The sequence below is a fragment of the Pollachius pollachius genome (genome assembly GCF_949987615.1).
Source record: "Pollachius pollachius genome assembly, chromosome: 1".
NCBI lineage: Eukaryota > Metazoa > Chordata > Actinopteri > Gadiformes > Gadidae > Pollachius > Pollachius pollachius.
This window is the reverse complement of record NC_136934.1, coordinates 26,020,497-26,308,854: the sequence shown is the minus strand read 5'-3', so window position 1 is coordinate 26,308,854 and position 288,358 is coordinate 26,020,497. Positions and strand designations below refer to the sequence as shown.

General features: G+C 44.2%; 8 protein-coding genes and 1 pseudogene across 13 annotated transcripts; 4 read left to right on the top strand and 5 right to left on the bottom strand.

Annotated features, from left to right (window-relative positions):
• Positions 1-12,088: 12,088 nt before the first annotated feature.
• Positions 12,089-17,685, top strand: LOC307082601 (UDP-glucuronosyltransferase 2A1-like; annotated as a pseudogene). The gene is made up of 3 exons: positions 12,089-12,098; positions 16,684-16,903; positions 17,385-17,685. The product of its transcript is annotated as a UDP-glucuronosyltransferase 2A1-like (transcript).
• Positions 17,686-18,436: 751 nt separating this feature from the next.
• LOC307080489 (uncharacterized protein) lies at positions 18,437-27,024 on the bottom strand (the record flags this gene model as incomplete). Its single annotated transcript, XM_079743208.1, has 16 exons — positions 18,437-18,552; positions 19,107-19,227; positions 19,636-19,774; positions 20,046-20,161; positions 21,666-21,770; positions 21,929-22,002; positions 22,082-22,195; positions 22,922-23,062; positions 23,137-23,208; positions 23,277-23,391; positions 23,616-23,756; positions 23,855-24,186; positions 24,453-24,672; positions 25,033-25,131; positions 25,215-26,566; positions 26,874-27,024. The coding sequence occupies 16 exons, from the start codon at positions 27,022-27,024 to the stop codon at positions 18,461-18,463; spliced, it is 3,384 nt and encodes a 1,127-aa protein (XP_079599334.1). The 3' UTR covers positions 18,437-18,460.
• Positions 27,025-31,540: 4,516 nt separating this feature from the next.
• Positions 31,541-40,602, top strand: poli (polymerase (DNA directed) iota). The gene is made up of 10 exons (XM_079746199.1): positions 31,541-31,709; positions 31,817-31,939; positions 33,891-34,055; positions 34,339-34,470; positions 34,670-34,906; positions 35,145-35,323; positions 38,400-38,491; positions 38,570-38,703; positions 39,104-39,315; positions 39,632-40,602. The coding sequence occupies exons 1-10, from the start codon at positions 31,619-31,621 to the stop codon at positions 40,487-40,489; spliced, it is 2,223 nt and encodes a 740-aa protein (XP_079602325.1). The 5' UTR covers positions 31,541-31,618; the 3' UTR covers positions 40,490-40,602.
• A 1,199-nt stretch (positions 40,603-41,801) lies between these two features.
• LOC307084709 (ras-related protein Rab-27B-like) lies at positions 41,802-46,592 on the top strand (the record flags this gene model as incomplete). Its single annotated transcript, XM_079749186.1, has 5 exons — positions 41,802-42,065; positions 42,618-42,703; positions 43,169-43,272; positions 43,566-43,689; positions 45,664-46,592. The coding sequence occupies 5 exons, from the start codon at positions 41,802-41,804 to the stop codon at positions 45,848-45,850; spliced, it is 765 nt and encodes a 254-aa protein (XP_079605312.1). The 3' UTR covers positions 45,851-46,592.
• Positions 46,593-48,863: 2,271 nt separating this feature from the next.
• Positions 48,864-51,424, bottom strand: LOC307091094 (alpha-N-acetylneuraminate alpha-2,8-sialyltransferase ST8SIA3-like; the record flags this gene model as incomplete). The annotated part of the gene is made up of 4 exons (XM_079757964.1): positions 48,864-49,146; positions 49,724-50,281; positions 50,387-50,509; positions 51,267-51,424. 4 exons carry the CDS (start codon positions 51,422-51,424, stop codon positions 48,864-48,866), a joined length of 1,122 nt encoding a protein of 373 aa, XP_079614090.1.
• A 1,093-nt stretch (positions 51,425-52,517) lies between these two features.
• On the bottom strand, positions 52,518-60,440 carry LOC307082501 (cyclin-G2-like; the record flags this gene model as incomplete). The annotated part of the gene is made up of 6 exons (XM_079746107.1): positions 52,518-52,626; positions 52,990-53,162; positions 53,452-53,550; positions 53,654-53,708; positions 53,827-54,080; positions 60,351-60,440. The coding sequence occupies 6 exons, from the start codon at positions 60,438-60,440 to the stop codon at positions 52,518-52,520; spliced, it is 780 nt and encodes a 259-aa protein (XP_079602233.1).
• A 95,221-nt stretch (positions 60,441-155,661) lies between these two features.
• Positions 155,662-219,373, bottom strand: mlxip (MLX interacting protein). Of its 3 annotated transcripts, none has more exons than XM_079752313.1 (17): positions 218,844-219,373; positions 197,111-197,217; positions 192,468-192,553; positions 191,974-192,063; positions 191,836-191,877; positions 186,737-186,977; positions 185,460-185,549; positions 184,343-184,431; positions 175,012-175,489; positions 173,562-173,668; positions 172,620-172,722; positions 172,395-172,498; positions 171,830-171,937; positions 161,878-162,005; positions 161,544-161,664; positions 158,535-158,664; positions 155,662-157,903 (listed from the first exon to the last, which is right to left on the bottom strand). In XM_079752313.1, the coding sequence occupies exons 1-17, from the start codon at positions 219,146-219,148 to the stop codon at positions 157,782-157,784; spliced, it is 2,451 nt and encodes an 816-aa protein (XP_079608439.1). In that variant the 5' UTR covers positions 219,149-219,373; the 3' UTR covers positions 155,662-157,781. The 3 variants fall into 3 exon arrangements, with proteins under 3 accessions (XP_079608439.1, XP_079608440.1, XP_079608441.1); XM_079752314.1 differs by having other exon boundaries at positions 172,419-172,498; XM_079752315.1 differs by lacking the exons at positions 197,111-197,217; positions 218,844-219,373 and adding an exon at positions 196,604-196,619.
• Positions 219,374-220,196: 823 nt separating this feature from the next.
• cfap251 (cilia and flagella associated protein 251) lies at positions 220,197-273,051 on the bottom strand (the record flags this gene model as incomplete). Its single annotated transcript, XM_079731249.1, has 20 exons — positions 220,197-220,312; positions 220,572-220,703; positions 221,703-221,931; positions 245,090-245,233; positions 245,756-245,846; positions 246,401-246,564; positions 246,761-246,863; positions 246,961-247,145; positions 247,692-247,871; positions 248,259-248,410; positions 251,403-251,650; positions 252,432-252,620; positions 253,329-253,516; positions 254,626-254,670; positions 254,747-254,824; positions 254,946-255,026; positions 255,538-255,646; positions 255,735-255,844; positions 272,516-272,656; positions 272,836-273,051. The coding sequence occupies 20 exons, from the start codon at positions 273,049-273,051 to the stop codon at positions 220,197-220,199; spliced, it is 2,901 nt and encodes a 966-aa protein (XP_079587375.1).
• Positions 273,052-273,461: 410 nt separating this feature from the next.
• On the top strand, positions 273,462-285,436 carry LOC307074657 (rab5 GDP/GTP exchange factor-like). 3 transcript variants are annotated; one of them, XM_079734912.1, is made up of 9 exons: positions 273,462-273,563; positions 274,047-274,207; positions 274,465-274,592; positions 280,890-281,041; positions 281,917-281,983; positions 282,067-282,202; positions 283,813-283,907; positions 284,231-284,487; positions 284,567-285,436. In XM_079734912.1, exons 2-9 carry the CDS (start codon positions 274,050-274,052, stop codon positions 285,020-285,022), a joined length of 1,449 nt encoding a protein of 482 aa, XP_079591038.1. In that variant the 5' UTR covers positions 273,462-273,563; positions 274,047-274,049; the 3' UTR covers positions 285,023-285,436. The 3 variants fall into 3 exon arrangements, with proteins under 3 accessions (XP_079591038.1, XP_079591036.1, XP_079591037.1); XM_079734910.1 differs by having other exon boundaries at positions 282,064-282,202; XM_079734911.1 differs by having other exon boundaries at positions 273,469-273,563; positions 274,014-274,207; positions 282,064-282,202.
• Positions 285,437-288,358: the final 2,922 nt, after the last annotated feature.

The following is a 288,358-nucleotide window of genomic DNA, read 5'->3' as shown; positions in this document are numbered from 1 at the left end:
ACATCCATCGAAGTTCCGGCCCCTCTCGCAACCAACACCTCCCCCATGGCTCACCTATCCCCTCACTCTGTACTAACTCTCGCCCTCCCGTCACCCCCATCTGCCGTACTGCAAACCTCAACAACCTCCGTTCCCCCTCCCCTGCTCCCCCATCCATCTCCCTTGCACTGCTGAACTGTCGCTCCCTCTCCAACAAATCACCCGTTAAATCTGAATTACTACTGGACAATAACATCGATCTGCTCCTCCTCTGTGAAACATGGCAACAGCCCCTGGATTTCTATGCTCTCAATCAAGCCACCCCTTCCAACTACAGTTACACTGCCAAACCCTGCCTCTCCGGCCGAGGGGGAGGTGTTGCTGTTCTCCATAAACAATCCCTGTCCATCACTGAACTGAACCTCAACCTCCCATCTATCTCATCCTTCGAACATTTTGTCTTCTCCCTCCCCAATTCTATCACTACTGTTTTAATTCATCGTCCCCCGAAGCCTCACCCATCTTTTCTCTCTGAGCTATCTGAACTCCTCACTATTGCGTCCTCTCTCTCATCCCGCCTCCTACTTACTGGTGACTTCAACATACACATTGACCAGCCCAACGCCCCACTGACATCTGACTTCCTCTCCCTTCTTGACTGTTTCCACCTTACCCAACACATTGACTTCCCCACCCATACCAAAGGCCATATCCTGGACATAGTCTGCTCCACCTCCCTACCCATAACTAACCCCCATCCTATCCCCTTCCAACTCTCTGATCATCTCTGCATCCTCTTCTCTGCTCCGCTACCTTCACCCCATAGTCCCAAAAAGCGCTCCATTTCCTACCGCAACATCAAATCAATCAATCCACTCTCACTCTCCCAGCTCATATCCTCTGCCTTCCCGCCTGACTTTGCCCCCTCTTCCCCTGATGACTTTGCCATCATGCTCAACTCCATCCTTTCTGACTCCCTTGCCCCCTGGAAAACTTCCTCCGTCTAATTCACCAACTCTGCCCCCTGGTACACCCCGGAACTCTGCACCATGAAACAGACGCCAATTCGAACGACTGTACATACGAACCCGCCTCACTGTTCACGCCGTAGCCTACAAACTTCACATCTCCTCTTACCGCGACGCCCTCCAAGCTGCTAAATCCGCCCACTTCTCCACCCTCATCAACAGCACCAACCGGAACCCCCGCATCCTGTTCTCCACCGTCAACAAACTGCTCCAACCGCCGGACATCAATCCACCCTCCTCACCTGACCTCTGTAACTCTTTCCTCCTCGCCTTTAACAATAAAATCTCCCAAATAAACAGCTCCCTGACGGCCACCCTCAGTAACCCCTCCACCCCCACCATTCCTGTCCCCCCCCTCCCTGATCACCTGCCCTCCCCTCCTCTCACTGCCTTCTCCCCTGTTCACTCCTCCCACATCTTGGACATCATCACTGCGTCCAAGACAACCACCTGCTGTCTAGACCCCCTTCCAACGACTCTAACCAAGGCTTGCCTCCCTGTCCTCATCCCCGACCTCACCACCCTCTTCAATCAGTCTCTTTTCCTTGGTCATGTTCCCTCTGTCTACAAACTTGCCTCCATCACCCCCATTCTCATAAAGCCCACACTTGATCCTGCCGACCTCTCCAACTACCGCCCCATCTCCAACCTGCCGTTACTCTCCAAAATACTGGAACGCATTGTCGCCCCCAACTCCACACCCACCTCCAGTCAAACAAACTATGAACCCCTTCAGTCTGGCTTCCGCCCACTTCACAGCACCGAAACTGCCCTGGTCAAAGTCACTAACGATCTCCTCACCTCTGCAGACTCCGGTGCCCTCAACATCCTGCTATTACTTGACCTCAGTGCAGCCTTTGATACGGTCAACCATTCCATCCTCCTTAAAAGGCTGCGTCAACAGGGTGTTGAGGGCACTGCACTTGAATGGCTCAACTCCTACCTCACCGACAGGCAACAGTTCATCTCGCTCTCTGGCCACACATCCACCGTCTCTCCTGTCACGCAGGGGGTCCCTCAGGACTCAGTCCTCTGCCCCCTTCTTTTTATCTGCTACTTCTTTCCCCTCGGTCACATCATCCGCAACCTCAACCTGGACTTCCATTGCTACGCTGACGACACCCAGATCTACATCACCACCAAACCCACCCAAAATCCTCCCCTCATGGCTGACCCTCAATTCCCTCAAACTGAATAGCGACAACACAGAGCTCCTCCTCATAGGCACCAAATCCACTCTCAAAAAAACTGGACCCATCTCACTCACCATCGACACCTTGACCGTCACTCCCTCCCCCCTGGCCTGCAATCTTGGTGTTATCATGGACCCCACCCTCTCCTTTGTTCCCCATATCAGCTCCATTGTTAAGACCTCCTACTTCCACCTCCGCCGCATCGCCAAAATCAGACACTGCCTGTCCCCCCCTGCTGCTGAATCCCTTATCCACGCCTTCATCTCGTCCCGTCTTGACTACTGCAACTTCCTCCTCACTTCTCACACATTCTCTCCATAGACTCCAAATGGTCTAAAACTCTGCTGTGCACCTTCTCACTCACACCTGGTCTCGTGAACACATCACTCCTGTTCTCTTCACTCTCCACTGGCTCCCCATCAAACAACGTATCAACTTCAAAATCCTCCTCCTGACTTTCAAAGCTCTCCACCACCTGGCCCCGCCCTACCTGTCTGACCTCCTCATCCCCCATCGCCCCTCCCGAACCCTCAGATCCTCCTCCACTCTCACTCTGACTGTCCGACCAACCAAGCTTAAAACCTTTGGTGACAGAGCCTTCTCAAGAACAGCACCCCGACTCTGGAACTCTCTCCCCCAACCTGTCCGTGACTCTCCCTTGCTTCCCATATTCAAACCCCGTTTACAAACCTACCTCTTTTCCCAAGCCTATGACCTCCCCTACCCATAAGCACCCTTATCCCTATCTGCTATCACACTCCACCTTGCTTCTGTTCTCTGTTGTGCTGTCTTCCGCTTGTCCCCCCTGATTGTCATCTCCCTCTTCGTGTTTTATGTAAGCATCTTTGGGTCACTGAAAAGCGCTATAGAAAATGAATGAATTATTTTTATTATTTTCAAATACATCTCTCCACAGCCGCTCAATTCTAAAAAAAACAAAAAAACAAAAACAGCTAGTCGAAAACACGAACAGGTCCATTTCACCATTCACTTGTCATTGCCATCTTTTCATTGACACACTGCTGATAAGTAATAACAACGATTGGGATATATCATTTTTAATTTGAACTATATAGTATATAAAATTTAACAGACCATTGTGTGGTTGGCCCAGACTTCCCCCACCTTTTTGTTCTGTTTGGCTAGGCCTCCAGACTCTCATAGTTTTGGTTAATTCATGGCAAACTTTTGAAAATAAAATCTCTTTTGTTTAAAACTAATCTTCAGGATGGGGTCCTCTGTATATGTTGCTGATCACAAGCTTGAGCCAAAGGTTTCTTTTGTTGTGGCCGTAACAATTACTATAATGCAAATATCTAGAAACTCAACTAATCAAATTACTTTATTGGTGTTTCAAGCACCTCTAATTGTGGACACTTCTTCCAGCAATGTGAGAGTTGCTATTGAGTCCACGACTGGTCACCATGAAGCGTGCAACCAGAATGTTTTCCCCTCCCTTATCTGAGCGGACTCTAGAGGAGATACCATACTGCTCTACTGCAGACAGGAATCTCTCCAGGACCGTTTAGGCTCTGTTGTTGGTCGCTGCAGTCAGGTTAAATATGAGCCGTAAAAACCCATCAATACCACCATGCACAACCACTCGCCATCTACAAATATGAAAAAGAAGGTCCTTTTAAACCACTTTCTGGAAGAGGTAGCATTGAAGCACACAAAAAACAAGATGTGGCAAAGTACAACATTTACAACAGTACAACAACAGTTTGCGTGTGGCTGACGGATGTCACAATCTCTGTGTTCTTCAATCTACCTATCGAGTCTTAAAACAAAATGGCGTCGACGCGTGATCTACTGATGGTATTGTGTGTATAAAATGTCCTTTTTGATAAACAATCTGTACACTTACAAAGTTCTCAATGCCTCGTTTTATATGTTAAGACACTTATTATACTACCAAAGAAGTGTCGGGCTACTTTTAGCCTTTTAAGTGGTTTAAAATAGCGATTTAGTTTTTACCATAACTAGTGCCCCCATCGTTCCAAGTTTATAGCGTTTTGATAGAATCGGCTAAAAACCAGCCAACTGAAGAAAGCGTCTATATGCGGTTTTTGTGCTCCAAAACGAACGTTTCAACTCGTTTTCATACAAAACATATCCCAAATCCATTTTACACCGGAATTACCCTTTAAGTATGTAAAATACAGTCAGCTGTTGAGAAATGTATCTCCTGAAGATTCTATAGCATTACACCTAACATTTATCAGGACTTGAATGTAACGTTATATTTCAATATGCTTTCTCAGGATTTGCCATGTTGTATACAAACAAAACAAACTCTAGTGACCAAGTCTACAAAACAAAAAAAAAGTAGCTATCATCTTTCCTCGGTCAGTGAAAATTATATTTTCGAAGGGCAACCCGCATGGGGTGACAGTTAGCGCTAGATGTCGTTAGCCTTAGCTAGCTATTCAACTAGAGGTTTATACCTTAATCCCTACAGGGCAATCCTGCGATGGAGAGTTTTCAAAGACACACCAAAACGTCTTGCTATCTACCTGCGCGGGATTCCGAAGGGGGAAACAGGGCTGAATCTCTGAAATGTTACCAATTTGGCAAATTAAATGCTCCATCTCATCAACTTGGCCCGAACAGCGTCCTCTAAATGGCAGCTGGATGCTTCCATATTTTCCCTTAGCTGAAGCAACCTCGTCAGAGCATCATAGTCATAGTCAACTGGAACATTACTGTCGACGTAGTCAGCCAAATTAATTATGGTATTTATTGTGTAATTCCGTGTTTCTTCCATTTAGTTCCATTTTAGTGCTTCAAATAAAAAAACACCTTCTCCTTCCCACATCCATGTCATACGTCTGCATATGACATACCAGGTGATAGCCAATCAGTGAGCTTGTTACATCCCATGGCTAATTTGCATTGTTTTACCTCGTTTTACCAGTGCAAGGCCTGGAGTGTCACGGAAAGGCTAAATGGAGAGGCTAAAAGGAGAAGCTAAATGACTAACCAAATTGAATAGCTAATAGGAAAAGCAGCGGAGAAATGGAAATGCAAATGTCAAGGAAATCGCCCTTTTAAATGCCTGATTAAAATCTGTATTCTTAATCCAATTTGTGAATCCAGCTATTTATTTCTATTTTTAAATTGCATTGTTTATTTATGAATTCATTAATGTATTTTTAAATGATGTACTTATTGACTGTTTATGTTGTTTTTGTAAATCCCTTTTTAATTTGAGCTACTTATTGATGGATCAATATTTCATTTGTAAATTATTTTTATAATTCCTCTTTTTATTGCCCATTAAAATATCAAATAATGAATTACTTTGTAATTGAGTCTATTTCTTTATTACTAATTCCACTTGTGGTCCTCCGTAAGTGCACTACGTTTAAGTGTACTCATGGAAGTATGGATATTGGAACACGGCAATGGGGACGCTATAGCTTTTCTATTTGAATAAAGGAACTCAAAAAATTTGGAAGTGAAGTTGTTCCCGCCCAGACGCGCTTGGCTGATACGTTTTGCAAAACGTTTTGCAAAATCTTTTGCAAAGCCTTTTGCATAATCTTTTGCAGAACGTTTTGCAAAGTGTTTTGCGGATTTAAATGTAATTTGAATTTCGCAACACACGAGTGTGGCGAAGTGCATTGCAATCATGGGGACGCTATAGCTTTTCAATTTGAATAAAGGAACTCAAAAAATTGGACAAAATGTTATACTATTTTTATTGTTATAACTTTTGCAAATTTTATTGAGGATTTCATTGTCACTTTGCATATTAAAATACACTTTGAATAACGTATTTACAAATTACATTATTAAATTGCATAATGAATTGTCAATTGCATAATGTAATGACTCATTGAATTGCAAATTGCAAATTGCATTGCCATTTGAATTTTGCTACATATATGCTTCCATAGTGAACTGCAGCAAATTCGCCTGACAAAACTTGCACAGCGACAGTTTGTGATTTGTCGCGCGACAAAACACTGGCAATAACACGAACGGCGACAAATTTGTCTTTTGGTGTGAACGCACCTTTATACAACCGTACACATTAGCGACGCGCCCTCCCTAGGTTGCAACATTGCGATTCCATAGCCGAGGAGACGAGTCGACCGTTACGTTGGGACTGAGGCTTAGAAACGCCATGGATGCAGACGCGCAGAAAGATATTTTTGGCAGGGGGTGCTCACGTCAGGTCTGAGCTCGTGTACGCAAGTTTCTTTGGAGCAACATACGGGTATTTCACTGATGAATAGTGCAGCACAAGTACAACCCATGTTGCAAATCCGTATTAATTACAAAATAAATTGGAAATAGCCCAGACAGCTGTTCAAACAATTACAATCAAGTCAGGCCTAATTAAAAACATTATTGCTATGAAAAGAATTAGAATGTGATAGGTGAAATGTTTTTTCAGTTGTCTATATAAACAGGAGCTTTGCCAAATAGGTGGTCAAGTCTCAGCGATGGCAGATCTGGCTCTGTTAGAGGACCTTAACGCACGTCTAAGACGAGAGAGGGTTTTTCGAGACGGCGCCGATTTTTTCATGGAGAGCGGTGAATGGCTCTTGAGTCGTTTCCGTCTTCCAAGGCATCTCCTGATGGAGCTATGCAATGCTTTGGAGCCACAGTTAAGGCGAGAAACTAGGCGATCAAACGCAATACCTGTGCCAGTGCAGGTGTGCTCCACCTTGGGGTTTTTGGCCACTGGGACCTTTCAGTGGGAGATCAGGGACGGGTCTTGTATTTCTCAGCCAAGTATTAGCCGAACCATGCCAGCAGTTTTGGCAGCTATAATGTCCCTCTCCGAACGTTATATTCAATTCCCATATCATAACCATCAACAAATTGGAATCAAACGGGAATTTTATGCTATTGCTAGGTTTCCAAATGTGATTGGTGCAGTTGATTGTATCCATGTGCGTATGAAGCCACCATCTATTAATGATTACGCGTACATCAACCGCAAAAGCTACCATTCAATTAATGTCCAAATTATTTGCGATGCCAGAATGTCAATCCTTAACATGGTAGCCCAATGGCCTGGGGGCACGCACGATTCTTTTATTTTCCAAAATAGCAACGTTGGGCATCGTCTACATCAGGGCGCACTACATGGTTGGAGTCATCTCCTCGGTGAGTCACGCACAGTCTCACTTTGCTTTCTCCTGAAAAACGACATCACACTAAAAGTTTGATGTGATTCATCTAGGTGACAAAGGCTATGCCCTGACCGAGTACCTAATAACTCCTCTGGCTCATCCAAACACGGATCAGGAGCGCAATTTCAACAGCGCTCACACGCGCACAAGGGCAACAGTGGAGTGATGTATAGGCCTACTGAAGGGCAGGTTGATGTCCATCGGGTCAGCGGGGGGAACGTTGCTTTACAGCCCAGAAAAGACCTGTAATATTATTTTAGCATGTGGGGTTCTCCATAATATTGCGCTGGCCAATGGGGGGCCATTTGCCGACCTGCAGCCAGATGACCCGATGCCCAGAGATATCTGGCCACAGGCGCCACATACTGGAGCTCCAAGAGCTCTTCTAATATTTAAAGGGTAATACGTAATACGTTTATTTTTTGGTTAAAAACAAGACAGAGTTCAAAGTACAGCAAACCAATTTATTTATGTATTGCATTCTTCAGGTTCTCATTGATTTGTTTCAATGTTTCGTTAATCGCTAACAGAGAGTTATTTATTTCCACCATTGACCTGCACATCTCGCTTTGTTTGTCCAGGACCTCTGCAGTCAAGACAGATACGTGCAGACCAGCACTTCGGGCAGACACGCGTTCCGGCTCCGTCGGCGGCGGCCCTTCTGTTTCTTTATCCGTTTGTTTTTTCTGTAATTCAACTGGGCTTGGCTCAGTTCTCATTTTGGATGAACCTGCTTGCATTTCATCTTTAAAAATAAAAAGCAATCATGAGATTATTTGTACCATTACTTTGTAACATGCAAGCTGTAGATATATGGGCCTTTATATTTTAAATAATTACTGAGACCTTTTTACCACTTCCATGACTGGTCTGGAGTGCATCGGTGTCTCTTCCGCCACCACTTACGCCCGAAATGGAGGGAGACCCGATGAGACCAGCCACTCTCTCCTCAAATGTCGTCAGTTCAAGGCTAGGGTCCACCCGGCCTCCTCCAGTTTCTTTTATGGCCCGCTTCACAGTCGCAACACGTTTTTTGGTGCTGAGCTTCATGTCGGACCATTTTTTCTTCACCTTATTCGGAATAAAATAACTTTAACGCAATGCAAACAATAGCATAGGTCAAATGTGAAACGTTTTAAGCTGGATCAATTTACCATCAATTTTACATTTAATTAATTATTCAAACCTCTTCCGTAGCCCGATGAACATTGGACACACTATTGACTGCGACAGTGATTTGCTTCCATATAGCGTTTTTTTGCTTGCCTTTAATGCCAGCTTTTAGGCTACCAAACAAAATCAGACGGTTCGCATCAACTAGTGACACCAGTGTCTCCATTTCAGTCTCCGAAAAAAAATCTCTTTTTTTTTTACCGTTGGACGTTTCTCCATGTCGTAAAAGTTAGGGGCGAGACTTCTGAAGACGTGCTTTTATATGGCCGTGTTACGTTCATTACGATGGATCTCAGCCGCCGTATTTATCAACACCAAGCTCCTTCGTACACTGGGATTGGTGTGATACGAAGGTTTCGTGAATCTCACGTGGGTCCTATCGTAAGATGAATCATGCGTTCAGATTTGCGCTCATTTCTACTTTAGTTTGATAAGTGAGGGCCACTATGTGTACATTTGCATGAATGAGGAAGACCGTAGACAGTCACGGTGTAACACCCATTGGCTTTTATTAGTCAAGATCTGCACACAACCAACGTGCCAGCATTTCCCGCGCCCCTTGACGTCATCACGCTGTAGCAGTAACCATAGAAAATGTCAACACAGTCTACATCCCCCTACTTAAGTTATATGTCAACGAAGCACATAATAGAAAATAGCACATACTTGCATATAACGAAACCCCAAGCATCTAATGCAGAACATGTAACCCCTCCCCCTGGTTTTATTTTAATTTAATTTAATTTTTATTTTTTAGAAAGAGTGTCCAACAGTCCACACAGCCAGAACAGGCTGCAACATGAGGAGGGGTGCCTGCACATCACAGAGCTGGTCTGTGACAAAGTCCTTGTAGAGAGAGCTGGGTCTTGACACTCTCCCTGAGCGAGTAACAATCACAGGCCACTGTCCTTGTGACAATTCTGGTCCCACACTGTCATGTTGTGGGCTTCGTGGATGTGTGATTGCAGCAACAGCAGATGGGTCCCCTGCCGTGGAGTCAGAAACATAGGTCTCAGGTGTCTGGAGTAGGTGGCGTCTGTTCCTGACATTTGTAGCATCTCCAGCCTTGACCTGGTAACTATTGGATTGTGGTGCTGTTCCTAGCACTGTTGCCAGCCTGTTATGTCCTCTCTGTGACTGCATTCTCACTGTCTGCCCAGCTCGCAGTGGAGCCAGCGGCCTAGCTGATTTGTCATAGTAGGCTTTTCCTCTCTGTCTCACCTGTGTCAGGGCCATTTGGACCTGTGTCTCCACTCTGGGTGAGAACATGGCTTTGGTCATGGGAATGAAAGCCCTGGTGCGCCGAGAAAGCAGGCATTGAGCTGGCGACGGCAGCCCGTCCCTGGGCATGTTACGTAGGCTGAGGAGTGCTGCATCTTTGTACGTTCCATCTCGTGCACATTTCTCCAGCAGGTGCTTTGCCGAGCGCACAGCCCTCTCAGGCTTGGCTACAAATGTGGCACTTGTTGTGCCCAGGAGCCGGTCTATCTCGAACCAGCCAGAGTAAGAGTCAACAAGCACCAGATGCTCCTTTCCCTCCCACTCAAAAACGTCTGCTGCGGTGAGGGACCACGGTAGGTCAGGGATGTCATGTAGTTGAAGGGGGTTGAGAGCAGGCTGGTGTGGCTTGAGAGCATTTACAGCGGTCACACCTTGAAACTTCTCTTTCAATATCACTGTAGATGGTCGGCCAGAACATTGTCTCCCTGGCCCTGCGCTTTGTGGCCTCGAGACCAGGGTGGCCCTGGTGCAGGTGTTGCATGTAGTAACGATGGAGGAAGTGTGGAATGATGAACCACCGTCCACGGAGGAGCAAACCACCGTCACTCGTGAGTTCCTCTCTTATGGCGTAGAACGGCCTCAGGTCACGTGGCACCTCCCTAAACGTATCGGGCCAGCCTGCAACAACGACCTCAGAGAGACGCCGGCACACAGGATCAGCCAACGTCTCACGCTTCAGTTCCTCAACCCTGTGTGATGAGAGGACGTCCACCACCATGACCTCGTACTCCTCCACTTCCTCAGCTTGGTAAGTGGAGGGCAGATGTGCACCGGAGAGAGCATCAGTGACGTAGAGCTTCCTGCCCCTCTTGTAGATGACGTTGAGTTTGTAACACTGCAGGCGGAGCATCATCCTTTGGATGCGTGCAGAGGCTGTGTGAAGTGGCTTTTTTAGTACGGTAATGAGCGGCTGATAGTCAGTCTCGGCAGTCACAGCCCGTCCATATATGTAGTGATGGAATTTTGTGCAAGCATAGACAAGGGCCAGGAGCTCTTTTTCAATCTGAGCGTAGCGTGACTCTGTGAGGGCCCTTGAAGCGAAAGCCACCGGCCTGTCGTTTTTGAGGCAGACAGCACCCAGGTCGTGCTGTGAGGCGTCAGCTGACAGTACAACAGGTTGCTGTGTGGAGCTCCAGCCAGCACCAGTCTACAGCTCGTGCAGGGGTGCCGTGGCCTCGCTGTAGTCTGGTATGAATTTGGCCAAGTAGTTGATAATGCCCAGGAACCTTTGGAGACTGCGCTTGTCCTCCGGCGGGGAAATCAGGTGGACGGCAGCGGTCTTGCCAGGGTCGGGTTTAACATCTTGGTTGGTAAGCAGGTGACCGACATAAGCAACCTCAGTGGCCCTGAACCTGCACTTTTCAGGGTTCAGTCTGAGATTGACAACCCGTATCCTGTCCATGACTTGGCGGAGATGTAGATCATGCTCCTCTCTCGAGCGGCCCCACACCAAAATGTCGTCGATCACAATTGCACACGGCTGTCCTTCGAAAAGCTGCTCCATGTACCTATGGAAAACCTCACTCCCGTGGTGATGCAATAGGGCATCCGTAGGAAAGCATAGCGGCCCACGGGAGTCATGAAGGTGGTGAGTTTTGAGAACTCTTCGCTGAGCAGCACCTGCCAGAAGCCACACTTAGCATCCAGAATGCTGAACAGTTTGGCATCAGGCATGTCAGCGATCACCTCTTCCAGTTTTCAGTGGGTGGTGGGGTCTGAGGAGGGCTTTGTTGAGGTTGACAGGGTCGATGCATAGTCTCATGCTACCATCTCGTTTGCTCGCAGCCACCATGGCTGAAACCAATTCAGTGTGCTCCTGAACCACTGTGATCAAAACTAATAAACTTCACTTCCAAATGGTGGTGTATTGCTTAAATAACCCTTTTGTAAGCCTAATAACACGTTTGAATTGAAAGGAACAGGAATATCAGCTTTTCTAGTTTTTATGTGTGCAAAATGCTTTTCAGAGCGATAGAATCACTTTTTGACCAACAATGTGATTCTGACCTTACAATGTTGATATTGCTCAAAACTAATGTACTTCACTTCCAAATGGTGGTGCATTGCTTGAGTAACGCTTGTGGAAGCATAATAACACATTTGCATTGATAGGAACAGAAATATCAACTTTTCTAGTTTTTATGTGTGCAAAATGCTTTTCAAAGCGAGAGAATCACTTTTCGACCAACAATGTCATTCTGACCTTACATTCTTGATTGTGCTCAAAACGAATGGACTTCACTTCCAAATGGTGGTGTATTGCTTAAATAACCCTTTTGTAAGCATGGTGACACGTTTGCAGTGAAAGAAACATAAATATCAACTTTTCTAGTTTTTATGCGTGCAAAATGCTTTTCAGAGCGAGAGAATCAATTTTTGACCAACAATGTGATTCTGACCTTACAATGTTGATATTGCTCAAAATGAATGTACTTCACTTCCAAATGGTGGTGCATTGCTTGAGTAACGCTTGTGGAAGCATAATAACACGTTTGCATTGATAGGAACAGAAATATCAACTTTTCTAGTTTTTATGTGTGCAAAATGCTTTTCAGAGCGAGAGAATCACTTTTTGCCCAACAATGTGATTCTGACCTTACATTGTTGATATTACTCAAAACGAATGTACTTCACTTCCAAATGGTGGTGCATTGCTTGAGTAACGCTTGTGGAAGCATAATAACACATTTGCATTGATAGGAACAGAAATATCAACTTTTCTAGTTTTTATGCGTGCAAAATGCTTTTCAGAGCGAGAGAATCAATTTTGGACGAACAATGTGATTCTGACCTTACTATGTCGATATTGCTCAAAACTAATGGACTTCACTTCCAAATGGTGGTGTATTGCTTAAATAACCCTTTTGTAAGCCTAATAACCCGTTTGCATTGAAAGGAACAGGAATATCAGCTTTTCTAGTTTTTACGTGTGCAAAATGCTTTTCAGAGCGATAGAATCACTTTTTGACCAACAATGTGATTCTGACCTTACATTGTTGATATTGCTCAAAACTAATGGACTTCACTTCCAAGTGGTGGTGTATTGCTTAAATAACCCTTTTGTAAGCCTAATAACACGTTCGCATTGAAAGGAACAGAAATATCAACTTTTCTAGTTTTTATGTGTGCAAAATGCTTTTCAGAGCGAGAGAATCACTTTTTGACCAACATTTACATTTACATTTACATTTAGGGCATTTAGCAGACGCTTTTATCCAAAGCGACTTACAATAAGTGCATTTGTTACAATAAGTAAATTTGTCATAAGAAGTGAAACAATATAACATGAAACACAGCCCAATGTGATTCTGACCTTACATTGTTGATATTACTCAAAACTAATGGACTTCACTTCCAAATGGTGGTGCATTGCTTAAGTAACGCTTGTGGAAGCATAATAACACGTTTGCTTTGAAAGGAACAGAAATATCAACTTTTCTAGTTTTTATGTGTGCAAAATGCTTTTCAAAGCGAGAGAATCACTTTTCGACCAACAATGTGATTCTGACCTTACATTGTTGATATTGCTCAAAACTAATGGACTTCACTTCCAAATGGTGGTGTATTGCTTAAATAACGCTTTTGGAAGCATAATACCACGTTTGCATTGAAAGGAACAGGAATATCAGCTTTTCTAGTTTTTATGTGTGCAAAATGCTTTTAAGAGCGATAGAATCACTTTTTGACCAACAATGTGATTCTGACCTTACAATGTGGATATTGCTCAAAACTAATGGACTTCACTTCCAAATGGTGGTGTATTTCTTAAATAACCCTTTTGTAAGCCTAATAAACCGTTTGCATTGAAAGGAACAGAAATATCAACTTTTCAAGTTTTTATTTGTGCAAAATGCTATTCAAAGCGAGGGAATCACTTTTTGACCAACAATGTGATTCTGACCTTACATTGTTGATATTACTCAAAACTAATGGAATTCACTTCCAAATGGTGGTGCATTGCTTAAATAACGCTTTTGGAAGCATCATTATGCACACTGTTTGTCTGATTTAAAATTAAGTGCCTTTCATATATACTTTTGTTTCTTTTTTTGGAAGTAAGAAAACAACCTGTAAGTCATTATATTGAGAAACTATCTTAATATGTTGGTTAAATAATAATAACTTGCAGGACTATTATTTTTAACTGGCGGCTGCCAGAAACATGGAAAAAGGCTAACTTGCATTACAAACTGGTATTCTGATTTTAAACTGAAAGTGGTGCCTTATACATTTTTCTTTCATTTCCGATGTTCAATTACAGTGTAATTGAACTGTCTAGTGGCTATAGTTTTTTGAAACGTTTTTCAAAACTGGAATGTTGCGATACTAAGTTGTTCAAGAAGTTAATTGTCATTACAAAGTTGAAATATTGAGTCTTGAGAACTTATAGGATTTTCTTTTTTCAAAAACTGGCTGCTGCCAGAATCATTGAAAAAGGCTAAAGAACACTACAAACTGGTTGTCCAAAACTGAAGAAGGGCCTTTTATTTATTTATTTTTTTTTTTTGTTACTACTGTGTCTACAAGCTTTTGCTGGTAAAAAGGTGTTCTATATGGGAAAGATGTTGCTTGCCCAAACTGTCTTTTTATGCATTACTATTCTGATTGTTAAAATGCATATTTGCATAATACGTAGGTGCCTACTTTGAACTTTATTTAGATGAATAGTTAAACATTTGTAATCTATAGCTTTTTGCCTCACATTCCAGCTCAAACACTGGTAGTGAAGGGGAGCAGGTCAAAATAATACTTTGCAATATCACTTAACGCTCCTGTGTGCTTGTTGGGACTTGTTTGAGTTAAAGGACAATTCCGGTATTTAGCACATTGAGCCCCTTTTCTGGGTTGTCTAGGATGAAATAGAGTGGTTGACACCGACATTTTGACTATTGGTCCATTTTGACTGTTGGTCCTCGACCAACAGTCAAAATTTCAGTGTCAACCACTATTTCATCCTAGATAACCCAGAAAGGGGTCTCAATGTGCTAAGAACCGGAATTGTCCTTTAAGCTATCCTGGATGAGCGACCTTTGTCAACTGCTACATCAAAAATGCATGCAGTTACAGGAATGGTTAAGCAATTCAAAATGACTAAAATCTTTTTGTAGTCTAAACTGTAAGGCATGTTGTGCATATGGGGTCAAAGAAAAAAGTAAATTTAACCTGTATGCATTTAATGTGAAATGTGTTGGAAGATATCGGCATGTTGTGTTTTATAATTTCATATAATAAAGTATTTTTTTAAGTAAAAAAAACAGATTTGAAAATGTGATATTTTTGAAAGCCAACTTAAATTTTTAATTGTAAAAAAGTATTTTAATTATGTTGATTAAACTTACATATCACATTAAGGTTACTATAAAAATATTCTTAACCTCAAGTCAGAATATTGGGTTCTAAGGAAGCAGTATCTTACTTCAGGATACAGCAAATAATTGAGTTGGAAAAAAAGGAAATTTTAATTTGTTGTGCATTCATTTTAAGTTTGATTGATGCAAATTGTTTATTTAAAAAACTAACATTTTAGTAATTTGATCTGACCAATTGGGTTAGTCTAACTTGCTATTTTTGTTTGAATACACTTAATTCATTTACATGTTACCAATTGAAGTAATTCAATTAAGTTGATCCAACTATTTTCTTTTTACAGTGTAGTTGCAGAGTTTGCTCGTGCTAGGCTAGCGCACGGCAACGGGCAATACTAGCCTGCTAATAAAACAGTCTTACCCACTCCACAGTACACCCGAGGCAAATCAACTATAACGCCAGACGGTCGATGTAAATGTCTGTGTTGATAGAATATTGTTAGAAATAAAAATAATAGAAATAAAACTTGCTGTGTCTCAGCAGCAGTGTTATATTCCTGGTAGTAGACTGATACCTAGGTTAAATTCCGCTGCTGCTGAGAAAGTAGTCCCTTAATACGCGATGATTCATGCGATGCAAGGTTAGTTTTATTTTTAACATTATTCTATCAAAACAGACATTTACATCTATAGTCTGGCATTATAATTGATTTACCTCAGGTGTACTGTGTAGTGGGAAGACTGTTTTATTAGCAGGCTAGTGTTGTCCGTTGCCGTGCACTAGCCGAGCGTGAGCGAACTCCGCAACTAGAAGGACTGAATGAAATGTGTTGAAAACTGTCTCCAATGATAAAGAACACCAAGGCTAACTTGGGAATCAGGCCCTATGTCCAAAATTCTGAACTGCCCCTTTAAGTAATGTGAGACAATTGGCTAAATAACTCATATGACTAATTAACAGGGGGCAGATGAGTCTGATAACAAGAGACATAAATAGGCAGGAAAAGCACAGAGAACAGACAGTTAGAATTGGCGACATCTAGTGGTTTGCTGCAAAAGTCCAACATTGTGACACATACTAACACGCATACAGACACACGTACAGAAACTGTACAGACACACGTACAGACAAACGTACATACAAACGTACAGACACTGTACGGATACACATACAGACACTGTACAGACACACACACAGACACTGCACAGACACAGGTACAAACACTGTACAGACAAACTTAGTCACTTTACAGACAAGCGTACAGACACTGCCAAAATACTAAATGACATTGCAGACTACAATTTCCTATGAAGCAGCACCCTCCCTTTATTAAAAAGAGGCAGAGTGGGGCAGTTCATTTAAAATAGACTGAAAATAAACTTTTCATCTTCTCTTACTGACCAGCTGCTCTCATCTGATCCTTTTGCAATTGTTTGGCTCTCCATTAGGTATTGTTTTCCTTTAGTTTCTCCATTTAATTTATCCAGATTATGATCTTCATCCATTCTGATAAAAATAGGCTGTTAGTTTGTAGTTATTTTCTAACTGTATAATCTCCTGTATAATCCCCAGGTCACCCTAAAGCCAAAGTGTTCATCACGCACGGTGGCACCAACGGCCTCTAAGAGGCCATCTACCACGGGGTCCCAATGCTGGGGATCCCGGTGTTCCCTGACCAGCCCGACAACATGGTGCACATGGAGGCCAAGGGTGCTGCCCGCGTGCTGAACTACAACACCATGCGGAGTCAGGACCTCCTTGACGCCCTGCAGACGGTCATCACCCAGCCCTCGTGAGTCTCTTTCATATCATTTAATGAAGGGGAAAACATCAACGAGAGCAGGAACAGCTTCAGCCCTTCTGTGATTATCTAGAAAGTGTACACAACAAAGTTGAAATGTGATCTACTGTAACCTTTCAACAACCACCGTGTGTTGGTGCCTGCCCCTGCTCCACTTTACTCTGCACTTTCAGTTTTTTCTTCTCTGACTACATGTTGATTGTATGCTTTGTGTATGCTTACTGTTGCCCCGAGACTGCTTCTCTCTGACATTCATTGCAAAATGCAAAGTTGAACATCTAGATGGTCTCATGAGGAACTGCTTACATTCTTATCCTAGAACACTCTTTGGATAAAAGTGTCTGCTGCAAAATGTCAGTACTTTATTAATCTGGAGGCACAATGATGGGATAAATAAAACACTCTGAATTCAGACTACATTAAGAAAGAACAGAGAACATGAGGTGTATATATTCTATGGTTCTAATCTAAGGTACAAGGAGAGCGTCATGAGGCTTTCAAGAATCCACCATGACCGGCCGCTGAGCCCCAGGGATGAGGCTGTGTTCTGGATCGAGTTCACCATGCGCAACAAGGGAGCGCGACACCTCAGGGTGCAGGCCCACAGCCTCACCTAGTACCAGTACCAAAGCCTGGACATGGTGCTACTGCTGCTGTCTGCTGGGCTGCTCCTCACGCTCCTAATGGTCAAGAGCTGTTGCCTCGTCATGAGGAGGTGCTTTGGTAGAACGAGGAGCTTGAAGAACATGAAAAGTAAGAGCAAGGCACAGTGAAGCTTTTGTTTGACCTCTTTCGCTTTTTACACACTGCATTTTGATTTGTGAATTGTCTTTACAAATGTCTTTTTGCCACAATATGCCTTTTTCCTACAGTATCTTCATGTAAGAATTTTCAGGAAAAATGTACTCAAACATTTCTCTGCCATTCAATTTGGTGCTTCATTCAAGTTTTTAATAGAGAAGGACACACTGTTGGACTGTAATTGCTAACTTCTAATTGCTAAAGTGTAATCTGTTAGCAGTTGTTTTGTGCTGGTTCAGATGTACACAAGTCATTTTAATTGCCAATCACTGTACAAGGTAGTAATTGGTGAGATCAACTTGTTTACCAATTGTTTTGAGTAAATGCCACTCCGTCATGTATGGAACGTGATTGGCCACGATTGAACTGATACGTTCAATGAAACGTTCATTGGCCGGTCCGAAGAGACAATCACACCAAGCTTCAACAAGTGCTTTTATTTTCTGAATCATTCAGACCCCAACCCTTAGGTTTCCACAACACCAAGTGCCCCCGGAACAATATTCACAATCGCATGAAATAAAGTACTGCAAACTAAAAAGCAATTTAATAAACTAATAATTCTGCCTGAACTTAATAAAAATCATTTTTTATAAACATGCAGTATTCTCACGCTCAAATCTTAACGAATAACTCAAGAACAAACAAAGGCAGGCAGCTGATGACGGAGCCCGACACGGCAGCTAGAGGCAGTTGGCGTTGCTCCAAGTCGCCTCATGGACCCTGACATTTCTTTATTTCCAACAATCACCATTTCCTGCCTTTTCCGTCCTCCTTCATCTTCCACAGCACCAGCTCCATGCAGGCGGCCGCGTCGTCCGCGGTGTCGTGGCCACAGACTGGCAGAGGAGAGCAGGGTTAGAACACAAGGCACCCAGAAACATTCATTCATAGAGCAAAGGCTTCAATGCAAAGCCACTTAATGAACTTTAAATTCAGATACATGTCACTTAGGAGTATAGTGGGGCATCTTGCACAAGGATGACTAATACAGGTAGGATTGCAGACTTTGTGGATCGAACCGAGAACCTTTCAGCTAGGAGGCGCATACCCTCATCAAGACACTATCCTGACCCCTTCCTCCCGCCCATTAAAACCAATAAGTTGTGTTTATTTGATCGTTAATCTGTATCCAGCAGTTTCACACAATTCATATTTTTGCATTGACATTCTCATGTTGAAGTCATAGGACTTCCACACCGAGCAGCTCTGGTTCTGAGCACTAGCCGAGCAGCTCGGGTTCTGAACACTAGCCGAGCAGCTCGGGTTCTGAGCACTAGCCGAGCAGCTCGGGTTCTGAGCACTAGCCAGTGGGAGAGCTGAACCCGGTGAGCATTTAGAACCAGGATGGCTGCTGGGTGCTAGTCCTAGGTTGGCAGCAGGTTTGACCAACCGCTGTCCTGGATGATTCTCCGGAGGTAGTCCGCGGTGAGGTTGTTGAGGGTCAGCTTGTGGGGGGGCCCCATGCGATGAGGGAACACCACTGAGGTGTCCACCACAGTCCCATGGAGAAACTGAGGGGGGGGGACACAGGATGAGGTCAGTCATTTAAGAGACACTTTCCTCGTCTGATTCCATCACTATTAAGTTTCTTCCTAATTAGGTAATGCATTATGTTTTCTTCAAATTTAATTTCCTAATTTTAGAATTCTCTATTAGCAATGTTATTTTGTATCTCCTTTTCTGTTTGTATGTGAGATTATTGCAGGTCTCACATTATGTTTCAATGCTTGCTTCCTATTCTGTAACTATTCAGTTGTGCAAAAAAGACGCAATTTAACCAATATTAACCCACGCCACGCCTTCTAGAGTTCAAGAGGCAGAAGGGACCTGGGCTGACCCATGTCCACGGGCCCTGGGCTGACCCATGTCCCTGGGCTGACCCATGTCCCTGGGCTGAGGGGCTGACCCTGGCTGCTCACCTTCAGGGCACAGAGGCTGGTCTCCAGGCCGTGTCCCACCAGGATGGTGTCCACTGAGACAAAGCGCAGCAGGGTCTGCTGGACCTCGCCCACGGAGGGACAGTCCTCTTTCAGGTCCTTCTCCGAGATGCCAGAGAACCTCCAGAAAATAAAACACACCAGTGGTTTACAACACCATGGACCAATAGAAAGGGAGTAGGGTTTCTTTCAGGCAGTGTTTTATCTGCCAATAGGACAATGACCAATCAAAAATGAGAAGTGGCTCCAATATGATTATGTTTGAGTAGGTTGTGTCCTTATCTTTCTACAGTCTTTGCCAATTCTAAAAACCGGTGAGAGTTTGAATTGCAAGAGTTCTGGTGAAGGAGATGAAAGGAGCATGGAGGATATAAAAGGACACATGTGCAGACCTGGTGTTGAAGTCGACCACGTCGTTACCGGGTTTGACGAACGTGTCGTACACCACCTGCAGAGCAGAGTTGACCACCGTGATTCTGGACAGCTCTAGCCCGTGGGTGGTGTAACACTAGACAGGAAACAAAGACCAGATGTCCAGATGCTAAAGCAGCGCGTTAGGCTCGTTAGACGCGCTTTACACACCTAAGTAACGCGCCCAACGCACCGAAGCGCAGAGTTCCAAAAAATTTACTTTTGACGCGCCTACGTGTGACGCTTAGCCGCAATAGCCAATCAGCGTTGAGCTTGACCCGATGTCACTGGCAGAGAGACGGAGGACGCACAGAAGCAGAAAGAACATGGACGACCAAGTCATCGTTTCAGTGTGTGCTGAAACGATGAGGAGGTGGTGAAACTCACCCAGCTGTGAGCGCCTACGGAGGATGTCATGCACTACAGTTTAGATTCTCTGCCCGACCCCGAGCCGACCCGCGGGCCGGGTCGGGCCGATATTTCCCACCACTATCCTCGGGCCGGGTCGGGCCGGGCCTTTGATCGACCGTTTTTTTTTTTTTAATCATTGCTTTATTGACCTAATCTAAGGAGAAATCTATTCCATAAACATAAATATTATAGGCCTTTATTACACGGGTCTTCACAACGCCGTGGAATGCTCCGTTCACTTGCATGGCTAGTAGTCCGGTAACATGTCAACCCCAGCGTCTTCGGTTGCTAAGCGACGTCAACGTCTTTGGTAGACTATTTCTCTGCTAATCGACACTACGAATGCTGGTAGCGAATAAATTGTAAAAAGACACCATGTAAAGTTATTTTTACGTTTTGGCAAGTAGCCGTGTAATAAGCGGGATAATGTATAGAACGTCGCCGGTCATTATCGTAAATAAGCCCCTTCAGGGCGAAGCAAGACATCTCTGCTGGGCGGGCTCATCTAGCTGGTAGGCACGTTAAGTTGTTTTCACACCGCCGTGCGGCAACTCGCCACCTCCATTCATTTCAATGAGGGAAGGCCGGCAGAGGGGAGGCGGTTACAAGGGGCTGAAAACCAGGAATGCCGCCCACGTGAACACGCACAGATTTTGCCCTACCGCTCAGCTTTCCCCGTGTTGAAACTTTCGGCGGCAGCCGCCCGGCAGCAGCAGCAGCCGCTTTTGAAAACGCCTGGCTCTTCAAACCGCCGCGCTGAACCCTCCGGCAGCGAGGCAGTTATAAGGGCGGTTGCCGCGCGGCGGTGTGCAAGCACCTTTAAGCGCGCGTTGAACCATTTTTGTGACACACAATGATCAAGCGTCAGGTTAGGCGCGTACACGCGTAACGCGTTCAGTGTAGCCGTACCTTAAGGAAGGTCTATCTAGTAGTACTAGGGTGTTCAATTATCAAGCAATTTCAAATCCATTTTTTTGATTTGGAAATATTCCCCTCTAAAGTTCAAACCTGTACAGGTCTGTGAGTAGAAAAGCAGAAAGTTTATCAAGCAGAAAATATTTGCTTGTAGAACCATAATTAGCTGATGTACTCATTTGTCGTCAACCCTTTAAAACTGAGCCTCGTACTCCCTTAAGGTATGAAAGCCAAAACCAATGCAGATAAGAGGTGAATGAACCGAGTGATGTCACCATTTCACAGTCCAGAGAGTAGACCCCCGGACAGCTCCTCTCAGAGTCCTCTCTCGGGCGGGAGGAGACAAAACCATTCATGTCCACCGCATCGTGGACGTGTAGCTACACACACACACACACACACACACACACACACACACACACACACACACACACACACACACACACACACACACACACACACACAGAGGGAAAACCGTTGTCTACAATGCGAACCAATCTACAGTAGTGGTGTTGGGATCTGGTTCTCTAGTCCGTACTCTGAACACTTGGCACCCTGGTGCTCCCATCACTCCTTCACAGCAGCTGTAGCGTGTCTCATCCCCTCCAGGTACTGGTCCAGACACAGAGAAGGCTGTTAATATGAACCTAAAGTACTGTACCCATAGTCTATGTTCCTACTGTGAACTCACCTTTCTTTTCGACTCCTTTGCCGTAGTGGTAGTTACACTCCTCCTTGCGAGTGTGCTTCCCTGTTTTGCTCACAGAGTACGTGGCCCCACAGCGACAGCAGATCCTCTTCAGGGCTTTGAGAGGCAGACTCAAAGTCAATTGATGCAAAATAATTTATACTTTTCAAAATTCTTAAGATAATTTTTTTTTTTTATTATTATTATTATTATTATTATTATTATTATTATTATTATTATTATTATTATTATTAAATACGGTATAAGATAAAGAACAAAATACCCGTAATATAAAATATTAATTAAAAGTCCTATTAAAACATTTGAAATACAAATTAAGGAGGTACAGAGAGGTTAGGCTACATACCCTAACACTAGCCCATATGTACAAATATAATATCAGGGTTTCCCGCAGAAAATGTGTTAGTTAAGGTGGTGGGCTGGGCCGTCAGACCGGGGGGGAGGGGGGCGGGGGGTGTAGTTGCTGTCTGACCACTCTTTTACAGGTGGACCATTTATGCTTATTTTCATGCAGGCTGTTGAACGTTTTTGGATTATTTTATAATTTTGTATAATATACCTTTTTTTATTACGTCGTAGTTAAGGCAGCAGGCCTGTGTTACTTAGGCGGCCGCCTAAGCTGTAAAGTGCAGCGGGAAACCCTGAAAATAACATTGATCAACTATTACTCTAAAGCCATTTACCATAGCTTTCCGGTAAGCCACATGGTTATACTGTACACTAGGTAGTGAAAATGAAGGGAGGTCAATCAAGAAACAAAAATAATTCAGTGTATGAATTCCAATGCCTTTGAATGAAGGCGGCTGCTGGTTGAATACTGACGGTCATTGACTGTCTTCTTATTGTCTGCAAACAGGATTGCGCTGCCCGGCCGCTCGGGGTTCTGCAGCGGGTAGTTGTGCTCGATCAGCTTCTCCTCGTTCATGATGTACTCCTTTAAGCTTTCATACAGCACAGCGTCCCCTAGCATACACACAACACCACGGTTACACAGGTCATTCAGAGAGATAACGGACCAAGGGACCACTGACACTCACCGCATCCTACAAGCTGGCTCATGTTGAGGGGAATGTTCCCCTTTGCTCTCTTGCCACTCATCTCGTTTTCATCTGTGGGAAGCAATAAAGATTAGTAGCGCACACACACACCACAAACCACACACCACACACACACACACCTTTGGTAGGAACAGCACTCTGGTTCTTCATCCTCTTCAGTGCATTTACAGCAACACTCAGATATTTCAATTTGTTGGCACTGCGGTTATAAACGGTCCTTTCCTCTGCCAGTGCCTATTGTAAACAACACCAGGCGTCTTGTCAAATGAAACACTGTATACAAACACCAGATATCTTCTGTCTTCTGGGAATCACCATTAGAACACATTAACAGATTACTTGTTAGACAGGGCAACTGTTGATTTGATTCAAGACTTCTTATGTAGTGACATACGGTAAGCGCCGTGGTCAAGCAGCGAATCAGGAATCTCCATCTCTGTCAAGCCATGAACACCCACCTTCTCAAAAGAGTCTTTGACAGTGGGAGAGGTCTTGAGGAACTCCTCAGTGAACATGTTCACATAGCGCTGTCGCACATCGTGGGGGACTTTGTCTTTGACCCTCTCGGATCGCTGCTTCACCTTACGCTTGGTCAAAGGCTTAAAAAAGAGAAGCCCAAAATTCAGTATTTATTCTTTCAAAACCTCATGTGGCGATGCCTGTTGTGTGCCCAGAAGAGGAGGAGGATACAGGACACCTTGGGAGGAACCTGGAGGGCCCCCTGGGGTCCGGACGGCACGCCCAGGCCCGTGTGGCCAAGGGCAGAGACCGAGGGCAGCAGGGACATGTTGCCCACCATATGGAGCGGGGCCGAGGGGTCCGGGCGGTACCGGTGCACCGGCGTGACGGCCGACAGCTGGAAGGACTGCAGGCCGCCATTGCTGACGGCGCTGATGGGCGTCAGCACCGTGGACACCGAGCTGGCCATGGACGAGAGGGGCAGTGGGTAGGAGCCCTCAGGGAGGATGAAATGCACGTTGTTGCCCACCTGGATCAAAGCGTTGCCCACTGGGATGCAGCTCATGTACGCTGATGGACGACAGGAACCCCACACACACACACACACACACACACACACACACACACACACACACACACACACACACACACACACACACACACACACACACACACACACACACACACTTTTCGGGTGTCTTCATGCTATATAAATGCAATTCAATTCATCATTTTATTATTATCATCATCCTCTTAGTTCTAATAAAGTATCTTCTAAAACCTGACCTCATCAGAATGTTGCGATCCAACAAAAATACTAACAGAGGTCCACGTACCACTCTGCACGGAGACCGGGGGCTGGACCTGAGAGGGGTGGACCAAGGCTCCGGATTCGGGTCTCCTCTGATGTGTAGACTGGGCATTCACAGAGGCTGCGAGGGGCGTGGCCCTCTGCTGTAACTGCGGGACCTTGGGGTGGTGGGGAAGCTGGGGCCCAGAGGCCCCCCCCCGCAGGGGAAATGGAATCTTGGGCCGAGGTCTAACCACAGCAACCGGCTGGTCCAATAACAAGGATTAAGGTTTCGGTTTAGTGTTCCTGGAAAGCGTTTCTGGCTTTTAGCCTTCATTGTCAAAAAATATTTTAACATGGGTTATGATAGTAAAGCAGACAGTCAGATACAATACACACTATTATCAAGTTATTGCAGTCCCGGGGGCTCAGGTGATTAATGACTTATAAGCTACATATACTTGACGATAAATATTTTACTCTCCTTTAAGTGCAAAGGATATATACCTTCAGTGATTATATACCAACTATGATTCATAGCCATATGCTCAGTACTACTAACAAGGTGAAGGTAAAATAAAACCATTAGTGACCATGGGTCTAACATCTGGGGACAGAAGGGGTACCTCTGGACGTCTGGGGATGTGGGCCACCCTTTTCTGCGAAAATAGGGCCTGTGGCTTCTCCTCTACCGCGGACGTCTCCAACTCTGTCTGCTCGTCCCCCTGACAAGGAGAGAAGGGGTGAGAACCTGAAGGGAAGGAGGGAGTCCACCCTGGCTCTGAAGAGGGTTCTGCCGGCAACTCACGTTCCCGGTCAGTGGGACTGGGGGAGCGGGGGGCTGGGCCCCCTTCTCTGCCTCGTTGGCTTCCATGAAGATCCGATAACACTCCTCCATGGGGTCGCTGTCCGACATCTCCATGTCCGAGTAGTGGAGGTTCTCTGTGGCCGACTCCCCAGAGCTAGACTCGATGAGGATGACCTTCCCTTCCCCCAATGGGCTGCCAGGTGGGTACTCCGTGGGGGGAGGGGTTTGGGGGGACACTAAATGTGATTGGACATTGGACTCTGACGGCGTGTACCAAGGGCAGCTGTGGTCCCAGTCTGAGGACCCTGATGGCGGGGGAGGGGTGGCCGTGTGCGCCTGTCCACACGGCACAACCGTGGGCACGCTATTGGTCGGGGACCAGTAGTGTTGGGCCGTGTTGGTTGGAGGTTCTACGGTCTGGGGCGTGAGATGGTAGAAGTCTGAGGGAGCAGGATGTGGATCACAGTTGGACTGCGCTGGATAGGTCTTCTTGACAACGTAGGCCTGAGGCGGCATCGTTGTTATGGAGAACTCACTGAACTCGACAGTGGGCCGAGCGTCCTCGAAGTGATTTCCATCCAAACTGCTCCTCCTCTCCTCCCCAGCGGACTCCGCGTGGGAGCCAGCCATCCTCTGGTTCTCACTTCGCAAGTCTTCCAAACATTTAGACAAGCCGTCAAACATGTCAATGGGTTTACTTTGGCGTCTATGGACCGCCTCGTCTGATTCTATCAGTACGACAGAAGATGACTCACCCTGGGAAGACTGAGAGTGTGAAGTGTGTGTTGGTGTGTGGTCAGCCTCGGTGTGAGGGGAGCTCCGGTCCGGTTCTGCCACCATTGATTGATTTTCAATGACATCGTGAACTTTGCTTTTTTTTAAATCTGGGGAGGATGGGATGTCAATGACGAGGTCCCCTTCCTGTAGGAGGTCGTCCTCCAGCAATGGGTAGGCCTCCCTGCTGGCCGACTGAAGGTTGTGACCGTCACTACAGGAAACCCCTCGTGCCCTTTTGACCCCAGCCTTATCCTTCTGATCTTTGCCTGACGAACTGTAAGACCGCAGATCTGCAGAGAAGTTGGACAAAGGGTCATATTCCAGATCCGTCCTTGGTTTGGAGTTATCCATCACGTATTTCCGTGCTTGGATTGAGAGCTTTGGCGTGCGTCTGTGCGACGACGGTTTATAACCATCCCCGTTGTCATGTTTGCAGGTAGTCTCCGTCTGGTAGTGGGACAGCCTCCTCTGCTCCTTCTCCACCTCGCTCTTCACGTCCTCAATCTCCTTGTTGATACGAGCCAACTCCTGGAGTGATTCACTGCTCTCAGTCGGGGGATAGTTTGGGATTCCTGCTTTACGGCACGAAGACATATGGAGATGCATGTTTTATTATATATACAGCAAGTCGTTTTGATAAAACTATGTTTTGATAAAACTATGTTTTGCAAGAGAACCATGAGACTCTCATGGTTCTCTTGCATTCGGGTCTACAGCAGTAGTCCAACGAATGAAGGAGAACCATTGGACTTCATCAAAACAAAGTAACAGCACTACTTTATATCCCAAAAATTCTTACTACCATCAATCATTTAGCAAAATATTGGATAGGCATAAAAATATAATCCGTTATTAATTTGCATGTAATTGTCAACAACTGACCTGGAAAATCAGCCAGGCCAACCGGCTTCATCGAAGCAGCAAACATCTCTCGGACCTGTTCCTCATGCTTGTACAAACAGTGCGGCCTCTCACAAAGTCCACGTCGGAAAGGGCAGACCACTTCGGCAAAGAGACCGGACGCTGGCAACATCTGCAAAAAAATAAACCCGTCAGGTTAACTTATTTTAATAACAAAAGTTATAAACGACGCGTGCAGTCTCCTAATTAGGTGAGGCAGGTGGTGCACATCGTTATACAAGTCATGCGTACCGTCCAATAGTTTTGTTTGTCTGATTATTTGTAAGATTATTCCATTTTGAATCATGTTCAAAATGTAGGTCTGTTACCGGCTGCTGGTGGCATTGTATTACGTGTTGGTCGTCCCCAGAGCCATAGAGAGAGAAGAGTTACGACACTCTCTGATCTCTCCGGCAGGGTGGTCACGTGGTTCATGTAAGCCTGTATAGTTCCCAAACACGCCGCGCTCCCATGTTCTTCTATGGGACTGACAGCCGCGATTACAATATTTAATATTGAATTATAGTAAATATAAATTTTAAAAACACCTACCCAAGTACTTCTGACTATTGTTGCATATATATATATATATATATACAGTGGGGAGTTCTCCCACTAGTTCTCCCACTTTAAAAGACGAGAGAGGACTGTAATTTTCATCATAGGTAAACCTCAGCTATGAGAGACAAAATGAAAAAAAAAAAAACAGAAAATCACATTGTCTGATTTTTTAAATATTTATTTGCAAATTATGGTGGAAAATAAGTATTTGGTCACCTACAAACCAGCAAGATTTCTGGCTGTCACAGACCTGTAACTTCTTCTTTAAGAGGCTCCTCTGTCCTCCACTTGTTACCTGTATTAATGGCACCTGTTTGAACTCCTTATCAGTATAAAAGACACCTGTCCACAACCTCAAACAGTCATACTCCAAACTCCACTATGGCCAAGACCAAAGAGCTGTCAAAGGACACCAGAAACACAATTGTAGACCTGCACCAGGCTGGGAAGTCTGAATCTGCAATAGGTAAGCAGCTTGGTGTGAAGAAATCAACTGTGGGAGCAATTATTAGGAAATGGAATACATACAAGACCACTGATAATCTCCCTCGATCTGTGGCTCCACGCAAGATCTCACCCTGTGGGGTCAGAATGATCACAAGAACGGTGAACAAAAATCCCAGAACCACACGGGGGGACCTAGTGAATGACCTCCAGAGAGCTGGGACCAAAGTAACAAAGGCTACCATCACTAACACACTACGCCACCAGGGACTCAAATCCTGCAGTGCCAGACGTGTCCCCCTGCTAAAGCCAGTGCATGTCCGGGCCCGTTTGGAGTTTGCTAGAGAGCATTTGGATGATCCAGAACAGGATTGGGAGAATGTCATATGGTCAGATGAAACCAAAATAGAACTTTTTGGTAAAAACTCAACTCGTCGTGTTTGGAGGAGAAAGAATGCTGAGTTGCATCCAAAGAACACCATACCTACAGTGAAGCATGGAGGTGGAAACACCATGCTTTGGGGCTGTTTTTCTGCCAAGGGACCAGGACGTCTGATCCATGTGACGGAAAGAATGAATGGGGCCATGTATCGTGAGATTTTGAGTGAAAACCTCCTTCCATCAGCAAGGGCACTGAAGATGAAACGTGGCTGGGTCTTTCAGCATGACAATGACCCCAAACACACCGCCCGGGCAACGAAGGAGTGGCTTCGTAAGAAGCATTTCAAGGTCCTGGAGTGGCCTAGCCAGTCTCCAGATCTCAACCCCATAGAAAATCTTTGGAGGGAGTTGAAAGTCCGTGTGGCCCAAAAACATCACTGCTCTAGAGGAGATCTGCATGGAGGAATGGGCCAAAATACCAGCAGCAGTGTGTGAAAACCTTGTAAAGACTTACAGAAAACGTTTGACCTCTGTCATTGCCAACAAAGGGCATGTAACAAAGTATTGAGATGACCTTTTGTTATTGACCAAATACTTATTTTCCACCATAATTTGCAAATAAATTCTTTAAAAATCAGACAGTGATTTTCTAGATTTTTTTTTTCATTTTGTCTCTCATAGCTGAGGTATACCTATGATGAAAATTACAGGCCTCTCTCATCTTTTTAAGTGGGAGAACTTGCACAATTGGTGGCTGACTAAATACTTTTTTGCCCCACTGTATATATATATTTGTAAATGTCAGTTTTACATTTGGAGTGGTAGGGTGACAACTGAAAGCTACTTAGATACGTTTTTAAGTTTGAGGGAAAGCTTCACTTTCGTGTTAGCATGGGTAGCACTAGGCTGACTTTAGTGGCTTAACCTTAATTTAACTCACATCTGTTAAATTAAAGACGATTCAAGATGTTCATTTTTACACAACTGGACTATTGGATTTCCTTGATTTTGCTTGTAGCCTAATTCCGATTCACTTACCCGTGGTCAGAGTGTGATTGAGAAAGCACAGTAGCAACAGTCCATTTAGCATCTAGTTTCCAGGCAACTTCTGATGAGGCAGGAGCTGACCACACAACCATGATACTTTTAAGACTAAGCCATACACAAAGTATCAAATATATTAAAGAATAACAAATCATTACACTTGGATGAATGAAATAGTTTTTTTTTTTTATTAAACAATGGGTGAGACAGCAAGAATGTGTGTATCCAACTTGAAAAACAAGAACAAAATGAAGGAACAGGGATGAATATTGTGTGTGTGTGTATATATATATATATATATATATATGTGTTAACAAGAGAGGAATACCGTGAGGAAAGCAGACAATTAAATAAGCAATACAAATAAAATGGACCACTGGTTATAGAACCCTCCAGCAAATGCAGATTCCACTGCCTAACATCTGCACGCTGGAAAGGAGAATCCACCATGTGAAGCTGGACCCAGTGTTTGAGATGCTGAGTGTTTAGAAATCCCCTCCACATATATCAGGCTGAGTTTTGTGGAACCAAGAACAAGTGGGAACAAGCATGACTAAGAACAACGAAGCAATCATACAGTAAGTGTGAACAAGAACAGCAAAGTAGAGCCTGGGGGTATCAATAAATAAAACAAAATTAGTCATGTGTGGAACAAGAACAACAAATGTGTAAACAGGTGTGCGTGTTTATCTAACTTGTAAAACAAGAACAAGGTGAAGGAACAGGGAGGAATATTAATTCATAAACAAAGAAAATACTTCACATACATCAGGCTGAGGTTAAGGACAGCAAAGTGCATAAGGTCGAAAGGAAGGACAACAATCGCAGACGTCGCCGCCGCCACCACCAACACCAGCCACCAGCAGTCGCCACCACCAACAGCCGTCGCCAGCACAAGCCGCCACCACTAGCAGCAGAATTCAACACCACCATCCTTCGCCACCACCAGCCAGCTCAAGCAGCCATCGCCTCAAGCAGCAGCGACCTGCAGCAGCAGTGTTTGCCGGCACCAGCCAGCTCAAGCCACCAGCAGCAGCAGCCACCGCCATCAGCATCCACCGCCATCAGCATCCACCATCAGCAGCATACACCATCAGCCGCATACACCAGCACCAGCAGCCACCACCTGCAGGAGAGTGAAAATAATCAGACAAGACCTTGAATAGCCTGTAGGTCAATGAGTTTCCCCACACATGGCCAAATTGCTGCCAAGTTGGGGAAGGGGGGGACAGAAGCTTACATTATGAAAAAAAAGAATGACACTACTGTCTGTGTGATAACATTTGAAAGCTCGTCATTATGGCTTATATTTTTTTGTGTGGAATAATTTGTATTCATATATGTAATCCAACAGCCTTTTCAAGGGTATGGAAGCTTATTTCTACTAGCTATAGCATCAGACACACAGTACTCCAACACCGTAGCTAACACCGTCAGGTTCAGCAGATTAAATCCGTCGTTAATCAACCTTATTGATCCTAGCAATCCTACATCAATAACTAACTAAATAAAAGTTGTCAGAGATTCACTACTTAACTTCTGGTGCAGTGATACCTTCACAGCTGGCGAAATCGAGCTGACTAACTAGCAGGCAATGACTGAAAATCGGTCGTCTACCAAGATAAAAATATATATAATTACGCTGTGCACATACAAATAAAGATCAGTATATGCATCATAAAGGCCCTCTGATATAATATAGAGAGTTGACAATTCAAAAGAGGTAGCAATTTAATCAATTTACCCCTGGAGATACCTTCACATATGGCGAAGCCGAGCTAACAAACTAGCAGGCAATCAGTCGTCTACAAAGATACAAATATATAGAATTACGCTGTGCATATACAAATAAATATCTGTATTTATTTGTATATATATAAAGGGCCTCTGATACAATATAGACAGTTGAGAATTCAAAAGAGGTTGCTATTTAATGCACTTACCTCAGAAGTTACTCGACGGCCAGCAATGGAAATCAATGATCTCCTACGCCATAAAAGGATGTTTTGGAACTGTGCGAGACTCCATACCCCGGAAGTAGGTGGCAATAAACGCTAAAACGGAGTCCAATGGAAGTGTCGCCACGCTGTTATATCTATCACTCTGGTCGTCTCTAATAATTGATTGGCGTGAGGAGTGTGTTGCAGTACCTCCCCGCGCCACTGGGGGCGGCGCTGCGTTCAGGACACGTGGGGAGGAAGAGGTGGTGCTTGGGAGAAACGTGAACAACATGTCCACCAGGAACGTTACACCTTTACTTTCAAAACTGCTTTTGTTCATATTTCACGGTCTTTGAAATGGAAAATAGTGACGATAATAACGATGAGGATGAAACCGAGTGGAAGACCAGTTGGACAGACTTTACAGTCGCGCCCAGTCCTGATTATGGTGAGCTAAACACAAACCTCAATCAAAAAGATAAATATATAGTCAACGTCGTAGTGCCTCGTGAACAAATGCCAATCCATCTTTTAATGGCATTGCTTTGTGTGTAGGAACTGTGTTTAATAGCCTGCAGACTGCATCCCCCCAAAGAGTCATCCTACACTTTGACTTGGACTGCTTTTACGCGCAGGTGGAGATGATCAGGAACCCAGCTCTGCGTAATGTGCCTTTGGGTAAAACAGGTTTACTGCATCTACCTTTCTTAAATTGTGCACTCGTATTAATTAAAATATAGCGATTAATGTAGCCGTTCTTTTTACGTTATGTACTGTTCTCGGTCCTGGGCCCCGTTTCCCGAAAGCATCGTTAGCCTAAGTGGATCGTGAAGTGCGTCGTACGAGCGTCGTAACCGTGGTGAAGTTAGTTTGATGTTGGATATTCGACAGCTATTCAACAGATATTCGGCCATTCATTTCCTATGGGAAATTGCTTTTTGCTCAATAGCTTCCAAGTTATGGGACCCAGAGGCCCCGGACCAATGTATACCTGTCCTACTATGTGGTACTAACAACACACACCTCACTAAAAATAATATTTTGCACCTCCTATTTTATTTGAATTTTTTTAAAAATCCCATTCATAGCCAATGGAAAACAGCTTTTTTGCTCAATAGCTTCCGAGTTATGTGACCCAGAGGCCCCAGACCAATGTAGACCTGTCCTACTATGTGGTAATAACAACACACACGGATAAGGATAAGGTTTCATTGATTGGCGCGCACTCTCTAGTCTAGAATATTTGTAGACATTAAAAATGCAACGTTCCATAATTCAAACGCAGAGGCTAGGCATTATCACACGGCTATTGCTGACCCTAGTATTAGGAGGGCTTGGTCTAGATCCGGCCCATATTGTTGGGCAGGATGAAGTAGGCTATAGGTCTTTTTACACTGCCGAGCCGGTTCGGTCGCAGCTTGGCACGCCCGGTATAAACTGGTTATTACCATTTCACATGAGCGGCATACCAGCGGAAAAACGGTTGGCCTATATGCCATGATACCACTGGATCATGTCGGTATAGAAAGGTTTATGACACTGGATCAGTGTAAAATGATAGGAACCTGTAGGCCTACTTCAATTTTTAGGTTAAACACCAATAAGAACAAATGCAAAACTTAATATTTGGCCTATTGAATAGTTATGAGTTGAAGCAGTCATACAGTAGGCTATATAGGCTACGCTACTAGGACACCTTGATAAAACAGGAGTGGAAAAATGGATGACTGTCTAGCCATAGGCTACAGTTCCACCCCATGGTAGATATAGGGACCTGCCTCTGTAGTCATAGACTATAGCTCTAAATCTCTGTTATCGATTAGTCAGACCTGTTTAGGTGGCTAGGCTAACTACCGTCAACGGAGCAAGTCCGGCTGTTTTCAAAAGCATCTGTCATTTCAACAACAGCAACAACAAACAGATCGCACATATACTAGCGACAGCACGGACATGAGAAACGTATTAATCCCTTTATTTACGGCGTTATGTTGTGATATAGTGTCGATAAAGACCATATATATATAGCTTTACATTTACGGCAATACTTGTCTTGAAATTATACGGAGGAGGCGGGGCGTGCTGGTGTCATATACCATTATTGGGAACGGCACTTACCGTTCCACCCGAACGGCATTTACCGTTCTAGAACGGCATATGCCGTTCCTGGACGGCATATGCCGTTCCTGGACGGCATATGCCGTTCCACCCGAACGGCAGTTACCGTTCCTAAACGACATATGCCGTTCCTGAACGGCAGTTACCGATCCTAAACGACATATGCCGTTCCTGAACGGCATATGCCATGGTATGTCAGTGGTCGCGGTGGCACATGCCACAGGCCAATAAATGATCTCGGCGTCTCTCCATTTTCCTGCGACATTCCTGCGTCTCCCCCTCCTACGGAGCCCATTTCAGCACCGTGTCAGTAGACAATTACAATCCTACAAACGTTGTGAGTGCAGTGAACGCGCGTTCATGTTAAGAGGAGTTTCGGGAAAAGCTCCAAAGAAATTTACGATGGATCACAAGATCCATCGTGAGAATGATCGTACGAGCGTGGATCCATCGTTATCGGGAAACGGGGCCCTGGTCATTGATAAATACAAAAACTGTGTGTATATATCTGCAGGTATTCAACAGAAGTATATTGTAGTCACCTGTAACTACATTGCGAGGGAGCAAGGTGTGACAAAGCTGATGTCGGTGGTGGATGCTCAGGAGAAATGCCCTCAGCTTGTGTTGGTTAAAGGAGAGGACCTGACACACTACCGGGAAATGTCCTACCAAGTCACAGGTACCACTAATAATCGCATAATGTGTAATAATCTTGTTTTTCAGTGTTTCTATAGTGTTATAATATATCATAGAATAATAAGTAATGTAAAATATTCATACATTTTTTATGATGTTGTTTTGCTTTATTGTAACTATTAAACCTTATTACGTTGAATATTGTTTTATTGTCATTTAACACTTGTATGTGAATTATTAAAAAAAAAATAAGCTTTGATCTCTTACTGAATGTTGCATTGCTTTTTCCATACGCACTCACCTTCTGCTGTGGTGATTTCCATCAGAACTGCTGACGTCCTACTGTCCCTTAGTGGAGCGGCTTGGGTTCGATGAGAACTATGTTGATGTCACAGAGATGGTAGAGAAGAGACTGACTCACTGCTCCTCATTCGAGGGACATGTCTATAACCGTGCTGGTATGCTTTCATTACATCGTGTTCACACAGGCCGGTGTCTCACTGAAACCAGGAAACTAATTATGAAACCAGCTTATTGTCAAAATTATAAGAAAAATAATTTACATTTAACTTTCAGTTCTGTGCTGAATACTAACAACCAAAGCTTTTGAAACTCGACGAGCAAACGGAAGTGTTACTTGTTTTGTATATTCTGTAGGGATGGAGACTAACCCTGGACCCCACCGGAGGCTGGCGGTCGGCTCTCACATCGCGGCGGAGCTCAGAACAGCCATCTGCAGCAGGTTGGGCCTCGACGGCTGTGCCGGGGTCGCCACCAATAAGCTGCTAGCCAAGCTTGTGTCTGGGTCCTTCAAACCAAACCAGCAGACCACACTGCTGCCCCAAGACGTTGACCACATCATGGGCAACCTCGGCGGCCTTCGTAGAGTTCCCGGTAGAGAAAATGCTGCATTAATTTAGTCTAGTTTGTCTTCTAAAAAACACAGTGTTATACAGAAGATTCATTCAACAGTAGTTCATACCACACACATGTTGGATCATGGCACTAAGGTAGGATGAGTTCATGATGATCTGCTTATGATAAAAAAAAAAAGTACACTATACATGTTGTATAAATGGATAAGGTTGTCCTAGGGGGCTGACCTCATTGTAGTTGTGTTCTTTCCTCTGAGGGGTGGGACATCAGACCAGTAAGAGGCTCCATGCCCTGGGATTGGTGACTGTGCAGGACCTGCAGCTCTTCCCATTGGCCGGCCTGGTGAAGGAGTTTGGAGTCCCAACTGGCCAGCGCCTGAAGAACCTGTCTCTGGGCGTCGATGACTCCCCCGTCGTGCCCACAGGATCCCCCCAGGTAGGACACAACTGGAGGGATGAGTGGAGAGTTTCAAACTGAGCGAGCAAGAGAGAGAGAGAGGGAGGGCAAGACTTTTGAGATCTACATACATTCAACCCTCCCTTTGCCTATGCATGCACCTGAGGTGACGCTAGGTTGAATGTGATCCACAGACAAGATGGATTCCCTCAACAAATTAGCAAAAATAAGTCCTGATTGGACAGCAATGAACCAGCAGCGGTCTGAAATATCAAGGCAGATGCAGTGAATCAGAACAAATCTCAAATATGAGATCTCAAATCTCATCTACAGCACTTTTTTAATAATACAAGTATGTATGTGTGTATGTATGTATGTGTGTATATATTGTGGCAACCCGTTTCCCCGATTGTCAGATACCCGGTACGAATTACACATAAAGCAGGGGTTAAAGCCGCAGCCGGCGTTTATTTCCGCAGCATAAATAGTCTGTATACTCGTGCTAGGGTCTCCGTGAGCCTCTAGCTTGCCGGCGTGGTGCGGAATCCCTCCGTGTCGCTTCGTCGTGGTGCGGACTCTGTCCGTGGCACTTCCTCGTGGTGCGGACTCTCTCCGTGGCCCTTCCTCGTGGTGCGGACTCTCTCCGTGGCACTCCCTCGTGGTGCGGACTCTCTCCGTGGCCCTTCCTCGCTGGTGCGGACTCTCTCCGTTGCACTTCCTCGCTGGTGCGGACTCTCTCCGTTGCACTTCCCCGTTCGCCCGGTCTGGTGCGCCTTTTAAACCCGGCTTCTGGGGCTTTCCCTTCCTCCGGCCAGGTGTCCCTGATTGCGCTGATTGGGGGGAGAGACGTGGTGCTCTCTGTCGCCGGCTGGAGGTTGGCGACGGTAAACCAGGACTACTGGGTGTCCTCGGACCCACCCGGTCCGAGGTTCAGCGGCGGGATGCCACACTCCTCCACCGCTTGCTCAGGCCCCTGGTCGTCGGTGAACCCGCTCAGGCAGGCATCCCGTAGTGACAGGGCGTCGGCGTTCCTGGCTCCGGCCATCCGCTTCAGGGGGGCGTGGTTGGTGACCAGGATGACCTCCCTCCCTAGGAGATAGTACCTGACGCTCTGGAGGGCTGGGAACCACCGCGTCACTCGAGCGTTGGCGTCCCTGGCTCCGGCCATTCACTTCAGGGGGGCGTGGTTGGTGACCAGGATGACCTCCCTCCCTAGAAGATAACACCTGGTGTTTCGGGGGCCCCGGAACCACCGCGTCACTCGTGCGCCGGTGTCCCCGGCTCCGGCCATCCGCCCCAGGGGGGCGCGGCCGGCGACCAGGACGACCCCCCTTCGCCCTCCACCGGCTCCGATCGGCCCACCCGCGGCCCAACGCGATCTGCCGCAGCGGCCCAGCGGTCGACGCACCCCTGGGGCCGGGGTCCCCGGCCACCTCCATCAGGTCGTCGTCGCCATCGCCGTGGCCCGTGGGTCCAGAGGGGACCAGGCGGTCGTCGGCGCTCCCGTCGGGATCCGGAGGCCCCACAGGTCCACCTGTCCCACGGAGGCCGTCCCCATCCAGCGTGACGGCGTTCCCGCTGGGGATCGACACGGACAGGCGATCGTCCTCCGCCCCTCCAGCGGAGTCCCTTGCTCCGACCGACGTCCCCGCCGCCTCCGTCTCCGCCTCGGTGCCGACGCCGGCCCCTGGCTCGGCCCCGAGCCCCGGCTCCAAGTCGGCCCCGAGCAGCGCCACGGCCCCTGGTTCCGGTGAGGCCGCGGGCTCAGCCTCCTCTGTTCGCCCTCCAGGGGGCGACGGAGGCCTGGTGGCCCCGTGGGCCTGTTGAGCTCCCCTCACCCCTCTGCGGGGTGGTTCTCTCCGGCTCCGGAGTTCACGCGCCGGGTCCTGTAGCCGGTGGAAGATCGGGCAGTCCTTCCCGATTAGCAGCGGCACCGGTAGGTGGGGTACGATCCCTGCCCGCGTCGTGAATACCCCGTGCGGGGTCCGGATGACGACGTGGCAGGTCTCGATCGCCGGGCGTCCCCGTGCATGCAGGTCACCTCTATGGGCGCGCCCTCCTTCCCGCCCGCCAAGTCGGGGCGGAGGAGAGTGACCACGCTTCCGGTATCCACGAGGGCCTGCGTGTCCTGGGTCATTACCCGCGCCGGTATGGTCGGGCTTCCCGTTTTCCCCTGCGCCCAGCAGGTCGCTCGCATGCATGGCTGCGTCTGCTGCCGGCGTGGCTCGTCTCGCGGCCGCTCCTCCCACGGCCTCGTCTCCCGCGGCCTCATCTCGGGCCGCGTCGTCTCTGGCGGCGTCGTCTCCGGCTGCATCGGGGCGGCGGTCGCGGCGGCGGTCGCGGCGGCGAGTTCGGTGAGCCGCAGTACGGCCTCGTAGAGGAGGGTCAGACTCTCCCTGGTCTCCCACTGCTGCTGCTGGGCGGGCGTCGCTGCGGTCCCATCCGGGTTCTGCATGCCGGCTGAAGGGGGTTCCCTCACAAACCCGGCCCGTAGCGCGGTCGAGTTGCCTGCATTCTCCACCATATGTGGCAACCCGTTTCCCCGATTGTCAGATACCCGGTACGAATTACACATAAAGCAGGGGTTAAAGCCGCAGCCGGCGTTTATTTCCGCAGCATAAATAGTCTGTATACTCGTGCTAGGGTCTCCGTGAGCCTCTAGCTTGCCGGCGTGGTGCGGAATCCCTCCGTGTCGCTTCGTCGTGGTGCGGACTCTCTCCGTGGCCCTTCCTCGCTGGTGCGGACTCTCTCCGTTGCACTTCCTCGCTGGTGCGGACTCTCTCCGTTGCACTTCCCCGTTCGCCCGGTCTGGTGCGCCTTTTAAACCCGGCTTCTGGGGCTTTCCCTTCCTCCGGCCAGGTGTCCCTGATTGCGCTGATTGGGGGGAGAGACGTGGTGCTCTCTGTCGCCGGCTGGAGGTTGGCGACGGTAAACCAGGACTACTGGGTGTCCTCGGACCCACCCGGTCCGAGGTTCAGCGGCGGGATGCCACAATATATATATATATATATATATATATTTGTGTGTGTGTGTGTGCATAAAACTTAAATCCTACCTAAAGCACGCTTTGAAATTACTTCAATTGTTCTGGTATCATGTTTGTTTCTTCTTTTAGTCTCTTAGCGATGAAGACTCGTTCAAGAAAATCTCCACCACTAGAGAAGTTGTAGAAAAGACCCAAGAGCTGCTCACCAGTCTGGTGAAGAGGTTGGTAACAGCTAGTTACAGTTGATACGGTCTGATTGGACACAAGACTCTAATCTCTCTGCTTGGTTTGGAAACAAGGATGCAGAAAGACGGCCGGCAGCCCCGCACCTTCAGGCTGACCCTCCGGAGGTACTCTGCAGAGAACAAGTGGTTCAGCAGGGAGAGTCGCCAGTGTCCCGTCCCCCACCACCTCGGACACAAGGTGGTCTCAGGTGGGTCCCGCCCCCACCACCTCGGACACAAGGTGGTCTCAGGTGGGTCCCGCCCCCACCACCTCGGACACAAGGTGGTCTCAGGTGGGTCCCGCCCCCACCACCTCGGACACAAGGTGGTCTCAGGTGGGTCCCCCCCACCACCACCTCAGAAACAAGGTGGTCTCAGGTGGGTCCCGCCCCCCACCACCTCGTACACAAGGTGGTCTCAGGTAGGTCCCTGTGTTGGGACTGTGTTGGTCGGGGGGGGGGGGTCATTATTATTATCCTTACAGATATTATTATTGCTGTATTATAATTCTAATACTGAAATAAATATTACTATTATAACTGTAATAATACTAATTATTATAATGGAAATAATTATTATTTGCTCATCCTCTTCCGTTCTGTCCAACAGGCAGCACCGATGCTAATGTGCATCTGGTTACCTTGGCGATGAAGCTCTTCAACAAGATGGTGGACGGCGGCGCGGCGTTCCACCTCACACTGCTCAACGTCTGCTTCACCAACCTGCCACCGGCGCGGGGGACCTCGGGCCAGGGGGCCATCACGTCGTTCTTCACACTGGGCAGCTCCCCACAAAGCAGTCCGACCCCCTCCCGAACTCACGTACCTCACTGCCACTCACCTCATCTCTTCAAATCAATTCAAACTTTATTTATAAGATGCTTGTTCACTTCATTCAATTAATTGTTACTTTTTAAACGGTTGGGACTATTGGTCCAGTTGGTCCATAACGTTTAATACAAGCCCAGAAAATACTTAGGAGGAAAGGTTCCCTTGTTTGCTCTGAACGTAGTCTAAATGTTCCTATATTACAAAGGATATGGACACAGCAAGAATATCAATAGTTAATCGTCAGGGGGATTAACTTTACCTTATCTAAGCGCATGTTAGCGGTAATGCTAGTTTGTGTTCCCGGCAGGAGGAGCATCCACCCAGTTGGTCGGGTCATTTGAACGGGTCCCAGGAAGTGGAGAATAACCCGCAGAGTGTGAAGACTGAGCAGGATTTCCAAATGAAGACACTAGCAGAGAGCACCGCGGGCTCCGAGGCAGATCAACCCGCATCAGCGGCAACAAAGAGCACAGTTGTTTCTCCGGATATTAGCAATCACCATGGAGCTACCCGCAGCACACAGGCGCCGTCTGAAGACTACTGGACGACTGCAGGCAGGACATTCAAACTGCCCCCTAATGTTGACCCGGATGTGTTCAGGGAACTCCCTGAGGACATCCAGAAGGAGCTGCTGTCGCCTGCCTTCACCCGTACTCACCCCACCTCCTCCGCCTCGGCCACCAGTCAGCCAGTCCCCAACCCCCTACCCCTCTACTATGGTCCTGACCGAGACCCTGCCTCTCCCCCCAGAGACCCTGCCTCCAAGTCCCAGCCTCCCCTCCGTTCTTCCGGTGACTCCCATCGACTCCCCATTAGGGAGGGGTCCTACCTCTGTTCATCTGATGCACTGCCAACCACCACAGAGGTCAGCCGGACCCCACCGAGCCGGACCAGTACAGGACCAGGAGAACCCCCTGCGGCAGACCCCCAGAGGGCTGGGGGACAGGCCCTGTGTTCCCCCTGTGGGGTCCCAAGGCACATGGACCCCGCTGTGTTCTCAGAGCTCCCCCTGGAGGTCCAGAGGGAGCTGATGGTTGGGTGGAGACAACAGAAGCCGCTTCTGAAGGCACCCTCCTCAGAAAGAAAGTCTTCTAGCAAATACAAGAAGGCTGTGGTTAAAACTGGTAGGCAGAACGACTTGTACAAGTATTTTAAGCCCAGCTAGGCTTATTGCCTTGTTCCCTATGTGGCCCAAGACTCTTTGATTGTTCATAAGAAATGTTAATTTTATCAAAGGATTGTTTTTTTGTTATTTTGTCAATAAAAGTTATGGTTTCTTCGATACACGTGATTGGTTAAGCCTATGCTTATTAATATTGATGATGACTTAATATTAATGTAGCTTAATTATGGGGACTTAATTCGTGGTTGAGTATGTAGTCCTAAATCAGTTCTTAAATTACTCTTAAGCTCTGCATTCGCGTTCAGTTGCAAAACCATTATGGAAAACAACAGAATCGCTCCTTGAGAATTCCCCTTCTGGCCGATGTCCATGGAAATCCACAAAGCCGCACATTTGTTGAAGGTCACAATACAGTTTTCAAAGGTCTCCATTTTCTAGAGGGAAATAAGCCTGTGAGCAGCTGACCCCATAACAGATCTGTTGGTCTCATATTAGTCTCAAACTCCTCCCTGAGCCCATGTGAACCAACGGTTGAGCAGTCCCATAACATCGTTCAGTGAGGACCAGCGGAGCTCCTGAATGTGACCTCCCTCCACAGACATTGGTAAGATCTGCCCTTTTGTTCTATCTATCCTTTTGGATTTCTTGATGGAACATTGGTAAACAACCAAGCTATATTTGCTTTTGAAATGATTATCCAGGACATAATTGACATGCATTCCATATGTAAAATACAGCTGTATTAACTTTATAATAACAGCTTGAAATATTGCCATTTTCTGTAAAGTTGTACTGTCATTTGAACCTAGGGCCCTGTGGCTCATTCTCATCCTTTGTTTGTAATGCTGGCTAGTATCCAGTAGCTTTAGTCATTGGTCATGCATTGGCTCACACATACACATCCCTGCTATAAGTGTCGCTGTTGATGAAGGCCAATGACGTGAGTGTCATACAGAGATTACTTCTGGATGTCAACTTTAAAGAGATTTTGTCTGAGGGAGTGTGGTCGTTCGAAGGAGCTGTGTATACTACAAACCCATCAAGGCATTTGACTACTCATGTGGAAACCAGCTCCAGTCATGTGCTTCTGTGTTCTCAGATCTGCTCCTAATGCCAACAGAGTTATGGTGGGTCGATATAGGCTCCTGAGAGGCTCACACGCCCCCACCCACCCACCACACATCCCCCCACCCACCCACCAAGACGGAGAATGTCAGCTATGCAGCTTATTTCACTGTTTTGTTGGTTTTTCTTCTCATTTCGTTGAGTGTACACCATTACGCGCGCCTCACTACGCTGACTTGGGGCTATTAACCGGTTATTGAGAACCGTTAGGACAAAGAGGGTATTGTGAATGGCAAGTGAACGTATCTCAGTACTACTAACTAAATATTGGCTGGGACTTCATTCACCAGGAAAGGTCGCATACTCTGGATGCGACCGTTCAGGTGGAACGACCGAGATGGCCGTCGACGATGACTATGACTATCTGATCAAACTGCTGGCACTTGGAGACTCGGGGGTGGGGAAGACCAGCTTCCTATACCGATACACTGAACAACATTTCAACCGCAGGTTCACCACCACTGTGGGCATCGACTTCAGGGAGAAGAGAGTGGTGAGTGGTGATCGCACACAGAAGACTCGTAATGACACAATGTATACCACTGTAGTGTTAAGTACTTGATCCTGATGGTCAGCAATGCTCCAAGGGTGTGCATTATCATTTTATCCCGGGACGCATCTGCTTCTTAACCGTCTGAATCACTGCGTTACAGATTTTTTTTTTCAATTAAAACTTTCAACGTCATGTTTCCTTGACAACAGATATTACTATATTATATGTAGCTGAATAAGTCAATTAAAAAATGTTACAGATGAAAGTAATTCACGTCTTATCATTCTTGGTAACTCATTCCATTTCCAATAACGGAAATTGTAATGACTTTTACTTAGATAATTCATAACAATGTACATAGCCCTATATGTAGACATTTGAGCTCTGAAAACATTGACATATTGGTGTGAAGAGATTTAATACCATATTTGCCTCGTGGATGTGGCATGCCCATGTTATTTTCAAGTGGAATGTATGTCTATGTAGCAATGCTGTGTGTGTGTGTGTGTGTGTGAGGGTGATGTTTTTTTTTTGGGGGGGGGGGGTCTCCAGAACTACATGGGGACAGGGGCTGATGGAACGTCCCAGAGGAACCTGAAGGTCCACCTCCAGCTCTGGGATACAGCTGGACAGGAGAGGTGGGCAGCCTGTTGACACACTGCTGACGGTCATCCATAGATCAGTGGAAAGTGTTCCCCACCCTGTTGTCTCATGTCCCCCCTCTGCCCATCGGCCGGTTGCTGTTGAATGGTTTGGTGTTGATGACCCCTTCATCAACACCAAACCACACCTAGCTAATATTAAACTGTTATTATTTTTGCATTATCAGGGGTTTCAAATGGATTATCTTGTTCCTAAACGAAAACTTAATTGATGAGCATCAATCAAGTTTGAACACATTCAGCCCATCTAGAAATATTAAATTGTATAACTTATGCTTGATTACTTGAACATAATTTTTGCAAGTGCCCATAAGAACCTGCTAAAGTTCCCCGTAGCCTAGGGCACAAGTCCCAGGTTTGGAATGACTGAGTTACTGGCTGATTTAGATGTTATTACATGATGTTTAGGATTGATATACAACCTTTTGATCTTGTGTTTAGATTCAGGAGCCTCACCACAGCCTTCTTCAGAGACGCCATGGGCTTCCTGCTGATGTTTGATCTCAGTAATCAGCAGAGTTTCCTCAACGTCAGGAACTGGATGAGTAAATCTGTTCAAATATATATATATAGTAAAAGCTTTTGAAATGAGACCTGCTGGATGATGATGATTCGAATGAATATGGTCCTTATGAAATGCACTTGGCACTCTTCTCCAGGATTCTTTAACTGAGGGTCATCATGATGGGTTAATGCATTAAGTTGTAAATACAGTTTAATCAAACCTAATATTTTATATCCTTCCAGGAAGACAGGAGTTTATATGGCCTTTAAATTGCTATGGATAGCAACCATAGACGATGGATCGATTGATTACAAATACTTTGTGTGGCTTCAGGTCAGCTGCAGGCAAACGCCTACTGCGACAGCCCAGACATCGTGTTGGTGGGGACCAAGGCAGACCTCCAAGACACCAGGGATGTCCAGGTGGAGCAGGCCAGAGACCTGGCAGCCCGATACGGGTGAGTGGGGGGGGGATCCAAGAAGGTGAAGTCCTGGTTCTGGGTTCAAGCATGGGCCTTATACACCTATAGTAGCCATCTTGGTTCAAAACTAGCTGGGTGGGGGGGACTGAATGCGGAATAGAGTACTAATTTCCTCCCACCCAGCTAGCCAAGCTTAGCTAGAACCAAGCTGACACCGAGATGGCCGCTAGGTGAATAAAGCCCATGAAATCCTTCACTGGAGATGAAGGTTCTGTGATTTGTGCAGGGTCATGATTGAAGAGACTGTATTTAGACTTAGATCTTAGAAATTAATATCCAGAAATAATTTGACCCTTTTCACAGAGGCTTAATCGATGAGGGTACACTTTAACCCAGCGTTACTCATCGCGCAGCTCGTCAAGCCTCTATTTGCTGCTCGCATGGCAGTAAAAATATACATTGATATGATCATGCAGTCACTGCATGATCATATCACTGTATATATTAATACATTCTTGTCGAAGCCACGACAAAGAGAGCCCCGTGTCGACCGTGATTATTTACGTCTCTCCTTTTCAGGGTGTTACACAGGCAGGGTTCCCAATGCCTCTGAATTATTCCAGAAAATAATACTAAACAGCTCACATAGGACGCAGTTGAATTAGCCTCTTAATTTTCCTCTCAAAGTGCACCAGATTGATGCATTTTACATTGAATGGTAAAAAAAGTATTGAAGGGGGGTATTCTATGAACACACTCGTTTTGATTGATAATATTTTCTATTACTATTCTAATATTATTTATTTAAGTCATTAATTTTTTACAAATATTTTAAAATTTGAGCAAGCATGCCTCCGGACCCCCCTAAGGACTGGGTTCCCTCCACAGTTTCACAAAATTCTGTGGGAAACACTGCTTCAGGGATGTCATATTAATAATGAGGCGTACTTATGGATGACTGGATTTATAGGTTTTGATACTTGATACACTGCTTTAACCTTGAGCAGCTCCCAAACTCCACATCTGTGTGAACACGTCCATGCATGCATACACACGCGCTCACACAATAAATCCTACTAGTCTATAAATGGTATGCTAACTATTTATTAGCGATTAATGATTTATACAACTCGACTTGAGTATAGTGATTTATTTTATTATTTTTTTTGATGTTTACATGTCATTACGGAGAATTCAAGAACTCTATCCATCACATGCAGAATGTACAGGGAAATGACGGTAACACCGGTTACAGTATTCATAATAAAAATAGCAACAATATTTTCAGTAAAAGGAAACAACTCAATATGGGTAGATATAAATCAGGGTTACGGTGTTCTGCCAATTTCTGCTCCCTTGTCAGATTTTGCTACCGTAGTGCGACTCGATAGCAGAGTTTATCAAATCAATCTACCCTATCAGAAAATGCTACCTTATGTCACAAGCGTATTTTATCTGTACACCAATCAGATACTCACTCACCCTTTAACGTGAATTTCGAAGCGTACCTCCTAAGGTTTAATTTCTGGGACTCGTCAGACCCATCCAGGAATGTTCCCAGAGACCGGAGGTCAAATGATTCTTTTCACCTTTCCTCCATAGCTTTACAAACACAAGTATTTAGAATTAATGTAACACAATATCTTGTTATAGCATGACAAGATGTTGTCGCCCCCCTCCCCACCACCGACGAAAACTTTCTCCGCTCCCAGTTCCGTAAAGATAACACATTATATCATCTTATTTCTACATTCAGCAGCAAAGCCAGTTTGTACATGCACATATTTACATGCTTACAGGTCAAAAGGCGCAATGTAAAACATATTTGTAAGATAATTGCGCAGTTAAAAACATGTTTTAAAGGAAATACTCACCATCAGCCGAAAAGGTAGCAGAAATTAATGGTTGCGCGCACAGGATCCTGAGGTATGGATAGCAGAAATTGGCAGAATAATGAACCTGGTGAGGCCCGAGGGCCTTTCAGATCCTAACCTCCTTCTGGTTTCATAGCATCCCGTACTTTGAGACGAGTGCGGCCACGGGCGTGGCAGTGGACGAGGCGGTGCGTGTGTTGCTGGGCTTGGTGATGAAGAGGATGGAGCAGAGTGCGGAGCCGAGCGGCGCCGCGCCCAACGGCAGCGCCACCGTCAGCCAGGAGGTGACGGACACGCCGGTCAGGCGGGGCTGCGAGTGCTAGGAGAGGAGCTGGACTTGTTTTGTACTCCCAGAACTTTGTTTTAGCCTTGTATTTTACAAACCAAAATAAAATTCAACATGTTGATGTTCCCCAATGGGGGGTATTGGGGTCACACTCCCTCCCCAAATTATGTTTTGAGATGCGGGTTCAAGTGGAGATGATGTGGGGGTGGTTGGGAACATCGTAGAAAAACTGAGACCATCCAGAGCCCGCGGGGAGGGTCTCCTGAGGTCCATCTGATATTTCCTGCTGAGGCCCCGCCCACCTCGCAGACAGCGTAATCCACGACAAGATGATTGGTTGGTTTATGATGTTAGACCCCAAAGGTTGATAGAACTAGAATTGGTAAGTTGTCTTGATCAGCATTAAAACATGTATACCATCATCCCCTCCCACCTACATATACGTTCAGGTGTGGAAGACCAAGTGAAGAATCAGAATACACATGGTATAACCTTTTAGTTTAATCTTTGAATAACATCACAGCATTGCTAATACCCCTGTCAAAGCAGGGAATAATGATTAATTATGATGTATCGTTTATCTGTTAATTAATGAACCACATTTGAAAAATGGTCACCATAGAGAAAAATACTGTTTTTATTTGACACATTGAAGCATGACTGGCAGGGATATGCAGGCTCATGTAGATGTGTTATCATGGAGTATATTCTCAAAGTGACAAAAATAAACACTTCAGTCTTGGTTCTATTTTATAGGTAAACGACCATTATGTTAGTTACAACGAACAAGATGTTAAGTCCTTTACATAAATCTTGACTTTTATACGACGTGTACTTGGGCTACTTTTTGGGGGGGATTATGGAAAACATTTGTTCATGCGTGGATTTTAAAGGGTAATCGGAATGAAACCTGTTTGTAATGAAAAAGAAGATCTGTTTTCTGAATGAATACACATAAACCTATACATTTGATTTATAACGCAAAAATTAACACAGATTATACATGTTTTGACTCATAAATGTGTATGTATATATATATATATATATATATATATATAATTGGCCAGAGCCAAGTTAGATACAAACACATTTCTTTCCCCACATTCATCTGCCATTGTGTACTTCCCAAAACCAAAATTGGAAAACATTAATTTGTGTGATTAAAAAAAAGAAACAATCCAAATGCTCTTCAACAATCCACCATCTTAAGTCACCGCCAATGTACGCTGGAACATAAAAGTGCTCTTTGGTGTACTGACCGAACATTCAGGGTCTCTAATTCACTTAACTAGGGCAGTTCAATTAGGATTGACTCCTTTAAGTTTTGGCATCAGGTCTGCGTCAAGAGAGCTTTCCTCTGTTAAATAACTTTTACATCTGCCATCATTTCAACCATCATTTCTGACTCTCTGAGACAAAATAACAAGCCAGCCTAAGGGTATGTATCTTTACAACAACACTGCATTGTCACAATAAATGCAGTCCTTTCCATACGCTAATTGCTATATCACGAGTGGCTCACTTGGCGAAATCTCCAGGAATGACTTCACCACACAACTTTGCCCGCAAGCATGTGTTTCAACACAAGAGCACAATTCATGAGTCGATCATGTGGCCAGCTATCACTATGGGTGTGATTGGGAAGACAGGGAGGGCCACTCTCCAACAAGACTACTGGTCTGGTCCCTGTGAAATATAGGAAGAGATGTCTTTGAAACATCCTTTATATAAAGTCACTGACAACATTATGTTAGCAATATGTGAATATAAACGTTACAAAGAAGTTGTAATAGGAATAAAGAAACAGCCTTTAACATACGTTAGTGCCACTCACATGCAATGTCATTCAAATGAATCATGCTCTTTCACAAGTGGGTTATAAAAACAGTGGATTTCTCTGTTCAAATATCGCAAAAGTCGAATGATATATAAGTATATTTATAGATAGTAAAATAATAGCTTTTGCCTTTGTTAACATAATCTACATAACTATGATTTTGTTTCAACATATATAGTTTCAATTTAAGTAATAAAAGGGATTGACAAGGTTTGATGTATGTGTCATAATTTATAAATATTTTCCTAAAATATTGTAAATAAAACTTCCTGATTGTGTTTACAAGGCTTTTTAATCGTCAGCAGTTGCTTAAATCCTCTATAATAATCTCTTGTTGTTCTTCTGTGTCGTCACAAGGTTAGCCTATGGCTTATTCTATGGAATGTTGGTTCTTACGCTGAAACTTTATCGATTCTGTAGAGGAAAATAAACAGTAGCAGAACGTAGAATCAGCTGGAGACAGCGCTAGGTCTGACTTGTTGCAGGAGCACAGCATTGTAAACAAACACCATACTCCATATCTGTGCCCCCCTACATTTCTTGAAATTTTGTCTTTTCCAGTGGGCCTAAGTTGATAAAAACATTATTTCCCACTGTGAAGACATAGAATAGTAGAATAGAACGGAAGAAAGAAAAGGAAAAGAACACTGATCTAACTCCATCCCTGAGATTAGGCAGTGCTTAGAGGGCAGAGTCAGCGTATTCCTCTGTTAAAGGCCTTCTTTAAAGTTTAAAGCATGTTCCAAAATCAATAGCCCGTCCTTTGTTTCAAAGCAGAGATGGTCAGATGCTCTATAATTAAATAGCATATGGAATTAATCAGAGCTGGCCTGTGATTGTTGGAACAGTTTTAGTTCCGGCCACGCCACTATACGCCAGAGGAGGGACAGACTGAGCTGCATGTTGCTAACCTGTGTGGTCTAAAAACAAGCCCCCGAGTAACCTTGACATCTTTGTTTGAGAAGTGTCGATACCGTCACGTGCGGCTAGGGGCGACATACATGTGTTGTCGTGGAGGAGGATAGGAGAGGACGGGAATGTCTCAGTTGAAATGTCTCAGTGCCCATCATGCAATGCTTGGTATATACGCCAAAGCAAATGTGGGGCGGGGAGGAGATGTATCTGGGTCACAGCCTTTTCGCTCCCCGCTCGGGTTTGAGGGGTGTGAAGGTGTGGGGTGGGAGGAGAAGGTAGGAGACTCTCACTCGGAAGTTTAGGCACAGTGCGAGAGGCTGAGCTTGGTCACACCCTCCCCATGCATCTTGTACAGCAGTCTGAACTCGCTGGGCAGCTGGTGGGTCTCCTGCCACTTGGTGGTGAACTTTGTGCCCTTTTTGTCATAGTAGTGGTAGGGGAGGTCCTTGCCCGTGTTGGGGTCCCAGCCGAAAGGCCAGAAGCCGTAGAGGTGGATCTCCTCGCACATGGCAGAGGCCAGCGTGTACATGAGGATTCCAGTGCTGAGACGCTTGGGGGACAGGTTCTTGGTCTTCCAGTATCTGTGGGAGGGAATAGTTAAGTTATTAAAGTAAACTGTGATCTGTAAAGATGATTGCAAGTCTAGAGTGACCTGCTAAGGACCTGCAGACATCCTAGTCTCTAGTAATTCATTGAATTTATATAGCGTTTTTTTCTCTGGAAACTCAAAGCGCTTACTGTGAAGGGGGGGAACCTCACTAACCACCACCAGTGTGTAGCACCCACTTGGGTGATGCACGGCAGCCAATCAGCGCCAGAACGCTCACCACACACCAGCTTGAGGTGGAGAGTGACCGAATTAACGAATAAGCCAATTATACAGGGGGATGACTAGGGGGCCAGATTGAATAAGCCTGGGTGGGCAGTTTTAGCCAGGACACTGGGGAATCCCCTACTCTTTGCGATAAGTGCCCTGGGATCTTTTATGACCCCAGTAAGTCAGGACCTTGGTTTTACGTCTCCTCCGAAGGAGGGGTCTAAAGTGTTTTAGTCTCAACACTTCAGGTCCACAGCCCTCCTCTTATCTAGAGTCTGGCTGGTGATATTAAGAAGGCAGTACATGGAGCCTAAGAGCTCGCCCCTCCCTAACCCTCTTACTTGTTGACGTCCTGCATGATGTTGCCGGGCCAGGCCAGCTCTATCTTCAGCTGGCCCTTGTGCTCCACAAAGAAGTCCACCAGGGTGCGGGTCACCGTGGCCGAGGTGTGGAGGAAGAAGGCCGGGATCCACAGGATGGCCCCCTCCAGCTTCTTGACGTTGAGGAAGAAGTTGTTCCTGTCCTGGATGGTGAGCAGGTTGTTGTAGTAGCGCTCCAGGATGCTGGGATTGAAAGTGGTCATGTTGGTCTTCCTGCCTACGTCCTTGTAATACACCTCTGTGGGCGCGAAGTTACAGCGGAACACAAAGTCGGCCTGATCGATCTCATTGCCGCAGCGGCTGCCAGTGAGAATCCCGCTGTTGCCAACCACGGCGCACACGTTGTAGTGCTTGTTGTAGATGGGAGACATGTCGGGCAGCAGGGACTTGAAGTTGTTGCTGATGGAGAACACGTACTTGTTGCTGGAGTAGTCGAAGTGCATCAACTGACCCACACGGACGCCATTCTTGGTGAGGGAGAAGTTGTTGGCGATGTCGATGAAGTGGAAGATCTCTTTCCTGGAAGACATGTATGAGGTTAAAGCCTTCGTCACACTCACACTCATAGCAGCGCTTTCAGTGAGAATAAACCGACTAGAGATAGATACAGTGGAAGTATTTTACCTTTGTAGATAAAAAGCAGTCCTGTTGAATTTCCACTTAGAGGGTTTTCCTTGCAGCTCTTCGTTAAGTGCGTTTGTCAAGGGGATGAAGGATGGGTCCAGGAAATTCATGGCAAACTGAGACCTGAGGATAGAATCCATTAATGTGTGGATTTCCTTCGAAAGGCCGTCTGGGCTGGGTTGTGAAGAACCCCATTTCTGTCCCATGGCCTACTTTACTCCTAGCACCATGGAGAGTTCTCCTGTTTGATTCACTTAGTTGACGTTTAGGGCTCTCAAGTTTTGAACTTAGTTCAGAGCGAGATTTTGTTTTGTTGGGCGTAGCCTAACTCGTTTGTGAACGACCCAGAGAAACAACGCAAATTGAATGTGAACATGTATGAGGCTTTAATAAAATCCCGGACGATTTTGAAATTCCGCCCGGACACATTTTTTTAAAAGTGACTCTAAAAGAGGGCAACTCCGGGCAAACGAGGACGTCTGGTCACCCTACGTACGGGGAACCCATTTGATTCCTACCTGTTCCACTGTTATATAGCGGCGCAAGTTGGTGGGCGCTATCCTGGTAATTTTTCTGCGTGAGTAATGTAGCGTGTGAGCGTGTGCATAGGTTGAAATGCGTGTGTCTCACGCCCAATGCGTGAGACTTGAGGGTAAAGGGTCGACTAGCCTGTAAAAACACCATACAACCTAACGTGGAGTGAAAAGGGTAGGTCCATCAATACAATTGGCCGGCTATAATTTCAGTTGCATATACGGTTATTTTAAAGGAACGTATCGGATAACAGGCCCAAATCCAGCTTTCACTTCTTTTCCGACAATCCACATTTTCATTCAAATCGCATTAGATCAAGACGACACTGTACCGAAAAGCCACTCACCTGAACCCCGCGTGGAACATGATCCTCGGACCCCCCATATCGTACTTGGAGGAGCTGAGGAAGCTGTCTTTGCGCAGCGACACATAACTGATGAGGGAGAGGATGAGCAGAGCGACGCTGAGGATGACCAGACCCAGGGCGTTCGCGATACGCACCATCTTGGTGCCTTCTCATTCCCCTGCCAGGGCCTATGCAGTCATCGGAAGGGGGAGATTTGGTCAGGGTTCTTTTCCTTACTGTGGTTTCGTAAAGAATGTCGCCGAGTGAAGTTAAGAGTTTATATTTTCCTGTGAAATTAACGACGCAAAAATAGCTATAATATCTGTGCGCTGTTTTTTGAGGATGATGGTCGGTCGCATGTCTTGTAGCGCGGATCAGACTCCGTTTCCTTCGTTCCAGCCCTTGTGGCTCCACAGCGCACTGCAACACAATCTCGATAGCAGCTCGTCTAATCAAGGAGATGGTTTTCTCTCTCTCTTTCCCTCACGCACACACAAACACAGACAAGCCCTTAGTATGAAATAAATCTTGTTTTATAATTACATGAATGGTTCGGAGGACCTCCCTCCGTTCATCAGCTTATGTCAGACATGCTCCAGTGAGTGCTTATGAAATTATAAATCCGCCTAATATTGTTTCACAATCTAGGAAGAAATCCCGTGAATCAGGCTGAATCTTTTATTACCATTTTTATTTCAGCTCATTTTTTTAGGACGGGTCATATATATATTTTTCATTATTTTTTATATTAGACAATATAGTATTCATCACGTGTTTTTGTTCTCTTTCTTAGATTTTTGTATAATTTTTTTCTGATTTTGAAAATATATATTTAATTCTTTACAATGGGCTATTTTAGACACTAACATGTGCATTCACAATTAAATATGCATACACTGTCCTTCCATAAATAGGCAGAACCATCCCATACTACATATAACTTATCTTTAACATTATACAGCTGTAACAGCTGGTCTCTTGGAATATGTCTTGCTAGCATACAACCTGCCATGAGAGAAAGTCTCAAATTAAATAAGACCATCACAGCTACAAATATTGACAAAACGCTGCCGAGACATTCAGTCCATTGAAATTAGAAAAAGCTACAGAATCTAACCACAGTAAACCAGACATACATTGGCACTTGGTTCCACTGTGCATAAATGTTAGTTAGGACACCAAGCAGGTTGGGACTAAAACACACAACACACACAGCTCCCCTCCAGGGACAGCAGGTCACGGGTTGGCGGGCTACTCTCTGCTGCGGAGGGTGGAGGGGAAGTAGGCTCCTCCACCCTGGCTCCCCGGGGAGCCGTAGAGGCTGTCCTCCTCGCAGCTCATGTCCTCACACGAGTCCTCGCTTTGGGAGAGGGGAGAACACGTCATAAAAGGGAGAAAAAGAAGAGGGGGCTACTTTTAAAGAGTCCATCTCTTATTGTTGTTACTATTAACAAGTACAATTTACAGACAGACACTTTTATCCAGGTGACTAACAGTGACTTCAGATACAGGTCATGAAGCAGCAGGTCCCAAACCGACTCCTTCATAAACCGTATGTTGTTAATTGACTAAATAAACCACCTTGCGGCCCAGTATATTGACAGATGAGATCCTACAGCAGATAGTTTTGCTTTCCACAGCAATAAGAGTATCGTAAAGTATGGATGTCCTAGCAGAAGGCAGTGTGCCAACGCCCAGGTATTCACCTCTCATCCCGGCTTGCCTCGGTGATAGTGGGCAGGCCCGGCAGCGCTTGGCTCGCAGGCTCTGGGCCGTGGGCCTGGACACGATCCAGACCAGCTTCTTGTTGTCTTGTTTGGTACATTCCCCAGAGTAGTACTGGATCATGCACTGGGCCACAAGTCCTCTCCACTGAAGAAGCTCCCCCTCACTTATCTGTGAAGGGATCAACAGAGACATACCAATAAAGCTTTGCAGTAACAGCCATGGTGCAGCATGTCATCCCTCCGCAAAACTACTGCCAGACATGAGACCCGGCGCCACCATGGCCCAGAGATTAGTTCCCCCCCTAAAAAATTTTTTTAAGAAGCTTACATACTAATGCTGGTCAATTTAGGATAACATTTTGGAGCCATGGGGACTTTGCCCAGACATTACCTTAAAACAATGTGCTGGTTATAATGCTTAGAAATCCGCTGATTATATTATACAAATTCAACAGTACCTTAAGGTACTGCTGAATTTGCTGAAGGGCCTTCATGGCGGTGGTGGACTGCAGTGCTGTCAGCTCCTGAGCGGTAAGAGAGAGCGCGAGCACAGACGGCTGGAGGGAAGAGAGAAAGACAGAAAGACAGAGAGAGAGAGAGTCGATACACGCAGAGGAAACAATGCTACGTGTCAAAATGTGGCCTCAAACGGATCCTTACTTTAGCTTTAGAGAACACAAGCCGGCAAGTGCAGGCCTTCAGCTGTGCTTGGGAACTCCACCCTTCAAATTGAGTCAAGTCATCTGATGTGAAGAAACGTTTTGACCCGCAGTGCAATGCAGACTGGGATAAGGCATCAATAATGACAGTGAAGAAGAGTGATCGGCCCTCACCCCCCAGCGCTCAGGGATACGAAAACAGTGTGGTAGAGGCGCAGGAAGGTCAAGGCTGTCACGGCGGGCGGCTCCGGGCTGCAGAGATTCTCAGAGATTCCCTTCTCCATGCGACTCAGGTCAGACACGGTGAACCCGCTGTGGATGATGCGGATGAGCTCCTGGGTGGGCCAGATGGAGCGCTCCTCCTCAACCAGCTGGGCGGCCATGTGGAGACAGCACACCCCGATGCACGGCAGGTGCTTGGCCTGCACCTGAACAGGTTTTAAAATGGCAAATAATTGTGTCAACACACACAATTGTGTACGTGTGTGTGCCACAAAATGAAATCATTGTTTTTATTAACGTGACGAGACGACCGTCAGCGACCATTTTGCAATGAAAACAATATTCCGAGTTTGAGATCCCAATCATTTTATTTTCATGGGATATTCATCATGGGATATTGCCCAATATCCAGAGATAGTGAACCAATCAAATTGCGCCATCTTAGGAGGTTCACATTTAGCATATACTAATTAGACCTCTGAAGAATAAGTCCCGCCTCCGAGGCTCCTGGTTCTATCAGACAAATGTCTATGGGAAATAACATGGGATTTTTGAATGATCGTACATAACAAACTCTGTAGTTGGCGAAGAAGTAAAAGCTGCTCACGTTTTGAACTACACACTTTTTCCATCTAGATTCCACTTGGGTTTTGGATTGTCGGTGCCGTTAAGTAGTTAACTATAATGAAGAAACATTAACGGCACCGACAATCCAAAACCCAGGTCCCATGGGCTCTACCGGAAAGGGCGTGACTTCGCCACTCTATAGAGCTTGTAAGTCCGTCCCTTCCGGGAGACCCCCATGGGACCTCTGAGATCGTAAAATATGAATGGGTTTCAATGGAGAGAAAGTAATTATTTTCTGGTCCCAGTCTTTATATGCCCTGGATTACACATATGTTTTTTGTGGATTTAAATGATCATTTATCATGTCAAGAGTTTGACCTTTTATTGTGCAATTGTTCAGTAAAAGGCTGTAGAGAAAACACAATGAGAAAGACTACACATCTCGTATGTGACGTCACGCTCCCTGCGACTGGCGTGGACAAGACCGACAATCTCGGCATAACTGAACCTCTCCACATGCCCCGACTTATAATGGTTTTCACCTCTTTCAATGTTTTTATCCTCCCCTTGGAAAAAAGCAGTGTGGAGCAAAGAGATCGCCATGTCTGTACCGGAGTTCCAAGTGCGGGTGGTGACGTATATCCAACCCGCTATCACGCGATTTCGTGCTCATGCGCATAAATGTTAATGATTGAATCGTGTCCCAGATCACGATTGTCCGACTTTTTTCGTGCTCCACAGAACGCGCGTTTCTCAGACAATTGACGTGCTCCACAAGACGAAACGAGAGAGAGGCTTCAGAAGGGGTGTGCGCAGATAGTACAGTGCACCCTCTAGTTATATATATTTCAATATTTCCATTTTTGCATTTTTGAAGCTGACCTCCTCAAAAACTGAAAATAAATAGATAAATAAAAATAACCGTGCTCCACAGAACGAAATGTAAACCAATGCATTCTGAACGGGAGCGTTTTTCAAACGAGAGAGAGAGAGTGTGCGCAGACAGTACAGTGCACCCTCCAGTTACAGTGGGGCCAAAAAGTAATTAGTCAGCCACCAATTTTGCAAGTTCTCCCACTTTAAAAGATGAGAGAGGCCTGTAATTTTCATCATAGGTATACCTCAGCTATGAGAGACAAAATGAAAAAAAAAAAATCTAGAAAATCACATTGTCTGATTTTTAAAGAATTTATTTGCAAATTATGGTGGAAAATAAGTATTTGGTCAATAACAAAAGGTCATCTCAATACTTTGTTGCATGCCCTTTGTTGGCAATGACAGAGGTCAAACGTTTTCTGTAAGTCTTTACAAGGTTTTCACACACTGCTGCTGGTATTTTGGCCCATTCCTCCATGCAGATCTCCTCTAGAGCAGTGATGTTTTTGGGCCTTCGCTGGGCAACACGGACTTTCAACTCCCTCCAAAGATTTTCTATGGGGTTGAGATCTGGAGACTGGCTAGGCCACTCCAGGACCTTGAAATGCTTCTTACGAAGCCACTCCTTCGTTGCCCGGGCGGTGTGTTTGGGGTCATTGTCATGCTGAAAGACCCAGCCACGTTTCATCTTCAGTGCCCTTGCTGATGGAAGGAGGTTTTCACTCAAAATCTCACGATACATGGCCCCATTCATTCTTTCCGTCACACGGATCAGACGTCCTGGTCCCTTGGCAGAAAAACAGCCCCAAAGCATGATGTTTCCACCCCTATGCTTCACTGTAGGTATGGTGTTCTTTGGATGCAACTCAGCATTCTTTCTCCTCCAAACACGACGAGTTGAGTTTTTACCAAAAAGTTCTATTTTGGTTTCATCTGACCATATGACATTCTCCCAATCCTGTTCTGGATCATCCAAATGCTCTCTAGCAAACTTCAAACGGGCCCGGACATGCACTGGCTTTAGCAGGGGGACACGTCTGGCACTGCAGGATTTGAGTCCCTGGCGGCGTAGTGTGTTAGTGATGGTAGCCTTTGTTACTTTGGTCCCAGCTTTCTGGAGGTCATTCACTAGGTCCCCCCGTGTGGTTCTGGGATTTTTGTTCACCGTTCTTGTGATCATTTTGACCCCACAGGGTGAGATCTTGCGTGGAGCCCCAGATCGAGGGAGATTATCAGTGGTCTTGTATGTATTCCATTTCCTAATAATTGCTCCCACAGTCGATTTCTTCACACCAAGCTGCTTACCTATTGCAGATTCAGACTTCCCAGCCTGGTGCAGGTCTACAATTGTGTTTCTGGTGTCCTTTGACAGCTCTTTGGTCTTGGCCATAGTGGAGTTTGGAGTGGGACTGTTTGAGGTTGTGGACAGGTGTCTTTTATACTGATAAGGAGTTCAAACAGGTGCCATTAATACAGGAAACGAGTGGAGGACAGAGGAGCCTCTTAAAGAAGAAGTTACAGGTCTGTGACAGCCAGAAATCCTGCTGGTTTGTAGGTGACCAAATACTTATTTTCCACCATAATTTTCAAATAAATTCTTAAAAAATCAGACAATTTGATTTATTTATTTATTTTTTTCATTTTGTCTTTCATAGCTGAGGTTTACCTATGATGAAAATTACAGGCCTCTCTCGTCTTTTTAAGTGGGAGAACTTGCACAATTGGTGGCTGACTAAATACTTTTTTGCCCCACTGTAAGTGTCCCTCTCTATGGCTCCCTCTCTCTCTTTTCCACTGTGTTTCGAGAATTTATATCGATATAACGAGAAAGGATGTAATGATAACGGCAAGAAAATGGCTCCATGGTCATAATAATTAAAATATAATTAAAATAAAGCGTGTAACGAGGAAATTAGACGATCTAGTTGTGGGCAAGCAGGGTCAGAATTTTAACCGAATTCAGCCAATAACCTTATTTTTTACATCGTTTTTATATTATGAATATTTTAATATTGTCTGATATACCTGAACCACACTTACACATTGGTGGAAGTGGATTTACAACGGTCAGATAGGCTACAGATGTTGTTATAACGATTAATTGAATAAAAGCTACATGGGGTAAATATTATAACTAAATAATTGTATATTTATTTATACATATATATATAATATTGATTTGAATATTAAATTAATTCAATGTTTAACCAATGCATTTCGATCGGGTGACTTTTTCGACTTCAGAAGGGGGGGCAGGCTGCGCAGTGCACACTCTAGCATACAGATCTTGTTATAACGATAATTGATTAAAAGCTACATGTCTACTTATAATATCATAACTAAATCATTTTATATTAAAAAAATGTATATATATATAGATATAATATATATTTTAATATTTAATTAATTCAATATTAAACCAATGCATTTCAATCGGGAGAATTTTTTCGAGTTCAGAAGGGCGGCGCAGTGCAGGCCTCGTTCTATTTTCCACAGTTTAGACTAATTATTAAGTTTCTTTTGTTATCAACGTGACTCTTTTCTTTTTTTTCTTCACTGTCTGGTGGCTATAGGTAACGTCACTCTGAGAGATGTGCACGGACACATTTAACGAGGCAGGGTTATTTAAAATAATTCATTAAGTTATCATGTGTGAGAGGTCATTCCTCCTCCTGAGTGTGTACTGGGTGTGTATTGACAACACATTCTCACTCCGAGAACGTCAGATACCGACTGTTGGCAAGGGCACTTTAGCGTCTGTCGCTGAGGGAAAGGTACCCTTCGGCGTCTGCAGACGGAGAGGGGGTTCAATTCACTACAATGTTATGCCATCCCCGGCGATGTTTGGCGCTCAGAGCGGGTGCTCAAGCAGCCCATTCACTCCTGTATTAACCCGACTACGGCTACGACGCTGTGAGCATCTTTCCTATTGGATAGCTTTTAGGATATTTATTTATTTATTTATCATAGGCTATACGGAGACCAACAGATTTCCTCGAAGCAACGAGAATGGTCTATTAAATTCAAGATGGGTGTGCGAGAATAGGGATATAGTGCCAAAGGCTACCGTCAATATGAATTTCATTTAGGCTGGTCAATGGTCAGATACAGATCTTGTTATAACGGTAATTGAATAAAAGCTATGGTCTACATATAATATTATAACTAAATAATTGTATATTTATGTACAATCTATATTATATATTAATATTTAATTAATTAAATACAATAACGGCTTTAAACATGTGACATGCCTACGTTCTTTGCCCCTTTCTTTTCAATGGGCCTGCGTCAACGTCACGTGACTCTCATGGTTGCTATGGTTACATGGCTCCAAAAACCACGTTGGTTAAGGGCGGAAACGGAGCTGCCGTCAATTGTGTTGTTTTTGTCGTAAACTAGGGTCCGCTGGTTAGGAAATAGACAGATATTCCAAGGTTTCCTTCAAAAAGCACCTTGGATGTTTCTATTTTCCGCAGTTTAGACTTGCAATTAATGGGCCCTATTTTAACTGTCTGAAACGCAAGTGAGAAGCGCCAAGCGCAAGTCGATTTGTGGGCGGTTCTATGGCGATGTCACTAGTTTACCGGCGCAAATCTAAAAAGGGTTGGTCTGAAGTAGCCTAATTACCCGTAGGTGTGGTTTAGGCGTAACTGCAATGAACCAATGAGAGTGCCAGCTCCCATCCCCTTCAAGAGCCATGAGCGCATTTGAATCCGACGAGTTTATATTTTGACAGCGCGTCTGCAGTCTCCGATGAGACAGATGCACATGAATTTCAAACTTCAAATGGCTCAGTTTATAGCCAAACAATATGGCCTAATTCACACATGGAATAAGGTCTTCTTCCATAACTTCAGAAATACTGAGTCCTCAAATAAATTTCGGCAAAGAAAACTTAACACACATATGATATGCGGTAACTGTGGTTCTATTTAATGATATTGTGGTGACCCACAACAACATAATAAAGACATTCACCAAGGGACTGTTCCTTTAAGGAAAAGGGTTTACGACAGTTCGGGTTGACGGGTGTTCTGGTTTACGGCTGTTAGGTTTGAACTCATGCTGGAGTAACTTGTTTAGTTTTGAAGTGGAGAGTAAAGCTGACTCGACCCATCTCCGTCTCTTGTCTCGTCATTTACCGCACTCCACAATTGGTGACCCCCGACGCGAGTTGGATACGGCTGGATTATGTTGCACATCGACGGTGATAACAACGCGCCCGCTGTGGCGCCGGCCGCCGCTGGCGGCGCGGATACCGACGCGGCTAACGTCGGCGCTATCTATGCTGCCACCGTCAAGTTACCGGACTTTTGGCAGCACAGCCCACGGTCGTGGTTACAACACATCGAAGCCCAGTTCCAGCTGAGAGGAATAACGCAGGACGTCACGAAATATTTCCACGTGGTAGCAGCCTTAGATGCCGCGACGACGACCAGGTCTATGGCGTGGATGGAGGCTCCTCCAGCTGTCGGCAATTACGACACACTCAAGACGTTCCACCTGGGCCTTTTTGAACTGTCGGAGCTGGAGAAGGCAGACCGCCTGCTTTCCCTGACCGGCCTGGGTGACGGCAAGCCGTCCGAGTTGATGGAGAGGATGCTGGCTGTGCTGGGCTCGGCGGATCCCTCCTTCCTTTTCGCCCACATATTCCTGCGGCAGCTTCCAGCACCCGTGCGCACCGCTCTGGCCAGCTCCCCCCTCTTTGCCTCCAAGGACTACCGGGCGGTGGCTGTGGAGGCCGACAGGATTTTCCTCGCCAGCAGGCAGCAGTTTGTCCATGCGCTGCTGCCCCCCCAGCACACGTCGGCCCCGCTTCCGCCCCCGGGGTACAACCCGGACACCGCAGCCGCTGTGACAGCCCGCCGACAGTGTGACGACGGGTGTTGTTACTACCATGCCAGGTTTGGGGCCAAGGCCAAGCAGTGTCGCCAACCTTGCAGTTTTGGGGCCCCGGGAAACGTCCGGGCCAGCGCTCGTTAACAGCTGTGAGCGCTGGTCGGGACTGCAAGCTGTTGTTCGTCACTGACGCCTTGTCCGGCCGGCGGCTGCTGGTCGATTCTGGGGCTCAGCGCAGCATCCTGCCGGCGACCCCTGTAGACACTGTGGCTGGCGGCCATGGCCCCCCGATGGACGCCGCCAACGGCACACCCATTCGTACCTATGGCACGAGGTATGTGGAGGTGTGTTTCGGCGGCCGGCGTTTCGGCTGGGATTTTGTCATGGCTGCCGTGTCTACGCCACTCCTGGTGGCGGATTTCCTCTGCGCCTACAGGCTGCTGGTGGATGTTACGAACTGCCGCCTGATCGACCTCCTCTCTTTTGCTTCATACCCCTGCACGCTGGGGGGGGTGGGGGGGCTTTGTCTTGCGAACACGTTCGCCACCGGGGACCTGTATCAACGCCTGCTGGCTGAGTTTCCCGACATCACCACGCCCACGTTTTCAACGGCTGTGGCTAAGCATGGTGTGGAGCACTACTTCTCCACGGTTGGCCCCCCGGTCTATGCACGGGCCCGGCGCCTCGACTCTGCGAAGCTCGCGATCGCCAGGGAGGAGTTCGCCACCATGGAGCGCCTCGGCATCGTACGCCGTTCCAACAGTCCGTGGGCCTCCCCCCTGCACATGGTGACCAAGGCTGATGGCGGTTGGCGGCCCTGTGGTGATTTCCGTCGCCTGAACAACGCCACCACCCCCGACCGGTACCCGGTACCGCACATTCAGGACTTCTCCGCACACCTGGCCGGCGCCGCCATCTTTTCAAAGGTGGACTTGGTACGCGGTTACCATCAGGTGCCCGTCCGCCCGCAGGATGTCCCAAAGATGGCGGTCATCACGCCCTTTCGACTTTTTGAGTTTCTCAGGATGCCTTTCGGCCTCAAGGGCGCAGCACAGACATTTCAGCGCCTCATGGACTCTGTGCTGCGGGACATGCCGTTCCTGTTCGTCTAATTGGACGACATTTTCGTTGCCAGTGCCTCTGCAGACGACCATCTGACGCATCTACGGCAGCTGTTCGGTCGGCTCAGTGAGCATGGTCTCATTGTCAACCCGGCCAAGTGCGAGTTTGGCCGGTCCTCCATCACTTTCCTCGGCCACCACGTCACCCCGCAGGGGGCGGTTCCCCTCCCGGCCAAGGTGGATGCCATCGCCAGTTTCCCACGCCCGCGCACTGTGAAGTCCCTGCAGGAGTTCCTGGGCATGGTGAACTTCTACAACCGTTTCCTCCCCCATGCGGCCCAGCTCATGCGACCCTAGGCGTTGATTTTTCTGGGGACTGTTATATGCTAGCATGTTCTGTTTAACACTAGTGGGTGTCCATTGTTCTCTGTAGGTTCCCTGTCGGGTCTGGACCTGTTGGTTTGGGTGAATTCTGGGGGGGCCTGTGTGGTGACCCACAACAACATAATAAAGACATTTACCAAGGGACTGTTCCTTTAAGGAAAAGGGTTTACGACAGTTCGGGTTGACGGGTTTTTGGTTTACGGCTGTTACGTTTGAACTCATGCTGGAGTAACTTGTTTAGTTTGAAGTGGAGAGTAAAGCTGACTCGACCCATCTCCGTCTCTTGTCTCGTCATTTACCGCACTCCACAATATACACAATACATTATAAACATTGTTTCTTATCAGTATTGTTTGCATTATCGTTATCGACTTGTGTTTCTAATATGCATGTGTCCCCCCGTTAATATACATTGCCATGGACTTTATTATGCGTTACATGTTTAGTTTGCGTTTGTTTAAACAGATGGACGCACACACGCGGATCCGCATTCATTAATTATTTTACACATACACACATGCGCTCGCATTCATTCATTCTTTTTAATACTCACTCGCGGTAAAAAAATGTTTTCTCACGATCAAATACTCATTAATCCTAAAAGTTATGGGCATGTACACGATGTCTGTGTCAAGAAAATATGTGTTTGCTGTACGGTGTTTGCAAATGCATTGATTTAAAAGTACAACTTATTACCGCTGTATCAGCTGTTCTTTCTCAAATAATTTACCAAGAATGTGTGGCTAGGTAGATGAGAGAAGCAAAGTGTATGCGCGAGGTGCACAAGCAACATTATGCATGCGCCCTTAAAATAGCATCTGAACAACGCGCCACTGACTTTAAACCAGGTATTTCCTGGTTTGTGGCGCAAGTGGTTTCTGAAACTGCAAAATAGCACCAGGGAACGTTTGCGCCAGAACACGCCTCCTCCTTTCGCCGAACCGCCCCTTGGGGCGCAAGATCATTCCCTAATTTACCGACGCGTGGCGCAGGAGGGAAAAGGGCGCTCTGCGCCAGTTGCAAACTAGCAACGACACATGTGCCAGTGATTAAGTAAATTGCGCCGGATGCAAGATAGGGCCTAATAAGTTACTTTTTTAATTAACTTGACTCGTTTTTTTATTATCTTTGTCTGGTGGCTTGTTACATCACTCTGAGAGACGCGTTTATAGTGACAGAGTCTATAACCTATTCTTGAAAGCAAAACACCAAGCTCATTGATTTAACGATGCAGAGTTTGAAGAAATACACTCCTCGATGTCAAACTTCTTTTTTAATGACAACGATGAAGAAGCCCTGTAGCAATACACAAAATAACAACATAAGCTACGATCAGTAATTCCTACATGCACATGTCTAACATAAATATCTTCAGGAACTTAACCACCCTTGACAACAACAACTATAGTAATCAAGAATTATATTGGACTTACACGAATAATGTTAAAACAGCTTAATATCCTCTGTAACAGGAACGTCTTTAATGCTGGCAAACACAATAAGGTTGACTCCTAACTGAGCTGGTTAGCGGTCTGTAATCCAATACTATCCCCTAGTGGCCGGTGGTAAACTCTGCGTCCCCCCCAGTCCGGAAAGCTATGAATAGGAATAGGTCAACCCCTTGCGCGGAACGATTGTCCAAGATGGGGTGATGGCGACTGCGATGCTGGAAGCGATGCATCCGGGCCGACGCCTGTAGGAACGGGGACATCCCGTGCCCTGAGACCAGAGGGTGCCTCACCAGGGGGCTCCGGTGGGGAGGTGTCCAAAGCCGTGTCACGGGGTCCAGCTGCTGCCTGTGGAACAACACCCTGGGGCATCACTGGCCCGGGGTGGACGGGCAGTTGGCTGCTGTCGGGCGCAGGGGGTGGCTGGACTGTAGCCGCGAAGGAATCGCCGGCTGCCCAAAGTCAGGCGCCCCGACCCGTCAACTCTAACCCGATACTTATCGTGGCCCAGTGACTCCACCACGACCCCGGACCTGTCCCACTTGTGTGGACTTGGGCCCTGCTGATTCTTGAGGAACACTGGCTCCCCAATACGAATGGGCAGAGTGGTCTTGAGTGAGCCCTCAAAGACTCAGTGGTGTGGGACATCCGGGTCAGAAGGGCTTCCTCCTTTGCCGCCCATGCCTGACGTCAGAGCGGCCGGATATGAGGGTTTGAGAACTTTTCTAGTCTGTTGACGAACGAAAATGAGTTTCGAAGGGGTCGACCAAATATAATCTGCGCCGGTGAGAGGTTGCAGTCGGGGTCAGGTGTGTTGCGCAACTGTAACATGGCACTTAAAAAGCGATCATGATGAAGACCGCCAGTCGGGCCATTGTTGGACACCAGAAGGCGCTTAGCAGTCTTCACCGCAACCTCCGCCCTCTCATTCAACTGTGGAAAACCGACTGAGGACACGCGGTGTCTGACATGCCACAATCGGAGGAAGTCCTCTGTATGGCTAGCTTTGAACTCTGGACCACCATCGCTCAAAAGATCCTCCGGCACGCCAAAGGTGGCAAAGAACGTGCGCAGGTGGCGAACCAAGCCAGCCGAGCCTCCTAGATCAGTGCCTGCTGTGGAGCATAGGACCTCCACCCAGCCTGAGAATGGGGTGTAAGGTAATGAGGATGGTAGGGGTGGCGTGGCTACCTGTGACGGAGCATTGCGGTTACAGTCCGAATATCCATACCTGGTGGCTCGGATGTCCCTCGACATCCCGGGCAGAAGACTATGGCACGGGCGTGCTGCTCCATCGCAGAAGCTCCTTGGTGGGCGGCAAGGAGGTGCCGAAGGACTCGTTCATGGAGGGATGGTGGAACCACGACATGGTCGTAATATAGGAGGACCCCATCCTGTGTGCAGATGGACCCACAGACTGGCAAAAGACTCACTAGGACAGGGTCATTAACATCAACCCTACCCTCATGCTCGAACAGGTACAGAAGGTGGCTGAGGCACGCGTCAGCTGCCGTTTCTCGTGTGAGAAGGGACCATGAGATGGCTCCTAGTTCTTGTGCATCGTCACGGATGAAAGCCATAAGTGCTGATTATACGGCGTCAGGTACGCTTTCCAAATGAGAGGCTGTTTGCAGAGTCCGAGAGGGAAGGATGCCTCGAAGTCACATCAGCGGCATGGTTGCTCTTGCCAGGCAGGTACACAATATCAAAGCGCCATGGGAGGGTACGCTGCTTGAGTCTGAACAGGCGTGAGTTTGTTATCTCATCTAGTGTGCGGTCACTGAAGATCTTCACAAGGGGCTTATGGTCGGTGAGTACGACGAGGTTGTCACATCCTTGTGTGAAATACCGTGTCTGCTCCAGGCCCCAGGCCACGGCCAGGGCCTCTTCTTCGATGGCCGCATAGCGTTGCTCCGCCAAGGATAGGAACCGTGAACCGGCGAGGGTGACCCGCCATCCTCCTGGGCAACAGTCAGGCATGCCAGAAGTGCAGCTACAATGTTGTTGGAGCAGGAAGTAGCCAATTCCACGCCTGGACCAGTCAGGGCAGAGGCAGGTGCGCCTCCGCATGTCATCGATCTCCACGCCCTCACGGATGGCCCCCACGACGATCCGATACACACAGGGGCACAGTATGGTAGCAGTTCCAGGCGTCCGTGACGGTTTTCCAGGTGTCCCCCGGGATGCTACGTGCGAGGTGGAATGGGGATTCAGGGGTAAAGGTTTCACGTTGGCAGAACTTGTTGAGAGGTGAGAGGTCCACGGTCCTGCGGGGGGAGCCGTTGTACTTCCTTGTGACTACCACACGATGGCACCATGTCACTGGTTCGCCGTATGGCACACGTTCAATGACTCCAAGGGCTTTGCCCCGAAGGAGGTCGTCGTAGACTCTTTGCTGCCAGTGCAGAGGCACAATGGCCGCAGTGTGGCATGCCTTTGGCGTGGCTGCTGGGTCCATGTGCATCTTGATGGGTGGCCCCTCCATGCAAGGCAAAGCTTGATGAGGGAAAGTGTTGAATTTAGATGAGGCGTACCTCTCTAGTAGCCAATCTCTCATCCGGCCATTGTTCTCTGGTGTGCAGGGGAGCGGCATTGCCTGAGGCAGTGGTGGAGGGGCTGTACGCTTGGGGCATGAGCACTGAGGGTCGTGGGGATTACTTTGGTCTACGCAGCCACTGTAGGCAGACCTCGTAGCATTCACATACAAGGGCTTGATCGGTGTGTCACGAGCGCCAGGGCCATTCTCGTCTCTGGGTCCCTCTCCACTGTTACTCGATGGGAAGTCCGCAGGGAAGAGGCCGAGGTTAAGCAACGACTCGTAGGAGAGGTACATTGCCCGAACCGAGCTGCTCACGTACACCATCGAGCGGCAGGACGTAACACTACTGTCGCTGGAGGCTGTTGAGAGCCTAGCGAAGAATGCTCCCTCAATGGCTATGGGGGAGCGGTTGGCGGCTGACAGGCTAAGATTGACAGGACGCAGGTCATCACACGAGAATCCGCAGTCGAGGAACTCCTCTAGACCAAAGATCAGATTGTGCGCCAGTGTCTGCAATGGCGGATATGTTCACTCCATCGTCCAACTGACCTGTCAACTGAGATGGTGATTAAGACTCGGGGGTGGTCTCTCAGCTTGGCCCGTCTCCATTCACCCCTGGGTAAAATGTGGTGCCCAAGCCTGATGGGTGTGGAACTACTGACAGTGCTGTGTGTTGTCCGAGGGCGGCGACGGCCCCCGCAATGTCGGCCAGGGCGTACTCTGAGTTGAACCGATGAAATCTGGGAGATCGGCACAGATTCCCTGGCAGCCTGTTGACTGTTGGTTGATGGCTGTTGTCGCCTCTGCTGTCGGCGGGCCCTATAGCAGCTGACACAAATCTGGTTGGGCTTGGTATTCCAACCACGAGAACCCTCCGTGAAGACCTTAAAGGTGCTTTTACAGCCCGGGCACGAGGCTTGCCTAACCCTGTCGGTTGGGGCTGGGGTCGTGGCGGGGCTCGTCTGTGGATTTTTCTGTAGGCGCCGGAATGTGGTTGGTATAATCTACATCCTTGCCACACTCGCATACCGCAATATAGGCACATGTCTCCGCCTTTCCCCGCACCCTGGCGTTGAAGGCACGGAATGCTTCATCACGTTCCTGGTGCAACTGAAGCAGCTCGGTACGCAGGACACATGTGGCAACTGGAATGACGGCTAGCGAACGCATGGCAGCGATCAGATCCACCAGTGGTCCGGAGGCGATGTTGGGATTGGCTTTCAACATGCTGTCTCCAAGTTCAGGCCCAGCGCACTGAAATAACTGGAAAGGGGCGTGGGCAGCTCCGACGCCTGAGCCGGTGCGAAAGACAAACGGATGAACACGTTCCATTCCTCTATCGTTACACCAACTTCGACCTTAGGCCGATCAAGTTTCGGGCCATGCAGAGTTGGGATTTGGGCCGGCGGGTTCTGATGGACAAGTCCATGATTCGTCAACAGAGCAATGGCGAGTGCTTCAGACACATCTCCAGTCTCGAAAGCGCAGCCAGGAACAGTACATCCAACGACAACCATGGCTTCTTCATGAAGATGAATGAATGAAGATGAATAACATAAATATCTTCAGGAACTTAAACCAACCTTGACAACAACAACAACAACAACTATAGTAATCAAGAATTATATTGGACTTACATGAATAATGTTAAACAGCTTAATATCCTCTGTAACAGGAACATCTGAAATGCTGGCAAACACAATAAGGTTGACTTCAACTGAGCCAGTTAGCGGTCTGTAATCCAATACTATCCCCTAGTGGCCGGTGGTAAACTCTGCAGGGTTATTTGAAACAATTAATTAAATATGTGTGAGAAGTCATTCCTCCTCCTGAGTGTGCTTCCTATTTAGTGTAGTGTACACCCCTACTGTCCACAAGCACCCCCCCCCCCCTCCTCCCCATATGGATATGGAGAATTGTTGCCGCGTCCCAGTGGTGGTGGTGTCATATATATGAAAGAGGGCATTCGAATATTCTACAATGATCAATTAGGAGGCCGAAGCCCTAAAGGAAGTGATGCAATAATAATATGAATATAATATGGTCCTGTATTATGCTATTTTGTTGTTAATCAATTCATTTTGGGGTACTACTAGAAACAGGTTGCATGCCTTGATGTTAAAAGTGGCCTCGATGATGCTGTGATGCTGAAAAGTGTGTATAATTCTCACACTGTTCATTTCTGCAATTTCAGCATCTTTCAAAAATGTTCTGTTTTGTATCATGTTGCTTTCAGGCCCCCTCACGAGTAGCCAAGTCTGCCGTGATTGGTCACTCTGTTTGTCAAACACTTTGCGCATGTGTCGGCACGTTCAAGTTCTCCTCTGTTCTTCTCTCTGTCCTCCTCCTCTCTGTCCTCCTCACCAGTTCTCCTCCTCCTCAGTTCTCCTCCTCTCTGTTCTCCTCTATGTTCTCCTTCCTGTAGTTATCGTTCTTTTTCTGTGGTTATAGCCTGTTTATTTATATTTTTACAAATAAATCGGTCTTATTCTGACGTGTACAGTGTGTCTTTACATGGGTGGATGGCAAAGGCCATGCTTATAGGGTCTGACTTAGCGCAAACCCATAACACTTTATAAGGTCTTGTGTTGACCACTCTATGTGTAGAAGAAGAAGAAGAAGCTATTCAGGACTGGTGTTGGCACTACAAATATGTGGTCCAATGAGGTACTGTTGTTAGCTTGAATATCATGTGTTATCATAGAATAAATTAATTAACATTGTGGGTAAAATATTGTCTCTGAAATGGTTAGCTTTTCTTATAGCCAGTAGATGTGCAATCGCTTTTTTAGATGGCGTAGATGGCGTGACCGCGCTTCCCTGAAGTGTAGACGGCTTAACCGCAGTGTTTTAATTGGTGGTAGACCGACAGCTCAAAGCTTGATCGTCATGTCTAATGTTTGCTGATGGGTCTTCACTTCAGAGCCAGCCAAACATAAGCGTAATCACTCTACCTGTACAACACAGAGGAGATCCACGCCTCTCCTTGTGCCTTCGGGGCCTACCTCAAAGATCATCTTCCTCAGATCATGAATCGTGAATGGGTGAAATAAATAGAAGAAGAGAAGGAGGTACGCAGCCCACCAACAAGAGCCTGGGCCATCTGGAATACAAGAAGCCTACAGAAATATAGCAGGAAAATGGGCTTTTGAATCCTGCACAATGTCAACCAGTGGGTCAAGAGCCTCATTGAAGACTTCAGTCCAGGGGGTTCCAGTGGAAGGAGGTAAACACTGTATTAATCCCAAAGGGGAAACTAAATTGGCACAACAGCAATGTGAAGGAGAAAATAAACGCGAAAATGCATTTCCTGCTGAAAATGTAGTGAGTCATGCAAAGTGAGGTTGAAAATATGTTTAATAAAACTACACAGTTCAAAACGTAAGTTAGTTAGTTAGTTAGGCCTTTAAATTAAGGAACATAGGCCATCGACAAATCTCTTCCATCCTTTCCGGTCTTGGGCCCTCCACTCCAGATGTTGTTCTGTGGCTCTTCTCCAGGTGGTTCTCGGTCTGCCTCTCTTCCTCCTGCCCTGTGGGTTCCACGTCAGCGCCTGTTAAGTGATGGATTGATTTCTTCTGAGAGTATGACCTATCCATTTCCTCTTCCGGATTTGCATTTCTATTAGATCTTGTTTGGTGAGTTCCCACAGGTTGGCATTAGAGATGGTGTTGGGCCAGTATATTCCCAGGAGGCGTCTGAGGCACCGGTTGACAAAGGTCTACAGTTTATACCTACGGTGGTGGTAATTCTCCAGGATTCTGAGCCATAAAGTAGAGTGGTCCTTACGTTTGATGTGAAGTTTTGTAGTTTTGTCTTGAGTGACAGGTTTTTTGCCTTCCAGATATTGTTTAGCATGTTGAATGTTGTCCTTGCCTTTCCGATCCTGGCTTGGACATCATCCTCCATGCCACCTTCCACTGAAAGGTATATGAAGCTGTTGACAACCTCTAGTGAGTTTTGGTCCATGATTATGGTTCTGTTGTTCTTGCTGTTGATACGCATTACTTTAGTTTTTGATGAGTTATTTTGAGTCCGAGCAGAGCGGCAGTTTCCTCCAGTTTTCCAGATTTTTCCTGCATCTGTTGATGTGTCTGAGCTAGTAGTGCGGGATCATCAGCGAAATCTAGATATTCTAGCTGCTCTGTCAAGCTCCACTGTTTGCCGGTTCTTCTACTGTTGGTTGTTTCTTTCATCACCCAGTTCAAAACGTAAGGAAATGTTAAATAGCTGAACCCAAGTGAAAAGATTTGAATGGAGTTCAAGGCTAAATAGAGTAAACAGTTATCAGACAAATCATTTGAATAATTTCTAACAATTAGTAGAAGCATAAGACTTAAAACAAATACCGAAACTAAACTGATTAATATTTGAACCAATATCAAAGGGTGTTATTAAAAGTTAATAGGAGAGCAAAAGTAACATTAAATTGATTTAAAATTATGGCTAAGGCATTAAAGTGATTTGGCAGAATAATTGAGCAGAATTACCTACTACTTAGAATAAGTAGCAGCATATATTGCAAAAGTGATAATACAGTCAAAACCAATTTGAAAAGAGTTGAGTCGAGAGAGCAATAGTAATGTACTATTTAGGTTGAATTATGGCGAAGGCCCTAAATCACATACCAATATCTTTTAATGCTGGTGCAATGCAAACACGACTTGCTAGCAAACATGGGTAAGGCAGATATAGTCATTTGTGTAGATAAGATGACGTGAAAAAGAACCCCATGAAGTGCCACTTTACGGAGAGGGAAGTATCCTTCTTGAGGCCCGGGGGTGGGGGGCCAGGCTGGGAAGGTGCAGGCTGTCACAAACTGGCCCACCCCCAACAACCAGAAGCAGATGAAGAGCTTTCTAGGCCTGACCTTGTACAGGGTTTCTACAGCACGGCTGCCCAACTGTATCAACTGCTACACAAAGATTGTGTTGGGAGATAGTGGTGGCATACTTCAGCCGGGGGTTCAACAATGGTCTAAATGTTTCGTCCAGCCCCTCTTGCTAGAGGGGAAGGGTTGCAGGAGCTCCAGCTTTCCACTTCAGAGTTGAGCACAGGCCTGCCACACCAATGCATCTCTGGCCACCCTTGTGCCACAGATGGGTGCCATTACTGTGGGCGGAGGGAGACCCGTGAGAGAGAGCTGCATAAGGAGGGCTGTGCTGCAATATGACAGGTAGAGGTGTTCTTCTGCCAGGAGCTGCAAACAGCGGAGACAGCAGCAGGAGCAGGACATTTACATTTAGGGCATTTAACAGACGCTTTTATCCAAAGCGACTTACAACGGTTCATTCACACACTGACGGTGTAGTTGTTGCACCCTTGAAAGAACGACTCCGTCTTCTTTAGATTGGCAACTTTATTCTCCCCGGACTGCATACATATCTTTTAAAGGTTTTCACCAAGCAGCCGCACTCTTACACCACCATTCTTTACGTCCACCTTTTTTCCCCGCATTCCGGAACCACCCCTGAAGACATTCCGGGTCATACGTCTACTTCCGATAAACAAGTTATACCATTTGGATGTTATATTTCTAGGTCGCAACACCCTCCCCTACTAAAGTAAATGTTGCCTTACATTTCCTTTTCTATTTTTATAACAATGATACTAAACATGTATCAAAATGTATCAAAATAAAACTCTTGGTAACTGATGAATTGTTATGATGAACACATTATTAAATATGACAGGTTTTAGGTTGTACTATCTCTCTTTAGGATCTCAGTTCTCATCCCATTAACAGCAATGGCAAAAATACACAACTCAGTTTCCAAGTCCATCAGTATTGAAGTGTGAATAGTCCATTGAAGTGTCGATGGGCCCCCCAATCTTCGCTCAGGGACAAGGAAATTACCATATACACACAACATTATGTCTTGACACATTTTAATGCCACGCATACGGCTAGTCTATCGAAAGAAGTATACACACAACCCATGTTCTCTCGTTATCATGTGCACCACCTCATCGTCTTAACTAGATAAACCCATATGCTAAGATAGTAACCCTTCTCTGTACTTATTCTTACTCAAATAAAATGTACAGATTGCCTGTTTCTCTATTAAACGTAGTATGTGTACAGGTAGCAACATTACTTCACCATGAACTGTAATGTATTGGTTGTAATAGACCACAACCTTAACTTGGCCAAAACAAACGTAGTGTCTGTGCCTCATTTTGTTTTTCATTGCAAGGATACATAGATGATGATCTTGAAGAGACGGCCTCAACGGTTCTTGGAGGTGTTTTGGCGCCAACAGTGCAGGTTTTCAGCAGTTGAAAGGTTGGTTGACCTAGCTGGTCATACGTGTATATACGCCTGGGCTGTCTGGCTCTCATTGGTCTTTCAGTCCAAGTTTCAGCATCTGCCTGTTCATTCTCAGATCCAGCAGGAGAAGTTTCTGCCTGTTCTTCCATCTGGTTTTCGTCCTTTCCTTGCTCCTCTTCAGTATTCACCTCAGGTATGAGCAGCTCCTCGGCTCTCTCTCCCGGTGTCTCTCTCTGAGGGCAGGATTGCTGTGCCTCTGCATTAAGGGGAAGTTTGGCTCCTTTCGCTGCAGCCCAAACTTGATATTCCTCCTCATCAGAGCTGCCTGTTTCTGTCAGGTAGCGGTTTTTCACCTTCTGCTTTTCTTTGTTCTCCCTCTCTTTCTCCTTTGGGCTGGGGTCACTGACCTTTTGCTCTTCAACCAGGTAGGGACACGGCAAGAGAAGGTTACGATGCAACACTTGTTTTCTCCCTGTGCCTTGTAAAGGCTCGACTGAATATACAGGGCTGTCAGGGCCTTTCTTCCCACTGACCACATGGATCCTATCCTCCCAGTAACTACGCAGCTTTCCTGCCCCCCCCCCCCCCCCCACCTCAGTGTTAAGTTTCTCACCAGGACATGATCACCTGTCTTGAGAGTTGAGCTCCATGCATGCTGATTGTAGTTTCTCTGTCCTCGTTTTGCACACTTTTTCATGTTTTGCATTGCAATATCATATGCTTCATGCATAGCTTCTCGCCATTTATCTGCGTAGTCAGTGTGTGACTGGTTTCCCTCTTCTGCCTTTTTTGGGAACAATAAATCCATTGGCAGTGTTGGCTCACGCCCAAAGAGGAGGAAGAATGGAGAGAACCCTGTTGCTTCATGTACTGTCGAGCTGTAGGCATGGACTACCTTATTTAAGTGTTCTTTCCACTTGGACTTCTGGGTCTCCTCCAGTGTGAGCAACATTCCCAGCAGAGTCCTGTTAAAGCGTTCTGCCGGGTTGCCTTGAGGATGGTATGGGCTTGTGCGGGAATGGCGAATGCCACAGTAACCTTGGAGTTTGCGAAAGAGGTTATTTTTAAACTCTTTTCCTTGGTCTTGGTGGATCCTGGATGGGAAGCCGAAAAGCATGATATAGTGATCATAGAGTTTGAAAAATGGTTCACAACTAGGAGAATATACTCTTCCCATCCCCTACTCTTCTCCAAGTGTACATAGTCGATTGAAATCATCTCGAAAGGTGCAGAGGTCTCAATGTTTTGGAGTGGTGTACTGGTTATCCTGTTAGGTTTCTTTCTTTTTACACATTGACACACTCGAGAAACATAGTGCTCTGCTTCCTGTCTCATCTTAGGCCAGAAAAAGCGTTCCCTAGCGAGAGCAACCATCCGATCTGCACCTAAGTGTCCCATTTCCTCGTGCAGATGAGGGGCTTTAAGGACTCAGGAGCCACCAGCTGTGTTCTGGACACTGTCTCTCTCTTGAGGATCCCCTCACTGTCAATTTTCAGACGTGGCCACTCTCTGATGAGTGGTCTGACAGCTTCATTCTCTGCTAGCTTGTGTTTATGTTTTAGGTATGCATGTGTTTATTTCAGGGCCAGGATTTTACTGATGGCTGGGTCTGCATTTTGGGCAGCTCTGACGTCTTCCACTGCAAGAGGCTGAATTGACTCAGGGACATTGGTCTCCTCTGGCAGTGCATCTATATTACGAGTGGTAGCAGAGATCCAATTAATTTCTCCCATTCTTTCTCCCTTCAGAGCTTTTCCGATGGCGTCCATAGCTTCCTTTTGAAACTCCTCTGTGCATTCCTGCATAACGTCTTCTATGGGCTTTGGTCGCCGGTAGAGGAAATCTGCATCTCCATTTGATGATCCAGGCCCTTTTCTGAGGCATCCGTATGCAAGAGGAATGGTTTTTCCAAGTCCAGTATGTACGGCCTGTAGTAACTGAGGAAACCCATCAGCTTCCTCACCTCTCATACAGTAGTTGGCGTCTCATGTCTCAGGGCTTGTACTGGTTCCACCTCTCCAGGATTCATTGTGTAGCCCTCTGCAGAGATTACTCAACCCACATAACACACCTCTGGTTTGCAAAAGTCACATTTCTTTGCCCTTAACTTTATTCCACACTGCTTTTGTCGCTGCAACACCTGCCTCACGTGTTGGATGTATGGGACGCAAATCTCATCTCTGAGGTCCCCTAGACATCCCTCCATGTAGCGCTGAAAAGCAGCTGGCGCATTCGTGAGGCCGAATGGGATCCGGACCCATTCGTAGAGTCCCCATGGTGTTGCCATGCCGTACTCTTTCTGCTTTTCTCACTCATGAAGCCCTGGTGATAGGCCTTCCCCTGGTCTAACACTGTGAACCAGGAGTTGCCTCCCAGGTTTTCCAGGATCTCCTGTATTCTCGGAATTGGGTGCCGGGTCAGGTATTGTTTTCCCGTTCAAGAGCCTGTAATCTACACACAAGCGAAGACTCCCGTCTTTTTTCCAGACGCAAACTACAGGTAAGGAATACGAAGGGCAGGACTTCTGGATCCGGCCTCTGTGTAGTAAGTCGTGTATGTGTGCTTTGACGTCTTGGTAAAGGTGGCGAGGAATTGCATTGTACGTTTTTTGTACTGGGTGATTATCTGTTAGCAGAATGTCCATCTGTAAATCTTTTATGTGTCCAGTGGCGGCTAGTGATCAAAAATGTTGGTATTTGACCCATTGTTGTTATTCTGATATTGAGACAAATGATGATCACTGTCCTATAGCGTCAATTTTTTGTGAGCCTCAATGTCTACTTCAAATGCAGTTAGAAATATGGGACAGTTGCTTCATTTTGTTTATATGCTACAGGCCGAAAGACTAAATTAATATGTAACTTACTTGCTCCTTTTAAGTATAACATTGCTTGGGGAGTCCAATTCCTCCACTGAAAAGGGTGGAAAGTGCTTACAACTCTCTGCTAGTTAGCAATCTATCTCTTCTCTACATGTAGTTGTGTTGCGCGGATGCTGCTGAGGGAGGTAGCCTATTTGATTGATTCGCTGAATTGTCCAATCATGTGGTGATAACCAAAAAGAAAAGCGATACCATTGGCCTACCATTGGCCAGATATATTCAAGTGAGTATTTCACGGAGGGGCGGCGCCCTAGCGCCCTCTATTGACCCACTGCCACTGCCTGTGTCCCAATCATCGTTTGCAAATATGTCACACTCCTCTCTGAGCATGTGCTTTACCTGCTGTCTTTGTTCCTCTGATAGGTGACTCACATCCACAGCTGGATCCCAGGGCTCACCCTGCGTTGTCTGGCTGGGCTGCTTCATAGGAGGTGCAACGACGCTGTCCAATAACTGGGGCTCCTGACTCTCCAAAGGCTAAGTCTCCAGCAGATAAATTGCATCAACACTATGCAGCCAGCCTAGTGTGGTGCGACAAGCCAGTGTGATGTCACTGTTCGTTACGTTTTCAACAGTCACTGCGATTTTCCCGTCATCTTCTTTGGGCAGTTGAATTAACTGTTCTCTGATGGTTAGACCTGTGGGCCATGTTGCCTCTTGATCGGGCTCCAACAGCACATGTGACCCACTCAGCACATTTTTATTCAAATGACCACATTTCACTTTCATGATTTTGTTTTTTGGTATAGTGATAGCTAGTCTGCCAGATCTGGCTATGTAGGGACCGCTTTCTGCCTTTAGTTGTTTTAGAACAGATAATACAGCTCTTGCAGTTTTGCATCTCACCTCAAGTACTGAACATAGTCTCTGTACCATGTGATCATGGCAAACACCATCTCCCGATGTGTAATTTGTCATTGCCAGTTCTTCGATTACGTTAAATCCAATGATGGGGCGTTCAAGGTCACCGCTAGCAAACAGAATTGGGACCAGTACTGTTTTTTTCACTCATTCCAGACACAGCGTTTTTGGAAAGAGTAAACTCGATTCCCATCCATCCTTCATAAGGGATAGCTGTTCCGTTAGCAGCTGAAAGATCGAGTTATTTTTCATTGAGCAATTCCTCAACTGGTCTCAGCTCAACATCTGGAAGGTGTTTTCTTTTTCAGCAGTCTCCCACCATTGACACCTGAGAGCCGGTGTCCCACAGTACTGTCGTATCAACCCCACCCAGGAAGGCTCGGACAAGACATCTCTTTCCTACAAGCTTGGCGGCTTGTTGTTGCTTACCAGAGAGATGTTGTCAGGGCAAACTGGTCTACTTTATCCTTATCTCCTCCAGGATGTGGAGAGATTTAGATCTTATTGGTAGTGGCTGAGATGTTTTTAGCACGACAACCTGCTGACCAGTGTTCTGCGCTGCCACATTTGTAACAGTGACTACACCTTCCTTCCGGGTTGGTCACCTGACACTGCTGACATTGTCTTGTGTTTGTGGTTCTGAACTGTGGCTGAGTCAGTTGTTCACTCACTCTCATTGTTTGGGGTCGGGGAGTCTGATTGAGGCTTGCAATGTGAGTGGTCAGGCTCTGGATAGCTTCACATATCGCCTTGTTACCTTGGTCAACCTTTTCCATCAATGTGTCACGTTTTTCACTTTTTCTATTCTTGTTGTCTGGATCTTGTGTGTAGCTTTCTTCCTCAGTTTTTTCATTCCCTTTGCTTACCACTACTACTCTTTTCGTCCTTGTTTTTCATGTAGCTGACAATTCTGTCTTTCTTTCCATTTCCAATGTGTATGCAGCTGTCATTTTTTCCAAAAGAGTTTCATCTTTTACTTTTGAGTCTTGTAAATATGGCTTTAAGTTGGATTGAATAGTGCCATCATGGAGACCAGTGATTACCTTTTGTAGGAACTGGTTTTGAATCAATTCAGAGCTGTACTTCAGTCCAGACTCAACTCTTTCTGAGGCAAAAAGGATTTGTTGTTGCAGGTCCATTGACCTCATCAAAAACTGAATAGGCGTTTCCCTTGGTTCCTCCCTTGCTTTCAAGGTAACTCTTCAGTTTAATTCCCGGGACAATGGCATGGATGACGGCCTCAACAACTTCCCCTTCATCATATCCTTTTTGTAATGTTCTTTGGATTTGTCTTTCCAGGCTAGCATACCCTAATTTGTGCTTTTGATTAGGTTCTCCTAGACAGTGGCTGATTTTGTGACATTTGAACCCGGATTGCCATCATCTGGACTACTGGGTGCAGTGCCATCTCTGTCCACCAGGTAGAGCAGTTGCTCAGTCCGTTTCACCTGGGGCTCATCACTACCGTGACTTTTCTCTTTAATCTCATCAATCGTGTCATTTATTGTCAGTAATACGGACATACCCTCCTCTTGGGACGTTACATCTTCACTCTCTAAATGATTAAGGATAAGTCTCCTCAATTTACGGGGTAAGTCCTTCTCAGTCTCCTTCACGATCATACTTAGTGCTTCACAGACGTCATTTAACTCCGGTGCAGATAATGTCAGTAACTTTTCTTCTATCTCTGCCAATAGACTCTCCCAAGCGAGCGACATTGGTTCTGCATCAGCCATGATAGAAAACCTTTACCTTCACTACTGCTTCGGTTCACGTTGTTTTAGATTTCAGCATGCTAGCTTTGCGGCTATTGTTGTTGTACGTGCATCGCTGTACTGCGGTCGTCTTTTCCTCACAAACCATTTACTTCTTAATGGTAAATTATATAACCGGGCGGAAACACCAAAATTATTTTGTACCCTTGAAAGAAAGACTCTGTCTTCTTTAGTTTGACAACTTTATTCTCCCCGGACTGCATATATATCTTTTAAAGGTTTTCACCAAGCAGCCACACTCTTACATCATGTGTCTTCTCTACGTCCACCTTTTTTTTCCGCATTCCGGAACCACCCCTGAAGATGTTCCGGGTCATACGTCTACTTCCGATGAACAAGTTATACCATTTGGATGTTATATTTCTAGGTCGCAACAAAGTCAACCATGCAAGACCACGGCAAACTCGTCAGTTATTGTTAGGTTTCTTGCTAAGAGTCACCGACACTCAGGAGCCGGGGATTGAACTGAATTCAACCAGCTCTACCTCCTGAGTTAAGCCGACCGTTGGGCACCAACCTACAGCCCAAACTGCAGTGGGTTGAGGCAGAGTAGTGACCACCTTGGGAAGAGGTGAGCCTGTTCTCCAGGACGACCAGGAGGCAGAGACAATAGTAGATACACTGGTGGAGAGCATGTTCAGCTGCTTTAGAGCGCTGGAGTACACAGTGACTAGGGGAGGAAAGATTCAATCGCACCTTGGGCCAGCAGCTAGCCATCGTCACCTCACAGCACCGGTGGGACTGGGACAGCCATCTAACCATGGCGTTCATGGCTCTGCCATCCAGGAGTCCACAGCATGCACGCCTCATGCTCATCGTGGTGCTCTATAGATAGACTAGCCCCTTACAGAGGGGGCTCTTCCCCACATGCACCGGGGACGTTGTTAATGCGTTCCCATCCTAACCCCTGATGGCCTGCTCACTCCCTTATTCCCCGTGGCGCCAGCCCCCTGCCAGAGCCTGATTTGCCCATACCCTCTTCCTCTTCCCCTCCTCCAGAGGCTGATTCCCCTGCCGCTGTGTCTTTGTCCCCAGTACTCCAGGAAACACACCCATGGAGGCAGAAGAGGCCTCTAGGTTACTTCAGAGGCTTTGTTTGTTTCCTCGGCGGCGATGTATGCCACTCTATAAGACGAAGGTTCTAGGTTCAAAGGAATGGATTGAATGTTTATCATCATCCTGGCTTTACTCACACAAAGCTCTGGATACATGAAACACGAGGCACAAGGTGCATGCGACAACAGAAACAATGATCGAGCAAGGAACTGAACCAAGGCAAGGACTTAAATACACATGACTAACAAGACACAGGTGGGCAGGGAACAAGGTAGAACATTGGACAAGACAACAATCAACCTCAAACTAATAACTAGACTCAGGTGGGCAGGGAACAAGGTAATGACGAGGTTAGTAGGCGGGACACAGTTGAGGGGTGGAGACACAGAATCACAAAACAAGGGAAACCAAACTGAAGAACATGGATAGGACAACAAAGAACGGGAAGTGAATCACCCAACACAAACCAGGAAATACACAAGGGCTAACACTGACAGTAAACATAAACACAAAGCAACTTAAGACCACAAACATACACAGGAAGTTCAAGCCCAGGAGATACCACTGAAAAACCAAAATAAAAGTCCAAGACATGAAACACAAACCCAGAATCCTGACAGTACCCCCTCTCTATGGGACGGCTTCCAGACGTCCCTAAACAAAATATAAGTCCAAACAGGGGGGGTGGAGGGGGCCCAGGGGAGGGAAACCCTCTAGCTCGGCCACTCGGGTGGACGGCTGGGACCCGGTCTGCTTCAGGGGACACAGGGAAACCTGGGAATTCCAGGACTGGGACTCGGACTGCTTCAGGGGAAACGGCTGACTTGGGGACTCCGGGGCTGGGACCTGGACTGCTTCAGGGGAAACGGGGAACTCAGGGAACTGCAGGGCTGGGAACCTGACTGCTTCAGGGGAAACAGGGAACTTGGGGAACTCCGGGCTGGGACCCCGACTGCTTCAGGGGACACAGGGAACTCTGAGAATTCCAGGGCTGGGACCCGGACTGCTTCAGGGGAAACAGGGGACTTGGGGAACTCCGGGGCTGGGACCCGGACTGCTTCAGGGGAAACAGGGGACTTGGGGAACTCCGGGGCTGGGACCCGGACTGCTTCAGGGGCAAAGGGAACTCTGGGAACTCCGGGGGTGGGAAACCTCCAGGGCTGGGAAACCTCCAGATCAAGGTCCTCATCAGTCCACACTTCGTCGGTAAACCAGCCATCAGCCTCAGCAGGGTTCTCCTCCTCCCCAGGCCATTCTTCTTCTTTAGGTCAGCCATTGTCTGAGCTGTGGTCATCAACCCATCAATCCATGGAGGTCCAGAAGGGCAGCCATGGAGCGATCCTGAAAGGCGTTCACCTAATCGCCAGTTGGGTTCCGGCGAATTCAGAATGTCTGCTGGGTCCAACGTGGCTTGATCATTCTGTCACGCCTGCTGCTAAGGTCGAGGACCCAAAATGCACAACACAAAGATTATTTCCCAAACAACAGGTTTTACTCACACAAACCCCTGGATACATGAAACACGAGGCACAAGGTGCATGCAACAACAGAAACAATGATCGAGCAAGGAGCTGAACCAAGGCAAGGACTTAAGTACACATGACTAACAAGACACATGTGGGCAGGGAACAAGGTAGAACATTGGACAAGACAACAATCAACCTCAAACTAATAACTAGACTCAGGTGGACAGGGAACGAGGTAATGACGAGGATAGTAGGCGGTGAGGGGCGGAGACACAGAATCACAAGACAAGGGAAACCAAACCGAAGCACATGGATAGGACAACAAATAACGGGAAGTGAATCACACAACACAAACCAGGAAATACACAAGGGCTAATACGGGACAGTAAATATAAACACAAAGCAACTGAAGACTACAAACAAACATATGAAGTTCAAGCCCAGGTCTCCATTTCCCAATAACCGATGGATCCACGCTCGTACTGTGGTGACCCACAATGACAATAATAAGACATTCACCAAAGGACTGTACCTTTAAGGAAAAGGGTTTTGGGGTAACAGTTCCGGTTTACGACAGTTCGGGTTTACGAGTGTTCCGGTTTACGGCAGTTACGTTTTGGACTCATACTGGAGTAACTTGTATTATTTGAAGTGGAGTGTAAAGCCGACTCGACCCATCTCCGTCTCTTGTCTAGTCATTTACCGCACTCCACAATTGGTGACCCCCGACGCGAGTTGGATACGGCTGGATTATGTGGCACATCGACGGTGATAACAATGCGCCCGCTGTGGCGCCGGCCACCGCTGGTGGCGTGGCTAACGACGCTGCTAACATCGACGCTATCTATGCTGCCACCGTCAAGTTACCAGACTTTTGGCAGCACAACCCAAGGTTGTGGTTCCAACACATCGAAGCCCAGTTCCAGCTGAGAGGAATAACGCAGGACGTGACGAAGTATTTCCACGTGGTAGCAGCCTTAGATGCCTCGATGACGGCCAGGTCTATGGCGCGGCTGGAGGCTCCTCCAGCTGTCGGCAAGTACGACGCACTCAAGACGTTCCTCATGGACCTTTTTGAACTGTCGGAGCTGGAGAAGGTGGACCGCCTGCTTTCCCTGAACGGCCTGGGTGACGGCAAGCCGTCCGAGTTGATGGAGAGGATGCTGGCTGTGCTGGGCTCGGCAGATCCCTCCTTCCTTTTCGCCCACATCTTTCTGCGGCAGCTTCCAGCACCCTTGCGCACCGCACTGGCCAGCTCCCCCCTCTTTGCCTCCAAGGACTACCGGGCAGTGGCTGTGGAGGCCCACAGGATTTTCCTCGCCAACAGGCAGCAGTTTGTCCATGCGCTGCTGCCCCCCCAGCACACGTCGGCCCCGCTTCCGCCCCCGGGGTACGACCGCAGCCGCTGTGACAGCCCACCGACAGCGTGACGACGGGTGTTGTTACTACCATGCCAGGTTTGGGGCCAAGGCCAAGCAGTGTCGCCAGCCTTGCAGTTTTGGGGCCCCGGGAAAAGCCCGGGCCAGCGCTCGTTAACAGCTGTGAGCGCTGGTCGGGACTGCAAGCTGTTGTTCGTCACTGACGCCATGTCCGGCCGGCGGCTGCTGGTCGATTCTGGGGCTCAGCGCAGCATCCTGCAGGCGACGCCTGTGGACACTATGGCTGGCGGCCATGGCCCCCCGATGGACGCCGCCAACGGCACACCCATTCGTACCTATGGCACGAGGTATGTGGAGGTGTGTTTCGGCGGCCGGCGTTTCGGCTGGGATTTTGTCATGGCTGCCGTGTCTACGCCACTCCTGGTGGCGGATTTCCTCTGCGCCTACAGGCTGCTGGTGGATGTTACGAACTGCCGCCTGATCGACCTCCTCTCTTTTGCTTCGTACCCCTGCACGCTGGGGGGGGGGCGCTATGTCTTGCGAACACGTTCGCCACCGGGGACCTGTATCAACGCCTGCTAGCTGAGTTTCCCGACATCACCACGCCCACGTTTTCATCGGCTGTGGCTAAGCATGGTGTGGAGCACTACATCACCACGATTGGCCCCCCGGTCTATGCACGGGCCCGGGGCCTCGACTCTGCCAAGCTCGCAATTGCCAGTGAGGAGTTCGCCACCATGGAGCGCCTCGGCATCGTACGCCGTTACAACAGTCCCTGGGCCTCCCCCCTGCACATGGTGACCAAGGCTGATGGCGGTTGGCGTCCCTGTGGTGATTTCCGTCGCCTGAACAATGCCACCACCCCCGACCGGTACCTGGTACCGCACATTCAGGACTTCTCCGCCCACCTGGCCGGCGCCGCCATCTTTTCGAAGGTGGACCTGGTACGCGGTTACCATCAGGTGCCTGTCCGCCCGCAGGATGTCCCCAAGACGGCGGTCATCACGCCCTTTGGACTTTTTGAATTTCTGAGGATGCCTTTCGGCCTCAAGGGCACAGCACAGACGTTTCAGCGCCTCATGGACATGCCGTTCCTGTTCGTCTACTTGGACGACATTCTCGTTGCCAGTGCGTCCGCAGACGACCACCTGACGCATCTACGGCAGCTGTTCGGTCGGCTCAGTGAGCACGGTCTCATTGTCAACCCGGCCAAGTGCGAGTTTGGCCGGGCATCCATCACTTTCCTCGTCCACCTCGTCACCCCGCAGGGGGCGGTTCCCCTCCCAGCCATGGTGGACGCCATTGCCAGTTTCCCACATCCGCGCACTGTGAAGTCCCTGCAGGAGTTCCTGGGCATGGTGAACTTCTACAACCGTTTCCTCCCCCATGCGGCCCAGCTCATGCGACCCTTGTACAATGCCTTGTGGGGCAGGAGGCCGGCAGACGTGTTGGATTGGTCCACAGAGATGACGGCTGCCTTCGATGCTGCCAAGACCGCGTTGACCAACGCTGCTCTGCTGGCGCACCCGTCTCCGACTGCCCCTGTTGCTCTTACTACAGACGCCTCTGATTACGCCGTAGGGGCTGTGTGTGAGCAGTGGGTGGGCGGAGCCTGGCAGCCGCTGGCCTTTTTCAGCAGGAAGCTCCGTGACACTGAGAGGAAATACAGCGCGGGAGATTGGAAATTCGACAGGGAGCTCCTGGCTCTTTTCCTCGCCACCCGTCATTTCCGTTTCCTGTTGGAGTGCCGTCGGTTCGCGGCTTTCACTGATTCAAGTGAAAGCCGCTGACGTTCGCCATGGCCAAGTCTTCGGAGCCATGGTCTGGTCGACAGCAGCGTCAGCTCTCCGCCATCACTGAGTACACCACAGACATTCATTATGTGGCCGGCAAGGACAATTTTGTAGCCGACTGCCTCTCTTGGGTGGTTATTGGTTCTGTCCACTTGGGCCTCAACTACGCAGCTATGGCTGGGGATCAGGCTACGAACTCTGAGGTACAGGCCTACAAGGCGGCCCCCACGGCGCTCCTCATGGAGGATGTGGTATTTGGCACGGCCAACACTACGCTCCTCTGCAACGTCTCCACTGGCCAACCGCGCCCCATTGGTGCCTGCTGGCTGGAGGCGTAAGGTCTTTGACACAATCCACAGCCTTTCCCACCCGGGGGTGAAGGCCTCTGCCAAGCTGGTGGGGGCCAAGTTCGTCTGGCCGGGCCTGCGGAAGGACGTCAGGGCCTGGGCCGCTGTCTGTGTGGCGTGCCAGCGTGCAAAGGTGTCTCTGCATACCAAAGCCCCCTTGGCTCTCTTCAAAGTGCCGGAGAGGCGTTTCGACCATGTGAATGTGAACCTAGTGGGACCGCTTTCACCCTCCCGTGGTTACACCTACCTCCTCACCATGGTGGACAGGACCACCAGGTGGCCAGAAGTGGTTCCCCTGTCCTCCACTACAGCAGCTGAGGTGGCCCGGGCGTTCGTTATGGCTTGGGTGGCCTGTTTTGGCACACCGTCCGACCTTTCCTTGGACCGGGGGCCACAGTTCACGTCGGAGCTTTGGACTGCGGTCGCCGGGGTCCTGGGGGTGAAGGTCCACCGTACCACAGCCTATAACCCACAGAGCAACAGGCTTTGCGAGCCGTTTCATCGGGACATGAAGGCTGCGCTCAGGGCCAGCCTTACGGGCAGCGACTGGGCTGACCGCCTCCCATGGGTTATGCTGGGCCTTCGCTCCGCCCCTAAGGACGATCCTCAGGCCTCGTCGGCAGAGCTGGTGTACGGCCAGCCCCTGCGCGTCCCTTGGGAGTTTCCTCCGGACGCCACGGCCCCGTGGTCGGCTGGCTCCCATCGTGCTGCGTCCCGGGACATTGTGGACGCTTTCATTCCCATTCCGACGTCCCACCATGGTCGCCCCCGGTCCTACGTTCCCAGGGATTTACCGTCAGCCAAGTACGTCTTCGTCCGCCACGATGGCAACCGTACCACTGCCACTACACTCATGACGTTTGTAGGATTGTAACTGTCTGACACAGTGCTGAAATGGGCTCCATAGGAGGGGGAGACGCAGGAATGTCGCAGGAAAATGGGGTTAAAAAGCGTTCAAATATCTCCCCATCAAGGCCAACAGCAGAGTAGCATATGAAAAGAATAGACTGCAATAATATGAATGCTAAAGATATTAAAACACAATTGATTAGGCCTAGGCCGACATATGTATCAGTCCTAATCCTGAATGCAGCGTGCGTAAATTTTTTCACTGCATTTTCCCCCCTGAAATAATTCCATATTAACAAAAATAAAAAATAGCTTGTGTGACAACTACATTTATCTTAACGTGCTGATTTCTGAAATGTGCTTTGCGCAGCAAAGAGGGCCGAGTTTATCTGATTCCGCATAAGGTTTCATTGATTGGCATGCACTCTCTAGTCTAGAATATTTGTAGACATTAAAAATGCAACGTTCCATAATTCAAATGCAGAGGCAAGGCATTAACACACGGCTATTGCTGACCCGATTAGGAGAGCTTGCTCTAGATCTTGCCCATTTTGTTGGGCACGATGAAGTAGGCTATAGATCTTTTTACACTGCCAAGCCGGTTCGGTCTCAGCTTGGCACGCCCGACGATTTCACCTTCTTATTTCAAGTTTCCGGTGTAAAACCGAGGGGGTCAAATCCTCCATCCGTCACGGTGCGGGCTTTCTTGGTTCACTGGAGAATGCGGGGCTGCGCACAGAGTCTCTGACCTCTTTAGAATAATTTTTATTTTTGCATACTCCCGAATGTATTAATTTTTTCATGAATGACGACACCCGCATGCAATAATGAGTTCACATCTGAGTGTAGAGTACAAACGCGATTAACTATAGTCAGGGATGTTCGTTAGGGTCCAATAAATAGTGAACTTCATTACAGCCCCACCGAAGCACCTACAGTGCTTAATGCAAACAATCACAACAAAAAACGCCTGCAGAAATTCTCCGACACCCGCTGGTCTCAGCATGATGCATGTCTACAGTAGCCTATGTCTTCTGTCATTGATCAATATGAGGACATTTTAACCACGATGGTTGAACTAAAATCAGAGGGAGACAGCAAGTGCAGCTTGAAAGTGACCTCCCACACAAGAGCAATGGAATCATTCGATTTTATTAAATGCCTTGTTACGTTGCGTTTGATCGGTACATTTTGGCTGCGCATGTATTTTTGGAATTTTAAATTGCTGCAATAAATTATGTCGTTGTTGACTACTAACATTTCTCTATCTTTGCTGTTTAAATCTAACAGTAGTCTATGTAGTAATATATTGTAATATATTGGCGGTAACCACTGTTTTTGGTTGCGAAATTGCGCCAGCTGGGCATTCCGTGGTATTGGATGTGTTTTAATAAAACACATCCAATACACGGAATGTCTGCTGGTGACGCCACTGAGGCTATAGTAGGCTAACGATGCTCTTAGCATCCTACGAGTACCCCTGGAGTCCTCGTTAGCTACGAGCGTTTTCACAACGTTGTTACCAACGATGCTGTAGGGAAACGGTGTGTAAACTGTACGATGCTCGTACGACGCACTTCACGATCCACTTAGGGCCCAGGAGATACCACTGAAAAACCAAAATAAAAGTCCAACACATGAAACACAAACCCAGAACCCTGACAAACGCAGTTTGAATATTAGATATTGACCAAGTATCAAAGTAGTTGAAGTCTCAGAGAATAGGGGAAAGAGAAAAATGGGAGGACGGCTTTGATGTCCTCCCATTATTAACCTATGAAGAAATATGGTTGCGTGCTGCATGGTATGGAAGTATTTATTGGACTTCATTATGCGCAAACTTCACAAGATCCACAAATGCGTATAGACGAGTTCACATGTCGAAAACTGTTCTGAAAGAGTGTGGATATAATTATAGAACACTGTGGGAAGAATCTATTTGTATTTACTTTTATAAGAACATAACAACAGCAATATCTATGTATGTAAGTCATGCAAGTCATAATATGTACGGTTGATTTTCATTTTGGCAATGCTATAAGGTTAACATAGATCAGGGGGGCCCAAATTCTTCCCAGTGGAGGGCCAAAATGTAATCGTGGGGAGGCTCGTGGGCCAAAATTTAAATTTTTCAGTATATTTAGTCAAATATGTGGGAGGCGGCTGAACAGGATAGGAGCTCAACAGCGCCACCCTACCATCAATGTATCACAATGTTATTCTAGGGTCAGGAATGGAAGTGCACCAATAAATAATATTCAATGAGACGCAATTTGCGCAATTTGGGGCCCGCGGGCCAAACTTGGCCCGCGGGCCCCAAATTGCGCAGCCCTGACATAGATTGATAAGGAATTCTGAACTCATAAAACAGCCAGGCCCATTAGCTCTAGCTATGTGAGAAAGACAAGACAAAGAGGTTGTGAGACTGAGTGCGGGGACTGATGGCATACAAGGCAGAATAACAACTTTGTATAAGGGAGTTCCAGTCCAGGAATCACACGCTTGATAAGGAACAACCTGGGTCTGAGCCATCGCATGAGCAGGAGACAGATTGAAGGAGGCCCAGAAGAAGGAGTAACCAGCAGTATATTGTGTTTGTGTTTGTGTGTGAAGCTCAGACTTGACACGGAGGGCCGTCAGGCAGCTAGCTCTTACTGACGGAGGGACTGTGAATATCCACAAACCTTTTGTCTCTGTTTTGCAGAACATATCAATGCATTGAATAATCCACTTATGGTAAGACAAACGCCAGAACTAGAATGAATAGCAAGTAGAACTGCAATGTCAAGTGTCAAGCCTTGAGAATGATTTTTAACGTTAATTTATTATTTATATTGCAGATGTATGCGGTTGTTTTGCAGGGCTGCTTTGTAGAAGGGTGTGTGCGTGTGTATGTCTACTCCCAGCAGCTTCATAGCCCAAGCCAAACATTTTTTTAAAGCGCAATTACTGGGTGTCTCCCTTGAGAAGTCACACAATCTTTCACTGGTTGTTGGAGTCAAATCACAGTCAAAAATTTTAAGGCCTGGAAATCCTATCCTCTGGTCATTTTATTAGGGAGTTTGTGAATTGATTGGTTGCGGGGGCTGAGTTGTGAAAGCTCTTGATGTGAGGAACAGTGATGAACCTTTGATTGGACTTTCGGAAGTTTCATCCTAGGACATGCGACTGTCCTCCGTGAGTACTGGAAACAAACAAACATGTTAACAATTATGTATGAATAAAGAGCTCTTGGCAAAAGAGGTAACTACTCGTGTATAACTGCTTTAAGTATAATGAATACATTCATATGCATTAGAATATTTATTTCAAACACTTGGATGTTAATTTAAAATTCACTTAATATAGGTCGACACAGATTATCCAAATTATATTCACACAATACATTATCCCAAGACTTTGTTTAAAAATGTTTAATATAGCAAAGTACTGTGATGCCAATCATTATACTTTGACTGAAATATGAAGAGGCTAAATGACTTCAGGAGGACCAGGAGTCAAAGGGCATGCTTTAGACTGGCCACTCAGTGAGAGTTGAAGCTCATTGGCCTCAGACGCAGACCGCCATTTCTTCAAGCAGACGCTGAACTCCACCGTGATGGGATCCTGCTGGGGGGCCCCAGCCTCCTCTGGGTTCACTTCAACTTCACTGTCTTTCCATTGTTTTCCTCTGCCTGTTGGGCCACAGTAGTTACTGATGTTAGTATTGGTAGTTCATTAGTAATTGTTCGGTAAATACTCTTTAGTAAAAATAAAGGGTATATAACTACAAATAATTACGTACTTGTAAGCACTTCTTTTAATGATTTTGAGTGATACTATACTTGATACACATAAACAATTGTAATATATAATAGGATTGATTACTAAAAATAATATCTTATATGTCTTACATTTACTCTGTAATGGAAACTTCTTCCCGTTGCTAATCTACAAAATGTAACAATCTACATTGGAGGTAGATAAGAAAGCAAAAACATAATATGATAGAGCAAAGACACTAGATACAACAGATAAATGTCAAAGTGAAAGGTCAGTTGACAAATATGAGTTGTTTAAGAGCACCTTTGGAAGATCCCACGTTCCTCTGGACAGATGTGCCATCTCCTGTCGGCTTTGATTTCTTCTCCTCTTTCTTCTTGTCCTCTTTTGTTTTACTTACTGAGTCCTAAAATAATAACGTACAAATAAACCCTTCAATTGGATCCAACTCAGGCATTCTTCCCATCATCCTCCCTAAAGAGTAGCCAAAATCATTGTGATTATGTCAGATTAAATACAATTTAATTATACTGTAAGCTACACAAACATGTTGAGGGCTGTGTAGTCTACATTCCTCCTTTATCTTATCCCAGAGAAGAACAACCTTTTCTGATGGTCCTTCGGGTCTTAAAGCAGCTTTGGTGGGCAGGAAGCCGAGGTCACATTGCAGGCTGACTGTCGGATCTCCTGTGAGCAGGCCATGGAGCGGGACGTGCACACAACCAAGCACCGTGGTGATGGGGGCCTCTTGGACCAGGTCAGTCCCACGTTTCTTTTTCTTGTCTTTAGAACCGGCTGACTTCTCCCGAGAACCCCCTTTGCCTGAAGACTGTACATATGAATAAACATATTGAATATAATGGATATATTTGGGATTTATCAGGTCCAAATATTATTATTTGTATACATATTTAGTAATAATATATTCAGTAGCAAAGAATTCATGTTTATTTTGTGAGGTCAAGGTGATGACATTACTTCTTTGCTTTTAGCCTCTTTCCTGTCTTTCAGGGTTTGGATGGGTTTGGTCTCTTCAGGCGTGGCAGGCCATGACAAGACCTGACACACACAACTCAGATTTACTCTACAACCCCTTAGGGACTGGAAAAAATATTCCTACTATTCTTAGCAGTGCATGACAGTGGATAACAATGAATCACACCAACAACATCAAACACAACAACTATTAATAATCATTAATGTAGAACACAGGTCAAATCTCCATACCTTCTCCTCTTCTAACCTCAGCCAAAGGCCCCGAATTAGAAATCTCTTCAGGGCTGGGAGGTCTTGGACTACAAATGTCTGCGTGTGCAGGAAGTACATGCACTGGTCCCAGGCCAGCGCAGCTGTGGTGTGCATTAGGACTGTGCGGGGAGCAGTTGCGGTGAAGCTCAGTGAAGGGGTTACAATGGCAGCTATGCTTATTCAATTCAATACAACCATATCCATTAGCTCCTAGTGTACACTAGGAGCTAATTTCTGTTTGTCTGTTTGTTTGTAGGACTTTAAGTAAAGACAATAATGATATAGCTGAGCACTACCTGGGGCGGCATTATGACAATTAGTATGGACTTCAGAGACGCTGGTTGCTGATGAAGTTCCTTCCGGCTTTTGGATACTATGGATATCTGTGATATCTTTGTCCTTTGCATGAGCTTTGATGTCGGGAAGGGGTTGTGGAGAGTAGTGTTTCTGCATTTAAAAAATATGAACATCTGTCATTTTACATAAGACACTTTATTTTATTTATTTTTTAATGGTTTTCAGACTAAATTCATTCAGCTCAAAAGTTAAACTGCCAAAAAAAGAACAAACCTAGTGTTACGAGAGTAGCGTATGTGTGTGTGCGAGAATGTCTGTGTGTGTTTGTGTGAGTGACGTCAGCAAATGAGTCAACGAATGAGTGAACAAGCAAGTGAGTGTCAGTCTAGGAAGGAACTAAACGAGTCTGGTTATGTTTTGGAGCAGACGTGTACTGTTGTTGATGAATAAAGTACCCAGCCGCCAAGAATCAGTGCCCGTGTCTTCCGACCTATGAACAGACCCACTGCCGGTCATAGTGAAGGGTGTTACCCCCGAAGGGACATTGGCGACCACGAAGAGACCCTCTCACGCAAACGTAAAGGCAGTGGTGAGCAAAGAAAGAACGGTGAAATAAACCGAAGAAGTTAAAAGAGACAAAAGAATAAGCAGGAAAGCATTGTTTACCTGTTTCAGCTAAGCTAATATGGCGGACGCTAACCGCCGTAGCCCGTGCAATTTCGGCTATTCAAAGTCCAACCCGTTTGTAACAACGGTGATGTGGAAGAGACCATAGACAATATGAGTGAAGGAAATACAAGTTATTATGGACTTTCTAACGTGTTCCACTGTGAAGTGGAGCCTATTAAAATGAGGCATGTGGTGGCGCCATGTGAGGTCATTCAACCCAAGTTCCCTCCTCCGAGAGTGAGGATGACTATGATCATCGAGAAAGAGTCCCCACTTTGAGACCCGGACAGTATGATGGCACCACACCCTGGACAGAGTTTGGAGTTCCTGCACAGGTTTGAGAGTTGTGCTAAAGCTAACTACTGGTCCGCAAAGACAATGGCTGTCCAGTTGAAGTTCTGCATGGTGGGTGCAGCCGGGGCCACCATCCACAGAAATCCCCGGTCCGCCCAGTGGGACTACGTCCGCCTGGTGAAGGAGATAGAAACTGCATACGGCCCTTCCTCGCAGCATGCAGCTGCAGTAGCTATCGAGCTGAGACAGCGTGTCCGCAAACCGGTTGAGGAGTTGAAGTCTTTACTAATGCTCTGGGGGATGCAGAAACTGTACAAAAGCTTTTAGAGCAGAGCCCACAAACATTAGCCCAAGCCTTGACATTGCCAATCCCTATGAAACCACGAAGCAAGCAGCATCATATGTCACGGTCTCATGCACTCAGGAGCCTGTGGCATGGCTGAGCGCAGGCCCCATGCTATGGTGATCAGAGAGGGAACTGACGAAGAGGAATTCAAGACTGCTACAGCGTCCCCATCAGCCATCTTTAAACCTGAGTCTTCCAGCCACAGTCACACACCGTATAGAGGTAAAAGCCACAGAGACACAATATGGGATGAGATTCGGTGTCACAACTGTTCAGGCCTGGATCACATGAAGAGAAATTTCCCCTCCCCAATAAATGCAGCTAGAGCTCTAACTTTAACCATGTCCCCTCAAAGCTCAAGGTCTGCTGTGCTTCAGCTTAAGGCCCAGGGTCAAGAAATGAACATTCACATGATTGTGTACAAGCTAGAAGTGTGTGCTGTTTTGGACAGTGGGGCTTGGAAAAGTGTTTTTCCTCTGTGTCATTACAACGCCATTCATCCAGATGTCAGGCTTCCACTTCAGTCATCCATCGTAGAGACTCTGATCGTTGTCGGGCCTGGTGACATACCCGTGCACATCCCTGTCCAGATCAATAACTGTCAGGTGAGCGTCCTCTTCCTGGTTGCTGATATAGCTGGTGACGAGGCCCTCCTGGGCATCCATTCCTGAGCCAGGCCCAGGCACGTCTTGATTTTGGGAATCAACGGATTGTGCTGTTTGGAGAAGAGCTGCCGTATTTCGATTCCAAAAACAAACCAAAGGCGCACGCAGTGAGAGTGGCCCGGACGGTGGTGCTGGAGGCTGGACAGGAGTATGTGGTAAGAGGCAACATCCACCTTAAAGATCCAGTTAAAGGGGAATTGATGCTGAGCCCCACCAAAGGCTTTGTTGAAAAACACAGACTGTTAGTGGCCCGAGTTTTAGTGGAAGCTCAGCCCCATAAAACCATGCCCCTCCGCATCTTCAATCCGGGCAACAGTGCCGTAACCATTAAAAAGGGTGTCATCGTGGGACTCCTCCAGCCGGCAAAGGTTCTGCAGCCTGCAAACGTGGTTGCCCACAACCAGCCTGAACAGACTGTCAGCAGCCCCCCTTCAGTCCCCCAGCACCTACAGGAGCTCTATGCCCAGAGCTCTACTGAGCTTAACCAAGAGGAGCAGCTGCAGCTAGCTCAGCTGCTGTGCACCTATGAAAATGTGTTCTCCACAGGACCCACTGACCTCGGCAGGACCAGCCTGGTTCAGCATGACATCGTAACCATGCCAGGCCTCCCAGTCAAGCAACTACCACGCCGGATGGCGTTGGAGAAACAACAGGATGCTGACCAACAGATACAACAGAGCCTGGGGGCAGGGCTGGCCCGCCGCAGCAACAGCAGTTGGGCATCGCCCATAGTGATGTTAAAAAAAAAAGATGGGACGTACCCCCTCTGCATAGACTATAGAGCCCTGAATGACTGCACAATTAAGGACGCATATCCTCGCATCCAGAATACGCTGGACACCCTCTCTGATGCCAAGTAGTTCAGCACCCTCAACCTTGCGGCCGGCTACTGGCAAGTCGAGCTGACCCAAAGAGCACGCAAAGCAGCAGCATTCTGCACCAAAAATGGTCTGTTTGAATGGAATGTCATGCCATTTGGACTGTGTAATGCTCCGGTGACATTCCAGCGCTTGATGGACCGGGTGCTGGCCGGCATGCAGTTGGAGACCTGCCTAGTGTTCCTGGACGACATCATCGTTCTGGGCAGCAACGTTCCGCAGATGCTGCAGCAGCTGGGCCAGGTTTTCAGTCGTCTCTACCAGGCCAAACTGAAACTAAAACCGCCTAAGTGCTGCCTCTTCCGCCGCCAAGTAGCCTACCTGGGTCACATTGTTCCAGAGAGCAGTGTGGCCACTGACCCCAACAAAGTCCAGAAAGTGCAGGACTGGCCAACACCGACGTCACTCCAAGATGTCCGTCGCTTTGTGGGCCTTGCATCTTACTATCGGCGGTTCGTTAAAGACTTTGCTACCATTGCAGAACCTCTCCATGCCCTGACCAAGAAACATGCCCAGTTTCGTTGGTCTGAGGAATGCCAGGCGACATTTAAAGAACTGAAATGCCTGCTAACAACCGCACCAATCCTGGGCTACCCACTCAACCAAGGCAACCTGATACTGGACACATACGCCAGTGATATCGTATCGGCGCTGTTCTCTCACAAGTTCAGCAGGGTGTGGAACGTGTGCTAGCCTATGGAAGCCGCAAGCTGTCCACAACTGAACAGAATTACTGTACCACACGGAGAGAACTGCTAGCCGTGGTCGACTTCACGTCACACTTTCGCCAGTACCTCCTGGAGTGGTGCTTCACGGTGCACACCGACCACAGCAGCCTTCGGTGGCTAACAAGGATGAAGGAGCCTGAGGGACAGCTCGCCAGGTGGCTCGAGAGACATGGCGAATACAACTTTGAGATCATTTTCTATCCTCAATTCTATCCTCAAGTGGTGCTGCCCCGCACCTTCTGGCCAGACATCATGAGACAGATGCATGAGGGACAAGTTGGTGGACATTTTGGTGTAGAGCGCACTGTAGCTTGGCTGCAAACCCGATACTGCTGGTACAGAATGAGGGAGGATGTTGCCCTGTGGTGTAACACCTGCACCAGCTGCGCATCAAAAGCCAGGCCACGGAAAACACCACAAGCCCCCATGGGCACGGTTCGAGTTGGAGCGCCTATGGAGCACATCGCTTTGGATATTATGGGGCCGCTGAATGAGACTGAGCGCAACAACAGATATGTGCTGGTAATACAGGACTATTTCACAAAATGGGTCGAAGCTCTTCCCCTACCTAGCGAACAAGCTGTAACTGTGGCTGAAATGCTCGCCTCAGAGTGGTTGTGTCACTATGGAGCCCCGCAGACACTGCACAGCGACCAAGGCCGGGACTTCGAGTCTGAGGTGTTCCAGAAAATGTGCACGCTGTTCGGGATCGACAAAAACCACACCTTTCCGTCCTCAGTCTGATGGGCAAGTTGAAAGGTTCAATGCCATTCTGCTAAAGATCCTGGCCACAACAGCCGAGCGTTGCCACCGGGATTGGGACCTCATGATTCCCTACGCTGTCATGGCCTACAGAGCAACAAAGCACAGTTCAACTGGTTTCACCCCGAACTACATGATGTTTGGCCGGGAAGAGAGTGAGCCAGTAGACCTGGTATCCGGCCTACCGCCGGACCCTGAACCAGCTCCCTCAGCCCCTGAGTACGTCCAGCACCTTCGAGAGCGACTGGAGCTGGCGCACCAAATCACCAGAGATGCTCTCGGAGAGTGTGAAACGTGGAAAGACAAAATATGACAAGAACTGTTGCAGCACACATTACAAAGTTGGTGATGCTGTGTGGTACCTCATCAAAGGAACAAAGTGAGGAAGTTCCTCCCGTCTTACGAAGGGCCATTCTCCGTTCTGGGTCAGTTGGAAGACCTGGTTTATCGAATCCAGAAAGGGCCAAAGACTAAAGTAAAGGTGGTTCACCATGATCAGCTAAAGCCTTATCGCTGCTGGGACCCACTGGACAACACTTGGGCCCTGGAGCAAGCCCAGAGCTGGACACAAATGGAGTTGTCACCCCCAGATGACGTAGATCCTGCTGACACTCTACTGGGTCTGCCCCAGCTCTTCTCCGACGCCGACGCTGATGACAGCTCCAGCTTGCCCTCATCAGATCCAGCTATGGACATTCCTGTAGCTGCTGCTTCTCACCCCTCCACCACTCACCTTGACTCCTCCATTCCTGTGGATTTCGAGGACAATGGGGGTGGTGCGGCGGTGCAGCACCCTCAGCGCCCTCGTTCTCAAAGGCCCCACCGCAGGCATAGACCACAGACTCAGTTTGGTGAGTGGGTGGCTCACTGAGCACCCGGCTCACTGAGCGCCCATCTTCATGGGCAAGTTCCAATTTTTTAAAGAAGTTGCTTACCGCTTATGTTTTGATTATGTTTTGTATTGCTCTTGGTAAAGAATATAAAAAAAGAGAACATAAAAGGTAAAAAGTTTGATACAAAGTCAACTGTTATAGGCTCTTCCAGCTAATTGTTATTTTCTATACTTAAAAAAAAGAGAGAAAAACTTGACGGTAATGGTTGTTTTATGCACTAAGAGGTAAACTGCATTTGGCGTATTTTTCTGTTAATATTTTGAGTAATTACAGAGAACTACTATTATCCTTTAAAATGCTAAATATATCACAATCATAGCCTGAGTAATGGGTAATTTAATGCCTTTTCAGGGTTTGTTTTGCTCAACTGTAATATGTTTACTAAACCCAACACACTATTAAATTCTTGCCTTTGCACTACAAGCTACACTTTATCGGCATTCTTCTTAAATTGACGTCTACTAGTTATGCTGCATACTTTCAACTAGATTGAATGTGTATTGGGGTTGTATATCTATATGGACATGTTGGTGTTTATTATTGTGCTTGAGTGAAATTGTCATCCAGAGTGGGGGTAGTGTTACGAGAGTAGCGTATGTGTGCGCGAGAATGTCTGTGTGTGTGTGTGTGTGTGAGTGACGTCAGTGAATGAGTCAACGAATGAGTCAACGAGTAAGCGAATGTCAGTCTAGGGAGGAACTAAACGAGTCCGGTTATGTTTTGGAGCAGACGTGTACTGTTGTTGATGAATAAAGTACCCAGCCGCCAAGAATCAGTGCCTGTGTCTTCCGATCTATGAACAAACCCACTGCCGGTAATAATGAAGGGTGTTACCCCCGAAAGGACATCGGCCCTGGACGGAACGTCTCCCCTTTCCACTGGCCACACACAGGTTAAAGCATGTCAATATGAAGTGTGAGGACCCACCTGAGTCTCAGGAGGGTGCTGCTGGAGGAAGTCATAGCTGATGCGGTAGCTGTAATCCACTACAGGGAACTCTGGGGGGCTAGGGTCCGGCTGAGGCTCTGGGACCCCCCGTACCCTCTGGATCCTCACCGTGGCTATAGCTTGCTTTAGTGTAACGTCATCTATCACATATCATCCAAACACAAGCCATTTGGTCATGATGCAGACTTAGGAAGAGCCCCAGTCTACCTTCTCATCCTTTAAAGCAATGTTACATTCTAACATCTGGCCTCTACGGACAGGCCTTTAAAGCCATGTCACCACCTCACCTCTGGCATCTCAGCCATTTAAAGCCATGTTACAGCCTCACCTCTGGTATCTGATGCCTTTAAAGCCATGTCACCACCTCACCTATGGCATCTCAGGCCTTTAAAGCCATGTTACAGCCTCACCTCTGGTATGTGATGCCTTTAAAGCCATGTTACAGTCTCATCCTCTGGCCTCTCAGGGCTTTAAAGCCATGTTACAGCCTCACCTCTGGCCTCTGAGGACAGGCCTTTAAAGTCATGTCGCTGGTCAGGAGCAACCCGCTGGGTGTCTAAGTACAGCAACGACTGCATACTGTCGATCATGAACCCTGGGTAGGAGGGCACCAGGGTGAGCGGGTTTCCCTCCAGGGACAGGGTGCGGAGGCAGGCCAGGGTGGCCAGGGCCTTGGCCAGCACCTGCTGGTCCTGGAACTCACAACTGCTCAGGTCCAGAGACACCAGCCTGGGCCTGAGGGAGCACCATAGCAACACAGAGGGATGTTAATCAGTTAAAGGATTACCAAGATGAACCGCTCGCTCGGGAGAGATTTAGCCTGCTGTAAAGAAGTTCTTTATGATAAATTCTTAAAGGGGTTCCAATGCCGTGCTGTGCCTGTATATGTTAATTGCAAGCAGGAGATAGAGCTTGTGTTACACTTAAGTAAACACCATGATAGTTAAGGTGCAAAATGTGGTAAACAGTGACCAGAATTGTCCAGTGAGATGGTGGGCGTCGTCATGGGAACCCAGGTGGTTTGAGCCGAGTCCCAGGTGCTGCAGCTCTGGAAGGTTCTGCTGGGTCAGACCGGTGAGGCCCTGCAACAGGTTAGCATGGAGCTCCAGAACCTGGGAGAGAAACACACACACACACAAAAACACACACACATGTACACGCAGACACACACACACACACAAACACACAAAAGCAGACACACACACACACACCCACACACACACACACACACACCCACACCCACACACACACACACACAAAACACACACACACACACACTGCAAGTCTTGTCAAGCATAACTAATGAATAATCACAGAATTCTTTGTAGACTATGTAACTCCCATCAATTGTATGTATCTTTATTTGGTCAAATAGACACACAGTTGAGAATATCCACATGCAGTTGACTGAATTCAGAGTTTAGGATTGACCTTCAGAGAGGCGGGGAGACATCTGGGGCTGATGTCACAGATTCTATTGGCACTCAGAACCAACTTTTCCAAGTTGGAGAACTTGAGGAGGCCTTCGTCAATCACGCACACCTGACACACAAACAGACAGGGAAGCGCAGACATTTGAACTATGCAAAAGTGGCTAAAAGTTAATTAGACCTTTCTATATCATTACCATGAAACAATGAATGATACGATGTTATTGTATGATGCAATAACTAATTATTTACTGTCAACAATTTATTCTAAATGTTGCTCTCCTTACGCCTTGGTCCACGATCCGAAGGGTCCTAAAAACCGTTGGGTTGGTGTGGCTTTGGACACGCTCAGGTGTGACCACTGCTGCCTCTCTCAGCTGCTCCGCCTCAGGGCTCCATGAACCCTGCTGTTGCCACGGTGACCGGAGGCAGGTGATGAGGTCAATGAGGGCCTGGGGGTCCTCTCGGTGTTCCGCCGTCCTCTGACAACACAGCGTAGAGTTATTTACTTCTTCCCTTAATCACGCAACGCACTGCGCCATGACTCCAGAGTTAGGGTGTAATGGTTTATACATATGGTCGTGTAGCAGTACAGTCATAATAGGTAATAAGGGGGATCTTACTGATAACTTATACTGCAGTATTTTTTCACTATACCCATTCTATTATTTGTGTAGAGGTGTTGCTTCGTTAACTCTACAACAGAGACAATAACGCAACGATATCAACATGAGCAGTTCTAACTGGAGAGATGGTGAATTCCGTGAGCTGCTGACCATCATCACCGAACCGGCTTGGCAGTGTGGAGCGATCGCGGATGGGTCCGTCCTATGCACCGAAACTTTTTTACAATGCAACAAAGTATTTAAAGAGCATCAAGCTATTATGCACAAATAGTATAACAGTATATTAGTCAGTCATTTGTATTAGGTTAAACAAGGATTTGATAACGTTTTTAATTTCAGGACCACCCACAATTGGTCTGGCCCATCCACAACTGGAATCCTGGCGCCGTGCCTGCCTTGTGTTTTGTGGGGGTCTACCTCTGTACTGTGTGTTCTGTGGGGGTCTACCTCTGTACTGTGTGTTGTGTGAGGGTCTACCTCAGTACTGTGTGTTCTGTGAGGGTCTACCTCAATACAGTGTGTTCTGTGGGGGTCTTTCTCTTGTACGGTTCGTTCTGTGTGGGTCTACCTCTGTACGGTTCGTTCTGTGTGGGTCTACCTCTTATATTGTGTGTTCTGTGTGGGTCTACCTCTGTACGGTTCGTTCTGTGTGGGTCTACCTCTTATATTGTGTGTTCTGTGGGGGTCTACCTCAGTACTCTGTGTTCTGTGGGGGTCTACCTCAGTACTCTGTGTTCTGTGAGGGTCTACCTCAGTACTGTGTGTTCTGTGGGGGTTTACCTCTTGTACGGTTCGTTCTGTGTGGGTCTACCTCTTATATTGTGTGTTCTGTGGGGGTCTACCTCTTGTACTGTGTGTTCTTTGGGGGTCTACCTCAGTACTGTGTGTTCTGTGGGGGTCTACCTCTGTACTGTGTGTTCTGTGGGGGTCTACCTCAGTACTGTGTGTTCTGTGGGGGTTTACCTCAGTACTGTGTGTTCTGTTTGGGTCTACCTCTTGTACTGTGTGTTCTTTGGGGGTCTACCTCTTGTATTGTTTGTTTTGTGGGGGTCTACCTCTGTACTGTGTGTTCTGTGGGGGTCTACCTCAGTACTGTGTGTTCTTTGGGGGTCTACCTCTGTACTGTGTGTTCTGTTTGGGTCTACCTCTTGTATTGTTTGTTCTGTGGGGGTCTACCTCTGGTACTGTGTGTTCTGTGGGGGTTCACCAAACAGTAAGTAACTATGCATTATATTTTAACATGTGTAGTTAAGGACCATAATTCCACCTTGAGTATGTATGTTTCTCTTTAACATTACTCTGTTGGATGTTAATAGCGTTTTGTGTACTTTTGGTATTTTTAAGGTTATTTCAATAGGTTCAAGTTTCACCATTTCCGCTGCTAGTTAAACCAGCCAGACTAGGGTTTGTATATGAGCATGCGCACACTGTTATTCCAGTGCCTTTCCATAATTCCACATACAAAAAGGTATTCCATACATATACCTTTACAGCAGAATGCTGTATTAGAATAACAATGTTATTCTATATATGTGTTCTTTCCTCAAAATGTTCAGAGCATTTAGTAATTTACAGTTGAAGAGTTATGTGGTGGCTTGTAGTGGCAATATATCTGTTGCAGTTCAGCCTTACACCAGGAGCCGACCCTAGTGGCATTAGGATTCTACAGCCCTGAACTGAGCAATGAATAAATAACCAGCTATTTTTACTTCATGTTTGATAATTTTACACAAAGTTAATACATTTAATTCAGTTATTTTGGTTCAAGGGTTATTTTGAATAGATAGTGTACTGCCGTTATAAATAATCTTTCAGTAAAGGTTCCAAAGTCTGGGCTATGAAATCGTGTTTGTATATATATATATATATGTTGTTTATATACATACAACAAAAGTAACATAGTGTGGCGACTCCTACGGAGTCGTACAGGGGATTCTGGGTATCCAGGTGGCATGTTGACCGAAGGGGCTTTGTCGTCCTTTTGGTAGTTGTTTGGATAAGTGGGGTTAACGGGTTTGGGGTCTTTATTTGTTGAGTGTTAATTGTGTGTAGTTGTATTGTTGTGTGATCGCGACCATTAGTGAGAGTGTTGTGTTCGTTGGTCAGGTGTGCCGTGTTCTGCAACGTTCGGTGGTCGTTAATAAAGGCAGTCCGTAGTCGTGCGGTGTATGGGGCACGGAACTGCATAATTGGTTGAACCTGGGCCCACGTCTCGTCCTTCCCGTGCTGCTCGCCACATTGGTGTCAGGAGTGGGATTGGCCTGCACACGCGGCTAAAGGATTGGGATTGACGGTCGAGCCCATGGAAGCCCCAACCGACGCCGACGCATGCTGCGTTGTGAGAGCGCAGCGGCCCACGTACAGAAAATGGCAACTGTCCCCCCCTACAGAGAAACTTGGTGGGGGCCCCGATGGAGGTGGTCCCCGACCACATCCCCAGGACTTCTGCGGACTGTTGGAGACGGGTGTCCAACCAGGGAGGAAGGCTGCGCCGCAACAGGGCCGCTGCTGGTAGGGGCCAAGGCGGCGGCGCCGGCCCCCTGAACTATCGGGACTATGTGTTGGGTGTTGGGGTCGACGGGACATCTGACCCCTAAGGTGGGGGCTGTGTGGCGACTCCTACGGGGTCGTACAGGGGATTCTGGGTATCCAGGTGGCATGTTGACCGAAGGGGCTTTGTTGTCCTTTTGGTAGTTGTTTGGATAAGCGGGGTTTATGGGTTTTGGGTCTTTAATAAAGGCAGTCCGTAGTCGTGCAGTGTATGGGGCACGGAACTGCCTAATTGGTTGAACCTGGGCTCCCGTCTCGTCCTTTCCATGCTGCTTGCTCTAATAGTTTGAGATGTAAAGAAATGTTAAATGGCTTAAATCAAGTGAAGGGATTTGAACAGAGTCTAAATGGAGTAAACAATGTAAACACACCATTTAAAAAATGTCAAATGGTTGGAAACAAATAAAGTGAAGAGTTAAAGAAATAGCTAATGTGATCAAGTTTAATACATTTGAGATAGAAAATAGAATAGTTGCGGTGCTCTGAAAAGCCTGTCGGGACGCCAAAATGTCCCCATTTCCACCAACCACTATGAAATGTCCCCTTTTGTCCGCGATGACATAGCCAACGTGGTCTTATTACGTACGCCCGATAATTAACTAAAAACCACTTAGAAACATTCAAGCATCCAGCATATGATTTCAACAACGTGTAAGGGCGGCATACGCAACAGGGATGGTCGCACAGTGGAATGCTGATGGAAAACCAGTGGACGAGTGCTGGGCGGACAGGTTCGCTCATTTCATAAGCAGGAAGATTCCGTACAAAAATAGGTCTAATTTTGTCTGTTTATTTGTGTGTCTGCCTAGCACTAATGATCCCGTTGAGCTGATCTTTCCATAATGAACAATACTTGGACTGACGAGAGGAACCGCATGACCGTTCCCACCTTAAAGGCGTTGCTTGTTACACTGGCCAATGTTGATGACACCTGTCCGCAATCCCACAGCAGAAGGCTGTCAGCAGACAAATCGATTTTGAAGCAAATTCACTCCTGTGCATGTGGGCTAATTTGAAGAGCGTTTGTCTCTGTGCTCCATGAGGTTGACGTCTCTCACACACACACACACACACTACTATGCTTTGGTCAACATTTTCTGAAGCTTCAGGCTAATTCATAAAAATATATAGTCCCACACGACACTCATTCATTGTCTTTTCATATTTTCTCTTAAATGTGTATGTAGGCCTACCAAGAACATATGTTTCTTTCCCCATTAGCATTGTTGTGAGCAGTAGTCCTATAGGACAGTGATCATGATTTGCCTCAATATCAGAATAACACCCATAGCACAAACAGCAATGGTTGGTGGAATGCCATAAAGTAGGTCTGTATATGCAGTGTAAGCTTGTCCAGGCTCTGCTTGTCAGGATATAGGCTATGAATCTGAAAAAAAATGTAGGTAGTGGCCATCTCCAAAATAAACTTGGACAGGTAAATTATAAACGTTAATCTATTAAATTAACGTAGCATAAACGATAATCTATTGAATCGTGTCCCAGAGCACGATTGTCCAACCTTTTTCGTGCTACACAGAACGAAATGTAAACCAATGCATTCTGAATGGGAGCGTTTCTCCAATGTTTCCGTGCTACACATAACAAAATGTAAACCAATGCATTTTGAATGGGAGCGTTTTTCAAACGAGAGAGAGTGTGCGCAGACAGTACAGTGCACCCTCTAGATATATATATGTCAATATTTCCAATTTTTTAAGCAGACCTCCTCAAAACCTGAAACAAACGTGCTCCACAGAACACGCGTTTCTCAGACAATTATCGTGATCCACAGAACGAAACGATGGAGGGAAAGAGAGAAAGGGAGGATGAGAAAGAGAGGCTTCAGAAGGGGTGTGGCGCAGGGTTTTGTTTGGAGTTTATGAACCTCCACTGGTTTACTTTTGACATGTTTTGAATGTTTGCCAAGAAATTGTGAAACCTTCTGGTCCTGTTTCGGATATATTTCAGAACAATCTGGCTGTCAGTCCAAAAGTTAGACTCTTGGAGGTCAATCTGCAGCTCTGATTTAATCATTCTGTCCATTCATGCAGCCAGTGTAGCACTGAGTTCCAATCTGGGGATAGTTATTACTTTAATTGGTGTGACTCTAGATTTTCCCATTACAAATGCAACATGAACTTCATCAGCGTCATTTGTGATCCACAGGTAAGTTGCAGTACCTTAGCCTTGTTCACTAGCATCACAAAAGTTATGCAATTGTGCAGTTTTTACTTGGTCAAAGTTCTTGGGCTTTAGGCATTTTTTTTCTGTTAATTTTTTTTTTCTGTTAATGTGAAATCTGGATAGCTGTTCTAGATCTTTAAGCCAGGCCTGCCATTTCTTTGCGATTTCCACCCCATCCATTCTTAGCTTTGCACAGTTGTTGAAGGATTTGCTTAGCTTTGAGTATGAATGGGGAGAGAAGACCAAGAGGATCATACACAGAGCTGACGATAGAAAGTATATTCCGTCTGGTAAGAGATGTGCTTCTGTCCTGTTTCACATTTACACGAAAGCTGAAGATATCACTCTCAATGTCCCAATACATCCCTAGTGCTCTCTCGTTAGGCAGCTTCTCCCTGTCAAGATCCAAGTCCTTCACTTGTTTAGCCTTGTCTTCCTCAGGAATGGATGCCAGGACAGCTCGCCTATTACTAATCTATTTTGTCAGCTTGAATCCACCAAGAGAACAGATTTCTCCCAGGCTTTTAACAAGTTCTATTGCTTGTTTCTCTGTTGTTACTGACTTCAAGCAGTCATCAACGTAGAAGTTGGACTTGACTGTGCCAGCTACGTCTCCATCAAATTGATCACTGTTGTCCTCTGCAGTTTTCCGCAGCGGTAAGTTTGCACAGGTTGGAGAGGATACAGCACCAAAGAGATGGACCTTCATTCTGTATTCCTCCAGATTCCTGCTAATGTCTCCATCTGGCCAACACAGAAATCTGAGCAGATTTGTGTCTTCTTCATGGACACGTGCTTGGTGAAACATGCTCTCAATATCTGCCATAATGGCAATGGGCTCTTGTCGGAATCTGAGCAGAACTCCAATGAGCGAGTTTGTCAAGTCTGGGCCGTGAAGGAGTACACAATACGTTCTTTGGCAGTTTCAGGTATACATCCTCTTCAATATTGCTTACTTCTAGGTCCATTAATCATAGCTCTTTACCGTTTTTTCTGTACCCATGGACTGCAGAAGGACTTCAGTTCTACGGCCGCTAGCGTTGAGCTTCCTCATTAGGTTCTCTGTACAAAATGTGTCTGTACTGCCCGGGTCCAGGAAGGCATAGGTAAGTATACTTTTACTTCCATTGAAAAGTTTTACCTGCATCGGCACAATTTCCAGGATACAGTCTTTGCCAGCCCCAGTTCCTTCACCTTCTCCCAGTGAGACGAGAGCACTGCTGATCGATGTCTCTTCAGGCTTTGGTCTCTTTTGCAAGTTTAACAGGTCATTCTTTCACACAGTTTTTACTCATGTTTCCCACTTTCAAACGTCCAAAGCAGAATCCTTTCTTTTTAAGAAACTCAACTTTAGTTTCACTTGGCTGTGCATCCATCCTCTTGCATTCTGATAATGGATGCTTGCCAGCACAAAATGGTTGAGGGCTTACATTGTCTGCCCATTCTGGTGGCCTTGGTTGTTGGTTTAACAGCCTCAGGAGTGAGGTTTTGGGCATGGATCCAATTTCAGCTAATTTAATTGGAGATGGTTTGAGATCACTGTCAGGATTTCCCTCATAGTTTTCCAGATATTCATTCATGGCATCAAGTTGTGTTTCTGGTTGATACGATTGGGGAGGTTTTGCATAAGGCTCCCCATTTTCCAGAATTCTCAATCTTGCATCGGATTCGGCCAGGCTTATCTCCAGTATCATTCGCTCCATTTTAGATTTTAATGGAGCCTCCTCCATTTCCATTTCATGCTTTGCTATGAGGCCTGCTGCCCGGGCTAGGAGAGCCGCTCTGTGTGCAGCCACTTTAATGCGGGCTGAGTAAACTGAAGAAGTCGTTGATTTTGTTTTTCCTGAGGTTCTTGATGCATTAGATATGCTGTCCTGTGGCCCAATGAGCCATTGAGGGTCCGGTTTTTTCACATTTCCACATCCTTTAGAAAATTTTTGAAAGTAGACATCTTTGGCTCATACCAGTTCATTCTTTCATGTTCCATTATTTCATCAGATAATAACCTTTGAACATTTGCATGAATTTCCTCAAATTCCTTCAGAGACCTTTTAAACGTCGTCATCTATTGTCTCAACATTTCCACCAGGCACCAGTAGAGTCTTTATTTCGTTCATTTTGCGCATGCATGCGAAAACGAGTGACATTAATTTCTCCTCTGCCATGGCAGCGTCAACTTGAGGATTATCACTATCCGTGTCCATGATTATTTGGTTATCAGATTAATTGAAGTCATTCGTTAAGGAACTGATTTACTGGATTTTTTCAATCCAAATATCCGTTCAACAATTGTTTCCTTTTTAATTGATTTCATTATGCAGAAAACGTATTTCCCCGTGCCATATAAACTTCCAAAAGCATAGACATCATAGTTCTTCTTTTATCAAACATCCAATATGCGCATGCAGGTATTTATTCTGTAGTATTCAGATCATGCCAGTAGTCTGAATACATGTTAATATTTACCATAAGCTTGCACGTACTGCTTACGTCATTACGGTAGTAGAGGCGCGAACCGGATGTGATGTGTACGTGGCAGATTCTGTTAGTTCTCCAGCAATAAAGCAACATACTGCGAAGCTCCGTCTCTTCATTCTAAACTAAGTAAACGATACCCACAAATACCACACTGGCGACGAGGATCCAGGAGAAGTACTACACGTTTCCCCGGAGAGTGGAATATTGCGTGCGGAAAAAAGTTCGGAGCGAAAGAGACTACGGTAACAAGCTGCTAAGTGTGCTAGTCAGTTAGCATCCAGACAGGCAACATGATGTTAGCACATGGCCTGACCGTACCACCGTTCGATACCGAGAGCGAACATAGCTCTATCGGACCGCGATGGACTAAGTGGCTTCAGAGATTCGAGAACTACACCACGGCTGTGAATATCACCGGGGAGTCAAGATTGAAAGCCCTTCTACTGCATCTAGCCGGCGAAAGAGTGCACGACGTATACGATACGGTGGCGGGGGAAGGAGACAAGTATGGAGATGTGAAGACGAAACTCACCGACTACTTCTCCCCGAAAAAGAATGTCCAGTACGAGGTCTACGTGTTCAGGAAAGCCACACAGCTGCCAAGTGAGAATTTAGATGTTTATAATACCAGACTTCGAATGCTAGCAAAACACTGCGAGTTTGGTGATGTAGACAATGAAATAAAATCACAGATCATTCAAAGCTGCACGTCCTCCAGGGTGCGCAAATACGGTTTGAGGGAGACAAATAAGACATTAAAAGAACTCCTTGAATACGGCAGGACGATGGAACTGTCTGAATTACAGTCAAAAGGAATTGAAGAGGGTTCTAGTCTCGCTGTGGCAGTGAATCAAGTGCATAGACGACCCCAGAAGGAGGCATACCAAAAACGTCCAATAGGTGGCAGCAACACCCTATGCAGGAACTGTGGTGGCGAGTGGCCACACAGTAACGAATGCCCTGCAAGAGGCGAACAGTGCAAAGCGTGTGGCAAGCAAAACCACTTTGCAAGACAGTGTAGGTCGAAACCACAACACACTGAGCAGAAAACAGACACAAGGACCTACAAGAAAGACTACAGGAAAAGAGTCAACCAGGTAGAAACACAAAGTGAACCAGCTCAGCGTGAGTTATCCTCAAGCAGTGATGAATGTTATGCGTACACTGTTAAAAGCAATAAAGACACTAAGCAGCCACTGACAAAAATCAAGCTGAACGGAGACACAGTGCCAGCTCTGATTGACTCCGGTGCTGCAGTAAACATTATCAGTGAAAAGACATTTAATAACCTGAGTATCCAGCCCCGCCTCCAACACACAGATCTCAGAATACTAGCCTATGGATCCAAAGACGCGCTGCCCATCCTGGGGAAGTTCACAGGCAGCGTGGAGGCGAGGAATAAGAACAAAACAGATGGAACGTTCTACGTGATCAAAGGCGATGGCTGCTCCCTACTCAGCTACCAGACAGCTGATGAACTGGGGTTGATCAAAATTGTACATTCTATCAGCCCTCCCCCAATGAGGCTCACAGTGGCGGATGAGCTCGTGAACAGCCACCCCGAGCTGTTTGATGGCATCGGTAAGCTCAAAGACTTTCAAGTCACACTACATATCGACCCAGACATACAACCAACATGTCAGCCACATCGCAGAGTTCCTTTTCATGTACGTGAGAAAGTTGAAGCTGAGCTACGCAAACTCGAAGCCGAGGACATCATCGAGGAAGTGACAGGCCCGACGCCCTGGGTCTCGCCCATCGTAACACCACCAAAGCCCAAGGATCCAGACAAGGTGCGCATATGTGTCGACATGCGGCAGGCAAACACAGCCATCCAAAGAGAGCGCCACCTGACTCCCACTATCGACGACGTCATACACAAACTGAATGGAGCAACTGTATTCTCAAAGCTGGACCTGACGTCGGGATACCACCAGCTGGAATTACATCCCAACAGCAGGTACATTACCACATTCACAACGCACCTGGGACTGAGGAGGTACAAGCGCCTCAACTTCGGCATCTCCTCAGCTGCTGAGGTATTTCAGAACGCCATCCATCAGACACTTCAGGGCATCGCCGGGGTGAAGAATCTCAGCGATGACATCATCGTTTACGGGGCGACACAGGCTGATCACGACAAGAGCCTGACTGCTGTGTTCCAGCGACTAAAAGAGCGCGGCCTCACACTGAACCGCAAGAAGTGCGAGTTCAACAAGACTCGACTAGAGTTCTTCGGGTTCATATTCTCAGATGGCGGCGTCTCAGCTGATCCGAAGAAGGTTGACAGTATACGCCAAGCCGACAAACCCAAGGATGCAGCAGAGGTAAGAAGCCTTTTGGGCATGGCGAACTACTGCTCACGCTTCATTCCCGACTTCGCTACAGTCACGGAGCCGCTGAGAAAGCTCACGAGGAAGAGCACTCCCTGGCAGTGGGGTGCGGAACAGGACGCAGCGCTGAGCACGCTGAGAGAGAGTCTCACCAGTGAGACCACGATGGCGTACTTCGACCCGAACAGGGAAACAGAGCTCATTGTTGACGCTAGTCCAGTAGGACTTGGCGCAATACTGCTGCAAAAGAACAAAGAAAAGAAACACATCATCGCATATGCAAGCCGAGCGCTCAGTGATGTAGAGAGGCGCTACTCTCAGACAGAGCGTGAAGCGCTTGCAATCGTATGGAGCTGTGAACATTTTCATCTCTATATCTACGGCAAAGAGTTCACTATGGTGATGGATCACAAGCCACTCGAGCTCATCTGGAACAACCCGAGGTCCAAGCCGCCCGCCCGCATCGAAAGATGGGGACTTCGACTGCAGCCGTACAACCTCAAAGTAGAATACAGAAAAGGGTCTGATAATCCGGCAGACTACATGTCCCGTCACCCAATCCCAGCACAAGCACCTACCAAGAACACTCGTGCAACGAAAGTAGCGGAAGAATACGTGAACTTCATCATGCATAACAGCACACCAAAAGCAATGACTCTGGATGAAATCAAGTGTGAGACACTCAAAGATGAAACACTACAAAAGGTCAGTACTCTCATACGCAACAATACGTGGCACACAGTCACAAAAGACACTGTACTGAGACAATATGAACATGTGAAAAGCGAGCTCACAGTGTTACAGGAAAATGACATTATACTAAAAGGTTCCAGAATCGTCATTCCCTCCGCACTCGAGCACAGGGTCCTCCAGCTCGCACACGAGGCGCATCAGGGAATCACAAAGACAAAGGCACTCCTGAGAGAGAGGGTGTGGTTTCCAAACATCGATCGACAAGCTGAGGCGATGGTGAGAAACTGTTTGGCATGTCAAGCTAATACACCAGAAACACACAACGAACCACTGCAGATGTCAGAACTCCCCGACACAGTCTGGCAAGATGTCAGTGCAGACTTCTACGGCCCACTGCCGACAGGTGAACATTTGCTAGTTATCGTGGACGAGTACTCCCGGTATCCTGTAGTGGAAGTCATGCACTCCACCTCTGCAAATTCGGTCATCCCTGTCATGGACAAGATCTTCTCGATGCTTGGCATCCCCAGAACGGTGAAGACCGACAACGGCCCCCCTTTCAACGGTGAGCAGTTCAGCAAGTTTGCAGCCTACATGGGGTTTCACCATCGGAAAATCACGCCACTATGGCCCCAGGCAAACGCAACTGCAGAGAGGTTCATGAGAACACTTGGAAAGTGCCTCCGTGTTGCCCACATGGAAAACATCCCCTGGAATCAGCATCTCTACACATTCCTACGGGAGTACCGTGCAACACCACACAGCACAACAACAACATCACCTGCTGAGTTGCTGCTCAACCGCAGGATGCACACAAAGATGCCTTCAATGAGCACACCTATCAGACCAGACGAGGATCTTCGCAGGAGAGACCGCAAGGCCAAAGCCAAAATGAAGGCGTACTCAGACACTTGCCGTCACGCTGCGCCTTACACTCTCCGACCTGGTGACATGGTGCTGTGCTCTCAACCCAGACACAATAAACTTACTACAGCCTACAATCCTAAGCCGTACAGAGTGACCACCGTCAAAGGCTCTATGGTCACAGCTGAGCGGACTGGACACAGAGTGACAAGAAACTCCTCCTTCTTCAAGAAGCTCAACCATGGCCTGCGCGACACATCTGTAACAGAAGTAGAGGATGGAGAAGTCACCGCTGACACAATCCCAGTGTTAGGAAGGTACCCTGCTAGGCACCGACTGCCTCCACAGTACCTCAAGGACTCTGATATGGCCTGAAAAAAAAAAAAAAAAAATGGACTGTGAAATGGACTGAATTTGCTAAAGTTTGAAAAGAGTGTTCAGCAATGAAAAAAAAAAAGAGATTTATCTCCAGACAAATTTTGTATCTGAAAGTGTTTGCAAAGTTGATTCTATGTTCCATAGGTGAAATGATATTTGAGAAAGCATTTATGTGATGCATTACACTGAAGCAATCCAGTTGTTTGCCTAATGGTTTATTGTTGTTTACAGACCAAGTGGACGTTAATTAGTTAGTTAATGAATATTCAAAGTAACCAGAAGTGGAAGTAACAGACAACGTTGAGTTCAAGTTAAAAAAAAAAAAAGAAGTGATGTAGTATTCAGATCATGCCAGTAGTCTGAATACATGTTAATATTTACCATGAGCTTGCACGTACTGCTTACGTCATTACGGTAGTAGAGGCGCGAACCGGATGTGATGTGTACGTGGCAGATTCTGTTAGTTCTCCAGCAATATAGCAACATACTGCGAAGCTCCGTCTCTTCATTCTAAACTAAGTAAACGATACCCACAAATACCACATATTCCATTGTTTGACAAAGAGATCCTTTTGTTTTTATCTTTTTTATTTCAACCACCAGCGCTCCATTCATGAATCATCAGCGCTTGGTTTACTCACGGCTCCGCTGTATTCGAAAGCAATTGTAACTCTGGCCGTCTTGAGCTTGTCCCGCAGGGTTGATGCTCCACAATGCGTAGTTTTTTAACTAAAGCTCCAAAATGTGTAGTTTTTTAACTAAATACAATCTGCATGTACATTCGGGATTGTGGGTTTTAGACATGCTCGCTCCTTTGATCAAAAATAAAAGGCAGGGATCGTCCGTCAGCTTCGCGGTATTTATTTCACCGAAAGCAAAAAGAAAACATGAGGATCAACATAAACCTTTTCTAACATATATCAAAAGAGCTATCACTGAGCGGTTAAAAAACTGTACCGCTTCCCGTCTGGCTATTCACCTGCGGCTCCTCTCCTAAATACACACAGGTGCACTTCTTTAACACAAATACATCCCCAGCATGTCAAGTGCAAAATATGTTTTTACTAAATTAAAACAGATAAAACAAACAATTAACTCAAATAACCAAGCCAAAACCATCTTGCATATTAATTAGTGCTGTCAAGCGATTCAAATATTTAATCGCGATTAATCGCATTAATGTCAAAGTTAACTCGCGATTAATCACACATTTTTTTTCTATTCTAACTATCCCTTGATTTCGTACTGCTAGCCTTTTAGTGAGATCAGAGTGTTGAGAAGGACAGTAATAAAATATGTTTGGTAAGATGGATATAAGAAGAGAGACCCGCAGTGAATTCAACCCGGTCCACCTCTTGGTAGGTGCATGACAGTGGTAGGCCTACCGTAAAACTTCAATAGCCCAGGCTTTTATTTGTTTCAATCACTGAACTTTCGAACAAAACTCTTGCTCAGCAAAGATGGGAAATACTAACATTTATTATTTAAACCAGTATGAATATTCCACATTACCAGGCTATCAAATAACGGCCACACACACACACGCACACACGGTGGCGGAGTGGTAATCGGGGGAGTCGGGAGAATTCCCGGTGGGCCGTTAACATTTCGGGGCTGTAGGGCTGATTACTGCGGGATAACAATATTGCGTTTATAAAAGTTCCTTGCAGCGCCGTCCGGCAGCCTGAGCTGTGCGCCCGCAACCTCTCACTCACTCAACACAGCCGCAACACTAACAAACTGTCAACGTCGCAACCAAGTCGATTTTGTCTAGAGGGGAGTAACTGAGCGGCCCCTCCCGAAGTGGTACAGCCCAGGTGAGCCTTGAACTGCGATTGGTCAGAAAGACGTAACAGCTTATGACAACATTGAACTCTCGTGCAGGCTCGAACAGAGACACACAAACCCAACACACACAAACTTATAAGGAGTTTTTCACCCGCTCTGTATCCTTGCTTGCCTCAAAAGGTTTGTGCGGCATGCTTGTTGTTTTTTTTCCGGTGTTGCTAGATCCGGTATGGTGTTGTAGTTTTTCTAACGCGACTAGTTGTTGCTAGACAGCAGGTGAAAAACTACAACGTTTGCCAAGCCAAAAAAGCGTTAATCGCGCGATAAAAAATTAATGCTGTCAAAATTGGTTTGCGTTAACGCCGTTAATAACGCGTTAAACTGACAGCACTAATATTAATAACTATCAATCAAGGTGCTCAATCAATCAAACCAAAAATGGCTCTAACATCGTCCTTTATCTCAATGGGGGATGAGTAAAGGTTTTCTGCTTCATTTCCCTCCCAGACTCTAGTTTGTTCAAACACAGAGTCCTTTGGGGTTGATTGCAGTGCAATATTTAAAAAGGAGAGAGTGTTGGGAGGGTTGTTGGGGAAGACTCTGATGTCCTCCACAGACCGACCGTCTGAGGAGCCAGCTCTTCCCCTTTCTTTGAGGCTACTTCAGTCTTAGAGGACAACTCTGACCCTGTTCTCTTACCAGGCTAGGCTCCTAGGAGGGAGGCTTCACTGGACTCCTCTTCAGACTCTTACACCTGGCTGGCTGTTACCAGGCTTCCAGTTCTCTTCAGAGTCTGAAGTGGAGTCCGACTCAGATCCACCTTCTCCCTGGGCTCCCTCACCCTCCTTCATCTCACCTCTTGGTGGGGCAACATCAGGCCCCTCCTTCTCTCTCGCCTTACCCCGATATCTCCCCCAATCAATGTGCTTTGCGGGAGAGTTGATTTTCCCAGCCTGGTGTCTTTAATTGTTTGTGCACACTCGTCTGCCATTTTCCTTGCATTTTCTTTTACTTTGTTGACAAAGTATTCCGGGCAATCTCTGAAGAGATGGTTTGAGTCTCCACAGAGGTTGCACGTCCTGCCATTGGTACACTCTTCAAAAGAGTGTCACATTTCTATGCATTTGCCACAAACAACCTTTGGACATGTTTCTGCCAGGTGCTCTTGCCCACCACACTTGGGCTGTCCCTGATACTGAGTGTAGCCCCTGTTCTCTCCAAGAGCCATCATGGATTGGAGAAGTTTTTCTCGACGACAGAGATGCAGAATCCAAGTGGATTTTAATTGTATATAAATAATTTAGGTTCTAAATAAACAATACAGCTATAATGACTCGTCGTCGAATGACATGCACGTCGAACGATTAAACTAAGAATCGTCCATTTTCTAACAGCATAAAGGGGTTCACCGTTCTTGGAGGTACTGCAAAACCAGGTCGACCTTGGTACAAAAAATTGACCAAGTTACAAAGTCTGAAGTAGTTAAAGTGTCACTGTCAGAGAATGGCCGGACGGCTTTGCCATCCTACCATTGACTTCCATTGTAAAAAATATGTATATTTAAAATATTTAAAATATGTGCACATTAATCTGAACATGTTAAAATCAGAATGGAGTCTCTAGGTTTGGTTGTGTCCCATAGATTGTAGAGACAAAAGAAAGAAAGAAAGAAAGAATAATAATAGCCCCACCTATTTCTTTAATTCCTCCAAAACATCCAGATTATTGCTCAGTGGGTCGAGCACCCTGCAGGTAACCAGTAGGCCTACTTTTAAAAATAACTTTTAAATAACAGTAAAAGTTATGTATAAATCCTGAATTGTTGTATTGGTATGTACGGAATTGGTTCACCATTATTAAGCCTACAAAAGATTACATCCTAACTCAAGAGTGATCAAAATAGACGTTTTGAGCCAAGTCACAATGTAAATCAAGATGATTTGTGATTTACAGTAGGTGCTATCTTATTTGAAGAAAGCTAGGTAGTATCTCAGCCTGCACTAATGTATGCCTTTAGTACCCTGCGTCCCGGGCCGTAGCCCGGGACGCAGGTGATAAGTTGCCCTCTACTTGTAAAAGGATCTCTCTCGCGAGAGATGTGCCACATCATCCCTGGGCTCCGCGGCTACCCTCATTAGTCACGTAGTTGGCATAATGTCAGCCAAGGCTCTTCCGTCAAAGCCCATTGTTGCCTTCTCCCCAGGGGCATAATGAATAGTAAACTGGTTCCACCAGCCTACATCCACGGTACGTTTACCCTGCGCCCTTTCTCTAAAAATATCCATCTCGTCAGAGTTGTCCTAGGCCATCATACTATTGCCCCTTGGACCCTCGGCCACTGGTTAGCAATAATGTCAGTAGGTGCTCTTCTTAACCCATTGTCGCATTCCCACGAGTGGCCTAAAGAACAACCATATTTTCCATTGTATCCATAAGTATCCATTGATAAAAGCCAACATGAGACAGAACTTACCCAGCTACCACGTCCGCAGGGGAAGTCGTTCAGACGCAGGATTTGAATGAGCTTCTCCAGCACAGAAGAAATGGTGGTCATTTCTACACTGTATAGTAAAATACCATAGCCATAGACCATAGCCAACTACTTTCTGATTAAATAAATTGGAGCAGAGAATGCTTTGGATATTGTTTACTCTACACGGCATTCGTTAGATTTTGCGCTATTTACAAGAGGCTGCAGGTTGCCTGGCAACAGTACACGTATTGGCCCCTTGGCAACCGTCTCTCTCTCTCTCTCTCTCTCTCTCTCACACACACACGCACGCACGCACGCACACACACACACACACACACACACACACACACACACACACACACACACACACACACACACACATACACATATGGGCTCTCAAGACTCATATATGGGCTCTCAAGACTCAATGCACGTGTCTCACGCCTAATGCGTGTGTCTCAAGCATTAGGCGTGAGACACACGCATTTCAACCCATTCACACGCTCACACGCCACACTTCGTATTTCGCACACAGAAATTGCCAGGATAGCGCCCACCAACTTTCGCCACTATATAAAAGTGCAACAGGTAGGAATAAAATGGGTTCCCCGTAGGCTCGGTAGGGTGACCAGACGTGCTATTTTGTCCGGACATGCCCTCTTTTTGAGATACTTTTAAAAAAAAACGTGTCCGGGTGGAATTTCAAAATCGTCCGGGATTTTATTAAAGCCTCATACATGTTCACATTGAATTTGCGTTGCGTTTCTCTGGATCGTTCACAAACTAGTTAGGCTACGCCCTCCCCTACTCAGTTCTGCTCGCTTTGCATTGGTGGAAGTGAGTAGGGGGAGTGGTTAAGTAGAGCCTTCAGATTGGACGGTTTGACTTTAGAGTTACCGTCGTTTGTATTTATTTTTTTAGCATTATTGTTTTATAGGGACAAACATTAACACATTTCTCCTACAGGGGATTGATAAAGTTGTATCTATTGACAGAAAGAAACACTTGGTGATAGGCTACTTTACGCCTACTGAATGACGCAGATATATTTTAAACATTGGAATGAATGCCACATAAATAAATAATTATGTTTTTGCATGTTTGCAACGTTTAAAAGTTCAGGGGAAAGTATATGCCTCTACTGGTGTTGCTTAGGCCAATAGCCTTTTGAGGCAGTGTTGTTTCTGAATATTGAGAGCCCTTATCTTATATATATATATATATATATATATATATATATATATATATAGTTGTCTTTTGTTTTACTGTATTCTGCCTGGAGATAGTGTGTTCCTCTATGCACCCTCTATGCATCCGGAAATTTAAGATTAGGTATTTTCTATTAGAAAGCGATTTTTCTTTGTGCCAGTAGGTGGCTCCCTAAGTCAGTGTTTCTGTGTGAACTCGGGACACGCAGTGTTGCAAGATGTGCGATAATGATCGTATTTGTATTTATTATATCAGATACGTGTAGGCTTTAATATCCGATTGTTCTCTTATCTAGGTGGAAGGATGCTCCCCATGAATCTGAAGTCACCTGTCAAATATTGCCGTATACTATCCCCAGGGCCGGATTATCCATATAGGCACTTGGGCCCGTGCCCAGGGGCACCAACCATTGACAACCAGTGGGGGGGCACCACATGTTCATTTCAGAACAATAACAATAATAATAAATAAATAAATAAAGATGACCACTATCACTCCCCCTCCCCAATCTGTCAGAATTGAGTTGGTCCACAAGTGCGCGCAAACGCTCAACTTGATAAATAGGAGACATTTATGACAAATGTTTGGGATAGTGCATACTAACCAGGTTTAAGGCAACTACTGAGACTTTGCAAACGCATGACATAATTTGAGACAATACAGAACGTCTTTTGCAGTCACAGCGTTCTTATGTGGCATCACAGAGGATCAGTAAGAGAAGTATGAAAAAGCCGTTTGAGATATTGAAGGAGTTACTCGCCTCTATGAGGAGGAGACCAAAAGGGTCAAAAAACGAAAATACATTTTGACATTTTGAATTGAGTGCTGGGCTTTTTGAATTGATAGACATTTTGAAATGAGACATTTTAATATATTGTTCACTGATCATATGTATATACATATACATGTATGTAATTGGACAAGTAAGTCAATTACATTTGAGAAATCCCCTTGCTTATGTCTGATAGTTTTGGCAGGGGGACATCACGCCCCCCTGCCAAAGCCTGACTATCCCCGCCCATTAGGATTAGTATCGTTCAGTCAAATAATTAGCGATCATTTTAACAATTATTAATATAGTCAAAAGGTTCTTTACAAATATTTGAACTGTTTAATAAAGCCTGAATATCATTGAACTCAAGTCACATGCAGGTTCAATAATGAAAACCTTCACCACCAAAGCCAAGCTCATATATTCTAATGTTTATAGTAACTTAGTAAACTAAAGCAAGCCTTCTAACCCTTCGAACCAAAAGGGGGCCTTTCTGGCATTCATTGATGCAGTCATTATGTTCAGTGACTTTAGAATGACACAGACATTAGCTAGGTTATGTTAATATCCAAATGATTAATGACATAAAACACATTTACTGCTGAAAATATCAATTAACCGCTACATCATCATGCTAAATCCGACAGAAGGCAGTCCAATGCCGATTATCTTGAGTGTCGATTTTCTTGAGTGTCATGTAAACGCACTGTATCATTCAGTACGTTTACAGGACACTCAAGAAAATGTAATTATTGGGTTAGTCCGACTATGATTGGATTATTAAAATGCATGTATACAGTTTAGTAGCACTAAAATTGACCCGAATCAAGTTCCTCATAGTCTAATTAAGACCCCTAGATTATTTAATTCTCAGTTGAATTAACCGTGCATGTATAACATTCAATCAGATTGGGATTGGATTATATGCGTTCTGCGAAAGTTTGAGATGTTTTCCGGGGCCCGTGAGCCAGAAGTACGGAAAACAAGAAACAGCGATTTATTTAAAAAGGTGGAGAAGAAGATGGAGGACGCCGGGGTCGTGCCAATGTAGTTCCCCCTATAAGAATTGTATCATCATCAACATGCATTCAGTGCACACTACGCTTCGATTTCACCCAAGGCTGAATTTAAAGCACAGGTTTTTCTAAATGTTGGTCATCAACAAAGTTGTAAAGTAGTAACTTCGGGCACATCTGTCAAAATAAATTTGTTATAACAAATAACTCTGATATAATGAATCTGAAAGACTGCGTCTGCTTCTGCGTCTGGTACTTACACAACAAGTAAAGACTCATAGTGGAGGTTATCTCGGCCATGGTGGAGAAGTAATTGGGGGAAAGGAACTTTGGCTTTGACTCTCTGAAGTCCAGATTGAACAGCGTGTAACCCATAGCTCAAATTGAGTCTTAAATATTTAATAGTATATACAACATTAAATAACTTATTTGATAATAAATACATTCACCATTTAGTATATTAAAAGATCTAGAAAAGGTATTTTCACCATCCATTTAATAACGTCACTGCCCCTTTAAGAAGCCCTTCTGTTCACGAGCCAACTTTAAACAGTTGGCTCGAGTTGGATGGTCTGCCCTGTCCACCCGCAGACTCCATCATTGGCATATCCTTATTTATAAGACTACCCTCTGTGTTCTTCCTTCATACCTGCAGAAGTATGTATTCGAAAAAACACAGGAACTTATCAGCTCCGTTCTGAGGACTTGTTTATTTATTTGATTTATTTTTGTTTATTTGGCAGGGGAGAGTGCATATTAATACACATTTCTGTATGCCAGATTTAGCCAGAAGGCTAGTTTCCATCTGCAGTCCTTGGCCAGCTGTAAAAATAGGCTCCCTAAAAAACAAATAACAAATAACAGGAAGATAAACAAATAACACTTTAGCTAAAAAAGCAACAGATAAAACATTAATTATAACCACATACAAGTATTCAATAGTTTGAGCAATAAAATGCATAAAGCATGCAGGACAAACAACAGCCAGCATCAGACAAATACAAATAAAAAGGTAGACTAGGACTTATAACAACATCAGATGTGTTAGACATCAAGGCAGTAGCCCACCAAAGAATCGAGACAGTAGCCCACCAAAGCAGACAGTACATGCACAACAACTAAACAAAGAGTTGAAACGACAATAGTACATATGAAGCAGCACATGAGAGACATAGAACGAGCTACACAGAAGCGCGCAACTAAGCAGGACAAATTCACAGACACACTGACACAAGGAGGCAAGAGCAGGCTGATCAAGTTTAGTGCTGGCAGGTCATATTATCAATGAACCACTGTTTCAGATTGGAACTAAATTACCGATATGTGTTTAGGTCTCTGACACATGTTGGGATGTTGTTCCATTCACGTGAGGCTGCAACAGAGATGGCTGACTGACTAAAGGTACTTTTTCTAAATGGAAGAATGTTTTCCCCTCTCGTGACTCCTCTTGTGATCCGATGTGGATTTGTTCCAAAGTTTACAATTTCTCTGAGTGGAGGAGGGGACATGCCATGTATGATTTTGTAGAAGAGACAAGCGTTTTTGTGCCTTATCATGTTTTCCCAGCTTGGTAGATTGTATTTTCTTAAAATTGTACAGTGATGGAATTGCCTTGGTTTTTCGTCCAGAACTTTAAGTGTTTGTTTATACAAAGACTGCAGTGGTTTTTGTGTTGTGTGATTAGCTTGAGACCAGCTCGTCACACAGTAGCACATGTGAGAGAATATCATTGAATGCATGTACATCATGGCTGCTTGGTTGGACGTGGAGTTCCTTATAAATTTGAAATTGGCAAGATTGAATTTGATCCGTTTACAGACTGTTCTTACATGTGCCCTGAAATTAAAGTTGGAGTCTAGAATAATGCCAAGGTATTTAAATTCGTTACAGTTTCAACCAAGGGCGTAGGAACAGGGGGGGACGGAGGGGACGTGTCCCCTCCAATATCGGAGACAGGCGCATTTGTCCCACCTAAAAATGATACCGGATCTGTCAGGTTTCCGATATGTGTCCCCCCCAATGTTAAACTCATTCCTACGCCCCTGGTTTCAACATTTTCTTCTGACACAAGAACATATGGGTTTTCACTAGAGTAATTTGTTTTGGAGAAGAACATACCAACAGTTTTAGTCACATTTAGTTGGAGACAGCACTGATTGAAAAATGCTGTAATTTTCATCATAACATTTGTGAGTTTGGCAGCAACTTCGGTTTTTGTCAATCCATGCACATACAGCAAAGTGTCATCAGCATACATTTGAATGTGAGCTTCTGGACACACAGACGGCAAGTCATTAATATACAGCAAAATAAAAGTGGACCCAGTTCTTGTTCTTATTAACTGTGCCAAAAGTCTGTACTGAACTGGGGAAAAGGGCTTTTAGTCATGCTGCTCCCTTATGGAACCAGTTGCAGGGTGAACTGAAGCTTGGGGAGCTGGTTTCCTTTAACATATTTAAATACCTTCTTGATGATGAGGCGGGCTCTTCAGTCTGTACAGTTCTTTTGTGATGATGTTCTGACACTTATTTATGTATTCTACGTTTTTTTTGAATTATTATCTGTAACTGTGGAACTGTGCTGCTGCCTGTCTTGGCCAGGACTCTCTTGTTAAAGAGATTTCTAATCTCAATGAGACTTCTTTCGGAATCAATGCGGTCAGCTCGCTCCCAGGACTGAACTTTTAGTTTACCTTTTAAACTCTCTTTTTCAAGTATTTCTGCTTTCAAACGTCTAGTGTTAGTGTGTTAACCATTATTAAACCACGGCAATGTCTAAAGCAAAGGACAAGCAGGATAAAGAGGCCTCTTCATCATTTGCTAGCATTACAATAGCAGAACTTAGCTCTTCATTAGAGGAGCAGAGGAAAGCGATATCTGCCGACTTTAAGTCATCTTTCGAGGCTTTGACAACGACACTGGATGGCTTGCACTCGACTGTTACACAACATGGGCAGCGGATCAGCTCTTTGGAAGACAACATCATCATGCATGATGTTGAACCTTCGGCTTCAACAACTAGAAACCGCATGCTCTACCCTTGAACAAGATAACGTGCTGCTGAAAACAAAAGTAGCCGACCTGGAGGGGCGCAGCAGGCGCCAAAACATTAGAATTATCGGCCTACCTGATCGCTTGAAGGGCCACGACCAACCGCGTTCTTTTCCGAACTACTTGTTGATGTCTTTGGTACGGAGGTCCTCCCTTCCCCAACTGAGCTTGACCGTGCCCATCGGAGCCTTGCACCCAAGCCTGCTACGGGAGATAAGCCGTGGCCGGTCATTCTACGCCTCCACCGCTTCCAAGTTAAGGACCTGCTCATTCGCGAGGCTCGCAGACGAGGTGATTTGTTCTACAAGGAGCACAAGATCCAACTCTACGAAGACTACAGCAGTGACGTTTTGAAGCAAAGAGCAGAGTACAAAAGCTCCATGGCGGAACTTTACAAGCGCGGATACAAACCGGCTCTCCTGTATCCAGCCAAGCTCCGTATCTCCCTCCCCAAAGGCGAGAAGACATGGATCAAGTCTGTTTCGGAGGCTGACAAGTTTGTACAGAACTTGAACGTAAGCCAGTGAACCCATATTCAACCCTATGCAAAACGAACGTTATCGTTGATGCCTATTATTTGTGCTTGAAGGCGAGGTGAGCTCTTACCATTTTATGGTTCTCTCATTATAATATTATAAGATAAGGTAAGATAAGCCCTTATTGTCATTGTACAGTTGCCTATACAACGAAATTGGGAGTGCCAACTGAAGGTGCATTACACATACAAAAAAAACAAACAAGGAATTTAAGTAAAAAATGTTAAAAACAAGACAGAAATAACAGAAAAACATTTGGAACAAGACAAGGACAGGCGAGGTGAATAATAAATGTAAAATATAAAAGGCCGTAAGCATATTGCACTTTATTTTGTTGGTGGGGCTCGGTGGGTGTACAGTCATGTGTGTAGATGGCATACAGCAGTGGGCTCAGCACGCAGCCTTGTGGAGAACCCGTACTGAGCATGCGGGTGGAGGAGCTGTAGGTGCCAATTTTAACAGACTGCGGTCGATTTGTAAGAAAATCTTTTATCCAGGCACAGGTTGCGGGTGGGAAGTCCAGGGCAGCCAGCTTGCTCACAAGGATGTCAGGGATGATGGTATTAATGGCAGAGCTGTAGTCGACGAAGAGCATCCTTACAGAGGTCCCCAGGTGTTCCAGGTGGCTGAGTGCGGTGTGGAGGGCTGTGGAGACCGCATCATCAGTTGATCGGTTTGCTTTGTATGCAAATTGGAAGGGGTCAAAGGTTGAAGGGAGGCATTCTTTGATGTGATGAGTCATAAGCCTCTCAAAACACTTTGCACTAACACTTTGGTGTTAGTGCAATGGGTCTGTAGTCACTGAGGTTATTGATAGTTTCATTTTTGGGAACAGGGATTATGGTAGCTGACTTGAGACATGGTGGGACGGTGGCATGTGTCAGGGACAGGTTGAAGATCTTAGTGAAGACCACTGCCAGCTGATCAGCACAAGCTTTGATTACTTCGTCAGGCACTCCATCAGGTCCACTGGCTTTTCTTGTGTTCACTGACCTGAAAACACGACTCACTTGATGTTCTTGGATAGTGAGTGTGCGTTGGCTTGTGGTGGGAGGGGTCAGCATGTCTGTGTTGGGCCTTGTTGCCTCAAAGCGGGCAAAGAAATGGTTTAATTCCTCTGCCAGCGAGGCGTTGGCACTGGTGGTCACTGAGGGACTGCTGTTGTAGTTTGTGATATGTTTTAATCCCTGCCACACTTGACGTGGGTTGTTTGTCAGATGGCTCTCAACCTTCCTTTTGTAGGCCTCCTTTGCACCTTTAATGCCTCTCCTCAGGTCCGCTCTCGCCATGCTGTACAGGGCATTGTCCTTTGTTTTGAACGCAGCGTTTCGGGCTCTCAGGAGTGACAGGACTTCACTTGTCATCCAGGGCTTTCGGTTTGGATAGACTTTGATGTTCTTATCAACCGTCACATTGTCAGTGCAGTATTTGATGTATGACAATATGTCAGTGAAGCCCTATAGATCCTGTTGTTCAAGGATACTCCAATCTGTGTGAGCAAAGCAGTCCTGCAGTTGGGAGAGTGCACCCTCTGGCCAGGTTTTTACAGTCTTTGTGACCGGCTTGGTTTTCCTCTTAAGGGGAGTGTATTCTGGGTTGAGGAGCAGCGAAAGATGGTCAGACAGGCCCAGAGAGGCCCAGATTATGCGCTTGCGCTGGTCGCAGCTAAACGTGATGCTGGTAATTTGGAGTCGTTTTCAAACACCTTCACATATGTGCTATCTATAGTAGCCTATTGTTTGTTTAAACGTTAGATATTCATGTTCCAGTGTTTCATCGCATTTTTAATATACAGACGTGTTCAAAATAATGTCTGCGAATGCCTATTGCACTAGTTTATGTTCCTCTTGAGGTTTTTAAGATGTAATGTTTTTCTTGAAGTTTATTAAGTCGTCGTGGGTTCAGCGCGATAGATTTAGGAAGTATCAAAGGATGCTGATCATTGAATCAGTGAGTTTCACACTGTTTCCGCTAGAAAATAATTGGTGCCGGTCATCATGTGACCTGGAAGGTTTCATTTCACATTTTTTATTTTTTTTACTTCTTTCGATATTTGGCATCTGTGAAGCGTGCCGCTGCTGACTTAAAGTCAAATGTATCGAGAGTGAAGAAATCAAGCCCGACCCGGCCCGAGCCCGTGCACGTTCTGTCTGAGCCCGGCCCGGCCTGACACATTAACTGTAATGATGAGCCCGAGCCCGATTTCAACCCGACATTTTTTTTAATACATGTGTAACTTTGTACACATTTGTTAGACATTTAGAATTTTCGGTCCTACTCATTTTTTTCTGGTCAATGACCGCTAATTACCAGACAACGGAAACTATGGAGTTTCACGTTACTGCTGGGTCTTGCAGCAGCAACAGGGTTTGGGGTGGGGGGGCTGGATGCTTGGGGGGAGAGGGGGTGTGTTTTTTTTTTTTTAAATATTTTATTTATGGATTTTCAATATAACAAACAGGACAACAGACGAACTGTGACATTATAAAAAAGCACATCACTAGCTCAAAAGAAAATAAACATAGACAAGTAGACAGAGAGAAAAAAAAAAAAAAAAAAAAGAAGAATAAAAGGGCCCTGCTCAGAAATAGTATACATTGACATATAGAACATACCAGGTATTATATAAAAATCAAAAACATGGGGTTATGTTGACAAAGATGTATGAGAGTTAAGTGTTACTTTTAAGTCAGTCTTGACAAATGTAGAAGAAATGGTTGCCACATCCTATCAAAGGTTGCAGAGCTGAGGGATACATTGTGTCGAATCCTTTCCATATGCAACAAATTAGTAATTTCCGAAAGCCAGGCCTTAAAGGAAGGTGCCTCATCACTTTTCCAATGAGATAAGATGTTCCTTTTTGCAATGACCATTCCATACTGTATAGTTTTACGTTGCAAATTGGTGAGCATAGAAAGGTGTCGAGAGCCACCTAGAATTGCGGTGAGAGGATCTGGAGAAATATTACAGTTATATACCTCAGAAAAACATTTGAAAATATCAGACCAGAATTGATTTAATTTGGGACCAAACCAAAATAGATGGCCCAGGGTTCCCTCCGCTGATTAACATTTTGAGCATATTGGGGATATAGAAGGGTAGAAGGAGTGAAGTTTAACACAAGAGTAGTGTAGCCTGTGGATAACTTTAAACTGAATAAGTTGGTGTCTCGAATTGATTGAGCAGCTGCGAATGTCACCAAGGTAAGTTTCCCAGTCATTGTCACTTATTGACAGAGCTAAGTCTTTTTCCCAAGCCTCTTTCAAATGGTGGGATGAAGTCGGGTTAAGTAAGTTAAAAAGGTCGACGAATCGTGAAGTAAGTCTCTTAGAGTCGGGGGAACGATTCAGAAGAGTATACAGATCAATGGGAGCTGGTAATGACTGAAAGTGAGAAATGTTTTTACGGACGAAATCTCTAACCTGTAGATAGTGGAAGAATTGCGCATCTGACAATGTGAATTTCTCTTTCAGCTGAGTAAAGGTAGCAAAAGTTTTATTGAGATAAAGGTCCTGAATGGTAGTGATACCCTTATTAACCCAGAGCAGAAAAACGTTGTCCGACAGTGAGGGTGGGAAACTGTGGTTTCGGTATAGAGGGGTGGAGGTGGAGATGTCAGGCAGGTTAAACGATTTCCTTATTTGGTACCATATTTTTAAAGAACTTGGAACTACGAAATTATTTCCAGGATTGGATTTAGGGGGCTGAGCTGGGTTTGGTTAAATGCTTTTTAGAGATACGATGCGCCTTGAAACCCCACACAAAAGGTAAAATGAGTGAATCTATTAATTTGAAAAAGGATTTGGGTAAGGAAATAGGTAGGTTCTGGAACAGGTAGAGGAATCTGGGAAGAGTAACCATTTTAATTGCGTTGACCCGACCTATAAGAGATAATGGTAGCAGTCTCCAGGATTCAATATTCGATTTTAACTTATCAATCATGTCGAGGAAATTCAATTTATAAATTAGCTTGGGGTCTTTAGGAATTGTAACTCCTAAGTACTTGATTTTATCATAGACAATTTTAAATGACAAGTTTTTAAGAAAATGTGGGTCCAGATCACCTGTGAGCGGCAAGAATTCACTTTTATCCCAATTTACAGTGTAGCCAGAAATTTCACCAAATTTTTCAATGAGTCCTAATAAGGGGGGGAGAGAGACTTCTGGGCGAGACAGAAACAGAACAACATCATCCGCGTACAGCGAGATGCGATGGTCTACTCCTCCCAAAATTAAAGGGGCAATAGAAGGGTGATTCCTGATACTGATAGCCAGGGGTTCCATAGCAACAGCAAATAATAAAGGGCTGAGGGGGCAGCCCTGTCGGCAGGATCGTTGCAAAGTGAAGGCAGGAGACCTGTTGTTGTTGGTGATGACCGAGGCAGTGGGGCGAGCGTATAACATTTTGACCCAGGAGGCGAAATTCTCCCCCAAACCAAACTCCTTAATTGCAGATAAAAGGTATGACCACTCAACTTGATCAAACGCCTTTTGAGTGTCAAGGGCGAGAACGGCAATTTTAGAATCTTTGCTACATTTAGTGTACATAATATTCACTAGACGCCTAACATTAAAAAACGAAAATCTACCTGGAATAAATCCAGTTTGGTCTTCATGGATAATATCTGCAATACATTTATTAAGTCTGTTTTTAGTAAACACCTTAAGATCACAGCCAAGGAGCGCAATGGGCCGGTATGAAGAAGGGTCTGTCTGGTTCTTCCCTTTTTTCAGGATCAAAGAGATATTGGCAGAGTAAAGCGTTTCTGGAAGCAGACCAACTGAAATAGAATGGTTAAACATTCTTAACATAAAAGGAGCTATAATGTCTAAGTATGCTTTGTAAAACTCAATGCCAAATCCATCTGGTCCGGCCGCCTTTCCATTAGGGAAGGAGCGAATTGCCTGTTTAACTTCCTCTAATGTTATGTCTGTATTTAAGTCTGTTTGTGCTGAGGGACTCAATTTAGGCAGGTGGAGAGTACGAAGGAATTCAGAGATATGTGATGTAGCAGTGGTGGACTTTGAAGTATAAAGATCTTCATAGAATTCACGAAAGCATTCGTTAATTTTCTCAGGATCTGTGGTAGTAGTTCCCGTTTTGATCTTAATTTTGTGAATTGTTCTGCTGGCCTGGATGTTCTTGAGCTGGCGAGCCAGTAGTTTATCTGGCTTGTAAGCTAATTCAAAATGCTTTTGTTTTACTTTTAGCAGCATTAAGCTGACACGGTCAGAAAGAACAGCATTATATTTCGACTTTAATTTGATTATTTCATTAAGCTTGGTTGGAGAGGCGGTCGCCCTGTAGTCTTTTTCTAGTGGTTTGAGTTGGGCTGTGATATCTGCTAATTCTTTCTCCTTATCCTTTTTTATTTTAGACTCGTGGGCTATAATATTTCCTCGTGTAACAGCTTTAAAGGCCTCCCACAGGGTGGAGTCTTTTACCTCAGATGTGTCATTTTGATCAAAGTATTCTGTTATTTTGTTGGCTGTTTGCTGGCGGAATTGGATGTTGTTAAGTAGAAAAGGATTGAACCGCCAGTTGAACGCAGCATTAGTTCTACCAATATTGATTTTTAGTTCAACAGGGCCGTGGTCGGAAATTACAATATCATGATATTTGGAGGAGATTAAATCCGAAGTCAAAATGGCGTCAGTCAAAAAGTAGTCAATTCTTGTATATGATTTATGAACGTTAGAGAGGAAGGAAAAGTCCTTATCATTTGGGTGTTGCAGTCTCCAGATGTCAACCAGGTTCATTGACTTAACTATATTATTAAGAGCAATACTGGCGTTAGAGGGACTGGTGGGGCGGGTGGAGAGTCTGTCAAGAAAGCAGTCCAGAATCGTGTTAAAATCTCCACCTGCAATTAAGTGAGTAGATGATAAATCCGGGATAAGATTGAAGACTTTCCTAAAAAAACCAGGGTCATCGAAGTTGGGCGCATAAATATTCAAAAAGGTTACATGTTGTGACAGAATGCGACCTGACACGATCAAATAGCGGCCGTTAGGATCAGAAATAGTTGAAATATATTCAAATGGAACATTCTTTCTGATTAATATGGCTACACCTCTAGCCTTAGAAGAAAAAGTTGACTGGTATATCTGAGATATCCAAGCACATCTCAACCTCCATTACTCATTATGTTTGATATGCGTTTCCTGCATAAAAATTATATCTCCAGATAGTGACTTTAAATGGGAAAAAACCTTGCCCCTTTTTAAATTAGCCCTTAAACCTCTGACATTCCAGCTGAGTAATGTTAAGCTGCCACCGTGTGGTGGGGTGAGAGGGTCATTAGCAACCATAAAAGGATGATAAGTATATGACCACGTAACATATCCAAAGCATAATTAGCGGGGTACATATTAAGAAGAGCAGGTAAAAAAGAAAAAACAGGAAAACATGCAGATTAAATCCCTCCCCCTGTCCCCCTCCCCAAACGAGGTGGGACGAAAAAACCATGAACACTGAGAAACAGCTAGACACTGCAAGAAACCGTCAAGCTAGAATACTACTCCTGACTAAAGCAGAGAACATAACTATCTCCACACTCGTGTGAAAACAAAAACAAAAACAAACACTTACGTATTTAGCGGTTAAATAAAACTCAATTCTTGATGAGGCTGAGAAACATTAGAGTACCACTAAAGTGTCTTACACAGGTGACTGGGAGCGGCAGCAGGCTGGATATTCCCCAGCCGGGGGTAAAGCTCACTCCGCAGAGGCGGAGGATGTGATGAATCTGTCTATGAAAGTCTCGGCATCCTTGGCATCCTGAAATATTTTCTGCTCCGTACCGTAGTTGAATGTCAGTCTGGCTGGAAAGAGGAGACCGTGTTTGACCCCGGCGTCCCTCAGTTTCTTTTTTGCTCCATCAAAGGCGCGGCATTGTTCGGTGACTTCAGGTGAGAAGTCCGGGTACACACTGATCCTGGCACCGTTGTAGGTCAGCGGAGCATGCAGCCGAGCGAGTTTCAGGATTTTCTCCTTCTCTGGAGGGTGATGAATTCTGGCGATCATGGTGCGTTGACGTCCGGCTGCGGGTGGACCGATACGGTGCGCCCGGTCAACTTTGAGTCCGCTGGTGAAGTTGTTGGCTCCGAGGAGCTGCGGCAGGAGCTCAGTGACAAACTGTGTTGGGTTGCCTTTCTCAACTTTTTCTGGTAGGCCAGTGATTTTAATATTGCAGCGTCTAGATCGGTTCTCGAGATCTATTAGCTTACGTTTAGCTGACTTGTTGATTTCCTGTAGCTCCGTTCATTGTTTCTCCAGATCTGTGATGCGGGACTCGTGGTCGGCTGCAAAGCCCTCCAGGTCGGAGATGCGTGATGTGTGGTCTGCCAGGGAAGTCTGGACTTGGTGGAGTGTGCAGTCGAGCATGTTAAATCTGGTGTTCATGTCTTCGTCCAGTTTCCCAATGGCAGCCATGACGCTAGCCAGCGTGGGCTGAGAAGTTGAAGGTCTATTGGCGCTAGCAGTGGCGCTAGCAGTGGCGGTACCTGGGCTGCTAGGCGGGCTTAGCTCGGGGCTAACGGCCCTGACCGTATTCATGGCAGGAACTGTCTTTCCGCTTTTCTTCGGGTTTGAGTTCGGATGCGTAGGTTTCTCCTTAGCTTTGTTTTTGTTGGAACCGCTCATTTTTGAGTAAGTGTTTATTTTTAGCAGGTATTTAACGAGAGTGTGGAGGAGCTACTCGAAGACACGACTACTCCATGCGGCGTTCACTAGCGCCCCAGGGGGTGTGTTTTTGATACAGTTTTTTAAGTTTTGTTTTGTTAGTGTATTTTCCTCTTGTTTTTGTGCTACTATAAATCACAGTGTAGGACCCAGACAGGAGCTGGGTCCCCATTCTGGCGCTGAGTCATGGGTGGGGATGGGCGGGGACATTCATAGGGGCTACTTTTCCGCTCACACGTCATTCCCATCATTTGATGGCTAGTACATTCTCCTTATCTGCACCAAGTGGTGCCGTTAGATTCACTAGTTGGAATGTTAAAGGCCTGAACTCTCCTGTCAAGTGCAACAAAGTGATTAACCATCTTAAATCTCTAAAATAGCTTTTTTACAAGAGACACACCTTAAGCCATTAGATCACGCTAAACTTCACAGAGGTTGGGGTGGCCAAATTTATCACTCCTCATTTTCAAGCAAGGCACGCCGGGTGGCAATTCTCATTCATAAATCAATCCCCTTCTCAATGTCCACTGTCATTTCAGACCCTAATGGTCATTTTATAATTGTTACAGGTAGAATTGGAACGAGTAATTTGGTGTTGGCAAATGTGTATGGCCCAAATTGGGATAATGAGAACTTTTTTAAGGACTTATTTTTCTCTCTTTATGACCCAAACTCTCACCAGCTTATCCTTGGTGTTGACTTCAACTGCTGTCTTGACCCCTTGCTTGATCGCTCATCTAACAGGCCTTATGCTCCATCTAAATCATCCAAAGCAATCTTAGCTTTTCATGGAACAGTATGCCGTCTCAGACGCCTGGCACTTTTTTAATCCTAGCACCAAGTAGTTCTCATTCTTCTCTCCTGTTCATGGCACGTTCTCACCCTCTTCCTGGTGCTTTAATTTGCTTTTACTTGCTGACACCAACTTTATTAGCACAATTAACAGTCGTAGTGATCATTTCATATCTACCAATGTTAATCCAGATGTATCGGCAGCAGCCATATGGGAGTCATGTAAAGCGGAGAGAAGAAATAATATCTTATTCTGCCTATCAGAGAAAGCTTGCTATGGCAAAGAAAGTCTCTCTCTCCAAAGATATAGCAGAGCTGCAGTCAAAGTGTGTAGTCACACCTGATGCTGATCTTTTCAAAGAATTACTCACAAAGAAGGCAGATTATGACATTCTGGTCTCCAATGAAACAGCAGAGTCCCTGCTAAAAGCACGCCATAATTTCTATGAGTTTGGAGATAAACCAAGTAAATTGCTTGCTCACCAAATTCCCCAGTCCTACTCATCAATGTACATTGCCCAGATTAACACAGATATTGGAACAACCATTAACCCTTTATTGATTAACAATCAGTTCAGAGATTTTTATGCTTCATTATACTGAGAGCCCAGATAACGAAACACAGTACGAACACTTTTTTAGTTTGTTAGATATCCTTTCCATCAACTCTGAAGTGGCATCTAGTCTGGATGTACCATTTACAATAAACAAATTTAGGAGTGCTTCAATGTTTATGCAGACTGGGAAATGCCCTGGCCCTGAAGGTTTCCCTGTCAAATTTTTGAAAACATTTGCAGATACACTGTCTCCACTGCTACTCAACATGAATCGCTGCAAAGTGGCTCACTCCCTCTCACGTTGCATCAGGCTGCTGTTTCTCTTATATTAAAAAAGGATAAGGTGTCACTGTTAGTGGGTGGCAGGTAGGCAGGTAGGACCCAATAGCAGACAGTTCAGGTAAAGGGTAATTTATTAATGCAAAAAGGCAGGAACACCGAGAACACGGGTAACACAGGTAACACAGGTAACACCGGGAACACAGGTAACACACAGGACACAACTCACCACAAACCACAATGATCCGACAAGGAACAAAGGAAAGACAAGGGCTTAAATACCAAACACAGGGCACGCAACAAATCACACAGGAGGGAAACTTGACAGGGCATGGGGAGAAACAAGACAGAGATAGCAAAGTAAAACAGGAAACACACCAAAACAAGACAAGGAAACAGACAGACCATGACAGTACCCCCCCCCCCCCCCCCCAAGGGTCGACTACCAGGCGACCCACGACATGCAAAAAAAAAGAAAGTCAAACCCAAATAGGGTGGGTGGAGGGGAGCCAATAGGAGGGAACCAAAGAAAATGGACTGGGGCAGAGCAAGGGATGACCAGCTGCCCAGGGAACTGGAGTGGGGCAGAACAGAGGGGTGTCAGGCGGGCGGCCAGAAAAATGCACCAGGGCATGGCAGGGAGCTTCAGGCGGATGGCCTGGGGTGCAAGCAGAGGCCTGCAGCGGCGAAGACGAAGACGAGGTAGAGGGCGGGCCCCTTCTGGGAGGTTTAGAAGGCGGGACCCCTCTGGAAGGCAAGGTAGAGGGCGGGCCCCTTCTGGAAGGTCTGGAAGATCTGGATGAGCGGCACCCTCGGGAAGGAGTAGGGTTCAGGAACCGGACAGGGCTCGGGGACCGGAGTCAGCTCAGGGGCTGGAGAGAAATGTGGAACTGGATGGCCCTCCAAACTCACCACCCCCACTCTGATAGTCCATAGGGCAGGAGGAGGCTGGTAGCTGGGGCCCGGGGGCAGAGGCTGGAAGCAGGAGACCGGGGGCTGCGGCTGGAAGCAGGAACATGGAGGCTTAAGACGATCGCCAACATCCGGTGGCAGTGGCATATAGCTCTCAGTGAAAAGCTCGACTGCCCACTCGGGTAAGGCACCCTCCAACCCGGGCCTTGAAGCAACAGTGCTGCATTTGCGCCCCAACACAGCCTCTAACTCAGGGCAAAAAGAGCGTACGCTGGGTCCAAAGACGGTCGGATCATTGTGTCACGGTTAGCGGGTGACAGGCAGGCAGGTAGGACCCAATAGCAGACAGTTCAGGTAAAGGGTAATTTATTAATGCAAAAAGGCAGGAACACCGAGAACACGGGTAACGCAGGTAACACGGGTAACACAGGTAACACCAGGAACACAGGTAACACACAGGACACAACCCACCACAAACCACAATGATCCGACAAGGAACAAAGGAAAGACAAGGGCTTGAATACCAAACACAGGACACGCAACGAGGAACAGCTGAAACACATTAGGGGAGGGAGCAGTTGACAGGACATGGGAGAAACAAGACAGAGATACCAAAGTAAAACGGGAAACACAGGGAAACACCAAAAGAAGACAAGGAAACAGACGGACCATGAGATAAGGACCCACTGTCCTGTACTAATTATCGCCCTATCTCTCTACTTTGTGCAGATGTAAAAATATTAGCTAAAATGCTGGCTAGACGGCTCGAGTGTGTCCTTCCAACTATCATCTCCAAAGACCAACCAGGTTTTGTAAAGAACAGACATTCCTCCATAATGTCAGATGACTGTTTGATATTCTATATTCACTCACAACCTCTGACAAGCCTGAGCTTGTAATTTCAATGGATTGCCAAAAGGCATTTGACCGTGTGGAGTGGCCCTACCTGTTTTACACATTGAAACGTTTTGGCTTTGGTAATATATTGATTTCATGGATTAAGCTTTTGTATACATCCCCTCTTGCCTGTGTCCGCACAAATAATGACTACTCTGACTATTTCTCCCTTGAACGTGGTACCCGACAGGCAGTGGTGGGTAGTAACGTGTTACAAGTAATGCAAATGAGTAAAAATGAGTACTTTTTTCGGGTAACGAGTACTTTTCACATTCCCTTTTTAAGTCTGTAATTTTACTCTTACTCAAGTAAATATTTGATTTAGAATTCTACTCTTTACTCAATTACATTTTCCATTGTGCCTTCATTAAAATGAGTATTTTGATAAACACATTATCTTCGTTGACTGTAATACAAGCGTACACGTTAGCGCAAGCCCTCCCTAGGTTGCAACATTGTTGCGATTCCATAAACGAGTCGACAGTTACGTTGGGACTGAGGACTAGAAACGCTGTGGATGCAGGCACGCAGGAAGATATTTTCGGCAGGGGCTGCGGGTTACGGTCCACATAGAGTTTATATAATTCTAAAGATACTATGTTACACAGGCTCTGTATTCTGCAGACCACTCTAGAACTTGTTTGTCGTTGTTGTGTCTGGCTGTGAGTGTGCCTGCATGCTATGCGTAGGCTGGATCGCAGTCGCGTGAAGTAATTTGAGTAACTTTATAAAAAAGTACTTTTTTACTCTTACTCAAGTAGGTTTTCAAATTGGAATATTATATTTTCCATATTTTTACTCAAGTAAATTTCGAAGGAAGTAATTGTACTTTTACTTGAGTATAGATCTTCAGTACTCTACCCACCACTGCCGACAGGGCTGCCCACTCTTTCCATTACTGTTTGCCATTGCGATCGAACCCCTAGCAGAAGCCCTCAGGTCCAGTCAGATGCTGGGTATCTCAAGAGATGGCATAGAACATAGGGTATCCCTGTACGCCGATGACCTCTTGGTCTTTCTCCCTAGTCCAGATAAAACTATCCCCCTTGTACTAACAGTATTGAAAGAATTTGGGCATATCTCAGGTTATAAAATAAATCTGCATAAAAGTGAAAAAACTTATGCCAGTTAATGCGGCAGCCACATCCTATCCCCTCTCAAAGTTACCATTCAGAACATCTCTGGAGCACTTTAAATATCTTGGTGTCTGTGTAACTAAAAACTATTTAGAACTATTTAAATGTAACTTTTCCCCTCTTTTAGCCAGGCTGTCCCTAGATGCCCAGTGGTGGTCACGCTTGCATCTGTCTCTTGCTGTTCGAATAAATTGTATTAAAATGAATGTACTGCCCAACTTCTTGCATCTTTTCCAATGTATACCTATTTTCCTCCCTAAAACCTTTTTCCATTCTCTTGATAGCTCACTCTCACACTTCGTTTTAAACAAAAGCACCACTAGAATCAAAAAATGAATTTACAAAAACCTAAACAGTTTGACAACAAACAACTTTTTGCTTTACTATTGGGCTGCAAACATTAGAATAATATTGCATTGGTGCAGCACCAACAGCCAATCTCCACCATGGCTGAAGGTTGAGGAAGCCTCATGTAGTCCCTCTTCTCTGATCTTGCTGTTGTGCCTCCCCCCGACTTCGTCGCCAACCACGCATTCCAGTAGTGTTGTAGTGAAGAACTGCCTAAAAATCTGGAATCAGTTCAGGTGGCACTTTGGGCTACAGGTGATATCTTTCTCGGCCCCAGTACATTCTAACCCTCTGTTCACTTATTGACAATGCTTTTTTGATTTGGAAAGACCTAGGGATTGTGTCAATAAAACAGTTTTACATTAGTGGCATATTTGCTTCCTTCGACCAGCTAACTCAGACTTTCAATTTGGGGCCCACTCATTTCTTTAGATACTTGCAAGTCAGAGATTTTGTTCGTTATCATTTTCCTGGCTTCCCTCTGATGCTTTGCAAAATGCTTGCTCCGCAGAGCTTGGGGAGGATATAGGTCCAGTCGCATGGGAGCATGCCCTGAGGTAGGTTCACTTATCGTCTATTTGTGCTCGTTTTACAGTGCAATATGATTCACAGAGTTCACTGGTCTAAAAGTAAGCTTGCTCGTATCTACCCTGACATTGATCCAAGTGTCGGCAACGACCAGCCAATCTCAGTCACATGTCCTGGTCTTGCCCCACCCTTGCTCCTTTCTGGACTTGCGTCTTTGACTCCCTTTCAGCCATCACATCTGACAAGATACAACCCTCACCATTACTCGCCCTGTTTGGTGTCCTCGCACTGCTGGCAAGACATGCAATTCTGTTGCATTGGAAAAGCCCTTATCTCCCCACTCATTCTCAATGGATAAAGGATGCCCTTCATTTTATGAGATTATAGAAAATCAAACAAAATCAAATGTCTAGACAACTGAGATACCCCAATAAGCAGTAGTTTGTAGGACAGTAAGTGTTTTTTTTTTCTTCTTACTTTTATGCATTGATATTATTTTCTTTTTTTAGTGCTGTTAGTGTTATTATTATTTTATTTTGTGTCTTTGTATCCAAATGAGTATGCATGACTTATATACATATGTTTCTGTATATGTTAAGGCATGCATGGCCGATATTCACTACCATTAATACCTGTATCAAAACTCATTATACCCTATTTCATTGGTACTTCTCTGTAAGGGAGGGAAGGGGGTGGGGGTGGGGGGTGGGAGTCGGGGGTAAACTGTCTCTTTGTAAGTACCTTGTTTCACAGAATGTTTCAATTTCACTAGATGTACGAGGTGCACTGTAATCTGTTAAGCTCAAAATCTCAAAAATAAATCACATTGAACACAATAAGTTAAGATATGGTTGGAATGATAGTATTGGATTGTTTTTTTTGCCTACACATTTTGAATGTATTGTGGCGAGCAGCACGGGAAGGACGAGATGGGAGCCCAGGTTCAGCAGTTATACAACTCTTGCGCCCCTTGCACTGCATGAATGCGAGAGCTTCCTTTATTGAACACACAGACGACTGACAAAAGCACACTCAAGATAACCAATTGACATAGCGTCTCGGTGAAGGTGTCAGAACAATAACTCAGTAACAACACAGTAACACTAACCCACCCTCCGACATCTGGCCCGTCGACGGCCACTTTGGCGGCTGGGACGAGGATGGATGGCACGCTGCCCCGTCCACCCGTTCTCTACCAGACTCAGCTGCAGACACTGTTGCGGCTCAAGGTCGGCCCTGTCATGCAGCCACAGCGCATGGGCAGCCTCAGCCTTCTCGGTGGAGGGAGGCTGCCATGGCCGTCCGGACCCGGTCCTCCCTCTGCCCGGACTGGACCGCCATGTTCTTGCTGCCGAGGGTGAGGTCTGCCCCAGCCGTTTCCACCGTGGCACCACAACGACGGCAGCAGCAGTTGGCCGGTCCAGACCGGGCCTGGCAATACTCCATTGGCGGGTCGGGTGGAGAGCTCCACCTCAGCCCATTCTGCCTCGTCCAGAGACGCACCAAGGGTCTGGGGCCTGGTGAGGTGGATGTGCTGCCCTAGATGCTCCAGCACCAGTCCCCGCAAGAAGGCATGGAGCGCCAGGTTCTCCCGTACAGCCGCAGGGAATTCCGGGTAGCCGCGGCGGGGCAACAGCTGAACATCAGTAGCGTAGACCCCCAGGCTCTCCTCCTTGCGGCGGTGAGTAGCCAGCAACTCGCGGCTGTGGTCGCTGAATACCCACTCACCGAACTGCCTCGCCAGTCAACTGGTCAGGGCCTGAAGGTCTCGTCCCCTCCTAGGCCAGAGCAAGGTGGACGACTGCGTTCCCCTCCGCGGCCATCCACTCTGCAAGCTGGGACTGGGTGAGGTATGGCTCCAGTTGCGTTGCCCCGGAGAATGTTGGCAACTTCGCCGCTGCCCATGCCACCAGAGGGTGGTGGACAGCTGAAAAGTCTCCGGCCATCCGGCCGCTGCCAAAGGGGGCCGCTGCACTCCCATAATGCAGGTTGCCTCATTCTCAATGGGCTCTACCGTCATTCTCGAGTCCCTCTCCGCGTGGGCATGTCAATAACACATCTGACACCAATGTGGCGAGCAGCACGGGAAGGACGAGACGGGAGCCCAGGTTCAGCAGTTATACAACTCTCGCGCCCCTTACACCGCACGACTGCGAGCGTCAGGGGCGCCAGAGGTCCAACATGCGATTGTCCAAACCCCCCCAGGATCCCTTGCGGCACCCCAAACACGGCGACTATGCCCACGGTCGCTACAGCATCTTACTTTCATAATCACCTGTAAAAAGGAAATATAAAGGAAAAGATCACAAACTAGAACAAAACAAATAGCAGAACTAATATACTTGAATAAACTCTTTAATTAATATAACATTTATTTAATATTTCATATATTTCATATTCATTTAGCAGAACAAATATAGTTTACCAAACTCTTTAATTAATAGAACATTTATTTAATATTTCATGTATTTCATATTTATTTAGCAGAACATAAGAGAACATAAGAGCGTTTATAGTAATAAGATTTATTACTATAAACGTTGTCTCCAGTCTTTAGTTTCTAAGTTTGACTTCACCACTCCCCACATACCTAGGACCGGCCTGGTAGCATAATTTTCTAATTTTATTCGACGAGAGGTCGGAACAATGGAGCGTTGGAGAAATGAAATGGACCCGAACTTAACCAATAATCGAATTATTGGGTTAGTCCGACTATGATTTGATTATTATGATGCATGTATACACCTTAGTCTGACTTGAATCTAAATTGAATCAAATCGTGTTTCTCATAGTTGGATTAAGACCCCTAGATTATTCGATTGATAGTCGCATTTATCATGCATGTATACGCTCAATTGGATTGGAATAGGACTTTGTGCTCTGCACATACTCAAGAGTTTTTCCGGGGGCTGTGAGCCGGCAGAAGAAGGAGACGATAGTCGTAGCGGGCGGAAAATGATAAACGGCGGTTTATTTAAAAAGATGGTGAAAAAGATGGAGGAAGCCAGGGAGGTGCAAATGGAGTAACCCCCTATAAGAAGTCTATCCCCGGCGGAGGGAGCGCGTATGTATTCAGTGCAGGTGGAAGTACACACTACGCTTTGATTTCACCCCGTTCACCTAAGACTTATTTTTTTTCGAAATAAAGGGATGTCGGACTAGTGGGCTGTAGGACCAATGGGAATTGAGAGGATGTAACAATGGAGCATCAGAGAAATAACATGGACTGACAGCTTTCTACTAAAAGCATCTTTCTCGAATGCTGCATGAGTATGTTGTTGCTGGTGACGTTAAGAGGTCAGCCGTTGGCTCTATTACCACTAGTTGAAATCGCCACAGCGCCACCTATCGTACCGAGGTATGACATGCTTTGGCCAATTAATCAATTTTCTCACCACCATGTATACTCCGATTGAGGAGCATAGTCAAACTATGGCTTTAATATGATTAAGCTGTGCATGTAAACATACTAACCCCTCTGTACAGTGGTGGTTTTGGGCACGGGCAAAAAAAAAAAAATATCCGTGTTTTCTTATTATACCATAACATTGTGTGGGGAATTGACATATTGGAGAGTAAAGCCCACTCGACAAATCTCTGTCTCTTGTCTCCTCATTTATTACACTCCAAAATGGTGACCCCGACACAAGATGGATATGGCTGGGTTATGTCTCACATCGAGGGTGGTGAACATGCTGCTGCTGCGGCGCCGGCTGCCGCTGGCGGCGCGACTGACGTCGTGGCTGACGTCGCGGCTAACGTCGGTACTATCTACGCTGCCACCGTCAAGTCACCGCACTTTTGGCAGCACAACCCACGGCCGTGGTTTCAACACATTGAGGCCCAGTTCCAGCTTAGAGGAATAACGCAGGACGTTACAAAGTAGTGCTGCGGCCTTAGATGCCTCGACGACGGCCAGGGCTATGGCGCGGTTGGAGGCTCCTCCAGCTGTCGGCAAGTACGACGCACTCAAAACGTTCCTGTTGAACCTCTTTGAACTGTCGGAGCTGGAGAAGGCAGACCGCCTGCTTTCCCTGAATGGCTAGGGCGACAGAAAGCCGTCTGAGTTAATGGAGAGGATGCTGGCTGTGCTGGGCTCGGCGGATCCCTCATTCCTTTTCGCCCACATTTTCCTGCGGCAGCTTCCAGCACCCGTGTGCACCTCACTGGCCAGCTCCCCCTCGTTTCCTCCAGGGACTACTGGACGCTGGCTGTGGAGGCAGACAGGATTTTCCTCGCCAACAGGCAGCAGTTTGTCCATGCACTGCTGCCCCCCCAGCACACGTCTGCCCCGCTTCCACCCCCGGAGTACGACCCGGACACCGCAGCTGCTGTGACGGCCCGCCGACAGCGTGCCGACGGGTCGTGTTATTACCATTCCAGGTTTGGGGCCAAGGCCAAGCAATGTCACCAGCCTTGCAGTTTTGGGTCCCAGGGAAATGCCCGGACCGGCGCTCATTAGCGGCTGTGAGCGCTGGCCGTGACTGTAAGCTGTTGTTCGTCACTGACACCTTGTCCAGCCGGCGGCTGCTGGTCGATCCTGAGGCTCAGCGCAGCATCCTGCCGGCGAAGCCTCTGGACACCATGGCTGGCGGGCGTGGCCCCCCGATGGACACCGCCAATGGCACACCCATTCCTACCTATGGCATGAGGTATGTGGAAGTGTGTTTCAGCGGGCAGCGTTTCGGCTGGGACTTTGTCCGCCGTGTCTACGCCACTCCTGGGGGCAGATTTCCTCTGCGCTTACAGACTGTTGGTGGATGTTACGAACTGCTGCTTGATCGACGCTCTCTCTTTTGCTTCGTACCCCTGCACGCTGGGAGGGGTGGGGGCGCTTTGTCTGTCGGACATGTTTGCCACCGGGGACCGGTATCAATGCCTGCTTGCTGAGTGTCCTGACATCACCACGCCCACGTTGTCATCAGCGGTGGCTAAGCATGGCGTGGAGCACTACATCACCATGGTTGGCCCCCCAGTCTATGCACGAGCCTGGCGCCTCGACTCTGCCAAGCTCGCGATCGCCAGGGAGGAGTTCGCCACCATGGAGCGCCTCGGCATCGTGCGCCGTTCCAACAGTCCATGGGCCTCCCCCCTGCACATGGTGACCAAGGCTGATGGCGGTTGGCGTCCCTGTGGGGATTTCTGTCGCCTTAACAACACCACCACCCCCGACCGGTACGTAGTGCCGCACATTCAGGACTTCTCCGCCCACCTGGCCGGCGCCGCCATCTTCTGAAGGTGGACCTGGTGCGCGGTTACCATCAGGTGCCCGTCCGCCCGCAGGATGTCCCCAAGACGGCAGTCATCGCACCCTTTGGCCTTTTTGAATTTCTGCAGATGCCTTTCAGTCTCAAGGGTGCGGCGTAGACATTTCAGCGCCTCATGGACTCTGTGCTGCGGGACATGCCGTTCCTGTTTGTTTACTTGGACGACATTCTTGTGGCCAGTGCGTCCGCAGACGACCACCTGACGCATCCACGGCAGCTGTTCGGTCGGTTCAGTGAGCATGGTCTCATCGTCAACCCGGCCAAATGCGAGTTTGGCCGGTCGTCCATCACTTTCCTTGGCCACCATGTCACCCCGCAGGGGGCCGTTCCCCTCCCTGCCAAGGTGGACGCCGTCGCCAGTTTCCCACCCCCGTGCACTGTGAAGTCCCTGCAGGAGTTCCTGGGCATGGTGAACTTCTACAACAGTTTCCTCCCCCATGCGGCCCAATTCATGCAACCCTTGTACGACGCCTTGCGGGGCAGGAGGCCGGCGGACGTGTTGGATTGGTCCCCAGAGATGACTGCTGCCTTCGATGCTGCCAAGACCGCGCTGGCCAACGCTGCTCTGCTGGCGCACCCGTCTCCGAACGCCCCTGTTGCTCTTAGTACGGACGCCTCTGATTACGCCGTGGGGGCTGTCTGTGAACAGTGGGTGGGCAGAGACTGGCAACCGTTGGCCTTTTTCAGCAGGAAGCTCCGTGACAACGAGAGGAAATACAGCGCCTTCTTTCCTCGCCACCCGTCATTTACGTTTTCTGTTGGAGGGCTGTCGGTTCACGGCTTTCGTTGACCACAAGCCGCTGACATTTGCCATGGCCAAGTCTTCGGAGCCATGGTCTGGTCGACAGCAGCGTCAGCTCTCCGCCATCTCTGAGTACACCACTGACATTCAGCACGTGGCCGGCAAAGACAATTTTGTAGCCGACTGCCACCCCCAGGTGGTTACTGGGTCCGTCCACTTGGGCCTCGACTACACAGCCATGGCTGAGGATCAGGCTGCGGACTCTGAGGTGCAGGCCTACAGGATGGCCCCCACGGCACTGCTCATGGAAGATGTGGTGTTTGGCGCGGCAAACGCTACACTCCTCTGCGACGTCTCCACCGGCCAACCGCGCCCCATGGTACCTGCTGGCTGGAGGCGTAAGGTCTTTGACACTGTCCACGGCCTTTCCCACCCGGGGGTGAAGGCCTCTGCCAAGCTGGTGGGGCCAAATTCCTCTGGCCGGGCCTGCGGAGGGACGTCAGGGCCTGGGCTGCTGTCTGTGTGGTGTGCCAGCATGCAAAGTTGACTCGTCATACTAAGGCCCCCTTGGCACCCTTCAAAGTGCCAGAGAGACGTTTTGACCATGTGAATGTGGACCTGGTGGGCCCACTTTCCCCCTCCCGTGGTTACACCTACCTCCTCACCATGGTGGACAGGACCACCAGGTGGCCATAAGTGGTTCCCCTGTCCTCCACTACATCAGCTGAAGTGGCCCGGGCTTTCATTATGGCTTGGGTGGCCCGTTTCGGCACACTGTCCGACCTTTCCTCCGACCGGGGCCCGCAGTTCACGTTGGAGCTTTGGACTGTGGTCGCCGGGGTCCTGGGGGTGAAGGTCCACCGTACCACAGCCTATAACCCACAAAGCAACAGACTTTGCGAGCGGTTTCATCGTGACATGAAGGCCGCGCTCAGGGCCAGCCTTACGGGCAGTGACTGGGCTGACCGCCTCCCATGGGTTATGCCGGCCTTCGCTCTGCCCCCAAGGAAGATCTTCAAGCCTCATCGGCCGAGCTGGTGTATGGCCAGCCCCTGTGCGTCCCGGGGGAGTTTCTTCCAGATGCCAACCAACCCTGTGGTCGGTTGCCTCCCATCGTGCTGTGTCCCGGGGCATTGCCGACGCTTTCGTTCCCATTCCGACATCTCACCATGGCCTCCCCCGGTCCTACATTCCCAGGGATTTACCGTCAGCCAAATATGTTTTCATCCGCCACGACGGCCACCGTACCCTGCTGCGGCCCCCCTACGAAGGGCCCTTCCGTGTCCTGGAGGGAGGGTCTAAGAACTTCGTTGTGGATATGGGGGGCAGGCCAGAGCGGGTGGCTATAGACCATCTCAAGCCTGCTCATGTGGATATTGGCGAACCACTCCAGCTGGCCCAGCCCCTGCGGCGAGGGCGCCCCCCTGCGGCAGCCTTGACACCTGCCCCTGCCCTTTGCTCTTCTCCTGCTAAGTGCAGGCATTCTGGCCGCCTGGTCTGCCCCCACATATGTTGACTTTTCTAGGAACTGTTATGAGCTGGTTTGTTCTGTTTTGCACTAGTGGTTGTCCTGTGTTCTCTTTGGGGTACCTGTTAGGTCTGGCTCTGTTATTTTGGGTGAATTCTGTGTGGTGACCCACAAGTACGATTAAGGGAAAGGGTTAGGTAACAGAGTTGCGGTTTTAACCTGGGGTCCCCGTTTTGACCTCACTCGCGTTTGATGTGAAGTTTGATATTGAAGTGGAGAGTAAAGCCGACTCGACGCATCTCCGTCTCTTGTCTCCTCATTTATTGCACTCCACAGACTAAAACCCCCACTGAAATCCGTAGGGTCACGATACAAACCCCAAGCTTGTTGTGGATGTTGATCCAATCATGCTTGTTGTTGTTGTTGATGTTGATGATGAACGTGACTCACTATCCCAATTGTCAGGTAGAACAGGCTTCAACTCCTGTAGTTTTAGTAAGTCTTTTGTGTGTTTTTGGCCACCGAAAACACCGGATACGTCTGGACGGTCGGCCCAAACGCAGAACGTAGGCCTATGCTTTTTCACAAAAAAAATGTTTCAGTGTGGACGGGGCCTTTTGTGTTATTTTAAATATGTTTTAATGGATATGAATCACGTGAGATGATTATCCTCAGAATAGTACACTTAAGATTTGGGGTGCTGTTTATAAACTTTTTCACATATATAACATTTGAATTATATGTACAATTTAAATCTTAGATCTATATCCTAAATCTAAATCAACATTAGGCTATAGATCTAAATGAAGATCTAAATGATAATAGAATAATACAGCTTATATCTATACCAAAGTCCTAAATCGAAATCCTTAATCTTTTATCTAAATCCTAAATCAATACAACAGATATGCTAATTATAATATGATAATTAGATATACTAATTAGATATAGAATTTGTTCTGACTTCATATATCGGACAGCAGTTCCCGCTGATTGACGTCACACATCAATCTGGTAATATACAAGGTGCCAGATTGATATGAGCGAGATCTCAAACAGCGGGAACTACTCTCCGTGTGCGGAGTCATTATGTGCATTATGGAGGGGTGTTTGTTAGCAGAGTCACACTCTCACGGCGAAATAATAATTCTAATACATTTCTCTCTTTAGCCGAACTGGCGCAGTTTATTTGTGAACCGCGAACAGACGCACGCTCTCCTAGAGCCAAGTGCAGAGAGAGGGAAAATGTCTGCGACATTCCCTTGTATGGTCAAAGACATGGCGCAACAGCGCCTCCTTTTGGTTCTGAACAGGTAACTACAGTTACACATGCAATCATACATATGTCATACATATATCAACACTCCGACTTATGAATGACATGTATACTGTACAACTTTAACATATTCAAATAAACAATCAAAAAGAACATGGCAGTCAAATGTCAAACATTTATAATCAAAAATAACATGGCAGTCAAATGCCAAACGTTTATAATCAAAAAGAGCATGGCAGTCAAATGTCAAACATTTACACAACAAACATGACCCCTGCAAATTTCATTAGCTTGAGTTTGGAGACAGGCTTGGTCATAGCATCTGCAACCATGTCATCTGTGGGACAGTACACAAGTGTCATCTTCTCTTCTCTTATGGTGGACCTAATGAAGTGATACTTAATGTCCACGTGCTTACATCTCTGCCTGCACACAGGGTTCCTAACAAATGCAATAGCCCCCTGGTTGTCCTCATAAACAACAGTTTTCATGTACCCATACCCACAATACACTCCTGTATTGTTAGAGCTAGAGCCATGTATTCGGCTTCACACGTGGATAGTGCTACTGTGGGCTGCTTCTTGGTTTTCCATGAGACCAATGAGCTGTCTTTACTCATGGTCACACAATAACCACTTGTACTACGCCTGTTGCTGGCGTCTGACCCCCAGTCTGCGTCACTGTATGCTCAAAGGCCTAGACCCTCACTGCTCTTTCTAAAACAGAGCTGATTGTCTACAGTACCCCTGAGATAGCGCAAAACATGTTTCACTGTAACCAAGTTACAAGTTATATGTGAAAGCGAAATGCTGTGATAGTCTGCTTACCACAAAGCATTGGTCAGGTCGTGTACAGGTAGCTAAGTAGATGAGACTGCCGACAACTTCCCTGTACTTCTTTACATCAGCCATTTCAGGTGCATCCTCAGAATAGTCTATCTTTTGGTCACATGGTGTCTCCCTAGTTCTACACTCCTGCATGTCAAAACGATTCAGGATCTTTCCAACATACTTCCCTTGTGACATCTTCACGCAGCCATCAGACTGGCTGAAGTCCATGCCCAGGAAATGCTTTAACCTGCCTAGGTCCTTCATCTTAAACCTGGTGGAAAGCATGGTCTTTTGGCTGCAATGATAAGATCATCCACCCAGATAACAACTATCACCTTTCCTGTCTGTTTGGACTCTTTTGTGTATACACAGTGGTCTGCTGGGTTCTGTGTGAAGTTATCATCTATTAGACATGTGGGAAGCATCTCATTCCAATTACGCCCCGACTGTTTCAGGCCATAAATGGACTTCTCTAATTTACAGACTAGCTTCTCTCCTTTCTCTTCTCTCCTCCCCTTTTCGTAACCCTCAGGTTGTTCCACGTAGATATCTCGATCGATGGGCGCGTGCAGATAGGCTGTTTTTACATCCATTTGATGTAATATCAAGTTGTCTTGGGCTGCCTTCTGCATTACTACACATCTCGCCATAATCTATCCCTTCCCTCTGACTATATCCTTTAGCCACAAACCTGGCCTTGTACCGGTCATGTCTATCACTGTCCTCCTTAATCGAGTATACACACCTAACTCCCACTGTATTTCTGCCCTCTGGCAATGTAATCAGGGTAAAGGTCTGGTTGTCCTCTAAGGACTCGATCTCCTCGTCCATTGCTCTTTTCCACTTTCCTGATTCAGTTGATGTCATGGCCTCTTTAAAGGTCAGCGGCACACCACAAACTGCTCGGTAGCAATAGTCTATACTAGTGAGTGTACTGTCCTCCTCGTCACTATCTTCCTATATATAATCTCCCAGATACCCTGGGGGTCTACGCTCTCTGGTGGGATATTTCCCACTGCTTGAGGCCTGTGGCGTCACCCTAGGGCATAGCTGTCAAACTCAAGGCCCGCGGGCCTAATCCGGCCCGCGGTGTAATTAAATTTGGCCCGCCAGATAATATCTAATGTCTATCAGAACTGGCCCGCCGGTTTATCGCATTTCAGCGTTAAAACTACAAGTCCCACAATGCACTGCCGCTGCGCTGGTATGCGTCAATCGAGGCCCGCAAGCGCGAGCCCAGCCCCCACTACCTGTAGCGCTCTAGTCTAGAATGTTTACTGCAGCAGCCGCATACTGTTTATCACCTGAAGTAGCCTAGGTTTTTTAAGCTAACTTTTTGTTAGCTACCTGTCGCTTTCCCCGAAAAAAAAATGGCTAAACGGAAGGTGGACATTGAGAACAGGGTTTTTCAAGAGAGGTGGGAGGCTGAATACATGTTCACCGATATGAAGGGCAAACCCATCTGTCTTGTGTGCGGAGCAGATGTGGCTGTCACGAAAGAGTACAATTTAAGACGGCACTATGAAACGAGACATCAAGACAAGTGCAAGGATATGAACATTCAACAGAAGCTACAGAAGGTAGTGGAGTTGAAACAAAGTTTGATGTCACAGCAGACTATGTTTGTTAAAGCCAAAATACAAAGTGATGCTGCTGTAAAGGCCAGTTTCATTGTGGCGGAGGAGATTGCTAAATCCGCCCGGCCCTTTACCGAGGGAGAATTTCTAAAAAACTGCTTGTTAAAAGTTTGCGATGTCTTGTGCCCAGATAAAAGACAAGCCTTTTTAAACGTCAGTCTGAGCAGAAACACTGTTGCTGATCGTGTATGTGAGCTCTCCACCAATTTACAACAACAGCTGACGGAAAAGGGAAAACAATTTATCGCATACTCCCTCGCTGTGGATGAGAGTACTGACACATCAGATACGGCCCAGCTGTCAATCTTCATCCGCGGAGTTGACTCGAGCCTGCGCGTTACAGAGGAACTTTTAGGACTGAAATCAATGCATGGCACAACTACCGGGAAGGATCTCTTTGATGAGGTGTGCAAATGTGTGAATGAAATGGGTCTGCCTTGGGATAAACTTGTGGGACTAACACAATTGGGGCGCCTGCGATGTGCGGTCAAAAGAATGGATTGGTGGGCAGGATTCGGGAGAAGATGCTGGAGGAGAACGGCGCAGGTGAGCTGACAGTGTATCACTGCATCATACACCAGGGATCGTTGTGTGGCAAAGCTTTGAAAATGGATCACGTAATGAGAACTGTAACACAAGCAGTTAATTTCATTAGAGCCAAAGGTTTAAATCACCGTCAATTCAAGTCCTTTCTGGTGGAGATTGGTTCGGAATATGGTGATGTGGTCTATCACACAGAGGTGCGGTGGCTAAGCTGGGGGAGGGTGCTGAACAGATGTTTCGAGTTGCGTGAGGAAATATGTCAGTTCATGGAAAGCAAAGGGAAAGACACAACAGAGCTCCGGGACAAAGGGTTTTGGTGTGAATGGGCGTTTCTGTGTGACATTACAAGCCATCTCAATGCGCTCAACCTGCAGCTTCAAGGGCGGGATCATGTGATCGCTGACATGCACGCTGCGGTGAAGGCATTTAAAACCAAACTGCGCCTGTGGGAGATGCAAATCCTGCGAGAAAACCTGGGCCATTTCCCGTGCTGCCAAACTATGAAAGAGCAGGTCTCTGTGTTCCAAAGTGCACAATTTGCTGAAAAGCTTGGCATACTTAGCGCCGACTTCACACGCCGATTTGCCGACTTTGAAGCCCAAAAGAGTAGGTTTGAACTGCTCAGTAATCCGTTTGCCGTAGATGTGGAAAGCGCACCAACCAACCTCCAAATGGAGCTGATCGAACTCCAATGTAGCGACTCACTCAAGTCGAAGTATGACTCTGTTGGTGCTGCACATTTTCCACGTTTCATCCCTGACACAATGCCCCAGCTGCGTGCTCAAGTTGCTCAAATGCTCTCTATGTTTGGTAGCACATACCTATGTGAACAACTTTTCTCTGTAATGAAGTTGAACAAAACATCACACAGGAGTTGTCTCACTGATGAACACCTTCACTCAGTCCTGAGGATTTCCTCAGCTCAGAGCCTGACCCCAAACATTGAGGAACTTGCGTCGAAGAAGAGATGTCAAGTATCTGGTTCAGGCACCAGGGCAAATCACAGTGCAGTAAACTGAGCTTTAATGTAGCATAGGTTTCATTTTTGCACTTTTGTATATGTTTGGATATTAATTGAGGCATGTGAAATAAGTGTCTTTTTTATTTTATTTTGAAATTTGATCTGAGTTAGCCTCCTTGTTTCAGATTACATATCTATTTATATGTGTGAAACTAAGGCTGAGTTCATGTTTAGGCCTACAAATGAATAGATCTTATTGCAATAGCTAATAAGCCTAAGCTTTAGGCCACTTTCAGATTCAATATAGGTAAAACTTAAGTTCATAATAAATATTGATATGTCCGGCCCACGGCTTGGACCCAGTTTTTTATTTCGGCCCACTGGGTATTTGAGTTTGACAGGCCTGCCCTAGGGTGCTTCTCGCCATCATCCTCTGGTGACTGTGGACCGCCAGTCTGTATGTCTGTGCTGAGGACACTAGGTTGTGGTGTCTCTCTCTCCTCACCATCTTTTTTTGGGTCCAGCCCTATCTCCTGAGTCTGAGTCCCGTTCTCGCAGGTTGTCTTTGTGACAAACTTTACCAGCCTGTGCTTTTGCACTTTCCCTTTATTGGGGTAGTAAACTAGAAAGGCGGGACTGCCCTTGTCATGCCCTACAAAGAGTCCTCTCTCACACCTAGGATCTAGTTTACCTCTGTCCTGTTGGTAGGCGTAGCATCCTGACCCGAACTTGTGCATCTTGGCTAGATCACACTTCTTTCCTGTCAGTGCTGTATAAGGGGTAGTGCCCGTGCGCTTATTAAAGCACCGATTCCTGGTGTAGGGTGCTTCCTGAATGGCATAGTGCCAAAGGCTCTTAGGTAGGTTGCTGTCAATAAGTTTACACCTGGCCATCTCGAAAAGAGTACGCCCTTCCCTCTCAGCTATCCCGTTCTGGTGTGGGGAGAAAGGACAGGACGTCTCGTGTTTGATTTTGTTCTTTCTCAGTAGTGTCTGAAACTCTCTGTTAGTGAACTCGGTCCCGTTATCTGACCGAATGCATTTCACAGTGCCATAAGGCGCTACATCAGCCAGGAACTTCTCAGTTGCCTGAATTGCATCACTTTTTGCTTTGAGAAAGTAAACAAACACTGCCCCTGTACACACATCTGTGAAAGACTGCATGTACTTAAAGCCATCTATTGATTCATTGTTTACTGGACCAGCTAGATCTGTGTTTACCAATTCAAGTGGTGTCTTTACCTTGTCAATTTGATCTCTGTTTCTCGTTTGAGTAAACTTCCCCTCTGTGTACACATCACATTCTTTGTCAGACCTACGTTTTGCACCTTTAATGTGCATGCCTACTGTTACATCCTGCAATTTCAATATGTCCTCGTATTTACAATGACCCATGATCTCATGCCATGTCTGGATATCATGGCTGACATTACACACATCATTTTCATCACACTCGGTTTGTAAGTAGTACATTCTCTTACATACATGGATATTAAACCTTGTGCCAGCAGGCGCCACAAGAACATCTTTACCTTCGTCAAAGGATACCTTGGCACCACTAGCGGTGGCACACTTCACGTCGCTGCACACCTGCGGCCCTCGCTGTCAATGAGAAATACCTGTGCGTATCCCCTGCCTTGCGCCAACCCGAAGGTGCGCTTCCCGTCTGCCAGCTCCATGCTGTGTCTCTCCGGCTTGAAGGTGCTGTCAAAGTTCTTGAATCGGCTCCTGTCATTGAGGATGTGAGACGACGCGCCCGTGTCCACGATCAGTCCTTTTCCCTGGATCTGCAGCTGTTGCGCTGACTGGCTGGCATCTTCTGTCTGCGTGCTGAACGTGAAGTCTTCTCTTCCCGCAGCTCTCCATGCGTCATCTCGTCCACGACCTGCTTCATGGCCCCCGCTGCCGTCATCTCTGGGTACAAGCGCACTGAGAGCCCTGTCCACGCTCCTTCCTTCTGCACGCTTTGTCTGTGTGCCCGGTGCTTTGGCAGAAACTACACCAGGCTTTCTTTGTGCAGTCACCCTTTCTGTGGCCCTTTTCTCAGCATTGCAAACACACCAGGTCCGTGGGGGTCTGTTCTTCGTTTGCGCCGCCCGGGCTTTCAGCACTCTCCCTCCCGCCTCCTCGGCGACTGGGTCTGAATCTTCTGAGGCCTCAAAGTTCCGCAACTTGGCCTTGAACTCCCCCAGCTTCATGTCCGCTGAACCATGAGTGACCATCAGCGTGAACGGCTTGTTCTTTTCTGGTAGTCCCCGCATAACCATCGCCATCATCAGTCCCTCACTTGGCGCTTCACCTGCACTCCTGAGCGCCGTAATTATTTGCTCTGCCCTGATAATGTATTCCGTTACAGTCTCTGTGTCAGCTTTCTTTAGCGAGGTAAGTGTTATGTACAGGGAGATAATCCGGGGCCTACCTTTACCGATGCAATGTTCTTTTAACACTCTGAGACTCTCTCGGCCGTTGTCTTTAGTGTCTCTGAATATCAGTCCCAAGCTCGTATTGTCGAGTAAAGGCGCCAACGCGCAATATGCGTCAGCATTAAGCTTGTCATCTTCGGCCTCTTCGTCCGCTGATAGAGGTCCGGGAGGCACGTTCAGGATTGTCTACTTCAGTCCTACTCCGTGCATGCAGCACAACATCCTTTCTTCCCATAGCTCATACTCCTCTGCTCTCCCGTCGAACGTGGGCCGCTTGGTCTTGCTTCTGTTCGCCATGGCTTTTTGTGTCCGTAGCTCAGCTTAGCTCCCTTTTAGCCTAGCTTTAGCTTCCCGGTTCCCCCGCCGCTAAACTAGCTACAACTTCCAGCTAACTAGCTATCTCTCAGCGTGCTGGCAAGCAGACGTCTTGCCATCGCACGTGTCCGTCGTCAAACTATTAGAATCGCGCGGTTACTGGGCCCATAACCTGTTAGCAGAGTCACACTCTCACGGCGAAATAATAATTTGAATACATTTGTCTCTTTAGCCGAACTGGCGTAGTTTATTTGTGAACCGCGAACAGACGCACGCTCTCCTAGAGCCAAGTGCAGAGAGAGGGAAAATGTCTGCGACATTCCCTTGTATGGTCACAGACATGGCGCAACAGCGCCTCCTTTTGGTTCTGAACAGGTAACTACAATTACATGCAATCATACATATGTCATACATATATCAACAGTGTTTAGTGAATAAATCAAGGAAAAAATTCCCATTCTGTTCCTTCATCATCCGGGAGACAGAGGAAAGAGATGATAGATTTGTATCCCGTCTTAACCTTTGCCACCACCTACAGGTTTGTCATTAAACCAGAACTGCATTTAATAGGTTAATGCTGAACGAGGTAAAGCAAAGGTTAAGCAAAATAATGGCGAAAGTGGCGATTACATTTGGAAAACCGGTTGTCACTGCAAATTGCGGTCTGGTCTGTAAAGACCTGATTATGGTCCCACGTTCCCGCAACGCAATGACCACGCAGACGCTTCGACGCAGTCATGACCGTTTATGGTTCTGCGTTGAGTTTTAGTAAGTGGACCAATCACAGCCCTTGCTGCTGCGTCGCCTCGACGGAAGGTTACGATTGAGGGAGGTGCACGTCCGGCCCCTGCGGTGGTCGCAAGGAGGGTCCGCAAGGAAGCAAATGGGTCCATTACCCCCTTGCATTGCGTGGACGTGGAACCATAAAGAGCCCTTTAGACTGGGGTATGGGTACCACATGGACCTATTAAAGAAAGGACAGAAACAAAACTTACATTTTAGTAGTACATGGTATAAAGGTAATTATGAGCCTTTAATTGATATCCAGAATTCTTTTGCGGAGACACATTCCTGTTCCCCACTTGCATTGGAGTGAACAGCGATATCTACTTCTGGGACTCATGAATCGAGGGACCCGTCCACAGCCCGGTAAAACAGCTGCAATACCAGGCTTGGCCGCTGAGCACTGGTGGATTGCGGAAGTATGCACTGCTCCTGGGGGCCTGGGGTAACAGCGCTAACCCCTCACACTGTGATGATGTACCAACCAGTTTGTTGTTCACATGGTCTGTCAAAAGAGCCTCGTTATCATTATTTATTACACAGCTCTTCTCAATGCTGTGGAACTCTCCGTTCACTTGCATGAGCCTTAACAACTTCCGGAGGTGAATTATTTTTTGATAATTCACCGTTGCTAAGCATATAATGACCGCTGTAAAGGAAGTGGATTTTTTTTGCCGTCTTTCGTATCACTCTGCAAGTAGTCCGGTAATTTATCAACCCCAGCGTACTCGGTTGCTAAGTGACTTCAACATCTTTGGCGGACTATTTCTCTGCTGATCAACACTACGCCGCTTCAGGACGAGGCAAGACACCTCCGCTTCGCTTCGGTGTCCGGTTAACCCTGTCGGGGCATATTTTCCCGATAAAGACCGGCGTTCTATACATTATCCCTTACGTAATTACAGGCACTATGAGATTCTAGGTGTGAGGGACCCGTCAACCGCATTTACATGAAGCCGAGATTACACCAGAGAAATGAAATTAATCAATAAAGCAGAGAAACTGAACTTAATCAGTTTAAAAAACAAACAAATTGCAGGTTTATATATGAGGGTTATGAAGAAGGCTTTGTTGCCAAAGTGTCCAAAGGGTAAAGGTGTATTGACTTATCTGTGACTTTACACATGCTGCAGCTGCACTAACACTAAGATCAGTCCTGGCAGTCCTGGAACGACACTGCGTACGCGTGTCGTTCTTATATATACACTTAATCTCACCTCACACATTTTTATTTTACAACATCATCAATCATGTTATTATTTATTAATGATTCTACATCTGCCATCTAATTCTGAGCGTAACCCCAATACGCATGTTGTCTCTGAGGTCATGTCTTTATTCATCCGGACCTGTTGCATATGCGTGGGCTTTACTGCGGTCACTTAAACCCCTTTAAGTGGAATAGGGAAGCCTTATCGATGACATCATGGGTTGCTTTCAAGTGTGGACGTGGGGCACGATGCCAAGCAAGATAAATGGAGTCATCCTAAAAGTTCAGAGAGACATGTAACTATAAGTATAACTCGTAAAGGGTTCAACCAGCAGATCAGCTGGCAAAGACAATATGACTCTCATCCAAGGTACTGTCACATTCAGAACATAAGTGTGGGGATTTCGCTTGTTTTTGTTTAATTGTAATGTAGTTAAATAAACAAGATAAGACCAATACACTGGAGGTCTATCTACATTTGGAAGTAGGCCTACCTTTTTGTGTGTCTGCCAAAGGGAAGTATTGGTCATAATTAGCCACTTATTTGAGTGTTTCTGATTTGTTGAACATATAACGCTCTGATATCCATACCTTTTGTGTATTCATCCTTTCAGTGTTTCTTATGTGCTATTGTGTGACACCACACCTCTCCACCACAGTCTCTCAACCAGAGATGAAGGAAGTGGATAAAACCATGAATGTTATGGATTACTTGTCCCCTACTATAGAAAAGTTGAAAAATGAATATGTAAGTAAGCACTAAAAATACTTCAAGTAACTTCTCTTTATTCAATGTATATTTTTGCCTCAACTTTAAAGTCTGAGGCCATGGATCTTAGGTTGTGCAACATTAACTTGAACTTGACATACCTTAAGGTCCTTGCCATTGGTTATATTGATGCTTGTCAACCAAAATACTGTTCAATGCATCTCTATAAGCATCATTGCACAATATAAACCCTCTACATTGAATAATATGGACATTTCCTCACATCTGAAATGTTAGTCTGGCCAAATGAACTGCTGGTTGGGTGTGGGAGTGAATATGCGTTATGTTATATCAACATGTTATTTGCCATGTATGTTAATGTCATTATTTGTGCATCAATTCATTAATAGGTCGCTAGTCTCAATACTAACGCTACCTGTGAGGCTAAGCATTAAAGTATACATTTTGAAAAAAGAGTTGCTTTACTTTTTACAATCTGGCCACGTTTGACTGCCAAAGGTTAAGGGGTTTATTAAGGGGTTTGGTTGAATATCTTTTAATCAGCTGTCCGCCTAGCTTGAACAACCTCTTGGTTTGCATTCGGGCAGACCGACATGACGACTGACATCTCAGTCGTCATGTGTTTAATGTTTGCTGATGGAACTCTAAACCTGTAAAAGTGTATACCTGTGTTCCTGTGGATTTTTGTGGCATCGACCTTCAAGATTAATTCATAAAGCATCTCAGAGGTTTCCTTTATAATAATCATGGTTAATTCCCATATAACCAATCCATTGCTCCCTAGGCCAAGGTATTCAAAGGTGACATGCCAAAGGTCAGCGAGCCCCTGAGGGGGATCAGCCTCCCTGTAGGGAACGACACCGAGGAGATCCACGCCTCTGCCTGTGCTGTCCAGGCCTACCTCGGAGATCATCTTCCTCAGATCATCAAGGAGTTTTTCAAACCCTCTCAGTGCCTTGCTCTCATTGAACGGGTGAAAGAAATAGCAAACCAGCTAAGTGAAATCCCGGTGATAGGAGCTCCGCAGCACACCAACAGGTGCCGGTGCCATCTGGACTACAAGGAGCCTAAAGCTAAATACCAGAGGAAAACAATGGGCCTTCGAATCCTGCACAATGTCAACCAGTGGGTAAAGAGTTTCATTGAAGACTTCAGTCCAGGGGGTTCCAGTGGAAGGAGGTAAACAGTGTATTAATCCCCAATGGGGAAATTCAGTTGGCACAACAGCAAAGTGAAGGAGAAAAGGAGACAAGGAAATAATGCAATGCAATGAATAAAGACGTTCGTAAAAAAGGGGCATTGTGATGGTCATCATCCTCCTCAGGCACACACTCCAGTCTGTCTACAGCCCCCCCAGAGAGCCAGCCTTCCTCCACAGCTCTCAGCACGCTCTGCTAGGTGGAGTTCTTAATCATCTCTCTGTCCTCCTCCTCATGGTCCTCCATGTTGTCAGAGACCTCTGCAGACCCTGTGATTCAGAGTTCAGTGTTACCCCTACATGCATTACAAAAATGCAATATATTTTATTTCAAACATATAGATCAAAGGTGCCCCCTTCTGCACCCTAACATTTTTTTAATTTCTAAATTGTTAACATTGTCATTGGAATAATATTTTGGGAAAATACTGACGGAAAAATAGTGCTCTGTTATAGAAGAATGAAAAACGCATGATGACACTGTCATTACCCAGACGATGGGATGGTCATAAATTGCAGACTCAAAGCTCTAAGAAAAATCATTAATGACAAAAAACGACAGAAAACTCCAGACTATGTGGAGCATTTTGATTTTGCTATTTATTATTGATATGTGTATTTATTGGATTCTATTTATTGTGCTCATCTGATTCTATTTATATGTTTTGCCTTTCTCATTTGAATCCTACTTACGTGAATAAACAAGCAATTGCAATTGACCATTACATGCTATTTCATGACAAATAAAAGTCATTGACTCAGTGAGTCAATGAATTTGAGGGAATAAATAATTTGGGGGAATAAATAATATAATAAGTCCCTATATAATACTAATATATAGGGACTAAAAGTCTGTTTAAAGTTGCAGAGTGGAGAATGTAGTGGCATCTTATGAAACCTAATTGGCAAAAATTTAATTTTAATAAATTAGAAAGTTTAATTTGTGTATAATCCCATGAAAATAAGAATGTTGTTTTCTGAAATTTAGAATGAGCCCTTTGGCCTCTACGGATTCAGGGTTTTGCTAAGGAAATTTCCTTTCCCAACGAGATGACCCAGAAATATTTGGAGGAAAGTTTGTTCGAGTTCTAAAATTGCTTAGGAAAGGTGCCTCGATGCAACCAGCATAGGTTACTCATGACCAACTTTTACGAAAGGAAAGGAGATATTTGTAACCCATAATCCTCAACGGCGGCAATATTTAAAGCAACAGGCCACGACAAAGTTTACAGACTCTGACCTAAGTGATTCTCACTGTTGGCGACAACCTGATTGAAATCAATGCTACAAGAACACATGGACCGAAAGAGCTCTTGTTGTAGTCCATCTTGGTAAAATTGTAGTTTCACACTAGGGACTAATAATATAAACAATGCTCGTCGTTACGCATGACTTCGGTTAGGAAAAGTGCAGTTTAATTCATTTTAAACAGTGCTGTCTTTTCCTATTTTCGGAAGTAAGCACCTTTTCATCTCGCCTTGACCCGATGACGTTTTCCTTTTTCTACAGGAGCCCAGGGAGGACAAACGGCTCCAGAGAGGAAGCGTGCTTAAATCAACTTTAATTAATTTGTTATTTGAGTCCCTGTTTCAAAAATTCTAACACTATTTCGTTTAAGAAAATGTGTTTTATGAAGTCATTATGCCCCTTTTCCATGACAGTACCAGCTCAACTCGCCTCGACCCGCCTGTTTTTGCGTTTCCATTGCCAAAATGTGCTACTAACTGCATGCAGTTTCGCGCATGCGTTCTATGCGACCCGCACATGTTGAAGAGGTACTATTCTAGATGGAATACGACGTGCCTGGAACCAAACCAAGTCGTGCCATGCTAAATCGTGGCGAGTTGAGTTGGTACTATCGGTGGAAAAGAGGCATTAGGTGATGGATATTGCACAGGCCATGGAGGGATGCTTTGAGCTCACTGTGTCACTTCATACTCACTGCCAAATGCCACAAACACCTACACACTGAACAATCTGTGCATGCTATCAAACAGCTTAATAGCTTATAGCTTAATAGTCCCATCTATTGAATTAAAACTAGCCCCCAAAGAAATAAACTCAAGGAGAAGGTGTATCTCTATCCAAGACTAATAATACAACTGGTAGTAGTGAAGATACACCAAGAACAGGATCGAGCATTCCTGTTGACCTCGCTCATTACTGCTCTTAATATGGGTCTCTGTGATGGTTAGAATTTCTTTATCCAAATCATCAACGAAAGCTTTCCACGTACATACATTTAAATACATATATACACATTTACATACACATACATGTACACACACACACACACACATACATGTACACACACACATACATATATATATATATACATATATATATATATATATATATATATTGTTTTTAGGTATATTAGTATATTATATTATTAACATTTTTTCTTTCATTGTACAGCTCTTGTCCTGTCCTTGATCATTATACAAGTAATTAGTGCAGTGCCGAAAGCTGTGGAGGAAATGATTAAGGAAATGGTGGGTTCAATTCATAAAAAACTAATTATCAGCTACCTTGAGCTCTGGCAGAAAGTTACTTATTTCGAGTGGCTTTAAATACCAGCAGGACTCTGGCATGAGGTCATGTATCAATACCTAATTTTAATAAATAAACCTCAACTAGTTCAACCTCAATAACTCGATTTACCCCGCGAACCCACCAGCCTCTCCAGCCCCACCACCTCTCACACTTCCAGTGCTACCTGACCAACACAAGCCACTTGGTCCCTGAAGTCACTAAGGAGGTGATGGATATTGCACAGGCCATTCAAGACGTATACAATTTGCCCCGGCCGATGGCGGGATGCTTTGTCCCAGCATTCCAGAGTACCCACGATGAATTTCAGTATCTCCAGTGCCTATTGGATTTTTTCACACAATGGTTAAAGAAGTCATTATTTTCACGAATGTAAGGTCAACACAAATTATTTATTCAATTATACAGTATTTTTTATATATTTTCTTACTTTTACTATATATGTGTTGGAAGAGGCATATATGTACTAACTTTGTGTGTTGTGTGTAAATGCAATTTTTCAAAATGAAGTAAAATGTCAAAGCAATCTTGTGATTGGTCTTGGAACTTATTAGAAATTGACAAACACAAAAAGTCTTACCATCCAACACATCTTTACCGTCTCAAAGACAGAAACATAAGGCACATTGCCTTCAAAATAAGTATGCATATTGATGTACTGTGGAATATCCAATGTTCATTAAAAAAAAACTTTTCTAATAAAGTATAGTTACTTGTTATAAATGACACTGATCAAAAATCAATAAAAGAATAAGAGTATGCAAGCCAACACAGAGGCCAAACTTTCGTGTAGATTCCCAAGGGACCTTATGTTACGGTCAACCAGGTAATTTATTTAGAATATTCTCCATGCTAAAAACGTAAAGCTAATGAAATACTGCAAAAGTAATTATTCCTGTCTACACTTTTTTGGTTGTCCGCAGTAGAAATATAACCCCCACTGACGATGAAAAACTACAGAAGAACTGACTCATTAAAAAGTCCATTATAATATTTTTAAAAACAGCCACTTTGAAAAGGTGACCGCCATCATCCATTATCATCATCCATCATCCTACAGACCAGAACATTAATCCCACCAACAATCCCTCACTGCATTGCTTTTTGCTACACTGTTGGTCACTCATAATACAATTTTTGCATTCAAGAAATAAATACAAAAACACAAGGCACTCGACTGCCTGAGTTTGTAATTATGAATATGTAAAAATATTTTCTGAAGGTATTTTCAAAAGAAAACAGATTAAAGGGGACATATTATACCACCAGGTGTGAGTGTGATTAGCCTTACAAGCAGTTTCGAAAATCTGCCCCATATGACATCACTAGTGGGCGTGTCCACCTAGATTGGTGCTGGATAGATCAGTCTACCAGCCTACCCAGTGGACTGAAGTAAAAGATGCAATATCAAAACCTTACAGCTAATAGATTTCCATTGAAAGATTCAGATTTATTTTATTCATTTGGTTTCCACCAAAGCATAATAAAGTCAAACAGCCCAGCCCTGAGAAAAATAATGAAGCTGGATTGACCTCTCCTGTAACACAGAAATACCTGTGTACGTCCATATTGGTACTGCAGTTTATGGTTAATTGAAAATTGGTTTCACTCAGGCTATTTATTATGTGGTCAACTGTATGGAAAAGTAGTTATTTTTTTAAGAAACGTATTGCATGCAAATATGTCATACAAAAGTGGAGCAGACCATTGGAAGTAGAAAACATGAGTACTTCAGCATTAATGGAAAACCCCCAGCAGCTGGTTGGTATAAGCTGAATAAACCCTGAGAAACGAGAGCAAAAAACGCCCAACAGGATGGTGCCTTGATGGCTTGGATGAAATAACCACCTTCATCATGTGAACATCGAAAAATAAGACTAGCATGATCCTAGTCATAACTAATCCTATTTTAAAAAGGGTCTTCCGTCTCATTATTTTAGGTACACACAAAAATCACAGAAAAGCATTCAATCCGTTTTCCTTTTAAACTTAAATACATAAAGATACACTTATTCCATTGAAAGAAAGAAATGTGTGGTTTTTATCGTTGTTCTTGAAGCTAAACACTTATACCAGTGTCCATGTAAAGTTTTTGGTGTTATTACAAAAATACACACTTCTAAGAAACAGTATTTTCATTTGTGGCAATATGTGAACAAATTTTGACAGACACCCAAACAGCTATGATGATCACTATAACAATGAAAACGCTTCAACGCCCATTAGGAAAACCTGGTTGACCCACCCGGCGAGCCATGCTTACTGGATTTCACAGTGTTGATCCAAGCTCAGTCTAGCATTGGAGTGTAGCCAGGCAATGAGGCCCTTTAAGAACACTTCCGAGTAGTTGGCATCCTGGCTTGGCTATGAGTCCCCATGAGGCCCATGGAGCAGTTGATAGCCTGGCTACAAGTCCCCATGAGGCCCATGGAGCAGTTGATAGTCTGGCTATGAGTCCTCATGAGGCCCATGGAGCAGTCGATAGCCTGGCTATGTGTCACCACAAGGCCCATGGAGCAGACGATAGCCTGGCTATGTGTCTCTACAAGGCCCATGGAGCAGTCAATAGCCTGGCTATGAGTCCCCACAAGGCCTCTGGGCACTTCCGATGGCCTGGAAGGCTTCTTTTGGCAGCAGCGACGGCTCAGTGAGGATGGAAGTCCTTGTCCCTAGTTGTCGAAGGGTGGTGCAAACCACTGGAAAACAAGGACATATGGACATGTTGAGCCATGAGCCGAGCGTAAAGACATGTTATAGGTGTGATACTACACACACACACACACACACACACACACACCAATGGATTCCAATTGTATTCAATAACAATTAAGTCACTAATCTTTGCAAGCAATACTCTAAAAAAGGTAAAAAAGTGTTTCAATATACAATAATAATGAAATAAATGGATGGCTCGACTTGTATGCTGCAAGAGCCCCATTGTGTTTCGAAAGCAAACATTTCATCGCTCTTCATTAACAACTTATTTTGTAATACATTCTTGGTAAAAAAAAAAAAGAGGTCAAAATTAGTCATTCACTTCAAAATAATGTTTGTGCCTCCATTCTAGGAACTCCCTTTGTTAGCTATGAACTTTTTGTGAGATAGGGATCTCTGACGTCAGGTTGCATCACGGCATCCTATCTGAGACAGCAATGCTTAGATGTGGGCGTTACAAAATAAAAATCCCAGTGAGCATCCTGTACTGTTAAATGTTGCCGGTAATCCGAGAGAAATTGTATGCAAACACATCGTCATGCAGGCACATGTGTGCGCACAAAAACATGCCTAGTGGCCTGAGCCTCGGGGGGGTTGGAGGGGGATACTTACTAGCTCTGAGCACAGGGAGGGAGCAATGGTGGTCCAGCCACTCTAAGGTGGTCTGATACAGCTCTGCCTCGCAAGCCGTGGACACAGTGTTGTTGAAGGACTCGAACAGAGGCTTGATGATGATGCTGAACTGGAACACATTAGATAAGGATCATGTCTATACACACACACACACACACACACACACACTGAAGTTGACAAACATTGGCCTTGTGCCCAAGCAAAAAGAACAAGATGAAATACAAGGCCCCATTCCCCGACGTTTGTTGTTTTGCTTCTTATCCAGGTCAATGAGTCATCTGACCTACCCAGTGCCGGGACACCCATTGGGGTATGTTACACTCATACCACAGACACCAACACTGATTTGATATGAGTGAGTTTTATCTATAACGTAGTTTTTTCTATCGAGATCTGTTGTGTTTGCGATGTCAAGGAAACATCTGGTTTACATTTGTATTTGACCCTTGTTTTTAATGTTGGATCGGTAAATAGCACCCCTGCAGTTAACACTTCTAATACAGCAGACTATAAAAAACAAGACCTGGGTAGGAGAACTTTATTATTAGGGGTCCTACGAAAAACGTATGAACCCTATTGTATTTGTTAGTAATTAGTATGATTATTTAATTTTTCCTCACACATTCGGCCATATCTCAAAAACGACATGGTCAAAAGTTGTATAAATTGGCAGGCTTGTAGAACTTGTATGAGTTAGGGATGAAAAGGATGGTCCAGAATTAACTACCAGTCGCGTTATAATATGCACTTGAAGTACAAAATACTAAACTCGCTGATGTAAATTGTTAATCATGCACCAATCGTCATGATGAACAAACCATATGGTCAGATCATTAAGACTTAATGCAATGGCTACAACTCGACCAAACACCCAAATGCCAATGCCAAATTTGAAATCGATAGTTTTTTTTTATTTTTTAGGCATTTGTTTGAAGTTGACTTTCTGAACCGCAGCCTCTCTCTCTATAACGCAGACTGGGCCTTAAAAGAGGTACACAGGTTATTTCGCAAACTTACGTTTTGACAGTGGGTTTTGACACAGTGTGCCAAAAATGGTTGGTAATGGTTTTGATATGTTAACTCCCAGTAAACCAGTTTTTAAGGCATAGCAATGCCATATTAACATACCGACCAAGCTCACCATACCTCCACGTACGGAAGACTTCTATTTCTCAAAATATACTCTAATCTGCCCTTGGTATTCTACAGTCCATGTAGTGTAGTGGTATTTCGTCGGACTCATGACCATGGGGTCGTATCAAATAATGCCCACCATACTCTTCAAACAGAAGGACCTCATCATGGTTGCTTGCAACTATATTTCAAATTGTAAAACTAAGGCAAGAGGAAAATGTTTAAAAATATAGTTCAGCGTTACTGAATCAAACTAGACTCTCAATGCTGATTTATCATAGTGAATGTCTCCCTCTGTCATATTTAAGTTATTCTGCCTTGAGTACATTGCAGTTTGATGTCAGTTTTATATACAAAAATATAATAACCTACAAATAAATAGTTGATTGGATTCAGATCACAATCACTGACTGGCATAAAGCAGAAGATAATGCCTCCCTAACATCATCCCTCCCTGCGCTTGTCAGGCAAGGCTACCTCATTCTCTTCAATATCCCTCATGCTCAATTGGAACCGTCAATCTCAGGATCTGGGCTCAATTTCTCTTACTTGAACAGGCTAGCTAGACTACTGTAGCTTTACAACAAGAAAACTATCTGCTATGTTTACGGTGTGTAAAGCTATATGTGTTAATAACCAATCAGAGAATCAAGTATATTGTAAGTCGCTTTGGATAAAAGCGTCTGCTAAATGCCCTAAATGTAAATGTAAATGTAAGTATTCAACAATGCTGTGGTATAAGCTTCATGGCATGAGCTATCTCGTCCATTTGGAGATCATAAAGATCAATTATATAAACTATCTAGTACGTATACGGTATGTAAAGCTGATAGTTTATATATTATATCAACTATCTAGTTTATATATTATATCAACTATCTGGTAGGTAAAGCTCTATTATATCAACTAGCTGGTACGTAAAGCTCTATTAAATCAACTATCTGGTATGTAAAGCTCCATTATATCAGCTATCTGGCACGTAAGGCTCTATTATATCAACTATCTGGTCCGTCAAGCTCTATTATATAAATTATCTGGTACGTATATGGTACGTAAAGCTCTATTACATCAACTATCTGGTACGTATATGGTACGCCAAGCTCTATAATACCAGGGATGCAAATGCATGTAGGGTGAGAAGAAGAGTTAAGCAGTAATATCATAAGCATAGGCGGATTATGAAGTAAAGGGCCCAAGTTCCAGGAGTCCTCACAGCATTTTATTGTAATTATAAAATGCGTTTTAAGCAAAAAGTTGACTCTCAAACATAGGCTATAACTTTAAACCACACAACTAATTACATGCATCATTTCTTAAAGAAACCAGTACTCATTTAGAGCTTATTTAATGTAATTCTGCATCATGTAAACAATAAATGCCATAATGATTTTTCCTAAGAAAGCACTATAGGGCCAAGGCCAGGGCACAACATCCAAGGATTACCTGGGTGAGATTTGATCAATCATAAAAACTGAAGTAGAGCAAAGATAGGAAGAGGTAAGCTTAAGCAGAGTCTATACAAATGTGATGAGACACACACCGGTGCATATCTCGATAACCCATTTGACCCCTCTATCTAAATATCAAAATTGCATTATAAAGCCACTAGATGGCTTTAAAGGCCTTGTCTTCTGAATGAACGCAATTTACCTATTTCATGTCAAACACTATCTTCATACTCAGTAAAAATGAATGTAAACACCTTGCTTGATTTAAAAAATAGTGACCAGACACTAAATAATCAGTTTATGGGGGATTTAGCGATCAAACACAACTTGGCTGACAAAAGTAAAAAGGTTAAGACATAAGGGTTAACTTTGTGGGTCCTCTCGGGATAAGATGGTTAAAGGATACGATCCAGAACTTCCAGTTCTGCAGTGTGCGGCTCTTCACGTAGGCTTCAAACTCATGCACGTGGTTGAATCGACTCCTCGTCATGGAGACCCCCGTACCAGGAAGCTGCTCCTGACAACGACTGACCAATGAGACATAAGAGAATTTTTAAATGTTGACACACTTCAGTGATTATAAATGCAGGTAATTCCATTAAAATGATGCATTGTACTCTGGCATGCTGTTCCACATCCTGAAGAACACAGAACCATCGATTATGTTTGAAGTACATTTGGGCACCGAGAGAATCAGCGGTCAGTGAACATCAGTATGTTCCTCAGCGTGAGGAGGTCACCTTATGGAGCCGTTGAGCTCCTCCACCTCCTCCCTCAGCCGGCGCGCCTCCTCCTGCAGCTGCTGCCTGTCCTGCTGCAGCTTGCCCAGGTGCTCCACCGTCTTCTGCAGTGTGGTGGCGTTGGTGATCTGAAAGGTCAAGTAGAAATACAGGATAAGCCACCTTTGTTGGACAACTGCTCAGAATCAGATACAGAATCATTAAAGTCACTACCAACACAGCCCCACGCCATAGCTTTAACCCAGTATATTAACATCACTACCAACACAGAGACCGACGGCATAGTTTTAACCCATTATATTAACATCACTACCAACACAGAGACCAACGGCATAGCTATAACCCAGTATATTAAAGTCACTACCGACACAGAGATCCACGGCATAGCTTTAACCCAGTATATTAATGTCACTACCAACACAGAGACCAACGGCATAGCTTTAACCCAGTATATTAATGTCACTACCAACACAGAGACCAACGGCATAGCTTTAACCCAGTATATTTAAGTCACTACCAACACCTATAAACCAGATCCCTGGGCTCTGTAATCACATCACACGGTCGACACTCAGCTATTCCTCTCTTTCCCTCCTCTGACAACATCCTGATTGCAAAACGCATCTCAGAATGTCTGGCAGACGTCAGCACTTGGACTACTACCCATCCCCTGAAGCTTAACCTCAATAAAACTGAGCTCCTCCTTTTGCCAGGGAAAGACTGCCCTCACATGGACCTACTGGTCACTGTTGAGACCATCGCTGTTTATCCATCACCAACTGTCAGAAACCTTGGTGTGGTACTGGACAGTTGTGCTGCACCGCAAACATCACCGCGGTGGCCCGATCCTGCAGATTGCTCTCTACAACATCCGCAGGATCCGAACCTTCCTCACGAGGGAAGCAGCTCAGCTCCTGCTCGAGGCGCTCGTCATCTCACACCTTGTGTTAGAGCCATTTTTGGTCCGATATGTTTTATTTATTTATTAATATTAGTGCTGTCAGTTTAACGCATTATTAACGGCGTTAATTTTTTTATTGCGCTATTAACTCTCTTTAAGCTTGGCAAACGTAGTTTTTTCACCTGCTGTCTAGCAACAACTAGTCACGTTAGAAAAACTACAACACCATACCAGATCTAGCTACACCGGAAACAAAACAACAAGCACGCCGCACAAACTTGTTGGGGCAAGCAAGGATACGGAGCGGGTGAAAAACTCCTTAAAAGTGTGTGTGTGTGTTTGTGTGTCACTCTGTTCGAGCCTGCACGAGAGTTCAATGTATTCATTAGCTGTTACGTCTTTCTGACCAATCGCAGTTCAAGGCCCACCTGGGCTGTACCACTTCGGGAGGGGCCGCTCAGTTACTCCCCTCTAGACAAAATCGAATTGGTTGCGTCGTGACAGGTTGTATGTGTTGTGTCTGTTGAGTGAGTGAGAGAGGTTGCGGTTGCACAGTTCAGGCTGCCGGACGGCGCTGCCAGGAACTTTTATAAACGCAATATTGTTATCCCGCAGTAATCAGCCCGACAGCCCCGAAACGTTAACGGGCCACCGGGAATTCACACACTCCGCCACCGTGTGTGTGGGCGTTATTCGATAGCCTGGTAATGTGTATAGGCCTACGTAGGGTAGGAATATTCATACTGGTTTAAATAATAAATGTAATAGTATTTCCCGTCTTTGCTGAGCAAAAGTTTTGTTCGAAAGTTCAGTGATTGAAACAAATAAAAGCCTGGGCTATTGAAGTTTTACGGTAGGCCTACCACTGTCATGCACCTACCCGATGTCAAGTGGACCGGGTCGATTCACTGCGGGTCTCTCTTCTTACTGTCCTTCTCAACAGTCTCTGATCTCACTAAAAGGCTAGCAGCACGAAATCAATGGATATTTAGAATAGAAAAAAATGTGTGATTAATCACAAGTTTACTATGACATTAATGCGATTAATCGCAATTAAATATTTTAATCGCTTGACAGCACTAATTAATATACAAGATGGTTTTGGCTTGGTTATTTGAATTAATTGTTTTATCTGTTTTCATTTAGTAAAAACATATTTTGCATTTGACATGTTGGGGATGCCGTATTTGGGTTAATGAAGCGCACCTGTGTGTATTTAGGAGAGGGGCCACAGGTGAATAGGTAGACGGGAAGCGGTAAAAAATTGTAACCGCTCAGTGAGAGCTCTTTAGATATATGTTAGAAAAGGTTTATGTTGATCCTCATGTTTTCTTTTTGCTTTCGGTGAAATAAATACCGCGAGGCTAATGGATGATCTCTGGCTTTTATTTTTGAATCAAAGGAGCGAGCGTGTCTAAAACCCACAACCCCGAAAGAACGTGCATATTTAAAATAAGCCACGACATTTAGTTAAAATACTACGCATTGTGGAGCTTTAGTTAACAAACTACGTATTGTGGAGCATCAACTCTTGACAACCTCAAGACGTTGAGTTACAACTGCTTTCGAATACAGTGGAGCCGGGAGTAAACCAAGCGCTGGCGATTCATAAATGGTGGTGGTGGTGCTGGTGGTAGTGGTTCAAATAAAAATAAAAACAAAAGGATCTCTTTGTCAAACAATGGAATAAATGCCTGCATGCGCATATTGGATGTTTGATAAAACGAAGAACTATTATGTCTATGCTTTTGGAAGTTTATATGGCACGGGGATATACATTTTCTGCATAATGAAATCAATCAAAGAAAACAATTGTTGAACGGATATTTGGATTGAGAGAATCAAGTACATCAGTTCCTTAACGAATGACTTCAATTAAACTGATAACCAAATAATCATGGACACGGAAAGTGAGAATCCTCACGTTGACGCCGCATGGCAGAGGAGAAATTAAGGTCACTCAGTCCATCGCGGAGAGGAAAACTTGGCGCATGCACGTGCAAAATGAATGAAATAAAGACTATTGGTGCCTGGTGGAAATGCTGAGACGATAGATGAAGACGTTGCAACATTTAAAAGGTCTCTGAAGGAATTTGAGGAAATTCATGCAAATATGCAAAGGTGATTATCTGATGAAATAAAGGAACATGAAAGAATGAACTGGTATGAGCCAAAGATGTCAGAAATTTTCTAAAGGATGTGGAAATGTGGAAAAAACCGGACCCTCAATGGCTCATTGGGCCACAGGACAGCATTTCTAATGCATCAAGAACCTCAGGAAAAACAAAATCAACGACTTCTTCAGTTTACTCAGCCCGCATTAAAGTGGCTGCACACAGAGCGGCTCTCCTAGCACGGGGAGCAGGCCTGAACTGGAAAAGCAAAGCATGAACTGGAAATGGAGGAGGCTCAATTAAAATCTAAAATGGAGCGAATGATACTGGAGAAAAGCCTGGCCGAATCCGATGCAAGATTGAGAATTCTGGAAAATGGGGAGCCTTATGCAAAACCTCCCCAATCGTATCAACCGGAAACACCACATGATGCCATGTATGAATATCTGGAAAACTATGAGGGAAATCCTGACAGTGATCTCGAACCATCTCCAATTAAATTTGATGAAATTGGAGCCATGCCCAAAACCCCACTCCTGAGGGTGTTAAACCAACAACCAAGAGCACCAGAATGGGTGTAAGCCCTCAACAAAGCCCAAGTCCTGTGCCTCCTCAACAAAGGGATATTACTGGACTTCAAGGATGGATCCATGGAAAGAAACGAGTTGAAGGGACCAACAATAATGACCATTTATTAACAGTAATGGAAAGACTACATGATATTGCCAACCTATTGGTCCTTCAACACAAAGAGACTTCACTTCCTGCAATGGAGATCTCAGTTTATGATGGTAATCCTTTAAACTACCAAATATTTATAAGGGCATTTCAACATGGCATTGAGGACAAGACCAGTAATAACCAGGACAGGTTATACTCCCTAGAGCAATTCACCTCGGGGCCCTGCAGAGAACTGGTTAAAAACTGTCTTCATATGAACGCTGATGTAGGGTTTACAGAAGCCAAGAGAATGCTAAAGGCAAACTTTGGAGAATAATTAAGAATTGCCAATGCATATATGACAAAGGCCCTAACTTGGGACAACATAAATGCCGAAGATGGAAATGCACTGCATTCCCATGTGCTCTTTCTTAGAGGCTGTTGCAATACAATGCGGGATCTAAGGAATATGGGGGAGCTTGACCTGCCCTCAAACTTAGAGCTCAGTATATCAAAACTGCCTTATAAAATAAAAGAGAGATGGCGAATAAAAGCCTGTCACATTCTAGAGCGAAGTCAAAGGAGGGCAAGACTTGATGACCTTGTTGTATATATTGAAAGGCAAGCTAAAATACTACAGGATCCACTCTTTGGTGACATTCTTGAACCTCCCAAAGTAAAACATGTAAGACCATTCGCTGAATCAAAACCAAGCACAATTAAGAACAAGCGCAGCTTTGCTACCACAGTATCAATGGTGTACGACAGCAGAGTTGAAGAAACGATACCAGAAAAGTCACCTGTTAAATACAAAATATCTGCTGCTCCTTATGGCTCATGTCCATTTTGTGCTGGCCAGCATCCATTATCAGAATGCAAGAGGATGGATGAACAGCCACGTAAAACTAAAGTTGAGTTTCCTAGAAAGAATGGATTCTGCTTTGGATGTTTGAAAGTTGGACACATGAGTAAAAACTGTGTGAGAAGAATAACCTGTCAAACTTGCAATTTCAAACACCCTACCATTCTGCACATTAAAAGATCTCAGCCAACTACAGATGTTACTTCACCTCATAATGCACCGCAGAGACCAAAGCCTGAAGAGACATCGATCAGCAGTGCTCTCGTCTCACTAGGAGAAGGTGAAGGAACTGGGGCTGGCAATGACTGGTTTCCTGGCTATTGTGCCGATGCAGGTAAAACTGTGCAATGGAAGTAAAAGTATACTAACCTATGCCTTCCTCGAACCGGGCAGTACGGACACCTTTTGTACAGAGAACCCTAATGAGGAAGCTCAACGCTAGCGGCTGTAGAACTGTATTCCTTCTGCAGACCATGGGTACGGAAAAAACGGTCAAGAGCTACGAAATAACGGGCCTAGAAGTAAGCATTATTGAAGAGGATGTATACCTGAAACTGCCAAAGGTATATACACAGAACAAGATTCCTGTTACAAAGAGAAACATACTCAACAAGAGATTGATGCTGAGTAAATGCACCAAAGGCTATGGAACCATGGAAAATCATCAATTCACATAAGGATGGTCCATATGCAGCCAAACCACTGCTGGGATGGCTGGTTAATGGTCCACTTAGGTACCCTATCACGGACGATGAACATCCTGTGGCATCAGTGAACCGGATCTCAATTGTTCACCTTGAGCAACTTCTAGAGAAACAGTATGCACACGACTTCCCAGAGGATATGAGGAAAAAAGGGAAATGTCAGCTGATGACCTAATGTTCATGCAGATTGTATCAAGTTCTGTTACACTCAAAGACGGCGACTACTACTTACCTTTACCTCTTCGTGATCGGAAAATTGTATTGCCAAACAACCGCTAAATGGCTGAGCAGCGAACATTTCACCTAAAAAGGAAATTTCAAAGAGATCAAGTCTATGCTACTGAGTATAAAGGCTTCATGAGTGACATCATCGAAAAAGGATATGCTGGAAAATGGCAAGATATGGTATATACCACATCATGGTGTCTACCATAAACGTAAAAAATCTATCCGTGTGGTGTTCGACTGTGCATCATCCTATAAAGGCACCTCACTGAACAATGTACTCCTTCAGGGCCAAGAATTGACAAACTCGCTCATTGGAGTTCTGCTCAGATTCCGACAAGAGCCAATTGCCGTTATGGCAGATATTGAGAGCATGTTTCACCAAGCACGTGCTCATGAAAAAGACACAAATCTGCTCAGATTTCTGTGCTGGCCAGAAGGAGACGTTAGCAGGAATCTGGAGGAATACCGAATGAAGGTCCATCTCTTTGGTGCTGTATCCTCTCCAACCTGTGCAAACTTAGTGCTGCGAAAAACTGCAGAGGACAACAGTGATCAATTTGATGGAGACGTAGCTGGCACAGTCAAGTCCAACTTCTACGTTGATGACTGCTTGAAGTCAGTAACAACAGAGAAACAAGCAATAGAACTTGTTAAAAGCCTGAGAGAAATCTGTTCTCTTGGTGAGTTCAAGCTGACAAAATGGATTAGTAACAGTCAAGCTGTCCTGGCATCCATTCCTGAGGAAGACAAGGCTAAAAAAGTAAAGAACTTGGATCTTGACAGGGAAAAGCTGCCTAACGAGAGAGCACTAGGGATGTATTGGGACATTGAGACTGATATCTTCAGCTTTCGTGTGACTGTGAAAAAGGACAGAAGCACATCCCTTACCAGAAGGAATATATTTTCTATCGTCAGCTCTGTTTATGATCCTGTTGGTCTTCTCTTCCTGTTCATATTCAAAACTAAGCAAACCTTCAACAACAAGTTATTCCGGTGGAAATCGGAAAGCAATGGCAGGCCTGGCTTAAAGAGCTAGAACAGCTATCCAGATTTCACATTAACAGATGCCTAAAGCCCAAGAAATTTGGTTAAGTGAAAACTGCACAATTGCATAACTTTTGTGATGCTAGTGAACAAGGCTATGGTACTGCAACTTACCTGAGGATCACAAATGACGCTGAGGAAGTTCATGTTGCATTTGTAATGGGAAAGTCTAGAGTCACGCCACTTAAAATAATGACTATCCCCAGATTGGAACTCAGTGCTGCTACACTGGCTGCACGAATGGACAGAATGATTCAATCAGAGCTACAGATTTACCTCCAAGAGTCTACCTTTTTGACTGACAAAAGAACGTTCTGAAATATATCCGAAACAGAACCAGAAGGTTTCACTAATAGCAGTCATTCAAAACATGTCAAAAGTAAACCAGTGGAGGTTTATAAACTCTAAACAAATTCCTGCTGATGAAGCATCACGAGGACTGAGCATTGAACCATTCCTGACTTCAAAAAGTTGACTTCATGGTTCAGAGTTCCTGAAAAAACTTGATGGCCTGAAATGCCATCCTCCTCGATGACCCGGAAGTACAGAAGGAAGTTAATGTTACCAGCATTGTTGCAACACAAAAAACTCCAACATGTATACTCATTGAGTACTATTATCCTGGAACAGCCTAAAAAGAGCCGTAGGTTGGATGATGAAGTTAAAAAAATTATCTTTCAGAGGGCAAAGAAAAGGAAAGGGATTTGCTTGTATGCTGGTCCAAGACCAATGGCAATGGAAAGTCATTGAAAGACCAGATACTTCTGCTCAAAATGCCTTCAAAACAGGCCCTAACTCTTACCGTAGAGGACATTGACAGTGCAGAAAAGGCCATTATAGGATATGAGCAAAGACTGCACTTCAAGGAAGAAATTGCCACACTGGCGAAAGAATAACAGTGCAATAAGGGAAGCTCTCTGTGCAAACTGGATCCAATCATTGACGGTGGTATTCTAAGAGTTGGAGGAAGAACCAGTAAAATGGCGATACCCCTTGAGGTTAAACACCCAATAATCCTTCCTAAACGTTCTCATGTTTCAAAGTTAATACTTACCACCTACATGTTGGTCATTCAGGAAGAGGACACATGCTTTCTAAGCTCCATCAGCAGTACTGGCTGTCAGGTGCAAACTCATTGGCAAGAAGGATCATTAAAGACTGTGTTTTTCGTAGACGACTACAGGCCAAAGCAGGAGACCAGAAAATGGCTGATCGAATAACACCAGATCTTCCACCCTTCACCCATGTAGGTGTTGATTATTTTGGACCCATTGAAGTGAAACGTGGCCGTGCTCATGTCAAGAGATGGGGAGTAATCTTTACTTGACTGGTAACCCGAGCTGTCCATCTGGAAGTTGCCAGTTTCCTAAACACAGACTCATGCATTAATGCTATCCGTCGGTTCATCAGTCGCCGAGGATCAATAAAAAGTATCCGGTCAGATCAAGGCACTAACTTTATTGGAGCACAAAAGGAGTTGGCGGAATCCATGAGAATACTGGACAATGAAAAAATCCAAATGGCATTACTCAAAGAAGGAATTGAATGGACATTCAACCCTCCCTCAGAACCTCACCACGGCAGAGTGTGGGAGAGACTCATTCGATTGGTCAAAAAGATTCTGTACTGCATCTAAAAGGAACAAACATTGGACAATGAATCTCTACAGACAGCCTTGTGTGAGGTTGAAGCTATCATGAATGATAGGCCAATCACAACGGTGACAAATGACCCGAACGACCTTGAACCTCTAATACTTTAAACACCTATTAATGTTTTTTTTATATATATTTTTAAATTCCCAGAGAACAAGCACAGCAGACAAATTCAGACAGCGAGAGAGCGGAGCCTCCAATGAGGAGTGGCCCAAGTGGATCTCCAGGATCTACACTCACTCTTTCACACATACTGGACACTTGAATTTCACTTGAGTTTTGCCCAATCTGATACAGTGGCAATATTAAAATGCAGCCTGATAATTCATGAACAGGTATGAGTCACACCACTCACCTCAACTGGAGTAGAGTTGGATGAATGGCCTCAAATCTATAACGTTTTTAAGCAGACTATAGAGTTCCAATAATGCATTAGATGTAACATTGGATAGTACACTCCCATTTATGAGGTTATCTTGATTGTTATTCATCTCTGCTGTAATTTAATAATTGAATATGCCTTTTTTTTCCTTTTTTAAACAGACATTTCCAAATCAAGAGCTCATAGTCCAGTCCAGCCACGTCTGAAACTCTATCCAAGGACACTCCAGGGCGACAGGCGCAGAAACTTTCGAGCATCGTGGTACTCTATCCACTCATGGCTAGAATATTCATTGACACAAGACTCAGCATACTGTTACGCATGCAGGCTTTTTGGCCTTCAACACACAGAGTCAGTGTTTACATCAGCCTTGGGATATAAAACTGGAAAAAGGCAACATTCAGAGATGGAGGGTTTTGCACACATGCAAAGAGAGAGGGTCACACAAATGCAATGATTGCTGATTGCTCAATGATTGTAAATGTGGCTCAAATTTTAATCTAATCTTGCAGAGTCCGCCTAATACCCATTGTGAATATGATGTTTATTATTCTGTGTTTGATGTTTAGACAGAATTGAAGAAACATTGACACTGCTTACACTGAAGTCATTAGGGTTTCATTGTCATGTAACAATAGTACTATAATGTATGTTATACTTTTTGTTGTTGTTATAATTTCAAGATGAATCCATATTGTGATCAGACTTGATTAAAAAAACATTGCACTTCTAATTTTGCATCCTTGTTTTGTATTCCTGATGATACATGGAGAGAATTGACTTGGCTCGTCGCCATAAACTGAGGACATCTCTACTAATAAATAGAATACCTTACTGTCATTGTACATCTGTACAACCATTGTTTGACTAAGTTGTACAATACAAATAAAAACACAAGTAGCAATCAGTAAATTAACACAGTTTAAAAACAAGTATGAATACAGAATATATTATTTTCGGTAAAGTGTTAGCTCCTTTGTTAATTTGTATGTAGGAATAAGGAAAACCTAGATATATTGAATACTTTTTCTATTGCACCTTCACCTGAATCCCGAATAATGATAGATAGGCCACCCCAATGAAATTTCCTGGCTCCGCCACTGATTGTACCGATAGCGATATATTGTTTCACTTTCTTATGACAAATGTACTTATTGTAAGTCGCTATGGATAAAAATGTCTGATAAATTTCCTAAATGTAAATGTAACACAGAGACGCACGGCATAGCTTTAACCGAGAATATTAGAAGGATGTTATAGGCTTTACAGTACTACGGGCAAAATACCAAAACGAAATGACAAAGAAATTACAACAAATCACCATTCAAAATAATAGCCCTAACCAAGTGGTTTTATGTATAGAGTATTTAATGAAGGTTAGGGTAGGAAATGAGCGTCTTACGTTGGATTGAGCCTTGAGGGTGGGCACCAGATTGCAGAGGGTTTTAAAGCCGATGTTGATGTTGAAGCGTCTCTTCTGCTCGGCAGAGATGTGGGGCACTCTCCGGCTCTTTGACAGACAGATCAGAAACACAGATGCTTACAACCAAAAAACAGAACTTTGCCCCATCTTCCCCCGGGAAGTTTAAAGGGATTTATACGATGCAATGTGGTCTTTATTGATGTATATATATTTTTCTACTTCATTTGAATTAAAAAACAAAGAATCTTCTAGGTATACGTTATAAACTACAAAAATGTTATATCATGAAATCAACAGACTATAAAAAATCTTGCATTACAGAGTTAAAGCCCATTTAATAAGCCCATGCATGCAGGCTGCAACAGCAGCATATTTAGCTTGCCCAGACTGTAATGAAATATGTTTTAATTTATAAGCAAACCACTTTAAAGCAAATACAATTCTACGATTGGACCACTAGTAGCAACTGCAACAAGTCATTTGGTTTTTTTAAGGACAGGTGACAGATTGATGGATTTTAACGTATAGATGGCAGCAAACTCACAGATGACCCAGGACAGAGATTCACCTGGTTTGGATCGTTCTTTAAAAATTCTGAACTGCCAAGGGGCGAGTGCAAACCATCTGGACCACATGGGGAGCCTTGACCTGCGTGCATACACACACACACGCACACGCACACACACACACACACGCAGTGAGGTTGATCTGGTTAAAAATGTACAAGTGCAGGATCAAAGGATGAGCTTGGAGAAGCTGCTGGTCTTACTGGAAGTTTTCTGCCCCTTGCAGCTGGAGGAATAAGACTCTTCTTTAGGGACAATGGGCTGGGGACTCTTGTGCGTCTGTGGCACGATGTGATACGCAGGGGCCTGAGGGACAGGCATTAACAAAGCTATAGAAAGTACAGCATTTACTGGAAAAATGCAGGCTTTTGCATTTCATCCTTATCACAAATGTGTTTAATAGACAAAACATCATCTCATGCATGTTGCAGATTGAGTAGGGCTGTGAAACGGGTAGTGACACCCATGATATGGATACCTTGCCCATTACATGGTTGATCCTATAAAAATTGCATTTAAATTTAATATTATATTCAAATTGCATTTTGTTGGCAAAATAATTGCTGCAATGAATAGATTGCCATCTCTGGCGGGTATGATGATTGTATATGGTGTTTTGGGTCAACTGTTCAATAGCTAGGTTTTATCTCGGATGATATCGGCCACATTACAAAAAATAAATAAGTGGTAAGGCATAGATGCAGGAAGATCGTCAATTACAAGCCTCGAATATCTTTAGCGAATATGTGTTGTTGATGAACACTGGTACGTAAAGTCCCAGTGTAAACAAGGTGGCGCCCACCGGGCAGCTACAAGTGAAGCCTAGTCCTGCCCTAAACCAATATGTTCACGTATGCGCGACGCAGATCGGACAATGACAGAAGTCGGACGGATGTAAGGCAAGCGGTTAAGTATTAAGTAAAGCATTAAGTGTGATCAAGCAGGAAGTGATCAAGAAGGAAGTGATTTTGACGAAGCATGACATGTTTGTTATGAGGCAGGAATTGATTCCGATACAAGAGCAGTAAATAGTTATATTATGAAGCAGAAGGTGAATCTGATGTCAAGTATATACGTCAGTAAGTGAAATAAAGCAGGAAGTGATTCTAATGCAAAGTGGTTAGCGGCTGTGTAATAAAGCATACCCCTCCCAGACTGGAAGATGTAATGACCATTCCTGCACTGGGAACGACTTCGGCCTTCAACGGTGTTGGTGTTACAATCAGAGCATTTGTTCCAGTAGAAAACGGACCTAAAAAGCAAAAAAAGCGTTGGTAAACTTGATAAAAGCAGTGCTGCTTATACAACTCATAATTAAATGATCCAATAACATTCTGAAATAGGTAACTAAAGTTTAGAGAACTAGACTTAGAAACAAAAGTGATCAGCAAAATAGATAACTATGCTTGCACCATGCTAATATACGTTTGTACTGGCTTTACTGTAAGGCACCTAGGCTCAACGCCTCTAGCAAATGGTATATATATTTACATGGAATATATTTTCCCCACTATCAGGGAAATAACTGGTCTTAAAGAGCTGGTGAATTAAGTGTTTCAAATGGAATTTGAACACTGATTTAAAATAGTATTTTGGGCTGGGTTTTAGGAAAGCCGTAATTCGTATCCCCATGGTTACGACCCAGGGCAACTTTGATACTTTTTTAGTAGAGACTTTCAGGCGGACACCATAGTCAGCAGCTGCCCAGACAGAGCTCCGTGCATTCACACTAACCGCACCGCCGGCAGTGTTTTGCATGAACGATAAAAGAGCGGTGAACTGAAGGGACCCCTCTGCTACTGAACTTGCGCGTGAGCACTGCTCGCTCTCGCGATGGTGAACGACGCTCGCTCTCGCGATGGTGAACGACGCTCGCTCTCGCGATGGTGAATGACGCTCACTCACTGTTGACACAATGACACATTGTTTAACATCCTTGCATTGGTTTTTTCTTGGCTTTTGAAAGTAATCTTAATACTATAGTAGTATACAGTAATCTTTTAGTTTGGGAAGTGGGTAGTGGAAATGATTGAGAAGCTTGGGCTGGATGGGTAGGAGAGGTTCTATTGAAAAAATTAAGAATTGAACAAGAAGAAATTAACGTTCACAGTTAATTTTCTGGGATTGTGAACAGAGTTCAAATTCAAAATTGTGAAATATGAACGTGAACTAGCTCCTTTTAAACTGAACTGAACTCTGAGCTAGCTCTTGTGAAGTGTGAATTTGAACAGCAGTGACCGCCGGTGCCCCTTGGTGACGTCATGACGTCAGACTAGGCACACAGGCACTGACACCAAAACACCACCTGCATTCACAGCAGAGTTGAACTTTCCGCATAGTGTTTTGGGGAGACAAAAAACATAGGATTTTAGCCCTTCTTTCTCTGGGGACTTATTTCAGTGACAAAGTGTTAAAATGGCATAGATGACTTTGCTGACGATCGTATAAAAAACAAAACAAACAAAAGTTGGTTTTGGGTTCACTGGCTCTTTAAGCAAAAAACATACAATATCAGCTTTTCTATTGTCTAATAAATAAAATAAAAATGTCTATGAAGGCCATGTGAAACCAATCCTATAGAAAAAGTTGATTGACCTGTGAGCACCAGATGAGAGGAAGGTAGGTTGTTGGCTGGAACAATTCTCTGCATGTGGCGGCCTTTAGCTTTATTTCCCCCAGAGTTGTGGATGGGTCGGGGCAGGGCGAAGGTCTGATGCTTGTTGGCCAGACAGGAAGCCAGCGGCAGGAGCTGGGACACCGGGAGCGTTTGGGTCTCCTGCGTGGGGGCAGAGCTGTACTCCAAACCTTGGTTGTAGGTGGAGGACACATCGCCGGGCACTGCGGAGGTGGAGGAGGCGGTGGTGGTGTGTGTGATCACAGACAAAGATCCATGGTCATCTGGCAGGCAGTGTGTGAGTGGTCCGTGGGCTACAGGCTGAGGGCCTCCTGGCTGAGAAGCCGAGGTCCCCTGTTGGGGGAACAGAGGCATGTAGCCCTGTACGTATGCACAGCCGTGGGCATCCGTCCCGGAGCTCTGACTGGGGGCTTGGCCAGTGATGCCCTCTGCAGAGAGCTGCATAAAGCACATAAACATTGTCGACCAGGAGAGAGACGGAAAAAAAAAAGGAATTCAAGAGAAGCCACATACTGGAGATACAACTGAAGAAACGACACAATGTAACAGATTAGTGCAACATTTATTTGGGCTCAAGTGCTGTCACCTACAAAAGTGACATCACTGGGATGTTTCTGCACCATTTTAGAACAACAGGTTCAGCTAGAAAAGGCATTTCCTGAAGAAATTGCGGTGTCACTGGTGGCTGTTTGAAGACTGATGCTGAACTGGATTGCTGTCTTTAAATGATTTTTAACAATTGAGGGATTGATGGAGATTAAACAGAGTTCAAAATTTAAAAGTCTGAATGGAGTAAATTCAAGTGCAATAGGCCTATTAGTATGATAAGTACCAGTTGTAGAAGTAGAATGAAAAGTAGTAGTATGATAGTCTATGATGCTATGATAAGTACTAGTATTCAGACCTACAAACTCCTTGAAGAATTGAAGGTTGAAGAATGATCAGGCTAGATAGATGGAATCTTATCCATATGCCCCATCATTGGTTCTACATGAAAAATCATCGCTGCAAGGGTCCATGATGTCAGAAATGTATAGCCTGAATTAAATCCTGCTTTGGCTAAAGCGTGGATTGAAATCACACACTCTGGACCTCAATGGAAGTCAAAGATACGAAGCGCGTATAAAATAAGTATAGAAAAAATCTATATAGAGAAATATATAGAAATTCTTTTTCGATCAGTGCAAAGATCAAAATGTGATGATTGGGGGGGAAATCATCGGTCCAAGGACTGATCAGTGTTTTGAGATATACAGCTGCTCGAATTCTGAGGTACCCTGGGCGGGATTTAGCGTCAAGATTCATTACGGAGGTTGTAGCACACAATACAATGGAAAGATTTCAAATGACAGACTTGGATGCAAAATGTAGCCCTTTATTATACAGAAATTTGCTGTTGGTGTATTAGCCTAGGACAACACCCTTGCCAGATTATTTACCTAAATAGCCCTATGTTGTTAGAATTTACTAACTTTATGCAAGGTCTACGTTTGTGCGTACTCGGCGTTGACTCGGTCCTAAAAATACAATATTATTGTAAATTATATCACATCAAAAAAGAGGTAGCTAACGTTAGTTGAATCAAGCAAACAAATAGCTGTTGTTTTTGACTTACCTCAAATTTATCATAAGATAGTTCCTTCAAATTAGGGCTGTACGGTATGGAGTAAAATGTATATCACTGTATGATTTGAGGCATAGACGGTAACGGTATTATATCACGGTATGTTAATTTTATCTTCTAATTTCGATATAAATGCTTCTGAAGGGGTAAAATACTGGTAGGGCAGCAAAACTGCATAAAAAGTTATTCAAGTTACTTCCATCTCTGAAAAACACTAATGTTTAATAGTATGGATTTGTTTCTCCACTTGCTTGCGGACCTTGCCGTATAGTTTTGGCATCTCAATTTGGCTGTGCAACTCAAGTGTGTGCGGGCAGGTAACGCGTACCAGGGATCGAATGATTTGACCATCTCGTTAAAAACCTTTCTATCGACATTTTGAAAGGGAACCATGCCCTTTCACAGGTAAACAGTGATGGCGATTGTTATGTCGTTCCACCGCTGGCATTTTGTCGTTAGGACTGGCTTTGGAAAATGCCTGCGGAAGCAATGTCTTATATGCAGAGACAGCTTCACGCTACCAGCGTCTGTCTCATACGGTATGGAATAAGAGCTTGTGAAGGGGCTATTACGCAAGCTCATCCAAAGGTGAGCTCAGTTGGCACTGTGTGCTTCAAGATTCTGAATTAAGTGCTGAGATTCCGATTGCCCCCCCCTAAAAAAACCTCTCCAGTTCTACGCGATTCACGTGAATGACCCAATTGACCAAGAAAACGGCGGTTGTTGCGGAAAAGCGTCAAGTTTGCAGGTGTGAGTATTAGAATGATGATAAAAAAGGTGAGGGACTTCGTTCACATCTAGGTTATTGAGTTAAGGTTGAAGAATGATCAGGCTAGATAGATGGAATCTTATCTATATGCCCCATCATTGGCTCTTCATGAAATATCATCGCTGCAAGTGTCCATGATGTCAGAAATGTTTAGCCTTAATTAAACCCTGCTTTGGCTAAAGCGTGGTGAAATCACACACTCTGGACCTCAATGGAAGTCAAAGAGACGAAGCGAAAATATACGAAGCGCGTATAAAATAAGTATAGAAAAAATGTATATAGAGAAATATATAGAAATTCTTTTTCGATCAGTGCAAAGATCTAAATGTGATGATTTAATTTAAATGTAGAAATATTACCGAATTGTGAAGTTTGAAGTCTCCCAGAAATATTCATGCATTAAAGTTTAATATTTTAGAAAATATAGAAAACACAATATTGGGATATCCTAAAAGGCTGTAACAGCTTAACGAGGTACAAATATATTTAATAGGGAAGTCTGAATCCGATCCACGGCATCGGGCCGATATTTACGCTGGATCAGATATCGGAGGGGAGAAAGAAATATGATACGACCCGCGCAGCGTGTCGCGTGATAACAACTGTTAGTCGTCAATAAGGCGCATGCGCATGAAGAGCTACCTGTTGAAAAACCAAGTCAGCAGTGTGGTTGTATTTCAACCTTAAAGAAGAAAAAACTGCAACAGCCTGAGCCTGGCTGTTGCGCGGTTGTTGCACCAACCTTGGCTACAGCTGATCACAGATGTTGTGATAGCTACAAGTTTGGCGTCCACAAAAGCTAACCATTTCAGATGTTGCGGACGTCCAATCGATTAAAATGATTAATTAATTGGAAATATGATTATTATAAACCGGGCGTTTGTGTGTCGGGACCCCCATTTTTATGGCTAGAGGCTAGCTGCTTCTTACATATCCAATGTACTCCCGGTAGAAGCTAAATGCTAACGTAAACAATCTTTTTCACGTCATGATATCTACACAAACGATATGCCATATGAAAGACTCCAAGGAGTCCAACCGTACAAGCCTTATCGTTTTGTGAACTTATCTCGATTAACCAGATGTGAAAGAGTAACGTCAATAACACTTCCTGGTTACTGCAAGTGATGACACACACGCATGCATTGCATACGCACAAGCGCACACACTTGATTCAACCATTTCAAACTACCATCTGTTACAGCACAGCTATTGTTTATATTATCTCAAATGTATTCAAACTCTAACCATTTAGCCATTTGTTTAACTCTTCACTTTATGTTTTCAACCATTTATTGTTTTTAAATGTGTGCATGTTTACATTGTTAACTCCATTTAAAATTTAGAACGCTTTTATTAAGTGAGATGTTTGAAGATGGCTTATTGGCAATCATGAGCAAAATGGTTCCATATTTGTGTTTTTTTTTTTGCTAGTGGTTGCAATTATTTGGTACTTGGTACATAGACCCATGACATCATCATGGGGACACCCAATGAATGGTGACCTTTGACCTCTAGGGGCGCTGTTATTAGTGTAGATGTGTTTTAACTCCTCTCTCTTCACATGAGTATATTTCAAACAAATTTTCAATGTCCGGTGATACCATCAGACTTCCCCTTATAACTAGTAAATGACTTCTCATGGAAACATCCACGACAGCTAATCATATTCGACCGTGAAGCCGCCAAATACGAAGTAAGCCAATTTCTCAGCAACCCTTTGACATATCATAACCAATACTGCCGCTACAGCCAATCAAATTTGACCACGAAATCGCCAAACAGGAAGTAAGCCAATATCTCAGCAGCCCTTTGACATATCATAACCAAACTTAGTACATAGACCCATGACATCATCATGGGGACGCCCAATGAATGGTGACCTTTGACCTCTAGGGGGCGCTGTTATTAGTGTAGATGTGTTTTAACACCTCTCTCTTCACATTAGTATATTTCAAACAAATTTTCCATGTCTGGTGATACTATCAGACTTCCCCTTATAACTAGTAAATGACTTCTCATGGAAACATCCACGACATCTAATCATATTTGACCGTGAAGCCGCCAAATAGGAAGTAAGCCAATTTCTCAGCAACCCTTTGACATATCATAACCAATACTGCCGCTACAGCCAATCAAATTTGACCACGAAGTCGCCAAACAGGAAGTAAGCCAATATCTCAGCAGCCCTTTGACATATCATAACCAAACTTGGTACATAGACCCATGACATCATCATGGGGACGCCCAATGGATCTGGTGACCTTCGACCTCTAGGGGTCACTGTTATTAATGTAGATGTGTTTTAACTTCTCTCGCTTCACATGAGTATATTTCAAACAAATTTTCAATGTCTGGTGATACTGTCAGACCGCCCCATATAGCTAATAAAATATTTCCCATGGCAACATCAGAAATTGGCCGCCATGTTGAAAGTTGTCAATATAAATATTACATATCCACAGGCCACAAATCATCATGAAACTTGCCATATATGATCTTCAGACCAAGCTGAACAAATGTGTGAAACAGCTTTCTCAAATTCAAAACCGTTTGGCCTTGACAGGAAGTAAGCCTGTTCTCAGCATCTCTTTAACATTGTCAGTAATTTATATCTAATCATATGCATTTTATCATGGTCATCATATACTGTGTTATATAAAACTGATAAAATATCAATCATATTAAATCATCATGTCAATCTGTCATACAGCATACAATCAGAACACTACTTCATTTATATCATAGCTGTCAAACTCAAGGCCCGCGGGCCTAATCCGGCCCGCGGTGTAATTTAATTTGGCCCGCCAGATAATATCTAATGTCTATCAGAACTGGCCCGCCGGTTTATCGCATTTCAGCGTTAAAACTACAAGTCCCACAATGCACTGGCGCTGCGCTGGTATGCGTCAATCGAGGCCCGCAAGCGCGAGCCCAGCCCCCACTACCTGTAGCGCTCTAGTCTAGAATGTTTACTGCAGCAGCCGCATACTGTTTATCACCTGAAGTAGCCTAGGTTTTTTAGCTAACTTTTTGTTAGCTACGGTTAGCTAAACGGAAGGTGGACATTGAGAACAGGGTTTTTCAAGAGAGGTGGGAGGCTGAATACATGTTCACCGATATGAAGGGCAAACCCATCTGTACCTATCTGTGTGCGGAGCAGATGTGGCTGTCACGAAAGAGTACAATTTAAGACGGCACTATGAAACGAGACATCAAGACAAGTACAAGGATATGAACATTCAACAGAAGCTACAGAAGGTAGTGGAGTTGAAACAAAGTTTGATGTCACAGCAGACTATGTTTGTTAAAGCCAAAATACAAAGTGATGCTGCTGTAAAGGCCAGTTTCATTGTGGCGGAGGAGATTGCTAAATCCGCCCGGCCCTTTACCGAGGGAGAATTTCTAAAAAACTGCTTGTTAAAAGTTTGCGATGTCTTGTGCCCAGATAAAAGACAAGCCTTTTTAAACGTCAGTCTGAGCAGAAACACCGTTGCTGATCGTGTATGTGAGCTCTCCACCAATTTACAACAACAGCTGACGGAAAAGGGAAAACAATTTATCGCATACTCCCTCGCTGTGGATGAGAGCACTGACACATCAGATACGGCCCAGCTGTCAATCTTCATCCGCGGAGTTGACTCGAGCCTGCGCGTTACAGAGGAACTTTTAGGACTGAAATCAATGCATGGCACAACTACCGGGAAGGATCTCTTTGATGAGGTGTGCAAATGTGTGAATGAAATGGGTCTGCCTTGGGATAAACTGGTGGGACTAACACAATTGGGGCGCCTGCGATGTGCGGTCAAAAGAATGGATTGGTGGGCAGGATTCGGGAGAAGATGCTGGAGGAGAACGGCGCAGCTGAGCTGACAGTGTATCACTGCATCATACACCAGGGATCGTTGTGTGGCAAAGCTTTGAAAATGGATCACGTAATGAGAACTGTAACACAAGCAGTTAATTTCATTAGAGCCAAAGGTTTAAATCACCGTCAATTCAAGTCCTTTCTGGTGGAGATTGGTTCGGAATATGGTGATGTGGTCTATCACACAGAGGTGCGGTGGCTAAGCTGGGGGAGGGTGCTGAACAGATGTTTCGAGTTGCGTGAGGAAATATGTCAGTTCATGGAAAGCAAAGGGAAAGACACAACAGAGCTCCGGGACAAAGGGTTTTGGTGTGAATGGGCGTTTCTGTGTGACATTACAAGCCATCTCAATGCGCTCAACCTGCAGCTTCAAGGGCGGGATCATGTGATCGCTGACATGCACGCTGCGGTGAAGGCATTTAAAACCAAACTGCGCCTGTGGGAGATGCAAATCCTGCGAGAAAACCTGGGCCATATCCCGTGCTGCCAAACTATGAAAGAGCAGGTCTCTGTGTTCCAAAGTGCACAATTTGCTGAAAAGCTCGGCATACTTAGCGCCGACTTCACACGCCGATTTGCCGACTTTGAAGCCCAAAAGAGTAGGTTTGAACTGCTCAGTAATCCGTTTGCCGTAGACGTGGAAAGCGCACCAACCAACCTCCAAATGGAGCTGATCGAACTCCAATGTAGCGACACACTCAAGTCGAAGTATGACTGTTGGTGCTGCACATTTTCCACGTTTCATCCCTGACACAATGCCCCAGCTGCGTGCTCAAGTTGCTCAAATGCTCTCTATGTTTGGTAGCACATACCTATGTGAACAACTTTTCTCTGTAATGAAGTTGAACAAAACATCACACAGGAGTTGTCTCACTGATGAACACCTTCACTCAGTCCTGAGGATTTCCTCAGCTCAGAGCCTGACCCCAAACATTGAGGAACATGCGTCGAAGAAGAGATGTCAAGTATCTGGTTCAGGCACCAGGGCAAATCACAGTGCAGTAAACTGAGCTTTAATGTAGCATAGGTTTCATTTTTGCACTTTTGTATATGTTTGGATATTAATTGAGGCATGTGAAATTAGTGTCTTTTTTATTTTATTTTGAAATCTGATCTGAGTTAGCCTCCTTGTTTCAGATTACATATCTATTTATATGTGTGAAACTAAGGCTGAGTTCATGTTTAGGCCTACAAATGAATAGATCTTATTGCAATAGCTAATAAGCCTAAGCTTTAGGCCACTTTCAGATTCAATATAGGTAAAACTTAAGTTCATAATAAATATTGATATGTCCGGCCCACGGCTTGGACCCAGTTTTTTATTTCGGCCCACTGGGTATTTGAGTTTGACAGGCCTGATTTATATCAATGTTAGTTGCGCTGAACAGCGTTCATTAAAGGGTAGATACTGCACTCGTGTGGCGACAAGCGGTACTTAATGTATAATGCAACAACGACTATATTTACCATTCCGCCCACTTACAATATAAACTGCAATTCTTACTGGAGTAGATGCTTCATGAACCACCTCAAGAACGGATGCTTGTTAACATTGTGTCTCTGTTAGGGATATTGCTCCTAATACCCATATGTATTTGTGTCATTTGTTCTGTCGGGCAGACGATAATGCGCCCTTACCACTGGGTAGGGTCATTTTTCCATTTTGTAAACATTGACGCGTACTCGCATAATGCTCTAGTTCATTACACCAGCTGTCGTTATTACTGATTACCGAGACGGTCATCATGTAGCCAACTAGCCGATTATGTCCGTCCGGCAGAATTAGTTTATAGAGTCCTATTCTGCTTGACACCCACATTGCTGCTCGCAGCTTTCTTTTTTTAATTATTATTATTTGTGAAAGTATTGGATAGATATCGGTATCGGCAGCTAGCCTAAGCTATGGTATCGGAATTGAAAAAGTGGTAACGGAATATCCTTAATATTTAACATATATTTAACAAAATCCAACATCTACGGCCCCATAAGACTTGTGAGGGGTGCAAACTAGTGATGGCCCAAAAAGGTGAAAAAGAAGTTGCCAGAAAATTATCAATGCAGGGCGCCCTGGCCCCTTTCTATGATTCATGCTACATTTTTCAAATTTTTATCTAACTGATAATCTACATTTTTTATTAAATAATTAATCCTCCTGATATCAACACTGAGTGACCTTTAGAAAGAAGAACACAGACTTGTTTAACCTTGATCACAACAATTAGCTGTAACACTAACCAGCCCTACAGGCAACCCGGGTCAGATACAAACTCTTGTTTCTGCCGTGCAGGTCAATGGAGAAACGCAATACATACAAAGTTATCTATGCCTTTTTAAAACTGCGACTGAAATAAGTCCCCAATTTAGAGAAAGAAGGGCAGCGACACATAGCATATCGCTACGGTGTGTCGCGCATTTCGCATTCAATTTCGCTCATTATAACACTCATAAAAGTACCACAAAGTTTTCGTGGGTCGCAACCATCTTTCCTAAAACTCTGATATTTTTCAATCTCAGTGTTTTAATTGAGCTAAAACAGTAGATCAAAAAGGGGTCAAAAATAGGGTTAAACAAGAGCTTAATGACATAAACCCAAAATGTAAAAATGCATATTTTTGCATATTATTATAAAGTAGTAGCCGTTGATTCCAATACCTGAACAATATGTAATTAGAATATATTTTCTAGGAGAAAACTGTGGAACTATTAGGGCCAAAAAAAGTGGCGTTGTATTTGGGTTTTTTGGTACAAGTCTATGCTACAACTTGTATACCTAATTTCTAATTTCCTAATTTCTACCTAATGATGTACAACTTGCATTTAATGAATTTTTCTTTCCAAATGGTAAGAGCTTCAAATATCACATGAGCATATTTGAAGCAATTGTATTGCTCATTGAAAAACATATCTATGTAGTTATTTATAGCAGTTTTCTTATCAGAAGGGCAGATTTGAGGGTTGCTTTGACTTGTCTTTTGAGGCGTTATGTATTACGGGGTGGTTGTGTGAGGGTTGTTGGCGCTTGGCCTTTACCTGTGAGCTGCTGCTGGGTAGAGGGGAAAGAGACGGTGCAGTAGGGGAGACAGTGGGCAGGAAGGGCTGACGCAGGCTGTGGAACAAGTCTGATGACAAAATTCTCTATGTTAGTGTGGTGCTAAAACATCAGACTAACAGGCTTTTGTTTTAAATGGGGGAATAAGTCAGGAATAACAATGCTCGTTCACACTGCAAGCGGAAACTGCTGAAATACGTGTTTTTTGCTCACATACAAATCGTATCTGATTTTGAATAGCACAAATCGAATGGATTTTGATATTTTCGATTCTATTTGGGCAACTTTCGCATGTGATCGTAAATCAGATACAGGTCAGATCTTTTGAAGCGGACTACTACGTCTTTGTAGAACGACATTCGTCCCATTTCTGCACTGGCTGGGGTTCCTCTGTGAATAGAAACATGGAAGACTGCTGTGATGGAGGTAGTCAGTGGAGGGACATTGACATTTGTAGTACATGGTAGTCATGTAGTTAATGTAACCCTTGACATCATGGCATTCATTTAGGAGGAAATGTGTTTCAGTAAAGCCATTACCGTCCTGATACCACCACTCCTGCCGGTCCCGCATCCACACACACATCCAAAAAGAAGTTCTAGCCATTGCTTCACAAAAATACATTATTATCAACTGCTCACATCGCTGGCTTCCACTGCAAATTAACATATTAAGGACACTGTCAACACTGACTTCAGTGGCCTCCATGGTTACTTGGTACCACAGTGTGCTGTGTGCGTCTTTTTTTTGTGTTATCTGGCGCATTTGAGTCAGTTCAGACTGTGACTAGTTCACACTGGAATTTGATATTGGCCACATTTAAAAAAAAAAATGTGAACAGAGAAACAAACCGATGGGAATCTGAGGAATAAGTCCAAATTCAGCAGTAAGGCTTGCAGTGTGCCCGTAGTCCATGTTATTACCTTGGTACTAGTACAACAAAACAGCTTGTGATTTACACACGTTGATTAATACTGTGTTAAATGTTCTATTGACATCTAGATGAAGAGGGAATGACCATGAGCATCTTGGACCTGCTAAGGGTAGAATTATCCTCCATGTGTACGGTCTCTGGGTGTAGTTTCCAAAGGATTCTACCTTGCAGTGGCTCAAAAGAATCCATGAAGTCCAGGTTTGGCTGCAAGGTTATGAGTCCAGGCTGAATCATGTCTGCGTTCACCGCATGAGCTAGACAAAAAAAAGGGATAAATCTCTGGTTTGGCATGCACCCTCGCCCCAAGTCAATCACAGCCTAAATGCTGTGGTGCCACTATGTTCCCTACACCTTAAGTTTGACTTCTGGCCACAAGAGCAGTGTAAACTAAAAGACAGCAAAGGGAATAGGAAGACCATTGTGTATCCTTACCCAAAAACTCCTACTCAGGCCCTATAAATAAAACAAAAAAATATCTCCCTCATAATAGCAGTTTCTGGCCAAGATTAAAATTCTATTGAAGTAAAAGTGCAAAAAACACATCTTGGCATGAAGCAGCATTCCGTTGTTGCATAAACCTGACAGCTAGGGTGGCCTTATGATTTCCTCTTGCCGTCCACTGAGATCCAACCAATTACCAACTAAAACACTCCACTTTTATCGCCTATGATATATTGCTCTGGAACATGCAGTAGATGCCCAATAAAGTTACGTTAAAAAGGTGCAATGTGTACGATTTGGAAGAATCGGTTCTCTAAATTCCAAACGAATAGGGGGCAGCATATTACCAGAAGGTTGTGGTGACGACCCTGGTTTTCTAACCGTACTGGAGCATCTTTCTTTCATCTTCCTTCACATAGTGTTGATAATTGAAGATAATGTTTTACAGATCTTAACTAATAATCGTACAAGTTGCACCTTAAAGTACAGTAGCTCATACAGTACTTTGCAGCCCTGGTAATATTAAACAGTCAATAGTGGGTTCACTTACTGTCAAAATTGACATTGATTGATTGAATTGTCAGTCGCTTTGGATAAAAGCAAATGCTGAATGACAAAAAAGTAATGTAAATAGATACACAGAGAATTCATTCTATGGAACTTTCTTTTATCATCTAGTTTGTCTGGGAGAAAAAGTAATTTTTCAGTCAAACTAGATCATTTACATTCATGATAATAAAAAAATGTGTATTCGTGTAGTTTAGCGCGAGCATCCATGAACGCACGTAGGTCGGCTATTCAGAGTTTCCCACTTCCCACCGAACCATAAACGAACACAGCATAACGTGTTTGTGATTTTATTGGCACGTGTGGTAAATGAGCTAGTCGTGTGTGCCATTTTAGGTAGTATCGGAGGCATTTGCGATACTGGTATCGGTATCGAAACAACTGTACTCTGGTTGCACACATTTAAGCTGGTCCCTGAAACATAGCTGCTCACCGATGTCACGCTCGTTGGGACAGGCTACGGGCTGGTGGGAGGCCAGTGTGGAGAACAGGGTGTCTGAGAACTCAGACATCAGGACGTCCATGTCGAACAGCTGGTCCATCTCCATGGGGATGGGGGAGTCGTGGACCTTGCGGGCTACGCGCCGCGTAGCACTCTCCTCGTCCTGACAAAAGGAGACACGGAGCGTGTCTGGAAACACTTCTCCAAACAGGGAGAACTGCTCCTCCGGCCCCTTCAAGCATTGGAACACAGTGCACCACACAAGCTTTGAAGTCAGTCACGACAGCATGCAATGTTAAAAGTATAGCAAAACATATCCAATATTATTAAAGCAGCACTACAGTCAAATGCCCCTACACTACAGGGCTCCAGACTGCGACCAAAATGTGAGTGTGCGACTGAATTTTACATCTGGTCACACATGTGCAGAGTATATTTGCCCTTCATATTTTTTTTATTTTTACACGTTAAGCGGGGAAGGGGCGCGTCAACGAATCCGGAATCTGTAGCAGGCCAATGAGTGTGAGAAGGATAGGGAATGTCCTAGATAGGGAGGGTCCTAGAGATTAAACATCGAGTGTGCGTAAACGTCTGTCAGAATTTAGGAGAAAGATTTCACAACCTGCTACGTGTGTTTGAACAATTCGCAAAGTATTGACCAGTGCCAGAGTCCTGCATGGGTCTTATTTTGCAAACCCGCACCCGCCCGTACCAGCAATACTTAAATCTGCATCATCTACACCAACTGTTTCGATGAGCACGGAAGCGACAGTCTCACGTGTGTGCGCCAGGTTGTCGTGCCGCTTGACAGGACCTCTCTGACCGCTCGCCTCACCATTGAGAATGCAGCAGGCGCGTCAAACGCCTCCCGTGTGAAAAGCCCTTTATGGCACATTAAGTACCCACGGGTACCCGACGGGTGACCCGCACACTTTGGATGAAACAGGTGGAAAATAATGTAGGTAACTGTCGGACATGTGTGCGGGTCGGGTCGGATGCCTGAACAGGCGTCCGACGCGGGTTTTGCGATTGCAAGCGAGACTTCTCCAGTTCTGGATGTTGTTCAGGAGCGGAGGAGTCAACTAAAACCATCAACAGTGGATGATGTGTTCCGTGTTCCAAACCGTGTTCCGACAGTAGTGCGAATTACATTCCCCACCCAAACCCGACCCGCTATAAATTGATATCGACGCCCGACCCGCACTCGAAGGAGAATTAGAAACATTAGATGGAACGCCGGGGAATTACACTATGTGGTGTTTGGCACATCATCCACTGTTGACGGTTTTAGTTGACTCCTCCACTCCTGAATAACATATCCAGAACCAGAGAAGTCTCACTCGAAATCGAAAAACACGCGTCGGACGCCTGTTCAGGAGTCCGACCCGACCCGCACCCGTGTCCGACACAGTTACCTACATTATTTCTCACCTGTTTCATCCAAATTGTGCAGGTCACCCGTCGGGTACCCGTGGGTACTTAATGTGCCCAAAAGGGCTTTTCACACGGGAGGCGTTTGTCGTGCCTGCTGCATTCTCAATGGAGAGGCGAGCAGGCAAGCGGCACGACAAGCGGGCGCACTCTCGTGAGACTGTCGCTTCCGTGCTCATCGAATGCATGCGCGCACACGTGGAAACAGTTGGTATAGATGAGAATCACAATAAAATGTGACACTGAATTTGAAACCGCACATTGTAATTTCTGCATCTATTATCAAAATATTTATTATTGATACAGTGAAAAAGATTGAAAAAAATCACATTGGCATGTTGATTTACGGTGTGTGCCCCTAACATTTCTGGTTAAAATTTTCAATTAGGGGCCACAGTGCTCCTAGTGAAAAAAGTTAGTCTGGAGCACTGCACTAGTATTATAGAGCTGTAGCACTACCTCATCATTCAAATACTGATGTTAAAATGAGCTTAAATTCATGTCATTCAAAATCACGCTCAGACACAATGGGAGGCGATGCAAGCAGAGCCCAGATAGCGACACTTGTTGTACGACCTTGCTAACATCCAACCTATAAACATCTTAGAACTAAATATACCATGGTAACCCATACTGTAAATAAGCAGTTATGATATATATACTGGTATGCAAACATATGGCCAGTGTGACACAACACATGTGACAGTAATAGGGCTGCACGATATTAGGAACACATACAATATGCGGTATTATTCTATATTAAGATAATGATATGACTTGCGATATTAAATATTTTTGTTCACTCTACTTGTTGCCAACATAGACTGATGCAGAAATTAAAAAAGAAATGCATTGTTTCCATTATTGGGAAAAATGCAGCTACACCTGCAATGCTGGCAATAAGTCACCTTGCCCCCTTAAACATTTTCTGATACTGTAAACAAAAAAAAATTGTCATTGTATCCTCTTTTCAAACCTGGTAGCCTTCTTCTAAACCATTCATTTGTTGAGCCAATAAGGTGTTGCAGAATGGGGACTGGGGGGGTTAAGGTTGCTTAAACGATGACACAAAAAGAACATAAAATAATAATATGACAGTAATAAAACAATGATACACACACGGACAATATTGTTGGTACCCCTCTGTTAATGAAAGAAAAACCCACAATGGTGACTGAAATAACTTGAAACTGACAAAAGTAATAATAAATAAAAATTTACTGAAAATTAACCAATAAAAATCAGACATTGCTTTTGAATTGTGGTTCAACAGAATCATTTTAAAAAACAAACTAATTAAACAGGCCTGGACAAAAATGATGGTACCCTTAACTTAATATTTTGTTGCACAACCTTTTGAGGCAATCACTGCAATCAAACGATTTTTGTAACTGTCAATGAGACTTTTGCACCTGTCAACAGGTATTCTGGCCCACTCTTCATTAGCAAACTGCTCCAGTTGTCTCAGGTTTGAAGGGTGCCTTCTCCAGATGGCATGTTTCAGCTCCTTCCACAGATGTTCAATAGGATTTAGATCAGGGCTCATAGAAGGCCACTTCAGACTAGTTCAATGTCTTGCTCTTAGCCATTCTTGGGTGTTTTAAGCTGTGATTTTTGGGTCATTATCTTGTTGGAGGACCCATGACCTGCGACTGAGACCAAGCTTTCTGACACTAGGCAGCACATTTCTAACCCAGAATGCCTTGATAGTCTTGAGATTTCATTGTACCCTGCACAGATTCAAGACACCCTGTGCCAGATGCAGCAAAGCAGCCCCAGAACATAACTTAGCCTCCTCCATGTTTCACAGTAGGGACAGTGTTCTTTTCTCGGTATGCTTCATTTTTGCGTCTGTGAACAAAGAGCTGATGTGCCTTGCCAAAAAGCTCCAGTTTTGTCTCATCTGTCCATAGGACATTCTCCCAGAAGCTTTGTGGCTTGTCAATATGCATTTTGGCAAATTCCAGTCTCGCTTTTTTATGATTTGCTTTCAACAGTGGTGTCCTCCTTGGTCGTCTCCCATGAAGTCCACTTTGGCTCAAACAACGACGGATGGTGCGATCTGACACTGATGTACCTTGACCTTGGAGTTCACCTTTAATTTCTTTGGAGGTTGTTCTGGGCTCTTTGGTTACCATTCTTATTATCCGTCTCTTCATTTTGTCATCAATTTTCCTCCTGCGGCCACGTCCAGGGAGGTTGGCTACAGTCCCATGGACCTTAAACTTTTGAATAATATGTGCAACTGTAGTCACAGGAACATCAAGCTGCTTGGAGATGGTCTTATAGCCTTTACCTTTTACATGCTTGTCTATAATTTTCTTTCTAATCTCCTGAGACAACTCTCTCCTTCACTTCCTGTGGTCCATGTTCAGTGTGGTACACACCATGTCACCAAACAGCACAGTGACTACTTTTCACCCTTTAAATAGGCAGACTGACTGATTACAAGTTTGAAGACACCTGTGATGCTAATTAGAGGACACACCTTAGTTTAACATTTCCTTATGGTCAAATTATTTTCAATCTTTTCTAGGGGTACCATCATTTTTGTCCAGGCCTGTTTCATTAGTTTGTTTTTTAAAATGATTCTGTTGAACCACAATTCAAAAGCAATGTCTGATTTTCATTGGTTAATTTTCAGTAAATTTTTATTTATTATTACTTTTGTCAGTTTCAAGTTATTTCAGTGACCATTGTGGGTTTTTCTTTCATTAACAGAGGGGTACCAACAATTTTGTCCACGTGTGTATACCTTTATGGTGAGTTCTTGGCCCAAAAAAGCTAACACAATGAACAATCAGCAGCAGTGTGGTTAAACTAAAGTGCATGTGTTGAACTGGAGGGCAAACACTGTGCGTAGAGTCACCAGAGTCCTGCAACGGGTCGGGTAACGCATAAAAGTTGCTCAAACGGGCGAATTGTGATGTCCCTAAAATTCACGGGCGGGGATGCGGGCGGGTAAAGAACTCCTTGCGGGCGGATAGCGGATGAGAACCAAAACAGTATTTTAGTTTGCTGAAATAAAACAATTGAAAAATATGTGAATTATTCTGGCGTAGACTACATTTTATCGCAGTTTAGGTAATCTTTGCGGTATGTCTAACACAAGCGTTGATAGTGCGATGACGATAAATTTCCGATACATCGTGCAGCCCTAGACAGTAATGCTATGAATTATAGCTCTTACTAGAAAATCCATTTCCTGCCGAAAATTACCAATTAGTAATTTAGTTGTCGATTATTTACAGGAAGTGCAGCTCATGCCACCATTTTACAAAAAGGACCAGAAGGAACATGTTAGATAGCGAAAGACTTCAACTAGTGGATGTCAGATTAAGACTATACTACACAGATCAAATATTCAAGTGTGTGAATATTACCATGACGATACAGCATGCAATATAAATATTTAAGTGTACTTGTAAAGTGTCCCTAATTGTATGTGTACTTATTATAGGCAATCAATTTGGTAATTGGAAAGCCATAGCAACATTTACAAGGCATATAGCACTAAATGTACATGAAGACTAGTGACTAAGAATTTAGAGTAGCGTGAAAAACACATTTGGTCCAACCAACTGTGATTTTGATTTGATTTTTGACGGCTCTTTTGTCACAGTGTATTGCAATAACAATACATGAAAGAACTAACATACCTGTAGCAGGCTGGATAGATCATCATCCTTGTGCTTCTGTAACTGAAAAAAAACATACAGATTACAAAAATATGTAACATCTATTTAAAATCAATTCATGTTAGTCGGTTTTGCACATTTCAACTTTTAATACCCTACCCTCTTCTTAAAGTATGTTCTCCACTTGTGATACTCCCTTATCACGATTTCTATTCTTCTTTTCCAGTATTTTCCTTCTGTGGCAATTGCCTAAGAAACACAAATGAAATGGTTGGCAAACAAACGGACCAAGGTGCTAAGAATAATCCTTGTGTTCGGCTTATGGTGTCCACCTTTCAGAATAGCACTTGTATCCTTAATGTCAGGTTATTTTGCAGGATGGCAGGGCTGCTGTTTAATGCCATGGACATTTTGCATAGCAAACAAATGGCTGATTGGTTGCTTATTAAATGTATTCCGAAAACGTTATGTGCATTCGGTCTGGAAAAACTTAAAAATGAGCCTCTTAGGTAGCAGACTCTGCTGAGGCCTCAGTGTTTAGAAATAACAAAATTTCTAAATATTTATGCACATTTTTATCATTAAAGTCATGGTTGATGTCAAAGAATGGTGGGAGACCTGTATTATAGTGATGCTAAGCTCCTCCTCCTCACCATTGATGGACGGTGGACTTCAGAGTCCATGTTCCCATCCAGCGGAGTGACGAAATGACACACCGGATTTTCCCTTTTCTCCACATCTTGAATCACAAAATATCGCAATATTTACAAACAAAATGCATTCTTACAATTGCATTACAGTAGAATATAGGACAGTTTAAGGAGATAGCATAGAAATAATTAATCATGAATAGAAAATGCATTTCCTACAGAAAATGAGGTGAGTGCTGTAGTGCAAAGTGAGGTTGAAAATATGTTTCAATAGAGCCTGATTGTTTAAGACGTAAAGAAATGTGGACTGGCTTAAATCAAGTGAAAAGATTTGAACAGAGTCTAAATGGAGTAAACAATGTAAACATGTACACCATTTAAAAAATTCTAATAGTTGGAAGCAAACAAAGTGTAAGAGTTAAAATCAGCTGCGATTAAGTTTGAACTCATTTGAAAAAAGTATAAATTACATTGAAATACTGGTTAGATATTAGGGGCATAACGATGCATGTATTTGTACTGAACCGTCATGGTACAGGCACTTCTGGGTGGTTACAGAGGTGGACCGCGGTGCGTAAATGTGGCGTACATAGCGTTAATATGGTGAATGTAAAGGCTTGTTTTGCGATGCAGAATTTAAAACTTGAAGTTGGAGTTCCCCCCCGGACCGTTTAGCCAAAGTTTAATACTCAGACTCCATAATCCGATTCCCTAACTACTAGGGGTGTAACGGTACATGTATTTGTACCGAACCGTCACGGTACACGCACTTCGTTGCAGTTACAGAGGTGTATCGCGGTGCGTAAAAGTGGCGTACGTAGCGTTAATATGGCGAATGTAAAGGCTTGTTTTGCGATGCAGAATTTAAAACTTGAAGTCGGAGTTCCACCCGGACCGTTTAGCCAAAGTATACTACTCCGACTCCGTAACTACGGAGACCTCTCAGCAGCTCTCCGTCGGGATGTCGGATACGCAATGCAATTCGCCGTCCAATCTATCTTATATGTTGACTACAAACCATATAAGCAGTGTTGTAAATAAACTTCCAAAGCTTTTCAAATATTATTTGGTGTTTTATTGGTCCTTAAGGTGCAAAGTCAAACCGGAGAAGTGATTCCGGAAATGATTTTGTTAGAGGACCAATCACAGCCCTTGCCGTCTCCGTTGCGTCGACGGATAGTTAAAAAATACTGGATGCGCACGTAAGCTCCGAAGAGGGTCTCTGACAGGCTCTCCGGCTACAGAGAGGGCTATCCATGTCTACGTACAGCACTCTAAAATGCACACGCATTTGAAAAGGCACCATCCAGGAGTTACTATCACCGTTGCTTTGAAAAAATAACGAACTTTGCAAACTAGCTCACAACACTATTTCAACAACCCCTGTCTGGGAATTCAGAAAGGGCAAATGCCATAACCAAGTCTATTGGTGTTTTCATTGCTGCTGATCTACGGCCATTCTATGTTGTTGACAAACAAGCAGTCTTTTAAAATTTTCCCCATATCTATGAACTGTACTGTCCTGTACTGTACCGTGACTTCAAAACCAAGGTACATACCGAACCATGACTTTTGTGTACCGTTACTTCCCTATTAGATATATATTTTAAGTGTGTTGATTTGTTAAATGTTTGAACGAACGTTAACGGTAAAAATTTTAGCAAGTTACGAAGTCTGAGGTAGTTTAAGTTAGAATGTGCGGAGGACATTGACTACCATTATAAAAATAATATTTTTAAAGTTGAATATTTTAAAAGTTTAAAATATTTTAAGAATTAAAATGGCAGCATGCGATTCCAAGCTTATATGAACATTTTAAAAGTGGAATGGAGTATCTAAGTGATTTTGTAAGAAGTTAGGTCCAAAAATGTGTAGAGAATAAGGAGGAAAGAAAGAAAGGAAAGAACAAAAAAATGTATTTCATGCAGAAAATGTGTTTGAACACATTGACGGCTGAATGAAAAGCACAACGTATTGCTGAATAATGCAGAAATATAAAATTAATTGAACTGAAGATTCTGAAAGGTCAAATGTATTGCACTGCACTAGGGCTGAATAATTAATCAAATTCAAACCAACATCGCAATGTAATTGAATGCGATTTTTCAAATCACAAAGGCTGCGATAAAAAGTGTTTGTTTTAATGTTACACAATCAAACCAATCAGAGGGTCGGAATCGGAAACACCGGGCCACGTGGGGTTAAGTATACGCGACACTACCCTCCACTCACGTGACATGCAAGTGAGAGCAGTAGATGAACGAAACAACTTGCCCCGCTACGCTTTGATTGGTTGATATTGACATAAAAAAAAACTGAGAAAAACCCGACCACCACTGCGTCAAGTAGACCAAATCAGACCGGACTCAGGACGTTTCTTTATTGTCTCGGACTGATTCATAGGGAGAGATGTTGCCCCTCAACACGGGGACCATAGTGGTCCATACCTTTGGTAAAGTCACTGGATTAGTACTGCACGCCATCCTGCACATTATTTTGGCCAGGCTGCCATACGGGAGCTATTCAAAACATTTAGGCAGATAGTTTTTCGCTACTACCGTTGACATGTGGTCAAGTGGTTGAGCCACAAATGTTCTTTTAGATTCCTGCACTTTAGTTTGTGTGATTTGTTACTGTTACCTGCTGGAAATCAGAAAGATTCTTCTTTTTTTTTCTTTTACAATTCAATAGTTAAATAAAGATGTTGTAATATCAATTCATGCATCAATTAATCTCAACACATAAGCCTGGCCTACAAGCAGGCAGTTTATATGTTGACTGATTCTAAAGTTGTGTTGGTCATACTACATAGTTTATTATTGCTTGTGTTTAGTGAATAATACAGAAGATAAAGGGACTTTAAATAGAAAAATCGCAATAGCAATTCGATTTTTTCCCCAAATCGTTCAGCCCTACACTGCACTGCTGAAAAACCTGGAAGCTGAAATGTATTGCAATGCACTGCTGAAAAATCTGGAAGCTGAAATGTATTGCAGTGCGCTGATATAGAAGACAAAAAAAGGGGGCGGAAGAAGAAGAAGAAAAAAGATTTTAACAGTATGAATTATATTGTTATACTTATAATTATCATTATTAGTATGAATGCTAATAGAGCATTCATACTAATAAAGATTTCAATATCTAGAGTGTGAATGCTGATACAGCATTATTATTGTGAATGATAATACAGCATTCACGCAAAGATTTCAATATCAAGAGTGTGAGGGCTGATACAGCATTCACACTAATAAAGATTTAAATATCTAGAGCGTGAATGCTGATACAGAATTCACACTAATAAAGCCTAAGAATAACAGTTGAGCACTGCTTGCAGCACTGACCTAATTAAAGTGTAATCCCGGCGAAAACTGAAACCAGGGTCTTTGTTTTGGCATGTATACCCATCAAATAAGCCCTCCAGATACTTCTGGAGTCCACAATTCGATTACCTGCTACCATAAATAATATAATAGAGGAGCCAACAAATTTAACTTACAATCTCCCCTCTTGATACTTGACTGTTTTCAATTTGTTTGCGTCTCTATTATATTATTTACGGTAGCAGGTGATCGACTTGTGTGGACTCCCTGGAAACATGGACCTACCGGTAAGGCACAGACTTGGAAAACAGGCTTTTTTTAATAAACTCCCGGTACGCTAACTAAGTTGTTGATGCTTCGTTTTATGCGTAGGGACCCTTTGCGTAGGGACCCTTTGCGTAGGGACCTGGTTTAGTGCTATTTTGAGCAATATTAGTGGTTAAAAATTGCAGATTTAGAAGCGTTTGCGGTGCCCCTAACCAATAACATGGAAGACAAACATTGCGCCGGGCAAACTCTTTACTCGATTTTCAATTAAAAAAGTATTTGGAGGGCTTATTTGATGGGTATACATGCCAAAACAAAGACTCTGGTTTCAATTTCCGCCGGAAATACACTTTAGGACGTCCTCAACTCATCAGCTCCAAAACCTAATTTCATTTTTAATTAATATATATAATATTTGTTTAAAAAATGCCTTCAATCTACCCACTGAGGATTAAATTGCATAAACATATTGGGTAGCCGTGCTTATTTTGAGGTAAATTCTTAAGTATAAAGTTCAAAGCAATCCTTCCAGAGATGAGGTGTAACACTTACATTGCATATACCAGGCTCTCCAGATTGGATTGTTTAAACAAATCTTGTCTCTCCATAGCAGATGGGAGGAACAAGAGTGTGTGTGTGTGTGTGTGTGTGTGTGTGTGTGTGTGTGTGTGTGTGTGTGTGTGTTTAGCAACTTCGGCTGCAGTTGATGAAAAAATTATACTTAAATACAAAAAAAAAATCTGTATAGCATTTTCAATATTACAATTTGTTAACTTGTATCGGTCAGATTCAGTTACACTCCAAAAATGTCAATGGTGCATATGGTTATTATTTGCAAAAAAACTTTGCTTCTTAGAACTACATTGTAAATATATCAAAACCTTGTGACAGTACTGTAGCCTTGTTCACCAGGCAGGCAGAAGGACAGAGTTCCTCCGAGGTCAATATACTAGATGAATCAGTTGAAACAACTTGAAATCCAATGAAATTGTATTTTGAGGTAAATTCTTAAGTAGAAAGTTCAAAGCAATCCAACCAGAGATGAGGTTTAACACTTACATTGCATATACCAGGCTCTCCATATTGCATTGTTTAAACGAATCTTGTCTCTCCAAAGCAGTTTCAGACCTTTGAAGTTTTTCCACTTTGGTGACACCAACTTTCCACTGAAAAAGTACAAAAAAAAGATCACATTATAAAGAGAATCATGTGCAAATAATTACCCACAACGATAAAGATGTGTTCATCAATGTGTGCTACAAGTTTGATGTTTTTGAAGAGGCTCTCTAGGTATCTCAGGATGTACAAGATGGTTGCCTTTTCGATTGAAAATGACTAAATTGACAAATTAATAAATCCTTTAACATAAACCAATGATAAATCTTTCTACATGTATACATCAGTAGCAGAGTATGTATCAGCCAGCCAAGCATTATTATTTTTATTTTGTGTATATTTACATTTTTGAAAAACCTAAAAAGATTCAGAGAACAATTTTAAAATACTACAGGTCACCTCGACCAGCACTGCCAGAGTTCCAACTGCGAGCCGCATCAGGGGGGTAAACAAAGCATCAAGGTTGAGACGTTAAACCCAATACTTGGTTGGGTTTGTTTGTCATATCTTTGGAAGGAATGATGAACGTTGCATGGGAGTTGGGTACCATGGGAACGAGGTAGCTCATAAAAGCTTGTACAGGCAGTATTGTGGGAAGGCATGTCACTTGTGTTCTCACAGGTTTGAGTTAATATATTCTGCTAGGGAGGAATTCAACGGGGAAAGTAACTAAGGAAATGTTACATTCCTCTGGGGTTGAAAATTCCACTTCCTACCAGCACAACAGTTCAAACTATGCCAAATGCCTGAAATAATTAAATACTTTTGAAAGATACACAACGTAATACAATACAATCAATACAAATACCTGATTGTTAATAAACAATATAAACACACCACTCCACCAGTAGTCACGGTAGCTCAACAGCAGGACTGTAGGTCTGCTCAATTGTGGAAAAAGATCTGTAACACTTTATAATAAGGTGTCAAAATAAATAGCAAACTAACTTTGTTAATATTTGTTAATTGATACTAAAATATCTATTTGGCACAAGTTAATAGTTTTTTCATCATTAATTAAATATTTGTTTTTTGCATAACCCTAACCCAACCCTAACCCTAACACACGGCCCTAAACCTAACCCTTACTATAACACACGGCCCTAACTCTAACACACATGACCCTTACCCTAACCAGCGACACTCTGTGGTCAGTGAAAAAAAACAATTAACTTGTGCCAAATAGATATTTTAGTAACAATTAAGAAATAATAAGGGTTATAAGGGTTAGGTAATGACTAGATTGCTATTTATTATGGCACCTTATTAGGTGAGTGCTGCATGTAGCGCTCAACTATTGTTCTTGACAAGTTTTATTCTTTTCTTCTTTCTTTATTATTCTCTACAAACTTTGGGACCTATCTCCTTCCTAAAATTTTCACCTAGAGACTCCATTCAAATTTTAAAATATTCAGAATAGCTTGGAATCGTGAGCTTCTTTTCAGATTTTTTTAATATTTAATACTTTTTAAGATATTCTTCTTTTAAAATACTATCTTTTTTTAACATGGGAGTCAATGGCAGGACAGCAGAGCCGTCTTCCCACTAAATCAATTTTCAACCGTTTATCTCCGTTCAAACTATTTAATGAATCTACACACTTGTATCTTCAATAATATCTAAACGGAATTTCGATATCATTTAAACTTTATTCAGAATCACAGTTTAAGTTTCATACCGGCAGAGTTTTCAGTTGGTCTTATTGATTTACTCTGACGCTGGATCGTGATCACGTTCAGCAGTGTTGCCAGATTGGGCATTTTTTCCTGGCAGATTGGACTACTTTTGGAGGACGTTCAGGCAGTATTGCAAGATTGGGCGGTTTTTCCCACTATATTGATGTACTTTTAATCAGGAACCGGCTCGCTATTCTCCTAAAGACAAAACACACACACACACACACACACACACACACACACACAGTGCAGGGCAATACATTTGACGTTTCAGATTCTTCAGTTCAATTCATTTTACATTTCTGCATTTTTAGCAATGCTTTGCGCTTTTCAATCAGCGGTCACTTTATTTGTTTCCAACCATTTACTTTTTCTTAAATGGTGCGCATGTTTACATTGTTTACTCCATTTAGACTTGATCTTTTGTTCAAATCCCTTCACTTGATTTAAGCCATTTAACGTTTCTTTATGTCTTAATCTATGTGGCTTTATTAAAAAATATTTTCAACCTCACTTTGTACTACAGCACTCACCGCATTTGCTGCAGGAAAGGCATTTTCTAGTTATAAAGTTAAAAAATCGTAATCAGGATTATTTTGGTCAATATTGAAATCACGATTTTTGAATCACGAGTTTGAAAACATGATGCATTTAAATCAGCATCTCAGCAAAAAGACATTTTGGAATAGAGAAGTCTGAAATTTTCCCTTAAAAAAATAGAAAAAAAATGTACAAAATGTATCAAGCTGTTCTGCAATTTTAAAAAAAAAAGAATGAAAAGAAATATACTTAATGGAAAATAAAACAAAATAAAAAATGTTTCAACTTGATTCTATTAGTTTGGAGATCGTTTGACCCAAAAATCATGATCTAAATTCAAATAATTGCACAGCCCTACACAACAGCTTATACAAAATGTGATTTTTTTTCGCAAAAAAAAGCATCTTAAATGAGACAGCGGACCAATACTAATAAAAAATATGTACATGAAAAGCCCCTGAATGTGCATTGCCTACAGCTAAGCAACATCCAAGCCTTTGTTATCTTTATTTGCAGGGTATCTCAGTTTGACAATTGACAGCAATGAATAACTATCTTCATTTTAGCATCTTACAGTCAAAAGTCAATTGCAAGACTATCGACGATCTTACCCCGTGATGGAAACTCCTTTAAAGTTCATCATCAAAGATCATTGAAGTGGCTTGACCTCGAGCTGGGCGATTAATCGATTTTTAATCGTAATTCGAATTAATGGTTTAGCACGATTTTGAAAAATTAAAATAGATTATAAAAAATAATAATTATCAAGTGCAGTGATTTTAATTGGGTATTTACGGTACCGCCACCACTTTCCCTTCTCTGGGGTCCTGTAGTTCATAGCAACGCCCCCTCCTCTTAGTAAAATATCCACATGGCAGCATGCGCTGAAAAATTAGTGTGTAGAGTTTGCCTAAAGTCTGTGGCAACCAAAAGCAGCAGCACAACACATTTATTCCAACATCTTAAACTGAGGCCCGCAGCTGAGTGGGAGAGGTAATATTTATTTTGCTTTTGTTAATCATTGTTATTGTTCAAATAAACAATCGATTGATCAAATTTTTAGGCCAAATCGCCCAGCCCTAACTTGACCCTTATAAAATGCTTAATCGAATCCAGGTTTAATATAAGCTATTTTGATAAGATTTTTGGCAACATCGGCTGAGGTTGACGAAAAATTATATTCAAAATATAAAAAAGAAAATTCAGTATAGCATTTTCAATAATACAATTTGTTAACTTGTATCGGTCCGATTCAGATACACAATGTGAAATGTCATTTTGCATAAAGGAGATTGCAAAGGTTGATGACTAATGGTTGCCCGCTTGCCCGGGGCACCTGAAAATAATATTTGGGCAAGTTGAGATTGATTTCTGGTTGCCCGAACGGGCAAGTAGATTTTTGAGGGTTTGTTAATATAAAGGCTATTTATTCAAGTATTTTTAAAAACTGCAAAACAACCTTTTACTTCCATAAAATCACACAAAATAGATATATTTGCAATTGATCAGCTCGCTTTCTTCTCTTCTCTCGGACAGCGAGTTAAAAGACACGCATCGCTACCATGGACCTATAAAAGATCGCTACAGCGCGAACATAGCCCTAGCTCCTGTCACTCACTCGCAGTGCGGCCTCTGGCAGTGATTCGGCACTAGTCTCGGTGTTAGATAAAGGTTAGCCAACACAGCTAGCATCTCAAGTGCAGCGCCGCCGCGACCGGTTTAGGTAGAGAAGGAAGACGGAGTTGTGATGGAGGAGTACAGTTTGGAAGTACTTTGGATTGAAGCAAATTACCAAGGAAAGTCAAAAGACTCATTTAAAGTCATATGCAAATGCAAGAACACAGTTTTGGGTTTCATAACTGCACATGCACAGCAATAGCGATCTTTTTAATGAAATTGGACCTGCACAAACTATATATTATATGAAAGCTGAGGCTCCACTGATTCCGACAGTTTAAACCATATCATTCTGGGACTAAAACTTGCAAATAACAACTTAAGAAGAAACTTCCCCTTTTCTTTTAACAACCAAAAATGAACTTTTACCTTTGAGATTTTTGTCCACAAAGTTGAATCTGATCTCATAAAACCATCATAAACAGATAATCCAGTGTCTGGGCCAAATTTTGCAACTAAACACAGTGTTTACAATCAATGGCTAAGAGAAGGTTTCTTAGGAAAAAGGTGAATACCCTCAATCAGAACACATGTTTTTCAGCGCAATCTAGTGGCCATATGTGTATTTGCCAGTCTTTGCTACTATCGTGGACATTTAGTTATGCACTTCTGCGTATAATCCAGATAAAAGCATGCATGTCTACCTATAACTGGGAGATAGCTTTAATAGGTTGCAACGGTGGACTGAAATCACTTCATGGCACGATGTGACAATTCGGTCAATAAGTAAACAAAGAAGAAGTTTGTTATTTTTTAAACACGTACATGTGTGGAAGCTAACATTCAGCTTCAGTCTTGAGGATGAGTATCATGAACTCCCCTAAACCAGGCCAGGTGCCTGGCAAAAAGAGGCCCGTTCACGATTCTGATTTTAATTTGGGCAAGTGAACTTGACCTGTACTTTTTTTTTTTGACCTGTACCCAATCTGGCAACACGGACGGGTTATCTTAACAGCCAAGATGATTCCGAGGGATGTTTTGTTTTTAGAAGAAAACTTTCCACACAGATAGGTTGGGAATGGTCTATGTTCAAAATGAAAGATCATTACAGGGTCTTTAATTTAAGCCATAAAAATGAAAGCCTTTTGCACTTAAATGCAATGTGGCACTTTATTATTTGTATTAAAAATAGATTGTTTTTGTTTTAAATATCCAGAGGAGCAAAGAAATAAAATGATGAAATTATAATTAAGTTGATGTGAATGTAAGAGGTTGTGTTAAATGGGCATATGATATCATCTCATATCGATCGCATGCCCTTGAATCAAAATCGCATCGCGGCAGACTTTTTTGATATCGGCAAATATCATATTGTTGTCCAATGAATCGATTTTATATCGTATCGTGACGAAACCAGAGATTTACACCCCTAATAGCGAGTAGCCCTGTTCAAAAACAGTTGCATAAAAAGACAGTGTTGTTCACAACCGAGCTATGGAAATAGCAGACCTTAAAGGTCCCATGGCAATGCTTCTTTATGGATGCTTATATAGGTGTTAGCGGGCCCTTAATACAGTATTTGAAGACTTTCAAGAAATTGAGCCTTGGTGCAGAACTACAGCCACTACGAGCCAGTCCCATAATGAGATTTCCACAAACGTGCCGTTTTTTAGAGGCGGGTCAAGGTGGAGGGTTTTGGTCTGGCCCTGAGCAGCATGTGGCCACGGTAACTTGGTCTCGTGTTTACAGAGGATGCATCGCAACACACACTCCTGGTGCTCCGGCGGGAGTCCTGGAGCTGTATATCTAAATAATATCACAGCCAAAAGCTGTGTGTGCCTCCAGATGATATTATGAATCTCAAACGAATACGTCGGGTTTGTCAACGTCTCTGGTTCTTCCACATCAATCTGAAGGAGAAGGGGATTGTTGCCCGTGATAGTTGACTCCGATTGTCTCCCACCGGAGCCCCGCTGCCTCGGCAGCGGGGGGCGGTGGTGCCTCGCGGCGGTGGTGCCCGGTGGTGTTGGTGCCCCACGGCAGCGAGCAGCGGGGCTTCGGCGGGAAACAATCGCGGGCAACAATCCCTTTCTCCTTAATGTCGCAGATCATGTGCTCATGTACTACAATTCCTTCTCAACCATGGCGGAGATAACCCCCACTACGAGTCTTGTTGTGGAAATACCAGAGACATACCAGAGAACCCGACGTGTTATGCGCCATAACACCAACAGCAGAACGGTTATCCAAATAACAAAGAAGTATACAACACTTGCGCTACAGTGTGTGTATTCACATGCACACACATGTGGTGCGTGTGAATACACGCACCACATGTCAACACGGTCGTAGCTCATTGGGCAAAGCAGAGAAAGGGGAGGTAACATGTCCCCGTTTGATGACATATGGGGAAAAATTCCAAATCGGCGCATCTGAGCTTTGTTTTTCAAAGGCAGAGCAGGATAGCTAGTTCCCTTTTTTTTCACCCAACGCTATTTTTTGCTACTGGGGGACCATAGGCAGGCTAGGGGAACTCATTAATGTTAGAAAACCTCATAAAGTTAAATTTTCATGCCATAGGACCTTGAAGAAAAAGGAAGTCCTTCCAACAAAAGTTGTGGAATTTAATCTGCGGTAAATGTGACAGCCAGTTTATTCAGGGCCTAGCCTATACTGTTGTAAAAGAAAGATTGCCTTACACAAAATTAAACTCAATTATGAAACTCATTGAGCTGAATGGTGCTTCAGTTGACCCTGCTCACGGATATGACAACTCCTGTGCAACCATTGTGGATATTGCAGAGCAGATGAAAAATAATCTTATTTCCCACATTAAGTCACTTGATTCTCGTGTCAGTGTAACGCTGGACGAAAGCACTATTCATGGGGGTACATACATGATTATATATGTGAGGTGCAATGTAACAAGGGAAGGGGATATGGACAATTTATTTTTTCAAATAGTTGAATTGTACCAGGGGACTGGTTCTGAAGCCATTTACAATGCACTACTCAGTAGGGCTGGGCGATTAATCAAATTCTGATCGCGATTTCGATTTTAGCATCAAACAATCACAAAACTAATATAATATTATCTTTTCTCTTTGCTTTTTATTAAATGTTTTATAGACAGTGCAGAACAGCTGGATACATATCTCTACATTATTTTAGATTTTAACATTTTCCCCATATTTTTTTAAGGCGAAATTTTAAAGTTCTCAGTTACAGTTAAGTGTTTTTTGGGAGAGACATGCTGAATAAATTCATCATGTTTCCAACCTCAAAAATAATCGTTTAAATAATCGTGATTTCAATATTGACCAAAATAATCGTGATTATGATTTTTTCCATAATCGTGTAGCCCTACTACTCTGTACTCTCAAGGAAAATGGAATGGATTTGAAATTTCTTCAGAAGAACTCAAACTTCTTCAGAAGAACTTGGTAAGTGTAGCTACAAATGGGGCTGCGGTTTTGACAGGGAGACAGACGGAATAGAAAGATTGAAGAAGGATTTCCCTCCGACTACAGGCTGTGCATGGGCTTGCACATCGTTTAGAGTTAGCTGTCAATGATTCATTGAAAATAGCTAACTAAAAACTGGCAACTACAGGGAGAGCTCTGAGCTGCTGCGACTATGCACGCCGCCATCAGATCAATCAGGTCGATACATAGCGTTAATATGGCAAAGGTAAAGGCTTGTTTTGCGATGCAGAATTTAAAACTTGAAGTTGGAGTTCCCCCCGGACCGTTTAGCCAAAGTATACTACTCTGACTATTTAATCCGACTCCCTAACTACGGAGACCCCTCAGCTGCTCTCCGTCGGGATGTCGGATACGCAATGCTATTCGCCGCCCAATCGATCTTATATGTTGACTACAAACCATGTAAGCAGCGTTGTTAATAAACTTCCAAAGCTTTCCAAATCTTATTTGGTGTTTTATTGGTCCTTAATGTGCAAAGTAAACAATGTACAAAGTAATTAAGGTGCAAAGTCAAACCGGAGAAGTGATTCCGGAAATGATTTGGTTAGAGGACCAATCACAGCCCTTGCCGTCTCCGTTGCGTCGACCAATAGGTCCATGGCGTCGACGGATAGTTAAAAAATATCTAACAAGCTCTCCGGCTGTGGAGAGGGCTCTCCGTGTTTACGTACAGCACTTTAACATGCACACGCATTTAAAAAGGCACCATCCAGGTGTTACTATCACCGTTGCAGTGAAAAAAAAAAGAGCTGTGTAAACCCAGCTCACGACACTATTTCAACAACCCGTCAAGGAATTCAGAAATGCAAATGCCAAATAACCAAGTTTATTGCTGCTACGGCCATTCTCCGTTGTTGACAAACAATGACAAGATGACAAGCGTTCCGGCGCAGAGAGGGACAAGTACTCTGGTTTACTTAGGCATCTTACTCAGCAACAATGAAAGACGTAATACGTGACCTATAAGGGCTCTCCATGAAATTACAAAGACGGTGCACATCTTTGGTTGATGCCAGCATTCATTAGGGGTGTAACGGTACACAAAAGTCACGGTTCGGTACGTACCTCAGTTTTTAAGTCACGTATGGTACGGTATGGTTCATAGTTAAGGGAAAGGGTTCAACGGAGCGTTCAACAGCATTGAGGAGAGCTGTGTAATAAATAACGATAGTCATATTCATTATTCGATATTCTACGTGACGCCGACTATTCGACTATCGTTGCCGATCCCTAGCGTGTGCATGTTAACGTGCTGTACGTAGACACGCTTACGTGCGCATCCAATATTTTTTAACTATCCATAAACGCCATGGACCTATTGGTCGACGCAACGGAGATGGCAAGGGCTTTGTTTAGTCCTCTAACAAAATCATTTCCGGAATCACTTCTCCCGTTTGATTTTGCACCTTAATTACTTTGTAAATTGTTTATTTTGCACCTTAAGGACCAAAAAAACAAGCTTTGGAAGTTTATTTACAACACTGCTTGAATGGTTTTTTGTCAACATATAAGATCGATAGGCCGGCGAATTGCATTGCGTATCCGACATCCCGACGGAGAGCTGCTGAGAGGTCTCCGTAGTTACGGAGTCGGATTAAGGAGTCGTAGTATACTTTGGCTAAATGGTCCGGGTGGAACTACTCGTGCCCATCCTTAGTGGACGTACATGATACTGTTGACCCGATGCGATCCCTGCTGGACCTACTCTTAGAACTCTAAGAAGAACTCTGTTTGATCCATTTTTTTGCGCAATGTTAAGAGATGGCTTTTAGTCCGTTCAAGTAGCCTATTCATTCTCCCTCTGTTTAAAGTGTGTAGCCTGGGCTGGGCTGTAGTCACAAACAATATTTTAAATCAAAAAAGATTTGAATGCATCAGAGATGTTCACAAGTCATTTGTTGGAAGTCCAAGTCGAGTCTCAAGTCTTTGAGCTTGAGTCCAAGTCAAGTCTCAAGTCTCTGGCCATCTGATCTGTCCCTAACACTGTATTGTTTAATCTTATGAATTCAAAGCCTGTGAATGTCCTTTAGCTACCATCCATACAGTATCAAAATCAGTTGAAGGATAGCTTTAGGGGTCTAATGCAATGCAATCTGAAGAAACAAATATAAATCTGTTTCAATTTCATAACTGTATTTTTCAACATTTTGGCATCTCGGATACACGCGTGCATACACACACACACACACACACACACACACACACACACACACACACAGAGGCTTTTATGATTTGTATGAAATCAATCTCTTTGTTTCAACAACTGCGCCATCAACATCAAATTATTTCAACGTGGGCTTAGGCAGATAGGCCTACGTGCGCTGAAAACAAATCGCTATTTATTTATTTATTTTACTGAACCCAGCCTGCCTGACGGTGAACTAGACACGTCTTTAGCATATAGAAACTATGGAACACGTCTGCCATTCTAGTTATTTTTGATAATGACCGGCGATGTTCTATACATTATCCCGCTTATTACACGGCTACTTGAAAAAAGTAACTTCACACGGTGTGTCTTTTTACAATTTATTTGTTACCAGCATTTGTAGTGTTGATCAGCAGAGAAATAGTCCGCCAAAGACGTTGACGTCGCTTAGCAACCAAGGACACTGGGGTTGATAAGTTACCGGACTTGCGGAGTGATACAACAGACGGCAAAAAATTATAGTCATTATATGCTTAGTAATGGTGAATTTTCAAAAAATGACCAAGATCGTTGCCCATCCCTAATAGAAATACATGAATAAACTTAGATTTAAAAAGCAATAATTGCATGACTTGACGAGTCTCGAAGCTCGAATCTGAGTCAAGTCTTTTGGGTGGAGTCGCAAGTCAAGTCTGAAGTCACCGTTTGTGCGACTTAAGTGCGACTCGAGTCCGAGTCTGAGACTCGAGTCCCCATCTCTGGTATGCATCATAGATAGTATATAAAATGGATGTAGCATCCGGGCGGACCTCAGTTATTCCAACTGCATCCAATTCTCTTGGTTTATGCGCGTCGCCATCTTAGTTTGACACGTCATAGTTTGACTCCGCCTCATTTCCTTTAACCAAAAAAGGGCATTCATCTCCTGCCCCCCATTGATGGGGGGCGGGAGATACGCTCATCTAGGTGACGTACAGAGAGTGAGAGCCAGCGGCTAGCTGTCACTCAAGAGGCCGCGCCCCTAATTATTCATACATTTTAACCTCCAATAAAATAAAAACTAGCCTCCTCAAATTTTTTTCACCCCCCTCGGTGTTGTCATGGAGATATGAACTAAACATACTGACTAGAATGTTTTTTTTTGACCAGGCTGTAAATAGGTTTAATAAGACTGTGAAAACGGCCTGTTTAACATGTGAGTCAACCAAGAATTGCTCCCTTTTGGTACCACCTCGTAGTGGCCACCCGGTGCTACTGCAATGTTTGTCACTTCCGCATTGGATGCTGGTATATCTCGCTGTGGTTGGGGCTTGGTATGCATACAATAGGCCTATGTGTGTCTGTGTACCTATTTAGCTAGTAAGGGGTAATGTATAGAACGCCAGTCATTATCTGGAAAATAAGGCTTACAAGGCTTATTTCCAATGCATTATCCCGCTTCACGGCTACTATGCAAAAAGAAAAAATAACTTAAAAAGACACACCGTTAAAAGACAAGGTGTGTCTTTTTACCATTCGTAGTGTTGATCAGCAGAGAAATAGTTCGCCAAAGACGTCGATGTCGCTTAGCAACCGAATACGCTGGGGTTGATAAATTACCAGACTACTTGCGGAGTGATATGAAAGAAATCCGAGGCAAAAAGTCCACTTTCCTTGACAGCGGTCATTATATGCTTATCCCCCTTTTCCACCGGCGGGTATGCTTCGGACCCAGCACGCCTCAGCCCAGTATTGAGAGTGCGGTATAGCCCAGCTTAGTTACGGCTCGCGTTTCCACCGCCGACAATACCCTTATGGTAGGGCGGGGTTTAAGCAGAATGGCGATAGCCGTGGCAGCTATGTAAACATCGTGACCTCACAGTGTAGCAACGGTGAATTATCAAATATAATTCAACGCCGGAAGTTGTGAAGGGTCCATGCAAGTGAACAGAGCGTTTCACGGCATTGAGAAGAGCCGTGTAATAATAGCCTTTATTACACGGCTCTTCTCAATGCCGTGGAACGCTCCATTCACTTGCATGGACCCTTCACAACTTGCGGCGGTGAACTAGTGAGGAATACTGTTGAACTGTTGCCCTCTGGGAGGCGCTACAGGGCAATCAGATCAAAAACAAACTAAAAAACAGTTTCTACCCCAGAGCTGTTATTTCTCTAAATAATGCAATTATAAATTATTGCGTTATCATACCCATCTGACCTTTAAAATTGGCTGACATTTTTAAATATATATATTTGTTTTTGAATTTTTTAACATTCTATATATACATTTAAAAAATAAAAACCTTTTCTCATTTTGTTTTTCTTTTAAACAAATCTTTTTAAAAAAAAACAACACTTATTTTGAGAGCCTCTACGCCAATTTAGATTACAATAAAGTTTTATAAAATACAATCAAATTTTTATTACTATAAAGAGATTCTGATTCTGATTCTGATAATCACCTCAAGGCAGGGCAATAAACAGTTTGATATGGCCGGCTCGTGGACGGCTTACCGATAACCTTCCACGAGCCGGGCATATCAAACTGTTTATTGCCCTGCCTTGAGGTGATTATCACGTTTATTCTACTTTTTGCTAGCCGACATAATAAAAAAAATCAAATACTTTAGTAATTACGCTTTTTCTTATTCGTATTGCATGCTTACTCTGTTTGAGTTCATCGCCCTCAAAAAGTAGTCCCCTTTAATTACCATCGATCAAACATGTTTTGGACACACTTAAACCATGGTCACTTATTAAATGGTCACTTATAAAATAAATTAAGTTTTATTATCCAAATATAAAGTTTTTCACAAGCCATGATTTAGTTTCCCTGGTAACGCCTGAGGGTTTGACCAATACCTGGAACAATTATTACCCTCCCGTAAGGTTCTTATGCAACGGAAACATTGTTCACTCCTCCAGTAAATAGGACAGACCTTAGATATGACCTGGTAATGGATGCATTCTATTCCGCTCAGCTATGAGCCAGAGAGCTAACGTTATGGATTGTACATATTTATAATTCGAAATTCGTCCCAGCCTTAATACCACAGCTACTCCAGGGTCTATAACATATAACCGCGTTTTCTGATTACAGTTTAATTCATTTTTCACAATTTAGCAGCTCTTGTTTTGAAGTTTAACCACTGCGCCATTTCTTTCAATGGGAATCGCGACGGTCAATACCAGGGGTTGGCAACTGGCGGCCCGCGGGCCATAACTGGCCCGCCAGACATAATATCTGGCCTGCCAGATTATTCTGAAGTTATATGATTTCTTTTTTTTGAATATCTACATCTGTTAGCTTAAATGTAAAGGGGCGGATACAGTGAACTTTTTTTTCTTTCACAACCGTTTTTTGGAATTTAATTGTATCAAATCCTGCTGCTACTCCCTGAACGTTAGAGACACACTCGTCACGGTCACGCATAAGCTGCGAGGGGCTGAGCGGGAGATATTGGAAAGTGGAAACTATGCAATATTAAATGAAACGGAACCCCCTTTATAGGCCTATATACAACAACCATGGCGACCCGACATTACGTATTTTTGTGTGATACTGCACGTAGAGAAAGGCAGGAGCTGTTGACAAAAGTCCACTAAAGATTTAAGATGCCAAGCTCTGAGTCTTTGCTGTTTAACGCAAGTAGAGTCTCTGATGAGGCTACTTCGCCTACAGCTCTTCTAACGGTGAGTAGGCTAGGAACGGAGGTTTGTGTATGTGTGCAGTCAGTCAGCACCCGCCATGGTGTGTGTACGTGCGTGTGCGTGCAGTCAATCAGCACCCACCGTGGTGTGTGTGTGTGTGTGTGAAGTGTTTTAAGAGTGGTTGGTTGCTTTTTTAGGTGCGCACTACTGCCCTCTCTCCAGCATAAGGCCTTTCTACACTGCCAAGCCGGTTCAGTTGAGGCTTGGCACGCACAGCGATTTCACCGTCTTATCTCAAGTTTCCCGAGTAAAACCGAGGGGGTAAAACCCCCCGTTCGTCACGGCGCGGGCTGTCTTGGTTCACTGGAGAAGGCGGGGCTGCGCACGGAGTCTAGACCTCTTTAGAATAATTTGCATATTCCCGAATGTTTTTATTTTTTTATGAATGAAGAGACCCGCATGCAAGAATGAGTTCACGTCTGAGTGTAGGCTACAAACACGATTAACTATTTACAAGTGCAAAAACGGCAACATATTCTTTATTTTGCTGACCACTTTTGGGTTAGGGACGGGTTAGGGTTTTTTATCCCGACAAAAGCCTCGTAAGGACAGTTCCTCTGCGTCTCTCTCGTAGATCGCACCATATCTTTCAATGTCTTTGTTTAATACGACTGCATCACCTTCTCTCACATAATCAGCAGCTCGCGGATTTAAATTTCTCTCCAGTTAGAACTGCTCATAAAGCTATCGCTGCGTTGTCTCTGAGTGCAGCAACACCTCTACCCAACGTGATCAGGCATGACCTTTATGTGATATGGGCATACACTTGTTTATATGTACTTCTTTTAAGAGTCATCTAGTGCTTGGTAGGCATATGACTAAGCCAGCTGACGGGCCTGCGTCGCAGTTCCAGATGCACTTTCATTAATCAATTCCTTGAACTAGCCTTTTGGTGCGTTTTAGTATTCTCTGCGAACCGACTCTGACCTCGGATGTGACGTCACGCCCACACTTCAAGCGTTTTATTATGTTTGGCTCGGTCGTTGGAGAAAAACATGGACGCCACCCGGAAAGCTGTTGTCGCGGTAGCATTGGCAGAGTACCAGGCGCTCCAAAATAAGTAGGCGATAGGCCATAGCAGAGATACGGACTCAGTAAGGCATTGCAGTAATACCAGTGATAGGGCTGGTAAATTAATATTCGAATTTCTGATATTCCTCGAATATGGGAAAAATATGTATATTCGAACGTGAAAATGAATATTCGAATAATTTACAAAATATATATTTTATTGCTCAGGGCAGCGCGCGCATTGATTCTCCTCCGTTGTGTCCCATGGTGCGTCGCTTACTGGCCTGCGTGTAGCTGCAGTCAAGTGTCACAACAAGGTAGCATGGACTGCGCTCCACCACCTCCACCTCCCCACCTCACTGTAGACACCGATAAATGTATGAAAATGTATGAAACACAAACCAGCGAGCCCGAAAAACAAACCGGGGAAATGGAATCCGGTGAAGTCAAGAACTCCACCACGGACAAAGTGATTGTTAAGCCAGATAATTTAAGAACTACTGTTTGGCGCTTTTTTGGATTCTGGTCAGTTGGAGGTAAAGTTGTCGACAAATCCAAGGCTGTTTGCAAGTTATGCGATGCGGAACTGGCATATCACTCGACTACCACAAATTTGAGGATGCATTTAATAGTTGTTCACCCGACCGAATGGAACAAAGTTGGTGAAGACGAAGCAGACGGCCCGCTTCCCAAACAACCCAAGCTAACAGCGTTTTACAGCCCGACCACTTCTCTTCCCGCTGCAAAACAAGAGGCCATCACTAAAAAGTTAACGGAGTTCATTTGCAAAGACATGCGGCCAATCAGTATAGTTGACGGCGTAGGTTTTCAGAAATTTATCCACGAAATAAATCCAAGCTATCAAGTCCCTTCCCGTGGAACTGTTAATAATAGGATTGTTAAACTGTATGATATAATGGGGTACTGTTACAATAACAAGTCCTATTCTCCGCGGGGAAAAATAATTAATTAATTAATAATAATATTCGAATATATTCGATATTCGGACCATTTTTTAAGACCAATATTCGAATTTAATTTCTGGGGAATGTTACCAGCCCTAACGAGTGATTGAAATTGCCATTTAAACCACCAAAGCGGTCCAAACACAATGAAAACAGTTCATACTTCAAGTCACACTGGGCGCAGCCATCTTGAATTCTGTCTTGGAATACTTGCTCGGCCTCCTCTGAGTTCATCCGAGCAAGCAAGTGCGCTGTCCGAGGAAAAGGGGCATGTTCATGCGTGTCGCAAGGCAACGTCCTCGGACCTCCGAGACGGATGGATAATAAAATGCACCATGAGATAATGTTCTGGCCCGCCACCTATTGGCTGGAAATAAAATTGGCCCAAGGCCAAACTTAGTTGCCGATCCCTGCTCTAGGGTTTATAGCATATAGCTGCGTTTTCTGATTAGTTTAATGCATTTTTCACAATTGACCAGCTCTCGTTTTGAAGGCTCAACAGACAATTTGACTGGAAATACTTAGCTGAGGTGCGTTTGGAATCGGCGAACATAGGTGAACGTTCGCAGCGAACGCTCACAGCGAACGCTCGCAGCGAACGCTCGCAGCGAACGCTTTGACTTTAAACAATAAAATGTTAACGATTTTTAGACAACGTTCTAAACGTTTGTTTTAAACTGTAAACAAACTGTAAACAAACAATGGCAACAAGAAAGGCCATTGTATTAGCTGCAGCCTCAATGATAATTGACGAGTTTACAGAAGGTCTAGAAGTTGTCGATCTAGTAGAAAGTATACTGCAGACAAGTAATTCGGACGATTCGGGAATAGAGGGTTGTGCCCACTTACTGCGATGTCACATTCAGATCACATTTAAGGATGCACAAGACATCAGTTGAAGTAAGGGTGTAGATAGGCTATATGAAACAATTTATCTATTGCTTTATATGTAGGAAAGGAATTAATGTTAATCTCCATCTGGGAGCACATCTCTTGCAGTCCGTGATCCGTCTACTTGCGGAGAACTACCTCTATGTTCGCGTACGTTTGAAGACATCGGCACGCTTAACAGAACATGTTTCAAATCGTTCGTGAGCGTTCGCCTATGTTATAGAGCTTAGATCGCCCAGAAAATCAAGCCCGACCCAACCCTGTGCATGTTCTGTCCAAGCCCGGCCCGGCCTGACATATTAACTTTAATTATAAGGCCAAGCCCGATTTCAACCCGACATTTCTTTTAATACATGGGATGCGTGCGAGTGGAGGAGAAACGTTAGCTGCCACATGTGTTTTCTTTTTACTTTGTGTAACTTTGTACACATTGGTTACTTAGGCCTACTCTGCTAAATATAGGCCTATGTTCTGTTCATGGCATAGATTTCTCCTCAGATTAGGCCAATAAAGCAATGATTCATTTTTTTTTTAAAAAACACAAATGCTCGATCAAAGGCCCAGCCCGAGGATAGTGGTGGGAAATATCGGCCCGACCCAGCCTGCGGGTCGGGCACAGGCAGAGAATCTAAACTCTACTATGTTTGCGACTTTGAACGCACCTCAGGTGTCCATATATCAGGGATTAGTGTACACCCTGCAGTCAATCAGAATCGAGTATTACAAAAAATACAACCGGCGTATTGATCTACTATTTGATGACGGTCAGTCAGCAGCAAGTAAAACCGACAAGTAAGCGGGCAACCTTCCGGGTTAATGCCCTCCTCCCAGCCAATCAGAATCAAGCCTTCTTAAACAAAGTAGAATAATATTTGATAATTCAACGTTGCTAAGCATATAATGACCGCTGTCAAGGAAAGTGGATTTTTTTGCTGTCCTTCGCATCACTCCGCAAGTAGTCCGGTAACTTATCAACCCCAGCGTACTCGGTTGCTTAGCGACGTCAACGTATTTGGCTGACTATTTCTCTGCTGATCAACACTACGAATGCAGGTATCAAATAAATTGTAAAAAGACACACCGTGTGAACTAATTTTTTCGTTTTGGCAAGTAGCCGTGTATAGAACGTCGCCGGTCATTATCAAAAATAAGCCCCTCAGGGCGAAGCAAGGCACATCCACTTCGCATCAGTGTCCGGTTTGCCCTGTCGGGGCATATTTTCCTGAAAATGACCGGCATTCTATACATTATCTCTTACATATTTACTTGCTATAGTTTTACTTATTTCTTTAGAGACCCACACAGAGACAGAATCATAACTCGAACCCTGGTACTACTAGTGTGTTTTGGTGGTTTACATGTATGATAAGTTAGGGCTGGGCGATATACCGGTATTAAAATTATACCGGTTTATTTTTGAAAGCGATATGTAGTTGAGACAATATCGCCATACCGGTATATTATATATTATTTTGATGTTGCCTTGCGAGCGCTATTTTATAAAGCCGACCGCTGCTCTCTGAGCCTACAAACCATGTTCAGCTGCTAAATCCCGCCCCTTACATGTACGTAGTGTTCTCCCACCTACGTTATGCACATGGACCTATTAAAGAGGGTTATGGATCACAAACTTTGAACCAAAACATGGCGGACACGGTGGTAGAGAGTGAGCAGTTGGTTACAAAAAAAAAGAATAATGGCTCTGTTATTTGGAGTTATTTCGGGTTTAGGATTCAAGACAAACAGCAAAGCGACGTGATTTGTAAAGCGTGCAGGAAACAGGTTACGACAAAAGGTGGAAACACTACAAATCTCTTCAGTCACCTGCAGCAGAACCACCGACTGCTCTATGAAGAGAGTATAAAACTACGTGGTGCTGCTGCTGCGGCCAAAGGCTCGCAGTCACAGAATGTCTCTCCTCCTGAAGCAAAGTTCGTTGCAAGCTTCATTAATCAGTGCCGTGCCTTATGACCATAAAAGTAAGACGTGGCGCGATATAACTAATTTGGTGGCATTCCATATTGCCATGGACATGGTCCCTATAGCCGTGGTCGAAAAAAAGGGTTTCATCAATTTGTTGAAAGCAATTGACCCACGGTACCAATTGCCCAGCCGCAATCATTTTGCTCGGGAGGTTCTGCCAGAGATGTATGCTCAGGCAGAGAAAAACTTGGCGGAAAGACTAGCTAAAGTGACGCATTTCGGGCTAACAACCGACATGTGGACAAGCCGCACATGCGAGCCGTATATGTGTATAACCGTGCACTTTATTGAAGATTGGGAGATGAAAACAGCGTGCCTCCAAACGAGCTATTTTCCAGACAACCACACGCGTGAGCACATTGCAGAGGCTCTTCAACATGCCCTTGTTAACTGGGGGCTTGGCGAAAAGGGACTTTTCGCCAAGCCCCCAGATACGACAGATAATGAGAGCAACATCATCAAGGTGGTGGAGCTGAATGAGTGGCTGAGGATGCAGTGCTTTGGTCACCGACTTCATTTGGCTATTGGTAAGTGTCTGTACAGTATTATTAAAGAAATTGTTTTGAAAAACTATTATTTGCAAGCGCATATAGACTAGGGCTTTAACTTTTACCCAAAATATATTCGAAGTTTGTTTGTTTATTAATATTAATATTCAAATATATTCAAATGTTTACTAATAATATTTTGACCATTAAATGCCTTCAGTAAGACCTGGATTGGGCTTTGCTGGGTTTGTTTACCGCCATTGCTATGGTTACCGGTCTTGCGTGTTCCAACGCTTATTAGGTATCTAATAAATCGCTGTCTAATCAATACTTCATTCACTGCCTCTTCCGTGGTCATTACAATATTATGAATAGACTGACGTTGCTCCCTCTTGGCCTGCCCATAACAGGTTCGAATATTAAGGGCTGCCTAATATTCGTTCGAATTTTGATTTATTTTTTGATATTCTAATTATATTCGAATAACGAAGTTCGGAGTCAACGCATTCTTAAGTTGGCTGTTTTTAGCTGATTCAAAGCGCTATAAACTTGGAATGGTAAATAATCTCATGGTAAAAACTAAATCGCTATTTTAAACCACTTACAAGGCTAGAAGTAGCCAGACACTTCTTTGGTAGTATAATAAGGGTCTTAACATATAAAACAAGGCATTGATAACTTTGTAAGTGTACAGATTGTTTATTAAAGAGGACATTTTATACACACAATACCATCAGTAGTTCACCCGTCGACGCCATCTGTGTTAGAGCTTGCGGGTTGACTGAAAAGCAGATCAACCATATTTATATTTTTAAGAAAGCACTCTGCTGATAAAGTTATGATTCTGATTCTCACAGGTCATGGGATGGATGACAGCCGCTTCACAAGGGCCATTTCCCTGTGCAAAAAGATCAGCAGCTTTTCCTACAGCTGGCTGAGGAGGAGGGTGCTCTCTGAAGTCCAGCAACAGCTTGGCCTCCCAACTCATCAGCTCATTACAGAATCTACCACACGTTGGGGATCAAGGCAGCTGATGATCGAAAGGATCCTGGAACAAGAGGCGGCGATCACAAAGGTCCTCTCCTCTGACAAAAAGAGCCGGCACCTAGTCCTCACATGGCAGGACATTGAGGTACTGGAGACGGTCGAGAAGGCTCTAAAACCCCTCCAGGAGTTCACGAACGCTTTGTCAGAGGAGGACTATGTGACCCTTTCCTATGTCAGACCTGTCCTTCATCTTTTCAGCACGAGTACCCTGGCAGTGGAGGAAGGTGACACTGAGCTGTGCAGGTCAATAAAGTCCACCATTGTGGACTACCTTACTGATAAGTGCTCTCATCCAGCCACAAGTGACCTCTTGGACATAGCCACATTTGTGGATCCACACTTCAAAGATGCATACATTCCAAGAGACAGGGTTGATGCCTTGAAACAAAAAGTTGTTGAGGAGGCAAAGTCTCTTTTGGCTGAAGGCAGTCAGCTGCCTCTGTCTGAGCCTGTAGAGCAAGAAGTGTCAATGGCACCATCCGCAGCAAAGAAGAAAAAGTCACTAGCCAGCTTCTTCAAACGAAGCACAGTGACCAGCAGTGGCAACACACCGACACAGCAGGAGAGAATTGAAAATGAACTTTCAAGCTACTTGCTGTCAGCTAGGATTGAGAGTGATAGAGATCCTCTTAAATGGTGGAGGGAATTTGAAATGATCTATCCAGCGCTTAGCAAAGGTAGCAAATAAGTATCTTTTAGTACCAGCAACCAGTTCTCCTTCAGAGTGAGTTTTCAGCTGCAGTGGTAACATTGTAAGCTGTTACAGGGCATCCCTGAAGCCTGAAACAGTTGACAGGCTTGTTTTCCTAGCACAGAACCTGTAAGAAACAAGTTTACATAGGAAGACTTAAGACTAAAAATTCTGGTTAAAGTTTTGGTTCAAAGACTAAATATTCTCAGTCTACCTCAGTGAATATTTACAATATATCTAGCCATTTGAGTTTATTATGGCTTATTTATTTTCTATACATTTTATTTTCATAGTTGACTAATTATGCAGCTGTATATTTTCAAACAGGTGAGGCCTGCACTACTGTTTACAATTTTGTTATTTGCAGGGGTATGCCTGCCTATTAGATCAGAATATTGGCTTATGTAGGCCTGTGTCTTGATATATTTCTCTGTTTTCAATGTAATACTGTGAAGCCATAGGCCTGTTTTTCAGTCAGCCTGCTTTACATTTTTTGTTATTTGCACATTATGCCTATAAGTGTATGTTATTTGCACTGTTGCACTGCACTATGTTGTTTTTATTTAATAGTACTTGACGTTTCAAACAGGCAACACTATTGTTTTATATCTGTTGTTAAAGCACAGCTGTGCTTCATTGAGCAAAAACTAAACCTAAATAAATGGTTGATGGTGAATACTTGTGGCGTTTACACACTTTACCCGTTTTGTTAAAAGTATCGTTTTAACATCGTATATCGCCATTCAAACACAAAATATCGAGATATGAATTTTGGTCCATATCGCCCAGCCCTATGATGAGTACGACTCTTGTGTCTTGTTTCCCTGTATGATGAGTATTAATAGTGTTAGGTGGTTTCGCTGTATGATGAGTACTACTGGTGTTTTAAGGTGGTTTACCTGTATGATGAGTACTACAAGTGTTAGGTGGTTTACCTGTATGATGAGTACTACTAGTGTTAGGTGGTTTACCTGTATGATGAGTACTACTGGTGTGTTTAGGTGGTTTACCTGTATAATGAGTACTACTAGTGTTAGGTGGTTTACCTGTATGAGTACTACTAGTGTTAGGTGGTTTACTTGTTTGATGAGTACTACTAGTGTTAGGTGGTTTACCTGTATGATGAGTACTACTAGTTTTAGGTGGTTTACTTGTATGATGAGTACTACTGGTGTGTTTAGGTGGTTTACCTGTATAATGAGTACTAATAGTGTTAGGTGGTTTACCTGTATGAGTACTACTAGTGTTGGGTGGTATACCTATATGATGAGTACTACTAGTGTTAGGTGGTTTACCTGTATGATGAGTACTACTGGTGTGTTTAGGTGGTTTACCTATATAAGTACTACTAGTGTTAGGTAGTTTACCTGTATGATGAGTACTACTAGGGTGTCTTGTTTACCTGTATGATGAGTACTACTAGTGTGTCGTTTGATGGTTTACCTGTATGCCACGGTCATGCACTCGAACAGTTTGGTCAGCGAAGCATCAATAGAGATGTGTGAGGTGCTGGTCTTCCCGAAGTGATACGTGTGACACGTCTGTTTGTTGACGGTGTCGAAGTCGTATCCTTTCTTCGGCGGGTGCTCGATGTGAGGCGCAGACACCATGAAGTGTCCGCTGTGGATGATCTGGGCTTCCCGTCCGTCAGACTTTACATAAACTAACTGAGGCTCCTCAGGGTCGGAGTCGGCATCCTGCAGGCTCCCCGCCGCCGTGTGCCGGTATCTGTACCGTTCAGCAGCCATGTCGTTACCAAACAAACAGCTAACGTGAGCTAACAGGCTAATTTACTAAATATGCCACTTCATGCGGTAAACGTGCTCATTGCGCTTTTTGTATGGATTAAATCATAGTTACGATTAGCAATAGCTACACAATTCAATGTATTTGCTGCAACAACGAGGAATTAACTCTTCTTTCATTTCTAAAAGTACACGTACAACAGCTCTCCATATCTTGTAAACCCTCTAATTTTCTTTTGGAGCTCGAGACCAGAAGGACCAGCTGACTGAAGGAGCAGGAAGCTCCTGCTCGAGAAAGGCCTCTGATTTGTCACAGCCAGAGCCCCGCCCAAACAAGTGGCCTCTGATTGGTCACAGCGAGAGCCACGCCTAAACAGAAATCAAAATAACCTGACAGGGTGATCTGTCTCCTCGAACCTGCTTGAAAGAAATCAACGCATATTACCTTGAAGAACTTGATTGGTTTGTTTATGACCATGCTACAGGTTAAATATTTTAACCGATGTGTGTATAGCTTTCCATGCTCGATCGACAAACACATGTCTGTTGTAAAAAGGAAAAACTAACAAAAGACCCGTGACCTATTTGTGCAGGAGTTGGCGGAGCAGCCTGCAGAAATAAGTGTGGAAAATGTAAATACTTCATGAAGGACCACTTAGCCGACGTTTTGTATGTTTTTATTCAGACTAAAGTAGAGGACAAAAAAAGAAGTTCTTTCATAATGATGCTAAACTTATTCTTGCAGTTTGACAGCATATAACATGTTATCATGATGCAAAGTTCCTGCGTACAGTATTCTTTTGTGTACTTAACTTATTTTGTTTGACTTTTTATGTGTTACGGTATGATCTGGGCTACTAATAAACTACTAATAAAATACTAGCCTAATAAAGTATAGGCTAGTAACGCAGTTAAGCAATACATATGTGGGCTATTAATAAGCACCAGCAAATCCGACTAACTTATAATTTTAATTTTATTTATATATTTAATGGAAAGTAAAGACACATCCTAACATTAATGAGCTGACAGTAAACTGATTGGTGTGCTTTTACTCTGAAGGACATGACTTGTCCCTTGTCTTCATACATGAAGGGAAGCCCAGAATATGACTTGTGAATGTCTCTGCGGATATCGACTCTGGGATCACACAGTCCAATGAGTATTCTAAATAGACAAATGAAAACACACACACACACACACACACACACACACACACACACACACACACACACACGCGCACACACACACACGGAATGATACAACATATGAAAAATACTAGAACAGTGCCCCCCTCCCATTCCCCATAGCATTCCAAAGACATGTTTGTAATTGTCACCAATAGACCACGTTATATAGATTCTGGCCATACCTTCATTCTCTTCCCCCTAAATTTTCAACACAATTCAACACAGCTCTCACTTACCTTCATTAGCGGCATGCTTCTCAGAGGCCCCTGTTGCTGGAAGTATCCACTCCCCCTCCTCATCCTCCCTCATGTGTTCGCCTGATAGGACAGTTAGACACTCCACCACCTCATCCTCCCGCATGTGTTCACCTGACAAATGGAGCAGAGAGTTGAATGTTTACAATAAAGCATGAAGATCGGGAGTGACCTTGAATTACCAAACAGTTTCTAACATAGGCGAAAACAGGCCGGAAACAGGCCGGGAACAGGGCTACACATGTTAATTAAAGGACAATACTGATCCGGGTGATCAAACCATTGTAACAGTCCCTCTTTGCTTCACTTAAATCTCTGTTACCAATAATATTTCTCAAAATGATTTCCTTGTACAAAATGTGCTTTAGAGCCTTTGGCGTGCGAATGTGAATGTGAACAGTAATATAGCACATCCTTCTTTTGAATCAATGTGCTTCAGTAAGTACTGAGTGTATTGACAACGCAAAATTCAATCGCGATACAAGTACTTATATACTAACAAAAAGTCTTATCACAAAGGCAAAATACCAAAAATACTCATGTAGTCAGAGTTGGCATAACAAAGTGATTTTGGCAAATGATACTGGTTACAGAGGTTTGAATGAAGTCAGACAGTAAGGATGATTTGATCACCCAGACCGATCTTGTATGCGCCCTTTACATGCAAGCTCCAGAATTTTTGTGCACCCACTTAAAAAGGATATGTAACCCTAACCCTATCCCTAGTGACTATCACTTAAGCAATTTGTTTTCTCAAATACCGGCTCAAGAGATGTGACAGCAAACTAAATCAAAGTTGCGGAACATGCAGAGGGGAATATGGCAGTTCGTAATGTGTGCATGGCTAGTGGGTCATTGAGGGAGTGAAGTCATCACCGTATACCCACTACAATAAACAACGCTCACATCTTCAAAATTTGTTGCAATAGTTCCCCATTTGAATTGCTTTATTATTACACATGTTCAATGTAATCTTGTATATACTCTAGTTTCCATGATATCAATGCTGTTTGGAACATGTCCTGTGCCTTTTAGCTTTGAGAACTGATCTATAAGCATAGAAATGTACAATGATAGTGTATCCTTATTAGGAAGCATGGGTGCAGCCAGTACCTCTGGCCTGAAGAAGTTCCAGAAGTTGATCTCTAGGGATGGCCAGCTGTCCCGACCCGTCCCAGAAACCCAGGACCCTGAAGCTTTCTGCCAACTCCTTCCTGGAGATGCCGAAGGCGGGCCGGTGGTTGATGTACAGCCTGAGAAACTCTGCCAAGTCCACCTCCTTTACATACTTACCCGTTTCGGCATATTTACTGAACTTGACTTCATTCTGCATGTCTTCGAGCTAGTCATAAAAAAAGATATTGAATGTATTATTTTTGGAGGGTTTCACATGAACTGAAATCCAACACAGAAGTTCAAACTGCAATCTTGATAATTCTAGACCACAAATTCTTGAATAACCTTGGAACCAGTTATATTTATCCTGATTATAATGGGGATTTTACAGCATTATAATCACAACTAGAAATCATACAATACATGAAGAAATTGTACTTGCACTGCCATTACATGCTTATGTGTGCTTATATTGGTATATAGTTTGCCGTATGTGTGCGTATGTACACGTATGTTTACACACGTATATGTATGTATGATTATACGCCTGTTAACTATCTGTATAGTGAGCCCTGGCTGCGCTATGAACCAATCAAACATCCGTAGCCTATGGCTTTGGATGTTTGAGTATGTATACGTATGTTTAGCGATGTCAATGTTACTATGTATACGTATGTATGCATAGTTTGTATGTGTACGTATCTATGAGTATGCATTTGTAGGTTTAGCTGTGTACATATGTGTACGTATGTATGAGTATGTATACGTACTTATGTATATGTCAGTGTTTCCCCTATTTGCACCGAGTAGTTATGCTAGGTGCATAAATATGACCGCCACTGCTGAATTTTTGTTTTTAACAAGAGGAGAGGAGAGCTTCATCTTATCTCTTTAAAAAACAAATGTTATATTATTTTGCGCTATGTATGCTTCATATCCAGGTCAATTCACACACTTGTGAGTAAAGCATACAAACGGAGAGGAGACCTCCTTCTTATCTCTTTAAAAAAATAATGTCATAGCCTATTATTTTGCGCTACTGACGCTTCATATCAAGGTCAATTCACACACTTGTGAGTAAAGCATATAAACGGAGGGGAGAGGAGAGGAGAGGAGCGCTCCGTCTTATCTCTTTAAAAAAACAATGTTACATTATTTTGCGCAACGGACGCTTCATATCAAGGTCAATTCACACACCTGAGTAAAGCATATAAACGGAGAGGAGAGGAGAGAAGAGCTCTGTCTTCTCTTTAGAAACAAATATTATTTTGCGCTACGGACGCTTCATATCCAGGTCAATTCACACACCTGTGAGTAGGCCTAAAGTGAACGGTGTCTTAGTGAACGGTGAATTGCATTGAATTCTATGAATTCAATGCGTGTTTGGATTCTATCTATTGAATCCAAACACGGCAGCGTTTGGGTTTCCTACTCTCCTCGAACTCCCACAACAAATACAGCGCAGCGATGGTGGTGATCTTAGCCATGTTTGTGGAGCAAAAGAAAAATAAATCTTGGGCGGGCTCATCTAGCTGCGTAGGCGCGTTAGGCGCGTTGAACCATTTTTATGACACACAATGATCAGGTTAGGCGCGTTACACGCGTAATCTTACGCGCGTAACGCGTTCAGTGTGGCCGTACCTTTAGAGACACACACACGCAATGGCTCCGCCATTCTCTTTAAGACACACACACACACACAGTTTTATTCCATTTCGATTTTAACATTTTGAACTACTACTACTTCAGCTACTACTACTTTAGCTTCTACTACTTTTTCAGCTACTTCTACTACTTCAGCTACTACAACTTATACTTCAGCTACTACTACTTCAGCTACTACTACTTTAGCTTCTACTACTTTTTCAGCTACTACTACTACTTCAGCTACTACTACTTACACTTCAGCTACTACTACTTCAGCTACTACTAGTACTAATTCAGCTACTACTACTACTTCAGCTACTACCTACTAGCCTACTTCAGCTACTACCTACTAGCCTACTTCAGCTACTACCTACTACTTCAGCTACTACTACTATAACTTCAGCATCTAATACTAATTTAGCTACTACTACTGCTTCAGCTGCTACTAATTCAGCTACTACCAATACTACTTCAGCTACTACCTACTACTTCAGCTACCACAAATTCTTCAGCTAGTACTACTACTTCAGCTACTACTTTAGCTACTACTACTACTTCAGCTACTACTACTACTACTACTACTTCAGCTACTACTACTTCAGCTACTACTAGTACTACTTCAGCTACTACTACTACTTCAGATACTACTACTACTTCAGCTACTGCTACTACTTTATCTTCTACTACTACTTCAGCTACTACTACTACTGCTTCAGCAACTACTACTAGTACTTCAGCTACTACTACTTATACTTCAGCTACTACTACTACTTCAGCTACTACTACTACTGCTTCAGCAACTAGTACTACTACTTCAGCTAATACTACTACTACTTTCAGATTCTTCAGTTCAATTCATTTTACATTTCTTCATTTTCAGCAATGCTTTGCGCTTTTCATTCAGCCTTGAGCATTCACACGCATTTTTTGCAGGAAATGCAATTTCTAGTTAGTGTGAATGCTGTAGCATTCACATGTCTAGATATTGAAATCTTTATTCTTATTTTTATTATTCTTCCTCCCGTTTTTTGGTCTTCAACTCCTCTGCCATACTTTCAGCTAGAGAAATCATTCAACTATTAAAACGTTCAGCTCTTTAACGACATGATGGCTATTATTCAGCGTTTTTCAACTCTTTCAACTTTTTAAACTATTCAGCTTTTTCCAATTTTTTTTAACATTGGAGTCAAGGAAATGGGATGAGTAAATGGGAGGACGGCTCTGCAGTCCTCCCATTTCGTCTGGTACTTCAACTGTTTGAGACGAAACTCAATCGATTTTCAAAAGTTTATCTTCGTTCATGGTTCTCAACCATTTAACATATCTAAACACTTCTATCTTTAATAATATCTAAACGTAATTTTGATATCATTTAAACTTTCTTCATAATCACAGTTTTAGTTTCAAACCATCATATTCTACAGTTGGTCCCATTGAAGCCGTCTGCCCATTCTGAGATTTAAATTACTTAGGACATCGTAACTCGGTCATGATGTGATGACCGAGTTACGATGCGAGGAGCAACAGGTGGAGTGAGGAGGAAGGTTCAGGACATGCTATGTGTGCTATGCACACCAACTAAATTTGGTTATGCAACAGGCCGTTTCCTCAATTACGCCTGTGCGTGGCTTCTTCTCTGACACCAGTGGCTTTTCTTCCTTTTTCTCACGTTCCCCAAAGAGAACTACCACTTTGGACAGAATTGTAGCAAGGAGGTTGCCACGCGCATCCCAGACACGCTGGAACTTTCATAGTCGCGCAGTCAGTACATTCTATGAGAATAAGGATCTCTTGCTGGAATGCTTTAATACTATTCAAGTATCTCCAGAATTTGATGCAATCTCAATCAGAGAGGAAAAGGGCTACTGCAGAATGCTGGGTGACAAAGAATTCCTTTTTTATCTTGAGCTGTTCCATACCATACTGTCCCGTGTAGATACACTCTTTGCACAGCTTCAGAGGAGAAACATTGATGTAGTGCATACTCAAAGGATCGTAGAAAACTTTGTCAGCTCAATTTCAAAATTTTGTGATTCAGTGCCTTCTATTTCTGCGCAATTCACTCCTGACGCGCCTCGACGTGGTGGAGCCCCAGACTTGCAGAGAATTGGATATGAAGTGTGTGACACTGTAATTGCCAATGCAACAGATAGATTTACATTTACTGGACACTTGGCTGCGGCTGTACTGTTGTGAGCGTTTTCCTGAATACTGAAATGAATAAGATTTCCCCACAGCAGCTCTCGGAAAGGCAGTTGATGCCTATCCAACGTTGAGCAAACCACATCTGCAAACAGAGCTTTCTCTTCTTTATGAGAACCCTGACTTCAGAGCATGCAGCAGCGCAATGGCATTGTTTCAGCTTTTTAGTAAGAACAACTTAATGGAGGTGTTTTCTGAAACGTTGAAATTACTTTGCATTCTAATCACTACGCCCATGACTACAGCTGACTCAGAGCGATGCTTTTCAACGCTCAAACGAATTAAGACATTCCTAAGAAATACTATGGCCCTGGGCCTCGTTTCCTGATAATGATGGATCTTCGCTCGTACGATCATTCTCACGATGGATCTTGCAAACCATCATGATTTTCTTTGGAGTGTTTCCCGAAACTCCTCTTAACATGAACGCGCGTTCACTGCACTCACGAGGTTCGTAGGATTGTAACTGTCCACTGACACGGTGCTGAAACGGGCTATGTAGGAGGGGGAGACGCAGGAATGTCGCAGGAAAATGGGGTTAAAAAGGGTTAAAATATCTCCCCATGAAGGCCAACAGCAGAGTGGCCTACGAAAAGAATAGACTGCAATAATATGAATGCTAAAGATATTAAGACACAATTGATTAGGCCTATCTGATTCCGCATAAGGTTTCATTGATTGGCGCGCACTCTCTAGTCCATATTGTTGGGCAGGATGGAGTAGGCTATAGGTCTTTTTACACTGCCGAGCTGGTTCGGTCGCAGCTTGGCATGCCCGGCGATTTCCCCTTCTTATCTCAAGTTTCCTGTGCAAAACTGAGAGGTCAAATCCCCCGTTCATCACGGCCCAGGCTTTCTTGGTTCACTTGGGAAGGCGGGGCTGCGCACGGAGTCTCTGACCTCTTTAGAATAATTTGTATTATGCATACTCCCAAATGTTTTAATTTTTTTATGAATGAAGACACGCGCATGCAATAATGAGTTCACGTCTGAGTGTAGACTACAAACGCGATTAACTATGGTCAGGGATGTTCGTTACTGTCTAGACAGGGTCCAATAAATAGTGAACTTCATCACAGCCTCACCGAAGCGCCTACAGTGCTTAATGCAGACAATCGCAACAAAAAACGCCTGCAGAAATTCTCAGACACCCGCTGGTCTCAGCATGATGCATGTCTACAGTAGCCTATGTCTTCTGTCATTGATCAATATGAGGACATTTTAACCACGATGGTTGAATTAAAATCAGAGGGAGACAGCAAGTGCAGCTCGAAAGCAACCTCCCACACAAGAGCAATGGAATCATTTGATTTTATTATATGGCTTGTGACGTGGCGTTTGATCGCTACATTTCGGCTGCGCGAAATTGCACCAGCTGGGCATTCCGTGGTATTGGATGTGTTTTAATAAAACGCATCCAATACACGGAATGTCCGCTGGTGACGCCACTGAGGCTATAGTAGGCTAACGATGCTCTTAGCATCCTATGAGTACCCCTGGAGTCCTCATTAGCTACGAGCGTTTTCACGACGCTCGTTACCAACGATGCTTTCGGGAAATGGTGTGAAAAATGTATGATGCTCGTATGACGCATTTCACGATCCACTTAGGCTAACGATGTTTTCGGAAAACGGGGCCCAGGACAGACTGAACGCATAGACAGTGTTGTCCATCGAAAAGCGACTGACACAGGACATACCTGATTTCAACAGAGTTGTTATTGAGAAATTTGCACACATGAGATCGTCGGGCCAAGTTCCTGATAGCTTGATTGATGATTTCTCATAAGCTATGTTCGTTTGTTTGATGCAGGGTTTATACAGAAATTCTTAAATTGAATTTACTAACTTTTAATACCTATTTTAATACCTTAACCATATTTTTTAATACCAGCACAACTTCAATAGAGAGAGAGACCATAGGAGTTGGATTAATCAAGATGTCCCAACGGGACTTGGTCCATCCAATCATTATGTTACAAAGTAGACATAGACAGAGAGTGCCAGAGAGAGAGAGTTTTTGTGTCCAGTGTTGAAGTTAAGTTATAATTACCTCGTTATAATTGTTATTACTGTGTAAAGGTTTTACATGAAAAAGTACTGCGTAGTAATAGTTCCACACAACACTAGTTGCGTTTACATGGACACTTCTGATCCGATTCGATTTCTAATCGGAATAGATCTATTCCTATCATGCAATCCAAATGTACTGTATATAGGCCTATGGCATAAGTGGCAAAAGTGGTAAGCCTACGTTTGTATGTCTCTTGCGCAAAACCGCTAGGTTGGTCTGGACTTATATGATATATGTTAGGGATAATGTTCTAGTACAGAACGCCGGTCATTATCGGGTAAATAATCCCAGACAGGGCAAACCGGACCATGATTCGAAGCGGAGGTGTCTTGCTTCGCCCTGAAGGGTAAAACTTTCGATAATGATCGGCGACGTTCTATACATTATTACACGGCTCCTTGCCAAAACGAAACAATATCTTCACAAGGTGTGTCATTTTACAATTACCATTCATAGTGTTGATCAACAAATTCAACCAGTGTACTTTCTAGAGAGGGATTATCATTCTACGTCACTCCCCGCTCTACAAGCATGTCATTTACAGAAAGACGAGAGCGACAAGAGCCGCAATCATGTCTTGTTGTGCGGTTGGTTGCACAAACCCTTTTAATAAAACTGATTATCCCATTTATTCTACTTCTTGCTTCCCAACATAATAAAACAATTCAAATACTTTAATAATTATGCTTTTTCGTATTCATATTGCATGCTTATTAAACGTAAACTCTGAGTTTATCTCGCTTAAAAAGTAGCCCCTTTAATTACGATCGATCAAACATGTTTTTGACACCTTGAAGGGCATTATCCCGCTTATACCATGGTCACTTGCCAAAGAAAAGAAATGAAGATCATTCATTTATATTTTCATGTGTTTTACAATCCAAATATAACGTTTTTTACATGAATAGGACGGACCTTAGCTACGACTTGGCAACGGGAGGTATTCTAGTCCGCTGATCTATGAGCCAGAGAGCTAACGTTATAGATTGTGCATATTTATTATTCGAAATTCATCCCAGCCTTTATACCACAGATACTCTAGGGTCTATAGCATATAATTGCGTTGTCTGATTACAGTTTAATTCATTTTTCACAATTTACCAGCTATCGTTTTGAAGAATAATCACTGCGCCATTAGTTTCAATGGAAATCGCGACAGTCGATAATTTCAACATAAAGTGTACATATTTATAATTCAAAATTCGTCCCAGGCTTTATATCACAGATACTCTAGGGTCTATAGCATATAACCACGTTGTCTGATTACAGTTTAATTCATTTTTCACAATTTACCAGCTCTCGTTTTGAAGAATAATCACCGCGCCATTAGTTTCAAGGGAATCGCGACGTCTACACTTTCAACGTAAAGTGTACATATTTATAATTTGAAATTTGTCCCAGCCTTTTTAATGGCCTTAATTTGGGCTAATTTCATTTACTACCTTTTAATACCCTTAACAACCCTGCGGAAACCCTGTGATGTTGCCAAATGCGTTCTGTATAGGCCTGGCTATAGTAGCCTATCTACGTTTTATTTCTACTTTTCATTAACGTATTTGCAATGCACTTGGTAAGCTTATAGTATTGTAGTGACCCTGGGACATTTAAAGAGTTTGTATGTTATGTGTTGCATTGTATTTCGTTGTCCGTTATGCCAGTTGTTCTATGTGCATGCATTTGAATGTTCTTCTTGTCAATAGTGTGGGGGGCGAATCATCAGGTCAGCCGGGGGTGGGCCTTGGGAGAACTGGAGGGTGGGGGCTTGCACGTTGAAGGGACCGGGTTGGGGGTTGCCCGGGTAACCGGTCGTTGTTAGTGTGGATTTTTGCCGTTGGTTACGGGTTTCAGTGACCTGGTTTTTGTATCATTAAAGGTTCCATGACATGCCACCAGGTGTGGGCTGATTAGCCGTTACCAGCCGTTTTGGAAATCTGTCCCTTATGATTATCACAGGTGGGCGTGTCCACATAGATGTGTGCTGGATAGATCAGTCTACCAGCCTACCAAGTGGACTGTAGCAAACGTTGCTCATCTATCCGTCACACATCTAGGTGGACACGCCCACCTGTGATGTCATAAGGGACAAATCTCCAAAACGGCTTGTAACGGCTAATCAACCCACACCTGGTGGCATGTCATGGGACCTTTAAAAGTTCCTTCAAGTATTCATGACTGGACATCATTGTGTGCAAGGTCATTACAGTATGTTGTCTATTGACAGAAAAAAGACATTCGGATATTTTTAGGAATTGTTAAGGCATTGTCGCCCTTTTTTTTTTTCAGCAGGTATTTGTATGTACTTCAGCAGATTGTTAAAATAAAATATTGAGGAATAACTTCCCTATAATGTTGAATTTGTCCTTTGAAATTTTTGACTTTGCAGACCTAGTTGTTGTTCCCATTGCACATAGGCTATTCTAATTAGCCCGACATCATATGACGAGTTTTGCGGATGGCACTTCAAAAGCGCGCAGTAACATAAGGCTATTCGTATATTCTTAATTCGTACTCACCATTAGATTAGTAAACATGTTTTAATGTAGCTCAAAATATACATGTTAAAAAAATATATAAATTGTGGGTGTGGTAATACGCCAGTAGTTTCTGCCCCACCGAAATGAAGGGGCAACGCACTTTCCTCCGAGCTTAATGCCACCTTCAAAACGGTCGGAGTTTCCGGGAGGTTCGGACCTTAAAGGGGCCCTTTTATGCCCTTGTGTTTACTAAGACGAATGAGACAAGTGCCAGAATCAATAACCTGCATGACACAACATCCAGGCCTAGAGCCTGTGTGTCTAAACACACAGTCTACAAAATATCTACAATATTTACAAGTATGATTATGGACCTGTGAGGCACACAACAGATGAAGAGTAAGTAATTTTGGCTGTAAGCTCCTACTAAACAAAACCAAAGCAATAATATACTATTAATATTATTATGTGATTTGAATCAATTTACCATTAAAAGAAAAACAGAAAAAAACTATTAGGCCGCGAGCTACGGGGCCTTACCGTGCACCCCCACCTCCCAATGAAGCCAACTATCTTTTTATGTTCAGCATGGTCAGACCATTCAAAAACAGTTGGTTTCGTTGGGAGGTGGGGGGTGCACAGTAAGCCCCAGTATAGGCCCAGCCTATAAGAGGTTATTGTTGAAAACAGTTTAACAGAAAGTTCTGCTCCTTGTCCCTTAGCCGTTTCAGGCCTCTTGCCTATCGCAGCTTTGTAAGCTGGTGTTGGGGATATTTAGGACATAGTTGTCGGGTCGTCATCCCGTCATGTGTGGTGCAGCGGATACGGCAGCAGTTCCCTTCTGGTGACTACGTAGGCTTCAGACCACCTCTTGATTGAAGCCGGAGACGTGACGGGCAACCAGCTCAGCCTTTGGAGTCTGTGTATATTCCGCTGAAAGGTCTGGAGGGATGGGGATAGTCTTCATTTCCTCTTCAAATGATGTTGGGTCCTCAAAAACCTCCATGAGCAGCCTCATGAGTTCATGTACATAGTCTGGAAGATATAGCATTAACATACTAATGAATGTAGCCATTACAATCTGTAAACTGGTGTGTGTGTGTGTGTGTGTGTGTGTGTGTGTGTGTGTGTGTGTGTGTGTGTGTGTGTGTATGTTTAAAGATTATCTTTTACAAACTTACTGAATATTGGATCTGTTTTCATGGGCTTCACAAAACCTTCCCCTATCTTCGCCTTCAGATAGACAACTTTGTAAACAGCCTGCCCTGCAGAAGTTGTAGCTTTCTCCTGTGATGCATTTTCATTGTGGTGCATTGATGCTAGATACAACCTATAGTAAAAAAAAAACACAGCTATTAAACAACACAGAGTGTGCCTGACAATCATTCCAATCAATGGCTTTCACAATTACGAGATGGTGTAAATTATTACCTGCACGACATTCCCATGAAGGGAAAAACCCAATTCTTTGGAGCAAAACGCAGTATCAGACTGTGGAATGACTGGAGGAGTCACGCTCCTCCTCTTCCTCCAACTCAAGCCGTGGTCTCTTGCTAGGTCGCCAGCCTGGGCCCTTTATTGGTGTTGAAGTCAGCAGTGAGTCTGGCAAATGAGAGGTTGTTCCGAAGTCTGCACTGACAGGAGACACCTGGGTCTGCATGGCTACAAATAACAGAAACAAATCGTATTAGAAACTGGAAATAATAATTTAGCTGTTGTTTTTTTTCCTTTGTACTGGAGTAACACTGCAGAGTAAACCTTGGTTACCCATCACACATAAAAGAAGCCATTTGCAAATATAAACCATATCCTATTTGGTTATGAAGTTATTTAGCAGATGCTTTTATCAAATTGTTGGTAGAAAGTAATTATGTGATAAATGAATGTGTGTATAGCCCATATTCTAGCAACATCAGCAAGGGAGAATGTTTAAATAGATTACTGGACTGCAGATTCAAGGTAAACCAAGAAAAAAAAAATACGACATCCCAATACACAGGAAAAAGATGCTCACAAAGTTTTGTATGGATTGCATACTGAGACACTAAAAACTCATAGTGGCTACATAGGCCTACCTTTGCTTCTTACATGTGCCTTTAGCGATCCCATGGACAACTTTGGGCTGACTGATGTCGACTTCAACCGTGCACTTTGTATTCCCACAGAATGCATTCCCATCGGCGAGTTTGTTTGGGTTCCTGTCGATATAATCTGAGGCGTGTCAGTCTGGTATCCGACGTGTTGGAAGGGGCGACGATGGGCACTGCAGTCCTGCTAAAATTATCACACATAAATCATGACGAAAATTATTTTACACATTACAAACTAACATCTGAAACAAGAACTGTGACCATTTAACCCACCTAATTGTAGCACCTCACATAAGGCTAAGGCTAGCTCTCATTTTACAGACAGTTTAGAATTGTAGTTTGAGATCCTGCGAAAAAGTTTGCGGAAGATTAACAAGCCGACAAGACTAGCAGCTAGCTACAGAATGAATTATTTTATGGTAGGAAATGGTAGGGTTAATTACCCCAACTAACCACTTTTGTTATCACTATAGGTTTACTTACATGTTGAGAGACATATTCACCCATTGGGCCACACAGTGTTGGAACAGCATCTTCCCTCAGAGCTAGCAGCTTCGCAAATCCAGTGCTGCACAAATACAGGTTGCTGAAGCAGCCATCCGTGAAGTGGAGGCGACACAGAAAAAGGCTTGGTAAAGTCGGGAGAATAGGGTTAAAAATGAAATCTTGCCAACGGCTACGTGAAGGCTCTGACTTTGGCAAACCATACAAGGGAGAGGTCCCTTCACAACCAAGAAAACACCTTCTAGTCATTGTTAAGAAAAACTTGCTGGGAGTAGCGAAATCGAACTGTTCTTCTGACTGATAGTGAATCATCTGGTGATGACGCTGTCTTCTAGAAAATTCCGACAGTTTAGACGCTGCTCATCGTATTACTGCCCTCCACAGGTCAGATGTTGAACTCGATTTTTACATACATTCCTGTATTGTGCAGGAACTGCAGAATTGCCTTGAAGATCAATTGGTGGTTCTCACTGTGTCCAAACAAAGTATATAATATATATATAAAATATATAATATATAAATAGTATTATGTCTTTCTGTCCATCTACTTCTCTACTCAAACTCTGTTTTGCAATCTGATCCATTCCCCCCGACCCCAGCATGTCCAGGAACGCAGCAAAAGCTGATTGATGACGCTCTCCCGTTGACTTCCAGCAAAAGTTCATGCTTACGTCACCATGTACCGGAAGTAAAAGAAAGCCGCGGAGAGAATCCCAACGAGCCGTTTCTAGGTAGCTCGGTAACAGTGCTTTGTCATTTACTCCCCCTTGCGGGAATTTTATGGTATTGTAACTTTGCCAACCATTTATATACCGCATTTATAAAGCGCAATAGGAGAAGAAAAAAACAGACAAGCATAATAGGACCCCTTTAAGCTTGGAGGAAAGTGCTTTGAACACTCTGTTGGGCCAGAGTTGTCGCTCAGAGCTTTGTGCGGAAGTAAAAAAAGAAAGTCCTCCGAGATCACGTCACAACAATGGCTGCCCATTTCATTGATAGACTTAAGTGAACTTGCAGCAAGCACTAAGAAGAGAACTTAACAACCATTCTAACATTTGCATTACGATACATTATAGCTTACAATTAAAAAACATCACCGGATAAATTCTCGCTCATGTTCAACCATCGCTAGCAGTTCTAATAACTGATTCATCTGATTAAGCAAAGACATGCAAAGAGGTCCCTGCTGGCATCCATACTTGTAGTTGTTGTATATGTATTTATGTACATACATATATACACATACGTGTGTGTGTGTGTGTGTATACATATATACACACACACACACACACACACACATATGTGTATATACAAACATATATACATACATACATATACACATATCAGTGGAGGCTTCTCCAGTGAGGAGAGGCAGGAAGATCCTCCTTAACATTGTTGAGAATAAAAAATGTAGATTGCCCAGACTACTAATGAATTAATGCCCTTAAATATGACTACATTGATGGCTTTGTATATGTAATGTTCGTTTCCCTCGGTAAAGGGACATTAGCACCCCCTATCTCTTATTGACATTACTTCAGGGAGGACGTTCCTCCCTCAGCCTCCATTGACTCCTATTCATTTCCCCGAAAGTGTCGGCGGTCGGTAAATAGCATGGGGTTCAATGGGAGAGAGGAGGAAAGTCCTCCTCTGAGTGTGTGTGACTAGCTAAGGGATCTGGATCCCGCCTACGTTTGTTCATAGCACATGGCTGCGCTATGAACAAATAAACAGGAGCCCTGGCTGTGGGGCAGCCTGAAGGGAGGGGTTAACCCCTCAAGTCTAGGCTACGAGAACCAACGAACCCACTCAGTCTTATGCCTCGTTTCCACCGAGTGGTGCGCTACTGTTCGTTGCGGTACAGTGCGGCTCTGTTCGGTTATATTGGCATTTCTCAGCCGGGCAGGGCTGCCCGTGGCCGAGCTAACAAGCCTGCGGCCGAGCTGCGGAGCCCGCGAGGAGGATTGACTTGATCTATAAATGAAGACCCTCAATCTTAATTGGCTTAACACCCTGACCAACATTCTGAAACATCCATTAACATCCACAATTGCCTCAAACAATGTTAGGCTTACAGCCCATGCAAATAGTTGTGAAATAATGTTCTTGTTCTTTTAATTGTTTGTTACTCTGACCATTCTGTTTGATATTTTGGAAAGGATGTTAGTGAATGATTCAGAGCATGATGCATTTTAAATGGCATCACTTTTGTTCATGTGTCTTCATTTTTCTTATAACAATTGTAGCTGAAAATAAACATAGCCAAATTACAACCAATAGCTTCCTATTTTGTATTTAGTTTTACAAATCAAGAGTAGACCTGATTTGACTAATTGGCTTTGCATCCTTTCCTTCTGCCCTTGTAGTCTAAGACATGCTGCCCACCAGCTTTCAAAGTACAATGCTGCCACTGATGGATTTGTATCAATTCACTTAATTATCCCTCGTTGCTACTTTGTAGTTCCCCAAAACACCCTGAAACAACATGAGTCTCACATACTTATGCCACCATATGCCACTACCAGTGCAAGCAGGCCAACGGCAACCACTCACGCAGTCCTTCCCCCCTCACTTTAAAAACCACCAGCCGCCACTCTACGAATGGAAATACATTCACCATGAGATCATGTTCTCACTTGCTGTGTGTGTATGTGTATGTGTTTCCGTGTCTCTGTTCTAGTACTACCACTTTGTACAGCTGACAACAGCTAACAATAAATAATATTATTTTTAAGAATAAATGTGTTTCCTGTATGAGATGTGCGTAACTGAATATGGCCACAGGCCTACACTACTGTATGTTGTTATATTTTATAACATCTGTCATAATGGTGGTACTTGGGGAGACAAATATTTTCTGTGGTGGTACGCGGTATAGAACCACTGCTCTACCAGTTTATCCAGGAGGTTGAGCATGAATTCATATGCTTCTTGGTTGCAATTTGGTGGTGCGGTGGCAGCAGCACGTTCACATGCACTATCTGCCACGTCTGTAGTGAAGCGGATAATTCAACATTTTCAAATTTTCCCCATAGAGTGTCCTGGATGAGCCCTTTGACCTCTTTTAGTTCTGACTCACACTCCTTTGCAGTCTTTGCAAGGTCGGCTATTTGCTGTTCTGTTAACACAGCTTCTTCAGCTGTGTCCAGCTCCGCCTCCAGCTCTGCAATGAGTCCAGCCTCCAAATCGTCATTGGCTTCCATGACTTTTTCGGCCTGTTGCTCGAGTTTGTTGAAATTGTTCCTGAGCTCCTCTTGAGACATTTCTTAATGGTTCCTAATGATGCTGTTAACAAGACGAGAGAATGCTTGTTTTGCTGTTGTCTTCTCCACCTTGAGCTGCTCAGCTGATTTTCCAATAACTTCATCAGTCATGATTTATTTTGACTCAACTGTCGCTGTTCTCCAAATATCCTGGTCGGTTTTTCATTGTCAAGTCTTCTAATGTTTTTGTGCAGGTTCCCCGCTTGAAAGGGATCTGATTCATCCACCCCGAAATGATGAACTGGATTTCAATGACCAAAACACTTATTTTCCATTTTTATCCTTTTATTTTGACCGATTCAGCCATTCAATTCCACTTGATTTATTGCTTCAGCCATTTGGATTTTTTATTAGGTCTAAGGTTTGAACAGTTTTGTCCTTTAGCAGGCGAAAACCTTGAAACACAAAAAGAGAAAATATACAAATGACTGTAACGAAATATAAATAACAGAAAATTACACATATCTGTACATTCCAAATCATAGTAACTATTTCATTTTTAAATAATTTAGACAATTCTTTTCATGAAAACTACAGATAATGCCACCGCTGTTACCAGTTTTTCAGCTTAATCATATAACTTCTTTTTAACACATATTATCATATTTATTTCACCAGATTGTCAAAGTGCAATTATCTAAACCAACACCATACATAGCATTAAAAGCATTAGCAATTAGCTCACATTAGCCCTTAACCTCACCATGATTTCTACCACACCGAAGCAGGATGCACTTTACATAAATAGCAAACATCACCATCACCCTTTCATCTTGGTTAACTAACAATACCAATAATAGCAATAATAACCAATATAACCATTAACCAATGTGGTTTGCACACATTTACAAACATCACATTATGACATTAAAGGGTAAAACAGATGCTGTGTCTGAAATCGCGCACTTACGAAAGTGCACTTACATTGAGTACACTTCATTATCCCTACAGTACACTTATAGGCGCAGTGCTCTCATTTCTACAGTGCACTGTCAAACCAGCCTCTGCGCACCTACCGAAAATGAGTTTGCACTTTGACGGTTCTTCTTCGGTGGTATTTTTTTGTCTGCTTGATCATTTCCGTTAGTCGCCTCTATTAGCGATCTAGCAGTATTCACGTTATCGTTCTTGATATCAACTGATTACAGAATTAACACCATAAAAACCCTGGTTGGATACAGCCTAAAACATGGTAGTTGTACTGAAAAACAAACCAAATATGTGTAATTTTACTTACATTTGTAGAGCACGTTGGTCTCAAATGTTACAATGTCCTCCATTTTCAGATTTGAAATTCCCGCCCTCTCTGCTACGTAGACAAGATGGCGGCCGTTGAGGGTGGAAAGTGTCCATCAGTCCACACTCACAAGTTTTAGATCATTTTGAGTGCACCACCGAGGTACTTCCAGTGCACTGCGTTTTAGGCAAACTCTCAGTTTTTGCGCAAAGTGCACTCAAAAAAGTAAGTGTAGAAGTGCGCGATTTCAGACACAGCAAGAGTCTCTTGCTGCCGGCCATGTGGCTAAAGCTAAGCTAATGTTAACTGCAGCAGCAGCAGGAGATTTAAGTTCTCAGTTCCTTCAAAGCTCAGTTCCTTACCGGCTGAGGCAAAGGCCTGCTCACAGTCTCTAAGTTTATACTGCTCAAGTTTAGCCGCAAGTCAACTTCCTGTTTTGTGTTTGTGTCCCCTTTTTAAAGCTCCGGGTGGAACTCGGCAGGGGCATTGGTTCCGCCCACTTTAATTACTCTGCGCTTGTGATTTTAAGTTTGCATTAGTCTATTCATTACAGTTTGACTTGACAGCAAGCCTTTAGCCATATAAACGGGGGTCCCCACAGACAAACGCCGATATATAACAATCATATTTCCAAACGATTAATCATTTTAGCGCCACTCACATGAAATAATGTAACTGTTTAAGCTTGACATGGTGTTTCTAGGTTAAATATTGACGTTTTTTAGGCTCCGCGACATCCGCAATGGTTACCTTTCATGGCCACCTTGGGCTATCACGCTCCAGCCTCACCGCCCAATCTGGCAACACTGCCTGAACATCCTCGCGCTCAAGCCTCAATGTAACTAAAGGACACCAACTGGAAATATATGAAGCGGGTAGGGAAATTAAGCTTTAACTGTTATTCTGAAAAAAAGTATAAATTACATCGATATTCTGTTTTCAGATTATTGAAAATATAAGTGTGTTGATTTGTTAAACGAAGGTTAAAGATAGAAAAATTATTCTGAAGGAATCTGAAGTAGTTGAAGTGTGAGAATGGGCGGACGGCTCTGCTGTTCTCCCATTGACTTCCATTGTAAAATATAGTATTTTGAAAGTAGAATATCTTAAAAAGTATGTTATATCTTAATTAAGTATAAAATACGCGCTAATCTGAACATTATCAAATTGGAATGGAGTCTCTAGGTGAAAATTTGAGGAAGGAGATAGGTCCCAAAGTTTGTAGAGAATAAGAACGAAAGCAAGAAAGAAAGAAATAATAAAACTTAAAGTTGTCATGATATGCCCCTAGGTGTGAGTGTGATTAGCTGTTGCAAGCCGTTTTGAAAATCTGCCCCTTATGATATCATAAGTGGGCGTGTCCACCTAGATGTGTGACGGATTGTAACGGCTAATCAACCTCACACTTGCTGGCATGTCATGGGAACTTTAAGAAGAACAGAGACTTCCAGTTGGGGATCGGAATGTAGTGACCGCACTAGCTTCGCTCTCCCACTACTTTTTCAAAAATAATAACTTTTACTTCTCCATCCTCGAATACGCACCAGCAAACAATTAACTTGATATCAATATAAACCTGGCAATATGTCCTCGCAACCAGGCAAACATTCAAAGAAAGACAACGCCAAAAGGGAAGAAGCTTATGCACGTGTGGTGTGCACCTGTGTTGCTAGCATAGCTGGGCTGCTAGAGGAGCACAGAGCTGCTTTTTCATCTGAGATTAAATTGGCCTTCTCATCTCTGGAAGAGAAACTGACACAAACCCAAGCCACAGTAGAAGCTCACGGTCAGCGCATCCTCTCTGTGGAGTCGAACGCTAACCTGATGGAAGAGCATATGTGTTTGCTTGGAAGTGCAACAAGTTAGCTGATAGCAACGCTAGGCTAGCAGCTAAGACAGCAGACTTAGAGGGTCGGAGCCGGAGGAATGATATCAGGATAATCTGGTTGCCAGAGTTTATTGAGTGGCCTCGGCCGACAACTTCTTTTTGGACATGCTTGTGGAACTACTCCGCAGCAAAATACTACCAACTCCCCCTGAACTTGACATCGCGCCCTCATGGCCAAACCCACCCCGGGGGGGAAGCCACGGGTTGTCATTATTCGCTTCCACCGCTATCAAGAGCAGGAATTGGTCGTTTGAGAGGCCCGCAAACGGAGAGGTAAACTACAGTACAGGGGAAAACCGGTACTGATTTTTGAAGATTATACACTGGAAGTCTTGGAGCAGCGAACCAGCACTTGATGATCAACCTTTACTCGCCTACTCAAAGCCTTTTTCCGGTAAAGAGGATGGAGAATAATGAATCATACGAATAGGTAATTATACTACAGACTATATTCAACCGCAATACAATTTTGTGGGGGAACGTGCGGCGTCTGGCCTGCAGAGGGAGTAGGGGCATGTTGGGAGCACACCGGATCTGCTGGGTGGATTGGGTCTGATTGCGGGCACCTGCTCAGAATCAGACCAATCAGGGAGTGTGTCTTTATGTGCCTGCTTTATCTTGTAGTGAGGAGAATCGGGAGCAGAGAGGAATGACTGAACCACATGGACGGTCGCTGCAAGAGATCCCCAGAAACGCTCCCTGTGACCGCGATTTATGATTTATGGTTAGTGATTTGTTGAACTGTCCATAGTCAAAATAAATGACTTGCTATTGCTGAAAAGCAACCTTGGTGTCCATGTGCTCTGTGGATCTGCTACAGTGGAGCCCAATGTGGGGCTGAGTGCGGAAAATGGACCAGTCACCACTAGCGAGTGTGAACGACAGAGCCAGCTACAGCACGCACAGAACGAGGTGCTCACGGAGCTAGCCCAGTCCTTGGCTCCCCCAAAGATGGGGGAGGCAGACGACGCTGAGGCCTTCCTTGAGACCTTTCAGGGAGTGGCTGAGGTCTCTAGGTGGCCTCGCCAGGAGTGAACTCACCATCTCCTGCCACTCCTGACAGGGGAGGCCCAGCTCGCAGCCCACAGTCTGCCGGCCGGGGCCCAACGGGACTACGAGACCGTCGCCAGGGCCATCCGGGACCGGCTTGGCCTTTATCGCGAGGAACATCAACGCCGGTTACGGGCGTTGACGTTCGCAGAGGGGCACCGACCCTTTGCCAATGCCCAGCAGCTGCGGGACCAAGCGAGGAGGTGGCTGGTCTCGGACCGGAACACGCCGGATTGAGCGTCGAGCAGGTAGTCCTGGAGAGGTTCATCGAGGGGATCCGGCCAGAACCTCCGCTTGGGTCCGGTACCACCGCCCCGAGAGCCTCTCGGCTGCCGTTGACCTTGTGGAGAGCCACTTGCCCCCCCTTCTGACGGGCCAGCGACCACCAACACCAAGCCCGCAGCTGCCCTGCGGCGGGACAGGCCAACCCCAGTGCCGAGGGCGAAATGGGGGGCCCCCCTGTCAGAGCGGGCACGTGAACCACCTCCCCCCCCCCCCCAGATGGTCGCTCAGACGGCAGGGGAGGGGTGTTGGCGGTGCGGACAGCCTGGCCACTTCCGGCAGGAGTGCCCTATGATGGAGGTGGGCCAGGTTGTCCGCGTCACCGGTGCCCCGTCTCCTCCCCACGGTCCCGGCGAGGCGTACAGTATCCCGGGGAGGATACAGCAGGGTACGTATCAGGCACTGTTGGATTCGGGCTGCATGCAGACCATGATCCATCAGTGCCTGGTGCGATCCGAGGCATTGGTAGAGGCATCTAGCGTTCCGGTGAGGTGTATACACAGGGATGTTCACGAGTATCCCCTGGTCCCTATCGAAATTCGTTATGGGGGGAAAAAGCATAGAACCAAGGCGGCGGTTAGTTCGAGCCTAACGCATCCCCTGATTCTAGGGTTGGATTGGGCAGGGTTTCCACAGGCTGTTAGGGGGACTACGGGGGTGCGGACACGTCAGATAGGGACATGTAAGTCGTGTGCTGTGTTCTGCGCCGATGCGGGGGCGTCCAACGCTGTTCAGGGACAGTGGGAGGCAGGGAGTCCTCAACCCGAAGTCCCAGTGCCGAGGTTCCCACCGTGGAGGATTTTTCCCCTCGAGCAGTCTCGAGACGCTACCCTACGCTCAGCCTACGACCAAGTAATAGCTATTGATGGTAGTCGGGTACAGCCAGATGCAGTGCTGACTTACCGACACTTTGTGGTGGTTAGGGATAGGCTTTATCGGGTGGGTCGTGACACCCAGAGTGAGGAGGTTGTCACCCAATTGCTGGTACCCTGGAGCCGCCGGGAAATGATTTTCCAGGCAGCGCATTATAACCCAATTGCGGGCCATTTGGGGTACGATAAAACACTTAACCGGATAATGGCTCGGTTTTATTGGCCGGGGATTCGGGCGGAGGTGGGCAGGTGGAGCGCCTCCTGTCCCGAGTGTCAGTTGGTGAATCCCTCGGCCATCCCAAGGGTTCCCTTGCGGCCCCTTCCCCTGGTGGAAGCCCCCTTCGACCGCACATATATCTTATAGTAGTAAGAAATATGTGCAAGTATTTATGTATTAGTATGTATAGGTATGTATACTATGTATGTATATGTTTGTATACTTTGTATGTGTACATATGTATAAGTATGTGTACGAATGTATAAGTATGTATACGTATGTATTTGTACTTCTGTATACGTATGTATGTGTATTTAAGTATATTTATGTTTGTCTACATATGGTTTAGTATGTATATGTATTTATACTCTGTATTTGTACATAGGTAAACTTTGTATGCAGGCCCGATGCTAAGCTTTTGGAGGCCCTAAGCATAATTTGTCATAAATTGGTCAGAGAGTTTCAGTTTAGAAAAACTGCGCTGAGAAAGGATGCTCCACCTCCGATGCGAAAAGATCAGAGCTTTAAAGGCTGTACCATTTCAGGGAAGCGGGGGGGGGACTATTTTTATATATGAGGTAAAAACATGTAATTTGACCGAATTAAATGATAGGGTACAAAATTAAGAAAAAACAAAGATGGGCCTGTTCATAACTAATTTATTTATTATTTATGTATTTTGTAATTTTTGTAATAATTTAATAATTATAATGACTTTTTTTTAGCAACCTTAATTTTGGGGGCCCTACGCGCTCTGCGTGCTATGCGTACTCTGTGTATGTGGAGCTGCGGCCCTGTTTGTATGTTTAGCTATGTGTACGTATGTATGTGTAAATATGTATTATTTTGTATACAAATGTAAATGTATTTATGTATGGTGTGTTTATGTAAATGTAGGCTTTTCTACGTATGTATTAATATGTATACGTATGTTTACAATGTATGTGTACGTATTGTGTACGTATGTCTACGCACGGCTAGTCACACAACTACATATTAAAGACTGCTCGATGCTAGTGTAGGGGAATGTGTAGAAATGAGGACGGAGACTTTGTTGCCAGTGAAAATATATAGCGACGGATTTATTTCCTCAAACAGACAACCCCCACACAGCCAGAGGTGCGTTCCTGAAATAACGCGTCGCACCCCCAGGTGAGTCTCACGCCCCCTTCCATAAAGGGGATACGCACCATACACCATACACACAGTGAATTACGATACCGGGGAGATACCGCTACACTAGGTACAATTGAAACTTGGCTAAACTAATCGACCCCCGACGAGGCTGTGACACCGCCAGGTTACGCAATCTTCCGGTGCGACTGTACAAAACTTGTGGAGGGGTGTTGCTGTCCTCGTCAAGCAGACACACACAAGATTGTGACAAAACTGTGTTCACCTAATCTGGAATACCTGATCAATAAGATACAGTGAAGGATCCTACAGTGCATCCTCCTGACAGTTGTTTACATTCCCCCGTCAGCCAATGGGGAAGAGGCACTGTCCGAACTCTATAGTATGATCAGTAAATATGAGAATGCATACCCTGATGCTGCTTTTGTGGTGATTTTAATCATTGTAACTTAAAGTCAGTGTTACCTAAATATTTACAGTACATTACTTTCCCCACCAGAAGGGAAAAACATGTTTGACAAATGTTGCAGTAATCTAACAAAGACATACACTGCAGTGCCTGAGCCCAACTTTGGTAAATCTGATCACATTGCCATTCTACTGTAACCAACATACAGCAAGAAGCTTAAAGCAGAGCCTGTCACATTCATGACAGTACAAAAATGGTCAGTAATGGTCAAGAACCCACACACAACCTGCATGAATGATTTCCGTCCAGTGGCACTCACTTCAGTTGCCATGAGGTGTCTTGAGAAACTAGTGCTGAAGGCCATGGATTCCATTATTCCCATAACAACTGACCCTCTCAAATTCGCCTATAGGATAAACAGATCAGTGGAATACACTAGCCCTGCACTCGGCCGTGGAGCATCTTGACACCCCCAACACATATGTCAGAATGCTCTTTCTGGACTACAGTTCAGCCTTTAATACTGTACTGCCCACTAAACTAGTAGTTTGACTGGCAGGCCTTGGGCTGCCTTCTTCCACCTGCAGCTGGATGCTCAACTTCCTGACAGAAAGACCACAGGTGGTTTGAGTTGGGAACAGGGTATTCACAGCCCTAACAATCAGCACTTGGACCCCCCAGGGCTGCTGCCTTAGCCCAAGACTGTTAAGACTATACACAAATGCCTGTTTATCCTCTCACAAACTTTGTCAGATTTACAAATTTGCAGATGACACATTTATCCTGGGACTCATCAAGGGTGGTGATGAGACGCACTACAGGCAGCTGGTGGACAGCATGCTCACCTATGGAGAGGAACTGCCTTGTCCTGAACACTGAGAAGACCAAGGAGCTAATTCTGGACTTCCGGAAGAAAGCTCCCCCCCTACAAGCCCTACACACCAAAGGTGCTGTGGTGCAGCGTGTTGACAGCTTCAAGTTCCTGGGCCTGCACATCACCAACACCCTCAGCTGGTCCGAGAACACCACGGCCACTGTGAGAAAGGCTCAGCAGAGGCTTTACTTCATTAGGTCCCTGAAAAAAAGCCGGCCTCAGCTCTCAACCGCTCACCCAGGCCTACAGAGGTCTGGTGGAGAGTGTCCTCACAGGGGGAATTCCTTTGTGGTATGGCAACACAACAGTAAAGGAGAGAAGGCCCTTCAGAGGATCGTCAAAACTGCACAGAGAATCATAGACGTAAAGCTCCCCTCCATGTACACCCTGTACACAATTCGCTGTAATCCATTCTCAAGGACCCACATCACCCCAGTCACACCCTGTTCAGATGGAGAAGCTCTGGTCGGGTGCTGAGACACCACCACCCAGAGAGTATCATAGCAAAGAGGAAGCGGTTTCATAACAGTTTTTACCCAGCAGCCATCAGACTGCTGGCAGAGGACATTCAAGCTGGACTGACAAACTACACCCCATCTCAGACTCTGACCCATTGGGACGCACACATGCATACGCACATACACACACACACACACACACACACACACATACACACACCTACCTTGTCTTCTCACACATTGTCTTTTTATTGCACTTTTTGCACTACATATTTATCTTATTCGTATATTTATATGAATGTGGACCTTTTTACTCTGTGGACTGTTTTAATATGTGTTTAATATTATGTGCTATTTTTATTTTAAATATCATTGACTGAGTGAACCGCACAAGAATTTCAATGCCACTGTTCACCTGTACTTGGACAAATGGCAAAATGAACTGAACTGCACTATATATAATAATAATAATAATAATAATAATAATAATAATGATAATAATAATAATAATAATAATAATTAGGAGTATGCAAGATAACAGTACTTGAACTGCATGCATCAGTGCAAGTAATAACAACCAGTATTTATTAATTTAAAACCCTTCTATTTGGGAGAAATGGAGTCCATCATGTTATTGTTATTAACATGTTATTGTTACCAAATTGGGTAAAAAGTTCACGACACACATGCCACTGCTGCAAAACATGGTACCTCTTGCTGAGTAGGGAAGAAGCCCAGAGCTCTCATCAGGAACGGAACCTCAGTTAGTGGTATACTAGTGGACACCTGCCGCGTTGCCATGGAGTCAATGCCTTGGTGACGGAGCTGGCAGTAATAGAAAAGGTCTTCCATTTCCTAAAGTGGTATAGCGACACTGAGGAGTCAATAGGAGCAAAACATCCCAAAAGCGATCATAATAATAAGAAAAAATTATAACATTAATAATAACTTAGTGTGTTTCTATAGCTCTTTTCAAAACCAGAGCTACTAGGTGCTACACTAAATAAAATGCCATGCAATGTATTTGCAAAGACAGGCAAAAATGTCCAGAAAAGTGTAACATTTAAAACAGGGATTTCAAGAAGTGGATCAAATATAGAACATTGGACATTATGGACATTATCAAAATTGTCTACAAATGCAGGTTTTGTAAAGGTGGGTTTTTAAAAGATATTTAAACTGCGGTATTGAGCCCGCTGTTTGAATAAATAGTACAAGCATGATGTGACTAACCCTATTATTAGTATACATTGATACTAATAATACTAGTTATAAAACATTCTCATTTAAATAATTTGCAAAAGCCCTAAAGAGGATGAATACAGGGTGTTTCCGCGATACTGCACTGCTCCAGCAGTTAGTGGGGGTATGACTGACCCGGCAGAGGGTCCCTCCTCTTCCTCCCTCCAACAGGGCGTAGAAAGGGTCCAGGTGGGAGCCTCCGAGGGCGGCAGTGGCATGTAACGCACTGTGGTGACATCAAATATTAAAGGCAACATGCAACAGTGTCCAGAGAGTGCTACATCTCATTTACATTTACATTTAGGGCATTTAGCAGACGCTTTTATCCAAAGCGACTTACAATAAGTGCATTTGTTACAATAAGTACATTTGTCATAAGAAGTGAAACAATATATCGCTGTCGGTACAGTAAAGATGTTCATAGAACCAAGTGCAAGTATTACAATCGCTAGGCTAACCCATTCCCAGTGTAAAGCAAAGATAGCAGCTACTGTAGATGCTCCACAATTAAGTACCTCGAATAAGTGCAATGTACAAGTGCCAGGACGTACAACATTCAATGGTGGCTGTGCATTGGTTTCTATGCAGAGTCGAGGTGAACTCTGAACATCTCCTTTTAATGGGACATCCAAGTAAATCAAAAAAAAGACACACAAATGAGGTGATGTAACTGTACCCTCTGCCTATTGCTTAACTTCAAATGAGATCAGAAAGAATAGTATATATTGGTTTGGAATGTTATATAAATGAAAATTAACATATGATAAGAAACCTTCTTACTGTGGGTTGATACGCCAGCGGAGGACGGTGCCGTCTGCCCCCCCTGAGGTGAAGACGAAGCGGCCGTCGAAGGAGCAGGCCAGCTGGGAGACCCCCCCTGGGTGACAGACCACCGCCAGGCTACTGTAGGGGTTTCCATCCAGGGGGAGAATCTGGAGCCCCACCTATAAGGTATTAGGTTATATTAAAACAATGCAATAAAAAAAATGATGGATTACCAAAAGGTCTTGTGATTTAAGGTTTATAGTAATTGGACTAACAAATGAGATACTCTGGCAGTGTGGCCAATCCCTTCTTCTCGACTGAAAGTTACATGGAATAATTACAATTAAAGTAATCCGAAAGAAAACAATCCCTCACCTTGTCCTTTGTAATGAAGGCCAGGTAGTAGGTGTCATTGGACCCCGGCAGAACCACCATCTTCTGGACCGGAGATTCATAAGTTGGCCCCAGAAGAGTCTTTCTATATTTTGAAATGATATAGCAACGATACATGGATGACTTCACAGTGACAGGAAATGGAGGATGTTAATATGGACATGATTCCAAGACTGTGAGACCTGCACATGTTGGTGATGCTGTTTAGGAGCTTCATCTTGTGCTGGTCCGAGGCGGTGAGGAGGAAACGCTCAGTGCTGAGTGGGGGGTACCAAGTCATACACTGCGGCACCGCACTCTGCTCCACGTGCTCTGCACTCAGCACCAACAGCTGCTGCTCCATACTGCTGTCCAGGTCGTACTCCACCTGTGGGCCAGGTGCAGACACAAAAAATACACAAGCATGGACCAATAACATCAGACACACACACACACACACACACACACACACACACAAACCTTTTATGCTCTGATTCCTATGGCTGCTCTGAACTCAGGTTCTAGTTGTTGTTTTTCTTATTTTAACCTAGGTTGTGCTGCAGCACTGTTACTCATTTTGTAGCCATTCCATTTTTTTAATGCATTATTATTCTCAACCTCCTTTGAACTTCGGTTTGAAGAGGAGCGTCAGCTCAAATGACCACATGTACATGGCGTACAGAGTTGTTTGAAATATGCCCGTTGATCACGCCTCTTGTGCTGAAGAAAATGACAGCAGCTTCCAGACCAAGCTCAATCCACGATTGAGTTTGGTCTGGCAATAGCCAGGCTAAATGAAAGCACAAAAAAGTAGGAGGCAGTACAAGGACAGGGTAGTCTTTCGACAGATTAGTCCTACTGCTTACTAGATCTCCTACTGACTAGAACACAGAAGACTAGCAGTCTCCAACTAACTAATACACCCAGGACTGACCAGTCTGCGGTCCATGGCCAAAGACAGCAGCCGAGGTCGGGTGCTGTCGAGGTGCACCCCAAACAGCAGCTCTCTGATAGGCTTGTAGTGGGAGATGTGTCGTCCAACCAGTTGCCATTGCTGTGTTGTTGAGCCAGGAGAGCTATGCAGGTGGAATACTGTAACCGCTTTCCCAGTGTCCTGATCACAGCAAGGACCCCAGCATTAATACAGCGGCGAGGTGAAGAGAACACATAGAAGAGAACTGCAGTATTCATTAAAGTCATAACTTCATCTTCTTCATCTTCTGTTCTAGTGAATGAAAGACATTTTTAAAGTATCATTCTGTAAATTCTATGTTCTTCATATCAATGACTTCCCCTATAAAAGCAAAACAACATGGAACCTGCGGACCTATGCAAAGGGCTGCTTGCTTTTTGGACAACAATAGAAGTGAGCTGGAGAAACACATTGTTGTCGTTTGCCGCTTCAATAAGATATTTATATTCCTTCATATAAAAGTTTCCTACAATTTAGTTTAACATACAATATGAAGAAAATACAATGAATACAATATTTTTCACTCACAGCAGTGGCAAGATACATGGAGTCCAGGGAGAAGGTGATGTGAGTGATGCTGTTGTCACTGAAATGAAAGCAGTCCTCTGCATCGCTGTGTAAAGAACAGGCATCCAGTATATGGACCGCTCCACTGGCAAAGCCCACAGCCACATAGAACCCTGTTCAAAGACATACTAATGATTCAACACATAATAATGAATCAATTATTTATTATAACTAACATATCGCATCACAAGTATGTGTTTGAGCTTGATTAATTAAAAAGAAGAAATGGTCAGTTTGTTTACATCAGGGAAACGAGCGCAGTTATAATGATATTAGGGATGCACGATAACTTTAACCAATACGATAACCGATAACTTTCACCCCCCTTAAGGCCGATACCGATAACCGATAACACACACACATATAAATATATATGATCATGACCTTAAATCATGACATTAATACTATGAACAAAGAAAAAAACCTTTGGGTTTTTATTCACACTTGATGCCGGGTATCGGTGTCGCTCAGACATCAGCAGAATCAAAGGGGGTTTAGGGGGACGGGCTTGCAAGGGGCGGGATATGACGCAGGGTCAAGGTTCTTAAGAGGCGGGATAATAGTGTGTTCCTGAATCCTCGGGCACCAGCCTTCAGAGTTGCACCTTTGACTTAATTTACGGGCGCAGCCATTTTGTCGAGAGCGTCATCACTGCTCTGGGTCTACTCTCAGATTTCCGAAAGATGAAGACAAAAATGGGGCGTGCCTCCGAGAAATGCCGCCAGCATTTAGCTTTTCACTGATATTGAATCGTATTATCGTACGCTCGCTCAGCGTAAGGCCACACCAAACGCGCCTAACCTGCCACTTGATCATTGTGTGTCACAAAAATAGTTAAACACGCCTAACGCGCCTACGCAGCTAGATGAGCCCGCCCAAAACTTAATTTTCCCCCGCTATTTTTCTTTTGCTCCACAAACATGGCTGAGATCACCACCATTGCTGCGCTCTATTTGTTGTGGGAGTCCGAGGAACGTAGGAAACCCAAACGCCGCCGTGTATGGGTGCATGACATCCTCCGTAGGCGCTCACGGCTGGGTGAGTTTCACCACCTCCTCCAGGAACTCCGTCTGGATGATGGCCGGTTCCAGCAGTATTTTAGGTTGACTGGGGCCATGTTCGATGACCTGTTCTTTCTTCTTCTGTGTGTCCTCCGTCTCTCTGCCAGTGCGTCAGGTCAAGCTCAACGCTGATTGGCTATCGCGGCTAAGCGTCACGCGTAGGAGCGTAAAAAGTTCCATTTTTTGAACTCTGCGCGTAGGTGCGTTGGGCGTGTAAAAACGCGGCTAACGCGCTGCTTTAGCGTGTGTAACGCATCTACGCGCCTAAACCAATGGTTCCTTATGCAAAAATGCAGATTTTCTACGCCTCTTACGCGCGAAACTTGTTTGGTGTGGCCGTAGCTTAAGCCTCTTCCCTCTTCACCACTCACAGTCAGTGAACGAACGGCGAGTCAGCGAGTCAGCGACTAGTGGGTCTGGGAGGAGTCGAAACTGAGAACGAATGAGATGAACGAGAGAGAAGAATCAGTTTGGTTTGTTCATGTTAAAGATTCGTTCATTCGAACTGATTCGGTCGCGAACGACCCATCACTACTCGGACGTCTTGCGTCCGAGGATTAAGGAACACACCATAAGGACGGCCCCTGTCATTCTTGTGTGTTTTGGTCTGACCGCAGACAGCTACGGAGGCAGAATGGGCAGAACCAGGGGCGTAGGAATGAGTTTAACATTGGGGGGGACACATATCGGAAACCTGACAGATCCGTTAATGGTTTGAACAGAAATATGTCATAAATTAACTACACTGAAAAAAATCACAAATATATTTTATTCTACTAAAAAGATACATTTGTAAATGTAAAGGAAAACACATTTTGAACAGTAATGAACTGATAAATATCATATCAATTCTTTAATTGCTCAATCATCCAGTTTTTTAGAATAAGAAGCGTGACAAGACGCTGTGTTGCGCTTTCAAAATAAAATAAAATATTTTTCTACCCCTGGTATAATTTTTAGGTGGGACAAATGCGCCTGTCTCCAATATTGGAGGGGACACGTCCCTTCCGTCCCCCCCGGTTCCTACGCCCTTGGGCAGAACTCATCACGATCATCCTAAATTTTGCTACAGCGTTGCAATATATATTTTGTTGTATCCATAACATCCGCATCGATCGATGAAACATTCGAGCATGAGTTAAAGACAGATAGAAGAAACGACAAAGAAGAAAGGCTTCGCGAACGACTGGAGAGAAAGAGAGTGTCTTTTTTTTTGCTTAATTTCACATCTAACAAACACTGGGACAAATGAAGTTGATTTCTGTTTTTAACTGAGACAACAAGGAGTGGAAGGCCGGGACCCTATAATGTTCAGCTAATTGTTTTCAATAATAATTGTTACGAGAGTAGCGTATGTGTGTGCGCGGGAATGGCAGTGTGTGTGTGAGTGGACGAGCGAGGAGAGTGAGCGGTAGCGTGTGTCAGTTTAGTGAAGTAATGAACGAGCCTGGTTGTGTCTGTGCAAACGTGTAGACCTACTGTTAAGTCAGTGAAACTAATAATTAAGTACCCAGCCTGTCAATAATCTGCGGCCGCTTCATTCCGACCATATTCCGACCTATAATCCGACCCCCTGCCGGTCAAAGTGAAGGGTGTTACCCCCGGGAGAACATCGACCCTGCAGGGAACGTCTCCCCTGTGCTCCTCGACTACGGTCTGGGAGCCGACAGCAGGACAGGTGTAACAGTAATAAAAAAAAACTTTTTCTGTATACGCGTGCAGTTGTGAACTCATGTATTGTTATTGATTGTATGATGTGTTCTTTAGGGTTAAGATAAGACCTATCAATCAGCGTTATCATAGTGGGAGCGGGGCACTGAAATTATAGAGGCTATGATATCGGGGCTATTCTTCATGATATCGGACTTATCGGAATGACGTAATAATTTCTGTTATGGCCCGATAATTATCGTACACCCCTAAATGATGAGTAATATATTATAACATTTAATAAGTATACAATAATTATACAAAAATACCACTACTGCTACTCCTACTACTACTACTACTTATTATGAAATAATAACAAGAACAATACAAACACCTTGGGGGTCAAAGATCAAACATTGAATCCTTTCTGATTCATATACTCTGCTTGCGAGGGTGAGTTTGGTGTTGTAGTCGCACACTTTCAAAATGCCACTGTGACTCCCCATGGCCAGGATGGGCCCTCTGGGATGACAGGCCACCGCATGCAGGGGCGCACAGTGCTCTCTCAGCAGGATCTGGGGTCCCCCGCCTGGGGTCTTCACGTGCACTACAGTGGCCCTCACTGTGGACACAACAAAGCTCCTGCAGACGCAGAAGGAGCCGTCACCCAGAAGTTGCTACATTGTGTGTGTTTGGGGGCTTGTTTATGTTTGTTTTGTTGTATAAAAGGGATTTGAATGGAAGATGTTATCAGAGATTTGATCCGATTAACTTAATCACCTCAAGTAAGGAGGAAATGAAGATACTGGCATCTGTGTTTGTCTCAAAAGTAACACAGATTTGAACAACATTTGGTAGAATTGTTGGTCACTGACCGCGGCACAACTGAGTCACCTTTCATACCAACTGGCAACAAGGGGGGCGCTGCATGTGGATTCTTGTGTATATGTGTTTCCATCTGGGAATGATGCACAGATTTGCACTATATTTGGATGGAAGGTTAGTCATGGTCGGTCATTGGCCAACGAATGACCTTCAGCACAACATTCAAATGCACTAAACCTGATCCAGATTGACATAATACACTGAGATGTTGTGGGACGCTGGACCATGTGTACCGGTGATACAGGTTCACACCAAGTTAAAGGAGCGAGCCTATCACAAAATGCATGTCAATTATGAATAGACAAACAAAACCACAATTTTGGTGCAAAGGTTGGTAATGGGCAGAGAAAGAACTGTTTAGCCTTTCTAAACATGTGGTAGGGCATGGCTTTTCCAAAAATGACAGCTTTCTACTAAACTAATTCACCTCAAGCTACCAAACTGTGGGGATGACCTCCCCATGCCACACCCAATAAGGATACTGGCTCCGAAAGGGCCCCTCCGTTTATTCTGCTTCTTTATGTGACTATCATTATACCTGCTGACAAAAGGCTGGTCTGCCAGAGTGCAGCTCTCTGGATAGTCCTGGCTGGGTTCAGGGGCGGCGTCTTTAGAGAAGGAGATGGAGGCTATGGCATCCAGGCTGAAGTCACTGTACCAGCTCATGAGCCGGAAGTTCTCATCATAAAATTTGATATGGCCAAGGACATCGCCTGTCACAATCCATCTGGAGAATGTAAAAACATGTTAAAGTTTTAAAGGTGAGTCAATCCCCAACACCACTCGTACACTGTCTGCATTAGACGACCCTCTAAGCCCTCTAGGTTAACACACGCCACTTAATGCATCACTTTTTATTTGCTGATATGATTATCCTGTCACCTGCATTGGTGCGACACAGGTGTCCAACCTTAACGCAGCCTTTAAATTAAAAACAACCACCTGACGCAGCCTTTAAAGGTCCCATGTCATGCCACCACGTGTGAGTTGGATTAGCCATTACAAGCCGTTTTGAAAATCTGGCTCTTATGACACACATCTAGGTGGACACACCCACTTGTGATGTCATAAGAGACGGCTGCGTTAGGGGTTTAGCTTTGATTTATTGGCTGCGTTAGGGGGTTTGTTTTTATTTAAAGGCTGCGTTAGGGGGTTTGGTTTTAAAGGCTGCGTTATGGGGGTTTGGTTTTAAAGGCTGCGTTAGGTTTTTTTAATTTAAAGGCTGCGTTAGGGGGGTTGGTTTTTATTTAAAGGCTGCGTTAGGGGGTTTGATTTTTATTTAAGGCTGCGTTAGGGGGTTTGGTTTTAAAGGCAGCTTTAGGGGTTTTGTTTTAATTTAAAGGCTGCCTTAGGGGGTTTGGTTTTAAAGGCTGGGTTAGTGTGTTTGGTTTTAAGTTAAAGGCTGCATTAGGGGGTTTGCCATTGTCATTGGCACCTGTCTGTGGAGGTGAGCACGGTGATGGCTTCTCTCTGAAGGGGCAGGAGTTTGAGGGCTCTCCGCCCCGCTGCCTCGTCCCCCTCATCCCACAGTACCAAGTTCCCCGCAGACGTGGCGGTGAGGGCCTGCTGGCCCCGCCAGTGGAACAGAGACTGACCCAGAGAGCCAACAGATTGGTTGAAGCTCTGGGAGAGAGAGCGAGAGAGAGAGAGAGAGAGAGAGAGAGAGACAGAGAGAGAGAGACAGAGAGACAGACAGACAGACAGACAGACAGACAGACAGACAGACAGACAGACAGACAGACAGAGATGGAGAGGAAGACAAACAGACAGACAGAAGGACAAAAAGAGAAACAGTTAGAAAGAGAGAGACAACTAGCCGGAAGGGGGACAGAGGGAGACAGACAGCAAGACAGAAAGGGAACAGAGACAGAGACAGAGACAGTGAAAGACACAGAGACAGAGAGAACAAGAGGATCAACGGAAAAGCAAGGGCACGGCATACACAGTGTTACTTTACTAACTATAAATTCAATTTAAATAATAAATGTACTTGAAAGGGACCATGTGCAATTAAAACATAAATGTAATAATTTTAAGCATCGCACCAGAGTTAGCCTTTGCCTAATTTACATCTGCAGTCCCTAGGTATAAGTAAATACAACACATATAAAAACATCAAACATCACTCAACAAGTAAGGACATGTAACAAATAGCAATATATCACACATGAAAGGTCCCTCACAGGCACACATATACACACACACTAGATAGAAATATCTTAGCGGCCTCTGTAGATAGAGAGGATCTAATCAGTCTAAAAATTGCCATGTTATATTTAATAGTTTTTGTCATTTTTTTGATGTGTTTTTTGAAACTGAGATTTGAATCTTGTAGTACACCATGATATTAAGATTCAGAATTCAGGCATTCAAAATTTAGATGGTGGTTGTCCTATGATACATTGCTTTACCTATCCTGGATCACTGCCTAACTCTTACCATATAATTAATCCTAAACTAAACCATGTAATCATTTCAACTACAAACTATAATATATTTATGTAGGATTAATAATATATGGATTATTGCTCACATCATCATAAGCATCATGACATACATCACACTTCCTACTCTAGAAAATATTTGTAGAAGTTTGAAACAATACTATTGAGCTATATCTAGTATGCACAATTTTTCTCTGCACTCTCTACACCTACACACCCACGCACGCACAGCCAAGCATGGACGGCCGGCTGTAACACTAGGGGTAGGCCTACTGCTCCAAAGCCTACCTTGTCATTGAGATAAGGCGCAATGTATTCCAGGTTTCCCTCAGTCTGAAAAAAGACAAAGGCACAGTTGTGTCACAGTTGGAGGCACACGTGAACTCCGCCCTTTGAAATGTCCACTCACGGCTTTGTAAAACAGCACTTGGCTATTGCTGTTGCTGAGCAACTCAGTGCTATCACCGGGATTGAAAATTATGTAACTCTGTGGAAAAAAAGCAATTTCTTATGAAGCTAAATAAAATATGCAAGATCATATACAGAAGTCTGTAAACTAAAAGATAAAAGATTAAACATGGTCAAAAGTGAGTGATACACAGACTTACTTGAAAACCAAGTTCAGGATTGAGATTAGCAACCCACAAAGGTGTATCTTGTTCATTTGTCCAATCCCAAATATGTACGCACTATGAGAGGGATGTAGAAGTCAGATAGCATTCACAGCATATGACATTTCAAAGAAAACGCTCATACATAATATAATCGCATACATATGGAAATATTTCCAAATATATTTTCAGCTGGAGAGGAAGCTACATTGATTTGATTTGGATGTTATGTCTCTTAATTGTTAAGTTAATATTAAATTCAATGTTAAAAAAAGGTTCCTCCTCTTTGCAGGCAAAATGACAGATGCAGTGAAAACAATATCAAACTTAATATATAAAACTTTAAATATAAACTGCATTGAAATATTTATTTAAAAAAAATTCAAATAAATTTTGTTGAAGGTTCCTAACATCTTGTCTTACAGTGAGATTGGAGCAAATCAATGGGTGGATGAATGAATGATTGGCTATATAATACACGGTCATCATGAACACATTACAAATCATAAGTTCAAAATTTTCCATATATCGGCAGTGAAAGTGCCTCTTTAATATCATGTAACATATTATTCATTAATGTTTGACCAACCTGCTGTTCTCCCCCCCCGAGGGTCGCCAGGTATTTGGCGTCTTTACAGAAGGCCAGAGCTATGACGCTCCCTTCAAGGGGACCGTTGAACAGAGTGTGGACGGGAATCCTGGAGCGGGAACCAAACTTATGGTTAACATCAGAAACTGAAAGGTTGATATTCTGTTTTGTAGAACAGGCTGAGAGAGATTTTATACCCGGTGTAGGAGTCCCAAATAATAAGCAGGGGTTCCCGCCCATTATCGGCTGTCCCAAGCCATCGCCTGTTTTCACTCATACACAGACATGAGATAGGACCCCCGTGACCCTAGAGAGACACACACGCACAGAGACACAAACACACACACACACAAAATCACGAGTTAGGACCCCTTGACCCTAGAGACACACTCGACACAGAAACACACACACACAAACACAAGTGAGGACCCCCATTGCACTAGAGACAAACACTGACACACAAACCCACACATACCTTAGGTCCCCCGTGACCCTTGAGACACACAACGACACACAAATACACACACGAGTTGGGACCCCCATGATCCTAGAGACACACCCACACCCGTCGCTATGGGCGGGCCATAGGGGGCCAGGCCCGCCCTCAAAGGTGCTTGTGCCCCCCCACTTGAGGCACATATCTCTTAAAACAAATATTTTCATTTTTATTTCATATGATCATAGTAGCTAATTTTGTGTTGATAAATACTAATGTTGCAGTCTTTATCATTAAAACATTAAAAATATAAAGAAACAATGGTGTGATTTTGTTTGATTGATTGGAATCTATCTACACTGCAACAGCCTATCACGGCCTAACTGAAAAGAAACTTAGGCTAGGCCTATGTAACGTAGCCTAAGGCAATGTTCAACCGCTCAACAGTTACCGCGCATATTTGAAAGTGAAGCTGGAAGAGTTTTCACCGGCTTACTATTTAATTTCTAGTTCATCATCATGGATATTCGTAAGTGGTTGAAAAGCCCACCAACAGTGTCCTCTGCCAAATCAGATACAACACCGACGCCTCCTGATGTTGCCGTTGGAGGAGACCCTGGACGACAATCTGAGCCTGAGCCCATTGCTAGTTGCTCCGTGGAGCCCGACCCTGGGCCTGGCAGGACCTGCAGCGGCCATAGAGCGGATGCTAACAGCAGCCGGTCAAGTGCAACAGCGACTGGGGCAGTATTTGAGCCACAACTGCCTGTTGGATCAGTGGGTGTGAGTAACCTTGGCACAGACAAACCCAAACAGGTTGTGTTGAAGAAATATCCAGTTTGGTTAAAAACAATTATCCTAAAATTTTCCTCTAGCTGGTATTTCAACAGGGACTGGCTTGAGTACTCAGTGGAAAAGGACGCCAGATTTTGTTATGCCCCGTCCACCTACTTTAATCAGCATGTTACAAAAAATAATAATAACAAAAAAAAAATATATATATATATATATATATAAATATAAAAAAACAGGGTTTTTTGTCAGTTTGTTTTCACTATAGCAGCATTGTCTGCTTAGATTGTCGTGACTGCAGGCCTAGCCTGTCTGTAAAGTGGTGGTAGCGTGACGATGTTAGGAGCTTTGGTTATTTTGGATTTGCACCATAAATGTGTTGAGTGACATGAGTGTTTGTATACCCCTGTAGGTAGGCCTATTGTTTTAATTTGTGGGGTAATGCAAAGAAGCAATATTATTAAACATGTTGATTTTTACAATTGAGATTAAGTACAGGTTCCATATTTGGCAAGTAACAAACCTCAAACTTCTTCTGAATGTGTGCGTGTGTGCGCGCGTGCACGCGGGATTCCTTTGACGTCATACACAGTCCCCCACTTAAAAAAATCCCCTCTACACCACTGGTTATGCCTGCAGGAAATTAAAATCTGTATCATTGGACGTGACTTTCTCCATTAAGGGATCTAATGATTGGAAACATGTAATTGAAACAGGCAAGGGCTTAAAGGATAATTCCGGTATTTTTAACATGGAGCCCCCTTTCTGGTTTGTCTAGGATGAAATAGAGTGGTTAACACCAAAGTTTTGAATATTGGTCCTGTCTCCAGTATTTGGCTAATTTCGAATCGCCCCTGCCTGCTTCACAATGGCTGGCTATGGGCATTCACAAACACCCCTTAACCTTTGTTTTCAGAAATATGAAACTCATCGAGTGGTTAGTGGTGTTCGTGGATGTTCCTCATCAAGTATCATAGCAAAATACAGTTTCTGTCGTGTTTTATTTGGCATTTTGTAAATCAGCGTTTTGTAAATGTAACAGGTGTTTGTGAATGCCCATCACTCTTGTACAGACAGGGTGATCTCTCTGCTCCACTTCACCGCTCTTTTCCAAGGGGAGGATAACAGCATCGAAAGAGGTGAAAACCATTATAAGTCAGGGCATGTGTAGATTTTCAGTTATGCCGATGGGGAGATTGTCGGTCTTGTCCACGCCAGTCGCAGGAAGCGTGACGTCACATACGATACATGTAGTGTACAATAAACGGCCAAAACTTGTTCGATATAGGGAACAAGTTTTGGGGCTATAGAGTCAAAAAAGGCGATACTATCGAAAATTTTGCCCAATAAAAATTCCTCAAAAATTGGAAGAGAAATATTTTTCAAAACTAAAGGTTGTAGTAAGACCATATACATCTACGTGAATGGAGGTTGGTGTAACAACAGCACTATTCTGGACAGACACTGTTCTCCTGACCTGGAGTTCATGTCGGTGAGATGCAGTCCCTTCTTTCTACCTAGAGAACTAGCTGCTGTTGTCGTCACTGCAGTCTACATACCACCGGACGCTAATGTAAACACGGCTCTCTCTCTGCTGCACAATGCCATCAATAACCACCAGCGCGCCCACCCCAATGGCGCCCACATTATTGCAGGGGACTTCAATAAAGCAAATCTCAAGACTGTTCTACCAAAATTCTATCAATTTGTAAAATGCCCAACAAGAGGGGAAAACACTCTGGATCATGTGTATTCCAACATCAAGCGTGCATACAGAGCCGTACCACTCCCCCACCCGGGCCGGTCAGACCACCTCTCCCTGCTCCTCACCCCCGCATACACCCCCCTCTGTCGACAAACAAAGCCCACAAAGAAGACCCTCCCCCGACTGCAGGACTGCTTTGAACAAACACAGTAGGAAGCCCTCTACCATGAAGACCTGGCTACATTCGTAGACACAGTACTGTCTTACATCAAGTACTGCATTGGGAATGTCACTGTGGAAAGTGCATCCAGGTGTTCCCAAACCAAAAACAATGGATGACAAGCCAGGCCCGCACGCTCCTCCGGGTCCGTGACTCATCCTTCAGATCAGGTGACAGAGCATTGTACAGCGCCGCTCGCGCCGACCTGAGGAGAGGCATTAGGTGTGCCAAAGTAGAACACAAGAGGAGGATAGAGGAACAGCACAACAACCCCCGGCAGGTGTGGCAGAGCATACAGACCATCACCAATTACAGAGGCTGTGCTGTGACACACGGGGACTCAGATGCGGCATTGGCAGAGGCTGAACAGCTTCTTTGCCCGCTTTGAGTCTCAAACACAGCACTCAGCCACATCACTCCAACCACCACTACAACCCCCATCAGCCTCCAGCACCCCCCCACTCAATCTTGAGGTACAGGACGTGAGGCAGGTGCTCAGTGCAGTTAACCCCAGGAAGGCTGCAGGCCCAGATGGAGTACCAGGGAAGGTGCTCAAGGCATGTGCCAACCAGCTATCACAGGTCTTCACTGAAATTTTCAACCTGTCTCTGGAACAAGCCGTTATCCCATCCTGCTTGAAATCTGCCACAATCATCCCAATCCCTAAAAAGTCACCCACTACCAGCCTCAATGACTTCCGCCCCATAGCACTCACCCCAGTCATCACCAAGTGCTTTGAGAACCTGGTTTTGAGACACATCAAAGCCTGTCTCCCCACCAACCTGGACACACACTAGTTTGCATACCAGACTAACAGATCCACCTACGACGCAATAGCCATCGCTCTCCACTCAGCACTAAGTCACCTGGAGAAAGAGGGGAGCTACGTCAGGATGCTCTTCATTGACTTCAGCTCAGCTTTTAACACAATAATACCAGACATTCTGATCCCCAAGTTAATCAACCTGGGTCTCCCACCACCTACCTGCTCTTGGATAAAAGACTTTCTGGTCAACCGACCCCAGCAGGTGAAACTGGTGCAGTGCTGCACTCTCAGCACTGGCTCTCCCCAGGGCTGTGTGCTGAGCCCACTACTCTACTCCCTCTATACATCCGACTGCAGTCCCACCCACCCAGAGAACATCATTGTCAAATTCGCTGATGACACAACGGTGGTGGGCCTTATAACAGGGGGAAACGAGGCGGCCTACAGAGATGAGGTCCTGAAACTTGGTGAGTGGTGTGCATCTAACAACCTGGCACTGAACATCACCAAGACCAAGGAACTCATCCTGGACTTCCGACGGAACAGTGCCGCTCCTGCCCCCCTGTACATCAACGGTGAAGGTGTGGAGCGAGTGCAGTCCTTCAAATTCCTCGGAGTCCACATCTCTGCTGATCTCTCCTGGTCGGTCAACACCTCAGCACTGGTCAAGAAGGCCCAGCAGCGGCTACACTTTCTGAGGGTGCTCAGGAGGGTGTATCTAAACACACAGCTGCTGGTGACCTTCTACCATTCCACCATCGAGAGCCTGCTGACCTACGCTGTGTCAGTGTGGCACTCCAGCTGCACAAAGGCCGACAGGAAGAGACTGCAGATGGTGGCAAACGTCGCGCAAAAAATCATTGGCTGCCCTCTGCCTTCCTTAAGCACCATCTACGGCTCCCGCTGTCTCAGCAGGGCCAGAGGGATCCTGAAGGACACCACCCACCCCGGCTACCATCTCTTTAACCTGTTGCCCTCTGGCAGGCGCTTCAGGTCCATATATGCCAGAACAAATAGACTCAGGAACAGCTTCTTTCCCAAAGCAATCACCATACTGAACTCAGATCTGCACTGATGTTTGTTGTCTGTTTGTGGTCTTTACTGTGTATTTAAGTTTTACTGCGTATTTAATTTGTATTTATTTTTATTATATATTTATTTATTTTTATTATATATTATTATATATTACTTATTATATATTCGATAACTATGTGTGCACTTTTAAGGAGCTGCTCATTGCATTCCGTTGCACTTTGTATAATGACAATAAAGCTTTCTATTTATCTATCTATATAGAGGTCATTCTTATATGGAACACGTTTTGGGGCTCTAGACTCAATAATGCCGACGCTATTGAAATGTTTGCCAAATAAAAAATCCTTAAAAATAAGGAGATATATTTTTAAAAACTTAAGGTTGTAGTAAGACCATATAGAGGCCATCCCTATAAGGAACACGTTTTGGGGCTGTAGATTCAAAAATGGCGATGTCAATAATGGTGACGCTATTGAAATTGTTGTTAAATAACAAATCCTCCAAAATAGGAAGATATATATTTTTCTAAACTAAAGGTTGTAGTAAGATCAAATAGAGGCCATGCATATATGGAACAAGTTTTGGGGCTCTAGTGTCAATAATGGCGACGCTATTGAAATCTTTGCCAAATAAAAATTCCTCAAAAATAAGATGATATATTATTCAAAACTAATGGTTGTAGTAACACCATATAGCGGCCATCGCTATTGTGGCAACCCGGTCCCAAACCCTCAGGCCAGGCGGCCCAAGGGAGAGGTGGTGGATGGCGTATACCGCCGATATCCACCAGCCGGAGCCAGAGAGCATCCATTGCGTCACTCTAATCGGCGCAATGGAGAACACCTGCGGCAGAGGACGAGGAAGATCAGATACCCTTTAAAAGGCTGTTTGATGTTCTCCCAGGGAAGAGAACCGGGAGTCAGAGCGGAGCAGAATACCTCCAGGACCCGATACGGACAGGCAGACTCGTGGATCTAGCGGACTTTCCCCCAGCGGCCACGAGAGAACCCGCACGGCCGGACAACGCGCGCCGACACAGCACACACCACTGGGACGGCACTACCGACGGGAGTGACCTCCCTCGCCAGGGACGAGACCGGCCCGACCGGAGAGACAATCCCCTGGACTCTACCGTGGATCACGGAGTCACCAGTATGATTTTTGGTTTCCCCGCGTTGGGCACAGACCCACACGGTTTTTCCGTTAATTAGTGAACAAACGCCCTATTGGGCTTTGAACGGGTCTCGGCGTGTAGTGTTTTCCTGCGTGAGAGAGACATTTCTGGGGACGGGTCGCCACACTATATGGAAAAAGTTTTGGGGCTATAGTGTCAAAAATGGCGACGCTATTGAAATTTTTGCCCAATAGAAATTCCTCAACAATAAGAGATATATTTTCAAAACTAAAGGTTGTAGTAAGACCATATAGAGGCCATGCCTATATGGAACAAGTTTGGGGTCTCTAGAGTTAATAATGGTGACGCTATTGAAATTTTTGCCAAATAAAAGTTCCTCAAAAATAAGATGAGATATATTTTTTTAAAAACTAAAGGTTGTAGCAAGACTATTGAGGCCCTGCTCATATGGAACACGTTTTGGGGCGCTTGAGTCAATAATGGCAACTCTTATGAATTTCTTGCTGAATAAAAATTCCTAAAAAATAAGATGTATTTTTCAAAACGAATGGTTGTAGTAAGACCATATAGAGGCCAACACTATATGGAACAAGTTTTGGGGCTATAGAGTCAAAAATGGCGACGCTATCGAAATTTTTGTCCATTAGAAATGACTCAAAAAATAGATATATTTTTCAAAACTAAAGGTTGTAGTAAGCCCATATAGAGGCCATGCCTATATGGAACAAGTTTTGGGGCTCTAAAGTTAATAATGGCGACGCTATTGAAATTTTTGCCAAATAAAAAATCCTCAAAAATAAGAAGATATATTTTTAAAAACTAAGGGTTGTAGTAAGACCATATTGAAGCTCTGCTTATATGGAACAAGTTTTGGGGCTATAGAGTCAATAATGGCAATGCTATTGAAATTTTTGCCAAATAAAAAATCCTAAAAAATAAGAAGAGATTTATTTTTCAAAACTAGAGGTTGTAGTAGGACCATATAGAGGCCATCCCTACATGGAACAAGTTTTGGGTCTCTAGGGTCAATAATGGTGACGCTATTGAAATTCGACCATTGTGGTCGTTTTCCGGTTTGCACTTTGCAGACAGTCCCTAAGCTTGTGGCTGAAAGCCGACAGCTCATAGAAGCCAATGCAATGCGCTGTTCGCTTAAGACTGCTCGTTTGGATGAAAACAAGGTTGTAGGTGGTTCTCTAGGTTACTACATTTAGCTAGAGGTGCCATTTGTGTCGCAACAATGTTTCACTGATGATCTATTGAACCGCAAACTCTGAATCTGCCAATTTTTTCCATCTTTCCGGAAGTATATATATCTGTTTACGAATCAGGTTTCTGGTTATGGTGGCGAGGCGAGCAGCAGAGTAATTTGTGAGCTCCCAGATTGGTCCACGAATTATTCACGCTTATTTTATCACAAATCACATGAGGAAATATAAACTAAGGAAGGCTAAGAACATTACAACTCAAAGCAGAACGAAAACAAGGAAATGGCGACTGGAGAAGCTGATATAGATGTCGACACGGACGAAGCTAACGAGCATGCGGAAATGAACGCTCTGCAAGCTAGCATCAGGGCAATCAACGCAGGACACACCGACATGAAGAGGGAACTGAATGGTTTCTGCAAGACAATTAAGCGAGACATGAAGGAAGATCTGGGGATCTTTAAAGAAGTGAACTAGAAGCTAGTTCACTCGGTGTGGAGCTGAAAAATGCAGAGGTGAGAATGGAAGAAGTAGAGACTCGAGTGGCCAAGTTGGAAGAGTGGAACGCTAATCCAAAGAGCGTGCCTCTTTGAACTTTGCAGCAACAAGAGCTCATTCACTCCAAATTAGTGGACCTAGAAGCACGCTCTCGCAGAAATAATCTTCGCATCTTTGGATTCCCCGAGGGTGAGGCGCATGACAATGCTTGTGCGTTTTTGGAGGAGTTTATCAAATCTGAGTTGTCGCTTCCCGACGTTGACCTTAAAATACAATGCTTCCACAGATCTCTCGGCCCGAAGCCGCCTCCTCAAGCCACCCTGAGATCCATGATGACTTATTTTCTCGCCTACAGCACCAAAGAACTGGTGCTGAGCACTGCATGGAGAAAGAAGGAGGTTCATCTCAAAGGAAAAATAGTTTTTTTCGACCAAGATTACCCGGTGGAAATCCTAAAGAAAAGAAAGGGATATGTCCCGCTGAGGAAGGTATTAAAGGAAAAGGGACTGAGGTTCCAGACACCAGCGCCTGCAAAACTCTGAGTCTTTTATGAAGAAGGGCCCACAACGTACACTAATGCAAAAGAGGCAGCGGAGGACATGCTGAAGAAGGGGATTCTGTCACCTGATGAAGAAACCTCTGCACCTGTGACTGTCGGCAACCAACGGAGCGGGGCAGACACGACACTACGGAGGAGACTGACAAGACAGCGCCTGAGAGCTCCGCGAGCCCACGAAACGCAGAAACTGCACCACAGACATCGAACGAGCCCGAGAGAAGCTATGGAGATTTCAACACACTCTAAGGACTTAAGGAGAACTATAACTGAGATGTACTCGTGAGTAGATAACTAGAGAAAGGGTAGGAATAGCAAAAGAAAAAAAAAACCTTTTCATAATTACAATACGTTAGACTTTAAGCACACAGATGTATAAGATGTTTTAACAGGGTGTTCGTGGCTGATTGTCATTTGAATATCAGTCCTGTTACTATACCCGTTTATATAATATTGCTATGGTATTGAGTATACTTAGTCAAAAGATTAGACACTCTCTGGACCAGTAATCTGGGGGGATTAATCTGCACGAAAGCCGCTAGCTGTGTGTTCTGATGACACTTATGATTGCACAGTGCACAGTGCACACCTGGAGGGGCCCTCCACCTGGAGTCCTCCCCTCCCTGTTCAGAAGTTACATTTGTACTTATCTTCTGGAAGTCACTGTTTTTTTGTATTATTGTGTAGCACAGATGTTTTTTGTTTACATGTTTAGGTCATTAGAGGAGCATTATTAGCCTGGTCCTACCAGACTCTCGTACTTCATTTAATTTGCACAGAGAGTCTGGACCTACTCAATTGACAGACGTTAACTCACTTGAAGGTGGGTGTCTGTTGAAGTTTAAAACTATTGGATCTGCCCAGTGCCACTCTGGATCTGCCATAACCAATCGCTAACGTTTGGCATGCAGGCTGTAAACAAACCAAACACTGTGTGTGAAGATGTCCATCAAAGAGAGCTGACTTTAACGTCATTGTTCTCAGCCACTCAGTGGTGTAGTAAAAATGTGCACGGATACGTATCAATCGTTTTGTGACAGAACTTTTACTTCAGTGTTTATTTTTTGTAAATACCGGTTGTGTATAACTGAAATAAAATACTTTTAACAGGGGAAGTTATCTCCTTCATTCACCATTCATAAAATTCCCCCTGCGCGCTCGCGCTCTGCCCTGTCTCTGTTACGAAGCGCAAAGCTGCCCCAGTATGGAGCCAGTATCCTGCCATAATTCCTGATAAACCTGAAAAAAAAAGTTTCAAAGGCTTGTAAGTCTGGGTTTGAAAACTCAACACCTTGTAAAGAAGGTTTTGCAACACTGAAAAGAGATTATAGCCTGAAAAAAAATTAAAACATCTGCAAACATGATTTTGTGTTCTATTTTATCTTCTTCATCATTTTCACCAACACATTTTCAAAGTTTAAAAAATGTCACCAGGGCATTTGCAGAGTTTCAAATCTGGCACTGTTCTAACAGTGTATTTCATTGTTTCCCGGTTTTGAAACCTTGTAAATGGGATTCTGCAAACAGGTGTTCATACATTGAGAAATACGTTTTGAAAGGTTGAATATTTATTTTTAAAAACTTGTAAAGGTGTAAATTTACACCATTGCAATGTATTTTTTCAGAACTGACTTTTCAGCACTGACTTTTCAGAGATTTGACCACACAGGCGCAAGCTTTGAGTCACGTGATTATTGGCAGTGTTCTGTCGCGCATTCGTTTTGAAACTCCTGACAGTCAAAGGTCTGGTTGCTCTCTGCTGACGTACATTCCAATCACATGTGCCGTTGACCGGGCTGTGCGTGATTGACAGTGCTCTGCCGATGACAAGAATAACAAGCGACCTGCGCGGTTGATTTTGTTTTCCATTTTCTGCCAAGAGCCAAACAATTATTAGCCTGGAGGATAAGAAAACAACAAGATGAAAGGTCCATTCATAAAATTAAAGATACACAATCTGGCAAAATGTGTCATAAGTTGAAAGAAATACAACAATGCTTTGAAAACTACTATAAGGGTACACAACCGGATAGTGCAGAATCTCCAAGCATTGTAAACTTTTTGAACTCATTGGACCTGCTGTCAGTTGGCACAGAACAGAATAGAATAATGACATGTGAGATAAAAAAGCAAGAATTAGACAGTGCCATTTCGAGACTCAAAATAAATAAAGGTCTGGTGCGGACCTGGTGCGGTTGTTTTAATAGCTAATAGTTATTCTATTTTCAAAAAACGTATACCACTCCTATACAGCCAAAATAAAAATAAATCAAACCCTGTTCAGCTTGAAAGAGGATATAGACAAGGATGCCCCTTAAGCCTGGCCTTGTTCGATTTATTCACAGAGCCACTAGCACAAGCAATTAGGGAAGATCAAGAAATAAGAGGGATTTGGATTAAAGTGACTGAATATAAATCCTGTCTTTACGCGGATGATGTATTGGTTACTCTTTCCCAACCCGAATTGAGCTTGCCTAAATTATTTTCCTGTTGTTTCATTAATCAGGTTACAAATTGAATATAAACAAAACACAAATAATGTCATACAATTATACACCCACAGCTCAATTACTTAACCCGTCTATCTTTAATTTGGACAATGATGTTATAACATATCTTGGGATCAACATCCCAAAAGATTTATCCAAAATATACGCTATCAACTTTTTACCACTTAACAAGAAATAAAGGCAGATTTGAATAGATGGACTTTATTACCACTGGACTTGCATAATTGAATAGACATTATGAAAATGAACATCTTACCAAGATTACTTTTTTTCTTTCAATCAATACCTGTAGAAGTATCTTCAAAACAATTTATCGAGTGGAGAAGAATGTTTTCTGTATTTATTTGGAAAGGCCTAAAACCTAGAGTTCAATATAATACATTGCAATTACCGAAAGAAAAGGGGGGACTAACTCTGCCGAACATGGAGCACTATTACAAGTCAGCTTGATTGAGATATTTAATTTATTGGTGCAACCCATGTTACAGCACTAAATGGAAAAATTTAGATCTGAGTCAATTCGATATTCACCAGCAGACATTACTTGGAGACAGAAACTTATACTCATCTGTTAAAGAAAATCTAAATTGCTGGACAAAAACACCCTTAAACATCTGGTTTGGTGAGTGTCGTAAATTTAAATTGGAAAATCATATCAAAATGCTAAGATGGGTTGCACAAGATAAAGATTTTAAACCTGCCCACATGGATGGGAGACATAAAAACAGGTCCTTTTAAAGGCATTACAACATACTGTCTCATTTCGGATGGTGGTGTACTGGTTGACTTTCAAAAACTTAGTGATCAGTACCATCTAGAAAAGCAAGACTTCTTCAGATATCTTCAAGTTAGATCTCACTTATATAAAAACAACAGCAATATAAAAACAACAGAAGATTGCAACACGGACCTAATTACCATCTTGATTGATGCATATAAATCTAAACTCAACAGAAAACTTATCGCTAGAATTTATTCATGTTTACAGTCACATAACGGAACTTCCACACCTTATATTAAATCAAAATGGGAGAAAGAATCTAAAATAACTATTTCAAAAGTGGATTGGCTGAACATTTGTGAAACCCATCGGATCACTTCGAGCTCAGCCCAGTGGAGGGAATTTATGTGGAAAAATATGATTCGATTTTTTATCACTCCAAGAATAAAGCAACTAGAGAGGGGTTTGCCAGAGTGTGGGCACTGCTGGAGGGAGTTTGGAAACATCCAGGCGAACCATTTCTACATATTCTGGGACTGTCCAACTATCCGACCCTACTGGTTGGAAATAGTACGAAAAATTAACGTTATAATGGGCTTCGAGACCGAGCATGACTTTCGCATAATATATCTTGGGAATATCTCGTCCACAATTAATTCTAGCGATAAGTATTTGATTAAAATAACGTTGGCAGCTAGTAAAAAAGCCATTACGAGAAGGTGGCTAAACAAAGAACAATTTCTACATATTCTGGGACTGCCCAACTATCCGACCCTACTGGTTGGAAATAGTACGAAAAATTAACGTTATAATGGCCTTCGAGACCGAGCATGACTTTCGCATAATATATCTTGGGAATATCTCGTCCACAATTAATTCTAGCGATAAGTATTTGATTAAAATAACGTTGGCAGCTAGTAAAAAAGCCATTACGAGAAGGTGGCTAAACAAAGAACCCCCCGACAAAAGGGGAATGGATTGGAATTGTAAAACAAATTCATCACATGGAAAGGCTGACTTTCTCCTTAAACCTATGCATGGACAAATTCACAAATAAATGGAGAAAATGGTCAACTCATGTTGATACAATAGCTCCCAACCACGACAATATCTGAAACTGGGAGAAATCATTTTAGGTTGGATAAGATACAGGTTTGGTATAGGTAAAGGTGTACATGTAGGATAATGTGTGTGAATTCATGAAAATGTATATGTATGCATGTAAGTATATTCATCTGTCTAATGCAGATAAGAACAAAGGTCTGCTGCCCTTTTGTATGCCCGTGGAATATAGCGCCCCCTTCCAGCGGGCATCGAGAATTTATGTCTACAGCTGGACAATGGACTTTTACCTCAGATCTTTTTATTGAAATTTACCCGTGATACCTATTGTCGGATCAAACAAGAGGTCCTATTTCTTAACATGGACACAAGGAAAAATGCTTAAAAACTAAGGGCTGGATCGAAACACCTCCACTGGTTGGCAGCCCCGCCCCCCCAAGCTATTTATACAATTATAAAGTGACTCTATGACCTTTTGTCTCCCAATTTTACTTCTGTGCTTTTCGTTTGTTTTTCTGTTGCATTTTTGTTCTCATTACTATGCAAAATAAATAAAAATAAAGTTTAAGACGGTTAATGTGTGGACAGGCGACGCAACTGAGAAATTAAAGGGTTGTTTCATGTGCACAGATTGATCCCTGTCCCATGCACTAGAACTGGATGAGGCTACTGTAACTATAACGGACTACATAGAGTTTTGTGTTGGCAATGTGGTGGCCAAGAAGAACATTGTAGTCTGTCCCAATAACAAAACCTATGTAACAAAATAAATAAAAGAATGTAAATAGGAAAAAGCAGGCCTTTAGAAGTAAAGACAGAGCAGGACTGTCAGTTGTCCAAAAATAACTCAAACAAATTCTCACTAATGCAAGAGAACAACATAGGCAAACAATGGAACATAACCTCAGAATGTCAAATACAAAAGAACTTTGGAGCACAATGAAATCAGTCACTAATATGAACACTGCAAAGAAACAAATCATCACCCTGGATGAGCAACAAAAATCAAACACACTGAATGACTTTTACCAGAGATTCGACCATCAAAACTTCTCTCAGGAGTGTGACAGGCTTTTGCAGTGTCTAGCAGGTTTTCCTGCCAGATACTGATGACACCTGCTGCCTGGAAGTCGACCCGACCAGCATCCGCCGTCTCTTTAGTCTCTTTTCTCACTCTCTTTTTTTGCTCAAAAACTGTGCAGAGGAACTAACAACAGCATGGTGTCCAATATTCCAACAGTCATTGAACACTCACACTGTTCCAGCTCTGTGGAAGAAGTCAATTATAACTCCATTAACTAAAAAGCACAGTGCCACAGTAAACAATTATTTTAGCTCTCACCTTGATTGTTATGAAATGTTTTGAAAAAGTTGTTGTGTCACTGCTCATGAAGGATTTCGAGCCAAAGTTAGATGTGTACCAGTTTGCGTACAAGTTGGGACGCAGCACTGATGATGCAATCCTTTGGACCTTGCACTTTATTTCTAAGCACCTTGAGAACTCAAAAGCATATGCTAGAATTGTATTTGTTGATTTTAGCTCAGCTTTTAATACAGTGCAAATTCACATACTTTTAGAGAAGCTTAAAGACATGAGTGTAAACACCACCTTCATCAAATGGTTTTATTCTTTTTTAACTAATAGAATACAGCAAGTTAAGGTCAACAGAACACTGTCAGACACCAAACACTGCAACACACAGGGTTGCAGTGGGGGTCCCACAGGGTTGCGTTGTATCACCAACACTGTTTACATTGTACACCAACGATTGTAGGACTGTCCACCCTAACAACTATATGGTGAAATTTGCGGATGATACCATGCTCTTGATCCTTCTCCACAAGGATATGGACCCCTCTGTGTACCAGGATGAGAATGACATATTTATAAACTGGTGTGACACCAACCACCTTATTCTAAATGTGACCAAAACACAGGAGATGGTTTTGGACCTGAGGCCAGTGACTGACCATGAGTCAGTGGTCATCAAAAATCAGGAAATCACCCAGGCATCCTCATGTATTTAGGGGTTAATATTGATAATCTTCTCTGCTGGAAGACACATATTGACAACCTGTGCAATCGACTGCAACAGAGGCTATATTTTTTGCGAAGATTGTACGGTGTGAGCAGCCACATCATGATGATTTTCTGCCGTGCCATTGTAGAGAGCATCATTAGATATTGGATCACCTCATGGTTTGGCAACCTAACCGTTAAGCTAAAAAGCAAACTGGCCGGCATGCACAAAAAAGCAATGAAAATCGTAGGGAGGAAAGAATAGAAGCCTATACAGAGCATTATGAACAATCAGTTAGGAAAAAAGCGAAGACAATAATTTCCGACTCGCAACACCCACTTTTCTCTGAACATGAAACCCTGCCATCAGGGAGAAGAATCCGCACGCCGTTATGCAAATCCAACCGCCCTTAAATTATCATTTGTCTCAGCGTCCATTAAGCTTATGAACAATGTGTAATAGAATAATGTGTAATAAATAGTTTAGCACTTTAGCACATAGCACTTTAGCCCTAAGCACTTTAGCAGATCTAGTTTTAGCTCAGTTTTAGTTATAGTGCAATAGGGCAATATGCAACACAATTAGGGCTGAACGATTAATCAAATTAAAATCGAAATCGTGATGTAATAGAACGCGGTATGCAAATCGCAAAGGCTGCGATAAAAAAAAATGAAGTGATTTGTTACCGTTACTGACTGGAAATCAGTAGGATTCATTTATTTATTTTTTTATTTTACAATTCAATAGTTCAATAAAGAAGTTTATAATATAAATTAATCTCAACACATCGGCCTGGCCTAAAGGAAAGAGCAGTTTTTATGTTGACTGCTTCCAATGTTGTGTTGGTCATACTAAAGAATGATTTATTTATTTTTTGGTGAATAATACACAACATAAGGAACTTAATAAATTATAAAAATCGCACATTAAATCGCAATCGCAATATTGGTCAAAATAATCGCAATTGGATTATTTCCCCAAATCGTTCCCTAAACACAATATAATAACACTTGCCCTTTATCCCCATACTGTAGATGTATATACAATATAGCAAAGCGCAATTTAACCTACAGTCTACCAAGCTCCATGTTGTTGATGTTAAGATCTTGACGTTTGTCTGTCTTTTTTTTGTTGTTGTTTTTTTATTGTACTCTCTGTGTATGTTATAAAAGCAACTATGCACTGTGCCCAAGACAAATTTCCCCATGGGGACAATTAAGTTTAACCTAACCTAACTAACCTAACAGCAATCTGTGAAAACTCATTTTCCACGCTCAAAAGCATCTTCTCAGAGCATCCGCGCAGTATGCTACACAGACGCAAGGCCCAGCTGATTCAGCTTGCTTTTGAAAAGGACCTCACGCACAACTTTAAGTCCGAGTGGGAGGTATATCTTGATGAGGGAGTCAGCTCGGAGAAACGCCACCTCCCGCTGTACTGACAGGAGGGACTTGAGAGAGTACATCGCTGCCTCAACTCAAAGTAGGCTACAGTGTAGGCTAATGTGCGTGGATTCGTGTGTGTGTGTCTAATGGCAATGCATATCCCTCTTTTGACTGCTTTAAAATGCAATGTTTGAGAGATGCTTCTGGTGTTACATCTAATATGTTGTGTAGTCAAGTGTTTTATGGATATTCATAATCATTGCTTCTATGTAATGTATTGCTTTAAATTATGAGGACTGAAGTTGTAGGCTATAGGCTACCTGGTCATATTGCTGTTGGATATGTTTAACGTGATGATTATATGCTACGCGAGTATAGGATTATTAAAAATATACGTACTATAGGCTAATAATAATTGTGCCCCCCTATGCAATTCATATGCCCCCCTTAAGACACACACACATACCTAAGGTCCCCCATGACCCTAGAGACACACCGACACACAAATACACATACAAACACACACACACACACACACACACACACACACACACACACACACACGAGTTAAGACCCCCATGACCCTAGAGACACAAAACGACACACAAATACACACACACACACAGGAGTTGGGACCCCCATGAGCCTAGAGACACACACCGACACACAAATACAAAGACGAGTTAGGAGTAGGACCCCCATGACTCTGGAGACACACCCCGACACACAAATGTTCCCACGAGTTAGGACCCCGATGACCCTGGAGACACACACCAACACACAAATACCCACACACATGAGTTATGACCCCCATTGCACTAAAGACACCGACAAACACACAAATACACACACACACACACACACACACACACACACACACACACACACACACACACAAACGGCCATTGATTGAATGTGATGTGTTTACCTGAAGGAGGTGCTGGGAGGTGGAGGTGTGGTTGTAAATGACGCCAACATGCGCACCAGCGTACAGAATCACGAGCTGATCTCGGTCGTGCAAATTGAAGACAGGAAGAGTATAATTGATCCCAAAGGACCAATCGGGGCTCTAAATCATGACAAAGGTGATGCTGGTCATTAAAAAGCCAACCTCTTAATTTAAAGTTTGTTATTTTGGGTTAATCTTTATCTTGGACCAATTTATATATTGTAAATATCTAACGTTTATAAATTATATATAAGGCTTTATTTAATATCACGATAGAAAACAAAAGTATAAACAATTACCAGGGCATGTGTTCCCATTGAAGACTCCTCCGTCGCTAAAAGAGTATCAGCTGCCGTGTAGACTTTGGAGGTCTTTGCTTCATCCTTCTCCGGTTCATCAACAGGCTCCTCTTCCTCCCTACTCTTCAGGCCCTCATCATCATCTCGCCCTCCATCGTTGTAATCTTGCTCTTCAGACGTTAAGGGGCCGTGCTCTTTAGGTCCCCTGTAGGACATCGTCCTTAGTACACTTCTCCAAGAATATCCAACTATAGACATTCAGAGTGGGCCTGCTAACGTTACCTTATTTCTGACTTTTCAGCAATCTTGATTTTCTATTACTTTCAATTCGTGGTTTCTTGTTATATCAAACAGTATGTAATTCCCCGTACGTTGTGGACACGAAGGAGTTTCTATAGCGACCCGTTGCCTAGCAACGAGACCCGATAAATGGGAGGAGCCTATTTTATTCAGTTTTCCTTTTTTTAATTGATTGTTTCGTTGTCGTTGCGTGCATGTTGTACTAGCAGTGGACCATAAGGCCAATGCTAAATTCACTTTAAATACGTCACATTTTAAAGAAAACGGGACAAACATCGATGTACTTGTTGTGTCTGTCATTGGTTCCTTAAGTGTTTCCGGGTTCACCGGCGGCGTCACAACACCTGATATCAGTTGACTGTCCGCTGATGGTTGTAGGTTCTTGCTAAATTACAACTTTTTGGCGCAAACTTCACCCACAACAAACGGTCAGTTGTTGCTTTATATGTGCTCGATTAATATTTAGTACGAGTTAACTTATAGGTGGGAATGGGTTTTAATCGCCAACCGGTGCGATGTAGCCTAGTCTGCTCGGTGGATACGGAATTTCTCAATCGACTCTACAGCCAGTAGCTAGAAGTGGTGATTTCTTTAAAGCTAGCATCATCCATATATATACGTTATGAAAGCAGTATAAACATCGTTTTCTTAATTTGAATACTGGACACGTCAGTACTGTGACTTACAAGCCTTCAGTACCAACTAGCCTACTCTACAGCGGATCCTGTGACGCGCCAAGTCATTATCACATGATCTATTGTACTATAAAACCGGTTTGCTGTCAAAACAATTAAAATAATTTAACCTTTCATGACCTGTTTTTGAGTCAAAGATTTTGACAAACCTGATTTGGGTTAATCAGTCACATGTCATTACAGTTTAGTTTGTAACCGGTGGTGTTTGAACCTCAGACGATGTGGACCGACAAGCAGAGGGGGATCCGAGTGTCCCAAGCAGAGCTCTTGTGTACGAACTCCTGCGGCTACTACGGAAACCCTGCGTGGCAAGGCTGTTGTTCCAAGTGCTGGAGAGAGAGAACCCGTCAAGAGGGAACGCAAAGACAAGAAACTAGGTGAGTTCCATGCAAGAAAAATAATTTGTAATTATTGTGTATAGGGGCCTTTGATCTCCTCCACACGTTCTAGTTAGAGGCAGATTGGAGCTCAATTTGTATGAAACTGGTTTCTCAATTTATCACCTTTGCCCAACATGAGTTTGGAGGATGCTTGAGGGAATTATTTTATTGATGTTGCATTGATTACATTTTGCTCAATTTGAATCAGTTAATTAATGCTCAGCCCTAAAGTTGTCATTGTTTCTCACTTCTAGCCAGAGCAGTGATGGAGGAAGTCTCTCCTTCTACAAGTTTGAGGAGAAGAAGAGTATTGAGAAGGGTAGCCGGGTCAACACTGTGAGAAGGCTCTTCTGGGGCGGCCCCTCGCCGCCCAAACCTAAAGGTATTCCCATCCACACCTTAATATTAAGGTAGCTTAATATTAAGCTACCTTAATATTACTACCTAAATATTAAAGGTCTCATATAATACCACCAGGTGTGGGTTTGATTAGCTGGTACAAGCCTTTGAATATCATTCCTCTCCTGTGCCATAGTGACATCAGAAGAGGCCGTGTCCACCCAGATATATGAAGGATTGATGAGCAACGGTTGCTATAGTCCACTAGGTAGGCTGGTAGACTGATCTATCCAGCGTACATCTAGGTGGACACGCCCACTTGTGATGTCACTAAAACACAGGAAAAGGCAGATTTTTAAACGGCTTGTACCAGCTAATCACACTCACACCTGGTTGCATGACAAAGGCCCTTTAAGGTCGCTCCCTAACCACCTAATGTTAAGGTTGTTCCCCCACCACCTCAATTTGAAGGTCGCCCCCTAACCACCTAAATATTAAGGTAGCTCCTCACCACCTTAATATTAAGGTAGCACCATTGCCACCAAAACATAAAGGTAGCCCCCTCGCCACCCAAACCTAAAAGGTATTCCCCTCCACACCTTAAAATTAAGGTAGCTCCCTCACCACCTAAATATTAAGGTAGCTTACTCACCACCTAAATATTAGGTAACCCCCCCCTCAGCACCTTAATATTAAGGTACCCCCCTCACCACCTACACTTTAAAGTAGTCCCCTCAACACATACACATTAAGGTACCCCCCTCACCACCTACACTTTAAGGTTTCGGCCCATTCCACACGGAGCCGAAACGGGAGAAAACGATCCGGTTTCGTTTTATGCGGTCCAGGAATATCTCCGTAAAGACGGAGCCATTGCGAAATTGCATTGAGCTGTAGAAACGCTAGTAGTAAATATTCAAGGCGCTGGTTCTCCACAGAAAAAAGTGGAGAGCATCAAGCCTGCGCGCATACAGCATGCGCGCTGTATACAAACATTCAGTCACGAGGAGATTCAACCTTTTAAATTGAGCAGAAATACTTTTTAATGTACAGTTAGTAATTAAATTTATCAAGGGGCTTTATTTAAAGCTACAAAAAGAATACAAATAAAATAATAAATAAAAAATGACGTCCCCCAGCTGGTTGGGGGCTAATGACGTCATCGTTTGAGTTTCAGGCGTCCACACGAATCCTAAAACGAAACCGCATAGGTCCGGATAGATTTGAAACCACCCTCGGACATGGTTTCAGAAATGTGCGGTTTCGGGCACCGGATTCGCCGGCTCCGTCTGGACGGTCGGCCGAAACGCGCAAGACAATTACAATTAGGGCATTTGAAAGACGCTTTTATCCAAAGCGGCTTACATCGGTTAATACACACATTGACACACCGACGGCATTCAACCATGCAAGGCGACAGCCAGCTCGTCAGGAGCAGTTAGGGTTAAGGGTCATGCTCAGGGACACATGAACACTCAGCTAGGAGGAGCTGGGGATCGAACTAGCAACCTTTCGGTTACAAGACTTATGCGTTTTCACGGAAAAATCGGCTTCGTGTAGACGGGGCCTAAGTTAGGGCTGGGCGATTAATCAAATTTTGCTCGCGATTTCGATTTTAGCGTCAAACGATCGCAAAATTAACATCGGTTTTTCATTTTTTTTTTCTTTTTATAGAATGTTTAATAGAAAGGGCAGAACAGCTAGATACATATCTGTATATAATTTTAGATTGGAACATTTTCTTTTTGACCATTTTGTGTATTTTCTTAAGGCGAAATTTCAAAGTTCTCAGTTATCAGTTAGACATGCTAAATAAATACATGTTTTCAAACTCAAAAATAATGGTTTGAATAATCGTGATTTCAATATTGACCAAAATAATCGTGATTATGATTTTTCCCATAATCAAGCAGCCCTACATTAAGGTAGCCCCCTCACCACCTACACATTAAGGTAGACCCCTCACCACCTACACATTAAGGTAGCCCCCTCACCACCTACACATTAAGGTAGACCCCTCACCACCTACACTTTAAGGTAGACCCCTCACCACCTACACATTAAGGTAGACCCCTCACCACCTACACTTTAAGGTAGACCCCTCACCACCTACACATTAAGGTAGACCCCTCACCACCTACACTTTAAGGTAGACCCCTCACCACCTACACTTTAAGGTAGACCCCTCACCACCTACACATTAAGGTAGCCCCATCACCACCTAAACATTAAAGTGTAATTCCGGCGAAAATTGAACCCAGGGTCATTGTGTTGGCTTGGAAACCCATCAAATAAGCCATCCAGAAACCTTTTTCATTGAAAATCGAGTATTAGAGATTGCCCGGCGCAATGTTTGGCTTCCATGGTATTGGCTTGGGGCAGTGAGTTTCGCTTCCAAATCGGCATTTTTGAACCACTAATATTGCTAAAAGTAGCTCCAAACCTCTGCAGTAGCATGACTAGGGTCCCTACACATAAAACAAACCACCAACAACTAAGTTTGCAAACCCAGAGTTTATTTTTAAATTACTGTTTTACAAACATTACCGGTAGGTCCGTGTTTAGAGGAAGTCGATTACCGAATGTGCCGGAGTTCAGTTCAAGGAGGAAAGTTTTGGAATTTATAATTTATGTAATTTCTATTTATAAATAATATATAGCAAGTGTTGACACGTAAATTAAAGGACTTGCATATGTAAGTTACAGTTACAAAATATTTGTTTGCTTCAATCAAGCATGGCATGTTGTTGACAGAAGACGCACTGCACACGTGATTGACGCATAGAGTGAAGGACGGCTCAAGCACCTGAGAAGAGGACCCAACTACAGCTTGAAGTCAAGAGAGAGATGGTTCGTGTTTGTGTTTTCCCCGGCTGCGGAAGAAAAAAAAAAGTTACACTCCAGAAACTTTCCATAGACTGCCATCGTGGTAAAATGACAGATCTCTTGTAGACCAGTGGCTTATTGTTTTGAATACGGACATTGACAGGCAAATCGAGATGCTGATGCAGAAGGGTCACCGTGTCTGCAGTGCTCATTTCGATAAGGACGACTTCATCATTCCTAAAAGAGCTGCTGACCCAAAGAACCCAAAGAAAATGTAATTGAAGAAGAATGCTATTCCACGAGTGCAGCAAGTGGCAACGGATAGACTTGAGGTAAAGTTGTTTGCTTATTTGTAGTGTTATATATGATTGTTCACAATTGGTGTGGGGGAGGATGCTTCACGAAACAAAGTTATAAGTCCTTGAAGCCCTAACTTCATTCGAGAAAGTGAAAGATAATCTTGTGAGTTGTCCAGGTAGGCTAACCTCGGTTTATTGTGCATAAAGAGTTGTGGTGGGAATTTCTGGACCACGTCAATCGTTTTCTGTGTCAACCGTGTAGAATAAAGAGTCATCCGAACGTTTAACAATTGTGGTCATATATTTGTGTAATAATGGTACAATAACATACAACAAACAATAAAACAAACGTCGCAAGGAGAAGTCCAATGCATTGGCTAAATCCAGGAGTTCTTATTGCCATTGTAGGGCAGCATTGCCCCCCAATACTACTAAAGCATTTGGTTAACCGGGCAAGTCTTTCACGTCAAATTCCGTCAAAACGTTCAGCACGCAAGAATGACCAACCCTGGGAAATTTTGTGTAATGACGTCATACCTTTCAAATGTTATCACCGCGAACCTGTTTTTGAGTGCGGTAAATAAAATCTTTTGTGCGGTAGTTTTTTGTAATAAACAGTTGTGTTTTTTGTTTCATGCCATAATAATATGACAATACAACAGATGAATTGGCCGTCTTGCTGAGATGGGTGGACTTTTTTTCACCCAACCCGTGGATTATGCATGGTGTCTGCATGTATGAATGCCAACCACGCATCTGTACTAGTCTTTACTAGTTAGTTCTTTACTAGTTAGTAAACACTGCTCGTGAGCTCCAACTGTTTGCGGGATTCCCTCCATGTCAACAATGGATACGTCATGCGATTCCCCCAAATTTCTGGCATGCCAAACTTTCGTCGTGGGGTTTTCGAACATCGCAGACAAAAAAAGTGCAGATCGCAAGCATGTCACATTAGAAGACCTTGTCTCGTCGCCGACTTTTCAAAATCGTGTACGACTCGTAAATTTGTCTGCGACGAACGAATCGGAGCAAAATCAGGCTGAAATCGTGTAGTCTGAACCAGCCATAAGCAAGCAGCAGCAGCGCCATTGTGCGAATTCCCTACTAGACCAAACAAGATCGTAATGGTAGGTATTACCATTATATTAAAGCATGCAATTGTGATGTAGAAAAAAAAAAGTGCTTGCATGATATTGAAGCCTACAGCGATCGTTAGTTAACTTGTGTGGTGGTGTATATCATTTGTTTACCCATGGGCTATGGCAACGCGATTGCTACCTGCTGTAGAACTCTCGTTGTCTGAATCGTGGAGAACGTTTTAGACTCAATCAATATAAGGTCGCGGGGAGACGAAGCTCTGTTCGTTTGTAAAGTAACAATATTAGGCCAAAGCATTACTAAGGAACAAAATAGTTCATCAATACGGGCTAGGAAAAAAAAAAGAAGAAATTTCACGAAAAGTGGGGTGGCCATTGGAACCGCGGCCTCATAGGTTCCGGCGCCTATGGGCTGAATTGTTGTGAGAGTTGAATAAAGTAGCCTACATGTTGATAACCCGTTGGTAACAGCAGAGCAAGATCCGTTTATGTTGCTAAAAGACAAATGCTGCATACTAAGCTTTCAGCATTTTACAGTTCAGATTTTCCATCATCAGGTACAAGACTGGTGTATGTTATTTTTATTTTTACCGTTATTACACAAATATAGGACCACCAATGTTAAACGTTAGGATGACCCTTTATTCTATACGGTTTACACAGAAAACTCCAAAAAAAAATTCCCACCACAACTCCTTATGCGCAATAAATTGAGGTTAGCCTACCTGGACTACTCACAAGATCATCTTTCACTTTCTCTAATGAAGTTAGGGCTTCAAGGACTTATAACTTTGTTTCGTGAAGCATCCTCCCCCACACCAATTGTGAACAATCATATATAACACTACAAATAAGCAAACAACTTTACCTCAAGTCTATCCGTAGCCACTTGCTGCACTCGTGGAATAGCATTCTACTTCAATTACACCTTCTTTGGGTTCTTTGGGTCAGCAGCTCTTTTAGGAATGATGAAGTCGTCCTTATCGAAATGAGCACTGCAGCCATGGTGATCCTTCTGCATCAGCATCTCGATTGGCGTCTCAATGTCCGTATTCAAAACAATAAGCCACTGGTCTACCAGAGATCGGTCATTGTCTATGGAAACTTTTTGGGGTGTAACTTTTTATTTTTTTTCCGCAGCCGGGGAAAACACAAACACAAACCATCTCTCTCTTGACTTCAAGCTGTAGATGGGTCCTCTTCTCCGGTGCTTGAGCTGTCATTCACTCTATGCATCAATCACTTGCCATGCTTGATTTCAGTGAAAAAATATTTTGTAACTGTAACTTACATATGTAAGTCCTTTAATTTACATGTCAACACTTGCTATACATTATATATAAATGTAAATTATACAAATTATGAATTCCAAAACTTTCCCCCTTGAACTGAACTCCGGCGCATTCGGTCAATCTATGCGTCAATCACGTGTGCAGTGCGTCTTCTGTCAACAACGTGCCATGCTTGATTGTAGCGAACAAATATTTTGCAACTGTAACTTACATATACAAGTCCTTTTAATTTACGTCTCAACACTTGCTATATATTATTTATAAATAAAAATTCCAAAACTTTCGTCCTTGAACCGAACTTTGGCGCATTCGGTAATCGACTTCTGTGGACTTCCTGTAAACACGGACCTACCGGTAATGCTTGTAAAACAGTATTTTTAGGATTGCAAACTAAGTTTTTGGTGCTTTGTTTTATGTGTAGGGACCCTAGTCATGCTACTGCAGTGGTTTGGTGCTATTTTTAGCAATATTAGTGGTTCAAAAATGCCGATTTGGAAGCGAAACTCACTGCCCCAAGCCAATAACATGGAAGCCAAACATTGCGCCGTGCAATCTCTAATACTCAATTTTCAATGAAAAAGGTTTCTTGATGGCTTATTTGATGGGTTTTCATGCTAAAACAATGACTCTGGGTTCAATTTTCGCTAGACTTACACTTTAAGGTAGCCCCCTCACCACCTAAATATTAAGGTAGTCCCATCACCAGGTAAACGTAGAGGTCACTCCCTCACCACCTAAACCTAGGGGTAATTTTCCACTACCTGGCTGATGCATGAGGGTTGTTTTTCATTAAGTAATGAAGCTCCTCTGTTGTTTTAATATCTAGAGTCTACAGAAAGCCATTCCAACTCCATGAAAGCATTTCAAGACCTTGAGCCTGGGGACTTCACAGGCTTCCTCAAAATCCTTCGAAGCCCTCCATCCCAGCGGCTGCAGTCCCGCTGCACGGCGTTCCTCAACACCATCGAAGCCTACCATGTAATACTGAAACCAGGCTTACTTTAAAGTGCTACTCAACACTCAGTAGCTAATTCCTCTTTTCCACCGACAGCACCAGCTCAACTCGCCACAATTTAGCATGGCACGACTTCGTTTTGTTCCAGGCACGTCATGTTTCCATATAGAATAAAGTTCCTCTTTAGCTGCAGTGACGTACTTATCCACGCGAAACATAAACAGATAGGGCTATACACAGGAGCGTCTCCACCTCTGTCACGGTCCACTTGTGTTCTTGCGCTCTGATCCTGCTATGTTCTATAATCAATCACTATTGTTGAAAGAACGCTTTTGCTAGTAGTATTTAATGATGCCGGGTATCAGGCTCAGACATCGCGCTTGTTCAGTGTTCAGTGGCCAGCAGCCTGTTTACGTCACATAAAAGTATCAGATCAGCTTAAGTCATGTCTACTTCACGCCTGGACCTTAGAAATGGAAATAGGGAGTGAACAGGGCTTAATTTAGTATCTTATATTTCAATCTGAAAGGGCATAAAATTGAAATTAAATTAAATCAATTACACATTTCTTGATGTAGACTATAAGTTTAATTTGACAACCTATACCAGGGTTATTTCAGAGATTCAGATGGAAACATATATTTTTTTAAATTTAGTTACTTTGAATCCCATACAACTAATGTTTCTAATGGCGCAGTCAGGAAAGTCATGAGAAGTCAGTTTATTTTTTTTTATTGTCAGTCATACACACGGTACTGTCTGAGGTATGGAACATTATGGGGCTTGACTTGGCCAACAACAAACTACAGAGACATCACCCCTTATAGGGAACTTGTTATGGCAATTGCTGTGTGTTAATTTAGTTATGAATGCTGCTGACTATTGTAATTTTGTACAGGATTTGCCAGTGCAAAAGCAGTCTGACCTTGTGCAGGACTTCTACCAGAATATGGCTGCTTACTTCAGTGAGTTAATCCAGATTTTTATATCCCCTTCTCACTGTTTGCCATTCATCAAATATATTTGAAGTACATGGTTTTCTTAGCAGGTTTCCCTGAGTCTCAAGTCCTTCAGATGATGGAGCACATAGAGAAGTTAATGATGACCCGTCTGCACAAATGGGTGTTCTGCCATGACAGTGTGGATGACGAGCAGAAGGACCTGGCTCTCCAAAGGAGGATACGGTCTGTATCATAGCCTCCACAACACTGCCTTTTCTTTGCATGTTTTTAAATGCCACGTTACGGTGAATAAATACAAATATTGCCCACATTAGACTGTTGAAACTAAATTAAGTGAAGAATGATTGCCCTTGCAACTTAAAGGGGCTTGGTCAGGCTGGCCATTTCTAATATTAGGTAGTACTGCTTCATTATGCGCTTTGTGAAAAAATCGAAGGAACATCAATGTATCTGTGAAAAGTTTACTGAAAAAGTTTGACCGTGGACGTTATGGAAAGCAAAGGAAAAATAATTGAATTCGACAATATAGGCTCAGGGCTCCAGACTGCGACCAAATGGTCGCATTTTGCGACCAAAATGTGAGAGTGTGCGGCTTGAATTTTTTTTTAGAAATAACAGAATTTTTACAGATTAAACGGGGAAGGGGCGCTTCAATGATTCCGGAATCTGTAGCAGGCCAATGAGTGTGAGGAGGATAGGGAATGGCCACTGTTAGTGGCTAATGTGTGGAGGGGGAGGGTCCTAGAGATTAAATATTTAGCGCACGTAAACGTCTCTGAGCAAACTATTGAGTCGTTCTGCGGACCTGCGGCTAGTGTGCCAGAGCCAGAGTCCTGCACGGGTCTCATTTTGCAAACCCGCACCCGCCCGTATCCGCAATACTTAAAACAGCTTCCGAACCATGTTCCCACAGTAGCGCGAATTACATTCCGCACCCGACCCGACCCGCTATAAATTCATATCGACGTCCGACCCACACCCGAAGGAAAATTAGACACATTAGTTGGAACGCCGGGGAATTACACTATGTGGTGTTCGGCCTGGTGCTTTAGATTGCTGTGCAAAAAAAGCACATCATCCACTGTGGACGGTTTCAGTTGACTCCTCCGCTCCTGAATAACACATCCAGCACAGGAGAAGTCTCGCTCGCAATCGCAAAACCCGCGTCCGACCCGCGCTGTTCAGGCGTCCGAACCGACCCGCACCCGTGACCGACACCGTACATTATTTTTCCCCCGTTTCATCCGATATGTGCCGGTTACCCGTCGGGTACCCGGTCAGGACTTCAGGTGCCATAAAGGGCTTTTCACACGGGAGGCGTTTGACGCGCCTGCTGCATTCTCAATGGAGAGGCGAGCAGGCAAGCGGCACGACAAGCGGGCGCACTCCCGTGGAAACAGTTGGTATAGATGAGAATCACAATAAAATGTGACACTGAATTTGAAACCGCACATTGTAATTTCTGCATCTATTATCAAAATATGTATCAGTAATACATTGAAAAAAAATGAGAATCACATTGGCATGTTGACTTACGGTGTGTGCCCCTAAAATTTCTGGTTGTGCCCCTAATATTTTCTGGAGAAAAAAGTTAGTCTGGAGCCTTGGACCTAGTTCCACTTCTATACACAGTGTTCATGACGTCCTAGGTCTATACTCAGGTGTTCATGATGTCCTAGGTCTATACTCTGGTGTTCATGACTTCCTAGGTCTATACTTTGGTGTTCATGACGTCCTACGTCTATCCTCTGGTTTTCATGACATCCTAGGTCTATACTCTGGTGTTTATGACGTCAAAGGTCTATACTATTGTTTTCATCTGGCCTTCATAGGTCCCTCAACTGGGTGACGCCACAGATGCTCAGTGTGCCATTCCCTGATGAAATAACCCTCATCACAAAGGACCCGTATCTACCTGCTATCACAGGTTTCGGATTAATGGTATACATTTAGCAACCTTCTTAAAGGGGACATATTATACCACCAGGTGTGAGTGTGATGAGCCATTACAAGCCTTTTTGAAAATGTGCCGCTTCTGACATCACAGGTGGGCTTGTCCACCTAGATGGTAGACTGATCTATCCAGCACACATCTAGGTGGACATGCCCACCTGGGATGTCAGAAGCGGCACATTTTCAAAACAGCTTGTAATGGCTTATCACACTCACACCTGGTGTTCTAATATGTCCCCTTTAAACAAAACGTTACTGGTGGTTTTTAACTTCCTGCTCTAATCCTTACACCAACAGCCATCATCGAGATGGATGCCAAACGTGCGCCACAGGACAAACTGGCATGTGTCATCAAATGCAGCCAGCACGTGTTCGAAGCTCTGTCCACCTCCAACAGCGAGCCAGCCAACGCAGACGACTTCCTGTCAGGGCTCATCTATGTGGTCCTGAAGGCCAACCCGCCCCGCCTCCACTCCAACATGCAATACGTGATACGCTTTGGCCTGCCTCACAGTCTGATGGCTGGAGAGAGCGGCTACTACTTCACCAACCTGGTGAGTTCCTCACCCGTCTCCTCCTTCATCATGCTTTGAACAGGTCTGGGAGACCTAACCATTGTTCCCTCTGTTCTAGTCGTGTGCCGTGGCCTTCATTGAGAAGCTGGACGGCTCCGCCCTCAACCTCAGCCAGGAGGAGTTTGAAGACTACATGTCAAGCCGGGCCCCGTCCGGGCAAAGGGGGGCAGAGCGACAGCGGGCCGCACAGTCAACGCAGCACATTCTGGACGAGCTGAAGGTCCGACAGCAGCAGCTGGACCAGGGAGCCAACGATCTCCAGGCAGAGCTGCAGCAGTGGGTGCGAGAGGTCAACACTAAAGTGGATGAAGCGCAACTCCGCAGTGGCCTTATACAGAAGGACCTTAGGGCTCACTGTGGACTGGCCCAGAGTGCCTTGTCCCGAGGCCCAGAGTCTGGGGGACATCAGGAGGAGGGCGTCACAAAGCTGGTCCAGAAGACGCATACTGTTAGCTGCAGTGAGAGCCAGAATGCTGACCTTGTGCTCGAGCAGGATGTCAAGATTATAAATTAGTGTTATAATTTAGCGATGTGTGAGAAAGGTACCGTAACAAATTCTTCTGCACTTGAAATACAATTTGCACATACACATTTATATTATTATCTCTGGCTTAGGAAATGCTTGTTGAATCTTTATATTGTGTTGCAAACCAAACATAAATGTCACCATTCCACTTGTTGAATGGCTATTGAAGGTTTAATTTCAATGGCAATTTAACGTAATGTATAGAACACAAGAATTCAAAGCCAGTATTGATATAAGTTAGGGTCATCATTTTTTTCCTTCTTGTGATCAAGTAAAGTGCCTTAATTCAAACTGTGAAACGGATGTATGGAGAATGCATGGAACATATGTAAAAGATCATAGTTTATATAAAGTTTAATAAAATGAAGTTTTTTTTTTAAATACCTGAAATACATGTACACATTAAAATGTATTGAAAAATTGTGTGCCACTTTGGACTTTATTTGGATTTTATATAGAGCTATTTCAATAGGCTATACTGAATGAATTATTCAAAGGTCCCATGGCATGCTACTTTATGGATGCTTTAATATAGATATTAGTGGGCCCCTAACAAAGTATTTGAAGACGTTCCATCCAACCTTCCAGCCGTGGTGCAGAATTACAACCACTATGAGCCAGTCGCACATTGAGCTTTCCCCAAACGCGCCATTTCGGTGTCTAGCTTTAATACAAATGAGGAGAGAGGCGGGTCAAGGAGGAGGGTGGGGTGTGGCCCTGAGCAGCTTGCGGCCACAGTACCATGTGCTCTGTTTACAGTGGATGTATCGCAATGGCGAGACGCGCACAGCCTTTGGCCGTGTTCTGTAAATATTCTAGAACACTCAGGGTGCTCCGGCGGGAGACCTGGAGCTCTATATCTAAATAATATATTATACATAGATATCTATATCATATAATAAATATCACGGCCAAAAGCTGTGCGCCTCCAGACGATATTTGGAATCACGACGGGTTCTCCGACGTCTCTGGTTCTTCCACGTCCACAACATCAATCTGAAGTAGACTGAACCACGACATGGAGAAAGGGATTTTCCCGCGATTGTCTCCCGCCAGAGCCTCGCTGCCGAGGGTCCACCGCCTCGGCAGCGGGCAGCGCTTAGGCACCACCGCCTCCTGCAGCGGGCAGCATAGAAGCGCTGGTGCTCTGTGGCGGTAGTGCCTCGCGGCAGCGGGCGGCAGACAGCGGGGCTCCGGTGGGAGACAATCGTGGGCAACAATCCCTTTCTCCTCTGTGTCACAGTTCATTTACTACAGGCAGTGACGTGCAGTCAGGGGAGGCAGGTGAGGCAGAGCCTCACCTGTCATCATGAAAAGAAAAAACTAATTATGATAAAAATTAAAAAAAATATTATATATTGGTATTTGTCTACTGATCTGTGGTCTAAATGTAATTAATGTACGATTCCAATAATTTAAATCATTTTTATTATCAAAATCGCTGAATTTGCCTTTTTCCTGAGGGGAAATACGCAAGCTGAGGCAGCGAGCAGTGCTGCCTCACCGAGAATTGAGCAATCCCTCACAAACTGGGTAGAGCGCATGCGCTCAACCCAGTTTGCTTTTTCACCGTTGTCACCTATGTAATGTTTGTAGACACTTTTATTGTATGATCGCACTTTACTTAAACTAGTTAATGTATTTGATGTGTATAACATATTTAGTCTTGCAGCAAGACTTAATATGCTGATCTGACATAAAACCACGCTGAAAAAGCACGAAATGAGGCAGCCAGTACCTCCGCCTCACTGAAGGGGGCGTATGCATGAGCCCACAGTGTTTACAGGATGCTTCCGTTAACTTATTTTAAGCAGTCAAGTGCACTACAACAGTTTGTTTATTTAAAAAAAAACATTTCTGACTGCAAACATGGAACATGGAAGATAATGATTCACGGCCGGTACTACATAACAATTGGGTTCATATATTTGTAAATCTCACTCTGAAAAAGTCAGTGCCTCATCAGCCACGGACCTCACCTCACGTCTCTGACGACAGGGAGTCAAAGCCAAAGTTCCTTTCCTTCTCAACCATGGCTGAGATAACCCCAACTACAGTCTCGTTGTGGAAATACTAGAGACGTGTTATGCGCCATAGCAGAACGGTTATCCAAATAACAAACAAGTGTACAACACTTCCGTTACAGTGTGTGTAATCACACACACACACACACACGTGGCGTTAGCACAGTTGTAGGTCATTGTCTCATTGGCGGGCCAAATTCTCTAGGCGGGCAAGGCAGAGAAAGGGGAGGTAACTTTGCCCCTTATGATGACATATGGGGCAACATTCCAAATCAGCGCGCCTGAGCTTCCATTTTTTCAAAGACGAGCAGGATACCTACCGCTTCCCTGTCGTCATTGTGTTAAACCAGCCAATAGCGTGCCAAGGGGAAAAGCCAGTTTGGTGACTTCTGCTTCCGCCGTATCGGAAGCAGAAAGAAATGTATTGCCGATCCTGCAGATTTGCACTTTACAACATCCGCAAGATCCGGCCCTTCCTCACAAGGGAAGCAGCTCAGCTTCTAGCCCAATCACTGGTCATCTCCCGCCTCGACTACTGCTCCTGGCTGGACTCCCTGCCACTGCAATTAAACCTTTGCAGCGCATCCAGAATGCGGCAGCGCGCCTCGTGTTCAACCTACCTAAGTTTTCCCATGTGACATCCCTCTTCCGGGACCTCCACTGGCTCTCTGTAGTAGCTCGCATCAGATTCAAGATGATGGTACTGGCATATAAGGCAGTCAATGGAACTGCCCCTGCCTACCTACAAGCGTTGGTCAAGCCACACACCCCAACTCGATCCCTCCGCTCAACTACCTCAGCTGGACGTCTGGTACCGCCATCGCTAAGAGCAAGCAAAGGTCGGTCAGCAAAGTCACAACTTTTCTGTTTTGGGACCTCAGTGGTGGAACGAGCTCCCTGCCGATGTCAGGATCGCAGAGTCGCTCACCAGCTTCTGCAAAAGACTCAAAACTCACCTGTTCAGAGTTCACCTCGACTGCATATGTAACGGTTGTGATTGGGTCTAAAGGACTGAAAGACAGGACAAACACATTGGTCTCTTTCAAAGGTATATTTGTGATTTGTACAGTAGGATCACATGTCACGTCAACCGGTTCTGCTATATACACATAAAATATATACAAATAATAAAATTATAACATTACATTTACATTTCGGAGCAACATACCTGAAAGACAGGACAAACACATTGGTCTCTTTCAAAGGTATATTTGTGATTTGTACAGCAGGATCTGCACGATTAAAACAAAACACTTTGTTGCTAGCGGACATCCAACATAGCTAACCAGTAACGTGGTCA

What these genes read in the sequence shown, in the direction of transcription:
- poli (XM_079746199.1), top strand. Translation starts at nt 31,619, where the DNA reads ATGGAAAATAGTGACGATAATAACGATGAGGATGAAACCGAGTGGAAG. An exon ending in TCTGCGTAATGTGCCTTTGG is followed by an intron (nt 31,940 to 33,890) that starts GTAAAACAGGTT and finishes ATATATCTGCAG; the next exon opens with GTATTCAACAGAAGTATATT. An exon ending in ACATGTCTATAACCGTGCTG is followed by an intron (nt 34,471 to 34,669) that starts GTATGCTTTCAT and finishes TATATTCTGTAG; the next exon opens with GGATGGAGACTAACCCTGGA.
- mlxip (XM_079752313.1), bottom strand. Translation starts at nt 219,148, where the DNA reads ATGGCTGCTGAACGGTACAGATACCGGCACACGGCGGCGGGGAGCCTG. An exon ending in CAAGGGGCAGAAAACTTCCA is followed by an intron (nt 172,499 to 172,619) that starts GTAAGACCAGCA and finishes GTATGCACGCAG; the next exon opens with GTCAAGGCTCCCCATGTGGT. An exon ending in ATCTCTGTCCTGGGTCATCT is followed by an intron (nt 171,938 to 172,394) that starts GTGAGTTTGCTG and finishes TGTCTGTCAAAG; the next exon opens with AGCCGGAGAGTGCCCCACAT.
- LOC307074657 (XM_079734910.1), top strand. Translation starts at nt 274,050, where the DNA reads ATGTGGACCGACAAGCAGAGGGGGATCCGAGTGTCCCAAGCAGAGCTC. An exon ending in ACGCAAAGACAAGAAACTAG is followed by an intron (nt 274,208 to 274,464) that starts GTGAGTTCCATG and finishes TCTCACTTCTAG; the next exon opens with CCAGAGCAGTGATGGAGGAA. An exon ending in ACACCATCGAAGCCTACCAT is followed by an intron (nt 281,042 to 281,916) that starts GTAATACTGAAA and finishes AATTTTGTACAG; the next exon opens with GATTTGCCAGTGCAAAAGCA.